A 283,046-nucleotide genomic window follows, 5' to 3' on the forward strand; every position below is an offset into this window, starting at 1 on the left:
TTCTTAACCTGAGGTACCACTTTAGCTTATGGGGCCTCCCGCTGCTGCCACACCACCGCTGCACAATTTCTGTTCTCGTCCTGAAGCAAAGTTCTTAACCCAAGGTACTATTTCTTGGTTAGCGGAGTCTGTAACCCGAAGCGTTTGTAACCTGAAGCGTCTGTAACCCGAGGTACCACTGTATGTAACCCGAGGTACCACTGTAAGCAAATCAAATTCACGAGTTGCAATAATATGAGGGAAATTCTGTCCCTGCCATTTCCTGGGCATGGTTACAGCTACATGCTGTGGCTATACAACAAGATTTGGAAACAACACTCCCTCCCTTTGGGTGTCTGTGTTGGGGCATGTGCAGAGTGCCCGTTCAACACACCAGCAGATTGTATAAATGTAAAACCCAGAATAGGGTTGTCAATGAAAAAGACCAGATTGTTTGAGCAGGGTCAGCTGTATTTGACAGGGAGTCAAAAGTTTAATGCAGTTCCTCAGCCTAGCAGTTCCAGCTAAAGTTCCAGCTGTATCATAAAGGAATCCTACTTCAGTGCAGGACCCCGAGCCACCATGTCACTCCCAGGATAGACACATGGCTCGGGTGTGCTGCAGGCCAGGTCCAGTGGTAAGTGCCCCACACTGTGGTGTGCCATTTTGTCGCCCCCTCAAGGATGACACCCCGGGGCAGACCACACACCCTCACCCTTTCCTATGCCCCTGAGGGAGAGGGAGGGAAGCGGTGAGTGAACGTGACCCAGTCTATGAATTGGGTTTTTATTTTTTATTTTTGCATTGCAGGGGGTTGGGCTACATGACCTTTGGGGTCCCTTCCAACTCTACAATTCTATGATTTCTTTCTGAGTAGCAATGCTACCTTTTTGAATGGCTCCTTTAAAATAAATACACTGGGTGTCATTCTCAAGGTAGGTATGGTCTTCTGGATCTTCATAATGAGACATTTTCTCTTGCATCTGTTATAAGTCTTTTTTAAGCTCTGCCAGATCTTGTTGGATCGACTTCAAGGCTTGAATTTAAGACAGGATATATTTCAACAAGGTAGTATAAGGATCCTCCTTCGCCATTTTCCCTGGCTCGGCCGATACTGACACAGCTGGAATTTAGCTAGCTGTTGTTCATTTAGATCTCAGCTCTTTAGAAGCCATTGCAGTTCTGGGGCGATAGCTCATTAAAAGCAAAATGATATGTAATGAAAAGTTTTATTTACCGGTTAATCCAAGTCTTTATTCACACAGTCCAGTAATTCAGGTATTTTAAAGCATTTTAATTGGGAGAGAAATGAGAGCCATGCCTCACAGCTCCATCCCAACTGGAACTATATATTCTAAGGTTCTTTTGAGGCAACTCTCTCAAGCTCCTTTGTACTGTGCCTCATTGGGAATATATTTCCTCCACAGGCATTGTGATAAAATTATGCTGGAGACAGACGGGAAGGAACTCACTTTTTTAAAGTACTGCTACCTGTTTATTGACAGGGTGGATTTGGTTGGACTGAAAGAGGCATCTGGCTGACTCACAGAGTTTCTAAAAAAAAATTGCATCCAATATCAAAAATGAGCTTTTAATGACGATATAAAAATATAGGATTTCTCGGAAAGCATGCACTCCCTATTTCCATAATTTCCTGCTGCTTACTGGACCAGTCCTTCCCAGTTAGAACCCTCAGGCCTCTTTCCTTGGCCTATAAATCCCTCCAAGTCTGCTTCTTCTTCCATTGGTCACCTGCTGGTTCATTCCTCCTTGGATTTTGATCATTCTGGCATTATGAAGGCCTTCCTGCATATCTGCTTCCTTACAGTCCTACTTTCTCCAGGTGAGTAGAAAGCTGAAATCCTAGATATTCTTAATCATATCTGGATGGGGGTATGCAGTAGGCCAGGCCAGGAAGGCTGAAATAATTCATTTGAAGAGAAAAGGAGTGATAAGAGTGGATAAGAACTGGAGGGGCTGAGGATCTTGCCTATAAACTTTGGAGAGCGGAGAAGACCAGCAAACCACAGTTACAGGTTCTAAGAAGGGGTCTCAGTTTGGAGTCTGGAAATGACGTCTGCTTTTATCTTTATCTGAGCTGAGTTGAATGGGTTAGAAGTGGATTAAAGGAGCCAAGAGAACGTGGTTCTGAAGGTTCGTAAGGAGTGAGAACCAGCAGTTGGGAACAAGGATTTGTGAATGATCCAAAGAATCTGAACTCAGTTTCAGCAGTAAGGAATCAGTCATTCAGAGTATGAATAGAAGAGTAGAGTTCTAGGAGTTTAGAATGGGCTGAATTGGGCAAGAGGCAGCAGCAGGGGTGCCAACTTGAATAAAATATGGGGGGGGGGAGGTAAGCCCCAAACCAGTTTCCCAGATTCTTTTTTGAGGTCGGGGGGGGGGGGGGCTTCTATGATGGCATGACCACAGTTTAAATAGAATAGGGGGCATGTAGGAGTGGGGTACTGGGCCTGCAAACTGGCCATAACCTGTCTTCCCACTGTCATCACCTTGGCCATTGCTCTCTTAGCTAAATTCAAATCTAATATTTTAACCAGAGGAAGAAAAAAATTACGAGAGATTGTATGGGAGGGAAAGTGGGCTATGGGCAGGGGAGGGTTCACCTCCCCACCTTTGGGAAGAATTAAACCAGTGTTCTGGACAATGACTTCAACAGCTCTAATTAATCTGCCATTATATTATATTATTATATTATATTATATTATATTATATTATATTATTATAATTAAAATGTCCATTAAATTGAATCCCTGTTACTTTAAAAGTTATGATTTACTATCACCTCCTCCCCTATGTCCTATTAAGCAAACAAGAAACACCAAATCATCATCATCATCAAACAAACAAACACCAAACAACAACAACCCTTAAACTAATCTTTTGCTCCTCTCTTCAGTGGCACCTTTGAATTGCAGATTTTGCCATAATACTACTGGACTGTCATGTGAAGAGTATGGAAAAAAAAGTTGTCCATCCCATGACGATTCCTGTTCTGCCAGTGCTCTGAATACAAATCTAGGTAAGACTTGCTTGACTTTTTGTCTTTTGCTATTGGACTCACTAAACCAGAGGTGAGGAAGCTGTTGAGCTGTAGATGAATTAGAACTCCCATCTACCTCAGCTAGCCTGGCCACCACTCAGGGATGATGGGAGCTGAAAATAAACCCCATTCCTCCTCCTGTCTCAGCCTGGAAAATGAGTCCACAACAGTTACTAAGCCGTAGAGCTTGCCTGCTCACTGCTACCCAAATTAGTTGTTTGTTTGCACATGCACAGCTTGTTCTTATTGCTGGTATTGCTGCTTCCCCTTTCACTGCTATCCAAGATGGACCAGATTTGGTGTTAACATGTAGTTTATTCCTCCTTCTTTCATCCCTCTTTCTAACTCCTTATGAAATATTTGTCACATCATTTCATTATGCTCAGAGATTCCCCACCCACTAACAAGTGACTGCCCAACACCACTTTCTGGACACAACCCAGGAGGAAAGAGCAGAACCACTGTCAACTCCCAACCCTCCTAGACAGTCCAGAAGCATAGCATAGTTGATGGTGTCAAAAGCTGCTGAGAGATCCAGCAGAAACAGGAAACAGCTTTCATCTCTGTCCCTAGCCCACAGGAAATCATCAATCAGCCCTACCAGGGTGGTTTCAGTCCCATTCCCTATTCTAGAGGAAATTAATGGAAATTAGATGGAACACAGAATCTCTGGTTTCTACTCATCTAGTGAAAACAAGCTCAAGAAGAGGCCTGTGCACAGCAGAGTCTTCATGATGTTGGGATGATCAAGAGCTAAGAAGGACTTCAAGAAGACCTGGTCCCCCAAAGGCGATGGATACAACTATGAGCTTACAGAGGAATGTATAGTCAGGGGTGGGAGCCTCAGGCAGCACTTGTGAACGACTGGTTTAAGGAGACGTGGAAACTGGCGCAAATTGAGGCTGCATGTTTTCCCAGAGAGCCTGTGATGTGATAGTGGAACACAAAGCAGTTTTGAAATTGCATGCAATCTTTTCCAGGAACACCATGAAATTTTGCCAAATGAGAAGCCAAGTTACCCCCAGTGTTCTTCACTGGGCTCAGTCTACACATCACGTGATCTTCTCGTCCAGGCAAGTTGGTATCTCTTGGACTTTACCCTTTCAGTCAAGCTATGTTGGATGGGTTATTATTTAGTATTCCATAATAAATTTATTTTAAAAATATTTTTTATTCTTAAGCTTAATAAGGGCATTGTTATCTACTCTTTGAATTCATAGCAGTTTAGTATGTATCCGATTCTCTTTCAGCCAGCCAGCCTTTTAAACATAGAACTGAACTCTGTAAAGAGGACCCGTAGTGGCCATTCTTATTTTGTATCACCTCCAGTAGCAGTTTGTGAAGAATATTGAAAAAAGCATCCCACACAGAGCTCACTGGAAGAGTACCACATGGAAGATAACTATATTTTCTAGTCTATATCTATCTATGCAAAGAAAAAGGGGGGGTGCTACAGATTTTGTGTTAATCCACTGTGAATGGTGGTGAGAGGATTTTGGAATTCTGTTGTGACAAACTGTCCCCAAACCTTTCAACTGAGAGGAGTTGGCTTACTTTCTTTAACTATCGAAGGTGGTCAGGGTATTCGTTTCTTTCTTTTAAAAAATCCTGTTTCTGCCATTTTTTAAAAAAATCCCATGGCTGGTTGCAACAGCTGGGAGGGCATCTGTGGACAGGCATAGGCAAACTCCGGCCCTCCAGATGTTTGGGACTGCAATTCCCATCATCCCTAGCTAACAGGACCAATGGTCAGGGATGATGGGAATTGTAGTCTGAAAAATCTGGAAGACCAGAGTTTGCCTATGCCTGGTGTAGGACACAAATTGGTTTAAAAAAATAAAATAAAACATTGTCCACCCTAAGGCAGTGGTGGCCCTCTCTGTTGGCACGTGCACCATCGCCCCAGCAGGGCCGTTCCTGGGTGAATTGACAAAGTGGGCAGCCGCTTCCCCCCCCCCATGGAACTGCGGGCAGGAAACGCTCCCTAGTGCACCTGCTGGCTGCAGCAGCATTGGGGGGGATTTGCATGCCTGCCAACCAGCTGATATTTGGCCACATCGGTCCGGTCCCCGCCCCCCATGCTGTGATTAGTTGGATTGTTTGCTGCCATGAGCAGGAGATAGCAGTGATGTTGCATGTGATTTGTGGCTGCATTAAGGTTTAAGAGAGCCAGTGTGGTGTAGTGGTTAAGAGCGGTGGAATCGTATTCTGGTGAACTAGGTTCGGCTCCCCACATGCAGCTGCTAGGTGACCTTGGGCTAGTCACACTTCTCTGAAGTCTCACAGCCTCACTCACCTTTGTTGGGGCGGAGGAAGGGAAAGGAGATTGTTAGCCGCTTTGAGACTCCTTAGGGTAGTGATAAAGTGGGATATCAAATCCAAACCCTCCTCCTCCTCCTTCTTTTATTTTATTTGTTGCTGCCAGTGAACGTTGAGACGATTTGTAGCTTTAGCCTGCTACAGGAAGTTTTGTCCATGCGATTTAGTGTATTTCAGCACCTCCCCCCCCCCAAAAAGCTCTACAACGCCTGCCAATCCTCCCCACAAAAGCTGCACAACTGGCAAACCCTCCCCCCAAAAAAGCGTGACAACTCTGGGCAATCCCCCCAAATAAAGGGCAACAACTCTGGGCAATCTCGCCTAACTTAGTACAGTATATTTATTTGTATGTGTGCATGCAATATTATTATCCCATACATTTTTATCCCGTATTAAATTGCCGTGTTGGCACTTTGTGATAAATTAGTAGGTTTTGGGTTGCAGTTTGGGCACTCAGTCTCTAAAAGGTTCACCACCACTGCCCTAAGGCAACACCCTGAACACTCCCTAAAAATCAAAAAGATTCAGGATATATTCTTTTCTGCCACCACCTTCTTAGTACCAGAAGATATTAATTTTGAAAGCTGATTAGTTGAGGAGACTCACCTCAGTTACTGTGTGTTATGTACTAAAAGAGAATATAGTGATACCAAGTGGTGGAAAATATGTTGTTATTGTTTAATCGTTTAGTTGTGTTGGACTCTTCATGACCCCATGGACCAGAGCACGTCAGGCACTCCTGTCTTCCGCTGCCTCCTGCAGTTTGGTCAGACTCATGTTGGTAGCTTCGAGAACACTGTCCAACCATCTTGTCCTCTGTCGTCCCCTTCTCCTTGTGTCTGCAATCTTTCCCAACATCAGCGACTTTTCCAGGGAGTCTTCTCTTCTCATGAGGTGGCCAAAGTATTGGAGTCTCGGCTTCAGGATCTGTCCTTCCAGTGAGCACTCAGGACTGCTGCCCAGTGGGGGACTGACCTGCTGAGAGCCTGGGGGTCCCTTTTAAAAATGTTTTTATATAGTTTTAACTTATGGTGTTTTAAATTTTGGTTTATGATTTGGTTTTAGCTGGGTTGGGGTAGGATCAATGTCTACTTGGGGTTGGGGGTTACTTTAATTTTTAATATGAGTGTGAATATATTGTTGTTGCTTTTTTCAATTAGTTTTATTGTTTAATGTAGTTTGTATTTTTTGTATTCTTAAGGGGAGAGGGTCAGGACTGCTGGGGAGTGGGCCCCAGCCAACAGGGTGGCTGGGGCAGGTTCCACAGTGGGGATACACTGGGACACCCGATCTCAGTGATCATGGGTAGGAGGAGGAGTTATGCCAAGACCAGACCATGCCATTACTGAGGAGGCGGGCTTACTCACTGTTTGAGGACTATCCCTGCCTCCGGGTCTGGTCTTGACCAGATGGATACTGGAATTGACAAGGGAGACCCACATGACCTGAAGGTACTGCTGTGCAATGCCAGGTCAATGATTCACAAGACGACTGCCATCCGAGACTTGATCGTGGATGGAGGACTTGACCTGATATGTGTGACAGAGACTTGATTGGATGCAGTAGATGGGCCTGTTCTTGCCGCTGCTTGTCCACCAGGTTTCTCTTATGCACAACAACCCAGGTCATGAGGGCAGGGAGTGGGGTTGCAGTGATTTTTAGGAAGTCACTAGTTTATACCAGGCATCCTATTGGGAAGACCCAGTTCTCTGAGTGCATGTTCTGGAAGTTGGGCAATAGGGACAGTACAGGATTCCTTTTGGTGTACCAACCTCTCCGCTGCACCAAGGATTCCCTGCCCAAGCTGCTTCAGGTTGTGGTGGATGTTCTCCTGGAGACACCTAGTTTGGTTGTCCTGGGGGATTTTAACATCCATGCCGCCATGAACTTACAAGGAGCCGCTCAGGACTTCATGGAAAGCATGGCCTCCATGGGGCTGTCCCTGAATAAGTTTGACCCAACTCATAGCCGCGGACATGCCTTAGACCTGCTGTTCACCTCTATGGATGTTGGTGATCTGACATTAAGTAAAAGTGAAACAAAAGAAGTGCCATGGTCAGATCACTTCCTGGTGCAACTGGACTTCTCTGTGACCCTTCCCCTCTGGTGGGACCATTCGGATGATCTGCCACACCACTTAATGGATCCAAATGGTTTCTAGAGAGTGGTAGGGGATGCTTTATCCCATGTTGATGGCCTTTCAACTGATTCCCTGGTGGCCCACTGAAATGTGGAATTAAACAGGGCTATCGACTGTGGAGCTGAGGGTGATGAAACAATCATTGAGACAGCTAGAGTGCTGGAGGTGGAAAACTCATTCTGAATTGGACCAGACACGAAATAGAGCTGAATGCCTAGCCTACCAAGTGGCTGCCTCTATTGCATCTGCAGAAAACAGCAGCAGGAGACTCTTTCAGGAGGTTCACAATTTAACAGAATCACCTTTGCCACCAGGACCTGCTAAGGACCCCAATATCTCCTGCAATGGTTTTGCAAAGTTTTTTGCAGATAAAGTCACTCAGATTCGGAAAGAGTTAGACTCCACCATGGGAGCAGGGCCAGGGTGGGAGAGTGCTAGAGTCCTGTCTAGTCAAGTTGAATGGGATCAGTTCCAATCTGTTACCTCCAAGGATGTGGACAGGCTGCTTGGACAAGTGAAACTGACCATCTGTCTCCTTGATCCTTGCCCATGCTGGCTCATAAAAGAGCCAGGAAGGGCTGGGCTATGGGCTCTGCAGGGTGGTAAATGCTTCCTTTTCTTAAAAATAAAAATAAAAAAATCTTTGGACCCAGCCAAATCTTCCATTGTTAGGCAAGGTGATTGAGCAGGTAGTTTCTGAACAACTCCAGGCATGCCTGGAAGAGGCAGACCATTTGCATCCCTTCCTATTAGAATTCAGACCTCATCATGGGACTGAAACTGCCTTGGTTGTGCTGGTCAATGATCTCTGGAGGGCTAGGGACAAAGGTGAAAGCTGTTTCCTACTTCTCCTGGGTGTCTCAGTGGCCTTTGATACCAGTGACCATATCACCCTTCTGGACTGTCTAGAGAGACTGGGAGCTGGGGGCACTGTCATACAGTGTTTCTGCTCATTCCTCCTGGGCTGTGTCCAGAAAGTGGTGTTGGGGGATGAGTGTTCAGACCCCTGGGCTCTCACTTGTGGGGTGCCTCAGGGCTCTGTCCTCTCCCCATGCTTTTTAACATCTATGTAGCCACTGGGAGAGATCATCGTGGGGTTTGAGCTTGGTGCTCATCAGTATGTGGATGATACCCAGCTCTACCTCTCTTTTAAATTAGAACCTGTGAAAGCAGTGAATGTCCTGTGTGAGTGTCTGGAGGCAGTTGAAGGATGGATGGCGGCTAACAGATTGAGGTTGAATCCTGACATCAGATGTAATTTAGGGTTGTCATATGTCTGGGACATCCCAGACGTATTCTATTTTGGGGGGAAACTGGCCATCCAGGGTATTTTTATTATTATTTTAAATCAAAGTCTAGGATTTTTAAAATTCTTTTTTCCCAATTGGGCATGGCTTGGGTTCTGGCATAGGCAGCCCAGGCTCTGGATTGAGCTCTGGCAGCTCAAAAGAAGCTCAGTAACTTAGCAGCTCAACAACTGTCCAGATTTTTCCTTCTAAAAATATGGCAACCCAATGGCCAGATCATGATTTTCAGTTTTCTTCTTATTTTTGATCTTCAAGAACTAATGCTCATTGCACCATCATTGCATAGATATTATTCACTTGAAAAGAGCCAACACAAGACACGGTATTCATCTACTTTATCCATTTTATTCTGGTCATGATTCAGAATAAATGTAACACCTGTACCAAATGTTCTGAAACTAGAGCTCCCAACCCACAATTTCATGCCCTCTTGCGCCTGCCTCCTTGAAACACATTCACTCTGCAGCATCTTCAGAGATCTTCCAAGCCTTCAGAGATCTTGCAAGTCTCAGGATGGGTATTGATTTCTTCTATACCCTTTAAACTGTGACCCCCATAAACATTGGGATCAAAACATCTCGCTTTTTTGACTTTGAAATAGAGCCAGCCATTGAGTGCTTTCATTACACCTTTTGGGGCTGTTGTTAAAAAAGTACAAAAATCTGGTGTTGCACATCCTTTGAGAGAAAGGATTCTCTCTCTTCCACGTGCTGAAAAGAGAGGAATGATAATATGAGTCAGGGTTGACTTCAGGACCCAGCACACTTGAGCAACTTGCAGGACCATTGGGTCCAAATGTTCCTCTTTACCCCACACCCTGTTAGCTTCTGTGAAAATTTAGAAGATGTATTTTCACACACACACTCAAAAAAGGCACTGAAATGAAAGTGGAATCAGGTAATATGAGTCAGGTTTGGCATCAGGGCCTGGCATCCTAGGGCAGATGTCAGGGCCACTGCACCTGAGAACAGTCCACATCTGATGTCTTCCACAAGCCCTGCTTTACCGTTCTTCCCTGTCTACCTGTCCTCTCACCAGACCAAGGCTACTGGGTGAAGCCCACACATGTGAATTTAGTCACCAATTAGATCTTCCATAAAGCCCACAATATAGCATACCTCCAGGGCCTGGGGAAACTCAAAATGGGAATGGAGCCAACAGTGTGCTCCTCCCTGATAATCAGGAAACCTCACCTTCCTAAGGTACTTCTTATATCCCTTCATTTCTCTTTCTGACATACTGAAACCAGGGACAGATATATTCCCCCAAAGTACATTCAAAACAAGGAAATACCACGTTAAAGAAAACCTTGAATATTTCCTTTCAAAGAAAACATACTGAAATGTACTCGGAGTCGAGAGTGAATTTCATGCTCTTTATTCAGCTCATAGTCATCAAGGAGAAGAGGAGAAGAAGAATGGCTCTTTTCCCAAAACCATCTGCTTATATACATTATTTACACAATGGGCCTTGCGTGATTGGCTACTTCAGGGCTACACCTGTGGGCCAATTATATTGTGGATTGACTTCTGCCTGCAGCCTGATTGGCTGCTCCTACAGGCCAATCAGGTAGCAGATTCACTTCTGCCAGCCGCCTGATTGGCTGCTCCAGCAGGCCAATCAGGTTGCGGATTCACTTCCACCTGGAGTTGGATTGGGTAGCTCCCGCTGATTCTGAATCCTATTGTTCTAGGATTCAGCTCAGTACATAACACATACATTACAGCTCCCCGCACCATTTCCTTTTATCACATTTGGCCAGAAAAGGTAGTTAATGGCTGGCAGCTGATTGGCAGTTTACTCACCATCCTTTATAATAGCAGCAAGTCTCAGGCACCTAAGCCATTTTTCATTGTCAGCCCTGCGCGCCCAGCAAAATTTGAGTTGTTTTTCATCCGGTGTTGCACAGCAGTATCTGCACCCAGCTGTTACCGTATTCTCAGGCTGAACTGTCAAAATGAAGTATATGGTCAGCAGAAGGATTCTATTTACATTGGCGTGCCTAGTCCATTGTGGCCCTTAGTTTCCAGTCCACACAGACACACACTCATGGTGTGACATGGCATGGTGTTCTACAACTGCAATCAAATAGGCCGGCTGTGAAAATCTAATATAAATATTTTTTTAGTGTTGCATATTTTGTCCTCAGTATAACTTCTATATGTATCACATTCAGATCTTTCTCAGTCCATGCATCTTGCTGTGTACCTGCTTCTACACGAGAGTGATTGGAATTGAGCAGTTCTGACTGCCAGGACAAGAGCAGTTTTAGCTTTGATCCTTACCATTCTATGAGATCAAACAAGGATTTCTCATAGGTTTTAGGCTCCAGGCTGACTCTTTTGAATAGAAGAAAAAAAGACACTTTACTACTGTCTATGATACATATTTATGGTGGTTTTATCCAACATTAAACAAAACTGTGCCCCCCTCCTACTGCATTCTCAATTTCTTTGGTTCCCCACTGCCATACTAAAATTTCCCAGATTTCCAAGATCACTGACTCACAACACTTTCAGGTGACAAATGTGTGGCAAAAACATGAAGACTGTCTAAATGTTTGGGAGGGGAAAATGTTTAACTGGTTTTAATTAATTTACATGTTTTATGCTGTTAAACTGTGCATTGTTTTGTGATGAACCGTGTGTTAGAAATGAAATCCAATGAATAAAACCACAGAATAATTGTTATCATAGTTGATTTCCAGACATAATTTACCCCTAGAATGATCCTAATAATGGTGCTACCAGGCACATTTTTAAAGGGACAAATGACCAAGTTTTTCCCATTGTTTTTTTTAAGTGTTGCATATTTTGTCCTCAGTATAATGTGACAATAGTAACATACCCAATCATAAATACGATCACCGTAAAGAATGTCTCATGTTGGAAATGCATGAAAGTACAAAATACAATAAAAATGCAATAAAAAAAGGAAAAATAAAACAGTAATTCATGTATTTCATTGTTCCTTACAGTTAATTCAAATCTATTCAGATTATATACATTCAGATTGAATTAATAAAATACACTAAATTAGAAAGACAAAAGAAGAGGTAAAAGAAAATATAGAAGAAAAGAAAAATAATAATAAAGAAAAAGGTAAGAGGGAAAGAAGGATAGAAAGGAAGAAGAGAGCCAGACAAAAGGTGGAAAGAAAATAAGAAAAGAAAAAGGCATATCAATATACCGTAGTATTTTAGTTCATAGAGCACTTCCACACCTTTCCACACAGCATTCATTTATTTTGTATCATTGTTCTGTCTCTTAGTAGTTCACTAGTTTGATATTTCTGAACGTTCACTTTAAAAATTCCCCACTCTTTTCATCTCCTACAGGGTTAGTCTAAACATAACCATGTTTTTGATCCCAGACCTGATTTCCTTAAGTATTCGGTCAGGCAATCCCATTGTTTCTTGATCTTATCCTTCGGTTTTTGCTGGATTAGATCCATTAATTTTGCCAACTCTAGATATTCACATAGCTTGTCTATCCACTCCCCTTTTGTTGGTATGGTGTTTCCTTTCCAGTTTTTTTTTTTTTTTTGGCAATTAATACTCTCATTGCTGTTGTTGCATATAGGAAAATATTAATTTTGTCACAAGGGATATCGTTGTACAAAATTCCTAATAAATAGGATTCTGCCCTTTTGGTAAAGGACGTTTTTATCATTTTTTTTTGATCTCCTCGTGTATCATTTCATAATGTACCAACCGTATTATTGCATCTCCAGCATTTATTACTAGTTGCTTTATTTATTTTCGCTATCCTGTCCAGAGTTAAATACCATCGGTGGTGCATCTTCATAAAAATTTCCCTTAGAGTGTAACAAGCTGTGAAATTTATGTTTTCCCTCCAGAACTTTCCCCATTCTTTGTATTCTATTTCATATCCCAAATCTTATTCCCACTTACATAATGTATATACTTATTTTTGTTGTTATTAAGGCTGTATATTATTGTTTGTATGAATGTCTGATAAAAAAAAAGGAAAACAAATCTTGGACCCAGCTATAGTTTGCCTATGGTTACAGAATTATTGATACAAAAAGTGTCCAAAATAAAAGGATTCTTACGTTGGATAGCTTTTTCATTGCATAGGTCAGTATAGCAGCACTCGACTTTCATCATTAAAAATCCCATATATATTGCCCTATAACCAAAAAAGCCTGGTGTACAATCCTCAGTGTTAACACAGTCACTGAAATAACGTGTTCTGGGGTATCTCTCAACTGTGAAGAAGAATGAGAAAGAAATATCAAGTCAATCATTTTTGTCCCAGAGTCGAATGGCAAAGTCAGAATTTTAAATACATAAATAAACTGGAAAGTCTTTAGTTTAAAGCTGTGCATTGATGCTGTAAAAGTATTCAGCACTTATCACACAGGTGATTTTTCTTTCTTTTTTTAATGTGACATTTCAACTAAGTGTTGTATTGACATTTGGGAAAGGTATATGAAATGTCACTTTTTAAACATATGTGAAATGTCTTTTCTGCTGCAGCATTCTCTCTGGTAGTCCTTTCTGAATATTGTAGGCCCACCTGACACCAGGTCTTCAGATGCAGGGAAGAAAAGGGGAGGTGATTTTCTGGGAACATCACATTGAGAGTGAAGAGCTGTGGCACTGAGATCCCTAATCTCCAAGGACCCACCTTGGTATCCATCAGTTTAAGCAAACGGAGGGGCAACTAGGCATTTCAGAGGCAACTGTGACTTCCTAGAAAGCCACGTCATATCTTCTTAACAATGTGCCCTCATGATTAAAGCTGGAACATAAAGAAGGCTGATCACCGAAGAATTGATGCTTTTGAATTATGGTGCTGGAGGAGACTCTTGAGAGTCCCATGGACTGCAAGAAGATCAAACCTATCAATTCTTAAGAAAATCAGCCCTGAGTGCTCACTGCAAAGACAGATCCTGAAGCTTAGGCTCCAATACTTTGGCCACCTCATGAGAAGACTCCCTGGAAAGGACTCTGATGTTGGGAAAGATTGAGGGCACAAGGCGAAGGGGACGACAGAGGATGAGATGGTTGGACCGTGTTCTCGAAGCTACCAACATGAATTTGACCAAACTGCGGGAGGCAGTGGAAGACAGGAGTGCCTGGCCTGCTCTGGTCTATGGGGTCACGATGAGTCGGACACGACTAAACAACTAAACAACACAAACAACAACATGATTTAAATGTTTTGTAATTGCAGTTATTAATTAGAATTTGCATGTTTGCTTTTCTGCTCAAAGACTTATAAATAGAATGCAACATATTCTCTCCTAAGTGTGCTTATTGGCTTCAGATCCAAAACTACAATAGCCCATGGGGGCACAAGTTGCAAACATCTGTGCTATGCAAGTCACATTCAAAACTTTCTAAACTGAAAGGCATCTGATACATGGTTTTGCTCATTTAAAATAATACTTTTGTTAGTTTTGGGGGGACTTACAATTCAGTTTTAAAGCTTCTAAACAGATATAAACTGACATGTTTTTACCCTTAGCTGTTCCGTTTAATAGTTAATGTGTTTTCAGAGTTAAAATTATTTCTTTTTTTGCAGCAAAACCAACAAAAGTCTGGGTTAATAAAGTGAAATTGATGAAGTGGCCCATCACCAACCAAACCTGTGCATCACAAACCTATGCCTACAAAAATAGCCATCTCTACTAAGACGTACATCACTCTGAATTGAGCAAGCCATAGTCCTGGGTAAGAAGGGCTGGGATTTCAGCCACTTCACTACTTTTATTTCACAATTCAGTAGAAACTTGCAATCCTGTTTAGTATTGCTCATGGAAGCACCAGTGAAAGAGATAGAATATAGCTGTAAGTTAAGAAGAAAAATGCCACAGGGAGAGGGGGGAAATAATTTTAAATGTAATGTCACGTATAAAATGGAGTTTGGGGTGGTGAACTCCATTGACATCCAGATGGTTCTCCCAAACTGGACAAAGAGGCTAGCACTAAGGAGCATACAAAAAATTCAGAGGGGACCAAAGAGATATTTCTTTTCCATGTGAAAAGAACTATAATGATTGATGCATTCCCTTGGCTTTTAAAATTCATGAATGGGGGCTATTTAAGGCTGAAATCCAAACCTGGGAGTAAGGCTCACTTAATTCAGTGGCTTTGAGCTTTTTTTTTTTTTTTTTTTTGAAAAATCGCCCAAAAACCACCCACTTCAAGGTTCTGATTGCGAAAACCTGGACATTTTGCCAATTTTTAGAACCCCCCCCCCAAACACTACTTACACCCCTGGAATCCCAGACATGTCTGGGGAAAACTTGACGTATGGCAACCCTATATTGAGAAGTGTTCTCTGTATACAAAAGAAAGAAAGAAACCTAACTCACATATTTCTTCTTTCATAACAATTTCACGACAAGCATTGCCTGGACAAAAACGTGGCTCTCGTGAGATACATTTATTGTAGGCATCGTATTGACAGGTCATACATTGTAGTGGCGCCCCTACAGAGAGGACAGAAGATCACAAGAGGTCAGTGTCACTATCTCTTATGCCACAAGAAACCTCCTTTTTGACCTAGCTAAGATTGGCAGGACAACTTACTTTATGGCATTAACCCCTTCATGCATTCATTAAACATATATATGTTGGTTATGTGATGCCAGAGGCTTTTAAATTGTGTTGTGCTTAAAGAGGAAGACAATGGCATATTCCATACCTTTACAAATAATTTAAATCCTTTTTAGATTAGGAATTTGAAGGATTTGAAAACTGAATTATATTTAATGGATTACCGTAGCTCCAAGTGTTCATAAGTCATCTCGATTTCTGGCAGGTTTTACTTCTTTCTGAGAAGCTAGGTATAATTTGCCCTGCATGATTAATTTGACATTTCATTGCATAAAAGAGTTTCCTATATCCCCCCTTCGAAACCAAAGTAGAATATTCAGAGGGCCCGGAATATTCCCCAGTAGGCCACCCCTGGCCCATTCATTGAGGAGTAGAGTCAGTCTTTGGAGCCTATACGCTCCAGCAGAGCCATCTGGGGCTGGCCCCTACCCAGCTGCTGTCCCCAAACACTATAGCCAGCACTACCAGACTCTACCACTTACCCCTCTCTGCCTCAAAGCTGCAGGGTAGATGTCAGTCGTGAGAGTTCCACCTCCCAAAAATAAGCTGAGGGAGTATTTTGCTCTGATTATTACAAGCATATTTCAATACTATGCTTTCTTGGGCACCGATCACTTGTCCTCTGGTTGCAGTGCGTGTCATGTATTTGGTGCCAATGAGCCTTTCAGCACCACCTCCTCCTTGGTGTCAGCACTGCATGCAGATGCCATCTGAAATCCCTCTTTGCACAATGCTAGGCATGGCGTGGGTTAATCAACAGAGGCTAGGGCTTGCCAATCAGAAGGTCGGCGGTTCGAATCCCCATGAAGGGGTGAGCTCCTGTTGCTCGGTCTCTGCTCCTGCCAACCTAGCAGTTCGAAAGCATGTCAAAGTGCAAGTAGATAAATAGGTACTGCTCCAAGCAGGAAGGTAAACGGCGTTTTTGTGCGCTGCTCTGGTTTCGCCAGAAGCGGCTTAGTCATGCTGGTCACATGAACCGGAAGCTGTGCGCTGGCTCCCTCGGCCAATAAAGCAAGATGAGCGCTGCAACCCCAGAGTCGTCCGCGACTGGACCTAATGGTCAGGGGTCCTTTTACCTTTACCTTTAGGCATGTCTACAAAGAAGTACGCCCAAATGAATTCAATACGGCTTCCTTCCAGGGCAGAACATTTCGTATTGCAGCCTTCACACCCTTTGCACTTCCTTTAACTTTGTTTTTAGCAACATTCTTAATGTTCATTTTTGTAAGTAATGAGGCCTTTTCACACATTATGCAAACCTGAATTTACAATGTAAAGATGCCATAGCTCAACATATATGGCATACATTTGGAGTTCTCAATTAGCATTTACTTCATCTCAAACAGAATGCATTGGTAATACACATTAGAATTTGGCCACTGATTTGCCCCAAACACACAAAACGTTCCTGTTCTGCGTGTGAGGCCTGTGTTTTAAACAGCTACACCACAAAAGGAGTTCTAGATCCTCCTCCCATTCCTGACATTTCTGCTCTCTGCTTGTCACTCAAGCTCTTTTCCCCACCCTCCTGCTGGACTGTCAAATCAGAAATAGGTCATTGTTGGACAAGAATCCCAGGGGAATGGAGTCATGGCATGGTAAATCATGGGAGCTTCCCAAGCCCCTTGCCTATATCCCCAATTTGCTCCTTAATGGAGCAATCTAAGCCCCAGCAGAGCATTCTGGCAAGTGCAGCTTTATCTAAATGATCCAGGAATTCTTACTACCTATCCAATGGATCACTCGTCCTCTCTCCCATTCCTAATCTTCCAAAGGAGCAAGTTCCCGTGGCACATTCCAGCCACTTCCAGCCCACTAAACAGGACAATTAAAGAAGGAAAATTAGAAATCTCTGGGAGTTAACAAATCTTTATCTCATAGCTTTCTTCAGAGATTATAGTCATGGTTCCCAGATCCTCCTGCTCTTCATCACAATATTCACTTATTCATTATTCTGTCTCTAGGCACTTGAACTTATTGACCTCCCTTGCTCTAGCCCCACTGGTCATTCCCTACTCCAGAGGAAACTCATAGAACCCAGGATGTCTGGTTTCTACTCACCTGGTGAAAACAAGGCCAAGAGGAGGCCCATGCACAGGAGAGTTTTCATGGTGTTGGGATGATCAAAAGCTAAGGAGGACTTCAAGACAATCTGGTACCCAAAAAGGCAACGTATGCAACTTTGAGCTTACACAGCGGAATTTATAAATCAGGGATTTGAGCCTCAGGCATCACTTGCAAACAACTGGTTTACTGAGATGGGGAAACTAGCCCAAATGGAATTTTCCCAGAAAGCTCGTGATGTGATATTGGAACACAAAGCACTTTTGAAACACAGTGCAATATTTTTTTCAGAAACACCATGAAATTTAGCAAAATGAGACTCCAAGTTATGCCTGTGTTCTTTGCACATACTATGGGAAAGCATTTTCACAATCATATTCACAGGGTCTATGTGTAAGTCATGGGTCCTTCTTGTCCAGGCAAGTTGGTATCTCTTGGACTTAACCCATTCAGTCAAGCTATGTTGCATGTTTAAGAATTTTTCATTCTTAAGCTTGTCAAGGACAATGTTGCCTACACTTTGAGTTTAGTATGCACCTGAATCTCTTCATCTTTCAGATGGACTTCAAACAGCCAACCTTTAAAACAGAGAGCTGAACAATTTAAATAAGGCCTGTAATGGCCATTCTCATTTTGTGTATCAACATTGGGGGAGGGAGGATTCTACACAGAAATATCCCACAGGGAAGATAACTGTGTTTTCTTGTCTATATCTATCTATGCAAAAAAGTGGGCTGCTCTTCCACTGCTACAGACTTTTGTGTTAATCCACTGAGAATGGTGGAAAGAGGATTGTAGGATTCTTTTGTGGCAAAGTATCACAAATCCTTTTGACAGAGAGGAGTTGGCTTCCTTTCTTTAACTATTGAAGGTGGTCGGAGTTTTCTTTCCTGCCTTTTTTAAAAATCCTTTTTTGCTGTTTTGCAAAAAAGTCTCATAGCTGGTTGCAACAGCTGGGAAGGCATCTGTGGACTTTTGGCATGGCTGCCTTTTCTGAACTGTGTCAGCTACTCCAAGAAGGGGAAGAAAGATTCAATGGTGTAGGTGGGGAAAAACAAAATATTGTCCACCCAGAGGCAACAAGTTGAACTCCCCCCTAAAATAATGACTTCACACTATACAATTTACTGAAGAAACCTGAGGTGAAAAGAGGGGTCAATCCCAAGTGTAAAGTCACTAATTCTCCACCATAGGCCTTTGAGCAAGAGATGCTCTTGTGGCATTTCCACACCTCTATGAAATCCCAACTTGGAGGCTTTTCAGGATTCATGAATCCATGGGATTCATTCAGGCTGTCTGTGGGGTTCAATGGAGGACTAGACTTGGAGCCAACAGCCTTTCAAAGAGCTCTGTCAATAAATAGGACCAAAGGCCACCCTTAGCTGGAATCAGCAGCAGCACATTCTGAATCGTATTTCAAAGCATCCCCTATAGAGCCAGTGGGAGTATTCCCATAGGGAAGCTAATACAATAGGGTGTTCTCTGGAGTCAGCTCTACTGTGCCATAACCACTACTTCTCACATGTCTACTGTGTGAAATGTGTGCTGTCAGATCCAGGATCAGTTTTTGGCCTCACTCAAATCCCACTGTCTTTCTCAGAACTTGCCGTAGGCTCCAGTCTAGATAAGTAGAACAGAGCCTTTCTATCGTTTCCCAGGGCCCTTGCCAAAGGTAAATGGATGTTTCGAGACAATTCTCAATTGGCAGAACTAGAAGGGGTGGGGAGAGGTGTCCAGAATATAGTGGTGATGGACATCAGTCTCTTTTTCTGGGACTGCAAGATCACTGGCGTTGTTTCATGAAATGTTTGTTCAGCAACACTGTTCCAACTTGCCTGTTCCATTGCTACACAATTTCACCAGGTTGCTGGAAGAGTTCATTATGCTTTTGGTCTTCTGATCACATTTTAGGGAAAATGTTGCAAACTACCAAAGATGAAGAAAATGTTTCTCTCTGCAACAGAGTAATGTTACAGTATGTAACTGATTGCTCAACTGCTTTGTCCAACAGTCTCTGTGGGATATTGCTATATAGTACACCAGATAGTACAGTACATAGTACAGTATATGTACCATGAGGTGGCCTAAGAATTGATGCTTTTGAATTATGGTGCTGGAGGAGACTCTTGAGGGTCCCATGGACTGCAAGAAGATCAAACCTATCCATTCTTAAGGAAATCAGCCCTGAGTGCTCCCTGGAAGGACAGATCGTGAAGCTGAGGCTCCAATACTTTGGCCACCTCATGAGAAGAGAAGAATCCTTGGAAAATACCCTGATGTTGGGAAAGATTGAGGGCACTAGGAGAAGGGGACGACAGAGGACAAGATGGTTGGACAGTGTTCTCGAAGCTACGAACATGAGTTTGACCAAACTGTGGTAGGCAGTGGAAGACAGGAGTGCCTGGCGTGCTATGGTCCATGGGGTCACGAAGAGTCGGACACGACTAAACGACTAAACAACAACAACACACCAGATAGAGAGCTCATTCAGCCAGAATTTTACACATTGACAAGGGTGCTGGTGTTGCATTTATTACTGAGATGTTCGTGGGTGATTGACAAAATACATTTCCTGGAAAAACTGAAATATAAATTTTGTTGCTCCTTTGAACTTTATCTTTTAGGTCTTTCATTCTTTTTGCTAGAATTTTAGCAAATGTTTTATAATCACAATTTAGTAATGAAATTGGTCTGCAATTTTTAACCTTCAATCTATCTGCATCTTGTTTTGGAATTAAAATAGCATATGCCTCTTCCCAGGTCCTTTGTATTTTCCCTATTGTTAATATTTCATTCAACACCTTTTGTAATGCTTGAATTAGAAAATTTTGTAGCTTTTTATAATATTTTGCGGTTAAGCCATCCAGGCCTCGGTATTGTGGAGGCAATACAACATATCTTTTAACAGAAAATTTGGAAACAATTGATCTGGTGATAAAAGGCTTTTTAAAGAAATATTTCATTCATCATTTTTTTCTAACAAACATGCAAATTCATTAAAAAGACAAATATTAAATCAACTTCCCTTCTCCCCATCTGTGGTTCCTGAATTTTTCTTCTTCCTGGTTCCTTATTCTTCCCATAAGTTAAGCCATCTCCACATACTCCATCAATTTCATCTGCTAGTCCTCCATGGTTGGAACCTGTTTCTTCTTTGTCATCCCAGGCAGTCATTGTTGCATACACAGACAATCTTTTCTGACCATTTGGTACCTCTGAACCTACCGTATTATTCCTCAAAGAAAAGCTTCTGGGGTTTTCGTTTTGTTTTTTGTAGAAAGTTATCTTGAACATTATTTTTTTTCCCAGTTTAGTCTATCATTCCCCAGAAAGCTTTCACTACCTTACATGACCACTCGGACTGTGTGATAAATTGCCATATTGCATGAGGTTGACCAAGCTGCGTGCGGCAGTGGAAGACAGGAGTGCCTGGCCCACTCTGGTCCATGGGGTCACAAAGAGTCGGACACGACTAAACAACTAAACAACAACAACAACAACAACAACAACAAAATGGAAATAATATCATGACAAGGGTGTCAGGGAGGCAATATACTGATGAACAAAAGGCGGGGACTTGACAGCTTCCCAGCTGAAATGATACTTTACAGTATCAGGTGCTACTGGACAATATTTTATATATACATATATTTCTGATACTTTACAGATGCTTTACACATAATTTGCAGGCACCCTGACTCCTGCTTTCTTTGCTTTCTCCCTCCTTCCTCCTAACCAATAAGAAATGACGATAAGCCCTCACACAAACCAACAAACTCTTTCACTTTCTCCAGTATCCTTCCACTTAGAGCTCAGCTCATTATGCAGGGCCTGCTAACAATCCAGCAGAACCTCCCTCCCCCCCCAGCCCCCACGGCTAGTCAATCAAAGACCCAGTGGCAAAGTAAACAAAGAACATAAACAAAGAACCGGAAAGCACTACTTTCTTCCCTCACACTCACCAGTGGGTGGGGGAGAGGGGAAAGAGTTTTTTTGTCCTGGTGGTGTGTTGTTGGTTCCCCCTAAATAGCTTTCCTCCATATTAAAAAGGAAGGGCTTTACTTAATTTTAAGGAGACTATCTTCTTGCTGGCTTGACCTCCCTTCCTCCCTTTGATAAAAAGGAAGAGATTGGTGGGATGGGGGCTTGAGGGGAGTTCTGTGGGGGGTGGGGGTGGGGTGGAGGAGAGAAGATTTAGTTGGCTGCCTTATTCTGGAACAGGAGGTGGGGTACTCTGCAAAAATGATGGGGGTGTTTTTTTCCGGTAAGCATTGCAAGCAAATGTGTGTCTACTCACAAGCAAGCCCAACTGAATTCAATGAGGCTTCCTCCCAGAAAAGTAGGAGGAAGTTTAGTTGAACTCAGTGGGGCTTATGCATGCACAGATTCCACTTAGATCTCTGAGTGGGGAAGCAGATGCAACTTGACTAGAAAATCACTTAAGCTAATCTGAAATTAGTTGAAAATATGGAGCAGGGATCTCAACTTAAGCATCCATGGCAGATGGATAAGTTAGCTTTGTTATTTCACTCTGGTTTGTACATTTTCAAATGATTTTTCTCATTGGAGGTTTACGGGTCATTTTGTCCCATTAGACTGCAATCGTTTCTTTCTGAATAAACCTACTTCACGTCAAATTTGTGTGTGTTGATTTGGGTACAGCCTTGGTACTAAATTCAGTTCTTGCTTGCTACTGAGCAAGTTTGCAACTGTGAGGATCAGAGAGCAGAGACCCCCGTTTTCAGTTCTAAAAGTGTCATCAAATGTTCCAGCTGGGAAAATCTAATATAAACATTGTTAAGTGTTTGGGAGGACTGCTCCCCCTGAAGCCCACTTCCACCTGGGGCTTGGGGCGGGTCCCCCACTCCACCACAGCTTTTAAGGCTCCTGGGAGGCCTGGAACACTGCTGCTGCTGCTCTGCCAGGGAGTGTTTGGGAGGACTGCTCCCCCTGAAGCCCACTTCCACCTGGGGCTTGGGGCAGGTCCCCCACTCCACCACAGCTTTTGAGGCTCCTGGGAGGCCTGGAACATCACTGCTGCTGTGAGTACTGGAAAGACTGCTCCCCCTGAGGCCCACTTCCACCTTGGGCTTGGGGCGGGTCCCCCACTCCACCACAGCTTTTAAGGCTCCTGGGAGGCCTGGAACATTGCTGCTGCTGCTGCTGCTCTGCCAGGGAGTGTTTGGGAGGACTGCTCCCCCTGAAGCCCACTTCCACCTGGGGCTTGGGGCGGGTCCCCCACTCCACCACAGCTTTTGAGGCTCCTGGGAGGCCTGGAACACTGCTGCTGCTGCTCTGCCAGGGAGTGTTTGGGAGGACTGCTCCCCCTGAAGCCCACTTCCACCTGGGGCTTGGGGCAGGTCCCCCACTCCACCACAGCTTTTGAGGCTCCTGGGAGGCCTGGAACATCAGTGCTGCTGTGAGTACTGGAAAGACTGCTCCCCCTGAAAGAGGCGGTTATTAAACCGCTTCTTAAAAAACCATCTTTAGATCCGGCCAATATGGCCAACTATCGCCCAGTCTCAAATCTTCCATTCTTGGGCAAGGTGATTGAGCGAGTGGTTGCTGAACAACTTCAGGCACGCCTGGAAGAAGCGGACCATTTGGATCCCTTCCAGTCAGGATTCAGGCCTCATCATGGGACTGAAACTGCCTTGGTCGCACTGGTCGATGATCTCCGGCGGGCTAGGGACAAAGGTAAGAGCTGTTTCCTTGTTCTGCTGGATCTCTCAGCGGCTTTTGACACCATCGACCATAACATCCTTCTGGATCGTCTAGAGGGTTTGGGAGCTGGGGGCACTGTCATGCAGTGGTTCCGCTCCTTCCTCCTGGGCCGTGTTCAGAAAGTGGTGGTGGGGGATGAGTGTTCAGACCCCTGGGCTCTCACTTGTGGGGTGCCTCAGGGTTCTGTCCTCTCCCCCATGCTTTTTAACATCTATATGCAGCCGCTGGGAGAGATCATCAGGGGGTTTGGGCTGGGTGTCCATCAGTATGCTGATGATACCCAGCTCTACCTCTCTTTTAAATCAGAACCAGTGAAGGCGGTGAAGGTCCTGTGTGAGTGCTTGGAGGCGGTTGGAGGATGGATGGCGGCTAACAGATTGAGATTGAATCCTGACAAGACAGAAGTACTGTTTGTGGGGGACAGGAGGCGGGCGGGTGTGGAGGACTCCCTGGTCCTGAATGGGGTAACTGTGCCCCTGAAAGACCAGGTGCGCAGCCTGGGAGTCATCTTAGACTCACAGCTGTCCATGGAGGCACAGGTCAACTCTGTGTCCAAGACAGCTGTTTATCAGCTCCATCTGGTACACAGGCTGAGTCCCTACCTGCCCACTGACTGTCTCTCCAGAGTGGTGCATGCTCTAGTTATCTCTCGCTTGGACTACTGCAATGCGCTCTACGTGGGGCTACCTTTGAAGGTGACCCGGAAACTACAACTAATCCAGAATGCGGCCGCTAGACTGGTGACTGGGAGCGGCCGCCGAGACCACATAACACCGGTCCTGAAAGACCTACATTGGCTCCCAGTATGTTTCCGAGCACAATTCAAAGTGTTGGTGTTGACCTTTAAAGCCCTAAACGGCCTCGGTCCGGTATACCTGAAGGAGCGTCTCCACCCCCATCGTTCTGCCCGGACACTGAGGTCCAGCGCCGAGGGCCTTCTGGCGGTTCCCTCACTACGAGAAGCCAAGTTACAGGGAACCAGGCAGAGGGCCTTCTCGGTAGTGGCACCCACCCTGTGGAATGCCCTCCCACTAGAGGTCAAAGAGAACAACAATTACCAGACCTTTAGAAGGCATCTCAAGGCAGCCCTGTTTAGGGAAGCTTTTAATGTTTGATGGATTTCTGTATTTTTATGTTTGATGGATTTCTGTATTTTAGAATTTCTGTTTTGTTGGAAGCCGCCCAGAGTGGCTGGGGGAACCCGGCCAGATGGGCGGGGTATAAATAATAAATTATTATTAAATTATTATTATTATGGCTTCTGTATGTAACACATGCAGGTCTTTCTCAGAACATGCATCTTGATGTCTACTTGCTTCTGCATGAGAGTGATCTGAATTGTGTAAAATGAGATTGACAATTCTGCCAGCCAGGACAAAAACAGATTGGCTATGAGATGAAACAAGGCTTCTCCATAGATTCTAGGATCCAGGCTGACTTTTTTGAATGGAAGATGATACTTTTCTACTATCCATGATAGGCATTTATAGTGGTTTTATTCTATATTAAAACAAAATTGTGTCCCTCAATTCTCAAATAATCTGGTTCCCTAACTCCCCACTAATGTTTCCAAGATTCCCAAGATCACTGACTCTTAGTGATCTTTTATTCTACTGAAGCAGATTCTTTTACAGAATGAAGTGGGGTTGTGCTTTCTCTCTGTCTGTCTGAAAGGCAGATCGGGTGTTGCCCACTTTCCAAATTTAATACGAGGCTATGGGTCCCCAAAACGTTGACGATCCTTTCCCGAGCACCTGGATGATCCCCCTGGTAACCTATGGTTCCTGAGCTTGTTTCTTGTGCAAACAGGCTTGTTGTGTTAGGAAGCCTGAAATATAGAAGGCAGAAGGCACTTGCAAGGGACCAGCCTGCACCAGGAAGGATCTGTGATTATGCTGAAGAGCTGCTCAGCAGAGCCACAATTCCTGCTCATTTGCAAGCCGCACATCTTCAGAGAAACTGCTTGCAGAGGAACACTATGCAACAGGCAAGAAAGAGAGTCAGGTGGCCGGCTCCTGGCTTCACACAGCTGGTGGTCAGGGTAGGTCTTGGCCTAATGCCTGCCTATACTTACCATTCCTGAAGGAGCGTCTCCACCCCCATCATTCTGCCCGGACACTGAGGTCCAGCGCCGAGGGCCTTCTGGCAGTTCCCTCACTGTGAGAAGCAAAGCTACAGGGAACTAGGCAGAGGGCCTTCCCGGTAGTGGCACCCACCCTGTGGAATGCCCTCCCATCTGATGTCAAGGAGATAAATAACTACCTGACATTTGGAAGACATCTGAAAGCAGCCCTGTTCAGGGAAGTTTTTAATGTGTGACATTTTAATTTTGTTGGAAGCCGCCCAGAGTGGCTGGGGAAACCCAGCCAAATGGGCGGGGTACAAATATATTATTATTATTATTATTATTATTATTATTATTATTCCCTCCAACATTTCTCCAATTATTATTATTATTATTCCCCACCCATCTGACCGGGTTGCCCCAGTTACTCTGGGTGGCTCCCAACATATATAAAAACATAATAAAACATTAAACATTTTTTTAAAATCCCTATACGGGGCTGCCTTCAGGTGTCTTCTAAAGGTTGTATAGTTACTTATCACCTTGGCTCAGGGGTCACATAACTCCATACCCTCCAACATTTATCCAGTGAAAACAGGGATGTCCTAAGGAAAGGTAGGACATTCTGGGATCAAATCAGAAACTGGGACAGCTTCAGTAAATCTGGGATGGCCTCTGGGAAATAGGAACACTTGGAGGGTCTGCCTTCCTACCTGAAGCCCCACTCCCAGACAGCCACAGATTGCTCTGGGCCATCCACCCTGATCTGTAGTGGTCCACGCCTCCTTCAAGTCTCTCTGAATATGCTTGATTTGGCCCAGGCCTTGGCGAAATCTGATGCACAACCCTAGTAACAAGCCTGATTGAAGTACAGAAGTACTGCTTAGCTGGTGATATTACCGACATGGGCCACCTCAGTGCTTGCATTGTAGAACTGCAAGTGCCAGGGATACACATTAGAGTAGGTGGGTGGAATTATTTACTAGGACTTTGTGCTCATTATTGGCAGTGGAGGAAATATTGTTCTGGAACTCTGCCCCACTCTGTTTGTTTCACTGCTACCTGATTTCACCACATTGCTCATGTTCAAACTGCCAGTACTTGCCCCTGGCTATGCCTCCCTGAATTTTCAGGAAGCTAATTTGGCTTCCTCCTCCACGCCCTCGTGAGCCATAACCTTCAGAACCCATCTTATTTATAGACTCTGTTTCCCACGTATTAGAAAGCAAAATCTGTATTTTCTGGTGGCTGTTCCTATGCTGTCTCTGTTTCAACAGGACTTTCCTTAAAAAGTAAGCGTCCATAAGATTGCACAACCATGATTATCATTTGCACAGCAGGGGTTGGGATAAATGAACCCTTAGGGCGCCTCCCAACACTACAATTCTACGATTCTAAGTAGTTTTTAAAAAGGGAAACATTCAAGTGAGATTTGTTTAATTCTAAAAAGCACACATGCAAAACTGTCATATATGTCAAGTCAGATCATTAGTCCTTCTCTCCACATGCTGCCTTTTTTGATTGGCAGGTCCTCTCTGAGATCTCAAAGCAGAGATTCATTCCTGGTCCTGGTAAAGGACTCAAAGGTGACTATGGGGTTGCGGCGCTCATCTGGTTTTCAGGCCGAGGGAGCCCGCATTTGTCCACAGACAGCTTTCCGGGTCATGTGGCCAGCATTACTAAACCACTTCTGGCACAACAGAACACTGTGATGGAAGCCAGAGTGCACAGAAACACCATATACCTTCCGACCACAGTGGTCCCATGGATCTTGGTACACAGGGTCTGTTAGCTGCAGATTGAGCGTGAAACCTTCCATCTGCAAAGCATGTTTTCTGCCACAGAGTTCAGAAGAAATCACAATACATTTCATTTCATTGACCAATTCATTACATTAACTGATTAAAATCACCTTTTCAATTGCCTTTTAAAAAAGCCTGCCCAGTTAATCTAGAGATGCATTCATTCATTTATTTAAAACAATTGTTTTTTTATAGATGTAATTACAAAAACTGCAGCTGGCAGCCAGCATCTTAGAAGAAGCATCCTCCGTTTGCTTCATTTAGGAGGGATGCCTCTTCTAAGTTGGCACTTGCTGCAACTGGTGTATGTGTGTGTGTGTGTGCACGCACTTGCACATTAAATGTCACCATCATTTGGGGGCCAATGGGCACATTTGCAAATTGGAGAAAGTGCTGTGGGAACCTCACATACCCTGCAACATTTGCTACAACAGCAAAAAAAAAAAATCAAGCAAAATTTCAGAACTGGGAGGGAACTCTGTGGGAGCCAGGTAAGGCCTGTGAGGGCATATGGGTGCCCAAGTGCTGCAAGCTGGTGATTCCTGAAGCATGCCATCTTTAAAAAAAACAAGTAAAATATGCTCCACCTTTTGAAACTGTTGTTTTATGCAATTTTGAGTTGATCAGTTAAAATCAGTTAAAACTTATTTGCTTAATCAGCTAACATGGCACTCCTGTGCACATTTACCTGGGAGCAAATCCCAGGCAACCCAATGAGACTCCTTTCTGAGTAGAGAGGCATAATGTTTCTGTAATCCAGGGATGGGGTGCCTACAGCCCTCCAGATGTGGTTAGACACCAGCTCACATCATCCATGATCATTGACTATACTGGCTGGGTCTGATGAACATCCAACAACATCTGGAGGGCCAATGACTTATTCATCATCCCTCATGCAAATAGTTTCCCAACTTACACATTCTCATGCATACAGGGGTGCGTGCACACCACACACACACACACACACACACAAAGACAGATGCATTAGGATCCCCCTTAATTTAACTAATTTGCTCTTTGAAATCAAATGCAAGCCTGCAAACAGACATTAGCAGATGCTGGAGCCTGAACTTCTAGGAACTGCGCCTTCTTTTGTTGCATTGCATTGGAGATGCTTTTCCCAGCTTGGCTGAGGAAGACGCCTTGAACCAAATGGAATCAGTAAAGGAATTTGTCCAGCAGGAGCCCAAGGAGATAGGGCAGGAGAATGGTGAAAGCAATGCTCCCGGATACCAGGCTGGCTCCATCTTTTGCTTTCTCTATGTGGCTGGTGGCGATCGAGATGTCAACCTCTCCAAAGGTCATTTTGGTGCCCTTGACAAGGATTTTTGCTGCGTGAGTAGCACAGCCTTGCCCAAAAAAGGCCGTAGATGGATGTGTATAATCTGCAAAAGGACAATGCGGGAAAGAAATGGTATCATCCCTGCTGTGAAGGAAATTGACAGTTGTGAAAAATAAAATACTTGCATGTAGCTTAATTGGGGAATTGTGGGGTTAACTTATTTAAACCCAGCCTGTACAGGGAACAAATAGGTAGGTGGTAAAATTGCACATGGGCAAAGTCTGCAGTTGGGACTCAGACCCAAGTACTTCCATGGGTTTTGTGGATTTGGAACCAAGGGAGTTGAAGGATATGTTTTGGAACCAGATGAAACTTGAGGAAATCATGGTGGGTCTCAGGATACAAAAGAAATACACATTGGGCTGAGGAAACAGCAAATTCTAACATAAGCCTTTAGCTTTAGGGACTGTCTCTAGATGGAAAGCTGCAAGTGTTTTAAACTGACATTTCTTTCTGTATTTTTGCTCCATTTAAGGGCTATGTCTGGGAAGCTAAGATGATGGGTGACTGCATTTCAGCAATTGGGTCTTCTTTGCTTCTACCCGCTCTATGTACAAAGGGTTGTCTCCAGCCAAGTTCCACTCAGAATGAGCTCACTGAAACTAATGGGTCTAAGTTTCTCACATCCATTTCAATGAGTACTGTATTATTTTTTCCAATCACAAACTGATGCAGAATGTGACTGAACTTAAGAAGGGTAAAATTGAAAACTGAGAGAAACCGGAATTCATGGGCTTGTCCATCGCCTAACCAGGAGGGCTTGCTTTGATGTAGAACAAGGGTTGGGTTTTGGCACAGAGTTCACCTGTGGATAAGCCTAAACTCCTCCATTGTAGAGTCAGTTTGGTGCAGTACTTATGAGGACCTGCTTAAGGTCTGGGTTGAAAGAGCTGGACTTGGGTCAGTTATTCCCTTTCAGCCTCACCCACCATAGAACTGCCAAGAGAATAGGGGAGAAGCTAAACTCCTTGGGATTAATATGGAACAATGATGAATAATCCTCAGTCAGCATACCGCATTCTCATTTACCTTGGAAATCCCCAGAAATGGTGAGGCAGTAGTCTTGGGATCCAGTGCAGTTTTCCTTCTTACCATGGCAGGGCTTATCGCTGAAAACGAAGCATGTAGGGCACACCTTCCTGGTGACAGTGGTGTTTACTGCAACAGTGATGAAACGAGTGATGAAACATACTGCTGAACTGGAGGGGAAAACACTCTGCAAAAACAACAACAACAACCCTCCCCTTTTGCAGTTGGGGAAAATGGAAAAGGCATGGAATTTCTCAATTTGGTGTGGGGTGGGCATCAAATATTTTCTGAACTGTCCAGGCCTCCCACTTCCTTGGGTTGTGGTTGGTCCTTTTAATAAACAAGAACTATTTTAACCAATGCGTATAGTTCCCCTACTGGTAGGCAGCCTTTCCATAAGACAGAGTGAGACAGTTGCCTCAGGCAGGAGCTGCAGTGAGTGGCCAGGAGATGCTGAACAACAGAACTGTGTGCACCATTTCCTTCACTCAGTTGCAGTGCAGGATGCTACCTGGTCTGCAGGGTTGAAGTGAGATCATTCTATCTCCACTGGTGCTGCGAATCACAAGTGTTGCACTTGCTGGCTTTTCACAAGCATCTGGTTGGCCACTGTGAGAATATGATGCTAGACTAGCTGGGTCATTGGCCTGATGCAACAGGCTCTTCTTGTGTGCCTATGTGGAATGAGGGGGGCGGGGGACAATATTGTCCCTCAAGGCAGGCAGTAAGTTGTCTTGAGCCAGTCCTGCCCAGAAATGCCCTTAGACCGATGCTACTAGGAGCCAGAGCTCAGTGGTAGAACATCTGTGCTGCATTTGATCTCTAGCACCTCAAGATGGGGCAGGGAGACAGCCTTGTCTGAAATCCTGGCGAGTCACTGCCAGTCAGTGTAGACAATACTGAGCAAGATCATGATGGACCAGCCATCTGAGTCAGTAAAATGCATCTTCCTTTGTTCTATGTTCCTATATTATGGTGTCACAGGACCTTCCATTATTTTGTGGGAAAACTGAATGGTAGAGCACAGGTTTTGGATGCAGAAAGTCCCGACCTCTCCAAGTACGGCTGGAGATGTCCCTACTCTGAAATCCTTGAGCAGCAGTAGCAGGAGCCAATGTGGCAGCGGTGCAGCTTTAATAATAATAATAATAATAATAATAATAATAATAATAATAATAATATATTTATACCCCACCCATTTGGTTGGATCTTCCCAGCCACTCTGGGCAGCTCCCAGTAAAAACAGAATACGACTTCAAACATTAAAAACTTCCATAAAGAGCCTTCAGATGCCTTCTAAAAGTCAGATAGTTGTTTATTTCATTGACATCTGGTGGGAGTGCATTCCACAGGGTGGGCGCCACTACCAAGAAGGCCCGCGGCTCCTTCTCTCTTGCACCCAGTCTCCTCTGTCTCTTGCTGATGCCACAGGTTGGGAGCTGCACATCTTTCCCTTACGTGGCAGTGGCAGGAGAGGGAGCAGCCACTGAAGCTGTGCCATGCTCGGCTCCATAATCAACCTCCTCTTCCTCCTCCTGCCACCACCACCGGCCGGGGTCTGCTTTCCCGCTCCTTCCCCTCCGCAGCAGCAGGAGGAGCCGACCACTGAATTTGCACTGCACTCGGCTCCACACTTGGCCTCCTCCCCCCAATGGTTCTAAACATTGGGAGGCTGCTCTCTTCCCCCAAAAAATAATAATTTGGAGGGCTCAAAAGAGCTGGGCACTAGGAGTTGGCGCCTACCGCCCCACCTATGGAGTAGACAGCACTGAGCTAGATGAGCCCTACAGCTTAAGCAAGCCTCCTTGGTCCATCATACTACAGAATTCTTCTCTGTGAACTCTAGAGGAGAAAAGATGGTGGCCAGATGCACTTTCTCTCCCCAAATAGAAGTTTCATTTCAGTCCTACTCCACCTTGCTTCCTTTTTCTTTTATTCTTCTTGTGGCAATTTATTAATTTACATACTGCTTGATGCCATAATATGCACGGAGAATGGAGACCAGTCATGAAAAGCATTAAAATGTTAACATCCTTGATCGAAATGCACAATTTGACAATCTCATTAATGGCATTAAAGAAATATACCTGCATCATTAATAAATGCAATAAAAAGCACAATCCCATTAAGATAACATAACATTCAAAACAGAAGGCTGAAGTCAAGGGGATGCCTGCATAAATAAGTGTTTCTGCAGTGTATCATTATCATTACTATTGCTTATTATTGTTAGAATTAATTTTATTTTCTAAATTTGTTCCAAAAACAGCAAAGATGCAACACTGTGACATATAGAACAGCAGAGATTGTGCATCCCATACAAACCATTCCCTACCCAATGTTGTGTAATAACTTCCTTCACCTTTCAGGAATCCCAAAGGAGGAGGGAGTAAAATTTCAAAGTGACCAAAAAAACAAAGGCACAACTAAAATCAGACAATCTGTAATTCTAAATAACTCTTCCTTTATTCTCACTCCTATAAACAATTTTTGTTTGTTTTGTTATTGCTCCTATAAACAAGGACACTGCACCAATCAGCTGTACATGAAGGTTTCTTCCCTTTTTGCTACACAGATGATCTGAGTGATTCCCCCCCCCCAACCAAGGGGCTAATTTGCTTTATGCTGCCAATCCAGGTGAGGCCTCTTGTGCAGGGGTCAGCAACCTTTTTGAGCCGTGGGCCGGTCTACTGTCCCTCAGACCATGTGGTGGGCCAGGCTATTTTTTTTGGGGGGGTGAACAAATTCCTATGCCCCACAAAAAAACCAGAAATGCATTTTAAATAAAAGCACACATTCTGCTCATGTAAAAACACACTGATTCCCAGACCGTCCGTGTCTTTGGCAAAATATGAGCAGGGCATGTTGAAAGCACATACATTCCTAACACAGGCAGCACAGAAGCTTATCCTGCACCCAGGAAATGCCAACCGGCCAGAAAGGGACCTGGCTAACTTGTCCCCATCCCTTCCCCAACCCTCTCTTTCCCTCTCCCTCTCTCTTCCTTGCACTGATTTGGGGTACTGAATCATCAGGTGAAGGTTTTCATGGTACAGAGCTATCCCCTGGTCACCTGCTCACTCCTGCAGATAAAACTGCTTCAGAAAGAACATCTACATTGGCCAACTCAGCAGTCGGCAACCCTACTTGCATCTCCAAAGCACAAGTTGTAGCCCTGCCCAGCTTGGTGCATCACAGATATCCTCCAGATAAACTCCCCACTCTCTGGCTGACTTAAAACAGCAACAGAATTTTCCTCTGCCTCTCACACTACCTGAATGATGTGACATTCCAAAGGCTGGAGAGAGACTTGCAGCTATCAAAGCACAGCAAGTCCTTTCATCACATTGTGCAAAGCCAGGGCAATAGGTCTATTCACAATCATCAATACAAGAAAGCTCTTAAACTTTTCTTATGGGTGCTTCACTCTCAATTTCACTTACTTAGTATGCAGTGTAAATAACTTCCCTATTGCCCTTCAGTTAGGATTCCTGGGATAGGAAAATAAATTTGATATACTCATTTCTGAGACTCCTACTCAGCCTTAATCAGTTCTGGACCCCACATACCTGCAGGTCTAACATTATTGCAGTTTTTCGTTTTGCAGCATACAGAGTTCCAGGTAAAATTTGTCCCTGCTGTGAAGACCAAGTCCCCTGCTTTGCATGCATCGAAACGGGCCTTGTTGCCTTCACAGCCTCTGAATTCGCTTATGAGTCTTGCTTTGGCTTCAAAAAAAGAGGAAGGAAACAGAAGAGAGTTAGGGAGATTAAAAAATAATGTGTTAAAACCAATGACCAAACAATATCACCCATCCATTAAAGCAGCGGAGGGGGAACTTTTTCAGCCTGAGGGTCGCAGCCTATCGTCAACAAATGCTAGGGGTGGGAGGGACCAGGGGTAAAAGTGGGCAGACCTGCAGGTGTGACTCGTATCTTTGTGCCCTAGGCTAGATTCCAGCCATGCAAAAGTCAGGGGGTTCTACACACATTGTTCTACCTCCAGGCAAACTAGTTCAGGGTCACTTCCAAACTGAAGAGGGCATGGAGGAGGACCGGTGAGGGGTGTTGCCTGGGCAGAATGAGTGGGGCCTGGGGAGAGACCGGAGGGCCAGAGAAAGAGGACTGCCCTTGGCCCCTAGACCTGAGTTTACCCACCCCTTCATTCAAATGTACCGCAAATGCACATAATCAAGCACTGATGTATTCAAACTTGTGGTCAGCAGTGATCTTTCATGTAAGGGCAACCATGTTCACAATAGTGTAGCTGATTCCATCTGTAATATGCTGGTGGTTCACACTATTCGGACAGTGCAACTGGTATTTGACATGTTCTTCAGATTCATAACAATCCTTGCTGCATTCCTCCTCCCCCCTCCCCCCCACCTTTTAATTAGGTTTCTAGAAAGGCTTCTTTTAGTGTTATCTGGAAATGTCCCCAGGGACACATTGACCTACATATTGTAAAATTCCATTCCGCTGAAATGCAGGATCCTCCATCAACTGTACAAGCATTGTTTTGACACTCTTTTGTACCAGGAGTACAGACACATTCCAGAGAGTTTGCTGAGGGGAAGATAATAACATTGAAAACAGTCAACAATAGCAACTATCACGATGATGAGCAACACTGGTTCTTATTTCCTTTGTTTCTATTTTGTTTTCTAATCCCAACCTTTCTTTGAGGAATTCAGGATTATGTGCCACTGCTGCAGTCACCAGACCCAGTCACAACAGCACAACCTAGGCCTCATTAACTCCATGCATTTAAAGTGTAGTGATGTGACTTCCCCTCGAAGAATTCTGCAGTTTGCAAAGGGTGCTGAAAGTTCTTAGGAGGCGCCTATTGCCCTCACAGAGCTATGCTGGATTGATTGTTAAACCACTCTGGGAGATTCTTGTGGTGAAGCCATGGCTGCTTAAAGTTCATAGCACTTTAAATGTGTTGCCATAGTCTTCCCCTGCAAGAGGACTCTGCTGTTGCATTCTGGTCCAATGACAGAGAATGCAGCTTCAGGACCATGGACAGATCCCAATGAGCAGCTTCTTCTGACAAAGGCTGGTTGCAGACTATAGCCTTTTGAGCCTCTGTCTCCAGGCCATCTCCTCCTATGATTACTATATCTCTCCTATGTCAATGTTTGGTAGTCTGCTCTACGAAGACATCATCCAAGTCTTCTGTCTGGCTTGGCAGCCTATAGCAGACCCTCCACAGTAAGGTCACTATTTCTCTCTCCTACAATTTTTACCCCTATTCTCTCAATCTGTTTTCCATGTTCCAGGTCATGGGTTTATTCACAAGTGTACACATCCTTTACATATAATGCTACTCTTCCTCCCTTCCTGTTTGGTTTATTCCTTTTGAACTAGTTATACAGCTCAGTTGCTACATTCCAGTCATGAGTTTCATCCCACCAGGTTTCAGTAATATGATTCAACTCACCTGCAGCTATCAAGGCAGCAAAAAGATAGAGAAGAAACAACTTCATGATTCTGGGAACTGAAGCAGTCTGGTGTCAATGGAAGAAAAATATCCCACAAAGGAGGTTTCTGCAACTGCAACACCAAAATGATGGGAGATTTTAAAAAAAGCAATCGAGAATCAACATGAAGGCAAATGAACAAAACAGAATATGGTGGTTACAGCAACTCTAGTGTGTTATGTGGTTTTGAGTTCCAATGGTCTTGGTTTTGTATTTTTGAAATCTCTCTCTGGCAGAGCTGGGCCAAAGCATTATTCTATCTGAAGCAGTAATGAGGATGGCATTCTCCTTTTTTTTTCTTTTTTCTTACTTTTCCTTTTTTCTTTCCATTCTCAGCCTGCCTCCAAAATAACTCGTGATAATGTACGGAGGACAGCTCTGGCCCTCCAGATATTTATTTGCTTAATTTTATTGTTACATTTCTATCACGCTTTTCCTCCAAGGAAGCTCAAAGTAACAGAGGTTGTTCTCCCTCTCCATGTTTCATCCTCACAGCTATTTTGAAAGACAGTGGCTGGCTCAAAACTATCCAGTGAGCTTCATAACCAGGCAGGACAACAACTCCCATCATCCCTGACTTTTGGCCATGCCAGCTGGAGCTGGTGGTAGTTGGGGTCTGTCTGCATTTGGAGGCCCACAGGGTCCCCATCCCTATTTGAGGGTAAATAAATTTGCAAAATGTATTGTTTTACTTGCTGATTTTTCACCCCTTGGTCTCTCCATATTAAAGCTTTACTGCAGGTGTGACTTCCAGATGTTATAACTAATATTACATATTTTTTTATACCCCACATTTTCCCCCAAACAGGAACTCAAGGTGGCTTATAGATAAAAAATAGGAATTGCTAAAAACATAAAAAATTAAGCATTGATAGAATTAAATCTCTCTCTCTCTATACACACACACACACACACACACACACACACACACACACACATAATTGTCAGGCTTCGGGGAATCGGATCCCTCCCACAGTGGCAGCCCAGAAACAGAGAAAAGATAAAGTTCTTACCAAGCAATTTATTCAATAATTCACAGAGAGTGACAAAGGAATGCAGTCTTCCCTAAATAATGGTGTTGCTCCAAGTAAAGTCCCACCCCCCTCCATCTTCTATGTCACTCCTGTGTTTGCTAATCTGAGCTTTCTGCCTCTGAGCTCTCTGTTCTGCTATCCTCAATGCCTGCCTGGTCCTGAGAGGGGGGAGGGGTCAGGAATGCTTTCCAAGGACACTGAGTCTGGCAGCTGTCTCTCCCCTGGTGCTTCTCCTTCTTCCTTCTGTTCCTCTTCCAATATTTCCCAGCTTCTGCCCTCTGCAGCCTCTGAACTATGCCCTTCTGCAAACCACTGTTCTAAATCTATACTGTCCTCCTGTTCTCAGAAAGGTTTAGGAGAAGTGGGGTGGTCCCCACCATTTCTCCTCAGTCCAGCCCCTGACATCAATCTATTAAAACAATACAAATTATTACAATAAAAACAGCAGAGCACCAGCTCTTTCATTAAAAGCAGTAAACTCCCAAAGGTCTGTTGGAACAAGAAGTTCTTCACCTACCGGCAGAAGGACAACAAGGAGGGAGCTAGTCTCACTTCTCTGGGGAGGGAGTTCTAAAGTCTGGGAGCAGCCACCGAGAAGTCCCTCTTCTGTGTCCCCACCAAGAGTGCTGTGAGAGTAGCAGGACTGAGAAAAGGGCCTCCCCTGAAGACCTCAAAACCCAGGCAGGTTCATATGACACTGCTAGGGTACTATGGTAAAATGTGCATTAAAATGTATCTATTAGTGAAAATAATGAACGAAAATGCATTAGCACAAATAGGTGTATCGGACAAAATTGCATTGAAATATGTGCATATTAGAAGAAAGTCACCCTAAAATGCAGGTGAATTTCCGTCACTAATAGTTAACTGCTCTCTGCGGTTTGTGTGGCAATATTTCAGATAGCAATCCCATTTGCTCCCACCCAAGGGAATATCTTGGCAAGGCCAGTAGACAAATGACTGTCCTGCCCTCTTTGCTAAACAATTTGGGGCAGGACCCCAGGGCGTGTGCTGCGAGGAGTGTGTATGCAAGGAGAATGTGCCTTGTGTTGGACGCACAGCACCTGAGAGCAAGAGGAGGGTCACACCCTCATAGCAAACACATCTCTCTGAGAGAGGGGGGGGGAGAGAACATTTCAGCTGAAAACCATGTGACGGAGATGGCAGGAATGGATGGGGCAACAGGCCAAGAGGAAAGGAAGACATTCAAGGCTGCCATAGCTGGGCTTGAGGGTCATCTGAACTGAGGGGTAGCAGTGAGGCTGAGAGTAGATGGCATGGAGAGAGCAGATAGAGGAAACTTTTTATCCCTCTCTCATAACACTAGAATTCATAGACATCCAATGGAATGTTGGAAGATTCGGGACAAGTGAAACCACATTCTATGGAATTTACTCCCCTTGGAGGTAATGATAGCCACCAACTTGGGTAGCTTTCAAAGAGGATAGGACAAATCCATGGGTATAAGCCTATGCTCTGCCTCCATGGTTTAAGACAGTAATGCTTCTGAATATCAGGTGCTGGGAGCCACAGGAGGGGAGAGTGCTATTGTGCTTGGGTCCTGCTTGCAGGCTTCTCATTGGCACCTGTGTAGCTCTGTGAGAATTAGATGGTGGGCTTGACGGGCCATTGGCCTGATCCAGCAGACACTTCTTATGTTCTTATATGAGAAGCAGAGACCGGAGAGAGGCAGTGAATGGTACTGCAATGTTGGCATTTTGTCCTTTATCAGGACTGGTGTGTCTACCGTGCTGATAAAGGGACATGGAACTCCCTTTCAGGGAAGCCAGGTTGCTGCATTTCAGGGTGGGTCATGGATAAGGAACCTTTGACAAGAAAGGGGAGGGTGTCCAAACAAAGGGATTTGCACCCCTCTGAGGACAAATGCTGAATCATAGAACTGTAGAGTTGGAAGGAACCCCAAGGGTCATCTAGTATAATTCCCTGCAATGCAGGAATCTCAACTAAAGCAGCCATGACAGGTGGCCATCCAACCTCTGCTTAAAACTTCCAAGGAAGGAGAGTCCACAACCTTCCAAGGGAGCCCATTCCACTGTTGAACAGCTTTTACTGTCAGAAAGTTCTTCCTTCAACCTCCTTCAACTGTTCCTCATAAGGCTTGGGCTTGACCTCAAGCCCATAACACTGTTTTATGTACCACCACTGAATTCTCCCAAGATTTGTCAAACAAACACCTACAGCCATCCTTGGGTTTCATGGTCCTTGTGTTTGTCAGATGCGCTGTATTTTAAAAGTCTCCAACAAGAGGTTGTATTGTATCAGGTATGGGGAACTTTTGGCCTCCAGATATTGCTGAACGCCAGTCAGCCCTGACCATTGGCCAACCTTCCTGAGACTGATGGGAGTTGTAGTTCAGCAGCATCTGGAGCGCCGAAGATTCCCCTCACCTGCAATTGGAGCACAGCTGCTGCCTTGCAGCACTACTCCCCATCAAAGGACGGGGCCCACAAAAAGACATTTTGCCTTGTTCCCCCTGACATCTTCCCACTGGGGTGGTTATATATATATACCTCAGTGCTCTAACACTCTCAGTGATGTCATTGCCTGAGCCGAAACCCATGACTTCTCCACCCACTGCCATGAGCTGCTAACATCATTTACTGTGCCGTAGGTTGCCCTGATGTCATTTAAAACAAGGAAGGTGTTTGTTCTTTTTAGATACATTAGGCAAACATACAGCTATCAACAGTGTTATCAGCAGTACATGGGCAACCGCAGAGCATGAGAAAGTGGAGTGCGCACTGCATGGTACCTTGATATTCATCCACATGCATTTATACGTAAGTGTGTTGGGTCTAGAACACTGGTTCACATTCTAAGGAGGAATGACAAAATAAAAAGTGTCTAAAGGAGGGTGACCAGGGCGACTGAGAGATCTGGAAACCAAGGGTTGCCTCCAACTAAGTTCTACTCAGAGTATACCCATTGAAAGTAATGGGACAAAGTCATGTCCATAGATTTCAATGGGCACACTTGGAGGAGAAGTAACACCAGCTATGACCCCAAGTCCTATGAGGAAGTGTTGGAAGAACTGGAGGAACAGGATAGTGTCTTGATGAAGGGATGTCATGCAGAAAATGTATAGACCCTGATAAACCAAAAGCCTATCTAGTCCAGCATTTTGTCCTCACAGTGGCTGGCAAGGTACCTGTGGGAACCCCAGATAAACAGAACATGACTGCAACAGCACGGCCTCAGCCCAGTATACCTGAAAGAGCATCTCTACCCCCATTCATTCAGCCTGGACACTGAAGTCCAGCTCTGAGGGCTTTCTGATGGTTCCCTTACCGTGAGAAGTGAGGTTACAAGGAACCAGGCAGAAGGCCTTCTTGGTAGTAGCGCCAACCCTTTCCTCCCATCAGATGTCAAGGAAATAAACAACTACAGTGGTACCTCGCTTTGTGAACGCAATCCGTTTCGTGGAGGCGTTCGCTCGCCGAGGCATTCGCTCGCTGAAGGCACGCTTCTGCGCACGCACACAATGCACAGATTGCTTCTGCGCATGCGTGAGCTCCACAGATTGCATCTGTGCATCTGACGCCGCGGAACCTGGATGTAAACACTTCCGGGTCCACGGCGTTGGAAAACGGAGGTAGGCGTAAACGGCATAAACCGAGGTTTCACTGTATCTGACTTTTAGAAGACAACTGAAGGAAGCCCTGTTTAGGGAAATTTTAAATGTTTGATGTTTTATCGTGTTTTTAATATTCTTTTGGGAGCCGCCCAGAGTGGCTGGGGAAACCCAACCAGATGGGCGGGGTATAAATAATAAATTTATTATTATTATTATTATTATTATTATTATTATTATTATTATTATTATTTTGCCTGCTCAGAATCACCAAAAGCTGGAATTGAGAGGCATGCTACCTCAGATACTAGTGATAATGTAGCCATCATGACTAGTAGCCACTGATAGTCATCCACCATTGGTTTATCTACCCCTCACCTTTTAAAGCTATTCAGATTGGTGACCTTTCCTGGTTCCCACAGATTCACCTCCCCACTGAAATTACACTTGAAAAAATACATTTTTTTAGGGGAAGTTGTTTCCCTGTTCACTGTGCATTTGGACACCTCTTAAGATATTGTAACCATTTTTCTTTCATGATGGTGCCCAAGAACAGGAATCAAGTTTTCATTTGGATGCAATAGGAGACCATTTTGAATCGAGGGGTTGGACTGAAGCTTATCAAAATCGCATTGACAGGTGTAACTAAATTTTACAAAATGGTACCTGACATCAAGAGGCAGGTTTTGAACTATATTTGAATATGACTGGATGCCATTTTGAATCAAGATAGAAGACTGAACCTTTAACAACTGCACTGATTTCAACCACCGATATCAAAATTCCATTGATTTTTCAATCTTGGAGAAACCAGGCAATGGTGGCTACCGAGTAACCAGTAGAATAGGCTGCTGCATGTGTGTGCTGCACACAACAGTTTCCTTGATTTGCATGTCTGCCTACAGGCATTAAAAGCTTGGTGACCTCCCCTAATAGCAAACTCAGCTGTTGGTGGCTGAAAGCCACATTGACCAAAATGAGTCCACCGAGAAACAAGCGGCAAATATCAGAATGCTCATGGGAACTGAAAGGATTGCAGAAGTACAACTCCCCACTTGTTTTCTTTTCTTTAGTGGAAATCTAAGGTGGCTATGTCCATGGAAAATAAAATACCAATCAGGATGATCAGTTCATAGAATCATATAGTTGGAAGGGACCCTGCCCATCATCTACTCCAACCCCCTACAATGCAGGAATCTCAATTAAAGTATGCATTACACAAGGCCATCCAACCTCTGCTTAAAAAACCGCCAAGGAAGAAAAGTCCACCACCTTCCAAGCGAGTCCATTCCATGGTAGAACAGCTCTTAAAAGTTCTTCCTGATGTTTAGTCAGAATCTCCTTTCTTATAACTTGAAGACATGGGTTCAAGTCCTACCTTCTGGAGCAGGAGTAAACAAGCTAACTGGGACTGAAGAAAAATGTGACTGTACACAGTGAACCAGTGGTATTGTGAGTGAATGGGGCAGCACTGTGGTTCCACGTTTTGCCCATCATGGCCTGGAGGAGTGAGGATGTTGCAAAGACAGCTTGCCTTCCACTCCTGATCACCTCTGGCCATGCAGAGCTACCAGGTGGGTGCCAGGCATGTTCTAGGATGTCTGTGTAGGAAGACTCTGTAGCTCAACGCTCCTGGCAGCAAACCACAAAACGGGTCATGCACCCTGGAAGAGTCCCCAGAGGGTAAATGCACCAAGTTGTGCTGGGATGTCATAGAACAGCTTCATACAGACCCTCCCAAATATCTTCCCTTTGCTGTTCAGGTCCTAGGCAAGCATCCCTTCCCAAGCACCAGCAAGTCCTGGCTGTAAAGTTGACTAATATCCATAGCAAAGAGTTCCTCTCTTACCTGGTTTTCCCCCTTCTTTGTTGATGCGATATCTTTATGCAGAGCTGAGAGGCATTGGGTTGGTTGTGTGTGTATATATACTCTCTAGGGAAAGGTGAGTAAGTGCCCGCTATCAGTGGGCAGGGAGTAGATATGAGAAGAAAGGGCAGCTTCGGGGAGAGACTTTTAAGGTGGAGGAGAGACGTTGTGATTCATTGTGAGGTGTGGTAAAGAAGGAAACAAGGTTGAAATATCTGGGCAAACTTGAGGGGAGATCTGAGAATCCAATGTCCTAACAATGGTTTGTTTAGGACTGTCTTCCTCCAAACACCAGAAGGAAACGAGGGGCTGCCCTGACTTGAAGAGGTTTTAAGGTGGAGCGCATGAGATAGGGACAGGCAAATCTGTCGATTTTGGTTTCTCCCAGTTTCTATTTTTTTTCTGAAGTTCAGTTCTTCACAATTCTACATTAGTGTGGAGACTTTTATTATTATTTTAAAAAGAGTTCTCATAAACATTCATCAGCATTTTAATGCAACTATTTCTAAATATACACATATTGGATGGAATTGTGCCTAAGACACACACCTTTTCACTAATGTGTTGTTGTTGTTGTTGTTGTTGTTGTTGTTGTTGTTTAGTCGTTTAGTCGTGTCCGACTCTTCGTGACCCCATGTATTACTAATGTATTACTTCCGTGAATACTTTACTATATACATTTCTGTAAACGTTCCTTGGCTGTAGAACCATGCTGCAAAATTTGGAGAACTGTGAATTTCAATGGTTTGCATATTGCGTCGGAAAATGCAGCTTAGGGAGGTTCGCCCCAAAACGCAAACTGAAATTAATTTCTTCCCCCATCCTTATTATGAGAAAAGGTTTCCAGGAATTTCCTGTAATTGTACGGGAAATCTAACAAATTGGAAGGAGATAAAACAATGGATGTAAAAAATTCTCGTAAAAGGGGGGGGGGGTTCCAGGACAGGGCAGTGCCTGCAAAAGGAATGTAAGGATAAAGTAGCCCTTCTGACTAAAGAAGTCCCTTCATTTTGCAGCAAGTCATGCCTGCAAGCTCAGTTTAAAAAAAAAAGGTGGGGCGGGGGAGAAAAAGCTGAAAGAATTAGTCTCATCCTTCCTGACCTTAGCTGACTTCCAACTGTGAGGGGTCTAAGGATCTTCTAAAAACTCTCATCACCTTTAACAAGGTAGAGTTTCCAGGATACCTGTGGTAGCAAGCCATGACTGTTTCAAATGACTGTTTAAACCAAGCAGAGGGTCTTCTCGGTAGTGGCACCCGCCCCGTGGAACACCCTCCCATCAGATGTCAAGGAAATAAACAACTACAGTGGTACCTCGGTTTAAGTACACATTTGGTTCCAGAAGTCTGTACTTAACCTGAAGCGTACTTAACCTGAAGCGAACTTTCCCATTGAAAGTAATGGAAAGTGGATTGATCTGTTCCAGACGGGTCCACGGAGTACTCAACCTAAAGCGTACTTAACCTGAAGTATGAGCGTAATTGGTTCTGGAAGTCCGTACTTAACCTGAAGCGAACTTTCCCATTGAAAGTAATGGAAAGTGGATTGATCTGTTCCAGACGGGTCCACGGAGTACTCAACCTAAAGCGTACTTAACCTGAAGTATGAGCGTAATTGGTTCTGAAAGTCCGTACTTAACCTGAAGCGAACTTTCCCATTGAAAGTGGATTAATCCGTTCCAGACAGGTCCGCGGAGTACTTAAACTGAAAGTACTAAAACCGAAGCGTACTTAAACCGAGGTATGACTGTATCTGACTTTTAGAAGACATCTGAAGGCAGCCCTGTATCAGGAAGTTTTTAATGTCTAATGTTTTACTTTTTGTGTGTGCTGTAAGCCACCCAGAGTGGGTGGGGGAAACCCAGCCAGATGAGTGGGGAATAAATAACATTATTATTATTATTATTATTATTATTATTATTATTATTATTATTACAATTATATAGAGCCAGTGTGGTGTACTGGTTAAGAGCGGTAGACTTGTAATATGGGGGACCGGGTTCATGTCTCCGCTCCTCCACATGCAGCTGCTGGGTAACCTTGGGCTAGTCACACTTCTCTGAAGTCTCACAGCCCCACTCACCTCACAGAGTGTTTGTTGTGGGAGAGGAAGGGAAAGGAGAATGTTAGCCGCTTTGAGACTCCTTCGGGTAGTGATAAAGCGGGATATCAAGTCTAAACTCTTATTATTATTATTATTATTATTATTATTATTATTTAAAATGGTACCATAGTACTTTAAATATATAGCACTGATGGGGCCTGAGTGTTTCAGGTATATTTATATTGTACAGTGGAACCATGGTTTCCGAACGTAATCTGACCGTTCGACTTCCAAAACGTTCGAAAACCGAGGATCAATGAGCGGTCAGCAAAATCCATTGATAAAATGGAGAAACGCGTCTTGGAAGCCATTCGACTTCTGAGATGCATTCAAAAACGGAAGCAATTACTTCCGGGTTTTTGGCATTCAGGTTCCAAATCTTTCAGCTTCTGAGATGCTCAAAAAACAAGATTCCACTGTACTGTTTTAACACGTTGATGTTTGTCTCCATTGGCTCCTTTGGAAGGAAGAGTGGGATAGAAACTTAATAACTAATACAGAGAGTCCTCCTGGATCACGTCACAAGCCTGTCTAGTCCTACTTCCTAGTCCTACTTCCTGTTTCCTACAGGAAGCAAGGGAAAGCCCACAATCAGAACATTAAGGAACTAGTTTTTGTAAGCCATGCTTTTTAGATGAATGGTGGAGTATAAATGCTGTAAGTCTTCCTCCCTTGCTATTCTTCCTCAGGTATTCAGAGGCATGTCCAACAAACAGACAGATAAATAGCCACTATGGCTGGTGGGTATTGATAGACATATTCTCTACATCAGGCACCCCCAAACTGCGGCCCTCCAGATGTTTTGGCCTACAACTCCCATGATGCCTAGCTAACAGGACCAGTGGTCAGGGATGATGGGAATTGTAGTCCAAAACATCTGGAGGGCCGAAGTTTGGGGGTGCCTGCTCTATATTAGGACTTTTTCTAATCCCCTGGAGAATTAATGAAGGATCTAGGAGTCTTGGTAGACAACAGCTAAAAAAGCAGCTAAAATGCCATTCTGGGCTGCATCAATGGGAGTATAGCATCTAGATCTAGGGAAGTAATAGTACCACTGTATTCTGCTCTGGTCAGACCTCACCTGGAGTACTGTGTCCAGTTCTGGGCACCACAGTTCGAGAAGGATACAGACAAGCTGGAACGTGTCCAGAAGAGGGCAACCAAAATGGTCAAAGGCCTGAAACGATGCCTTATGAGGAACGGCTTAGGAAACTGGGTATGTTTAGCCTGGAGAAGAGAAGGTTAAGGGGTGATATGATAGCCATGTTCAAATATATTAAAGGATGTCATATAGAGGAGGGAGAAAGATTGTTTTCTGCTGCTCCAGAGAAGCAGACACAGAGCAATGGATTCAAACTACAAGAAAGAAGATTCCACCTAAACATTAGGAAGAACTTCCTGACAGTAAGAGCTGTTCGACAGTGGAATTTGCTGCCAAGTAGTGTGGTGGAGTCTCCTTCTTTGGAGGTCTTTAAGCAGAGGCTTGACAGCCATATGTCAAGAATGTTTTGATGGTGTTTCCTGCTTGGCAGGGGGTTGGACTGGATGGCCCTTGTGGTCTCTTCCAACTCTATGATTCTATGATTCTATGATTTTGTTTTCAGCTGGAGACATTGGTCTAGGAGACTAGAGGCTGTCCTTGCCAGGAAGTTCAACAGGAAAGTGAAACTTAAGTTGTTACGGGAAATAGAAACTTAACAAAACTCTATTGTTATTCTGGTTGGCTGCAGTCCTAAAGGGCTATTTTAGCAGAGGCAATCTTAAAAGCAAGATTGTCAGTTATCTCGTTCAATTAGCGAAGATTAAGTTCAGTTGCTGAATTTTACACATATACTAGCTGTACCCAGCCACGCATTCCTGTGGCCTAATTAGGGTCCCCGTTTCCCAGGACAGGGAGAGGATGTGAACCTTCCCCCCCGAACCCTCTCTATTTTCCCCTCATATATAGCATGCACAGTTTGGGTAGGTTCTATGTGGGTCCCCCGGTGGATCCCAGTGGTCGAGTGGGGAGGTGGGCTACCTGTAGGCACTGTTGGTGAGGGTCTCCCATTTCCCCCAGTGGAGGTGAGAAGTGGCGAGCCCCTGCCTGTCTCCCGGGCTGGCTGCTGGTCTCCGTCTCCGGCCGTCGGCAGAGGGGAAGAGAGTCGAGGCGCAGCCTGCCTCTTGCGTCGGAGGTGGCATCAGAGGCAGAGGCAACTGCGGGGTCCGGCCTGGGTCTCTCGGCAGTGGTGGCAGCAGTGACCGTGGGTGGTGGGAGGTGTGGAGCAGCGAGGCCCGGCCTGGCTCCCGGCCTACCTACTGCCCTCCCTCTCCCAGCAGAGGGTATGGTTGTGGAGACCCCCCCCCCCCGATCCCTGAGGCATGTTTTCCTTTAAAGTCTAGCAGATGGGGCTATGGCGTCTGTTCGTTTCACATCCACTGGAGGGCGCTATTTTTTTAACCTAAAATCATGTTTTTACCTGTGACATTTGTGACATAATTTTAGTTTATGCAAACATTTGCGTATTGGAATGGAACGTTGAGTCAAAATTTCAACTCAATCAGTCAAGCGGTTTTGGAGAAAAGTGGATGCCCGCAAACATGGACACTTTACATTTTTACATATATATATATATATATATATATATGGATGTTTGCTTGTTAATAAAGTATATCTTCTAAATTGGAAACAGGAACCAGTAGAAGGAAAGCAAGGAAGATCTTTATTTTCCTGCTGCAGATGAGTCCCCACCCCCTGCACCTTTGCAAGGAAGTGAGGACTCAGGGCAAAGGTGTGTAAGAACTTTTAAAGACTTTAGAAATTGCTCAGACCCTCAGCCAAAGGCCACCAAAAAAACAGTCTGCTTTCTCCTTTGCTCCCATGCCCCACATTGACTTCATGTAATTCCAGATTGTGATGTGGCCATACTAAACCTCCAACGGGAGCTGCGTGAAGACAGCCTTAGATTTTTATACATATAGGAAGATACACACAAAAACACACGCACAAAAATCAGGGGTCTATTTCCTTAACAAGAGTTTGCTTTTAATTAACTAACTAACTAACTAACTAACCAACTAACTTATTTATTTATTTATTGTCATACATATGTGCCTCAAAGCAATGTATAAAATAAAATGCAAGAAGCAAAGGGGGGAGAATGTTTACAATGACTGCTCCCCACATCAAAATGGGGGGCGTAATTTGCGTGGACGCGCGCAGCACCCCTGATCCTACACGGCTGCTAGCAGTTTTGCCTGCCATTCCCCCCCCCCCCCCCCGGTCTGGATACCTGTAGGTTTCCACCCAACCTCGGACTGTCAACCAATCCCAGTGGGGGAGACATTGCCAGGGGAGTTGGCCAGGTAAGGGGTGGGACTTCCTCACCCACACAATAAAGGGTGGAACTTACCTGGGGAGTCACAGTCGGTTCCAGAGCTCCTCCCACCCCACCCTCCCTCATTTAAGCCTTCTTTTGCAGGTTAACTTCTTTTTCACAGGTATGCTGGCACTGCTACGTATTGGTTGCTGTTCGAGGGCCGGAATTTTCCTGCATTGGCAGGTTTTGCCTTCCCCATAGCAAAACGTCACAACTTTGGCGGTTTCAGGCCTTGGGTGGAATCCTTTAGTCTTTCTTCCCTAAAATGGGGGGGGTCCGTGAAGCTGTGACCCATGCACCCCTCCCCCCACGGTGGCAATCCCGGGGTTCCCCGTTAAAGGGGTTGTTTTGAGGGAAGTCATTGGCCATATGCCAAGAGGCTGCCATTGGTCTTCCCCGTGTTGCGGCGAATTGGGGGGGGGGCGGGCTCTCTGCTTGAACAGATGTTCTCCAGAGCCAGTCAAATCCCCACTCAATCTGGATAACCCTGATGTTCCCCAGATCCCCGGCTGGGGACTGGGAGGGATAAACGCCCAAGGCCTAAGCCAAGGTCTCCCTTCATCTGAATCTTAAATAAAGTTGTGGCCAATTTTAATCCCATAACACAGTGTCGTGTGTCTTTATTCCACGTGGGAGCCGGCATTGGTTTGGGGTAGGGGTCTCCGCCTGTCCACGCAAAGCTTGGTTTTGTTAGGCATATTTTAAAATACTCAGTATTCTGTAGCATTCTTCATATGTAGAAACTTGTGTCTTTTAGAGCAGGGATTTGGAGCCTGTGATCCTCAGAATGCTCCTGGGCTCCTTCTGCCATCAGCCCAAACTGGTATGGGCACTGGTCAGAAATAATGGGAGATGCAGTTCCTGTACTGCAGGGGGTTGGACTAGGTGAGCCCCATGTCCCTTCCAACTCTACAAATCTGTGATTCTGTGACATCTCAAGGGCCACGGGCTCTCCTGCCATGGTTTAGACCTTGAAAGCCAAACTGAGATCCTGGACTACTGTGTCTATGGATATTAATGATTGTTGAGCAGGTCTCCTGGGAAGGATGCAAATCAGCTCTGTGCTCCCTTGGAAATGTAAACATTTTCCACTGCAGACCCGTCTCCATTCCTCTTGGACTTTGGACTTGTGCAGAACTCGAGAAAGCTGGACCAGGCAAAGGATGTTGTTTACCAAAGGGATATTTGCTTATTGATGAAAAGAGCCACGCCAGCATGTTAGGGTGGTTAGATGCAGGGGGGGGGCAAGGCCCATGTACCTTTAATAGTCATGTTAGAGAGAGAAATGTTCTCATCTACTGTATGCAATTATTAAAGGATGAGGAATACTCCCCTCTTTGTCTTTGCAAGTCCATCTTATAGAATTTATATTTGTATTCAACCAAAAAAAACCAAAAAAAAACACACTCTCCAGTTGTTGTTCCACATTCAGAGGTATTTGGCGCTTTTAAGAATATTTATTTTTATCTGATCAAAAACATATAATTTAATGGTGTTGACAAATAAAAACTTAAAGAAAAACAACAACACAATTGAATTAAAATTAAACATACACACCCCAAAATAAAATAAACTACAAATTTCGGGTCATTTCTTTCACAATCCCTGGGGGAAATAATAATTGTTCCACATTCAGAGGTGATTGTAAAGAGACTGGGAGTGCAAGCCTATGCACATCTATTCTGAAGTAAGTCTCATTGGGAAGTTTGGTGCAACTTCCACCAGGGGATGAAAGCAAAAAATAAATTAAAATGTTTTGGTTCTCATTTTAATGAGAACGCACCAAATTCACCAATATGTGAATCAAAATGCACCTGTCCTTTGAAATTCACACTTTTCCTCACTTTGTGATGCAGTTCACCCAGCAAAACATGTCTACAAAAAGGTATATTGGGGGAAAATGTACATTAAACTTCTGGGATTGGTACCCTCTGTTCTTGTATTGTATTGTATTGTATTGTATTGTATTGTATTGTATTGTATTGTATTGTATTGTATTGTATTGTGTTGAAGATGCTCTTCTTAACTTGGGTAGAGAAGGTGTCTTGGGCCAAATGACATCAGTAAAGAAATTTGTCCAGCAGGAGCCCAAGGAGACTTGGCAGTAGGATGGTGAAAACAGAACTAGCAGAGGTGTAGGTGGTTGCAGGTTTAGCAGATTTGTTTGGGATGGTAGAGGTTTTAGTGGAGATAGGGGTGGTGGAAGAGTTGGAGGAAGACAAGGTGGTGAGTGTTTTAGAGGAGGTTGGGATGGTGGAAGAGTTAGAGGAAGACAAGGTGATGAGTGTTTTAGAGGAGGATGAGGTGGTGGAAGAGTTAGAGGAAGACAAGGTGGTGAGTGTTTTAGAGGGGGTTGGGGTGGTGGAAGAGTTGGAGGAAGACAAGGTGGTGGGTGTTTTAGAGGAGGATGAGGTGGTGGAAGAGTTGGAGGAAGACAAGGTGGTGAGTGTTTTAGAGGGGGTTGGGGTGGTGGAAGAGTTGGAGGAAGACAAGGTGGTGGGTGTTTTAGAGGAGGATGAGGTGGTGGAAGAGTTGGAGGAAGACAAGGTGGTGGGTGTTTTAGAGGAGGATGAGGTGGTAGAAGAGTTGGAGGAAGACAAGGTGGTGGGTGTTTTAGAGGAGGATGAGGTGGTGGAAGAGTTGGAGGAAGACAAGGTGGTGGGTGTTTTAGAGGAGGATGAGGTGGTGGAAGAGTTGGAGGAAGACAAGGTGGTGGGTGTTTTAGAGGAGGATGAGGTGGTGGAAGAGTTGGAGGAAGACAAGGTGGTGGGTGTTTTAGAGGGGGTTGGGGTAGTGGAAGAGTTGGAGGAAGACAAGGTGGTGGGTGTTTTAGAGGAGGATGAGGTGGTGGAAGAGTTGGAGGAAGACAAGGTGGTGGGTGTTTTAGAGGAGGATGAGGTGGTGGAAGAGTTGGAGGAAGACAAGGTGGTGGGTGTTTTAGAGGGGGTTGGGGTGGTGGAAGAGTTGGAGGAAGACAAGGTGGTGAGTGTTTTAGAGGAGGATGAGGTGGTGGAAGAGTTAGAGGAAGACAAGGTGGTGAGTGTTTTAGAGGGGGTTGGGGTGGTGGAAGAGTTGGAGGAAGACAAGGTGGTGGGTGTTTTAGAGGAGGATGAGGTGGTAGAAGAGTTGGAGGAAGACAAGGTGGTGGGTGTTTTAGAGGAGGATGAGGTGGTGGAAGAGTTGGAGGAAGACAAGGTGGTGGGTGTTTTAGAGGAGGATGAGGTGGTGGAAGAGTTGGAGGAAGACAAGGTGGTGGGTGTTTTAGAGGGGGTTGGGGTGGTGGAAGAGTTGGAGGAAGACAAGGTGGTGGGTGTTTTAGAGGAGGATGAGGTGGTGGAAGAGTTGGAGGAAAACAAGGTGGTGGGTGTTTTAGAGGGGGTTGGGGTGGTGGAAGAGTTGGAGGAAGACAAGGTGGTGGGTGTTTTAGAGGAGGATGAGGTGGTGGAAGAGTTGGAGGAAGACAAGGTGGTGGGTGTTTTAGAGGAGGATGAGGTGGTGGAAGAGTTGGAGGAAGACAAGGTGGTGGGTGTTTTAGAGGAGGATGAGGTGGTGGAAGAGTTGGAGGAAGACAAGGTGGTGGGTGTTTTAGAGGGGGTTGGGGTGGTGGAAGAGTTGGAGGAAGACAAGGTGGTGGAAGGTTTAGAGGAGGATGTGGGGATGTCCTGGCTAGGCCCATATTTAGCTTTCTCTATGTGGCTGCTGGTAATCATGTAAGTGACCTCTCCAAAGGTCAGCTTCGTGCCACTGGCAAGGTTGCTTGCTGTAGGGGTAGCACACCCTTCCCCAAAAAAGAGCTCAGTTGTAGTACCTGCAAAAGGACAATAGGGGAAAGAAATTATATCATCCCTGCTGTAAAGGAAATGGACCATCCTGAAGAAGAAAAACCTTGCATCTGGGTTGATTTGGGGATTATGAGGTTAACCTGTTAAACCTGACCTGTCCAGAAATCCAATTAGAAGATGGTAAATTCTTTGAGGAAGGTATGAGGTGGGATTTCACATAGGCAATACCGGCAGTTGGGACTAAGGAGCTTGTACTTCCTTGAGTTTTGTGAACTGGGGACCAAGGGCATCACGTAGCCAGAGTGTATGTTGGGGAACCAGGCGAAATGCAGGTGTTATAATGCCAAGGGCTGGTAGGTGCAAGAAACCACAAATTTAACACCATTCTTTCACTATAGGAACTATATCTAGCAGGAAAGCTGCAAACATCCTCCATTTCAATTTTGAACTTTTACTCCATTTTAGGGGTTTGTTTTGCGTGCTTGTAATCATTCATATTTTTAAACCTTTCCCCTAAGAACAACCTTTTTTATCCTTTTGGTCAATTTTTAATCTAGCTTCACAAAACCTTTGTCATCTACCTTAATGTGCCACCTAACAACAACAATAATTTATTATTTATACCCCAGCAACTTTGGGCGGCTTCCAACAGAAAAATGAAATACTGTAAAATAATCTATTAAACATTAAAAGCCTCCCTAAACAGGGCTGCCTTCAGATGTCTTCTAAAAAATCTGGTAGCTGTTTTTCTCTTTGAAATCTGATGGGAGGGTGTTCCACAGGGCAGGCACCACCACTGAGAAGGCCCTCTGCCTGGTTCCCTGCAATTTGGCTTCTGGCAACAAGGGAACCGCCAGAAGGCCCTCGGTACTGGACCTCAGGGTCTGGGCAGAACGATGGGGGTGGAGACGCTCCTTCAGGTATACTGGACCGAGGCTATTTAGGGCTTTAAAGGTCAGCACCAACACTTTGAACTGTGCTCGGAAACATACTGCATGCCTGCATGCCAAGTTCTATGCTACCTTGAGGTCTTTTCAATGGGGATATGGGGCATGATGCAAAAAGATATAAACAGCACCTCAAAAAATGTGACCATTTTGAGCCAGGCTAACAGTGAGTTCTGGCCAAGCCAGTTATTTGGGTCTCTTTGGGGAACCACAGCTGTTCTTTGAAATTTTCACTTCTCTGAATTTTGCAATGCAGTTCTCAATTTTTTTAATAACCCCCCCCCTTATATTAGGGGAAAGTGTGCATAACAAATGCAAATATCAATGAAAATAACAATCAAAATGCATTATTTTAGGGGAAATAAACCCACACCCACCCACTGTAGAGCCAGTTCAGTGCAGTGGTTAGAGTACCCACTTAGAATCTAAGTAGAATCTGAGATGAAATAACTGGATTTCGGCCAGTTATTATCTCTTAGCCTAACCTACCTCATAAGGTTTATGAGAGAGCAAGGGAGAGGCTGAACTCCTTGGAATAAGAGCTGGATTAAAATGAAATGAATGAATGAAATCCGCAGTCATCACACTGGCCATCTCTCATGGATGTTTTAGCTGAGATTCCTGCATCGCAGGGGGTTGGACAAAATGTCCCTTGGGGTCCCTTCCAGCTCTATGATTCTATGATTCTACATTCTGATTTACCTGTTGTGATAGTCCCAGTAATGGTAAGGCAATGGTTCTGGGATTTGGCGCATTTCATATTGGTGGCACTGCAGGACTCAGAGCCGAGAGCAAAGCATGTTGGGCACATCAGTTCGCTGGGAGTGGTGTCTTCCTTTAGCGCTGCAGGAGTGATGAAATGAGTAAGTAAACAGAAAGAACATCCACAGTCAGATCTCCAAAGTGCAAGTTGTAGCCTTCTCCAGCTGGGCGCATCACAGATAAACTGCCCAATTTTGGACCAGCTTAAAACAGATTCTGCCTCCCATGATACCTGAATGATGTGACCTTGCAAAGTTTGGAGAGAGGCTTCCAGCCAGTAAAGAACCCCAAGCACTTTTGTCAGCTTGTGCAAAGCCAGGTCAATAGCTCTTTTCACAATCAACAAGACAAGAACGCTCTTGTGCTATATCCTTCATTTTCCTGACTTACTATATGCATTGTTAATCATTTTCATAATGCCCTTCAATAAAAACTCCCAGGGTATTTTGCATGAAAATACACCTATCCATTTCTGAGAGTCCTCCTTGACCTTAATCAGTCCTGGACCCCACATACCTTCAGGGTTAACAGCATTGCAGTTGTCCTCGCGGCAGCATATGGTTTTGGTGTTCCAGGAAAATTGCTTCCCTGCTGTGACGAGTATCTCCTCCTCTTCGCATGCCAAAGGGGTCTGCCTGCTCCAACAGCCACTGAATATACCTGGCGTTGCATTGGAGCCTTCAGCTTCAAAAAAGTAGAAATCAGAAAGGTGTTAAAGACATCAGAATAACAACAACATGTGTTAAAACCAATGGCTAAGCAATATCACCTTTCCACTAAAGCAGTTTTTTTTTCAGCCTCAGAGCCACATTGCATCATGGGCTGTTTTCCAGGGGCCAGTGGTGGCAGGGGCAAAAGTGGGTGAAGCTATAGCATTCTTCTCTTTGTATGCTCAACTGCATTCCAGTCTTGCAAAAGTCAGGGGTTTCTACACAGACTTCACTGCCTCCAGGCAAGCAAAGAGGTATTATCGCTGGCCAAGGACACTTCCAACTGGGCAAAAGCACTCAAAGATGGAGCACAGCCAGTGAAGAGTGGGGCCTATGGAAATAGGGGGGCTGGGAAAGGGGGGCTGGGCCTAGTAAGAGCCCCAAGGGATGAGTAAAAAGGCTGGAGGGCTGCATTCAGGCCCTGGACCTGCGGTGCCCCCACCCCTGCATTAAAGCATACTGTCAAGAAGCACAATGGTCAAGCACTTATGTATTTACACTTCTGGTCAGCAGTGATTCTTAGTAAAAGGGCAGTGGTGCCCCTGTGTCAAGGAGCTGTCAAGGAGCCAAGTCAACCACGAGGTAGGCACACACACAGCAGACACAGAAGACAATTAGCCAATCTTTGACTCCTCTCTATCTGAGTCTATGACGCTCAGCCTCTATCCCTGTCTTGGAAGACTCTCCTCCTGACCCCTCTTGGTTGCTCAAACCCCCTGCTTCCAGCACCTCCCAGCTCGACCCTTCTGCAAACTGCTTTTCCGCGTCACACCACCAGGATCCAGGATCTTAAGTCGGCATGTTCTGTGCACTTGCTGGGAGGCTCTTGAGAGGGCGGCTCCCACTGCCATTCCTCACCCAGCCAGTGCCTGATCTCCTGTTACAATCTGTAATACGCTGTCAAGTTTGCACTATTCAAATGGAGAGCTTGGTATTGGACATGGGATTCAATATCATGAAAATCTTGGCTGTATTTTGCCCCCACCAACCACATTTTTTAAAACCTACATTTCCAGCAAGTGTTCTGTTACTGTTATCTGGAAATGCCCTCAGAGGTGCATTCACCTACCTACCAGTTTTAATGTTCCCTGTCACAGCGATGCAGGCTCCTTCTTTGTCGGCTGTGCAAGTTGTTCCACTTGTGCAGTTTGTACATTCACAACTCAAGGATTTTGCTGAGGGAAAAATAATAATATCAATAACAGTAAATGACAACAACCATTGCAATTATGACCTGCCTGTTATTTCTTTTGTTTATGTTTTACTTTCTGAACTCGACCTTTCCTCCGAGGGTGATGTGCTGGAGAAACTGCTGTTTCACACCAGCACAACCTAGGCCACAATTGCTCCACACATTTAAAACACTGTGATGTAGTCATGGCTCCCCCCCAATAACTCTGGGAGTTGCGGTTCGTTAAGGGTGCTGAGAGTTGTTAGCAGGGCCTTGTTCCCCTCCCACATCTGCAGTTCCCAGCGTTCCCTGGGATTGATTGTATGAATAGCAGCCATCTAGCTCTGGGAACTGCAGCTGTATGAGGGAAATTGGGGCATCCTAACTCCTCTCAGTAACCTTCATGAACTACAGTTCCCACAATCCTTTGGGGGAAGCCCTGACCTGCAGCTCCCCAGCACTACAGAGTTATCACCCTTGATGTACGTGAGTCCCCCTTCTCCAGTTACTTTTATTCTCACAACAGCTCTGTGAGGTATGTTAGTCTATTAAGTGGGGTGTTGTTTAGTCATTTAGTCGTGTCCGACTCTTCGTGACCCCATGGATCATAGCACGCCAGGCACTCCTGTCTTGCACTGCCTCCCGCAGTTTGGTCAAACTCATGTTCGTAGCTTCGAGAACACTGTCCAACCATCTTGTCCTCTGTCGTCCCCTTCTCCTAGTGCCCTCAATCTTTCCCAACATCAGGGTCTTTTCCAAGGATTCTTCTCTTCTCATGAGGTGGCCAAAGTATTGGAGCCTCAGCTTCACGATCTGTCCTTCCAGGGAGCACTCAGGGCTGATTTCCTTAAGAATGGATAGGTTTGATCTTCTTGCAGTCCATGGGACTCTCAAGAGTCTCCTCCAGCACCATAATTCAAAAGCATCAATTCTTCGGCGATCAGCCTTCTTTATGGTCCAGCTCTCACTTCCATACATCACTACTGGGAAAACCATAGCTTTAACTATACGGACCTTTGTCGGCAAAGTGATGTCTCTGCTTTTTAAGATGCTGTCTAGGTTTGTCATTGCTTTTCTCCCAAGAAGCAGGCGTCTTTTAATTTCGTGACTGCTGTCACCATCTGCAGTGATCAAGGAGCCCAAGAAAGTAAAATCTCTCACTGCCTCCATTTCTTCCCCTTCTATTTGCCAGGAGGTGATGGGACCAGTGGCCATGATCTTGGTTTTTTTGATGTTGAGCTTCAGACCATATTTTGCGCTCTCCTCTTTCACCCTCATTAAAAGGTTCTTTAATTCCTCCTCGCTTTCTGCCATCAAGGTTGTGTCATCTGCATATCTGAGGTTGTTGATATTTCTTCCGGCAATCTTAATTCCGGCTTGGGATTCATCTAGTCCAGCCTTTCGCATGATGAATTCTGCATATAAGTTAAATAAGCAGGGAGACAATATACAACCTTGTCGTACCCCTTCATGGATCAATGCCTTGTCGTGGCGAAGGGGCTTGAATAACTCAGAGAAGCTATGAGCTATGCCATGCAGGGCCACCCAAGATGGACAGGTCATAGTGGAGAGTTTTGACTAAACGTGATCCACCTGGAGAAGGAACTGGCAAGCCACTCCAGTATCCCTGCCAAGAAAACTCCATGGACAAAGACAACAGGCATATAAAAGTTATGACGCTGGAAGATGAGCCCCTCAGGTCGGAAGGCGTCCAACATGCTACTGAGGAAGAGCGGAGGACAAGTACAAGTAGATTCAGAGCTGATGAAGCGGCTGGGCCAAAGCCGAAAGGACACTCAGTTGCGGATATGCCTGGAAGCGAAAGGAAAGTCCGATGCTGTAAAGAAAAATATTGCATAGGAACCTGGAATGTAAGAACCATGAGTGGAGGTAAGCTGGATGTGGTCAAAAATGAGATTAAGTGGGGTAGGAGAGCTGAAAATAACACCAATATTCTTCACATCTGGCAACTAGGGTTGCCAGACTCAATAGAGGACAGGAATTCTGTGCCTTTAATTGCCCGGCTCTCTTTTGAGTCTGGAAACCTTAAAGAGAAACCAGCAGACCCTTTGTTTAATTTCCAAGCAAAGGGTCTGATGGTTTCTCTTTAAGGTTTCCAGACTCAAAAGAGAGCAGGGCAATTAAAGGCACAGAAGTCCTGTTCTCTATTGAGTCCGGCAACCCTACTGGCAGCCAATTCACTCCTTTGGTATCAGATAGTACATGGGTAATGAGTCTAAAAAGACCGGGGCACAAATTTTCACAGCCCTCTAGTACCTAAGGTGGCTCATTTACTAGATGCGATGTATTTAGTGTTAACTCTGGAAGTGTTTGCTCGATTCTGACCAAATGAAGCCTCCTAATGTATATTTTGCTCTCGGAGGCTTAGTTTCATCAGAATCGAGCATTTACATCCAGAGTTAATACTAAATACATTACTTATGGGAAATGAGCCACCATAGCCACTAGAAAGCCATGAAAATTTGTGTCCCAAGCCTTTTGGACTCGTCTCCACATGTACTATCTGAAACCAAAGAGGTGCATTGCTTGCCAGGTGTGATTCCCCCCTCCCCCAGCTCTCCTACCCCAAGGTATTGATTAGAGTAGAATCCTGCTTTCATTCCTAATTTCGGCTGGGGCGAGAGGACTCTGAGCTGCCTGCTCTGACAGAGCCTAGTTGTACCCCTAGTTATACAACTCAACTCACCTGAAGCTATCATGGTAGCAAAAACGTAGAGAATAAAAAGCTTCATAGCTCTGGAAACTGAGGAGGTCTGGTTTGAATGGAGGGGAAACGTTCCAGTAAGGCAATTTCTGTGGCTGCAGGACCAAAATGGTGAGTGATTAAAATAGCAAGCTGGAAACAACATGAGGACAAGCTAACAAAACAGAGTTTGGAGGTACAACCAGGCAAATGGAGCTGTAGTGTAGTATCATGTAGCAAGGAGTGCCAATGGCTGGAGCTGATGGGAGTTGGAGCCCAGCAATATCTGGAGGGCTGCAGATTCCTCATCTCTATTTGGGGCAAAACTTGTTTTTCACCCCCTTGATCTCTCCACTTTAAAGCTTTACTACACATGTGGGGACCTCTGGTCCTGCAGATGTTGCTGAACTGTAACTCCCACCAGCCCCAGCAAGAATAGCCAGTGTTCAGAGTTGATGAGATTTGTAGTTCAGCAACATCTGCAGGGCCAAAGCTTCCATGCACCTGCTGGGGATGTGCATATTAGAGATTTCCCAACTCTGTTCCTCTAAGCTTCCATTGCAAAGTCCCATCAATGTGGCAAAGAAATGGACCAACATTATCTCCATAACAGAGGGTGCCTGTGAAACCTTAACCCCTGAAAAATAAGCCTTCTTTTCATGTATGCTGGTAGAGCTGGACATCTCTTAAAGGAGCACCCTCTCTCATCTGTCTCCTGTTTCCCCCACCCACTGGGTGAAAGCAGCTACCCATGGATTGCAAGAGCCTTAGTAACATTAATACTTGCATTATGCCAAGCCCACCAGTCTCTATATTGTCTACAGACAAGCAATGAGGTTCCAAGGATTCAGGGAATTTTAATGGGAATTTTGAGGCTCCTTCAGCCTTCCACAGCCACACCTTATCCAATAAACTTCAAGAGGAAAGTGTTAAGCAAAGGAACAACGTCGTTGTGCTCCTTAAACAAACATTCTCAAATGAAGTGGGACAAGAAAAAAACCAGGAGTGGATCTGTGTGTGTGTGGAGAGAGGGAGAGAGTTGTGGGCTCAGCAATAATGGTGAAAATCTTGCCTAATCATGGCTCTGGGGCAACGAGCTGGTGAATACTAAGTGTGTAAGGAGACAGGACACTATTGAGCAATGAGCTGGATGGGTCAATGGTCTGACATGGGGGAAAGTAGCTTCCTAAGTCCCGGAGTAAGAGCAGTCAAGCCTGCCTTGGGTTACCTCTAGGGACTGGGGAGAAATTTGATTTAGTCTGCATTTCTAGGCAAACCTGCCTGATTTGCACTTTGAAAAGCAATCAGGCATCCAAAACACAACCAATCTTTGCAATTCACACTTGTCTGAATTTTGCGATGCAATTCTCCAGCCAAATATTTTGTACATAAATGCATATACTAGGGTAAAGAGTGTGTGAAAATGCATCTATTCATGAAAATAACATACAAAAATGCATTTTAGGCAAGTTCCCATTTACATGAGTTCAATAAGTGTGCACATTCCACTGAACCCAGAAACGTCACAAAAAGGGATGGAATGAGGGGGGGAGGGGAACAAGGTCTTTGCAGGCTTTTTTCAGTGGTGTTTCAAATATTCATGATTTCACTTAAACAAACAGTGGCTTGGAACGCAACCCATATGTACATTGGGAGTTGCCTGTATATTATGGGAAATTGCTTTGCAGAATTGCATACGCCGTGCAAAATTGCATAGAAACATGTGTGTATCAAGCAAAAGTCACACCCAAATGCCGATAACTCTTCAGGAGAGAAAAGTTGGGAATGAGAAACTGAAACTGAAACTGACAGATTTCCCCATCCCAAATTACCTGCTCCCTGCGGTTTGCATGACGATAGCTCAGGTAGCAATCCCATTTGCTCCCACCCAAGAGAATATCTGGGCAAGGTCAGTAGACAAAGGGCTGTCCTGCCCTCTTAGCTAAACAATTTGAGGCAGGTCCCCAGGGTGTGTGCTGCAAGAAGTGTGTATGCAAGGAGAATGTGCCTTGAACACAGCACCTGAGAGCAAGAGGAGGGTCACACCCTTATAGCAAACACACCTCTCTGGGAGAGGGTGGTTTGGGGAACATTTCAGCTAAAAACCATGTAACAGAGATGGCAGGAATGGATGGGGTAGCGGGCCAAGGAAAAAGGAAGACATTCAAGGCTGCCATAGCTGGTCGTCTGAATTGAGGGGGAGATGTGAAGTTGGAGAGGAGCAGTGAGTGGAGTGAGCTGGCAAATGGTACTGCAATGTTGGCGTTTGAGCCTTTATTGGGATTTACATCTCTGCAATGCTGATAAATTGACACAGAACTCGCTTTCATGGAAACCAGTTTGCTGTATTTTTGGGCCCCGGATAAGGAAACTTTGACAAAAAAGAGGAGGTTGTCCAAACAAAGGAATTTTCAGACCCACAGGGTGGCTGCAGGGACAGCGGTGCACCCCAGATGTTTAGCTCAAGCCCATGTTGCTGCTTTGCACTCCACCCCTGAAATCCCCCAAGTTTTGCCAGACACCTTATGCCACCATAGCGCATCACAGCACTTAATGTTTATTAGAAGTTCTGCATTTTAAAAGTTCAGTGGAGCCTTCGCCAAAATGTTTCAGTATTGGCGGGTGTGGGGAATCTCTGGCCTTCCAGATGTTGCTAACTCCCCATCAACTGTGGCCATTGGTCATGCTTGCTGGGGCTGGTAGGAGTTGTACTTCAGCAACATCTGGAGGGCCAAAGATTCCCCGCACCTACAGCTTTCATTCTGGTTTACATGGGCAGTGTTTTTACACCACGTCAGATCATCTTATCTAGCTCAGGATCGACTACATGGACTGGCAGCTGCTCTTGAAGGTTTAAGAAAGAAGGCCCTCCCAGCCGAACCCAGAGATGCTGTGGAATGGATCTGGGACCTTCTGTATGCAAAGGAAAAAACCTCTAATATTTTATGGGGGAAATTAATTTTTCCTCACATTGTATTTACTTTCACTTTTTGAAGGATCTGATGAGTCTGTAAAGACAAGAGATCTCTTGATATTTGTGTTTGCTGCAGCAACGCTATTCATTGCCCAGATGTGTCGGAGAGTAGATCTATGATGTAAAAATGTGTGCAGTTTTGCTATACCTGTAATATATGCCATGTAATGGTGCTGAAAGCAAAGCAAAAGAAAGCAGGTGCCTTTTATGCCACCTGCTGGCCGTTTATTTTGCTATGCTAGGAAAAAGGATCTGCGAAATATGTTTGTGGCTGCATCGCTAAATATCTGGATGTTGTGATCGGTGGATGGATGCTTCCATACAACCCTGATAAAAGATATTATAAACACTGGTGATGTTGGGGGCAGATGGAAAGGGGTGCTGGGATTATGTTTGGTTTGCTAGTTGTATTTTGATGTGCAGCTATTAAAACCAATGCAAATACTTACAAAATAATAAAATAATAATAATTTCAGTGGGGAGGGGGCCCTGTAGCACCAGAGGAGGCATCCAACTTTAATAGTTTTAAAGGACGATTAGATAAATGAATGGAGAATGACTGTCAATGGCTGATCATCATGATGGCTACATTATCCCCATGATTTGGGGCAACACGCCTCTCAGTACCAGCCACTGGGGATCCTGAGTGTGAGAGTACTATTTTACAGACTGTTCACTGCTGTGAGGACAGAATCAGGGCCAGATTAAGACCTTCAGAGGCCTGAAGCACTGAAAAGATTTTGGTGTTCCCCAATGTTGTTTTTTCTAGAAAAAGAGGTGCTGGAACTCACCATGAACACATCCCTTGTTCTCTTATAATGGCCATGGCACCCACCTGAAAGGTGATGGAACTAGGTTGTGGTTTGGTGCTCCCAGCCCTGGTGCTCCCCCATAAAAACAATACTAAGCTGATTGATTGATTGATTGATTGATTGAATGAATGATTTGCAGGTGAGAAGATTGGGGCAGGGGTGTTATGGTTATGCTTAGCTGTCTAGTTATATTTTGTTATATGTCTATGAAATAAAATTAATTATCATCATCATCATGTCATTTATCCAATGAAAATTATTATTATTATTATTATTATTATTATTATTATTACTTCAGTGTGGAGGGGGCCCTTTGAGTAAACCAATTGTTGATGATCATCAATTGCTACTATTCATGAAGGCTACATTGCCTCCAGTATCCGAGGCCACAGGTTCCTGGGAGAGCCAGAGTGGTGTAGTGGTTAAGAGAGGTGGATTTGTAATCTGGTGAACCGAATTTGCACCTGCTGGGTGACCTTGGGCTAGTCACACTTCTCTGAAGTCTCTCAGCCTCACTCACCTCACAGAGTGTTTGTTGTTGGGAAGGAAGGGAAAAAGGAGATTGTTAGCTGCCTTGATACTCCTTAGGGTAGTGATAAAGTGGGGTATCAAATCCAAACTCCTCCTCTGGGATAGCTCAGTTGGTAGAGCATGAGACTCTTAATTTCAGGGTCATTGATTCAAGCCCCAATCTGGGCAAAATATTCTGACGTTTAGAAGACATCTGAAGGTATCGCTGTTTAGGGAAGTTTTTAATGACTAGTGTTTTAATGTATTTTTAATCTTTTGTTGGAAGCTGCCCAGAGTGGCTGGAGAAACCCAGCAGTACCTATTTATCTACTTGCACTGGCGTGCTTTCAAACTGCTAGGTTGGCAGGAGCTGGGACAGAGCAACAGGAGCTCACTCCGTTGCGGGGATTCGAACTGCCAACCTTCCAATCGGCAAGCCCAAGAGGCTCAGTGGTTTAGACCACAGAGCCACCCGCACCCTTGAGGCATACACAAACACGAGTCTCTCCCTGTGGTTTCACCACCTTGCACATTTTTCAGGATCTGAAAGAAGAGGATGGAGCTGTTCCCTATGATGTCTTACTCCTCCCCCTTTCAAAAAGTTGACAAAACTGATTGCAAATGAAGAAAACACATTTGGAGTCAGTGGTCCAGCAACACCGAGAGTGAGTGGGCCAGAGCTGTTGTTTTTCCACTGTGCCCATAAAGCCAGCTTGCCTACCACTCCTGATCATCCCCAGCCATGCAGGGCTCTGGGTATGTGCCCTGGATATTTGGGAAGGCCTTCCCAATTATCTCCTCTTTGCCATTGAGGCCTTATGCAATCACCCCTTCCCAAGAACCAGCATGTCCTGGATGGAAGGTGGACTAATATCCATAGCAAAGCATTCCTCCCTTACCTGGTTTTCTTTCCCTTGCTTTGTTGACAGGATATCTTTATGCAGCTGGAAGGCGTGTGGTTGGTGGTGTGAGATATATATACTCTCCAGCAAAAGGTGAGTAAGTAGCCGCTATCAGTGGGCAGGGAGAAGATATGAGAATGAGAAGAAAAGGCAGTTTCGAGGAGGGCATTTTAAGGTGGAGAGAAATGTATGATAAACAAGGAAACAGGGAGGTGTGACAAAGAAGGAAAGAGGGCTGACATGTGCGGGTGTGTCTTTTGGGGGAATCTATGGATCCAATGGTGCCATGGAATATTTTGTCTGTTTGTTTATTCAGGACTGTTTTCCTCCAATCACCAGAAGGAAGCAAATAGCTGCCCTGACAAGAAGCGTTTCTAAGGGTGAATCAGTCCATTTTGGTTTCTAAGGGTGAATCAGTCCATTTTGGTTTCCCTCAGTTTCTCATTTTCCCCCAATCAAATTCTCCACACACAAGGGATTGGCAAAGTGGGTAGGAACAGGCAGGGTTGACAAACCACACAAGCAGTGGTGACAACCCCTAGTACTCTGTGTTTTTGTAGCACACGCCATACGTAGAACCTTCCTGTCTCTGAATGACAGTGGCCCACTTTTGCGCATCATGCAGAGTCAAGCCATGGTTTGAATTAGATGAGCAAATAAGCAGGTTCCTGGACCGGGGATCAAGACTGGGGTACTTCTCCCCTGTTCCTACTGCTGTCCTTCCATGGGGAAAGCCATTGTTTGGCTTAACAGTACATCTGGACCTGGCCTTGTGGCTTGTCTCACTCCAGAGAAACCATGAGTTGCAATCAAGAGTTATTTGGCAAAGCTATTGCCTCATGCGCCTCAGCTGTCAGGCCTAATGCACAAGCCGAGTGAAAGTGTAACCGAGGACAACCCTGTAAATTTTACCTCTGTCCAGCAGTATTTCTTGCACATCTGTCTTGCACATACCCTTCTCTGTCCTCCATCCACACAGACATGAGTCAGAGTTCAAGGATGCATGCCAAAAGTAACCTAAGAGGCTTCAGAAGGCCACATTTGGCCCCTGAAGCCTGAGGTTCCCCACCCCTGGAGTTGGACATTCAAGCTCTATCCATCAGAGCTTCGCAAACCAGCTTGCTCTCAAAAGGCACAGGTGAAATGTTGCACATCTTTGATGCTTATTGTCGTCATCATTTGGCGTATTAAGCCACTCGCTGCAAAAATGTTTCTAAGCGACTTCCAAGAAAATTCAGGGCCAAAAACAATGACCAAGCAGAAGAGCAAAGTTTCAGCCACAAGAAACATGGAGCAGCGAATGGCCACTCATGTATGTGTTTTTTTTTAAAAATGAATAAAGATTAATTTTTTTAAAAAAAGAATGGCCACTTTTTGTGGGTTTCGTCTTAATCTTTGAAATCAATGCTCATAATTACAAGTGAAAGAAAACAAGGGTACAGAAAGCTGAGCTAGATCAGATGACAAGTGAGGCTTATAATAACCCACAAGTGAATTGTACGTTCTACAACAATTTAAGTAAAGATGTATCGGATCAAGCATTTAGGCTTACCTAAACTTAATCATGAAAAGTTAAACTTATTTTCAGAAAGAAAGAAAGAAAGGGAGAGGGAAGGACTATATAATTATGGGAAAGCCTTGAGTAGCAGATCACAGCGGCGGAGCTTCATGCTCCACCACCGGGGGCGGAGAGCACGTGCGCTGCCCCCAGTGATGTGGCGCATGTTCTGGAGGCGGGGGGCGCCCTTGTGCGCATTTTGGGGCGGGGCCCACCTTTTGGGGGCGGGGCGGGCAGCAGCGATGGCACCCCTGGGATCGCGTTGCTCGGGGCGATCCGCCCCGCCCCTATCTTCCTACACCCCTGGCAGATCAGATGTAGTTTCCTAACTGTAAAGCAGGTGTGGGGAAGCTCTGGCCATCCAGATTGTGGCTAAACCACAACTCTGATCATCCCTGGGCACTGGCCATTCTTACTGGGGCTGATGGGAATTGTAGTTCGGAGCCAAAGGTTCACCATGCCTGCTTTAAAGCAATGTAAAGTGGGATAGTGATTGGAGGGGAGCATTCTTTTTTATACTAGTTTATTCAAAGAATTCACAGCAGGGCATGACAAAGAATCACAGTGGCCCTGCAAAAAGCAGAGGAAGTTGCTCCCACTTGCTCATTTCAGCCACTGTTGGTGGCAGGGGCTGGGCTGCATTTGATTTGCTTCAGGAGGAAGTCCATGGCTCCAGTAGTGAGGTACGTCTTCACAGGCAAACTGCAGGCAGTTGCTGAGGCACAGCCTGATGCTATAAAAGGAAGAGGGGCAGCATCTCCTGAAGGCAGAGAATAGAGATGGAGACAAAAGTTGATTCAGCTCCCATTAAAAGGTCAGCCCTAACACATACCTTCCAAAACAAAAAAGGTGTGTTGTTGTTGTTGTTGTTGGTAGCCACCCATCTGACTGGGTCACTCTAGACAGCTTCCAACACAATTTTAGTCAAATAGTTGTTTATCTGCTTGACATCTGACGGGAGGGCATTCCACGGGGCAGGCACCACTACCGAGAAGGCCCTTTTCCTTGGTCCCTGTAGAAGAATGTGTTCTGGGAAGGAGAAGGAAGAAGAATGACTGGCATCCATCTTAGGCAGGCTGCTGCACTGGGTGTGGGGGACGAGCCGCTCTTTAAATGACCATGCTGTAAGATATGGGCTTTCTGTTTAGGGAAGTTTTTTATGCTTTATGTTTTGTTGTATTTTTAATACTTTGTTGGAAGCCGCCCAGAGTGGCTGGGGAAACCCAGTCAGATGGGCTGGGTATATTATTATTATTATTATTATTATTATTATTATTATTATTATTATTATTATTATTCCATGCAGACTGAAGGTGTAAATAGGTGAATAAGGCATGTTTTTTAAAGCTACAAGTACAGTCTCAATTCTTCAAAGGAGCATGGACCCTGGGGGAGTGCCTGGAATCTTGCTGCAGCTCGAAAGAGAGTGGGGATGGCACCCAACTTTTGTAACAATATCAATTCTATTAGAATAGAATAGAATAGAATAGAATAGAATAGAAACTTTATTGTCATTGTACCTAGTACAACAAAATTGAATGTCATCCCATAAAAAACACAAACACAATTACAGCCACACACACACACACACACACACACATACATACATACATACACACCCATCACAACTCCCTGGGATCATATTATTTAGTTGCAGCATTTAAGATGGTTATAGCTCTTGGACAGAAACTGTTTTTTAATCTATTCGTTCTTGATTTAATTGTTCTGTATCTCTTGCCCGAAGGCAACGGTGCAAAAAGACTTTATCCAGGATGAGATGAATCCTGTAAAATATTATTTGCTTTTTTAAGGCAGAGGGAGTTGTATAGTTCTTCCAGAGATGGGAGAGGATGACCGATAATCTTTTGGGCAGTATTAAGGACCAGATTATTTATCTCCACACCAACCATAGAGCCGCTCACCTCGTCTCGATAGGCGGACTCATTAGTGTTTAATTACATTTTTATAATTGACTTTTTATGTTTTTAGCTTGTTCTACTTTATCTGTGAAAGCCGTCTTGAGTCCTGGACTAGGAAAAAGGAATAGTATTAGTATTAGTATTAGTAGTATTAGTATTATTCCAAACAGACCAAACTGAGAAGGGGAGGACTTTCCTGCAGCAGTTGTTAGGAAGGGATGGTCCTTTGATTCTCTTGGCTGACAAAATAGGTGAAAGAAATTTGCTTCTCCAAAGGTAGGGAGCAGCTCAGTTATGAGACTTAGTGTTTGAATTCTCCAGGGAAGTACATGCCAGACGTCCGTCTTTTGCAATACTAGAGAACACTGGTGCTCTGGGACCCAACAGGAGCTTAAAGTGAGTCCTACCTGCAGTTAGCTCCCCGGCCGCAGAAATGCAGCTCTTTTCATCTCCTGTGCAACTCAGAGTCCCTGTTTCTTCTAAGCGGTTAGAGCCAAGTGCAAAACTGGCGGGACAATTCACTCCGTTCTTGGTGAGGTTCCTGGGCGGTACTGGAGGGACGCAGGAAAGAGAGAAAGCAGACTGCATTATATATATATTTAAAAAACAGTAAATGCCAGGCATCCCCAAACTTCAGCTCTCCAGATGTTTCGGACTACAATTTCCATCTTTCCCGACCACTGGTCCTGTTAGCGAGGATCATGGGAGTTGTAGGCCAAAACATCTAGAGGGCCGCAGTTTGGGGATGCCTGATATATGCCAAACATTTCTCAATTTACTGTCCAGACATGCGTAGAAGCGACTTCCGGTGCCGCTCTGCCCGATTTCTGGTGCCCAGACATGGGCAGAGCGGCACCCAAAATGGAGCCTCCCTGGCAGGTAGGAAATCCGGGGGATTTCCGGGATTTTTTCTATTCGGGATAACAGCGGGAAATGGATTAAAATCCGCAAAAAACGGGAGACTTGGCAGCTATGGTGTGGGTGTGTGGGTGTCTTATTGGTTTTCTGAGATGTCACAGTGGCCGGAGTGGACTACTTCAGAGTAACGACGCTACGCAGCTCTGCATTTTATTCTTTTATTGGTGCTGCGTATTTACAGTGCTCAAGTCATTGCTATTTACACGGAGCGATGTTTTCAGTCGGTTTCAGAACCTCCTAATGGCTTTTGGCGCGTCTTTCTCCAACACAAAAGCTTTGGCAGACCCATCCTCTTGCCCCTCCTCTTCCTGCGTAATTCTGGAGTTGGAGGGATGGGTCTTCCCCCCTTGCTTGCCCCTTCCTGTCCCACCTGGGACCCTGGCTCCTCTACCTTGCCTGAGCCTCGGACACGACTTCCTGCTTCCCCACTGGAATCGGAACTCTCCCTGCTTTCCCCTTTGCTCGGGGACGGGCTTGAACTCAGGAGGGGAGGGACTTCGCGATATCCCCTGTCCCTCACATCCACCCCCCTCCCAAGCTCTCCTTCACCCCTCCCCAGGCCCCCCCCATGTGTCGGTGACGACTGGAAGCCTAAGAACTCAGTGCTCTCCGAGCCCGTTGGTGTGAATACCTCCCCCCAGTCCTGCGAGCCCCCCCCTTCCGCCTGGGCGGACGGGAATCCCAAAAAGTCCGTGGCGTCAGAGCTGGTGGGGGTAAAAACGTTCTGCCAATCTGCTCCTTCCTCTGACTGGGTGGATCTCGGTGACACCCATACCTCATCCTCTGGTTCCTCAAACTCCGCTTCCCAGCGCCATGGTGAGCTGCTCTCCCGTGCCTCCTCCTCCTCCCCCTCCCTTTCCATGTGCCAGGGCTTGGGTCTGTGGGGAAAGAGGGCGTGAAATTCTTCCACCAAGAATTCCTCCTGTATCTGAGTGGCTGGGACCCATTCATTCTGGGACGGTGGAGCATCCTCCCATGCCATGAGGTACTCCAGTCCCCCCACCCCCCACCTTGAATCCAGGATGGCCGTGGCCTCATTGAGTTGCTCCCTGCCTTCCCTCTCCCCCCCTCCCTCGGGGGTTTGTTCGCTGTCTCGGAGCCTGCTGCTTTCCCTGTACGGCGACAGCAGCGATCTATGAAACACTGGATGCACCCTCATGTCCTCTGGCAGTGCCAGCCTGTATGCCACCGGGTTTACCTGTTGCGTGACCGTGAAGGGACCCAGCCTTTTGGGTGCCAGCTTTTTGCACCTCCCTCTGGTGGGAAGGCCCTCCGAGGACAACCACACCTTGTCCCCCACCCTGATGACCTCCCCTTGTCGCCTGTGGCGATCTGCCCCCTTTTTGTACGCTTCCTTGGCCCTCTCCAAGTGTTCTCTGAGCTGCTGGTGCACCGTCTCCAGTTCCTCTGCCCAATCCTCAGCCTGTGGGCCCTCCTCCTCCTCCTCCTCCCTCTCCCTCTCTGGGAAAGATCTGAGGTCGCGCCCGTAATTGGCCTTAAAGGGCGACACCCCTGTGGAGACGTGCACTGCATTGTTGTAGGCAAATTCTGCTAGTGGCAAGCGATCCACCCAGTCCGTTTGCCGCTGGCTGACGTAGCATCTCAGGTACTGCTGCAGAATGGCGTTGACCCTCTCCGCTTGTCCGTTGGTCTGCGGGTGTCTAGCCGTCGACAAGCTGACCTCCACCTGCAGGAGGTTCATGAGCCGCCGCCAGAACCTGGAAACAAATTGGCGGCCACGATCCGAAATAACCCTTAAAGGTAATCCATGCAGTCTGAAAATGTGATCAACAAACAGTTTGGCTGTCTCTTCTGCCGAGACTGCCCTGGCACACGGTATAAAGTGACACATTTTGGACATAAGGTCCACCACCACCAACACTGCAGTCTTACCCCTGGACGAAGGCAGATCTGTGATGAAGTCCATGGACACCACTTCCCACGGCCTGTGTGGTGTGGCTAAGGGCTCCAGCAACCCTGGTGGCGCTGCTCTGACCACCTTCGCCCGCTGGCAGGTGGTACAGCCCCTTACATAGTCTCGAACATCTTCCCGCACCCCTGGCCACCAGAAGTGTCTCATGACTAGGTGAGCGGTTTTGTCCCTTCCAAAATGCCCCGCTGTAGGGTTGTCGTGCATCTGCTTGAGGACCGTACGTCGAAGCTGGGTGGTGGGTAGGTACAGCGCACCCTTGTAGAAAAGCAGCCCTCTGCGTTCTGCAAAGTCTTTTGCCTGCTCCCTCCCCCCTCTCAGTTCACTGAAGATGCGGTTGGCGAATTCATCCGCTGCCGTCAGTGCTGTGAGTTCTGCCTCGCTCACCACAGCTGCTCCGCAGGACCATGCCGACGGGGGGAAAATGTGCCTTGGGGCTGGTGGCGCCTCCTCCTCCATGTACTCTGGCTTGCGGGAGAGGGCATCCGCCCTGACATTCTGCTCCCCCGGGATGTAGTGGATGGAGAAGTTGAAGTTCGAGAAGAACTCTGCCCACCGTATCTGCCGCTGGTTGAGCACCCTGGCAGTTCTCCAGAACTCCAGGTTCTTGTGGTCTGTGCACACCTGGATGGGGTGCTTCGCGCCCACCAGGAAGTGTCGCCAGTGCTGGAACGCAGCGTAGATCGCAAGAAGTTCCCTATCAAACACTGTGTAGTTGCGTTCAGGCTGTGTCAGCTTCCTGGAGAAGAAGGCACAGGGTCTCCACTCCCTGTTGGCGTCCAGTTGCAACAAAATTGCGCCCACAGCTTTTTCAGAAGCATCTGTCTCAATGCGTAGGGGCGCGTCCTGCACCACATGGAACAGGTTTTGGTCTGAGGCGAACACTCTCTTGAGGCTTTCGAACGCTGCTTGCGCCTCTGGTGTCCACTTGAACTTCTGCTTGCCTCTCAGGCAGTCCGTGATGGGAGCCGTAACGCGAGAGAAGTTCTTGATGAACTTCCTGTAGAAGTTAGCGAAGCCTAGTAGGCGTTGGGCATCTTTGCGCGTCCTGGGGCTGTGCCAGTCCAGGATGGCCTGCACCTTGTCCTTGTCCATCGCCAGCCCCTTGTCTGACAGCTTGTAGCCCAGGAAGTCCACCTCTTTGGTGTGAAACTTGCACTTCTCCAGCTTCACATACAGGTGGTGCTCCTTCAGGCGTTGCAACACCTCTCTGACATCTTTCACATGCTGCACTGGGTCATTCGAGTAGATAAGGATGTCATCTAGGAAGACCAAGCATTTCCTGAAGAGGAGGGACCCCAGGACGTGGTGCATGAAGGCCTGGAAGCATGCTGAGCCCCCTTGCAAACCGAAGGGCATCACCAGATATTCAAAAGAGCCCAGAGGCGTGAACATCGTGGTTTTCCATTCATCTCCTTCCCGGATCCTGATCAAGTTGTACGCCCCCCTTAGGTCCAGCTTGGTGAAAATCTTGCCCCTGCGTGCCGCTGTCAGGAGATCATCCACTCTGGGCATGGGGAAAGCCACGGGCTCTGTCACCGAATTCAGCCGTCTAAAGTCCACCACAAGACGGCGCTGTTGCGTGTCTTTCTTGTCCACCCAGAAGACCGGGCTGCCCCCTGCTGCCTTGCTTTCCCTTATGAACCCCCGCTTGAGGTTCTTGTCGATGAAAGCGCGCAGATCCTCCAGCTCCTGGTCTGACATGGCGTACAGCTTGGCTGGGGGTATCGTCGCCCCTGGCACCAGGTTGATCTGGCAGTCAAAAGGCCTGTGTGGGGGTAGGTGGTCGGACTCCGCTTCGCTGAAGACCTCCTGCAGGTCCCAGTACTGCTTGGGTATTGCCTCACCCCCTTTGATATGCATGGTGGCCACCGTGGCTATCGGAGGCCCCTCCCCTGGTTGGTGCTGCATGCAATGTTCCAGACAAAAGTCTGACCCAAACGTGATGCACCTCTGGTGCCAACTGATGGAGGGGTCGTGGCGCGCCAGCCAGCTCATGCCCAAGACGATGGGGGGGTCTGAGATGGTGGTGACGTTGAACGCCAGTGTCTCTGAGTGCCTTCCCACCGTCATTCTCATGGGGGGGGTTTGATGTGTGATGGCCCCTCCCAGCAGCTCCCTGCCGTCAATGGTTGCTACGTGCAGAGGAAAATCCAACTGCAAAAGCTGGATTTGGTGCTCTTCTGCAAAGCTTCTCGAGAAGAAGTTGGCGGACGCCCCACTGTCAATTAAGGCGAGGACCGTCAGGGGATAGCCATTTGGGAGCGTTAGCGTCACTTCTAGAACCACTCCTGCTCTGGGAGGGGTGGGCTGGCTCTGCACCTCTCTGTGCGGGTGGGCGGGCTGGGGCTGTTGTCTGCTGACTGTGCCTGGCTGCTGCCCCTTGTCTCCTGCAGCCAGGCTTTCCCGTTTCCCTGCTGTGGTGCTGCGTCAGTGGGGGAGGGCACCACCGTTCCCGCCTTTCCTTGCCACTCCCTGCGATGTGGGCAGTCTCTGACGAGATGCTGGGGTGAGTTGCAGAGAAAGCAATTCCCGCCCCTTCCCTCCTTGCGTCTTGGCGCCGCTGGGGTTTGAAAAGCCCGCGCGCGCGCGCTATCAATCTGCATGGGCTCCTGGTCCTGGCTGGCTCCAGGCGTGGCCTGAAAGGGTTGTTGAGGGAGTGGCTTCTCCTGCGACCGTGGGAACCAAGCCCGCTTTGCGCGCGTCGCTTGCTTGTCGTTCCACCGGGATTCCTGCCTCACCCCCACCGCCAGAGCTGCTTTGCTCAGCTGATCCATAGTACTGGGCTTTGGACCTCTCGAGAGTTCATCCTTCACCTCCCCGCTCAAACCCAAGTAAAACGCGGCTTGCATGGGAGGCGAATCCAAAACCCACCCCAGTCTGTGCACCAGCATGGTGAATTTCGCCCAATATGCGCGAACTGTCATATTTCCTTGGCGTAAATTATGCAGTTCCTCCTTAGTCTGGTCCAAATGACTATCGGACGAATACATCGTCCTCAAACCTTCTAGAAATTGTTGGACATTTTTCATGCAAGGATTCTTGGTTGCGATTAATGGTCTTAGCCACTCCCTGGCTGCTCCGGTGAGATGTTCCACAATAAACGCTACTCTGTGCTCATCATCGGGGAACTCATTCTGGTGCAGCTCAAGAGCATACACGATCTCAGTCTCAAAGCCCTGAAACTCCTTCGGGTCTCCATTGAACTTGCTTACAAGGGTCCCTGCTCTCCTTCCTGGCAGCACTTGGACTTGGGGAGCCCCTCCCGCCTTATTTTTCTCTGCATCCAGCTTGTTTTGGAGGTCTACCGCCACCGCCCTTAAATGCTGCTCTTTTTCCTGGAGCTCTCTCACCTGTTCCGCAAGTTGTAGCCGGTCGTCCTGGACCTTCTTAGTCTCCTCTTTAGCTGCCTTCAATTCTCCCTGCGCCTGCAGCGACAGCTGTTGCAGTTCTAGCTGGGCTTGCTCAGCGATCTGCCGCCACTTCTCCGCCTCGGACACGCTCATCCCGGCAACTCCGAAGTAGCCCAAAAATGATTAGGAGGTTGCTGTCACAGTGGCCGGAGTGGACTACTTCAGAGTAACGACGCTACGCAGCTCTGCATTTTATTCTTTTATTGGTGCTGCGTATTTACAGTGCTCAAGTCATTGCTATTTACACGGAGCGATGTTTTCAGTCGGTTTCAGAACCTCCTAATGGCTTTTGGCGCGTCTTTCTCCAACACAAAAGCTTTGGCAGACCCATCCTCTTGCCCCTCCTCTTCCTGCGTAATTCTGGAGTTGGAGGGATGGGTCTTCCCCCCTTGCTTGCCCCTTCCTGTCCCACCTGGGACCCTGGCTCCTCTACCTTGCCTGAGCCTCGGACACGACTTCCTGCTTCCCCACTGGAATCGGAACTCTCCCTGCTTTCCCCTTTGCTCGGGGACGGGCTTGAACTCAGGAGGGGAGGGACTTCGCGATATCCCCTGTCCCTCACATGAGATTTATAAGAACACTAAACAGGTGCAGATATTCAAAATATGCCTTTCTCCCCACAATCTTGCCAGCTCCCACATCAGTACTCCTCTTTTTCTACAAAATTCTCCAACATTGTTCCATCAGGGTTGTATGCTAGCATCCATTCAGAATGTGTTCATCTAGGATATGAACTAAATAGTTAAGAATCACACTACAGTCATACCTCAGTTTAAGTATGCTTCGGTTTGAGTACTTTCAGTTTAAGTACTCCACGGACCCGTCTGGAACGGATTAATCCACTTTCCATTACTTTCAATGGGAAAGTTCGCTTCAGGTTAAATTCGCTTCAGGTTAAGTACAGACTTCCGGAACCAATTGTGTACTTAAATCGAGGTACCACTGTATTACATTAACATTTATGTTCTCTGTTATAGTCAGTCTCCATACAATTTTATATGTTAGGTCTCTTATCCAATCCTGTAATTCCTTGCACAACCAAGCAAGCAAATATATAAAGACACCCAGGCCATTAGTTTAAGGTTGTGACATTGTAAGGGTCGGAGAGGGACATCAAGCCTTTGATTGTTTTGGCTTGGTCTTGAGCCACCATGCAGGCACTTGGCATCCAAAGGCAGGGGGGAAGCTGTTGAAATAAATAATTAGCCATCAGGGATCATTAACCCCCTTTGCCATTGAGAGCCATTTAATGGAAAACTAGCAACAGGTCCTTTTGTTGTGGGCTGTGGAAAAAAGCTGGTGCTGTGAGAGCAAACAGGGAAGCATAATTAATAATAATAATAATAATAATAATAATAATAATAATAATAATAATAATTTATTATTTATACCAACAGAAAAATGAAATAATATAATCTATTAAACATTAAAAACCTCCCTAAACAGGGCTGCCTTCAGATGTCTTCTAAAAATCTGGTAGCTGTTTTTTTCTTTGACATCTGATGGGAGGGCGTTCCACAGGGCGGGCGCCACCACCGAGAAGGCCCTCTGCCTGGTTCCCTGCAACTTGGCCTCTCGCAACGAGGGAACCGCCAGAAGGCCCTTGGTATTGGATCTCAGTGTCCGGACAGAGATCCAGGTATACTGGACCGAGGCCATTTAGGGCTTTAAAGGTCAGCACCAACACTTTGAACTGGGCTCGGAAACGTACTGGGAGCCAATGTAGATCTTTCAAGACCGGTGTTATGTCAGACCATGGGGCCATCTAGGCCAGTGTATTGTCTACACTGACTGGCAGCAGCTCGCCAAGGTCTCAGACAGAGACCTTTCCCAGTCTTGCCTGGCCCTAGTGGGGATTGAACCTCAGACCTTGTTCATACAATGGCAGGTGCCACAGTCCTAATGTCCTTGGCTAACTGTCCCCACTCCCAAAGCAAACTTATCAAGGCCCGGACCTCCCTTCGCATACATTCAAGGGGAGTTTTATTGCAGTTTTCTGTCGTGCAGCATCTGGAAATGGTCCTTGTAAACAAGCCTCCAGACACAGTAACAGAGACGGCTTCATTGCAAAGCTGAGAATCCTGCTGGCAACCCCTGGATATTCCTGTGGCAAGGATTCCTTCTGTTTAAAAAACAAAACGAAAGAGAGAGGAATCATAAAGGAGCTGGGGAACATGCCTACAAGGTTGCACCAAGACATTTTCCTGCCTATATTTTGATAGAAAAATACATTTTTCAACTATTTTGGGTGTGGGTTTCTTAATAATAATAATAATAATAATAATAATAATAATAATAATAATTTGCAGAGTTATACAGAAATGAGACAGAACAGACTTCTGTAAATGCCAAAAAAAATTCCTCCCAGTAGCACCTTAGAGACCAACTAAGTTTGTCATTGGTATGAGCTTTCGTGTGTTTAATAAGCAAAAATAAAAGGTTTATTTTGAAAACACATCCAGTAAACACTGGGTGAAGTTTAGTCTCATGCCTTAATTGCCTCTCTGAAAATAGGAAGAGTATATACTTCTGAGACAGGTCAATGGTCCATCTCATCCATCCTCCTGTTTTTATAGTAGCAAACCAGACACCTGTTTCCATGTTTCAGAAACACTGTTTCTGTTTCAGTGTATCTGAAGAAGTGTGCATGCACACTAAAGCTCATACCAATGACAAACTTAGTTGGTCTCTAAGGTGCTACTGGGAGGAATTATGTTTGTTTGTTTGTTTGTTTCGACTACGTCAGACCAACACGGCTACCTACCTGTAACTAGTTCTGTAAATGCATTCGTGAAAACCGGCTGATTCACCCATCCCTGTTCTTTGTGAGTACCTGCCTGACTTCAGGAGGTAGGAGAGCATGAAACAGAGCCTCCTTTAAAAGCCTCATGTGCCCAACAGCAGGGCCGGGTCCGCTAGTTCAGTTTTCCCTGGATCAGACTGGTAACTGGAAGCTTCTCCTGCGAATGTAGCCCAGAACTAAGCGGGCTACAGGTGCAAGCACAAGGGAAATATGCATATACCAACCCATGTTATTCTGCTGGGCCACCGTTACGCAGATGGCTTCTGACTCTGGAATTGAACAGGTACCAGTGCTGCATTCTGGGCTTCCAGTACAGACACAGTTTAGAGAGTTTGCTAGCAGAAAAAGAAAATTGGGATGGAGAGCGGGAGAGAAAGCAATGCTGTTTCATTATTTCATGTCATTAATTTTTAAGAATGCTTTAAAAAATTGAAATAATAATAATAATAATAATTTATACCTCCCACTCTGGGCGGCTCCCAACAGAATATTAAAAACACGATAAAACATCAAACATTTAAGACTTCCCTAAACAGGGCTTCCTTCAGATGTCTTCTAAAGTCAGATAGTTGTTTATTTCCTTGACATCTGATGGGAGGGCGTTCCACAGGGTGGGCACTACTACCAAGAAGGCCCTCTGTCTGGTCCCTTGTAACCTCACTTCTCACAGTAAGGGAACCACCAGATGTCTTCCAAAAGTCAGATAGTTGTTTATTTCCTTGACATCTGATGGGAGGGCATTCCACAGGGTGGGCGCCACCACCGAGAAGGCCTTCTGCTGGTTCCCTGTAACCTCACTTCTCACAGCAAAGGGGAGCAGGAGTAGCAGCCCCAAGTTATTAAAAAGAAATATGATGGGTTGTTTGCAATTGTAGTCATACCTAGAGCAGACCATTTGAAAGTAATGGAGATGACTAGCATTTGATTCAATGTGTCTACCCTGAGGACAACATAGTTGCCTGCAGCCCATTAGAATAGGCTTCCTCAACCTCGGCCCTACAGATGTTTTTGGCCTACAACTCCCATGACCCCTAGCTAGCAGGACCAGTGGTCAGGGATGATGGGAATTGTAGTCTCAAAACATCTGGAGGGCCGAGGTTGAGGAAGCCTGCATTAGAACTATTTAATGCATTTTTTAACGTTTCTTCTGCTTGTGCGTTGTGCAGGGTTTTTGCACTGACTCTTCCCTCAGTGGTTCTTTAACCTCTTCATTGCTCTCTCCTGCAAAAATTTCTAGCTGTAATAATAATAATAATTTATTTTTTTATACCCCACCCATCTGACTGGGTTTCCCCAGTCACTCTGCACGGCTCCCAACAGAATTAAGGATAAAACATCAGACATTTAAAACAGGGCTGCCTTCAGATGTCTTCTAGAAGTCAGATAGTTGTTTATTTCCTTGACATCTGAATGGAGGGTGTTCCACAGGGAGGGCACTACTACCGAGAAGGCCCTCTGCCTGGTTCCCTGTAACCTCACTTCTTGCAGGGAGGGAACCGCCAGAAGGCCTCGGAGCTGGACTGGGCTGAATGATGGGGGTGGAGACGCTCCTTCAGGTATACAATAATACCTCGGGTTGCATCTGCTGCGGGTTGCGTCTTTTCGTGTTACGGACGTGGCGAACCCGGAAGTCCCGGAACGGGTTTCTTCCAGGTCTGTAACTCGGGCACATGCGTAGAAGAATGAAATTGTGCTTTGAGCATGCGCAGATGCGCCGTGTGACGTCATGTGCAGACGCGGGTTGCGGACTTTTCAGGGTGTGAATGGCACCCCGTTCCAGGATTGGGTCCGCAACTCGAGGTACCACTGTACGGGGCTGAGGCCGTTAAGGGCTTTAAAGATCAGTACCAACACTTTGAATTGTGCTCGGAAACGTACTGGGAGCCAATGTAGGTCTTTCAGGACCGGTGTTATGTGGTCTCAGCGGCCACTCCCAGTCACCAGACTGCCACATTCAAATAATTCAAATAATTCCAGGTGGGATGCATGGATTCGTTCCTGCTCACATCCTCCTCACAGAACTTCTTAGTTGCTGTGGGAAACTGGCAAGCACTCCCCTCCATCCCTTCCTGCGGCTTCCAGCAGCCGGCATTCAGAAGCATTACTGCCTCACAGCTGCGCCCGCCCGCCCGCCGCGCAGCAGCACCCGCAGCAGCCGTGCTGCGCCCGCCGTGCTGGGAAACGGGGCGGGGGGGCGACGGAGGTGCTTAAGACAGCCTTTACTGCCTCTGACATCAAGAGCAGGGTAAGCCATCATGGGCAGTAGAACTGTCCTCTGTGATTCTGTCTAATCCTCTTTTAAAGCCATCTAAGTTAGTGGCCGTCACTGCCTCCTGTGGGAGCGAGTTCCATAGTTTAACTACAAGCTTCATGAAGAAGCATCTTGTTGGCCTCACCTGTAGCTACAAGGGCAGCAGAAAGGTGGAGGAGAAACAGCTTCATGTCTCTGGGAACCGGAAGGGTCTGGCTTGAACAATGCCCCACACCAGGGTGGGGTGTCTTCTGCAGCCGCAGGGCTGAAAAAGTAAGGGGCAGGTTAAGCCAGCAAGAGAGAATCAGTCCAGCATAGAAGCACAACGGTGTCCAAAGGAATGCCAAGCAAGATTGGGAAAAACCTGATTCTAATACCTCGGAGGTTTCCACCACCCTGCAACTCAAATCCTGTGGAATGATATGAGTCCACTTGGGATACAGTCATACCTTGGTTTAAGTATGCCTCAATTTGAGTATTTTCAGTTTAAATACTCCGCAGACCCGTCTGGAACGGATTAATCCACTTTCCATTACTTTCAACGGGAAAGTTCGCTTCAGGTTAAGTATGCTTCAGTTTAAGTACTCCACGGACTGTCTGGAGCGGATTAATCCACTTTCCATTACTTTCAATGGGAAAGTTCGTTTCAGGTTAAGTACGCTTCAGGTTAAGTACAGACTTCCGGAACCAATTGTGTAAACCGAGGTACCACTGTATTCATTAACACAGTTGATTAACGTTTAATTTGGAATGTGGCTTGCCTGTTCAGTGTGCATAGGCAACATCAACAATTGATCTGAGAAAACTTGGTATATTTGTTTGCATAACATTATTCTTGTTTATAAAACCCAATTAAAAAAAGAAAAAAGAAAAACAATTTATTTGGCTCTTTGGCATTCCCTGTTTAGGGAAGTTTTTAATGTTTGAAGTTATATTCTGTTTTTAGTGTTCTGTTGGGCGGCTGCCCAGAGTGGGTGGGGTATAAATAATGAAATTAATTTATTATTATTATTACTACTACTACTACTACTACTACTACTACTACTACTACCAGTTTCCTAATATGGGTGCAAATGGAAGTTTATTCTGTGTCCCACATGCCTACTGTGGGTTTGTCCATGTTTTCTGCTATGCTGGTAGTAGCACTGGCTGTCTTAAGCAATCATCTCTCTCTCTCTCTCTCTCTCTCTCTCTCTCTCTCTCTCTCTCTCTCTCTCTCTCTCTCTCTCTCTCTCCACTTTGGTGATTCCAAGCTGTAAATTGAGACCAAGAGCATTGACTGAGTTCCTCCTTTTTGCAATTCAGATCAGTGTGCTCTGCGAGGAATCGACTGGTCAGCTTGGGCAGCTGCCCACACTTCAGAATGCCAGCTCTTGTATTACTTGGCAAAGGCAGAAAACAGAATGCATTAAGCTAAGATGAAACTGTTCGTGCCACAGGTCTCTCTGAAGAGAGCCGGCTGCATCCAACCAACTACTACTCAGAGTAGAAGTGTTGGGATTAATGGTCATGACTGAACTTAGTTCTATGGGCCTACTCTGAGCCATGGTTAGTTATAACCCAACTGATTGTCAAATTTGGGGTTTTAATTTATTACACCAAGATTTATGCAATGGCTGCGCAATAAAAATGGAACTGGCATACCCACTCAGGTTCAGGTGGGTGTTTGCCATGGGTGTTGTTGGTTTCTTTTTGTTTTTATTCTGTATTTTGTGTTCTCATTTTGTGTTCTCACATTGTGAACCACCCTGTGATCTTCGGATGAAGGGCAGTATGCAAATTTAATAAATAATCAAATGCACCAGCTAGTTCGCATACACTGAGTCTATGCCCTACAACCTAGAGCAGGCATGCAACCATCTAGACGTTGCTGGACTTCAACTCCCATCATTTTTAACCATTGGCCATGTTGGTGGTGGAGTCTAGCAACATCTGGAATATCAAAGGTTCCCCATTCTTCTAGAATAAGTTCCAGAAACCTTGTATCCCTCAGAACACAGGTTAGTATGGAAAGTTAGCTGTAAGAGAAATCTGGGAAACACAAACTGAGCTGGGAAACGTTTATGTATAAGCATGTGTGTGTGTGTGTGTGTGTGTTCCAGATATGCAAGATAAAAAAAAGAAGAACATAAATTGCAAGCAATAAATACAAAAAAAGCAATTATTGTTCAAAGGAAAAACAAAATAACTTTTCTGTATAAAATCAGAAGATTCATCCCAAAACAAATTACTACAATGAGAATAGGATCAGCATCATGTATTATTACACCAACCAGCCTTAACTAGGAATCTCACAAGTATTTTATCTGCTAAGGATTCATCTTTTACCTTTTATCCCCCCTTTCTAGATCTTCAAGTTCCTTGTTGAACTGATGTCTGTTGGTGAAGAGTTCAGTTGCAAGGTGTCCGGCTGACGCTTCCTCTATTTATAGGTGCATGTACTGTGCAGGAAAGGGTAAGTACCAGCTCTTTGTGGGGAGGGAGGAGATACAGGAAGCAGAGGGGAGCCTACGTGGCGGGGGGTGGGGGGTGGCAGTAACTAGGGGAACAGGACATTCCGATTTAGTGGAAAAAGGAAATAAGAAACTAGAGGCTGTGGTTTGTGAGAGATGTTTTTATCAATTAATCTCATGCCTGTTTTGGGAGAGACCTCTTAGGCAACATTGGCCATTTGGTCAACCTGTTTCCACCCATGACTCCCACTCATGTTCCCTCCGAATATAAACACTGGAGACCTCATTTTTGTTTGTTAATAGATGTTATCTTGAATAGGTGTGGGCGTTTTTTTTGTTTGGGGTACATCTAAAAGAAATAAGCATTGAAGAAAGGCCAAAGTATTGCTCTATTTTCCTTTGGAATGTATCAGCGAGGCTGTGAGGGGGGTCTTGTTGTCTGGGCAGCCCATGACCTCCCTAAATGTTCCCCAGGCTTGCAACCCAGGGAGGTCACTTCGGTGCTGCTAAAGCACCCGGTGCCCCCCCAGGTTGTCCAGTCACAGGTGTGCAGGAGGGCGGAGCCGGCCGGCCGCCTCAACATCTTGCTGGCTCGATCGCCACCAAACTTGCGGCACAGAGCTGCCCGCAGCAGAAGAGCACACTGCAGTGCTCCAAACGAAGGGTGGGCTCTTCCGCAGACTCAACTCTCGGGCCCTGGACTCTCAGCCTGGCGCCCCTGAGAGCCCGGCGCCTGGGTGCCCCACACCCCTAGCGCCTATGAGTAAGATGGCCCTGCACACACCATTGTCTCTTGAAACAGAAAGGCGCCAACAACAGTAATATCCCTGCTTAATGGCCATGCCGGCTGAGGCTGATGTCCTGAAACAGGGTCCCCCAACCCTGACCTGTGAAGTGGGGCTTTAGCCTACTGTGTCTAGCGGGAGTCTGTCCATGTTTCATCAGTGTCTTCATGGACTTGGTGTGGGGAGTCCGTATTACACCACCATCCCCACAGCAGTTGGACCTGCTGCTTCAACCTAGTCACGATTCAAAACGGACCTGAAGCTGGTTTCCATCCCTTACTTCTGTTTAGTGTTACTCAATTTTTACATTGCCTCCGACTAAAAGAAGGGCCGAATAGGAGAGCTACTTGAAAATGATTTACAGATGGTGTTAATAATAATAATAATAATAATAATAATAATAATAATAATAATAATATTTTTATACCCCGCCCTTCCCAGTCAAGACCGGGCTCAGGGCGGCTAACAACAAAAATATCAATGCAAATATAAAAGAAACAATTCAATTAAAATGCAGATTAATACAATGTTAAAATTCAATTTTAAAATTAAAAATCTACAAGTAAGATAAAACCATTATAAGATAAGATTTAACTCCAAGTAGGCTTGCTAAGATGTATAAGATTGAATCAGATAAATGCTGGAGATGCAATGAGGGAACATTCTTTCATATGTGGTGGACCTGTAAAAGGGTTAAAGAATTTTGGGAAATAATTCATAATGAATTTAAAAAATGTTTTTAAAGTACTTTTAAAAAAAAACAACCCCACCCTAGAGTCCTTTTTGTTGGGGATAATTCGGAAATTCCCAGGTGTCAAAAAAGGTTATTTATATGTATGCCACTACTGCGGCCCCTGTTTTGTTAGCCCCAAAATGGAAAACGAGTGAGGTCCCAACTAAAGAAGAATGGCAACTTAAGCTGATGGAATATGTGCAGCTTGCAGACTTAACACATAGAATAAGAGAACAAGCATTTCTGGAAGTGCGTAGAAGTGACTTCTGGCACTGCGGACATTTTGGAAATGGGCACAGCGGCATCGGAAGTTGCTTTTACGCATGTCCAGAAGTGTGTAGAAGCTACTTCTGGTGCCGCAGCACTGCTGATTCCGGATCTTTCAATCCGGAACTTGGCACCTATGAGCAGAAGCCTGAAGGGGGTGAAGGCAAAGGTGACTCCACCTGCACCTGACCAGCCTTCAAGGTCACAGAGCAGAAGGCACCAATGAGAACCAGCTGACTCTGGGCTTCTTAAACAGAGCTCTCAGCAGCAGTCAGATGCTGGAGACGGCACCTGTAGTTCCTGGCCCTACCTGGCTGTTGCCTGCTCTCCATCAGGAGTCCTTGACCTCTCGACTGGACCCTTAGCTCTGTGATCATGTGGCTGTTTATTGTGGTGGTGCTCATGCATGCAAGCTTTTTCTAGTATCCCCTTGGCGTCTCCATCATATTTCCCCATCTAATACAGATTTCTTGTTTTTGCAACAAATCCAGTAAGTTTTTTAAAAAAAAGTTTGTATATCCACAGTCACTGTGGAAATTTGTTTGCATGTTTTGGGGAAGGGGGCAGGGGAGTTGGTTATGTGAGGAGTGACATTTCAGTGGGGTGGGGAGGTCTCTATCACCTTCCTCCTGCCTCATCAGATCACAAGCTCACCATTTTGCTTCTGGCACCCCCCCCCCAAAAAAAAAAACACCTGTGCCCTGTTCAGATGAGATATTCTCTCAAGAAAGCCACACGGTAAATGTGATTAAAAAGGGAGAAAAATCCTATGGGTAGGGGAGAAATGTGATTCAAGTTCACATTTAAAGGAGAACCTTCCTAACCTGCGCTTTCTGAAATAATATGCAGTCTGCAACACAGCCATTATGAAAAATTCGCATTTCTCCAGATTTTGCAATGCAGTTCTCCAGCCAAGTCATGTGTACCGAAAATGCATATACTAGTAGAAAGTGTGCGTATGAATGCATATATTGGTGAAAATAACATACAAAAAGGCAAAATTGCATTTTAAAATGTGTATATTAGAACTTTGTACTAAAATGCTGGTGTATTTTCATTCAGGCGGTTTAAAAAATAATAATCACAAACTGAAGTGTAAATGTGAAGGACTGAGTGTTTTGGGTAATGATAAACTGAGAGAAACTGAAACTGACAGATCTGCCCATCCCTTGCTGAAGACCTCTTCATGAGTCTTCTAGGACACATCAGGATTAAGACAATTTTTTTACATGTTTAATCAGAGGAAAGTCATTGTTAACATTTGTTATAGACTGGAAACCTCCTATAGACCTTTTGCATGAAATGAAATAATGATATCTGGATTGGAGGATTGGAAATAATATTTGTTAATAGAAAACAGTTTTGTTGAGTGTTACACAGGTTTGGACAAAATTAATATTGTTTTTATATAGCGGACAGATGAAGAATGGGAAGTTCTTCATTTTCTTAATCTTATCTTTTCTATCTCTTTTAACCACTTTTTTACTCTTATTTATTTATTTATTTCCCTTTTTCTATTTCTATCTCCCGCCCCCTTTGTGTTTTTACTGTATCCAGATAAAAGTCTTAGTTTGGTTTTTAAAAACAGGAAAGATATTACCGTATTTTTCCATGTATAAGATGCCCCCATGTATAAGACTATTTTGGGGGACTCCGGATTAAGAAAACACCCCTCAGCACTACCCGTGTGTAAGACGAGCCCCAATTTTAAACCTAGTTTTTTTATTTAAAAAACCTAGTCTTATACATGGGAAAATATGGTAAGTTTTGTATTTTTATCTATAAAACTTAAGAACCTCTATAAAAAGGGTGGCACCCTCCCTTTGGAATGCCCGCCCACCAGATATCAAGGAGATAAAGAGCTACACAACTTTTAGAAGTTTTTTATGTGCTGGAAGCCACCCAGAGTGGCTGGGGGAACCCAGCCAGATTTTTTGGGGGGGTGTAAATAGTAAAATTATTATTATTATTATTATTATTATTATTATTATTAAAAGGATTAATACATTTTTAAATAGCAAGGAAAACAAAGAGTGCCTCTGTTTTCTTTCACCCTTGTTTTGATAGCAGAACTGACCTAAAACCTAAGAAGTTTTCTTCCTCTTTCCCTGCCTCCCCAAACTCCAGCTCTCACCTTTTATTACTGGCATGTGACTGCTTTTCTCCAGTGAACACAAGAAAATTTACAGGGATATTTTTAGATTTCAGCTTCCTGGACCAGGTCGAAACCCAGTCTCCCCTGGCCCCAGCCAGGCCTTGAGAGGCGGAGGTAAAAATGATGTGTATTATTTTTGCTACTTTCCATGCCAGGACAATGCAGAAAGATATGAGGAAAAAAATCATACCCCAAACACAGTGAGAGGAAGAGAAGCGTAAGAACATAAGAAGAGCCTGCTGGATCAGGCCAGTAGCCCATCTAGTGTCCAGTGTCCATTTTTCACAGTGACCAACCAGGTGCCTGTGGGAAACCAGCAAGCAGGACTCGAAGACAAGACCCCTCTCCTGTGGCATCCAGTTACTGGTATTTCAGAAGCATTGCTGCCTTCAACTGTGGTGGAAAGCCAACAGGGCAACGGAATCCTCGGGTCATATCCATGCCATACCTTTCAAGCACTTTCATACCACTTTAAGAGTCATGGCTTGCCTCAAAGAATCCTGGGAGCTGTTAAGGGTGCTGAGAGTTGTTAGAAGATCCTCAGCAAATGACAGTTCCCAGGATTCCCTGGGGGAAGCCGTGACTCTTAAAGTGGCCTAAGAGGGCTTGAGATGAATGGCTTTGATGCCACCTTGGGCATTTCACAGGGCTTGTTGTGTTATAAAATTTAAACTGAGTAGCTGCGCTGCAGAAAACGGGCCGAGGAGACTTCACGTTCTGCGCATAATTAAGAGAATGCAGAAATAAGTCTTCCGCTTGGTTTTAATTATAGAAAATAACAGAAGTTACATTAACTCTACAAAACAAAACATGACCCATCCAATGACCCACCCACCAGAGGCACTGAGAGAGGTACACAACACTCCTGATATACTATATCCAATTGCTGACACAGCTTAATTAACACAACCTTAACAGCACCTGCTGAACTGCCTCACAGCTGTATAACTAGGTCATGATATTTCCTTTTGGCTTTTAAAGAGATACACATCTTGTGAAACAATCATGAACCTTCATATTTAAATCATTCAACACGTTCCTGAACCGCCACCTTCTCCCTTAGTGGCTTTCGGTGGCTTTCGGTGCCGGGCTGCATGACACCTTGTCGAGGTTGAAGATCACTCCTGCTGAGTAAAGGGCCGTCCCCAGGGGCAAAGAGCAGGCCGTCTCTGTGCTGCATCCTCTTGCTGTGAACGTAGAGGGAAGACCACCTGCGGGCAGAGGATGACCTTGGTTAGCAGCACGAAGCTTGATGGGGAAGGGTTTTGCTCAGGGGCAGATGTACAACATCTTCACATGCAGGAGGCCCCAGACTCAGTCTCTAGGTAGTGCTGGGAAACAGCCCCAGGGCTGAGGTTGTGGGGGTCTTCTGTTTTTATTTATTTGGACCACCTAACATTAGACTAAATCTGGTAGCTCTGTCTTATGGGGGGGGTGCAGTTTTGGCAACCTATGCAGCAGCATTCTCCCCTGAACACTGGAGTCCTCCACACGTTGCTGAACTCCACCTCCAATCAGCCCCCACCAGCACAGCCAATGAGCAGGGGTGATGGGAGCTGTGGTTCAGCAGAATCTGCAGGACACCATAATGGCTATCCCTGGTTTAAATTCTAATTCTCTTTTCCTAAGGAACATGATTCTAGGGGCGGGGGGGGGGGATGTCTTGGGGAAAAATGATCAACACCTCATTAGGGCTGGGCGATATCTGATTTTCAACATCACATTATATCACCAGCTAAACATCACAATACAGTGGTACCTCCGGTTATGGATGGGATCTGTTCTGGAGGACTGGCCATATCCCCAAAAGTCCGTAACCAGAGGCTCCCTTCTGCGCACGTGCGTGGTGCGATTGAGCGCTTCTGCACATGCGTGCTGCACGCAGATCGCTTCTGCGCATGCACTCGCGGCAAAACCCGGAAGTATACACTTCTGGGTTCACCGCGTTCACAGCACGAAGATTATGTATCCAGAGGGATACAAAGCCCAAGGCACCACTGTATATCGATATATTGTGATGTCTGCAATAAGGGTGGAGCTATGTAGAGGCATTGGCTGACTTCAGGGTTTTTCCCACATTGTGATTTTTGCAGAGCGTGCGTGCGTGTGCGCGCGCACACACACACACACCCCATGACTTGTAATATATTGCCAGGTCACAAATTATGAAACCAATACCACGATATGGACTTCAAACAGGTTTGGGGTGATATATCGCCCAACCCTAATCCTCACCATTCTATTATCCTCAGTAGGACTACCTGGGTGATTTTTAAAGTATTACAAAGCCATTATGTAGATAGTTTTCTTCTTACATTTATATACCACATTTCTTCCACCATGGCACTGAAAGTGGCATACAGGAGTTTCTCACATGGCCTCCTATCCAAGCACTGACCAGACTCTGACCAGAGTCCCATCTGCACTACACATGTAAAACGGTATCATACCATAAAAAAATTCCTTCAGTAGCACCTTAAAGACCAACTAAGTTTTTTTTTTGGTATGAGCTTTCGTGTGCATGCACACTTCTTCAGATACCATACCATGTTGAACAGACATGGCTTCCTGCAAAGGGATATGTAGAGTTGTTGGCAGACCCCTGTTCCACTCACAGAGCTACAATTCCCAGGGTTCCCTAGGAGTAGTTCTGTTAGGGGAATAGGGGATCTGCTAGCAATCTGCTTGTTTTTTGTTTATTTTATTTACAAGGACTCGAGGCGACTTCCAACCCCACAGTTCTATGATTCTATGAGAGGTGTCAAAGCATGGTATAGTGTTCAAAAATAATAATGATACTCATCTAAGCATGGCCATTCTGACTGGGGCTAATGGGAATTGTAGTCCAGAACATCTGGAAGGCACCAGGTTGGCAAAGGCTACTTTGTTTGTGTCAACAGTGAAGGAGAGCCCATCTCCTCCCAAGGCTGCCTGTTCCACAGTTAAACAATGAGCATTGTTAGAAATTGGCTCCAACCTCCAACTATTCAGCAGCCCATTGCAATTTCCACCCATTGGCTCTCATCCTCCCCTTTGGAGCAACAGAGAGCAATTAAAAGTTTAGATCAGGAGTAGTGAACCTTTGGCCCTCCAGATCTTGCTGAACTACGATTCCCATGATCCCTAGCAAGCATGGCCAATAGCCAGACAGAAATTTTCGTTCAGCAAATGTCTCCTTTTTGGTTGAGACTTTTCTGCACATCCAAGCCTTTGGGGATATGTTGCCTGATTCTCCTCTGTACTGATTCATGGTTGCTTTTGCTGTGAAAGGCAAATATGGCTGGCCACTCTGCTGGAAATCGTAGTTTTGGTGTCTGCTGCTTCATATTGTGCATTATGTGACTGAAATCAATTGACAGAAGACAGAGTACTACAGTATATGCTTTTTTACTCATACCGGCATTCAGTGTCCCAGATACCATGATGCAGCGATTGTCTGTTCCGGTGCAATTCAGCATCTCAGTCCCCTTGCAGCGGCTGGAACCGAAGACGGAACAAGCTGGACACTGCAATCCGTTGGAGGTGAGGTTCGTAGGCGGCACTGCAGAGAAAAGTCCATGTAAAGCCCAGTCGCTCCCAAACTGCGAGGCACAAAATATTGTTTCATGCCACCCCAATCTCTGAGCAGTGCAAGATTCCAGAGGTCCTTGGCCTATCCAGGGATTGTTAAATGAGGTACTGTAAAGGCTGCTTTCCCCCGGGGTAAATAATAATAATAATAATAATAATAATAATAATAATAATAATAATACAGTAATAATAATACATTTTACTTTTTATACCCCCGTCCATCTGGCTGGGTTTTCTCAGCCACTCTGGGCAGCTTCCAGCACATATAAAAACATAGTAAAACACCAAACATTAAAAACTTCCTTAAACAGGGCTGCCTTCAGATGCCTTCTAAATCAATCAATCAAAAGTTGTGTAGTTCTTTATTTCCTTGTCATCTGATGGGAGGGCATTCCGCAAGGAAGTCGTAAAATGACTCTTTAATGCTGAACTGGAGCAAACAGCAATTTGGGTATTCTCCAGATTGTTGTTTGCTCCAATTTAAAGTGAAAGAGCAGGCTTTCCCTGAGAAAGGAGCAGAACAAGGGGAAAGCTGCTGGGACTCATGCCTAGAAAGCACGGGTCAAGGAAAAACCGCTCAGAGGAGAGAAGCAGAGAGTGCCATACAAGTCAGTTCCCAACGGTTGCAGAGGTCATCCTGGCAGCAGCTAGAGATGCTCTGAAGGTGGAGCCCGGCATTGGTGGTGACACTGATGGAACCAGAATAGCAATCTTCAGCAGCAATGCAGGTCTTGAGGGTCTCTGTAGTATCATCACCACCTGGAAAATGAAAAAGAGCCATTAAGAGAGCTGGTTCATGGTAGATTTTTCTCTTTTTTGCACAAAGGCTGAGGATTTGAGAACATTTGCAAAAAATCTCAGCAAGGAAAGCTTGCTCCCATCACAGCATGAGTATTTTCCAGTTGATCTGCTGTGCCCTCTTGCCTCAAAGGACCTTGGTGGGAGCAATCAGGAGGATCATACCACTGGATATTAGACCCCCATCTGCACTAAGAATGCTGAGAATTGTTAGGAGAGACCCCTATTCCCTTCACAAAGCTAGAATTCAGCTTTAACCATCAATAGCTCAAGTTGGTACAACTAATCTCAGGGTTGTGGGTTTGAACCCCACCTTGAGCAAAAGATTCCTGCATTGCAGGGGGTTGGACTAGATGATCCCCGTGGTGCCTTCCAACTCTACAATTCTGTGATTATATGGTTTTCCCATCCCAAGGAACACTGGTAAATGAAGCTCTGTGAAGGGAATAAGGGTTCTCCTAAGAGATCTCAGAACCCTCAACAAACTACAGCTCCCAGGATTCTTTGGGGGAAGCCATGGCTGTTAAAAGCAGTATGATACTGCTTTAAATGAATATTTTTCCCCCTTTCATAAAATTAATATACCACTTGATGGGGGGGGGGACTTGAAAGCAGTTTAAAAATGATAAAACAATAAAATAACTTTTTTTTTAAAAAAAAAGGTAAAGCATACCACAACAAGAAATTTAAACCACAACAGAATAGTCTAAAACCAATTAAAACTCATATAAACTTTTTAAACATCTGGATAGGCTTGTCTAAATAATAATGTCTTCAGCAAGTGCTGAAAAGAATGCAGTGAAGGTACAGGTGTTGCCTTAAGTCTGTGGGGAACAACAGCAGGTGATCGCTGTTGTCCTCACGTCCTCCTTGCAGACTTCCAAAAGAGATACGCCTGCAAGCTTGCAAGCTTAAAGGAAGATTTATGGATAGCACACAGGAAAAGGAAAGTGATGCTCCTTGAAGCCTAAAATCTGTGGGAATCAGACCCCCTTGCTCCCTCTACTGGGCCAAGGCGGGACTTGCGTGTCCCTCTTTGCATCACTCACCCAAAGAGTTCATTCCCACAATGGTTAGGCAGGTGTCTTCATTCATTCTGCAGGGATGAGCCAGGCCAGTGCAGCCTTCACCGGGGCTGATGCAGGTCTCGCAGATTAGGCAGGAGCCTGCGGAAAGGAGCAGAGGAAGCAGAAGGAGTCAAGCTTGTATGAATGAGGCCAGGAAATTAGAAATGAGGACATTCAACAGAATATTTGCATTTGCAGTGGATGCACTGGGTTAGGTCCTCCAAACTGAGATAGCTGGGCTCTGGGGCCATTGAAATCAAAAGTGTGGCATTTGAACGTCAAATGGAATCCATTCCAGAAGTCCGTTCAACTTCCAAAACATTTGACTTCCAAGGCACAACTTCCAATTGGCTGCAGGAGCAATTGTGCAGCCAATCTGAAGCTGCAGAAGCCACACCGGACATTCGGCTTCCAAAAATCATTTGAAAACCAGAACAATCACTTCCGGTTTTCAATCACCGGGGAGCTGAAATGTTTGAGTTTACAGGTGTTCGGCTTCCGAGGTTCCACCGTACTTAATTCTACCCTCCCAGAGTGGCTGGGCTGGGGCAACCCAGTCAGGTGGGCAGGGTACAAATTATTTATTATCATCATTATTATTACACCAAATAGGCAGGTCAGGAAACAGTATTGCCCTCCTGACATGGACTCACCTTTACCCAGGAGGGAAGCCAGGAGGAGGCCGAGGTTGACCAGAGTCTTCATTGTGAGATCTCTGCTGAGCTGTTGCCTCTCTGGCAACGAAGAGTCCAAGTGAGAGTATATAAGCCACAGCAGTTACATAAGGGGGTGAACGGGTAAATATAAGCTTGGCGTCGGGCTTGTTGCTTTTGATGAGAGGCACTTAAAACCCTTGGGCAGCCCCCAAACTCCCTTGACAGCTGATCCTCTTTGTCTATTGACTGCCTCAAGGAGTCCTTTTGTGAGCCAGCTGGGTCTCGCTCACTCACTCTCTCATAGCCAAGGGAGCACACAGCCACCTTCATTTCACCCCGACCTTTCCCACTCCTGGCAACGAAGTTGGGAGCTTTGAGTTTCAACTTGTGGGATACAAAGAGAGTTGATGGAAAGAGGAATGCTTCCCAATCTAAAAGCGCATTGCACTCTTTTTTTCTTTCAAATGGAAAGGGTCTTCTAACACCGCTGGGATTGAGTCCCAGTGAGCTGAGCTTTCACTCCAGTTTTTGGGACGGTGACATAGCTCTTTGATTAGGAACGTAGCAAGATGCCCCGGTCCATCTGGCTCAGTATTGCCTGCACAAACTGGCAGCTGTTCTCCAGGGTTTCAGGAATTGTGTCTCCTTCAGCTCCATGTGGAGATGCTGGGGATTAAAATTGGGGACTTCTGCATGCAAAGAAGATGCTTTCCTGCTGAGCTACAGCCCTTCCTCACAAGGAATAGTCTGCCTGCAGAAAGAGCTGTAAAGGGAAAATGACCTCTCCCAAGATTCTCCACCCTTTTCCTGGGCAATGAAAGAGAGAAATTGTTCATAGAATCATGGATTTGTAGAATTGAGACCACAAGGGTCATCTAGTGCAACCTTCTGCAATGCAGGAATCTTTTTCCAAAAGATCCCACAACCCTGAGAGTAAGAGCTTCATGTTCTACTGCCAGAGATTTGACAAAAAGGGTGAAGAAAAGAGAAAATTCTCACTGATTTCCCTCAGAAACATCACTTCTGAGAAATTTTGGCTCAGCTCCGCTATTCACCCCAGCAAGGCAGCATACATGCCATCAGCTCCCAGTTGGCCTAAGAGGACTAGATAGATAGATAGATAGATAGATAGATAGATAGATAGATAGATAGATAGATATAGACACACATACACAATAAAAAATGTAAATAAATAACGTTGTTGTTGTTGTTGTTGGTTGTTTCTCCTACCCCCACCCCACCACCAGGATGTTGAGTTTCAGTGCTGAGTTCCATTCACAAGAAAGCTTCATCACAAGGAAAAGTCAACCCTGTAATTGGCTTATTTTAATTTCTGTCTCACAGAATCCTTATCCCATGGATTCAGATCAGGTTACAGTATGCAAGAGCCCTGCTGGATCAGACCAAAGCAGCCTATCTGTTATAGCATCCTGTTCTCACAGAGGCCAACCAAGTGCCTAGTGAAGCTTACAAATATAGGTTCCTTGCCATTGATGTAAAACAAGGATGGACCTTTGACATGTTGCTGGGCTCCAGCTTCCATAAGCCCCAGCCAGTGGTTTAGCCAGTGGTCAAGAATGACGGAAGTTGCAGTCCAGCAACATCACAGATTCCCCATCCCTGATGATAAAACCTTGAAATGTTGATTGACCTTGAGACTGCGCAGGAACAAAAAAATAAAATGTGCACTCAAGTAAAAGAACAAGGAACCAATTGTTAGGCACTGAGATTGGAGGGATTCCAGTTACTTGCTTGCAATTTCAGTGGTTCAATGGTCCAGGGTCCCTTTTTTTTAAAGAAGAATAATGAAGGTGATCCATTAGTGTTGGCTGTCCCCAAGAGAAGGAGGGGTTCTTTTATACAAGACTGGGTGTTTTTCTTTTTCAAAGACGGATGTCAGTCAAGTATTAACATGACCTGCATGTAAAAAATCCTTGAAGGAGACCCCAAATACTTGAGGTTGGGAAGTGCCTTACTGAAAATGGGGCCATGATAGAATCAGCACACAACACCCTTCAACTGGGCCCACCACCGACTCCAGTCAGCTACATCTGTGGGCAGGTCTGACATTTAAATAGCCCACAATGCCCTGGGGCAACACTACAGCAGAGGTATTTTGTGGATAATTGCCATGGTGGTTTGCTTGCAGCTGTCTATCTCAAACTGTGGAGCCATAAACCTGCTGTGGCAGACATGAATGTAGAGCATTTTGCTGGGTAAGGGACCCTCGAACCCAGTCCAGACTAGCAGTGGGATCAGAAACGAAAGGCCTCTAGTTCAAATGCATCCCCCTTAAGAGATTCCAAATGGCAACTAAGGTTACAATTGGCAAGTAAGGCTGTATACACATTAGCAGCTAAGGATGCAGAAAGATTGTTACCCTCTGTTGTGTTTTTATTTAATTTGGCAATTTTATTGACGCGGGTGGCGCTGTGGGTTAAATCACAGAGCCTAGGGCTTGCTGATCAGAAGGTCGGTGGTTCAAATCCCCACGACGGGGTGAGCTCCCGTTGCTCGGGACCAGCTCCTGCCAACCTAGCAGTTCGAAAACACATCAAAGTGCAAGTACAGTGGTACCTCTACTTACAAATTTAATGCGTTCCGAGCACACATTTGTAAGTCGAAAAAAATTGTAAGTCGAATCCCATAGGAATGCATTGGGAGAAAAAAATCGTAAGTCAAAGCAACCCTATCTAAAAATTCGTAAGTAGAAAAAATCCTATCTAAACCGCATCCAAGATGGTGGACGGAGCTCCATTTATAAGTAGAAAAATTCGTAAGTACAGTTATTTGTAAGTAGAGGTACCACTGTATATAAATAGGTACCACCACAGCAGGAAGGTAAACGGCATTTCCATGCACTGCTCTGGTTCGCCAGAAGCGGCTTTGTCATGCTGGCCACATGACCTGGAAGCTGTACGCTGGCTCCCTTGGTCAATAATGTGAGATGAGCGCCACAAACCCAGAGTCGGTCACGACAGGACCTAATGGTCAGGGGTCCCTTTATCCATTTAGCTGTGATTATATCTATTTGTACATTGCACAATAAATGCCCATTTACCTACCCATCTCTTGGGGCTCATCCACACTTTCCCTTTAGTCCAGGCTTAGTTGTTCCGTTTTTAATTTTGTCTGGCATTCTAATTTTCAACCTTTTTGCCTCAGATTTTATTCGGTTTTTATTTGTGTTCATTTTTCTAGTCTGCTTTTCTGGTTGTTTTCACCGCCTCCCATGGCAGCTAGGTTGAGCAAGTGCATTCCTAAAAATAAATAAATAGTTGAGGGTCTTATTTCCACTAGACTCAATTTTTTGGCCTGCTCACAAATGAAGCATGAGCAACCATGGTGGGGGAATTTGTCTGCAAGTCTGCTAAAGGGACAGGATTCCCAACTTCCTTTGCATCTGAGCACCAGCTCTGGAAGCGACTGTTTCTTTTATGAAATTCTTTGAACGAGAGTGCTTATTACAGCCTTCCCCAATATTCTACCCTGCATTGCTGGGGCTGAAGGGATCTGTAGTCCAAAATTTCTGGAGGGCATCGGGTTGCAGAAGGATGGCTCAGCATTTATGTTCGTAAATGAAGCTTGGAGGGACGTAATGGCCCCAAAGAGGCACACAATGGAATGCTATTTCCAGGAGGCAAGCCTGTTGCCAGATTCTGAAAGGGGCCGAGTGCTTGGGCAGAGACTCTGAGGGAGAAATTGAGCTGAAGCTTGTTCCAAAAGGAATCGGGTAACAATGGATGAGTCAAGAGAAACAAGCTCAGATTGAGGGCTGATAAAGTTGTTTCTGTTGGCACGTACATTTGGGGCAGGAGACAAACAGTGGAGTTTCTTAGGTCTGATCCATCTGGTACCTGGACAAAGTACCTGCCACCACCACCACCCCGAAAGCTTTCATGCTATTGGATCATCTACTCTGACATCCAGCTGCCCATTTAGGCAATACGGAATATGTAAAGGTAAAAGACCATTGGATGGTTAAGTCCAGTTAAAATTGACTATAGGGTGTGGCGCTCATCTTGCACTGGCATGCTTTCGAACTGTTAGGTTGGCAGGATCTGGGACAGAGCAACGGGAGCTCACTCCATTGCAGGGCTTCGAACCGCCACAAGCCCGGGAGGCTCAGTGGTTTAGACAGACACGGGTGGCGTTGTGGATTAAACCACTGAGCCTAGGGCTTGTCAATCAGAAGGTCGGTGGTTCAAATCCCCGCGATGGGGTGAACTCCCGTTGCTCGGTCCCAGCTCCTGCCAACCTAGCAGTTTGAAAGCACGCAGTGCAAGTAGATAAATAGGTACCGCTACAGCAGGAAGGTAAATGGCATTTCCGTGTGCTGCTCTGGTTCGGCAGAAGTGGCTTTGTCATGCTGGCCACATGACCTGGAAGCTGTACGCCGGCTCCCTTGGCCAATAATGCAAGATGAGCGCCGCAACCCCAGAGTCAGTCATGACTGGACCTAATGGTCAGGGGTCCCTTTACCTTACCACCCACTCCCCTCACTGTACAGTACTAGGAAGCAGGTCTCAAGTGTATTCAGCTGGGGCAGGCGTCTCCAACATGGTGCCCCACATATCTTCCCCCGAGTCCACCTGCCTCAATGCCTGGGCCATGAGTTGGCAAGGGGAGTTGCCTTTCTATCCATGAAAAAGCACATAAGGTTGAAGAAGGAAGCTGGAAAAAGTGGCTCCCTTTCCTACTTCTCCCAGTTCTGCTCGCTTCTGAAGGCTCGGATTAATCGCAAAACGTTGAAGAGGAAGCAATAGAAAGCAATGGCTTTGCTTTCACACCCCATGAAGCCAGTTCCTATCACCTGCTTTTTCTTTTTTAAGACAATGGTTTTGTTAATATTGTAATGGTGTTAATAATTAATCAAACGAACACATTTCAAACAGGAAGCTTTTTTATTTTTTCCTCATTTCATAAAATTTGCCCGCTGTTTGACTGTAGCGAAAGCACGGTTTGCAAAAAACAAACAAAAAAAACCCTAAAAAGCAGGGGGGGATGAGAAAAAAATCTACAACACTTAAAGTTAAAGCAGCAGATTGACATCTCACCTTTCTAAGCATGTGGCAATAATAATTAAATTAATTAATGCATGTAAATAAGTGCTGAATACATTAGGAACTGCATGTTATATCCTTTATTTATTTATTTCTCAGGGTTGCTCTTGGTATTTATTTATTTATTGCTTGCTTGCTTGCCTGCTTGCAATAAAAAAGAATTTTCCCGCCAATTTAGCGCCCGCTCCGAGAGCGAGCTAGAGCGCATGCGCCTACAGGAGGAGGCGGGGACTCGCCCGTCGGGAAGCAAAACCTGACTTGAACAGGAAAAAAAGAAAAACGGCGGCAGGGGGCGCTCGTGCCTCCGAGCCAACGCTGCCTTGCCCTTAGGCGCCTGCGCAAAAGCTCCTGGCGGACTCGTCCAGGTGGGAGGAGTCTCTGAGCGGCGGGCAGGCGAGAACATACCATAGAGCTGAGCGTCCTCGGGATCCGGCATTTCCGGCCGGCAAGGGGAGTTTTGCTACCGGGTCACGGTGGTGACAGAAAGTGGCGGGGAGATGCCGGAGATCGCGATCCGACATGTGGTGTCTGCCAGTAGTTCCGACCCGGTGCGGGCGAAGGTGTAGGGCGAGGTCGCGGCCGCCTTTCTTAAGAGGGCGCTCCGTGGCCGAGGGAGGGGAGGGAGGTTCCGTTATTTCCCCTAGCCGGTTGGGCGCAACCACTCATATCTAGGGTGGGGGTGGTCGGGGGGAGTTGGTTTTTGATTGGTGGAGCCTGGAAGAGCCCATTCCAAGGGGGAGGAAGAGAGGTGGGTGATAAATTAAGGGATAGGAGACCAGAGGAGATTATTGGGTGATGTCATATGTAGGGTGAAGTGATGGGCTGGGGAGTGATGGGGAGGACAACACACCATATATTTAAAGCACACACCCAAGAGTCCTGGGGGCTGTAGCTTGTGCAGGGTGCTGGGAATTGTAGCACTGTGTGAGGCAAACTACAGTTCTAGTGGAGGGGTGGGGAGTGATGGGGAGAACAGCTGTGTACACACCATACATGTAAAGCACACATACGGACATCCAAGGGTCCTGGGAGCCGTAGTTTGTCCTGGGAATTGTAGCTCCGTGTGGTGCAGATTATACAGTTTGTAGGATTTTTGGGAGTGAGAGGAGCGGATTGTGTTTTAAATGTACAGTGTGTATGCAGCTGAAGAAATCACAATGCAGATGATGTGGGCAAGTAATACCTGCTCTGGTTGAGGGATTCTTTCCTGCCCCTTCTTTTTTGACTCTTCCCATCTCATCTCTCTTCTCACGGCCCCCCCCCCCTCCAGACGCACTGTGCTGAGAACCTGCTTAAGGCCGACACCTATCGCAAGTGGAAGGCCGCACAGGCTGGGGAGAAGCACATCTCTGCCATACTACAGGTGAGTTTTTGTTAACCTCCTGAGCATTTGAAATCTGCCTCAACTCCCCCACCTGCACTTTGTTAGGAGTGTAATTGGAGTGAGAAGCCTGTGATGCAATTTCTTTGGGGCCAAAATACCTGGGATTGGCTTGCATAATTAGTTTCTCATGTACTTAAACAGCTGCAGTTCTTTCTTGGCTACGCAAATTCCTTGCTTGGAAGGAAGCTAAACTGAATCAGGTTGTAGGCATACATAACAGCTGTCTTGATTTTGTAGAGAGTGACAGATGGACAGGATGTTGGCATGATGATGGAGCTTGCTGGTGGAAATATGTCCATACAGCCTGATTTGTGCTATTGTGTCTCCAAGTGATTGCAGGCAAATTTGTGGCTGTGGAGAGGAAAGCGTACTGTGGGAACTGGCAATATTTGTAGCATTGGCAGATAACAAACCTCATGCATGTGTTTAGTTGCAACTTGACTTAGGTTTGGCTAGGTTTGCTATTGGCATTTGGCTTACTGTGGTTGCATTGCTTCAAAAATGGTACTGTGTTGGCTTGGGTGTGCTCAATAGGCTGCCAGGTCTTCATGTCCATACTTCCCATTAAGCTGCTTTTGCCACCCATCTGTCCCAGTCTGTGAGCTGGGATCTTGAGAGGTCAACTCCAAAACCAGGCAGCAGATTAGCATCTCATCTTTATGTCATAGCTTGGTGGATCACTTGCAGTCAGAAGTCTGAATGCAGCCCAGCAGCTGTGCATTGTGACCACCAGTGGTTGACACCCCCCCCCCATATTTCCCACAACAAAAAGCATAACAGGAATTCAGTGAGAAAGACAAAGCCCTTTGGTAGGGCACATTGTTTGCATGCTGCAGGTTCCAAGTTCAAACCCTATTCTCTGTGGCTAGAAGGACCTTGGGCACCAGGGCTGGGAAGAGAAGGATTCTGTGTGAGAGCTTGGAGAGTCACTGCCAGTCAGAGTAATAATAATTTATTATTTGTATCCCGTCCATCTGGCTGGGTTTCCCCAGCCGCTCTGGGTGGCTTCCAAGAAAGATTTAAAATACATTAACGTGTCACAGATTAAAAACTTCCCTGAACAGGGCTGCCTTCAGATGTCTTCTGACAGTTCTCTGGTATAAGACAGCCTCCCCCCAACCCTGTGTCTTCCAGATGCTTTGGACTAGAACTCCCATCAGCCTTAGCTAGCACAGCTCTGCTGGCTGAAATTAATGAACTCTCAAAACATCCGAAGGGCACCGGGTTGGGGAAGGCTGGTATAAGATTTGATTTGGTATGAAGTGAGTGTGTGTGTGTGCATGCATACATATCGGCAATCATGCATGAATGGGACACTGTTCAATTTGTCAGAAACTTTAGAAGCTTGGGCTGAGACAACATTTCTGTGTGTTCCTTAACCGTTGGCTGAAGCTGTTGTGTCTCCCCACAGTTTGAGAAAGAGGAGCAGATTCACAGCATTGACATTGGCAATGAAGGCTCCGCATTTGTTGAAGTATTGGCTGGCAGCTCTGCCTCCTCCAGCGAGCAGAACTATGAGGTGAGTGAGTGCCTGTGTGTGAGAGACTGGAAGAGCCTCGTTCCTCACCCAACCTGAGAGCAAGCTGTTTTTTGCAGGATCAGAGTTGTGTCCTTCTTGCAATTTGTTTGGGCTGTTTCATTTGGTGCAGAACATATCCCCCCCTACTATTTTCCTAGTCTGTGGGGTTGAAGCAGTCTACTAATGGGGGTCCATTTCACAGAGGCTGGAAGTGGCACTTAAACCTAGTTAAAGAAAGCCCAAACCTAGAGATAGTGGGAGTGGGGTCCAGAGTAACACATGAGTGGCAGTCCAGCAGCATAGGCTAGCTGCAACTTGAATGCAGCCACATGCAAAACAAACAATGTTAGACAAGTCAAAGAACGTGCCATAGAGACATGGAGGGGCAGGGGGGTAGAGGAGCACCCTGTATATTGTGCATTTGGTAGTTTTCATCAGAAGCCATAAATATGACCCAATGTTCCTCTCTAGTCCCATCCCCCCCCCACACCTCCTACCTCCGTGAACCCATATTTTAATCCTATTAGGCTGGCATATGTCAAGTTATAGGCTAAAATGCAATCCCTTTAAGCCTGCAGTGCACCCTGACCTCCACCCCAGTCCTTTTCCTCTTACCTCAGGTTCTGCTGGTCACATCCTCCTTCATGTCCCCCTCGGAGAGCAAGAGCGGCACCAACCTCAACAGGGTTCGTATGTTTGGACCAGATAAGCTTGTGAAGGCCACAGCTGAGAGAAAGTGGGACCGGGTGAAAATCATCTGTACCCAGCCCTATACCAAGGTTTGTGAGGAAGTACAAATGATACAGGATATAAGGGATGCTGGCCAGTGTCAGGCTTGAGTTCCTGCCTTTGTTTCTCAGTTTGGTAAGAGACTTACTAGGCCTGCCTTCATTAGCCTGATAGTCTCCAGCTATTTAGGATTACAACACGCTGTTCTAGCCAGCACAGCCATGTTGACCAGAGCTGATAGGAGTTGTAGTATGAAATGCCTGCAGAGTACCAGGTTGGTGAAGGCTGTGCTAGCCAGTCACGGGTTAGTTACCATCTCCCTCCATTGCCCATCTGTGAAATGGGTTTCATTCTGGCCAGTATTACAGGAGTGGTTTGAAGCTGAGAAAGGGTAAAGTACTTTGCATTCTGCAATAGAAATGGTTATTGTAACTGCCCAAAGAACATTTATATTATGGAGTGTTGTACAAATGCCAAAAATAATAACAGCAACAGCAGCATGAAAAGGCTGGTGGCTAGCATCTCTACTAATCTGGTGAACAGAGGATGCAATTTTTTAACTGCTTTAGGTAGTAAAACTATGGGTTCCCCATCTAGAATGAGGTGAAATCAGGGAACATTAACGTGGGATGGAAATAACTAAATTCTTGTATAGAGATATTATTTTGAGCATATTCCTATTTTTGTCTACTCTGAAATTCCGATGAGTTGTGGAACTTACTCCCAAGTAAGTGCATAACAGCATTAATTGGGCTAACCTCCAGCAAAAGAACATGTAAACTCCAGAGTTGTGCATATTCTTGGCACAAAAAATATAGTATCAGCTGTTTATCAGGGTGATTGTTTACAAGGGGAGCAATTCCTAGTAAGTGGTGTCAGTCTGATGTATGCCTACCATACCAGTAAGTCTGTTAACTGAGATGTCTTTGGTCCCTGAGGAGTGTGTGATGATGATAAGAGAGAGGTGCCGCCTGGGAGGAGGGGCCGACAAGTGCTTGGGACTGCCTGATTGATAAACCTGACTCCTTTACTCGAGTTTCTTGCTTTTCTCAGTCCTTGACTTATGGCCTTTCCTTTGTGAGATTCCACTCTCCTCCAGAAAATGACGAGATTCATTCCAAAACTGCTTCTCCGGTGAGTGCTCCAGTGACCAGAATGTTGTCCCCTCTTTTGCTGCCACTCCTTGGCTGATTTGAAACCCTCTCTCTCTCCTTCCTGCTCTGTGTATTCAGAAGCTCACCAAGCTGGGGCAGTTCAAGGTCAAGGAAGACGACAACGACTCCCTGAAGCCCGGGGCGCTTTTCTTCAGCCGTGCCAGCAAACCCCTCGTCTCTCCACCTAAAGGTAGCCACAGTAGCTATAGCCTAGGTGGGAAACTATTTCCAACTCAAGGGCTGCATTTTCCGTCTGGGCAGATGTTCGAGGCCCAGGGGCAAAAGAGGGCAGGGCCCTCAATGTAAGTGCTGTCTTTGTACAGTAAGCTAGTTTCCGCACACACTCCTCTCTAACCTCCATCCAGATAAGGAATAAACATCATCAGAGATCAGTTGCTCAAAACCACTCAGGGTCAGTGGTTCTGAGGCCAGAGAAGGCCCTACGCTTGGTATATTGCTTCCAGCTGGCAAACCCTTAATGAGGGTTACTAGGTCAAGCCATGGGTCCATTGCATCCAGTTTTCTGTTTCCCTCAGTTGCCGACAAGATGCCTTTGAGATGCTCACACGAAAGGCATGAAAGCTACAGCACTCTCTCAACATTGCTCCTTGGGATCTTGTATTGAATGGTATCCGAAAGCCCTAAATGGCCTCGGCCCAGTATACCTGAAGGAGCATCTCCGCACCCATTGTTCAGCCTGGACGCTGAGGTTCAGCTCCGAGGGCCTTCTGGCGGTTCCCTCAGTGTGTGAAATGTAGTTACAGGGAACCAGGCAGAGAGAGTCTTCTCAGTAGTGGCGCCCGCCCTGTGGAACGTCCTCCCGTCAGATGTCAAGGAAATAAACAACTACCTGACTTTTAGAAGACAACAGAAGGCAGCCCTGTTTCGGGAAGTTTTTAATGTTTGATGTTTTATAATTTTTTATGCGCTGTAGGCCACCCAGAGTGGCTGGGGAAACCCAGCCAGATGGGTGCGTTATCAATATTATTATTATTATTATTATTATTATTATTATTATTATTATTATACTGCCACTGAACTTGGAGGTTCCATTTACCCATGATTACTAATAGCCATTACGAAGGAGAGTCTTAACGAAGTTTGTGTCGGTGGGGCCAGGAGGTGGCGTTTCTTTTTCTTTTCTTTTCTTTTATTCATTTATTTCTAAGAGTAATTAATATATTTTTAATAAGCTTTATTTGCACAATAAAAGCTACACATTGAAACATATTAATCCGTTATAAAAAAAGAAAACAGAAAAAAAGAAAAGAAAAAAGGATAAGAAAAAAGGAAATGGCAATAATAAAAAAGAAAGAAAAAATAAGAATATTCAACAAAAAATCTTATCAGAAACATACATTAATTTAAGGGATACCATCCGTCGTCGACATTATAAACACATATTTCCAGTGAGGTGGGTGGGGTATCTATATTATTATTAATAATAATAATATTAATATTATGCCACCGAACATGGAGGTTCCATTTACCCATTGTTACTAATAGCCATTAGCAAGGAGAGTCTTAGGCGAGTTTGTGTTGGTGGGGACAAGAAGTGGCTTTTCCCTTGGCTCTCTGTTGAACCAGAGACATTCACATGTGTGCTCCCACTGTAATGCTGTGACGACAAAGGTTTTTCGTGCCATCCCTGAAAAAGCATTCTTTAACAAACAAACAAACAAACCAAATGCACACTTCATAGCATCAGCACTGCATTTCTTAACACATTGAGAATGATTATTCATTACTGTTGTTGCAGCCTCTCAGAACAACCAGCCCTCGCCCAGTTACGCCGCTGCCTCATTGCAAACCAGCGTGTCCAGTTCCCCCGATCCTTCGCCATCAGCCACCGAAAAACCCACCACAAAAGCCTCTCCCAAGGTTAAAAGCTGATTTCTGGGTGAATGGGTTGGGTTCCAAACTTTATCCTTGCATGTTAGCCTAAAGTAGGGCTGCCAGGTGTTCCTTTATTGTTTTAACTACCTATGCTCTGATTAATAGTTCTATAGAACTTTTGTGTGTTCAAACTGCTTCATGTTCGTTATCTAGTTGTAACCTTTACAGCAACCTTTTAAAGCAGATGGGGGGAATATGTGACCCTCCAGATGTTTATCAGACTACAGCTTCCGTCAGCTTCAGCCAACATGGTTGGATGATGTGAGTTGGAGTTCAGGAACATGGGGAGGGCAACTGGCTCCCTACCCCTGCTTTAAGGAAAGTTGATATTATTATTATCCCCTGCACAGCAGTTGAGACACTAAGACTTAAGGCTAAGAGCTGTGTGCAGACCCTCCAAGAGGGTTTTTTAATTCTCCTCCAAGATTCCAATTTTCCCCATTTTTAAAAATGAAAATATGTTTTAAAACTTATTTGAAAACTTTTTACTGACTGCTCCTATAAATTGCTTATTGTGATGCTGAAAAGGTTTTTTGTTTTATTTTTGTGTACCCTCAAATTTATCCATCAAAAAACAATATTCTTTTTATGGCATCTCCTACATGTCCCCAGCTGTGATTCTGTGATGCGGAAGGGACGCAACAAGGGACGCAGGTGGCTCTGTGGGTTAAACCACAGCCTAGGGCTTGCTGATCAGAAGGTCAGTGGTTCAAATCCCTGCGACAGGGTGAGCTCCCGTTGCTCGGTCCCAGCTCCTGCCCACCTAGCAGTTCAAAAAAGCACATCAAAGTGCAAGTAGATAAATAGGTACCGCTCCAAGCGGGAAGGTAAACGGCATTTCCGTGTGCTGCTCTGGTTTGCCAGAAGCGGCTTTGTCATGCTGGCCACATGACCTGGAAGCTGTACACCGGCTCCCTTGGCCAATAATGCGAGATGAGCGCCGCAACCCCAGAGTCAGTCACGACTGGACCTAATGGTCAGGGGTCCCTTTACCTTTACCGGCATGTCCCCAGCTGTGATTCTGTGATACTAGAAGTTGGTATTTTATGACCCCAGTTTAAGGCCACCAATATGTGTGCTTGGATGGAGGATTAGCCAAGCTCATTTTTACACTTAGTCCTGTCGGTAGACTGTTTGCCAAAGAGAGACGGCTTAGCTAAGGCTACCTAGTGGGTTCAGTGCAGATGCACGATCTGAACCAAGGACTAGGAGCAAGCTTGTTTTCTCCTGCTCTGGAGGGTAGGACACGAACCAATGGCTTCAAGTTACCAGAAAGGAGATGCCGACTGAACACCAGGCAGAGCTTTCAGACAGTAAGAGCTGTTTGACAGCGGAACAGACTCCCTCGGGAGTTTGTGGTTTCTCCTTCCTTGGAGGTTTTTTAGCAGAGGTTGGATGACCATCTGTCATGGATGCTTTAGTTGAAATTCCTGTGTTGCAGAGTGTTGGACTAGATGACCCCTGAGGATCCCTTCCAACTACACAGCACCAGCCCTACTGTTAATTTAACCACTGTCTGACATGCAGAAATTCAGCAACTGCAGTTTTTTTCCTGCCAGTGAAGATGGACTGGGGGGGGGGGGAATGCTTCCCTTGCTACATCTCTATATGTGGAGCTGCTGTAATTTAAAAACCAAACAAACCAGGAGCAAGTCAACCCCTGAAGTATACAAGTCCCATCCCATGATCCACTGCATTTCCTCTCTAGGTGGTTGTTAGACTAAAGCTCTCATCATCCCTGGCCACTGGTCATGCTGCATGAGGTTAATGGGAGTTGCGAGCCCAACAACATGTGGAAAGCCACAGGTTGCCTTCTTATACCATAAGTAAGTCCCTGTGGCCTTTGGGCGTCTTACCTTTTCGTCGGCCTGCATAGTTTTGCACTGCATGTTTCCTTCTGCTCACAGGAGCCCACGCCGGTCAAGAGGAAGTTTGAATTCAGCAAGAGAAATTCTGGTGTCTCGTCTACAGCCAGTAAACCCCACCCAGATACTCCCCGCCCTGCACAGCCAGCCTCCAAGAAACTCAAAGGTGTGTATGTGGGGGCTGCATTTTGAAAATGGGCCTTGGGAGTCCTCTTACGCTGGGAGAAGTTGGAGGCTAAACTCGGGGTTACTGTAAGTTACTTTCGTTGATAAGTAACTTTGCAGTGCAGATCTTAACACATTTACTCAGCAGTTAAATCCTTCCACATTGCTTCTTATAAAGTGTGCATGGGGTTGCATCCTGACTCTTTAATATGCCCATGCTCATTATTAGTGGTAGCATTCCAGCTATGGAATTCCCTCCCTAGAGAAATCAGATAATCTGCCTTTTTTACTGCATTCTTGAGAAAAGTTAAGGATTTTTTTTGTTTGTCCAGGCTTTTGGAAGATAGTTCTATCAAGGTTTTACATGGCTGGTCACTGACAACTGCATACCTTATCTGTTCTGCAGCTGATCTTGATACTACAGAAGAGACTGAAGTTCTTAACTGCTGGAAGTACTTTTTTGTTCCCCACCCCCTCCCAAAAGCTCTTCTGATGTCCAGCAGTACCAGCTGTTGCCTGGATGCTTTCACAGCCATAAGGACTAGAAACTTAGCTATTTAAAAATAATAATGTTGAGATAGCAGGTTGCCATATGCTGCTTATACTTCAATATTCCATGCAGCACCCACTTCCAGCAACTATTTGAACAGGAGTTAGGAACACAGCTTGTTCAGCATCACATTTTGATCGACTCGTACAGAAGAATGGCTACAGATCTGTGCATCTCCTCTTCCTCCTAAATAACTTTGATTTGCTCTCCTCCCCCCTCCCCAAATTTACCAGCTTCTCCTTCAGCACTTCCTTCCCCAAAGACGCCACCTTCCAAAAAGCCTCCGCAAACTCAGTCTTCAGAGGGGACAGCAGACGTGCCTTTCCAGCGTCTCCTGCAGGGAACTGTGTTCGTGTTGAGCGGCTTCCAGAACCCATTCCGCTCTGAGCTGCGGGACAAAGCCCTAGAGATGGGTGCAAAGTACCGACCAGACTGGACCCCTGACAGCACTCACCTCATGTAGGTGTCCTGCAAACCACTGGATCTCCCTGTGCCTTCTAAAACTTTGTTTCTCTCTACCCAACCCCTAGATTTTTTAAGACTGTACAGTCCCGAAGGCTTCAACCAGACATTGGTTTATATCTTGACGACTTGCTGTTTTACCAGAAACATAACAAGTCTTTGGTACGAGAAGTACATAAAAACATGCAACTACTTCTTTCCCTGCACCTCACCTCCCAAAAGATCAGATTTTGCCAGGTCTTGGAAATGGGGTAGCAGGAGAGAGTTCCCCTGCTGTCACAGGCTGCCGCCTTTTTTAATACAGCCTACAAAAGGAAGCTTGGGCATCTTACACACCATAAAAATGCAATAGCAACAAGCTAAACAATTTGCAAATCAGCATTGCACATGTGATTTTTAACACAGGCCCGTTAAAATAAGTAGCACAATAATATTAATCCCACTGGTCTCCGACCGTAATAAATTACCTATCTATTAATCCCAGATTTTTTTTTAAAAAAAATAGAAGTATTATTCTACATTTTGTACATATGGGAAATATGCTAGACACCAGCCTGCATCAACCTGGTAACCTAGATTTTTTTCTTACTACAACTTCCATCCGTCTCCAGGCCTCACAACCATGGCTGGGAGTGATGGGAGTTGCTGTCCAACACATCTCCAGGCATCGGGTTAATAATGCTGGCTGCTATAGGTGGTTGCAGGGTAGCTCCAGTAAACTAGGGCTGCTAACCAACAGGGAACTATGTAGAAGTACAGCCTGATCCTGTGCTGGTCTGCTCAAGGGTTAAAGTTGCAGCTGAGTGCATTAGAACTAATTCCAGTTTCCACCACAACAATCTGCCTTTTGAAGCGACTGGTTTATAATGGTTGTGCTTTCCACCAGCTCTTCTGCTCTTGGCGCTGGTTAGTAGAGAGTGACATGTTGCTGTGCTCTGAGTGCCCTGCTGTGTTCTCTCCCCTTCCAGCTGTGCCTTTGCCAACACGCCCAAGTTCAGCCAAGTGAAAGGGCTCGGGGGCACGATTGTGCGCAAGGAGTGGGTCCTGGACTGTTACCGCACAAAGCGGTGCCTTCCCTGCAAGCGGTGAGTTGGCGGGCGGGGGCTGAGCCTAAAGGGTCGCTCTGTCGAGGATCCTTGCAGCATTGCAGAGATGGGGAACCTGTGGTGGCAGAACTCCAGTCTCCTGTCATCCACTGGTAGCTGTGGCTGGTGGGAGTTAGAGTCCAACAAAATCGAGAGAGTCCCCACTGTATTGGGATGGGTGGTTTGGTTTCAGCTACATCTGGGTTTGCAACGGGTGTGTTCCTTTTGCCAGCTACCTGATGGTAAGCCCAGAATCTTCCAGCAGTGAGCAGGAGGAGGAGAGCGACGAAGAGACTCCTGCCCGACACCACAAACCCCTTGCACATCCGCAGGTAATAGAGCACCTCGGTTCATATGGAATAGGTGCAGCTCTGGCAGACTGCTTTTGTCCTGAGAGGAGTTCGCCTCACTGGCACTTAAAGATCAGGAATGTATGTCTGCACACACACTGTGATTGAAAAGTAGGGTCCTTCCTATAAGGTTCTTCCAATGAAATGGGGTAAAATCAAACTCTGTGCTTACTTCTCATTGCATACTTTACACAGAAGTAAATCTACATTGCCATTCTGTCTAGGATATTGTCACCTGTATAGTAGTAAACAGTGTTTGATATTTGAGCCACTTCATGGTTACAATTTTCTATCTGTAACAAAGAATATATCCCCAAAGTCTCTTGATTGTTTTGCCTTTAGGGGGCTTTTTTTTTTTGTCCCTCCCAGTGTTAACATACTGGACCGGGCGGGGGGGGACAACCTTATGTATTTTTTGAAACAAAACTGAGCTTTTAGAGAATAAAACGTCCCCCACAAAGTGTCATGGTTTTTACTTTGAGTTGAAGCAGGTCACTTGTCTCTGTTGTTCAAAAAGCTTTTTAAATTAACTGAGAAGACAATGCTCCCTGGTTAACTGGGCAATGCATTTAAAATTCTATGTGCTTTATACGTTTTTAATAAAGGATAAGATTGCAGGCATCCCCTCCTTTGTGAGATTGAAGGGGAGAACTGCTGTGACGTGAGCACTGCTTTTATTTGACAGAGAGCTGACGTGCCCAGCTCCAACCACAAGCCCAAGACCCTTGCCAGTCCCAAAGCTGTACCGATGGCACCGAAGAGGGCATCCTCTGAAGAAGAGGAAGAGCCCGCTACCTCTCGGAGCAGTGGCATCCATAACAACTCGCGGGCCCCAGCAGCTGACTCTGGAGCATCCAGCAGCGACGAGGATCCCAGGGGTAGGTCTGAGAAGCCCTGGTTCTACCTGCATGTTGGAGCAAAAGAGCTCACTTTTATACTCCCACTCCTGCTTTATCTTCCTGTAAGAACCGCCTTGTGGGATCAGTCTAAAGCAGGCATCCCCAAACTGTGGCCCTCCAGATGTTTTGACCTACAACTCCCATGATCCCTAGGTAAGAGGACCCGTGGTCAGGGATGATGGGAATTGTAGTCCAAAACATCTGGAGGGCCGAAGTTTGGGGATGCCTGGTCTAAAGGTCCTTCTCACTGAGCATCCTATTTCCACCAGCAGCCAGAGAGGTGCCCCTTGGAAGGCTCACAAATGGGGCACGAATGTGATGGCTACCCTCTCCCTGCATTTTTTGCACCCAAGGGTAATGAAATCCATGAAATGATTATGATTAAAGGAGCAATCATGAACCTTCTGCTGATCAATTCCACTACATGAAGCTCAAGTTACTAGGCAATTTAATAAACCTTTTTATCTGTGTATACCAGGCCCAATTCAAGGTGCTGACGAGGATATAAAGCTCTAATTACTTTGGGCCCTGACAGTTGAAGGGCCGCCTCTTCCCATACCTGCCAAACTGAGCCCAACACACTGCAAGGCAATGCAGGAATATACAGCTGTTCCATCCAGGGATCAAACCGCAACCTAGGCATTATCACAACCACACACTAACCAACTGAGCTGTCTGAGCTGTGGGTCTTATCTCTGGACCCCAGCAGGCCTTTTGAGTGTTCCCTTGCTGAGCCACCGAGCCTCTGATTCTTTGCTTCCCATTGCCACTTGCTCACCTGTCTTTCAGGTTTTTGTGCAATGCTGTAAGGCAGGCATCCCCAAACTTCGGCCCTCCAGATGTTTTGGACTACAATTCCCATCATCCCTGACCACTGGTCCTGTTAGCTAGGAATCATGGGAGTTGTAGGCCAAAACATCTGGAGGGCCGCAGTTTGGGGATGCCTGCTGTAAGGAAACACCATATCCCTGGCAGCTACGAAGGAGCTGGAAGGAGCAGGCAGTGCTCCTGGGTTGTGAGTCAAGGGCTGCATTAATCTGCCCATTCAAATGTAATGGCACAGTAGTGGCCCTGTACTAATTTTCTCTCTCCTCTACCCCCCTCCCCGCCCCCGCCCCCCCCCAAAAAAACCTCAGGTGCTCGAGACAATGGAGATGAGGGCTCTGGTGACACCGACGATGAGCTGAGGAGGTTAGTCAAGTGAATGGTTCTTTTGTAAGCCATGCCCTCAGGGATGGAAGAAGGATTTTGTGTTTTAAAGGGGTTGGAATAGTGGCTGGGTACCTATGATGCCAGAGACGTTGGTGACGCTGTGGGTTAAACCACAGAGCCTAGGGCTTGCCGATCAGAAGGTCGGCGGTTCGAATCCCCGTGATGAGGTGAGCTCCCGTTGCTCAGTCCCAACTCCTGCCAACCTAGCAGTTCGAAAGCATGCAGTGCAAGTAGATAAATAGGTACCACTCCGGCAGGAAGGTACAGTAAATGGCGTTTCTGTGTGCTGCTCTGGTTCGCCAGAAGTGGCTTAATCATGCTGGCCACATGACCCGGAAAAACTGTCTGGATCTAATGGTCGGGGTCCCTTTACCTTTACCTATGATGCCAGCCAGTAAGCAAATATAGGAGAAGATGGTTAGAAATTGGTGGAACAGGACTTGAAGCTGTGGTTTAAAGGGGAGAGGCTCCATCCCCTTAGTGAAAGTCGTTTGCACAGATGTTTCCTGATTTCAAAGCCTTCAATTGTAATGGCCAATGTGCATTTTTGTCCTTGAGGACTAGAAGCATGATGCTGATGGTAGGGCGGGGATATCAGGTCCTTTGTGCCAACATATTTCCATTTTCCTCGGCTTTAGAGTGGAAGAGGAGCACCGCAAAAAGCAACAAGGGGGGCGGAGGGTGGTCCCGGAGCCAGATGATGATCCGTACGGCGGCTCCACAGATGAGAATACAGATGTTGAAGAAAAAGAGGAGCCAGATCAGCCCATCCCAGAGCTACCAGGTATGTCAGGACTGATGGGATGTGAGGACTGTGAGCTTAGATCTGATTGGTCAGCTAAAGCTTTTGTTGTTTAACCCACGGGGATGAATTACTCATTGGGGCTGAGAGTGACTCATTCATCTTGTGCATAGAATCATAGAATCATAGAGTTGGAAGAGACCACAAGGGCCATCCAGTCAAAGCCCCTGCCAAGCAGGAAACACCATCAAAGCATTCTTGACATGTGGCTGTCAAGCCTCTGCTTAAAGACCTCCAAAGAAGGAGACTCCACCACACTTCTTGGCAGCAAATTCCACTGTCAAACAGCTCTTACTGTCAGGAAGTTCTTCCTAATGTTTAGGTGGAATCTTCTTTCTTGTAGTTTGAATCCATTGCTCCGTGTCCGCTTCTCTGGAGCAGCAGAAAACAACCTTTCACCCTCCTCTATATGACATCCTTTTATATATTTGAACATGGCTATCATATGACCCCTTAACCTTCTCTTCTCCAGGCTAAACATACCCAGCTCCCTAAGCCGTTCCTCATAAGGCATCGTTTCCAGCCCTTTGACCATTTTGGTTGCCCTCCTCTGGTCAGACCTCACCTGGAGTACTGCCTTCCAGCTTGTCAGTATCCTTGAACTGTGGTGCCCAGAACTGGACACAGTACTCCAGGTGAGGTCTGACCAGAGCAGCTATTTTGTTTGCTCTTTATGCAGTGCGTAGTTAAAACTATGGAACTCACTGCCACAGGAGGCCACCAGTTTGGATAGCTTTAAAAGATTATTGGACCAATTTGTGGAGGAGAAAGCTACCAATGGCCACTAGCCTCAGTGAGAGGCAGAAATTTTTCTGAATACCAGTTGCTAGAAACTACAGAGGGAGAGAGTGCTACCACGTGTTGGTCCTGTGCTTGAGGGTTTCACTTTGAGAACAGGATGCTTGACTTACCCTGATCCAGCAGGGCTCTTCTTACACGTTTGAGTATTCCTATAAAAGGCTTTGATGGTGTTTCCTGCTTGGCAGGGGGTTGGACTGGATGGCCCCTGTGGTCTCTTCCAGCTCTATGATTCTATGAAGTTAAAAAGAAAATGTTAAAGATGACCTTTTCTTTTCACCAGAGTGGTAGCTTTTGTTAAGCTGTGGGTTATCCCCACCGCCAAGATATATTGAGGCTTATTTAGTGCAAATTATTTAATGATAAGTTTTTAGGAGCAAGTTACTGGTGGGCAGCCCCATCTTTCTCCCTTCTCTGCTAAGGAGGCCTCATGACTTCTAAAGGCAAGGAGAGACTGGGAAAATGAAGTCAGGAGATGAGATGCAACCATGCTGTTTCTTTCCATGCTGGTATACATGAGACTAGGACCTGAGAGCTCCTGGTTTGCATCCAATGTTACTATACTCAGAGTAGACCCATTGAAATTAATTAGATGCAACCCTCTAGTCTTGAACTGCATAAATAGACACAATGCTTGGAAATTATGTGGTTCATTTATGGGGCGAGTTTGGGGTTTCAAGTCTTCATTCAGCTTCTCTGTCTTTGCCAGATTTATTTGTGGGCAAGCACTTCTTCCTTTATGGCGAATTCCCTTCCCAAGAGCGACGCCTCTTGAACCGTTACATTGTGGCTTTTAACGGGTGAGTTTTGCTGTGGTGGCATTGTAGTAGGTGCCTGCTGTGGCCCAAGTGGCGTGCTGAATGCATGTTGTCATCAGAGGCAGCCCCCAAAAGAGTGTAAGCTGTGTATGGTGAAGAACAAAGACCATGGAAATCCAAATTCCCCACCAAAGACAGTCGAGTTTAGCCACCAAATTTTGAAACACAGCTCCATATTTTTCTATAATGATGCTTCTCTAGGAAGAGAGGAACCAGAAACTACGTAAAGTCTTGACTGTCCACTCCTTCAGTCTTGCCTAACATGCTTTGAATATATCATACTCATTATGTCTGGGTCAGCTAAAATTTAAAAAGCACAATTCAAACAATAAACTAACATTTAGCATGGTATACTTGCATACAAACTTATCAATCCATTTAAAAATACTACTCAGAGTAGATCCATTGAAATTAAGTCAGTCATATCCATTAATTTCTGTGGGTCTGGATACAATCTACTACTTTCCTTTTTTGGTGAGAGGACGCCCATGCGATGTTGGATTTAGAACAAATCTTGGCTGCAGCGTGCAGCTAATTGAGGGAGATTTTAGCCACAAGTCCTGGTTCAGAGGCCATGCTAAACCAAACCTTGCCTAGTTTGGTGTGGCAGCAAAGATGACCTGGGAGAAGGAGCAAAGTGGGTGCAAGGCACCCTAGGAACCCATGTGTTCAAGTTTGGCTTAGTACAACCTTTGCCAACCTGGCATCCCACACCCATCTAGAGGTTTTGGACCACAACTCTCATCAGCCCCAGCCAGTGCACCGAAACATCTGGAGGGTGAGCCAGCTTGGCTTAGTATGTCATGCGAACCAGCCATTTGTGCCAATTCTGCAATCTCAAGTGTATTTCACTATCACTTCTTTCTGCTCTTAAGGGGAGGAGGAAAAGGTGCCTGTAAATTATTGTAAGGGGAATGCTTCTCTTCCGCTTGCAGGGAAGTGGAGGATTATATGAATGAGCGAGTCAATTATGTGATCACGGCTCAAGAGTGGGATGACACGTTTGAGGAGGTGAGCTCATCTTTCCAGCTGTGTAAGACTGCATTGGTCTAGCCCAGTCATCCGTAAGCCATGACACACTTTTCAGGTGGCCCCATAGATAACGGATGGAGATAAACACAGGGTGCCGGTTCCAAAGGCAACTGTGGCAGAAACAGATGATCATAGTAGCACTTTTTAGCGTTTTTATGCTTTCAAAATGCTTCAAGAGCTTTTCAGCATCCTTACAATGACCCAGTAAGGTAGTCCCACATGTTTAATGTTACATTGCTGTAGAGGTTGGGGCTGAGGTTAAAGAATAATGCTTCTTGTTCATGTTTGTTGTTTTAATTTTACTTGTACCCTGCCCATCTGAGACTAGTCCAAAGTCACCAGCAAGCTCTGTGCTTCAGTAGGGAATTAAAGTGTCAGACAGGAGTGGGGAAACCTTGTTCTAACCACGACACCCCACTTTCTCTTGCTTTGTAACCGAGATAAAATCTGAACCTGGGCTACCTCATTTAAATGCTTGTGCTAGTCCACAACAGTTAGGCATTGCATCAGGATGAACTGGCTCCGCCTTTTGGGGTGGAGCCAGGCACCTTCCAAGTGCCAGCATTTTCTCCTTTCTGTTGCAGGCTCTGAACGAGAATGCCAACCTTTCCTTTGTGCGCCCCCGCTGGATCTACAACTGCAACCAGCGGCAGAAGCTGATCCCCCACCAGCCCTATGTTGTGGTACCACGAGTGTAGGCCGGCCTCCTCCCTGCGGGTCCTGTATACTCCCTCTGGAACAAACAGCTCTCCTTCCCTTAGGGGCCACTTGACACCATGCTCTCTCTCTCTCTCGTTTTCCACTGGGACGTTCCTTCCTCTCAAGGCCCTTGTCCAGCAGCTCTGTTTCTACACTCACACACAGACGGAGCTGGGGTTTTGAGGGCCTTTTTTTCTACTATTGCTTGCTCCAGCAGTAGCTACCCCAGCTCACATGGGACATGATTTCATTTGCAGAAATAACTCGAGCTGCTCTGGAGAAATCAGTGTAGAAAGCCTCCATGGTGCACTGTGGCAGAGTGGTGAGCTGCTCTGGATTGGGGCCTGTGTAAACTCTCTCAAGGTCTTAGTAAGTGGAGTTGGAGCTTGGTTTGGACTAATAAGGGGCGAGGGCACAACTGGGAAAGCAAGATGCATCCTCCAAACAATCCTGACTTTTATTTCTGCGACCCTCTCCTGACCCTGGTTCTCATGTCACCCTTTTTCTTTCTCTTTTTTTTACCTCTCCCACCTCCCACAATCATTTCCTAGGAGGCTCTGTGTGTTCTTGTCAGTCAGTTAACTTCTCTCTCTCTCTCTCTCTCTCTCTCTCTCTCTCTCTCTCTCTATATATATATATATATATATATATATATATATATATATGTATATAGTTGAGGACACTGGCCATTTTAAGGTGGAAGTTTACATTCTGACACAAACACTGTCCTTAGAACGGAAGCACCTGTCCCTCTATACAAGCTCTGCCTTCCTCCCAGTTTTACAGGAGTTGATATTTGCCTCCTACTCCTTGACCCCTTTTCATTTTGTGACTAAGGCCACCCCATCACAAGCTTCCATTTTTGCAGATGAAATTTGTTCCTCTGTCTGCAGATTCAGCAAACCTGAGCATATGAACAGTCGGTGGTATGCTGGCCTGACCATGGGGCAAATCCAAGCCCATTTTTAGAATTCAGGAATTAACCACTCACAAGTGTTACCATTTTGGTTGACATTCTGCTCACCTGCATTTCTACGACCACCTCTGGAAAATCATTTTCAAATGAGGCCCACCGTGTAATATCCAGTCCCTGAGCTCACATTCCTTTTTAAGCTCAGTGTCCTTGCTCTGTGTCTTACACAGCTCCGTTATAAGCATGTGGTATTTGGAGTAGACGCCATACGGTGACCGAACAGAGATTCCTAAGTGGCATGCTTGGCCCAGGTACAGAGATGTTTTAATGCTGAGTGTTCTCTCACACAACCGCTTTAAACAGTGTTCAGGGTAGAAACTATGACTGTTAAAATCATACTAAGTTTTATATTGCAGCTCTTACGACCCAAGCCTCAGATTTCTCCTATAGGAAGCAAAACAAAAAACGGCTGGAGTTAATTGTCTTGTGATTTGATTCATTTCAGCAGCATGTTGTCAGTTCCACTCTTTGCTTTTTACCTCGGGCAAAGAACTATCTTCAGATTTCGCTGGAAGGGAAACAGCAGAAAAACCCACCCTTTCAGCTCAGCTTCCCGGTGAGCTTTTTTTTTGGGGGGGGGGTGGTATTCTGCCCGACCCCCCCCCCAAAAAAATTGCATGTTCCTTCCTGCTTTTCCCTGGCTGTGAACTGGACTGAGAGGCCTTGAATAATCTACCTCGTTTTTACAGCCCATCTCTTCCCCATCATTGGTGCTGCCCTCAGTGCTGCGAATCAAGCCAGCAACTCTGTCCTTATGTTCATGGATAAACTACACTAAATAAGCTGATTGCTCACAGGAGCTTCCCAGCTTCAGGAAAGGGCTGCAAATAGCCCATCTCTATGGATTCTACTCTTTGGCCCCTGTGTATATAACATCTCCAATACAGAGGTTCTCCACTTGAACCCTTAGCTTTGATCTATTTTCCACTAGGTCTTGCTATGTGGAAGCCCAGAGATCACAGGAGTAAGAAGTAGGCAGAAGCCTACCAACGGGGGGCTTCAATCAGCACGACCAACAGACAGCGTTGATGGGAGCTATAACAAAGGATGGAGATACCATGTTGGCCTCCCGTTTACCCCAATGCCTCTTTGGAAGGGAGGATTAACCTGTCCCCAGGTAGGGGGCATTAGTGTTAGCCAGAAATTGTTGAAAAGCATGGGATGCTCTATTTTAAGGAGAGTTTGCTCAGCTATGATTCCCAAAAAGCTGGTGATGGCTTTCAGGTGACAGTGAAGGGCAATAGTGTTTTTTTAATAAGCTATCTTGACTTCTCACCAGAGGGGAACTAGCTTTGGGAGTGCAATGAGAATTCACACACCCCTTCTAAAATCTGCCACGTTCAGAGTTGCTATGGGGGTGGGGGGAGGCCTAGCATTTAAACTGGATCAGGTTTGCATCACAGCTCACATGTCCCGAGATTAAGGGCTTCTTGGTTTTTAAAAAGGAATTATACCTATGGTTCATCAAAGTTTGCATGAGAATCCAAAAGTTGTAATGAATCTTCTCCAGGGATGTATTCATGTCTTCTTTCCCCCTCCAATCTGGTTTGTTGTGTTTTTTTATATATAAAAATAAATAAATGAAATGAAAACAAAATCTCAGCCTCGAGCTGCTCTTCTGCGCCACAGAGATTGTAACAACCTCCTAAGATATAACTGAGAAGAAACAGGTGTCAGAATGTTCACATGATGATTTCTAACAGGGTCTCAACAGTTCTGAACAGAAAGTCATGCATTTAAGCTTTTAAAAAGGCTCCTGGTGCTCATAGTGGCAGTTTCGGCTCATAATGTGGCTACTGAGGGTGGTGTGGAATGGCTTGAGCACACAGTAAAACGATTGTCTCCTTTCCCCTGAGGTCTCCATTCCCTGCCTGCCTTCTGTCCTGCTCATACAGCCCCAAATGCTTCTCTTCTTTCTGACATAATTGCATTATTTAGAAACCCACAAACTATTTGGATAAACCATTTAAAAATTCAAGCTAAGGCAATTACCCCTAGGACTGACATCACTATTTGTCTCCCTTTACCTTCCTCCTGTGCTTTTTTTTTTTTTACCGCTTACAAAATCTGGAATATCTGCACCAGCAGCAACAGTTAAGTAACTGCCTTTGGGGCTGTAATGGACATCCAATTTATTCTAGCTGCCTGATTCTCGTATCAAAACGCTTTGAAAGTAGGCACCTCTCTCTTTTCCTACTGTCTTGACCCGCAAAAAGTAAGCTGCCTTTGGCCAATGATGCTACACCTGTCTTCTGCCAAGTTTGCCCCCCACCCCAAATCTGTATTTGTCATATGCTCCAAGCTCAACCCGGTTAACTCAACTTTTATAGGTTTTATTATTTTTTTCCAAGAAAAATAAGACAAAAAAACTCCAGGCTCCCAGGGGAGTCCCATTTGTTTAGTATTAACTACAAACATACCATGGATCAATCAGCCCCCCCTCCCTGCTTCCCTTGCAACAATCTGAACAAATGCCTGGGGGGTGGGGGTGAGAAAGCAAAAGATGCTTTGGCAAACGGTACAAGGACAAAGAGTGTGTGTGTAGAATTCATCCAAGAAAGTGGGGTGGAAAGGTGGGCATGTGTCTAAAAATGGGAGATTGGAACACTGTGTCTGAGAAATTCAACATTTGAACCAAGAGGCAAGACAGTAACCCCCAAAAGTGGGGGATGTTTTTTTTGGGGGGGGGGGAACAAAGGAAGGCAGGTTTCTAGGCATGTGGTGAAACGGTCACACGGAAGAAGCGAAAGTAACCGAGCAGTAAAAGTTGTGTAAACCAAGTGATGGGGTGGGGTGGGAAATTCAACCATCCAAATGCAGCACAAGAAATCTATGTGCTTCAGCAGTTTTCAGTACATGTTGTAAATGCCTGGAGACATATTTTGATGTGATCAGGAACAGAAGCCCAGAGCCACCAGTTTTTACAGCAGCTGGCTCAGAGGTAAGATTCCATGCCAACTAAAGCAAAAATTTAAAAAATGGCAGATGAACACAATACATAACATTTGCAAAATTATTCTACTGCTACTTTTTGGGAGGGCCCACCACTGTACAGAATGTAGCGTGCAAGCACACCCAAAAAAATTCATGTATTCTTGGAATTTTGACTTAAGCTACCCCTGGCAATGTTGCAGGTGCCACAACCACATTTTCAGACTTATCTGTGCCTTCATAAGGACTAGCAACTTCTATTGCACACACTGTATGTGACACCGGTGTGTGTGCGGCGTTGTTAAAACTGTCCCCCTTTTCTTTAGCCACAGGCCGGATGCACAAACAGGGTTTGATAAGCCACAGGAGGCAGATGATGTACAACCCAGGAAAATGCTAAGTTTGACAGGCCTAACTTAGTAGAGCCTTGGACTGTGAAGATGCTGGTCTCTGCATTCCAATGTAAGCATGCGCCAACTGATCACAGACAAGAGACAGCCTGGGCAATGGTCAGAGGTTGTACAAAGCAATGGCAGAATTCTGCTCTCCGGAAGATTTGTGCATATCCATACATTTTCTATGAATTTATGCAAGCTTCTTGTGAAATTGGGATTCAAAGGTGGCTGAGCTTGTTTTGTAGAATCAGTGGAGTGCTGAGGTTGCAGGCCGTGGCACTCTGCCCCTCCTAGGCACACATCTCAGCAATACACAAGTTAGTCAGGTTGCAGAATATGCCGTTTCTGAGCGCAGAACCGGGGTTCTCTGACCACACACACTTTGGCTTTTTTTCAGCATGGTATACACAGCTTGGGCTATGGGGAGGAGGAGAGTACACACACATCGACTTGGCACTGTAGGGGGAGGGGAACAGCGGCAAGACCCTCAACACAAGAGCTGAGCAACTGGGTCCTCAAAGCGCATCTCTGTGTAAACCCCAAACCCCCTCTCCCTTGCTGTTATTTACAAAGATCCCACTGCACCCAAGTTAGCCAATTTCCTCCCTGCACCCCCGTGTTGTCCAGTCGCTTCAGATCTCCTATGGCCTCTCTACGTTGCTGTGGCCTTTGCTTTGGGACAAGTCATCCCCCACTTCCCCGTCCTCGTGCACCCGCTGGTGGAGCGTGAGGTTGCGCAGCTGCCGGAAGCTCTTGCTGCAGCGCATGCACGGGTAGGGCCGCCCCGCCGCAGCGGCTGCGTGGATCTGCTGGTGGGCCGCCAGCTTGGACGGGTAGCAGAAGCTCTTCCCGCAGCGGTTGCAGGGGTAGGGCCGCTGCCCCGTGTGTGTGCGGCGGTGGGCGGCCAGCTTGGAAGGGTAGCAGAAGCTCTTGGGGCAGTCGGCGCATTTGTACGGGCGCTCGGGCGTGTGGATCCACTGGTGGGCGGCCAGCTTGGAGCGGTGTCCGAAGCGCTTGGGGCAGAGCGTGCAGGGGTAGGGCCGCTCGCCGGTGTGCGTGCGGCGGTGGGCCGCCAGCTTGGACGGGTAGCTGAAACTCTTGGGGCAGTCGGGGCATTTGTACGGGCGCTCGGCGCAATGGGTCCACTGGTGCGTGGCCAGCTTGGAGCGGTACACGAAGCGCTTGCCGCAGTCTTTGCACTGGTAGGGGCGCTCGGAGGGCAGCACGGCCGGGGGGCGGGGGCGGCGGGGCCGGGCAGGCTTGGGCGACTCCGTGGCGGGCGGCGAAGACAGAGCCGCGGACGAAGGTGACTTTGCGTTCTCTTTCAGGGCCTGCGAGTCTGGAAGGGGGTGAAAAGGAGGGTGTCAGAAGCTGGGCATCCTCATTAACCAGCGGGCCATTCCCGCATCTCCCAGCCACTTCTCTGCCCCACCTCTCTAGCTTCTCATCAGTCTACTCACTAAATGCATGGACTGGGGAGACAGATAAACCCGGCTGCCACTCACCTCCCGAAGTCAGCACAATCCCTGTAGTTCTCTGTAGAAGAGAACTGATCGCTAATTCCCTCTAGGAATTGTAGCTCTTGGAAGGGAACGGGACCTCCTAAGAACTCTCAGCACCCTGAACAAGCTATAACTCCCAGGATTCTTTTTTGGGGGGGAGCTCTAGTTGTCGTTAAAACCTTTATTAAAGTTTTTTTCATGACACAATAAGAGATACACTAAGCTACCAGGGTAAATAAAAAATGCTAAGGTAAATAAAAAACAAAAACAGCTACAAAAAGTAATACAGTCGTACCTTGGTTCTCAAACGCCTTGTTACTCGCACGTTTTGGTTCCCGAACACCACAAACCCGGAAGTAAGTGTTCTGGTTTGCAAATGTTTCTCAGAAGCCGAACATCCGATGCAGTCCAATTGAGTGCAGGAAGCTCCTGCAGCCAATCGGAAGCCGCGCCTTGGTTTTTGAACCGTTTCGGAAGTCGAATGGAAGGTACCACTGTAATAGCATGCAAAGTCTTCCCTTACTGCAGACGGTCGTAGGCCCTCCCAGCTCTCACCTGGGATCTTTATCCTCCCAGCCTGTCACCCTGTCACCCAATATTTCCTTGCCTCCCACCCAGGGCCCTTCCATCAACCATCTACAACCCTCAAGAGTGTACAATCCCTGGACCCTAATAAAATTTACAAGCAGATGATACCAAAGAAGAAAAAGAAAGAAGCAGGAAAAAGAGAGAAAATGAAATTAAAATAAAAAAAATTAAAAAAAATCCCATTTCTCATCTTCCAGTTACATTTAAAATTTTATTTAAGGCATCACTCCATGGTTAACACCCATCTTTTCTACTTTCTGTTCAACAATATTTATTTTAAATCCAAGTGTCTCAGCTTCATTCATTTCCTTTTGGGGGGAAAGCCATAGCTGTTTAAAGCAGTATCACAGAGCTTTAGGTATGACCTAAGTCCTGGCAGGATGATCCAGGCTGGCTTCCCAAACGACGCCTTACCCGCAACACTGCTGCTCAGAGGGTTGGTGCCCACGCTGATCTTGCTGTTGCTCATGCAAGGCTGTTCCCCCCTTTCCAGCATCAGGACAAGGCTTGGTCGGGTGAGAATGTAACCTGCACAAACAGAGGGAAATGGTTTTATCACCATGGCACGGTCATCCATCGTGAACATAGAATATACAAAGACAAACTCGGGAATCAATGTTCTGAGCAGTGCTAGACAGAAACACAGGAAACTGCCTTACATCCAGTCAGATGTTCATTTTACATCGTTCCGTTTCTGCTCATTGTGAAGGGCAGAGGGAGACTGAAACCTTGTCCTTGGCTGCTAGAAACCCTACAGAGCCACTCACTCTCTCGCCTGGGAGGATGCTCATGAACTTTCAAGCCTACTTATCTAGGCCTAAGGACTAGGAACTTGGCGGGGCTTTTTAAAACAAAACAAACAAAACACAAAGAAAGTATTTATATATTTACGTCCCCGCTAAGAACCTCGATTTGGCACCCAGTAACAGATTCCTGGTGCTGCCGTTGGACACTCGGCCCTAGGCACAAGGCATGTGTGTGCAAAACAGGAGTCGTTAGATTCCCTAAATAAATAAATAAATAAATTCAAAAACCAATTTAAGTGGCTCCAATTTTGTTTGGAGGAGCAGAGATGCTCCAAGGTGAGCTGAAGGCTCCCACCACCACATTGAGATTTTTCCTCCAGAAGTTTATTTGCCCTGTTTGAAAGGGATGGAGGGTAGAATAAAGGAAACTGCATCTTTTAATACCAGTAGCAGTGGTGGTGGGGATTTTGACTGGGGGAAAGAACGCAGGGAGAAAAAATTAAACACTGCCCGCGACCCCCTGGCACTGCAATTCGAATAAAAACTGCTCGCTTGCTCTCTGGCCAGTGATGTGGGCTTTCTGGGACATTTTATGTCCTGATGCCCCAAAGCGATTGGGATTCAATTGAGCATGCTTGACTTACATTTAGTCAACAACATTTCTAAAAATATGCACTCTATCTTCATTTTGCATGTTGTATAAGTATCTCAAAACATCCCCCCCCCTCTAATACCGTAGCTTTTTAAAGAAGGTATTTAGTGGGGTGTGGGGGAGAGAATGGTAACTGCCCTGAGATCTATTGGTATAGGGAGGTATACAAATTTAATAAATAACAATGATAAATAAAATTTGAACTGACATATTTGATTGTTGGGGGTGGGGGGAACACAACAAAGCACGCTCAGCATTGGAGAATGTTACAATCAAACCAATTTAGAGTTTCTTCCAGATTATTTCTTGTCGAAATACTTACACATACACACTTCTCTTTCCAAATGAAAATATGTTAATATGCTCATTTCACCGTCCCTTGGAAGCTGCCAACTGGACTCGATATAGCACTGGCATCCCACTCATTATGTTGCTAACTAATTTTAATGAAGCAATGCATCGTAGATAGAGATTTAACAGGAAAATATATACCTTAGCAACGGGAAAATGTATCGCCACCCCGCTCCCATCACAACACAACAATGTTTAATTTGAAAAATAAAATAAAATGCAGAAATCCAGTCCCCTCACATCTTGTACAGGCTTGTAAACAGCCCCTTGGCCTGGTCACCTATGGCGAGCGAGAAGCGGCTCGAGTTGACTAGGGAGGCCAGATCTGTGCAAATAGGCCTCCTCCACACCCCCACACCCCACACCCGTTTCCAAGCCTCACATAAACTTTACGAGGATGTGTGGGCAAATGGGCTGGTTATTCCTGCGCCCTCATTTACAGGCTTGGCCTCGGTTTTGCCACAGGTCAGTCGGGTAGCGTATGGATCAGAACTGTGTTAACTAATGGTACTTCAATCACACGGTTCCCTCATGGCTCCCAAAAGGCCCCGGGATCCAATTACTGCTGGATTCTGCTCTTGGCCTAAGTGTGGAGTTGCTATGGAAACTCGCTTGGAATACAGGCCAGAGAGGAGGAGTTGGTGGATAAGGCAGAGAGGAGAAAGGAAACTAACAGCCTTTGCAAACCAAGTATTACAGGGGAAAGCTTTCGGATCAGATGGTGGCCTATGCAAAAGAGGGCCGGACCCATAGCTGCCAAGTTATCCCTTTTTTTAAGGGATTTTCCCTTATGCTGAATAGGCTTCCTCGCGAGAAAAGGGAAAACTTGGCAGCTATGGTCGGACCCCAATATCCTCCCTTCCAGTAGGTTCCTGATGGCAGGAAGCTGCGGAAACAATATCTGCTGGAAACAGACCATTGGCCATGCTGGCTGGCGCTGGAGAGTTGGGAGGCCAGCAACGAATTGGGACCACGTCCACACATTTAAAGCACCGAGATGCCCCTTCACACAGTCATGGCTTTCCCCCAAGGAATTCTGGGAACTGTAGTTACTCCTGGGTGCTGAGAGTTGTTGGCAATGCCTCACAGCGCTACAAGTTCCCAGAGCTCCTTGCAAAAAGGGGTTGTTGTTTTGTTTGCAGTTCTGTTGCGTATATTTGTGTTTTTATATTGTAAACCACCACATGATCCTTGAATGAAGGGTGGGATAGAAATTCAATTACTAATAATAATAACAACAGTAATTTGCAGAAATCACATCACTGCACATGCTTACTCAGTTGAGTAAGTCACTTCAGGATGGCTCTGACTTGAGTAGGTACCTCTTTCAATAACAGACCTTTTTATTTTTAGAGGGGGGAGCGATGCCTCAGGACCTAGCAAGGCAAATGTTTGTATATGCAACAATTACAAGCAAAATGGCTTATATAAACTATTATATATAAGCTATTATATATACATTATGTTTAAAGAGCAAGCTGTTGGCTTTCCAGGAAAGTTCAGTTTCGCAGTCTGAAATCCGAGACACACTTATCCGCATGCAAGCACCACTGGACACTGTGGGTTTTACTTTTGAGTAAACACACATAGGGTTGTGGTAGAACGGAGTTGTTTGGTGCTGGGCCCAAACTATTTGAACGTGAGCCCCCTGACCTAGTTCCTCAAGAAGCAGGTGTGCACCATGTAGAGTTTGCACCAGCCACGAACCACAATGTTTTCTTCAAAGCATTTTTTTTATTTTTAGAAAAATGCAACCAAGGCAGCCATCCTCGGTACAGTTACCTGGGAGTAAGCCCCATGAAGCCGAGTGGCACTTACTTCCCAGTAAACACAGACAACAGCTCTTGCTGCTATGGGGCAGCCCCCTTCCCTTACAGCTGGCCCTCCTTTCCCCAAACCAGTCAGACAGTGGACAGGAGACCAGGTGCTTGGAATCCTACGTGCAATGGGATTCGTATTACCACCGAGGGAAATCTGGATTTGGTGCAATGCACCCGGGTTCACACCATATTGGGGTGTGTGCTTTCAAAGCGGGTTAGTCTTTCTTTGGGGGGAGGGGCGGAGAGGAAAATAAAACTGCCCCCTTCTTCACCCGGCCTCGCCAAGGCCTGGAGCAAATGCAAAACCACCTTCAAATCCGAATGCAGCGGAGACTCCCCATTTTTGGATCCCCCCCCCCCGCTGGGCATCCCTCGCCTTTTCACCGCATCTATATATGCAGCTGAGCAGCTGGGCCTTCCTCCTGCTGCGCGCCCGCCCCCGCCCCCCAGACGCCACTCACCGGCCCTGGAGCCTCCCCCGGCCTCAGGCTGCCTCTGGGGTCTCCCCTTCATGAGCCGATCGCGCCGGGTCATGCTGTCCCCGCGGGGGGCCAGGTCGTGCGCCCCACCGCATCCCTTCCCAGGCCGGTCCCCAGCGACGGGCGGGCGCAGCAGCAATCCGGCTGGCTGGCGAGGAGGGGTCTTTCCTTACTCGCAGCTTCCTCGGCCAATCCGCGCCTTCCCCGGTATTTATTTATTTATTTTGCAAAGTAGGTGTGTGTGTGTGTGTGTGTGTGTGTGTGTGTGTGTGTGTGTGTGTGTGTGTGTGTGTGTGTGTCGATAACGGAAACGGCCGTCCCTGGGCGCTCTTCAATTTGCAGACCTAGACCCCCACCCCCACCGTGCATGCAACTAAATTCTATTTAGAACCAAAATCATTCGTTCCAATGGGTCTGCTCTGAGCTGGGCGAAGGGGGGGGGTGAAGCTGGATAAGTATTTTTAAAAATATATTATTATTATTATTAAATAAAAACTCGTTAGCAATGTTTACTTGAAAGCAAACTCTTGCAAAATCTTACGCATGCATGGTTAGTTAACACTCACTAAATAAATATACAAAACAAAACCCCTCTGAACGTCCGAGGATGCTACTACCAGCCTATGCAGTAGGGCTACTTGAAAGTAAGCCCCGCTGAGTTCAAGGCCACTTATTAAGCAATTATATACATGTGGCCGGGTGCTTCTATGCAGACTTATTACTTACTGCCCAATAAATGTCCTTAGGATGCCAGCGCTATATAACGATGCACCACCACCTCTCGGTTCAAGGCCATATCGGATCCTAACCAGGTTTACCTAGCAGTAGGGAGACTGGGCTTAACCTCTTACACGCACCTCCTTCAGGATGGAAATGTGCGTGGCTTCAGTTCCTCCACGATGTGGCACTGCCAGCCAGGTTGAGCTTAAGGGCCCTGCTGCACCTTCTGCTGAGAGGAGGACATCTGCCCTAAGTCCTGTCTTGGTGGCGCCAAACTTAAGTCCCATCCCATTGATTTCAACGTGGCTTCCTTCCTTCCAAGAAAGCAGGAAGCTCATTGAATGCAGCAAGGTACTTGCCTCGAGGACTAACCTGGATATGACAAGGCTGCGTGGGTGTTTTGTTTCGCAGCCTCCGTTCCTAAAGAGAGAAAACTGGTGCTTAAATCTGCCCTAGGGTGGCATAATTTTACTCCTTTAATGCCTGCTCCCTAACTCGAGAAAGACAGGGAGGATGGTGCTGCTTTTCAGGGAAGAGAGGAGCCCACCTTTTCTCTGCATTATTATTGTTTACTATTAAGGCTGCAGCCCTGCAGACGGATAGAGACTTTAAGGCAAGGCGGTGTTGGGAGGAAGGAAATGTTATTACGCCTCTACCCCGCCTTTATTCCAAGCAAGTCAGGGGGGGGGTGCGTTTCCCAAACATTCCTCATGATCTGGACACTGGCCAGACCAGAACCTGCGTAACTTGAGCCAAGACTGTTGGAACAAGATGCAACTTTAGGCCGTGTCCCAGGACCCTTAAAAACAGACAGGATTTCAGGTAATAGGAAGCCATATTTTCAGGGAGACCCACTTTGGAAGATCATATTGCATCAAGGGGGTGGGTGCAATTTTAAGAGCGTTTCTTGCATTGGCTTTAAAAAAAAACTTCTAAAGAACTGTATTATTCTCCGGCTTTTCTTTTACGTATAGATTTTTATGCTCTGGGCACGCAGATAAATTATTAAACTGCTTCTTGGAATGCACACTAGGCCAATGAAGCTGAGCGAGAGACTTCAATTTGGTTTAGTTTTGGAAAGTACCGCACATTGAAATGCAAAACTCGCTGCCTATAAGTACGCGCGCGCACAAACAGACAGGAAAATACGAAAATATATTTTTCCCCAAAAGACTAAATCACAAGCAGCCGAAGGAAGCGCGATTATACAGAAAGCAGAAGCGATCTATACGGAACAGAGAAGAACTACCTGCAGCAGAATCAACTGAGCAAGCCTTGTTGGCAAAATGAGCACGCCCGGGCAGAACCACATCCAGGGATGATTTCACCCGCACCCCTCCGCCGAATGGTTTCGCCCACAGAGGAGCGCGAATGAACGACGTTTAACGGTGGCTGGAGAAGGACAAACTTAATCGCTTTTTCCCTTTTTTTTTTGCCAATGAGCTGCTGTTCTGAGTTCTATGCTGTCCAGGCTTTCCTCCAATAGAAAAGCCTTCTGGAATCTGGACGTGTAGCAAATGCAGCATTTTCTTGGCATGCAAACATCTAAGCTGCTTTCCACTGGTCCATCTAGCTCAGTATTGTCCACACTGCCTGGAAGCAAGCTATCTAGGATTTCAGACTAGGGGTTTTCCCCCCAACCCAGCCTAGAGATTGAACCCCAGGATCTTTTGCGTGCAAAGCAGATGCTAAGCCACTGAGCAACAGCCCTTCCCCTCTTTAATGTCTGTGTTTCAAGCTAGGGTTAGTCACACTCCAGGAGCTGGTCAACGTTTTAAAAGGGTGGGAGCTATTTACTGATGCTGTATTAGGATGGATGGATGTGTGAGCATTATTATTTACAATCGCCTTTGGGAAATCTCTGTGTTGCAGAATAGTCTTTCATTAAGTCAAGGCCGTTTTTTACCAGGGATGAAACCTAGGCATTTAAACTTTGTGCTGAAATTTGCCAGAACCTGTTCTGCCTCGTATACAGACATCCCCGCCCTATATAAAACAGGGAATGTCAGTTTGCAGCCTTTTTAATAAGTAAAGAATAGGGGCATTTCTACATGCAAAGAAAGAAGGCTGTGTGCAAGTCAGTGGTGGTGTAGTGCTTAGAGGATCTAGGAGAAGAGGGTTCAAATTCTCACTCAGCCACAAAGCTCACTGGGTGACCTTGGGCCAGTCACTGCCTCTCACCCTAACCTACCTCACAGGGTAGTTGTGAGGATTAAATGAGGAGGGAGGGGGAGAGCCATGTATGCCCCTTGAACTCCTTGGATAAAAAAAAGTGGGATATAAATGGAATAAATAAGGAAGGAAGCCCAATAAGAGACCCTTTTTCTACCATGATCTGCTGTGTTGTGGGTAGAACCTCTTTCCCCGTTCTCTCTCTCTCTCTATCAAAAGTACCCACCCACACAATACAAAATAAAAATCAAATGTATATTTTTTCCCAACGTCTCATACAAGAATACCGTACATCTCTTGCCCTTTGGGCTATAGAAAAGAGCAATGTTAAACATTGAAATTGAAGCGCAATTGCACTAGTTAAAGATTTCCAGCTCCCCACCCTAACGATAATGTATATATAGACCTTGAGTGTGTGCTCTGGCTTTGTATATCCATGTCCCTCCATATTGTATTGCACCAACAAATCCCACTGCCTCACCTTTTACACACATACATGCCCTACCCTCTAGTGCTCACACAGCGTCCCCCAAGTCACACAGCAAACTGCAATAATATCCATTTAGCTTAAGTACACACATTTTAGCGTTGTAAAACAGAAAAACGAGGCTGTCCTTTGCACAAAGAACGATAGCATGTAATTGTTGCAGGCTTCTTGTTTACGAGAACCTCCCTGCATGTAGACTTTACACCTGCCGGTTCAGCTCTAATTTGAGCTAGCCAGGTGCCCTTGCCTAGCTTTTATTTTCAAAGTGTTATAGTGATGGTAGTTCATTGATATGAATGATATACCCACTCGGTGAATGTAGATTAGACTACCCTACTTTGTGGGTGGAAGATTATATCTTCTTAGCTATAGTTATGTTGCTGGACAGATGCATTGCATTGGGGGGGAGGCCCAAGTCCAAGATTTTTTGCACTGGGCCCCAGATCTCCTGGCTCTCTCTCTCCCCACTCCCCAAATTTTAAAAACTTTATTTTTAAATTTATTTTAATTTGCTTACAGGATGGTCGTGCATGCTGCAAAGTGCAGTGCTGGTGATGCCCCAGCCAGCCAGAGACTTAAACATACACCTTTGCAGATAATCACACAGATAATCTTAGCCTTGTGCTCTGATTCTATTAAATACTTCACAGTGGCCAGTCCCTAAGACAGTACTGATCAGTGACTGCAGAAGGTGGGAAAGGTAGAAACCTCAGGCAGGAAGAGGATTGAATAAATCCTAGCCAAAGGAAGATAATAATATACTGAAAGGCAAAATGCTGAAGGTTCTTCATTTTTACCCATGTGTGCATGAATGGACTGTGTGCATGAATGTGTGTTGAAGGGGGTGAACTCAGCCAAATGGGTTTCTCGGGAATGTATTCTCTGTGCAATCAACCATCTGGTGGTGTCAATCTGAGTATGTAAGAACTCTCATTCCTAGAATGTGTTTATCTGGACAAGTCGGTTCTCTGGCTCTTATAGTGACTTGCAGCAAGGGTTATCTGGAAGATGCTTTGCCCTTGGGACCAAAGTCCAGGCTAAGAGTTTGTTGTCAGTAAATCTTGTGATTACAGTAGCATTAAATAGGACTTTTTGGCACAATGCTAGCTCATGCCCCTGCCATAGCTGCCACGTTTTCCCTTTTCTTGCGAGGAAGCCTATTCAGCATAAGGGAAAATCCCTTAAAAAAAGGGATAACTTGGCAGCTATGGCCCCTGCATTCAGTTGGCAGGAAAAGCCAAAACAAGGAGAGGGCTCCTGTACCTTTAATAGTAGCATGGAAGTGAGCATTACCACAGCTGCAGCTTTTCATTAAAGATGCAATAGCCCTCAACCAGGCCAATTTATGGACCTCTGAAATGTTCCCAGTTTGCAGGGAGGCAGCAGTGAACTATTCTTGTTCACTGTCCTCTTGTATATCTGAAGAAGTGGGCTCCTGTCCACAAACGCTTCATGTGAATACGGTACATTTAAACCTGTTATCATGCCACTTTTAAGTCATGGCTCCTCCCCAAAGAATCACGGGAAGTGTAGTTTTTGTTAAGGGTGCAGAGAGCTGTTAGGAGACCCCCTACTCCTTTCCCAGAGCTATAAGTGTTGAACAATCCATTCCTCTTCCTAGGGGACCCCCGGGGAATTGCAGCACTCTGAGGAGAATGGGAGTGGGGGGGTCAGTCTTTCTCAAGAAACTACACTTCCCAGATGTAGTTTACAGTTTACTTCACCTACTTCAAAATATGGCAGGTAAAAAGTCTTTTGGGTGCCCTCTTGCTCAGTTTGCTGAATTGCCCCCCCCCGCAAAAAAAGACTGGACTGAACAGGTCCCCCAACAGAGGGGGCTGTTCCACCCGTGATTCCCAGAAACTGGTACAGTATTAAGAGGTATACTGTAATGACAGTGGAGGCAGAACACCAGACATCTTGGCTAGCTAGTATGGTAGCAAGTTGGTACAGTCCTCTCTTCCCTGAGTTTGCCTAATCATTTTACAAAGCCATGCACCACTGCCTCCTACCTGTGTGTGAGTTGCACAGTTTGCCTACGCACCGCATGAAGAAGTACTGCACTTTTTTTTTAATCCGCCCTGAATCTTCCAAAATTCAGCTTCACCGTCCACAAGTTCTAGGGGCATAATTTCAAAAGTCGCCTCTCGCCTTTCCACTAAACTAAAAAGTCTCAGCAGTTGCAACCTTTTCTCATAGGGAACCAATGCTGAACAAGGTCCTCTTGGAGGTGAGCCGACCAGAACTGTACGCAGGAGAAGGAACTGAGATCAGGGCTCCCAGGACTGTCTTGGTGGAAGAGCGCGCGCTTTAAGTGCAGAGAGAGAGAGAGAGCGCGCAAACATACAGCCTTGGTGGGGAGCTGCTGCGCCTGTGCGCGCTTTCCTTGTTGCTGGTACATGGCGCTTTAAGGAGGCTCGCAGCCCGCCCACTCCGCCGCCGCTCCTGACCCAGCCTCTGAACTTTTAAAGGGCGTCTCTCCTCTCCTTTCATTTCCACCAAGTGTGGCGCGCCCGATGTCTCTGTCCCGGAGATGCCCTGCTGCAGCCGCGGCTGCTCTGCGGATCCTGGGCACCGCTCCGGCCCGGGCCATTCTTCCCGGGCGATGCTACTGTGTCCGCGCAGCGCAGCGCCAGGGGCTGCTCTTCCGACAGGTGAGCTGATCCGAGGCACCCCCTCCCCCCCCCGAAGGGTGGCAGGCAGGATCGGGACCCTTCTACCCCGCTCTTGAAACAATAACAGCAGGAGTAGCAGCAACCTTACATTGAATTTATTTGGCAGTACTGTACTGCTGGTTTGGGTGGGTGTGTTTGTGCTTCTGTGGGTTGCCAACGTTTCCCATCCCATAGGGCTCCTCTGCCTCTGTGCACGGCTGCAAGGCAAGCAGAACTTTTACAGTTGCGAAGCTGCCCTCTCCATACGCACATCATACGTTGAAACACACCCGCACGGATTCTGGGAAGTGTAGTTGTGTTAAGTTTGCTGGGAAGTGCAGCTCTGTGAGGGCCAAACTACAGTTCCCAGGGTTCATTCTTTCTTTTAAGGAAAGGGAGGGGGAATGTACAGCGTGTATGAAGCTGGAAAGCTCTGCTGGAAAGCTCCATTTGCTGGATTGTTGTTTTCCGTTCAAGATAACTGGAAGCCTAGAGTGCTTCCAAGCGGGTGCTGTTTGTTGTTGTGGGATCAGCATGCATGCATGCATGTGTCTCTTCATGGCTGCTACACGGTGCCATTGTGGGGCAGAGGAGCTGGGATTTTGGGTTCCATTTCCTGGATGCCTTATCTTCCTTTTTGCCACTTGTTCCTGGGCACTTAGGCTTCGAAGTCAACTGAGTTCCTTCCGAGTAACTTCTACCCTGCTTTTCAAAGCTAACAACAAAAAGTACATTTACATGCAATCTTTTCTCCCAAGTGGTGTGCATCATTGTTCTCCTCTTCCCTGTGTAACCCTCACAACAACCCTGTTAGGCCGAGACGAGAGCATACAAGCCATTTCCTAGGAACCGAGGTCCCCTCGACCCTCCCAATAAAATATTTGAAGGCTCCAGCACCCTGAAAGTTGATAAGCATTGCCATTCAAATGGTATGCGTGTCTTATGATCAATTATGCAGGGTGGGCCTTATCTCCCACCCCCCTATTCATAGCTGCCAAGTCCGGGTCGTAAAGATCCGGGATCGGCAGCGCGCACATGACCGGAAGTTGCGTGACGCAACTTCCGGTGGCACTTTTCCCTTCTATGGGCACCAGAAAATGGCGGCGCTGGCGCCGGAAGTCGCTTCCGCACATGACCGGAAACACGTAAAAGCGACTTACGGCGCCGCCATTTTCTGATGCCCATAGAAGGGCAAAGCGCCACCGGAAGTCGCGTCACGCAACTTCCGGTCACGCGCGGAAGCGACTTCCGGCACCGCCATTTTCTGGTGCCCATAGAAGGGCAAAGCGGCACCAGAAAAATGGCCGGGTAACAATTGCATTCTCCTCCACAGTCATAGCTGCCAAGTATCCCGATTTAAGGGAAAATACCGGGATTTTCCGCCAAACGGGAGACCGCCGGGAAACGGTAAGAAAAAAGGGGTTTTCCCGGCGGATACGGGATACTTGGCAGCTATGCCCTATTTTATTCAAGTTGGCAACTACTCTATTCTGAACGTAAAAATGGAAAGCGTAATGCTGGTGGTCAACAAAAGAGATTTAAAGACTCTCTCAAGACAAATCTAAACAAAGGTACAGTAGTATAAACACTGACAACTGGGAAACACTGGCCTGCGAGCGCTCCAATTGGAGAACAGCCTTTACCAAAGGTGTCATGGGCTTTGAAAACGCTCGAACTCAGGATGAAATTGAGAAATGTGCTAAGAGGAAGGCATGCTTGGCAAATCCTCACCATGATCAACTCCCATCTGGAAACCTATGTGGAAGAATGTGTGGATCCAGAACTGGCCTCCACGGTCACTTACGGACCCACTGTTAAAACCATGTTTATGGAAGACAATCTTACTCAGCTACGAGTGATTGCCAAAGATTCAAGTTGGCACTCTTTGCTGAGAAGCAGTGAGTGGCCCAAGGTCGTAACAGGCTTCCCATAATAAATAAGTAACAGCATATAGGAGTGCATCCTGGTTTTCTCTTTCTTCCCTCTGCATCCAAAATGTAAGCATACCCGTGTTTCTCCAAAAATAAGACACCGTGTTATATTTATTTTTCCTTAAAAAAACACACTATGGCTTATTTTCAGGGGATGTCTTATTTTTTTTAATTAAGTATGGTACAGTTTAACCTACATGGTTAAACTGCCTATCACTATGGCTTATTTTCGGGGTATGGCTTATATTTCTTGAATGCTTAAAAATCCTGCTATGGCTTATTTTCGGAGAAACCGGGTAAATGTGCTTGACTACGGCCAAAGCTGGCCCTAAAATTAAGGTGTCAGATGCTGAGGGGTATTGGGAGACAGGGCTGTGTGTACCACGTTGAAGTAAGACTCGGTTAACACACCATTATAGCACAGTCACAGCTTCCTTCAACAGAATTATGGGAGCTGTAGTTTGTTAAGGATCATGAGAATTGCTGGGAGACCTCCCTATTTCCCTAACAGAGTTGCAACTCTCAGAGCTCCCAAAAAGCAGAGGGACTTAATTGTTAAACCAAGTTCAAAACTGGAGCTCTGGGAGAAGGACGGGAGTCTCCCAACTACTCTCAGCACCCTTAACAGCTCCCAAGACTGGGAATACAAATGTTTATTTACTTATCGTTTTTTATTTTGCTAAGTTGTAATACATTGTCTTTTAATTTACTGTGCTTTCTTAAACATAAATGTTATATATTTCTCTTGAAATATAATGTTTTGATGTGTATGGTCCCTTTTTAAAGGTTATCATATTATTGTCTCACTTGTATTGTTGACCACCTTGACATTCTTAAAACAACAGCAAAGTTGGACTTAGGGGCGTACCCAGGATCAAAACTGGGGGGGGGGGGAGAGAGAGAGAGAGGTAAGGAAGGAGGGAGGGAAGAGAGAGAAGGAAGGAAGGGGTGGGTGGGTGGGTGGGTGGGGGAGAGAGAGAAGGAAGGAAGGAAGGAAGAAAAGAAAGAGAGAGAGGGAGGGAGGGAGGAAGGAAGGAAGGAAGGAAGGAAGGAAGGAAGGAAGGAAGGAAGGAAGGAAGGAAGGAAGGAAGGAAGGAAGGAAGGAAGGAAGGAAGGAAGGAAGGAAGGAAGGAAGGAAGGAAGGAAGGAAGGAAGGAAGGAAGGAAGAAAGAAAGAAAGAAAGAAAGAAAGAAAGAAAGAAAGAAAGAAAGAAAGAAAGAAAGAAAGAAAGAAAGAAAGAAAGAAAGAAAGAAAGAAAGAAAGAAAGAAAGAAAGAAAGAAAGAAAGAAAGAAAGAAAGAAAGAAAGAAAGAAGGCGGGGAAGGAAGGGTGGAAGGAAGGATGGATCTCCCGTCCGTCCATCCATCCGTCCCAGCTCAGGCTGCTCCTCCCCCCTCCCACGTTCCTGTCGCTGGCTGCAGCCGCGGAGGGGGCGAAAACAGCCCGGTTTCCATAACCCGCAGTGACTTTTCCCCTTCAGTTTTCGGAGGGGAAAAATGTGGGTTATGGTCCGTAAAATACGCTAATTTCTTTTGCTGCCCCCCCCTGCCCCTCACTGGGTACGTCCATGGTTGGACTCCAATCCCTGATTCTCCCCTCCCCCCCTTTTTTTACCTATCCTTCCTCATAATGTCCCAGGTTGGTTTACAACAACATAATACACAATTATCTTATTGTACTAGGTGAAGACCTTGTAACAATAATACTAATAAAATAATACAGAACATACATCCATGCTGTAAGAGAGAGGAGATACCAAAGATTCCAACAAGCTTATCTTAATTTCAGTTTGAACTTCTGAATCGCCGGAACAATTTGCAGCCATTTTATCTACAGTTATGCAGACTTTTAAAACTTCCAGGATGATAAAACAAGTAAACCATGTTCGAAATGAACACAGTACTGGCGTGTCTGCTAGATTCTTGGGGCTGTAATCTGTTTGATGATTAACTTCACCTTCTTGACCCCTGGGTCCAGCCTGCTTGGATATAAGCAATGTTAGGAAATAAGTTCTTCTGTGAGTAGGTCTGGAACTTACGACCTGCATCAAGAATACCGATAGAGAAGTCAGTGGTAGGAATATAAAGTGCTGTGCCATTGGAGGAAAGCAAGCCTTGCTAAGATCTGAAGAGTAGCCAAATTAGGCAAAAGTGGAAGACTGTGTTACACCCGAGCGATGTGGGAGCAGGGAGCAATTGGACACATTTAAAAGATCATGGCCATTTCCTCATTTTATACGAAGAGCCTCAAACCCAGTGTGTCTCTGGGATTGTAAGAACTCAAAGAAAGCACAGCTTTAAGAATTTTGGTCCACCATCTTGATTCAAAATGGCATATTCAAGCATAGACGAAAACCAGCTCCCTCATCTCAGGTGCCATTGTGCAAAATTTGGCTACAATACATTACGAGGTGTTCCAATGCATAGAGAATGGGCAGGCAAGCAATTTTCCTAAATAATACAATACCAAATGGAATGTGGGTATTTTTATTTTAGTCGGTTAACACAATTTATAGACTGCTTAATCTAAGAAAGAAAGAAGAATCTTTAAAGCAGCTTACATAAAATGGTGCAAATATTTAATAAGGAAGTCAGACGCAGCCAAAAATAATGGGTATATGTATGTAACTTCTTAAAACTGCAGAAAGACCAGAAGATTTTTTTGTTCTTGTTTTAAAGCAAGTATATGTAATAAAAATCACATGTCTGGGTGGGCGGGCCAAAACCAAAGATTTGTTTGTTTGTTTTTAGCAAGTGCCTAAAGCAGTACAACGAAGGCACCTCCCTAATACTACCCTGTGGAACTCCCTGCTATTGACACCAGGCAGGCGCCTTCACTGTATGCTTCACATGCTTGCTTAGGTAAAACTATCCAGAAGGCTTGGTGGGTGTTTTAATCTGGTTTTTTAGTTTATCATTGATTTTAAATATTTTTTTTCAAATCTTTTAAATAATTGTTTTAAACCGGTTTATTTCATTGTTTTTTCTTTTTGTAAACTGCTTTGCAGTTTAGTTTAGGGGACCCAGGTGGCACTGTGGTTAAACCACTGAGCCTAGGATCAGAAGGTCGGCGGTTCGAATCCCTGTGACGGGGTGAGCTCCCGTTGCCCGGTCCCAGCTCCTGCCAACCTAGCAGTTCGAAAGCACATCAAAATGCAAGTAGATAAATAGGAACCGCTACAGCGGGAAGGTAAACGGCGTTTCCATGTGCTGCTCTGGTTTGCCAGAAGCGGCTTTGTCATGCTGGCCACATGACCTGGAAGCTATACGCCGGCTCCCTCGGCCAATAATGCGAGATGAGTGCTGCAACCCCAGAGTCGGTCACCACTGGACCTAATGGTCAGGGGTCCCTCTACCTTTACCTTTTGCGGTTTAGTTTAGTTTTACAATCAAGCTGTATATATAAATGCTGTGAAATAAAATAAAATAACATAAAATAGACCCGGAGTATAAAAGAACCAACGCTAAAAGATCCAACTCCTTATATACGAAGGCACGTAAAATATTTTTCTGTAGCGGGAGTATATTTGTGGACGCTAATTTGGAAAGAATATAAATCAAGAGATTCCCCAGGGCAAGGGATTAGAAGCCCGCTTCCTGCTTTAACCACTAGGCCTGGAGTGGAGGCACTCTGGCCTATGTGCTGATGCACATCATGTTGCCTTTGGCTTATGGCCTCCAGCTTCTTCTCCATGTGACTGCGCACCCATACCCCGGTCATTGCTGTTATTAGGGGCAGGGGGAAGGTGTCGTTTTGTGTACAGGGGTCCTTTTCTTCCTAGACACAAGGGCCACTGGAAGAGAAGGCTGCTTTAGGGAGAGGGGTCCTCAGACGCTTCCACCTAACGCCTTTCATGGACTAACCAGATATATCTCTGCATTCCCTCCCACCCCCCAGCTCTTTGAATCAGAAAGTTCCACATATACCTACTTGCTGGCAGATTTGAAGACCAAGGAGGCGGTTCTGATCGACCCAGTTCTAGAGACAGCCAAGAGGGATTCGACACTGGTGAAGCAGCTTGGTCTGAATTTGGTATATGCAGGTGAGAAGAGGTTTTTCTTCGGTCCTGGATGGATCAAGGCAGTTGGAGTAGCGTAACATGCTCCCAAGGAAGCCCACTCAGACAAGTTCAGAGCCCTTGCATTTGTTTACAAAGCCCTGAGCAACTTAGTTCCTGGCTAATCTAGGTACCACCTGGACCCTTACAGCTCAGCCTCATCACTCAGATCAACTGTAGGAACATTGCTGGTCACCCTCCATGATGCTGAGACTCATTTGACATCAGTGTGAAAACATGCCTTGGCCCAGTGCCATGGGATGCTCTTCTGAGAGAGATTCAGCACGGCATCCTCTTTTTCCACCTTTAAATGTTTGATGAAAACTCAGCTATGCCGCCAGGCTTATGCAGAAAATTAAGAAAGCATCCCCTGTAATGGTTAGCGAATGATCTGTGGTTTTAATTTTTTACTTGGTTTTTATTGTGCGTGTGTGCATTGCTGTAAATCACTTTGATATTTTTTCCCTTTTTTGAAGTAGAACAAAACCACATTATTCCCTCCTAGCTCCCACCTTCTCTCCCTTCCTTCTTTTCCCCCTCAACCACACAATATCTATGACAACAGGGTCTCGTACGGAATGTAAACGAAGTGTGAAGAAGACTATGAATTGAAAGTAGAGATGCTATATGTACTTGTCCTTGTTTATTTGTTTCCTAACACAATAACATCTGTGAGGGACAGGGGATATCGCGAAGTCCCTCCCCTCCTGAGTTCAAGCCCGTCCCCGAGCAAAGGGGAAAGCAGGGAGAGTTCCGATTCCAGTGGGGAAGCAGGAAGTCGTGTCCGAGGCTCAGGCAAGGTAGAGGAGCCAGGGTCCCAGGTGGGACAGGAAGGGGCAAGCAAGGGGGGAAGACCCATCCCTCCAACTCCAGAATTACGCAGGAAGAGGAGGGGCAAGAGGATGGGTCTGCCAAAGCTTTTGTGTTGGAGAAAGACGCGCCAAAAGCCATTAGGAGGTTCTGAAACCGACTGACAACATCGCTCCGTGTAAATAGCAATGACTTGAGCACTGTAAATACGCAGCACCAATAAAAGAATAAAATGCAGAGCTGCGTAGCGTCGTTACTCTGAAGTAGTCCACTCCGGCCACTGTGACAGCAACCTCCTAATCATTTTTGGGCTACTTCGGAGTTGCCGGGATGAGCGTGTCCGAGGCGGAGAAGTGGCGGCAGATCGCTGAGCAAGCCCAGCTAGAACTGCAACAGCTGTCGCTGCAGGCGCAGGGAGAATTGAAGGCAGCTAAAGAGGAGACTAAGAAGGTCCAGGACGACCGGCTACAACTTGCGGAACAGGTGAGAGAGCTCCAGGAAAAAGAGCAGCATTTAAGGGCGGTGGCGGTAGACCTCCAAAACAAGCTGGATGCAGAGAAAAACAAGGCGGGAGGGGCTCCCCAAGTCCAAGTGCTGCCAGGAAGGAGAGCAGGGACCCTTGTAAGCAAGTTCAATGGAGACCCGAAGGAGTTTCAGGGCTTTGAGACTGAGATCGTGTATGCTCTTGAGCTGCACCAGAATGAGTTCCCCGATGATGAGCACAGAGTAGCGTTTATTGTGGAACATCTCACCGGAGCAGCCAGGGAGTGGCTAAGACCATTAATCGCAACCAAGAATCCTTGCATGAAAAATGTCCAACAATTTCTAGAAGGTTTGAGGACGATGTATTCGTCCGATAGTCATTTGGACCAGACTAAGGAGGAACTGCATAATTTACGCCAAGGAAATATGACAGTTCGCGCATATTGGGCGAAATTCACCATGCTGGTGCACAGACTGGGGTGGGTTTTGGATTCGCCTCCCCTGCAAGCTGCGTTTTACTTGGGTTTGAGCGAGGAGGTGAAGGATGAACTCTCGAGAGGTCCAAAGCCCAGTACTATGGATCAGCTGAGCAAAGCAGCTCTGGCGGTGGGGGTGAGGCAGGAATCCCGGTGGAACGACAAGCAAGCGACGCGCGCAAAGCGGGCTTGGTTCCCACGGTCGCAGGAGAAGCCACTCCCTCAACAACCCTTTCAGGCCACGCCTGGAGCCAGCCAGGACCAGGAACCCATGCAGATTGATAGCGCGCGCGCGCGGGCTTTTCAAACCCCAGCGGCGCCAAGACGCAAGGAGGGAAGGGGCGGGAATTGCTTTCTCTGCAACTCACCCCAGCATCTCGTCAGAGACTGCCCACATCGCAGGGAGTGGCAAGGAAAGGCGGGAACGGTGGTGCCCTCCCCCACTGACGCAGCACCACAGCAGGGAAACGGGAAAGCCTGGCTGCAGGAGACAAGGGGCAGCAGCCAGGCACAGTCAGCAGACAACAGCCCCAGCCCGCCCACCCGCACAGAGAGGGGCAGAGCCAGCCCACCCCTCCCAGAGCAGGAGTGGTTCTAGAAGTGACGCTAACGCTCCCAAATGGCTATCCCCTGACGGTCCTCGCCTTAATTGACAGTGGGGCGTCCGCCAACTTCTTCTCGAGAAGCTTTGCAGAAGAGCACCAAATCCAGCTTTTGCAGTTGGATTTTCCTCTGCACGTAGCAACCATTGACGGCAGGGAGCTGCTGGGAGGGGCCATCACACATCAAACCCCCCCCATGAGAATGACGGTGGGAAGGCACTCAGAGACACTGGCGTTCAACGTCACCACCATCTCAGACCCCCCCATCGTCTTGGGCATGAGCTGGCTGGCGCGCCACGACCCCTCCATCAGTTGGCACCAGAGGTGCATCACGTTTGGGTCAGACTTTTGTCTGGAACATTGCATGCAGCACCAACCAGGGGAGGGGCCTCCGATAGCCACGGTGGCCACCATGCATATCAAAGGGGGTGAGGCAATACCCAAGCAGTACTGGGACCTGCAGGAGGTCTTCAGCGAAGCGGAGTCCGACCACCTACCCCCGCACAGGCCTTTTGACTGCCAGATCAACCTGGTGCCAGGGGCGACGATACCCCCAGCCAAGCTGTACGCCATGTCAGACCAGGAGCTGGAGGATCTGCGCGCTTTCATCGACAAGAACCTCAAGCGGGGGTTCATCAGAGAAAGCAAGGCAGCAGGGGGCAGCCCGGTCTTCTGGGTGGACAAGAAAGACACGCAACAGCGCCGTCTTGTGGTGGACTTTAGACGGCTGAATTCGGTGACAGAGCCCGTGGCTTTCCCCATGCCCAGAGTGGATGATCTCCTGACAGCGGCACGCAGGGGCAAGATTTTCACCAAGCTGGACCTAAGGGGGGCGTACAACTTGATCAGGATCCGGGAAGGAGATGAATGGAAAACCACGATGTTCACGCCTCTGGGCTCTTTTGAATATCTGGTGATGCCCTTCGGTTTGCAAGGGGGCTCAGCATGCTTCCAGGCCTTCATGCACCACGTCCTGGGGTCCCTCCTCTTCAGGAAATGCTTGGTCTTCCTAGATGACATCCTTATCTACTCGAATGACCCAGTGCAGCATGTGAAAGATGTCAGAGAGGTGTTGCAACGCCTGAAGGAGAACCACCTGTATGTGAAGCTGGAGAAGTGCAAGTTTCACACCAAAGAGGTGGACTTCCTGGGCTACAAGCTGTCAGACAAGGGGCTGGCGATGGACAAGGACAAGGTGCAGGCCATCCTGGACTGGCACAGCCCCAGGACGCGCAAAGATGCCCAACGCCTACTAGGCTTCGCTAACTTCTACAGGAAGTTCATCAAGAACTTCTCTCGCGTTACGGCTCCCATCACGGACTGCCTGAGAGGCAAGCAGAAGTTCAAGTGGACACCAGAGGCGCAAGCAGCGTTCCAAAGCCTCAAGAGAGTGTTCGCCTCAGACCAAAACCTGTTCCATGTGGTGCAGGACGCGCCCCTACGCATTGAGACAGATGCTTCTGAAAAAGCTGTGGGCGCAATTTTGTTGCAACTGGACGCCAACAGGGAGTGGAGACCCTGTGCCTTCTTCTCCAGGAAGCTGACACAGCCTGAACGCAACTACACAGTGTTTGATAGGGAACTTCTTGCGATCTACGCTGCGTTCCAGCACTGGCGACACTTCCTGGTGGGCGCGAAGCACCCCATCCACGTGTGCACAGACCACAAGAACCTGGAGTTCTGGAGAACTGCCAGGGTGCTCAACCAGCGGCAGATACGGTGGGCAGAGTTCTTCTCGAACTTCAACTTCTCCATCCACTACATCCCGGGGGAGCAGAATGTCAGGGCGGATGCCCTCTCCCGCAAGCCAGAGTACATGGAGGAGGAGGCGCCACCAGCCCCAAGGCACATTTTCCCCCCGTCGGCATGGTCCTGCGGAGCAGCTGTGGTGAGCGAGGCAGAACTCACAGCACTGACGGCAGCGGATGAATTTGCCAACCGCATCTTCAGAGAACTGAGAGGGGGGAGGGAGCAGGCAAAAGACTTTGCAGAACGCAGAGGGCTGCTTTTCTACAAGGGTGCGCTGTACCTACCCACCACCCAGCTTCGACGTACGGTCCTCAAGCAGATGCACGACAACCCTACAGCGGGGCATTTTGGAAGGGACAAAACCGCTCACCTAGTCATGAGACACTTCTGGTGGCCAGGGGTGCGGGAAGATGTTCGAGACTATGTAAGGGGCTGTACCACCTGCCAGCGGGCGAAGGTGGTCAGAGCAGCGCCACCAGGGTTGCTGGAGCCCTTAGCCACACCACACAGGCCGTGGGAAGTGGTGTCCATGGACTTCATCACAGATCTGCCTTCGTCCAGGGGTAAGACTGCAGTGTTGGTGGTGGTGGACCTTATGTCCAAAATGTGTCACTTTATACCGTGTGCCAGGGCAGTCTCGGCAGAAGAGACAGCCAAACTGTTTGTTGATCACATTTTCAGACTGCATGGATTACCTTTAAGGGTTATTTCGGATCGTGGCCGCCAATTTGTTTCCAGGTTCTGGCGGCGGCTCATGAACCTCCTGCAGGTGGAGGTCAGCTTGTCGACGGCTAGACACCCGCAGACCAACGGACAAGCGGAGAGGGTCAACGCCATTCTGCAGCAGTACCTGAGATGCTACGTCAGCCAGCGGCAAACGGACTGGGTGGATCGCTTGCCACTAGCAGAATTTGCCTACAACAATGCAGTGCACGTCTCCACAGGGGTGTCGCCCTTTAAGGCCAATTACGGGCGCGACCTCAGATCTTTCCCAGAGAGGGAGAGGGAGGAGGAGGAGGAGGAGGGCCCACAGGCTGAGGATTGGGCAGAGGAACTGGAGACGGTGCACCAGCAGCTCAGAGACCACTTGGAGAGGGCCAAGGAAGCGTACAAAAAGGGGGCAGATCGCCACAGGCGACAAGGGGAGGTCATCAGGGTGGGGGACAAGGTGTGGTTGTCCTCGGAGGGCCTTCCCACCAGAGGGAGGTGCAAGAAGCTGGCACCCAAAAGGCTGGGCCCCTTCACGGTCACGCAACAGGTAAACCCGGTGGCATACAGGCTGGCACTGCCAGAGGACATGAGGGTGCATCCAGTGTTTCATAGATCGCTGCTGTCGCCGTACAGGGAAAGCAGCAGGCTCCGAGACAGCGAACAAACCCCCGAGGGAGGGGGGGAGAGGGAAGGCAGGGAGCAACTCAATGAGGCCACGGCCATCCTGGATTCAAGGTGGGGGGTGGGGGGACTGGAGTACCTCATGGCATGGGAGGATGCTCCACCGTCCCAGAATGAATGGGTCCCAGCCACTCAGATACAGGAGGAATTCTTGGTGGAAGAATTTCACGCCCTCTTTCCCCACAGACCCAAGCCCTGGCACATGGAAAGGGAGGGGGAGGAGGAGGAGGCACGGGAGAGCAGCTCACCATGGCGCTGGGAAGCGGAGTTTGAGGAACCAGAGGATGAGGTATGGGTGTCACCGAGATCCACCCAGTCAGAGGAAGGAGCAGATTGGCAGAACGTTTTTACCCCCACCAGCTCTGACGCCACGGACTTTTTGGGATTCCCGTCCGCCCAGGCGGAAGGGGGGGGCTCGCAGGACTGGGGGGAGGTATTCACACCAACGGGCTCGGAGAGCACTGAGTTCTTAGGCTTCCAGTCGTCACCGACACATGGGGGGGGACTGGGGAGGGGTGAAGGAGAGCTTGGGAGGGGGGTGGATGTGAGGGACAGGGGATATCGCGAAGTCCCTCCCCTCCTGAGTTCAAGCCCGTCCCCGAGCAAAGGGGAAAGCAGGGAGAGTTCCGATTCCAGTGGGGAAGCAGGAAGTCGTGTCCGAGGCTCAGGCAAGGTAGAGGAGCCAGGGTCCCAGGTGGGACAGGAAGGGGCAAGCAAGGGGGGAAGACCCATCCCTCCAACTCCAGAATTACGCAGGAAGAGGAGGGGCAAGAGGATGGGTCTGCCAAAGCTTTTGTGTTGGAGAAAGACGCGCCAAAAGCCATTAGGAGGTTCTGAAACCGACTGACAACATCGCTCCGTGTAAATAGCAATGACTTGAGCACTGTAAATACGCAGCACCAATAAAAGAATAAAATGCAGAGCTGCGTAGCGTCGTTACTCTGAAGTAGTCCACTCCGGCCACTGTGACAACATCTTTAATAAAAACAAATTTTTAATACAGTCGTACCTCGGCTCCCAAACGCCTTGAGAGTCGAACATTTTGGCTCCCAAACAATCAAAAACCGGAAGTGAGTGTTCCGGTTTTTGAACATTCTTTTGGAAGCCGAACGTCCAGTGGGGCTTCCACGGCTTCCAATTGGCTGCAGGAGTTTCCTACCACCAATCAGAAGCCATGCTTTGGTTTCCGAACATTTCAGAAGTCGAACAGACTTCCGCAACCGATTCCGTTCAATTTCCGAGGTACAACTGTTTATGTGTACATATAATGAAATTGCAAAAAAGTGGATTTTTTTTCAGCTTCCAAGAGCAGCTTGGTCAAACCTGGCCTTCCTGGGTACAGTTTTACCTCGGGTTGCAGACACGATCCGTTCCGGGGTGCCATTCGCACCCCGAAAAGCCCGCAACCCGAGTGGCACTTTCGCGCATGTGCAAAAGCGCAATAGAGCGCTTCTGCGCATGTGTGCGTGGCGAAACCCGGAAGTAAACACTTCCAGGTCCGCCGCGACTGTAAGCTGGAAAAACGCAACCCGCGGCGGTCGCAACATGAGGTATGACTGTATTGCTAGGTTAAAATGGAACAGAAAATAAATGGCATATTCCACTTTCTACCACTAGGTAGCAGAAGAGTAGAATAATAGAGTCGTCCCTTTGAATCAGGAAGGAGATGGTAACCCACACTGGCGCAAGGCATTTTGGCACCTGAGGCGGCAAAAACGGCCTGGCCCTGACTGTGGGGTTAGATCTGTGGTTCTCCAGAAACATTTAGAGAACCAATCCCATCATCCCTCAACGTTGGCAATGCTGGCTGAGACCAACGGGCAATTGGAGTCCCAGTAACATCTAGGGCGGGGCACAGGCTCCCCACTTCTTTGTTAAATGCTTTGACCTTTGTGTCTTGCAATAATAACCTCAAGCTTTTTTCCTCTTTCTCAGTCAACACTCACTGCCATGCAGACCATATCACAGGCACCGGATTGCTGAAGAAGCTTCTCCCAGGCTGCCGGAGTGTCATCTCCAAACATAGTGGCGCCTCTGCTGACCTCCTAATTCAGGAAGGGCACACCCTCAAATTTGGGGATTTTGTGAGTTTGTTTAATTGATTTTACACTCCACCTTTTCCTCCAGGGAGCTCAAGGTGGTGTACACACGGCTCGCCCCCCTCCTCATTTAAACCCCACAACAACCCTGCGAGGTTGGTTAGGCTGAGGGACTGTGGCTGGCCCAAGGCCACCCAGTGAGTTTCACAGCTGAGTGGGGATTTGAACCCTGGTCTCCCACTCTAAGCACTATATCACACTGGCAATTCCAAGGCTTGAGTCTCATGGCATGCCGCCTTGCTGTTGTTGCAGGCCTTGGAAGCTCGTGCCACCCCTGGGCACACGGACGGATGCCTGACGTATGTGCTGAATGACAAGGGTATGGCTTTCACTGGCGATGCCTTGCTGATCCGGGGCTGTGGACGGACGGACTTCCAGCAAGGTACGGAGGCCTTGTGGATCCAGTTGTGAGCCTCCATAATATCCGGGGAGGGTGGTCATACCAGGGTGGACTCTGATCTGTTGCAAGGGGGGAGGTGCTATGGGATCTGAGTCAGTCTTAATGGCTGCCATCTGGAATAGAGGGCAGCTTCAAGATTTATGGGGAGACATGGGCTGTCGTATTCCATTTGACATGGGCTGTCGTATTCCATTTGACAAATGATGCCCATATTTTTTGCCTTTTTGCCTTAATCTGAATGTGTCTACCTACAATAGCACTGTTTTTCTCTCTGGCCACGTTCAGACCATACATTTGGTACCACTTCAAACAGTCATGGTTTCCCCCATAGAATTCTGGGAGCAGTAGTTTGTTAAAGGTGCTGAGAGTTTTAGGGAGCCCTTTATTTCCCCAACACAGAGCTACAATTCCCAGAGTCCCTGGAGCAAGTCTCTTTGAAGGGAAAAATATGGGATAGTGCTTCAATGAAGACAAAATCCTGTGGGTGTTGTGGATAAGATTTACAATAAGCTGTTGTATAGAAATGTGCAGCCACCTCTGCAAAAACAACAACAACAACAACAACAACAACAACCCTGTAAGGGGTGTATGTGTTTTCTTCCTCCCCACTTTGAATGAACACTTAATGCCCGGAGTGGACCTCACTGGTCACCCCCTAACACATCCCATTAATGTGAAATTGGCTTTTATGAACTTTCCATGCATCCAGAAATGCAGATTGCCTAGGATTCTGAATGCATGAAAGAGCATTTCTTCCTATATACATAAAAATCTAATGCTGTCGTCACGCTTTGAAGTTCAGGTAGCCACACCAACTGCATGACAGACAGCAGGCAAGAGAGCGAGGAAGCAGCACTGATGGCAGACATTTAACAGAGGAGGGGGAGGTGCTTCACAGAGTGCTTTAGTCAGCTGCTCTAAAGGCCCCCTTCCCACTGTTAAAAATGGGTGACAAGGGGGAGGGTATAAAGGTGGTTGGTCAGATATGGGGAAAGGTCAGTGGGCAAATTGGTAGACAGGGTGGGCAGCCAGTGTCCCAGTATATGCTCCATAGATACTTTCTTTGCACTAATGCTGAACGCATAGGTGTCAGGAGAGTGGCCAGAGGGCATACTGTTGGAGGCAGGGCCCATATGCATAGTGCTTCTCCGTCCCCCTGCCTGCATATGCATTCACTGAACAAATGGGATGAATGTGTTGAAGACCCTTTTTTAAAGCATCTGTCCTAGAGAATCAGGTTGGCAAAAAGAGTTGATGTTGAAGGAAACTTAGCTCAGCAAGGCTCTCTGTCTCATCCAAGGCAACCCAGAGACCCTGTATCAGTCGGTCCACGAAAAAATCTTCACACTCCCTGGCCACTGCCTAATCTACCCTGCCCATGACTATACCGGTAAGTCGGGGTCTCAGATTTGATGCTGGGGGGCGGGTAGCGCTGTGGTACAACGGGCACTGGATGACAATGCATGTTCTCACCCACTTCCTCATTTTCCTTAAATATCTCTGTTGCGATCAACACAGTGCCTTCTGGTTCTCTTAGAGACCGATAGATTTACTATTATAGAAACTGGAGACCCCTTCAACAGATGCACAAAGTGTTGTGTTGTTTTGTTTTATTGAATGAAATTTTATCAACCACTTCATATCCCTCAAAAAGTGATGTGCGGGGATTTAAAACATCAGTATGCAACTGAGCAGTATATAGGAAGGCAGATTGTTCTACAGTTCACAGTGCGCATGGCTGGAATCAACTCATAGGAAGGCTTCTTTAAATAAAAGTATCCAGACTAAGGACTGCTTCACTAGTGTGTTTCGTACATGAGAGTGTGCTGGTGAAGCAGCACTCAGCAGAACTGAACCCTCCTGCTCTCTTCAGTGCAGTTGGAAGTGAGAGTGGGCCATATGCTTAATTAGGGTTAACTGTATGCTTAATTGGGGTTTTAAAAGAACCCTATTTAAACATTAACCCCACACCCTGACTTGATTTGGGCTCAGGTTGGTCTGGGTTTTCCTCACAGGGGTGTGCACACCTCTGACACACACACACAGAATATACACATTAGGGCTACAACTTTTTTACAGCCTCATGTTCCTGTTGCTTAGTTAGATGAACTTTTGGCTAAAAACAAAAGGAATGGACTTTCACTTCCAAATCTTTTGAAAACAGGTCACCCCAAAATAAATGAGTCATTTTTTTGCATATGTAACTATAATGTGTCATGTAATATGCATCACATTTATTATAACACAGGAAAAATGGAGCTTGCAAATTACTTGTACAATGTTTTGTACATTGTACAATGTACATCACTTCTTATTGTCTGTAATAAATCGAGATTGTGGTTTTGTCTTTCTTTTTGCTGCAAGCACTATAAAGTTCATCCCTTTATGATGCAGGAAATCATTTGGGGGGGGGTTGTGGGGGAAAGTCAAAAAGTTATAATATACGTACAAGGGCACATAAATATAGGTGTAGAAGGAAACATTTGTAAAAGTGGAGTCGAGAGGTCATGAAATGTGAGAGGCATCAGCTCTGTTCAGGCATTTGAGATGGATGCATAAAGTAAGGTTACCAGATGTCCCCGTTTCCCGGGGACAGATTTACAAATCAGTCCTCATACAAAATCTATTGACGTTGAAAAGTGTCCCCAGATTCATTGAAAAAATAATTTGGTAACCTAAGCATAAAGAGGCTTGCGAAGGCGAGGCCCCCCTACCCCATTGCTCCACCAGAGACTTTCCCACATTGGCCAGGAAAGTGGGGGTTGCAAGTGTGTTGAGCTAATCAATGTGAGGAGCCCCAAGCTGGAGCAGGAAGGGGCAGAGTGTGCAAGGATATTGGTGGCAGGGCTGCCTGCTTGTTTATAGGCATGACAGTAGAACTGAATGAGGCCAAAGTCTATGCTATGCAAATCTCAAAATGTCCGCCTGCCAACTGAGGATGATAATTTCCACACTTGTAGGCCCAAAGAGCTTCGCCTCGATAGATCTATGTGAGCCTTTTGGGTGCCAAAAGACTCTTTTTGCTGTTTCAGCCCCTCCCCCTTGATACATCTCCTCCTCGCTTGCAGGCCAGACAGTGTCCACAGTAGAGGAAGAAAAGACCCTGAACCCTCGCCTCACCTTGCCCCGAGAGGCCTTCATTGAACTGATGAACAACCTGAATCTGCCCAAGCCAAAACAAATAGGTGAGGCTGGTTTCTGGTTCAGTGGAGCAGCACTGATCTGGAGGCTGCCTTCTCTCTGCTTCAAGCCAATATCTGCTCCGCTACTGTGGCTTCCTCAGAGGGATCCTGGGGACCATGGTTTGGAAACGGTGCAGAAAATTATCTCGTTTTCCTAGCCTCCTTCGCTTGCTGGGCCAAGAAATGTAGGTAGCTTGCCCTATCTTGAGCCAGATAGTTGGTCCACCTACACTGGCCGGCGGCAGCTTTTCGGGATTTGCGGCAGGAGTAACACTCTCAGCCTTGCCTGCAGATGCCAAGGATTGAACCTGAGCCACAGCACTTCCCTTAAGGAATATCCAAGGGATGGGCTTTTCTTGTGCTGGACTTCTTAAAGCACAATCCCCCAAACACTTCCTAGGGAGTAAGTCTCATAGAACACAGTGGGACTTATGTACCGGTATGAGTAAACAGTGTATAGGATTGAGCATGGTGTCCCGCCAGATGTGTGTTTGTTTGCATTTACATCCCACCTTTTTCTCAGGGGGGTGTACGTCGTTCTCCCCCTCCTCAATTAATCTGCACAACAACCCTGTGACATAGGCTAGGCTGAGAGGCTGCGACTGGCCCCCAAGGTCACCTGGCGATCTTCCTGGACAAGTGGGGATTCGAACCCTGGTCTCCCAGGTCTTCATCTGGCATTCTAACCCACTATACCACACTGGCTGGGTTGCAACTCACATCATCGAGGACCGTTGGGTGTGATGGGTGTTGGAGTCCCTCAGAATCTGAAGGCCCATAAGTTCTCTCTGGCTCAATTCCTTTGGCGCTTTTACTTGGGAGCAAGTTATGTTGCTCTCCGTAGGACTTGCTTCAGAGTAAACCAGAATTGGGTTGGGCTGCCGGGGTGCTTGGTGGCTGGTCTGAAGGGTGGGCAGCCATGACTTCTTGGGTTCTGTGCCCAGCCACAGAGGGAGGGTGATTCCTATAGGGGGGTAATCTTTCTGCTCCCCCTCATCTCCTGCAGATTTCGCGGTTCCTGCTAACCTCAAGTGTGGGGTCCAAGATGTAGCCGCCTAGATGCACCCTCTGACTTCCCCAAGGTGACCTAAGGCATCCCTTGCAGCAATGGGATGGTTTCATGGTGAACAAACCCATCTCCTTACCACACTCTGGAGGAAGATGGCAGTGATTTCTTTGGAAAGAGGCGTGTTTCCTCAGATACACTCTAATTTGGTTTGGTTCCTGATCCTCCTGCCTATTGTGATAATCAGCCTCTTAATTTCAACTCCATGACCTCAGTGACCCACTTTTCTTTGTCAATTTGCACTGGCTGGACATTCCCAGCTCAACCAGGACTCGTCTGATGTTTTTGTTTTCCAAGTATGCACTGCATCGAGATTTCTGCCGGGCTTCAAGATTCCTTGCCAGAAGACAGACAAGAGTCCCTTGCACTGTGAATGTCCTGAAAACTCGGGTTTTGTGCCTGAGAAACTCTTGTTGCTAAGAAAAAATAAAACGCATTTGTTGTTTGCCGGCTTCACTTCTGAATAGGATGGGGTTGATTTTTCTGGAGCAGCAGTGGGGAACATTGTCCTTGCGGATGGCATTAGCCAATGGTCACATCCACACCATGCATTTAAAACACACGAGGAACCTGGGAGTTGTAGTTTGCGAATGGTGCTGGGAATTATAGTTCTGGGACAGTTAAGCTTTACTTCCCAGAAGCATTTGGTGGAATCAGTGTGCTTTAATTTATTTTTATCATGACATTTCTGTCTCACCTTTCCTCCAAAAACTTCATGGTGGCATAAGCACTTCCTGCCCCACTATTCGTTTACAACAACTCTGTTCACCTGATAGACAGTGACTGGCCCAAGATCACCCCATTGACAATCATGTACCGAAGTAGGGATTTGAGCCCTGGTCTCAAGAGTCCTTAATCCAGAACACTAAGCACTACACTACACAATCTAACTTCTGCTGCTGCTGCTGCTTTGGCGTGGCTGAGTAAGAGTGTCTTCCATGAACACGGTTTTAACAGTGAGTCCGTAAGTGGCTGTGGAGGCCAATTCTGGATTCACACGTCCTTCTACAGTGGGGACATTGGTTCCCAGGCAGGAGTTGATCACGGTGAGGGTTTGCCAAGTGAGCCTACCTCTTAGTGCATTTTTCCTTTTCGTCCTGAGTTCAAGCATCTTCAAAGTCCATGACACCTTTGGTAAAGGCTGTTCTCCAGTTGGAGTGCTCACAGGCACTCCATTTATACTACATTTTTTTTAGATTTTCCTTGAGAGAGTCTTTGAACCTCTCTTTGTTGACCACCAGCATTACGCTTTCCATTTTTAAGTTCAGAATAGAGTAGTTGCTTTGGAAGACGATCATCAGGCATCCGAACAACATGACCAGTCCAACAAAGTTCATGTTGAAGAATCATTGCTTTGACACTGGTGATCTTTGCTTCTTCCAGTGGATGTGGCCTTCAACTCCCATCATCCCTGACCATTGGCCATGTTGGCGGAGAGGGATGGGAATCATTGTCCAATAATTTAAGAGTCCTGCCTTAATCAGGCCAGCAGCTCACCTAGTCCAGCATCTTCTCACACAAGCCAACCAGATGCTTCTGGGAAACATGCAAACACAAGAGCCTTCTCCCCTCCTGTGGTTTCCAGCAAGTGGTGTTCAAAAGCACTATTGCCTCCAACTGGCAACAATAGCTATCATCGCTAGCGGGCATTCATAGTCCTTCATGAATTTATTCAACCCTCTTTTAAAGCCATCCCAAGTTGGTGGCCATCTCTGTTGTAACTGTAAACTCCTTGGAAGAAGAAACCTTTCTCTCTCTATTTTTGATGCACCCTTATTCATGCTGAAGCGGCTGAAACAATAATCTTTGTCCATTACAAGTCTCAGCTCAGAGACTTGTGCTGGCTTGTAGTTGCAAGTTCTAACCGCTAGGGGTGACTTGCCAGAAACTGTTAACAATAACAGGTAGCTTTTCTGAAAGGCCCCAACTACACTTTGCAGGGCATTGCTTGGATTTTCTGACAACTGCTTTTTTAAAAAAAAGCATTTTAAAGATGAAATTGCCATGGGGGCAGGTGGTTGTCTGCAAATATGAGCAGAGGCATGGTTCTGGGAATGTGCACTCTTTGCTTCCTCATCCGGGACTGAGTTTTGCATGAAAATTATTCCTCTCCTTTCTCAAATATTGACTTGGGAGCATCCAGAAACAAAATCTACCAAAAAACAAACAAACACCAATGCCTGGATCGAACGCCTTGCTGTGGTCCCAGCATGCAGGAGAAGTGGGTTGAGTTAAGGGAACCAGAGGAGGAACAAGCAGAGGAGGGGAGGTAGTAGCTGTAGCATCTCTATGTTGGGGGCTCTTGAAAGGAGCTGCCAGATTACAACTTGACCTTGACTTTCATTTTAAAATGCTACTGTGCTGTTTGGGGTTTTCCAGCTTGGGTGTCCTTGCAGCCTTGGGGATTTCCCAGAAGTTGTGGATAGAATGTGGAACGTATTGCTTGCCGCTAGATGTTGTGTTTGAAGTGTTTAAAGGGGTGGGGCACAGAGGGAGCCCTTCTGACTTTTTCACTGTGTTGTGTTCAGAGTTCTCTCTCTTGGGGCACCTAAACGGTTTGGGCAGATCATTTGGGGCAGAGATCCTGGGCCCCTCTCAGCAGGATGAGCAAGAGGGCTCCCCAAAAGCAGCACAACTAGCTTTCCATGGCTTTGATCTAAGGTGATTCCAAAGACCAAGGAGTTGGAGGGAAGCCCGAGACAGCAATGGAACAAAAACTGGATAAAATAAACAAAAACTGTATAAAGTAAACAAACAAAAAAACAGAACAACAAAGTAATATCCAGTTAACTCAGCTGGTTAGAATGTGGTGCTGATAATGGCAAGGTCAGACATAGGCAAACTTGGCCCTCCAGATGTTTTGGGACCACAACTCCCACCATCCCAAGCTAATAGGACCAGTGGTCAGGGATGGTGGGAATTGTGGTCCCTAAACATCTGGAGGGCCAAGTTTGCCTATGCCTATGCCTGGGCAAAGTTGAAGGTTCAATCTTCATACGGGCCAGCTGGATATTCCTGCATTTGAGGGGGTTGGACTAGATGATCCTCAGGGTCCCTTCCAGATCTATAATGCTATGATTCTATTATTCCTATCCCTTAAGCTCTTCCAGCCCTGTTGCAGACAGTCCTGTACAACCAGGCCTGATCTAATGAACCTTAAAGTTGAGGTGTTTTGACTGGCTATGATTCTTCTCTGTTCTCCCTGCATTCTCCTGTGTCCCAGGGTGCCCCACTGCCCTTAGTTCCTGTTATTAGCAGCTGGATACTTTGCCCCTTGATCTTCCAGCTGTACAGGCTGACGTGGTTGTTGGACTGCTCAGGGGCTCGCCGGAGAAAGTAAAAGTCCCTTCTGTGCTGCTGTTGTAGCTTCAAGCAACAGGAACTGCACGGACTCCAACTCGCATCGGCTCCAGCCAGCATAGCCAGGAATGATGGGAGTTGGAGTCCAGTCACATCTGGAGGGCCACTAACACCCCACCACTGCTAAACCATTCTCTTCCTGCAGATATCTTGTTGGTTAAGAGGGGAGCATTAAGTCAACAGCTGCAGTTAAGAATTTAAATGGTGACCCAGCCCAAGCCTGCCTGCGAGTTCCAGTCTCTTCTGTGAATCCCTTAATCCCCTGATATTTAACCATTCGGGGTTCTTGGTTACTCAGTAGTGAGGGGGGTCACACTCTGTGAATGCTCAGAAACACAATGTTCTTTGCTACATATGTTTAACGGTGGCTCCTGCCATGGAAAAGAAGTTTTGGGGCCGAGTCCAAGAACATGCCAGAATGCAAGAATACAAAGCCCAACAGGCTTAGTTTCCTGTATGACAGATGTGGGCAGGGCTGGGGAAAATATCAATCCATATTCCTAGGTGCCGCATCATTGATATAATAGCCAGAATTGCACTTAGAGGCCAGGCCAGCTTAGAGCTAAAGAAACTTCTCCAGTTTCCAGGCACCTCCAGTTTCTAGAGGTGGAACAAGTCAGTTCCACCACTGATCTGTTTACTCAGCACCTATCCTGATTTGTTTGCACAAAGCTTACACAGTGAGCAGACTGTGTCAGAACAAATGCTCAATAGATTACAGGGCAGTTTTGTGACAATGTGCATTCATCTGGGTTTGCTTGTGGCGTGTTTACATATATTCCCATGAAACATTTGGTCATTCCACACTCATCAATGCATTTCCTCGTTGCGTTCCAAATCACAAAAAGTCTGGGTTGTTTTTTGTTTTGATTTTTGTATTTACTCTAGTGTATTTAAATATTCTTCCATTATTAGTTCTGGAGGGGAGTTTCCAAAAAATACCCTATTGTCAACATAAATGTCTCTGTCAATCTGGCGAGGCAGAATTCTGAGAACTGCAATTTTCGAAGGACGGGTGTGTTACAGTGAAGAATTAGGCATCTCACATGAAAATTCAAACCCTATTCCACGCCACTCACCCATACCCCAAACAAAGCTCCATTAAACAGTGTGAGACTTACATCTCAGCAAGGTTTTGCACTGTGCACCCTACGTTAATTGCTCCCTTTGAACAGCGCGGCATCCTTCAGGATACTTTTTCGGTTCTCTAACTTTATTTCCCTTTCCACTTTACCACTTTGGCTGTGGAGACTAATTTGTCTGCCAGCTTCTCACTCCATAATTCCAGTGGGAACACCCAATGTTGTCATCCATGGGGGAATTGGGGAGAGTTGTGCTTCTGCACACAGACAGGTGTCCCGATTGTATCTCACAAATGGATTGTTTTGAACATGCAGAGAAGTGTGTCCTGCCAGCACGGCTCCCATTCATTCCCAGAGATGGGACGGGCAGAGATGACCACCGACTCGGGTGGCTGTTAAAGGAGGTTTGGACAAATGCCCGGAAGATTACGTTTCATTTCACTTTTACCTTGTATACCGCCTTTCTATATAACTATATGCAAGGCGGTTTTGAAGTTGGAGAAACAACAAAATAGAATCATAGAGTTGGAAGAGACCACAAGGGCCATCCAGTCCAACCCCCTGCCAAGCAGGAAACACCATCAAAGCATTCCTGACAGATGGCTGTCAAGCCTCTGCTTAAAGACCTCCAAAGAAGGAGACTCCACCACACTCCTTGGCAGCAAGTTCCACTGTCAAACAGTTCTTTCTAATGTTTAGGTGGAATCTTCTTTCTTGTAGCTTGAATCCATTGCTCGTGTCCGCTTCTCTGGAGCAGCAGAAAACAACCTTTCACCCTCTTCTATGTGACATCCTTTTATATATTTGAACATGGCTATCATATCACCCCATAACCTTCTCTTCTCCAGGCTAAGCATACCCAGCTCCCTAAGCTGTTCCTCATAAGGCATTGTTTCCAGGCCTTTGACCATTTTGGTTGCCCTCCTCTGGACACGTTCCAGCTTGTCAGTATCCTTCTTGAACTGTGGTGCCCAGAACTGGACACAGTATTCCAGGTGAGGTCTGACCAGAGCAGAATACAGTAGTACTATTACTTCCCTTGATCTAGATGCTATACTCCTATTGATGCAGCCCAGAATTAACAAAGCAAGCAAAGACCACATCTGACCACATCTAATCACAATCTGATCCAGTACAAAAAAGTCATAATAAAAACATAACTTTGAAATAAACAACTTATATCAAAAAAGCAATATACAATAATCCATTAGAATGCAATAGTAAACAGTGGCTGTCTTGTCTATGGGAGGCAGCAATACTCCTAAAATACCAGTTAAAGGAGAGGGCTCTTGTGCCTGAATCCTGCTTGCGGGATTCCCACAGGCTGGCCACGGTGGAAATTTATGCCAGTTTAGGTGTGTCACTGGCCTCAACATCCAGCAGGCTTTTATGTTCTTATCCTCAAAACCCAGATTAAGTGCAGGGGGTAGTGATGAAGGAACTGAATCAACAAGGTTTGCATTTGTGATTGGTGGCAATTTGTTTGCCAGAATACTGAAAGGGAGTGGGCTGTTCTCCTTGCCTGGTTTTATATAAATATATATAAATTAGAAGCTGGTGGGAAGCTGTTTCTCTCCCTGCCTTCTTCCCCACCTGCACAACTTTCCCTAGACAGGCCCGAGTTTCCCAGCCATTTCCCAAGGGAAACCAAAAGGCAGCGAAACAAGAGCAAAACCAGGCAAGACCTGGCATGTTTCAATCTGCCATCAGCTCAGAGTAGCTGGCTTGAGAAGGACGCGAGTTTTCTGTTATGTTTTGGTTTTTTCCCACAGCCCAGGTGGTGAGATCCTGCAATGCCTTGCGAAATTGTTTCAGGGTCTCATTTCCCCAGGGGCTGGAACGAGAACCTGGGATGAAGGTTCCCACCTTTGATCTGCACCAGTTGGCCTGGGACAGGGATGAGGAACCTGTCCGTCCCCGTCCCCGTCCCCATCCCCCCCAGTTAATGTTGGACTACAACCCTCACCAACCCTGGGACTATGGGCCATTGCCATGTTGGCTGGGGCTGATGGGAGTTGGAGTCCAACGACATCCAGAGCGCCATAGGCTCTCCATCACTGGATTTGTTTGTTGCTGAAGCTAAAGCAATCTGAGTGATTTAAATGAGACGTTGCACTACCTTTGTAACCCAAGAAAATCCTTAATAAAAAATAATTACCAAAAAACACACATAAAAACACAGTTCATCTGTCTTCCCAGGGAATTCTGGGAATTGCTGCTGTGTGAGGAGAATAGGGGCCTCCTACCAACTCTCAGCATCCTTAACAAACTACATCCATACCCTCCAACAGTTCTCCAGTGAAAATAGGGACATCCTATTCAACAACAATTTTCTACCCCACCCCAGGTAGTCCCAGCCACTCTGGGTGGCTTCCAACACATATAAAAACAACATCATTAAACATTTTTTTAAAAACTTCCCTGCACAGGATAACTCCATACCCTACGACTTTTGTCCGATGAAAATAGAGACGTCCTAAGGAAAAGCAGGACATTCTTCTGGGATCAAATCAGAAAATGGAATGGCTTCTGTAAGTCCAGGACTGTCCCTTGAAAATAGAGTCACTTGGAGGGTCTTTGACTGGACTTAACCATTCAGGGGTCCTTTACATTTTTAATCTCACTTTGTTGTTGTTTTTTAGTCGTGTCCAACTCTTCGTGACCCCATGGACCAGAGCACGCCAGGCACTCCTGTCTTGCACTGCCTCCCGCAGTTTGGTCAAACTCATGTTGGTAGCTTTGAGAACACTGTCCAACCATCTTGTCCTCTGTCGTCCCCTTCTCCTAGTGCCCTCTTTCCCAACATCAGGGTCTTTTCCAGAGAGTCTTCTCACTACTCTTATGTAAATTTCTCTTTTTTGTCATTTGAACCCACTGGATGAAGACACCTGTGCCCCTCTGTGTGTTGTTGTTCTACAAGCCCCATCTTCCCTGACCATCAGTTATGCTGCCTGCAGGTGATGAAGTCCAACAATGTAAGAACATTAGATGGACTTGCTGGATGAGGCCAATGGCCCACCCGGTCCAGCATCCTGTTCTCACCTTGGCCAACCAGGTGCCTGTGGGAAGCCTGCAGGCTGGATGGTATGGAGAGGCATAATATTTCTGCACTGTGGAACATAATCATCACAGCTAGTTGATAGTCTGGAGCAGGGGTTCCCAACAAAATTTTCTCGAGGACCCCTCATCGAGCCGCTATTGTGACAAGGACCCCCATTAATTCCTAATCCTAAAATTAAAAAGTGAGAGCCAAATTAAGAGTCTTTTTATATTTTATATTTATACGTTTTTTACAGTTACAACAGAGTACTCCATCAGTATACAGTTAGTTTTAATTTTCAGTTCTTAATGAGATGAACCACTTTTTAACCAACGGTCCATTTTTAACTACACGAACTGTAGCTTCCGCGAAAAACAATGCTTTGTTTACAAATACTACTGTTTTGCAAAGAGGCAGCACGCGCCAGGGAGGAGGGAGGGGAATGGAGAAGACAGGGTACCTGCGCAGTAGCGCACAAATGAAGCCGATGTGCGCAAAGCATCTTGGGGCGGTGAGCGTTAGTAGTGTTTGTAAAGCGCCACCTAACGGCATACAGCAGAACTACTGCCTCTATCTAATTCTAGTTTTACGCTAGACTCTGCTCATGCAGGAAGCGGCCAAAACAAAAAATCTGTTATCATACGAAATATATTTAATATATTTTTTATTCTAATAGTATCTTGCGGACCCCTCTGGCATAGCTCGCGGACCCCTGGGGGTCCCCGGACCACCTATTGGGAACCACTGGTCTGGAGGTTAGACTATCAGGTTAGAGAAATTCAGCTCTTTCTCCCCCCCCCCCCCAGCAGTCATTTTACTGCAATGGCCAGGAATGAAGTTTCCATGTTCAGGGGTAGTATCCCACAGAGGACCAGACATTTTCCTGTTCCTCACGCATTGTGGAGAGAGACAGCAGGAGACAGATGTCACCTTCATGCCCTCGGTGAACTTTCTGGGGTGCGGTAAGCATTTGAAAGCATTGCTGGGTATCGTATTGGCAATCAGCTCACAAACATTCGGTCGAAGGGCGGCTCAGGGCTCCACAGACTGTGAGTCACATTGCCACTGGGATGGTTGAACGGGAGCAGTGGGGTCACGACCCTGATTGCTGTGTCGCCTCCAGGACTTCCATGAATTAGGAAAGGGCTGTCACTCAGCAGAAAGGGATCTGCTTTGCATGCAGGAGATTCCGGGTTCAATCCCCGATGGCATCTCGGAAGTAGGACTGGGAGAGAGTCCCAGCCTGGAACCCTGGAGAGTTGCTGCCAGTCAGTGTAGGCATCACTAGATGGACCCAACGGTCTGACTCAGAATAAGACATGCCATAACTGTGGCCAAGAGACTGGTATTGATGAATTGGAAGAATAAAGATTTGATCCCCATTAATCAATGGACTGATGACATGACAACACCTGCACCATGTGAAAGGATCGCTTGCAGACTTTTTTTTGAAAAATTATTTATTAGATTTTCCAAATTAAAATTTTTCAGAGGTATATCAAACATAAATCATAAAAAACAAGATTCCAAGGAATCTCCTGGACTTCCATCCTCCCCTATTATTAATCATTTCCTCCCGCATCTTTTATGATACTCCAAATCCTTTGCCTCTTCCATTATGCCCTGATTTCAACCTTAAACTACAAGTAATATTTCAATCCTACTAATGATTTTAGCTGTTTACAATGCTATTTAAGATAAGTAATAAATTTTCCCCATTCCTTATTAAAATTTTGGTCTTCATAATCATATATGTATTAGGACAGTAATACTATTCATCTACCTATATATACTGCATCATATTATATATTTCTTAATTTTTTACACTTTTCTTCTCCCTCTTTTTTCTTTTTTCCTTTCCCCTCTTTATTTTCTAAAACTGAAACTCCCTTAATAAAATATTGATATTATTAATAAATGCAGCTTCCAATGTTACATGAATCACAGAGTCACGGGCTTGGAGGAGATCTTGTAGACTCTCTGGTCCAATGTCCATGCTCGATGCAGGAAATCCTGAGCTAGGGGACCTGCAACGGACGGCTGCCCTCCCTGTTTCCAAAGGCTTCCAGCAAGGGAGAGCCCATCAGCCCTGTAGCTAATGAGTCCCATTGTCAAACTGCTCTCACCATCTTCAGATGGAATTATTACATCCTGGGACTTCTCGGGTAAGGAGGGACCACATGGTTGAGCCAAGGAAGAGTAATTTGAGAAACATGGACTGCAATGCTCCATGGCTGGGGACAGAGTTAGTTTAGAAGGTCAGGGAATGTCTGGGCTGATCTGCTGTTTCAGGGTCAGCGCCAGCAGGGGATTAAAATTCACACTTCCTGAAAAAATATTCCAAGGAGACAGGAAATGGTGGAGTTGAGATAACCCCCAGTGAGGCCTTTGGGTGGGATGGAGAGGGAAAGGGAAAGGTAGAAAGCCACCTCCTGCATGTACTTGTTGTCATTTTGAACACTTGTTTTCATGTCCTGGCTGGTCCTGTTCACCAGCAAGCTTACTGCAATGTGCTCTATGTGGGGCTACCTTTGAAGGTGACCCGGAAACTACAACTAATCCAGAATGTGGCAGCTAGACTGGTGACTAGGAGTGGCCGCTGAGACCATAAACACCGGTCCTGAAAGACCTACATTGTCTCCCAGTATGTTTCCAAGCACAAATCAAAGTGTTGGTGCTGATCTTTAAATCCTTAAATGGGTGGGTGCATGTCAATGCTTTTACAGAGAAGCTTGTTTGCCATGTCTCTCCAAGTGACTGAGGAATGCTCAGATAAAACTCTAAGGAGCCTCTCTAGGGTTCCCCACAGCACAGTTTGCAAGCGCCAACATGCGCCCCAAAACAACACAGGGACCTAGAGCTATTCATGGGTGCAGTGACGGTTCCGATTTCCCCGATTGTTGGGAGTGCCACCCAGCATTCCATCTCTGCCGGAAGGATTTCTCTGTCTGCAGAGACATCATGCTTCTCGAGCGATGCAATGCACTGTTGTGACAGAGGGGAGTGGCTGTTTTTGTTCAGGTATTATTTCTGGGTTGGAGGCAGACAGGGCAGAGTATGTGCTCTCCCTCTGTGTGTGTTTGTGTGCGTCCCACAGGGCGATCTATCTGTATCAACAGAATACCTGCTTTTATTGACATTTTCTCAGGTGGTGCCAAAATGGTGTGATGGCCTTTAGGCTCCAGATCCGTTTTTTCTGACCAGCCAGTGTTATGGTTTTAGCTGTGGACCATGCTGTGAGAACAAAGATAACTGAACATGAAAGGGCAACAAACAAGACTCTGATAGTATCCCAATGAGTCTGCAAAGAACACAGGAAGCACTAGGTCAGATAACTTGTTCATCTGGTCCAGGACTGCCTAATACACTGACAGGCAGTGACTCTTCAATAGAGGTCTTTATCATCACCTGCCTGTACCACACGGTTGGGGAACCTGTGACTCTGCAGGTGTCTCTGGATTCCCAATTCCCATCAGCCTCATCATGTACAATCAATAGTAAGGGATACAGTCCAACAAGATCCAACAGGTAAGAGCTGTTTGGCAGTGGAACGGTCTCCCTCAGGAGGTGGTGGACTCTCCTTCCTTGGAGGTTTTTAAGCAGAGGTTGGATGGCCATCTGTCATGGATGCTTTAGCTGAGATTCCTGCATTGCAGGGAGTTGGGCTAGAATCTAGATGACCCTCGGGGTCCCTTCCAACTCTACAATTCTGATTCTAAGATCTGGACAACTGCAGTGCCTCTGTTCCCTGTTTTTACTGAATCCATCTAACTGGAGATGCCAGGGATCGAACATGGGACCTTCTGTATACAAAAACATGCACTCTACCACTAAGCTATGCCCCCTGCAACCTGCATCACTGCCCACAGATTTGCTCTAAAGGTCCCAACTCCCCAGACAGAGCTACAGTTGGCAGATTTCCTGGAAAGAGGGATGCATTGTTAAAGCACTCTGGGAATTGTAGCTCTGCAAGGGGAATGGGAGACTCCGAAGAAGTCTCAGCACCCTTAACAAATGAGGGAAACCTGTGACTGTTTTAAGTGGAACATAGCGCTTTAAATGCAGGGTGCCAATAAACTCTGCTCTCTGCCCTCTCCCTGAGAATAGGGGTGGGGAACCTGTGACCCTGCAGCTTCTGCTGGACTCCAATTCCCATCAGCCCCCAGGCAGCATGGCCAATGGCCAGGGATGATGGGAGCTGTAGTCCAGCAAATGTATGGAGGCCTGCAGATTTCTCATCCCTGCATGTCAATCTTTCCAAGTGCCAAGCTTAAGAACAAATATTATTCCAGCTTATATAGCTTCTGGCAGAAGAGTTATATAATAAAAGAAATACAGCTTGAAAATGCACACGCACACAAAACCCACTTCAGGAAACTGACAGACATTTATGGCTCTGAGGTTAAACAGCTCGATTTCCCGCAGGCTGCAAGACTCGGCCAATAGGCTACCAGTTCTACCATCAACAGCATCAAGTGGTTCAGCACTTCCTGGACTGTGCAACTTTGGGGGGCGGGGTTTTTTTTTGCATATTTGAATGCTCCCACATTTTTAAAATAATTATTATTCTTTAAAAAAAACAAAAACAAAAAAAACCCGTCCATCCGGAAAACCAAAATGTCAAGGGAAAGCTTAACAGCATGCAAGTTTTTTATGTATGTTTTCTGCCCTCCACCCTGTGGATGAGCAATTCCAACATGCCACTTCCCCGCCATATGATCTAGTCAGAAGTGGTAGAGTCCAGGCAAGGTTTTCAAACAGTGGGAGGCTGTAATGCTTCTGAATACTAGTTGCCAGGAACCTCAGAGGGGAAAGAGTGCTCTTGTATTCAAGTCCTGCTTACAGGTTTCCCACAGGGAACTGGCTGAATCAGATGGGCCAATGGCCTCATACAGCAGGCTCTTCTTATCTCTTAATGAGTGGTTCTGCCATTTGCAAACAAACCAGCTGATTAAATAGACTCTTTGCAAAGAAATCAGGATGAATTTTTAATTGTCTTTTTATTAATTTGTTTATATGCCACCTTTCCTCCAAGGAGCTCAAGCTGGTGAACAAAGCTCTTTCTCCCCTCCTGCTATATCCTTGCAACAACCCAGTGAGGAAGGTTAGGCTGAGACATTGTGGCTGGCTCAAGGTCACACTCTAACCACTACATCACACTGCCTCTCCAAAATGTTTGCTTGCTTGTTTATTACATTTGCATCCCTACCTTTCCTCCACGGAGCTCAAGATGGCAGACTTGGTTCAGGTGCTGTCTTTCTAGAAAAAGGGATGCCAGAACTCACCCCGTGAACACTTTCTTTGTTCTCCTAGAATAGCAATAACACCTACCTGAGGGGTGCCGGAACCGAGTTCCGGCGAGTTCTAGCTGAAAAAAAGCCCTGCTTTTATCCTCACAACAACCCTGTGAAGTAGGTTAAGCTGAGAGACAAAAGTGCCTGGGCCATGGCCACCCATTGAGTTTCATGTCTGAGCTGGAATTTGAACCCTGGTCTTCCAGGTACTAGTTCAACACTCAATCTGCTACACTACGCTGGTTATGAGTTGCTGTGTATTTTAAGGACTGTGCTGGCATCACACCAAAGCAGGCTTTCATGGGTGTAAATGATCAGTAAGACATACCTAATGACTGAAAACGTGTCTCTGAGCACAGACAGAGTGCCTTTCCCCCGTGCATCACTGTGCAAAACTGCCAGCAGCAATCTGAAGGGGAGGGACAGGTGACTAAATGAGAGGGTGTTGCTTTCAAACCACCTTCTGCCCCAGCATAATTGGCACCCGTCTCATTAGGAAATTAACCACTGTGGAGCGACAAGACTGAGAGGTACTCCAAAGGTTTTGAACTTATGACGCTGCCATAGTGTCAGGCAGACCATTGGTCTCTGCCTCTAGCAGACAGCTGCGAATTCTCCCGGCAGGGATAGCCAACCCAGTGCCCTCCAGACTTTTGTTGGACTACAACTCCCATTACTCCTGATCATTGACCATCCTGGCTGGGGCTGATGGGAGTTTGAGTCCATCAACGTCCAGAGTGCATTACATAATCTATCCCTGCAATCTAACCCTCAACTCTCTTTAAATTATGATCTTTAAACTGGAAATGCCAGGGATTGAATTTGGGAGACTTGGGCATACGAAAGACTCACACTGTCATTGAACCACAATCTCTTCCTGCAAAAACAAAACAAACCAGCTTAACCTGTTGAACGTCTGCCTGCCAAGTAATTTATTAACGGACAGCTGCTGCTAAATCTTTGAGCTGGAGATGCCTGGAGATAAACTTGCACCACAAGAGAAGCTTCACCTGCTGAACGTCTGCCTGCCAAGCAAGTTATAGAATCATAGAATGGTAGACATTATGAAAGGCCCTGTGTGAGAGGCAGGGTAGAGAGGATCTTGTAGGGTGGGAGTCTGGGGGAAGAGGGGGGAAGTGCCCGGATGTGAGCTGGGATGGCTTGCCTCCCTTTGTGTGGATGAAGAGTAAAGACACAATCTTCATAGAAGGTTTTTAGTTTTCTTGTTTCTTCCTCTTCTTCTTTTTCATTTTCATTTTCTTTCCTTTTCTGTGCTCTTTCTTACTCTCTGTTTTGCTTTTATTGTATTCTGAAACTTAATTAAAAACTGATCACATATAAAAAAGAAAACAACCAAGAAATAAAAGGGTTTCGGCACAGCTGGGGAGGAACAAAAGAATGGTAGATTTTATTAAAGTCCCACTGCTGTTAATAATAATAATAATAATAATAATAATAATAATAATAGTCAGGGGTTGTTGTTGTTTTTAGCAGGAACTCAGGGGAACTGAGTTCCTTTACCTTTTAAAATTTAAATAATAATTATCTTTTGTCTGCTGGGGCTGGAACCCAATGCCTGAACCAACAATCCACCTATATCTGTAATCAATAAAGTTGCGGCCATTTCTGATCCAGATCATTGTCTGCCTGAGTTTATTAATCACATTTTACACTTAGCCACTGCGGTGTGTGTGTGTGTGGGGGGCTAACTAACTAACTAACTAACTAACTAACTAACTAACTAACTAACTAACTAACTTCTGGTGAGTTCCCCCACCATTTCTCCCAGAAAAAAAATCCCATTGACATTAGTAATAATAAAAGGGGCAGCTGCCCTCAGCTGGAAGCTTCAAACTTCTGCACTCGTGGGATTTTCCTGGTTTCACTATCTCAAAGCTGGTTCCCTGCAGGCCGGGCGCCCCCTCCCCCGTCCCGCTTCTTTCGGCCTCTGATGTCACAGTTTTTGTTTTTCCAAAGCAAAAGCCAAAGCCAGCGAGCAGGGTTGTAAAACTTGTTTGAACACCAGGAAGGCAGGAGGCGAACCGCTTGCAGGCTCGACCTTGCGAGCGGAAAATCAGCAGAAGAAGCCGTTCCGGCAGCTCAGCGCACGAGGGGGCTGCGCGCCTCGGAGCCGGAGGGGGTCCTCTGTCCTATAGCCCGAGAGCATCGGGGAAAAGCCGCCCCGTCAATCCAGGTGAGTGACAGGCAGCTAGCTGTCTGTCCCCGAGACTTAGCAAGGAGGCAGCGTGGTGCAGAGAGGAAGCCAGGAGCTGGGTGACATAGGCAAGGGAACGATCCAGGATGGGGGCGGAGCAAGGGAGGGACACTCAGGGAACCAGGAAGGACATTAGGACAACCTGGGAGAGACACCCATCACCCTGTTTGTCTCCATCATTTTTCCCTATCTGGGATCACAAGGGACAGCATCTGCTTGGACTGGGGGCGCCCTCAAACTTGGGAGCTTGTTTTTCACTTATCTGTGATCTCCTCTCCTGGAATTGACTGAAGACCCAGGCGGGGAGGGTTCACCCTGCCCTCCACCCCAAGAAACTGGAGGTTTTGCTTTGGGACAGATTCCCCCTCCCTACACCCTCGGATTGTCAAGGCCCAGAGGAAAGTGAGTATCAAGAAGTGTTGACCTTGGATTAGTGGGGAAGGTTGTGTGGCTTTTTTTTCCCCTGGGGAGGAAGAGGGAGCAATGTGCTTATTATTGTCGTTTTTCTGGGTTTGTTTTCCCCTGCAGTCCAGTTTAAATTTGGGGAGAGGGGCAGGAAAGGGCAAGCAATAGAGGGCTAGTCCCACCCCCCAATTTCTGGAATCTTATCAAATGAAGGCTAAAATGACTTTCAGGACAGACTGAAAGAATCTGAAATGGTGGGAAGCTGATGGAAGTCAACTTTTTTCTTTCTTTTTGAACTGAGACAAAACTTTCCATCGGTGCACGGAATTAAGTGCCTTGTTTGTGGGATTTGCAGTCTGCAAACATGGGGGGGGGGATTCCATATAGGAATTTTTGTGTGTGTGTGTGTGCGCGCGCAGAGGTTAAGAGTGTCAGTTCTATGGTACGCAAGGAGGGTCTCAAAATATGGGTTGTGGAAAGGGATTGTTTTTTAGAAGCAAGTGGCAGTGCTTTTCCTGGAAATGTTATGACCTGGTGTGTGTTTGTATCACTTGGGTGGTGCGGAAAGGGGTTAATTTTGGAGGGGTTGAAGATCAAGAACGTGCCAGGTACAGGGAAAAGGTCACTGGTGTTGCGCCATAAGGAAGTGGGGCTGGACGTGAACCAGAATAGTATCTTTCCTGCTTGTCTGGTGCAGTGACTATACCATGGGTAGGCAAACTAAGGGCCGGGGACCAGATCTGGCCCAATCACCTTCTAAATCTGGCCCACAGTCAGTCCAGGAATCAGTGTGTTTTTACATGAGTAGAATGTGCCCTTTTATTTTAAATGCATCTCTGGGTTATTTGTGGGGCATAGGAATTCGTTCACCCCCAAAAAAGTATAGTCCGGCCCCCACAAGGTCTGAGGGACCCCTGCTGAAAATTTTTGCTGACCCCTGCACTATACACTTGCAACACTTCCTGCTCTTGGGAGAGAGTCCTGGGAGCTGTAGTGTACTTTCTGCAGTGCTATAATTCCCAGCACCCACAACAAACTACAGTTTCCAGGATTCTTCAATGTCGGGGAGATGCACAGCAAAAACCAGCACACTGCAACCAAACCCTTATGTTGTACTCCACTGTTAGTTTACAGCAGGTGTGGGCAGCTCGTGTCCAAATGTTATATGGCCCTCGGTCTGATTTTGGAAGCTCCTTTGCAAGTGGTCAGCTCAGACCTCTGACAAGTGCAACTTGTCCTTCCCCTGGACATTCAATGGATGGGGAGGGGTGAGAGAGAAGGGGTGGCAAAAGGGGTACCCCTGCCCACCACTGGCTTTAGCCGTGTCCACAGTTGACATGCAGCCCCCTACAAGGGGAATGCATAGCCTCCAACATTTCCCCTATGAAAATAGGAACGTCCTATTCAACAACAACAACAACAACAATTTTATTATTTTATACCTTGCTCATCTGACTGGGTTGCCCCAGCCACTCTGGGCAGCTTCCAACACATATAAAAACATAATAAAACACTGAACATTGGAAAACCTCCCTATAACAGGGCTGCCTTCAGATGTCTTCTAAAGGTTGTATAGTTACTTATCTCCTTGACTTTGGGGGGTGGGGTTTGCATAACTCCCTAACTTCCAGCAGTTCTCTGATGAGAACAGGGATTATTCTAAGGAAAAACAGGACATTCCAGAATCAAATTAGAAACCGGGACAGCTTCTGTAAATCCGGGACTGTCCCTGGAAAATAGGGACACTTGGAGGGTCTGGGAATGCGGCCATAAGCTCTGATCCACCTCTGCTGTCAAAGGCGACTGAATGCCAGTTGCTGGAAATGGCAAGCGGGAGAAAGCGACGTCCCATTTTCCCCAAGAGTGGGGGGCCTTGCAATGACGAAAGCACACGGCGCACAGTTAAACATGGAAATCGCTCCGATGGCTTTGAAAGAATTGTAGATGGATTCATGGAGGAGAAGGCTTATCAGTGGCTACTAGCCACGATGACGGTGCAATGCCTCCACGACCAAAGGCAGCCGTGCTTCTGAATGTTAGCTGCTGGAAACCGCAAGAGGGGAGAGATGCTGTTGTGCTCAGGTCCTGCTTGAGGGTTTGCTACAGGCATCTGGGTCACTGGCCACTGTGAGAACAGGAAGCTAGATAGAGCATAGCTGCCAAGTTATCCCTTTTTTACAGGGATTTTCCCTTATGCTGAATAGGCTTCCTCGCGAGAAAAGCGAAAACTTGGCAGCTATGAGATAGAGGGGCTATTGGCCACCCAAGCCAGGGCTATTCTTATGTTCTTAATCAGCTAGGATCTCCCTAGTAGTGGGACCTACAAAAGAACATAAGAGTTTGCTGGATCAGGTCAATGGCCCATTTAGTCCAGCAATCTATTCTTACAGTGACCAGCCAGGTGCCAATGGGAAGACCACAGACAGGTCCCTTTTAGTTCCACAGTTCCATGCGTTGCAGGCAAGTTTCTCTCTTACACAGAAGGAAATCCTTTCTGACGCTTGATGTGCCGTGACACACAGATAGAGGGATGCACCGCTGGTAAACTGGGAAGTGTTTAAAAATTGAAAACCCGGACGGCTGTGTTAGTTGATATGCAAATGCATGCAGATTTAATGAGTGAGGACCCCATTCAACAAGAGGCATGCTTAATTGACCAAGCTGTCTTCCGTCAAGCAACAGCCAAAGCAAAAGCAAGCACACGTAACACTCGTTCTCTGCGGGTTTGGCAGAATAAACTGGGAGGTTGGGTGGTGGGTTTTCCTTCTTCCAAGGGCTAAGGGAGTCCAAGGGGTGCCGTTTAAGACTCCAGGAGAAGGCAATGAGCCAAATTTCCAGCAAGATTGAAAGGCCCCTTTTGGGTTATGTTTATTTATTTAGAGCATTATTATTATTACTATTATTATTAACCTGCTCTTCATTTTTAAAAGCCTTCCAGAATGGGTTGCATGTGACTGCTTAAAATACCATGGTCCCTGCTCACAGGCTTGCCATCTGAAAGATAAGAGACGAAAGGAAAATGAGTTGGAGAGGGAAGGAGGCGAAGCAGTTTTTATTGCAGTTATGACAAAGAGTGTGTGTTTGTGTGTGTGTTTTAAGAGTATTTGTTAGGATATCTTTTATTATTATTATTTGAACCCTTCTCGATTTTAAGATACTCACCTACAGCAGTGTTTCCCAAACTCGGGTCTCCAGCTGTTTTTGGTCTATAACTCCCACCATCCCTAGTTAGCAAGACCAGTGGTCAGGGATGATGGGAATTGTAGTCCAAAAACAGCTGGAGACCCAAGTTTGGGAAACGCTGACCTAGAGGGTCTGGCTCTAGGCTTCTTCTTTGTCAGATAGGAGGCAGAAACCTAGCAGGATAAGGGCCTTGTTTGCTATGGACCCCTTTTCTCTCCTTAAAGAGCTTGCAAGGCAATTTCCTTGTGGACTATGAGCAAAGAAATATTTAAAAATTATTATTACGTCTCCAGGTTTGGAGAGCTTATCACGCGCTCTTTTGCACCAAAACAACATGGCTACTTACCTGTAATCTTCATCCTGTGAAAGCCTTGCCTTCTTTCTGCAATTCAACCTGCCACAAAAGGCTCAGGAGCAAGATAATCTAGTTTTCCCCCTCCTGTTTAGTTGTCCACCCACCTTATCCGAGGCTGTGCACAACTCTGCACATTTAAAGCACATTCCCCTGTCCGCCAAAAAGCCTGGGAACTGTAGCTCCACATCACAGAACTATAATTCCCAGCACCCTGGACAAACTTCATTTCCCAGGATACTTTGATGGAAAAATGTGCCTTAAAGGCAATTTGAACATATGGTGTGCACATAGCTTGCATTGCCAACCGTTCTTTGTTTTCATTTTGTAAATGTGCTTTTGTAAATGGGTTTACAGTATGTGTGATGCTGCTACCTTTCTAAGCTGCCTTGAGGGCCCTTTGTTCAGAAAAGCTAGGTGGTGAAAAGGATAAATAAATACCCCATAAGAATAATTATACTCAAGCCATCGGTACAGATTAAACAGTCACCTACGACACCCTTGTTTCTTAAGCAGAGGGATTTATGCCTTTGCCACGCATGCAAATGACATGGGGCCAGTTTTAATCCTTCATAACAAAATGCTTCGTCAGCATGTAGATCGAATCAGAGTGGGCCAAAGATGCTTCTGAGCCATGTTGTTGTTGTTGTTGTTGTTTAGTCGTGTCCAACTCTTCATGACCCCATGGACCATAGCACTCCAGGCACTCCTGTCTTCCACTGCCTCCCATACCTTGGTCAAACTCATGTTCGTAGCTTCGAGAACACCGTCCAACCATCTCATCCTCTGTCATCCCCTTCTCCTTGTGCCCTCCATCTTTCCCAGCATCAGGGTCTTTTCCAGGGAGTCTTCTCTTCTCATGAGGTGGCCAAAGTATTGGAGCCTCAGCTTCAGGATCTGTCCTTCCGGTGAGCACTCAGGGCTCATCTCCTTCAGAATGGAGAGGTTTGATCTTCTTGCAGTCCATGGGACTCTCAAGAGTCTCCTCCAGCACCATAATTCAAAAGCATCACTTCTTTGGCAATCAACCTTCTTTATAGCCATAGTCACATGCAAAAGGATGCTGTTGCAGCCTTAGAGTTGCGCTATCTTGCCACTGAGGAAAGAGAGGGAGGAGAAAGATGAGCTAAGAGGGAGCATGTGGAGGAATACATGTGAAAAACTGTACAAGTGTGTCTAGTTCAGCTGACATACAAGTTCCTATTCAGCTCGGGACCAGGTTGCTTGAAAGACTGCCTTACACACCCTGCAAATTGAAATTGCAAGCCCGCTGCACAGTGACTCAGAGCAGGGCTTTTACTGTGGCTGCCCCTGTTCTGTGGTACAGTGGAACCTCGGTTTTCAAACGTCTCGGCTGTCGAATGTTTTGGAAGCCGAATGTCAAAACCTTGGAAATGAATGCTTCCGTTTTCGGAAGTTGAATGGCTTCCGAGGCACGTTTCTCAATTTTTTCAATTGAATTTGCCAACAACCCTTTGATCCTCGGTTTTTGAACATTTTGGAAGTCGAAAGGTCTTCTGGAACAGATTATGTTCAAAAAGCAATGTTCCACTGTACAGCATTCCTGCTGACATACAGCAGGTGGCTGCTATCTGCACTTTCCAGAAACTTTTAAAAACATTTGCTAAGACAGGCTTTCTCAGCTGGATAAATGGGTCTTCACCATGCTTGCATGCTTGTTAGGCTGTAGTCTTGTTTTAAATGTATTTAATAGGATCGTAGAATTGGAAGGGATCCCGGAGGTCATCCAGCCCAACCCTCTACAACGCATGAATCTCAACTAAACCAGTGTTTCTAACTGCTTTTAATTGTCTCGTATGTAAATCATATTGAGATGGTGGTTTAGAAGACTATAAATAATAATAATAATAATAATAATAATAATAATAATAATAATAGCAATAACTATATGTATCCAGGTGCACAGATTGTACACTCATAGAAGCGAGGGCTTCTGGGACCCAGGGATTGTATCCAATTAAGGAGAGCTGCTAAAAAATTACTGGAGCTAAATTGACCATGCCCATTGATTCCAATGGGTCTTCTCTGAGCATGACTAATGTTGGACGCAACTCCAGGCTTCTGCCCCATTTTAATGTAGTTTCTGCCGAGTCCAATCTGCTTCCTCTCTGTTTGAATCCACTTCTTCCTTCTGGAAAAACAGGACTTAATAAGGCGTGCCCCACCTAATTGTGGGTGAGGCACTGAGCGAGATTGCTGACAGAAGAACTTACATAAAACAATTTACGTTTCTTACCATATAAAAGAAGCCGGGGAGGAGGCATGTGTGGGAAGGGTTCGCAACTTGCTACATATGTACGGACTCGCACACACAGACTAGTCTGCTAGGACTGTGCCCTACCGCCAGCCCTCACCCACCTGGCTGTGTCTCCCTCCTCCACCTTAATCTCAGAGTTGCCCAGCTAAAATCCCCGTGCTATTTTTCTAGAAAAAGGGGTTCCAGAGCTCACCATGAACTTTCCCCTTGTTCTCCTAGAACGACAGTACAGTGGTACCTCTGGTTGTGGATGGGATCCGTTCTGGAGCTCCGTTCGGATTCCGAGGTTTCCACAACCGGAGGGATCACTTCTGTGCATGCGCACCGCGAAACCTGGAAAAATACTTCCGGGTTTGCTGCGTACGTATCCCGAAGGATATGTAACCGGAGGTGACTGTAAGTAGAGGTACAACTGTAGTGCCCACCCGAGAGGTGCCAGAGCTGAGGTCTAGTGAGCGCCATATGAAATCCCGTTTTCAGAATATAATATTAAAATCCACATCACACACTTTAAAATGCCTGAGCAAAGCTGTTGGTGCCCTTTTAATATCAAACCAGGCAGAGTATATTGGAAACAGGCAGCAGGCTCCTTCGTTGCATATCTTTAGGCACTGGGCTAAAACATTTCTCTTCAACCAGGCATTCTTTTTAATGAGTTTGTGAGAGGAGGGGATTATTGGCTTTTTGTTTTATCATGTACAGTATTATGTATGTTGTGTTCTCGTGTTGTATTTTCATGGTGTGAACCACCCTGTAATAATACAGACAGACAGACAGACAGACAGACAGACAGACAGACAGACAGACAGACAGACAGACAGACATCACAATCCTTAACCCTGCAGCAGATTTTCGGGGGGGGGGGGCTAGGGGGACGGACGACAGGACAACTGCAGGCCTGGCCCAAGATTATTACCATTTTCCCAAACTCCAGCTCAAATTCCACTTCCAGGCGCTCTCTGACCAAATGCAAGCAGAAAGACGTGTCATTCCAAAGGCTGGGAAGAGACCTGTAGCTGTTAAGGACCATGGAACTCGTTTGCTGTGTGATCACAGGATATGCAGCCAGCCTTGCAACAAACTTCCTGAAAAATAGGAGAAGTTCCCCTCAGGTAGCGTTGCAAGGGAGCCTTGTCCATTAGGACAAATGGAGCTCTTCGTCACCAGTCTCATTCTGCCTCGTCCACCTGCCTTCTTATTTACAACCAGTCCAAGGGGTAGCTCTGGCTGTCAGCTTCTTCCTACATAACTTCAGTGTTGCTTTTGCAGAACTCAGCAGGCAGGAGAGTTGGGCTCAATCTACAATTAGTTGGCTCTGCTTATTACTGGCCCTGTCTCCATCTGCTGTTGACCTCCCTGTCTTCCCCACTGCTGATTTCCAGGGGGACTGAACACAGGATTTTCTGCATGCAAAGGAAATGTTCTTCCACTGTGCCCTTCTTCATTTGTGAGCTGGAGCGATGAGAAACAAAGTAGCTCTGCAGGCACACTCTGGCTGTCGGCAAGCCCATGCGCTGCCTCAGCAGACCTCCTGGCTGTGTTCAGTTCCTTTTTCAATGGCATCCTACCCGCTTCTGTGGAAAAACCTGACCTTGATGTTATTTTGGTCCAAAGTGAAAGTGTCTCATAGCGAAGAGGGAAACAAGCTGGGAGAGACAACTAGGAGAGATAAGTGGGCTGCTGAAGTGGTGGGTCTCTGCCTCCGCATTCCCACTTGAGGTAGCGACAGCCCCCAGCTTGGAAGGCTTTTCAAAGGGGACCGGACAAATTCGTGGAGGAGAAAGCTATTGAAGACTGCCAGCCGCAATGAAAATGCTCTCCACCTCCTCTGAATGTGGCACTGGGCATTTGAATGTCAATTGCTGGGCATCACAAGTGAGGAGGATGCAGCTGTGTTGGGGGGCGTCTTGTGGGCATCTGGTTGGCTGTTGTAAGAACAGGATGGGCCTGCAGCCTGATCCAGCAGCCAGACTCTTCTTAAATCAGGCATCCCCAAAACTCGGCCCTCCAGATGTTTTGGGACTACAACTCCCATCATCCCTAGATAACAGGACCAGTGGTCAGGGATGATGGGAATTGTAGTCCCAAAACATCTGGAGGGCCGAGTTTGGGGATGCCTGTCTTAAATTCTCTCACAAGACATTTAAAGCAAACTTGATGTTGTTATTAGGTCATCAGTTGCGTACCCACCACCATTTCTCCGATGAAAATATGGACGTCCTATTCAATCATCATCATCATCAGTGCTTTTTTTCTGGGGGGACGCAGGGGTATGCATACTCCTAAACATTTTGTAAATCTGAGTTTGGCCTCATTGAGGGACAGTATTTCAATATGAGTAGGAAAATGATAGTACCCCTAAAGACTTTTTTTAAAGAAAAAAGCACTAATAATAATAATAATAGTAGTAGTAGTAGTAATAATACCCCACCCATCTGACTGGGTTGCGCCAGCCACTTTGGGTGGCTTCCAACATATATAAAACCATATTAAAACATTTAAGATTAAAAAAACAAAACACTTCCCTATATAGGGCTGCCTTCAGGTGTCTTCTAAAGGTTGTATAGTTACTTATCTCATTTTGGGGGTCTCATAACTCCATACCCTCTGATGAAAATAGGGACATTCTAAGGAAAAGCGGAACATTCCGGGATCAAATCAGAGACCAGGATGGCTTTTGTAAATCCAGGACTGTCCCTGGAAAATAGGGACACTTGGAGGGTCTACAGTTATTTAAGAGGTTCATAGCTCCCCCCCCCGACCCCGCACATCTTGCGTAGGAAATATCTTTATTATTCTCACACCAATGAAGACTTGGGCAACCAGAGTTCCTCTGCTATTACACAGGAAGCTACTTCAGACTAGGCAAGACTGTCTGGCCAGTGCTGACTACTCTGACTGGCAGCAGCAGCTCCCAAAAGGTCTGAGGCCATGACACTTTCCCAGCCACCCTTTTCAATGAAGGCGGCTGCTCATGTGTCACCCAAAAATCGGAAAGGCGTCACCAAAGAAGACGCCGAAAAAGGATGCAGATTTGCATGGAATGTGTGTGTGCTGATGTTTATGTATGGATGCAAACCTAGAAATATTTAATAGACTCTAATGAACAGAAATAATTGCATTTTCTGCCTCAGGCAATGAAATGTCTTAAGCCAGTCCTGTTGCCGATGTGGGGTGTAATGTGCTGCCCTGCGTACCAGGGATAGGGCGTCCCATGTCTGGGGTGCAAATGTGGCCCTGGCCTACAAGACTCTCTCTATGGCTCCCGCAGCTCAATCTAGGCCACACCTCCTTTCCTCAAACCACGTCCCTCAGTGACCCTGCTTCCCACCTCCCCACACCTTGAAAGCTATTGCGTGGCTAGGATACGTCCTTGCTCTCTAATAATGAAAATTCATATTTGTCGCTCTGCCCGATTTAAGCTCTGGCCCCGTCCACTTCTGCCGTGTGGCCCCCCGGGCTCAGAAAGCGTCCTCATCCCTATGTACATCTGACTTGAAACAGTGTGGGAGCAGCTATGGAGTTGGTAGCAACCACAGTGTTTGAGGTAACCTGAATGATACCTGAAGGAGTGTCTCCACCCCCATCGTTCAGCCCGGACACTGAGGTCCAGCTCTGAGGGCCTTCTGGCGGTTCCCTCCCTGCGAGAAGTGAGGTTACAGGGAACCAGGCAGAAGGCCTTCTTGGTAGTGGCAGCCGCCCTGTGGAACGCCCTCCCATCAGATGTCAAGGAAATAAACATCTACCTGACTTTTAGAAGACATCTGAAGGAAGCCCTGTTTAGGGAAGTTTTTAATGTTTGATGTTTTATTGTGTTTTTAGTATTCTGTTGGGAACCGTCCAGAGTGCCTGGGGGTATAATTAACAAACAAACAAACAAACAAACAACAACAACATGTCTGTTCCTTTGCCCTTTAACCTCAGGTGGCAAAGATGGCCAGGAACCACCAACTCCAGTTGTTGCCCCCGTGCAGGGGCACCATCTGGAGGGGGGCAAGATTTAAGGAGGAGGTCAGGGCCCCTCAATATTCCACAGCCTGCCAGGCCCCACTCGGCTTTCCCGCAGCCAGCAGAAGGCTGCATCGGCCTGCACTGTGTCTCGAGACGCCATGGGGACCAGCAGTCATGGTGCGAGGTCACACCGACTTGCACAGCATTTCCTGACACTGTGGGGACTGGCACAGTTTAGTGGAAGGTGGCACCGGTCTACCCAGCATTTGGAGATGCATGGGACATCACAGGTGACATGTGGCATCACATGTGTATGCTGGGCCCCTTAGGGGCAATTTGGCATCGGTGCATTCAAGGTAACATGATGCCCAGGCCTGCCACTGGATTATTTCGGGAAAAAGGAAAGGCGACAGCTGGCTGAGAAGCAGTTTGGATTCCTTTGGCCTTTGGTGCAATGGGAATTTCCTTTCCTTTCCACTTCCAGGCTCCTGGTAAGCTTTTCTTCTTTCCCCCCCTGAAAAGAATAAATGTCAGGGAGTCCATTATGGGATGCTGACTTTGACATATAAAGTCCCTGAGGGCTTTGCCCCAACCTATGGTAATGAGTTGCAATAAACAGGGCTGGCCTTCTACCTTTGCGTAAGACAGGGAGGGGGAAAATACTTAGCATTCATGGGGTGTGTTTCAGATGTTCAGGGCATTACACCTGCGTTTATCTATTCATGCCTTAAAATATTTGTACCACACCTTTGGGGTCCAGAATGAACTAAATGACAGATAATGCTTTTAAAAAATACAAAAGAATGAACAACAGCAAGCTAAAACCACACTGCAACAAAAGGCACCCCTCACTGCCCCCCAATCTGCTTTGGGCTTGGGGGGGGAAACTCAGGACAGATTTACGGCGTGCATGGAGGGGAACACTGCCCCCACCATGCAGTAGAAATCGTTCTGCTCATGCAAAGCACTTCTTAGCTCTACATTAAATGCAACCCTTAGTGACACCAACCCTTTGGCAGTTATATATCAGGCAAAAAACACCTCTGTGGTCTTTCTGGCACCTATTGAAGATCATTTCAAGTGGAGATCTTTATCCCTGTCTGTACCTGTGTTGGATTTGAAATTGTTTTCATTCATGAAAGCATTTCGAGTTGTTGTTTCTATATACAGGGAACTGTTTCTCTGTTGCTTTTCGCATAGGGGTTTGTTTTCAGCATGTATCTTTCCTGCTATGAAACCATGGGAAACAACTCCCAAACAGAGTCACAAGTCAGTAAAGAAATAGATGGTGCTGGTGACTAAATAACACAGGGTCTTTGTTGTTATCGTTTATCCTCGCAGCGGTTATCATGCCTTGTTGAGCGATGGTGCTCCAGAACTCAGATGCCATGGGGGTGCTGAGCCAAGCAGAGCTTTGCCCCTATTCAACCAAATCAGAGAAGGATCGCCTGGAGGATATGCCCAAGTGCCACCAATCACCAGACAAGGAGGGGTCCCCAGCCCAGTGCAGCATCGAAGGAGATGCCCTTTCTTTGGAAGGCGGCTCCAGTCCAGGTGGAAACTCTAGTGATGGTATGGAGGAGGATGAAGCAAGCAGCACAGAGAGTGCCCAGAACGGGGTGAGTGGCAGCAAACATCTAGGGGCTCATTTCTTATTTGAGGCTTAATTGGCTTTTGAGCCTTTTCCTTCGTCAAGCGGGAGAGGGGTGTTTTTAACAGAAATGACGGGGAAATATGCATATGTATTTGCTAGGGTCTGCCTCCTCTGCTTTCTCTGCTCGCCAGCCCCATATGTTTTGCAAGCAGAAGGTCACAGGTTCAATCCCTGATATCCCCAGGCAGGGCTGGGAATGTGCCCTGTCTGAAACCCTGGAGAGCTGCTGCCAGTCAGTGTTGACAATACTGAGCTACAGATGGACCAGTGGTCCTCCTTGGGACAAGGCAGCTCCCAATGTTTTTATTTTAATCAAACAATGGATAGAGAAGTGCAGTCATCTCTAAGCGGTGCACATGAAATGCAATACAGAAAAGGTAGTTAAAACCACACAATCAGATACTCTGGTTTCTCTTCAGATCGTACAAATCTTTCGCCTTTTACTAAAACGTCACAATCAGACTTCAGCTAATGGGGGGAGTCTTCAGTAGACGCTGGAAGATCAACAGGGATGAGCCTGCTAACCCCAACCAGAAGAGAGTTGGGCCCACAATTTTAACTGCATGGCTCCCAATGAATACAAACCACGCATCCAAGCCATAGGTGCCACAAACAGTGACCCAGAGGACTCAGTGTCTGGGCAGAGATTGGGGCGGCCAATGATTTTTGAGCATTAGGGTTATGTAGTTTGGGAGGAGCCACAGCTCCTTGGTAGTTTGAGGAGCCACAGCTCATTGGTAGAGCATCTGCTTTGCATGCAGAAGGTCCCAGTTAGGCATTGGGGTGGCTAACATGAGAACAGGATGCTGGACTTGGTGGGCCTCTGGCTGGATCCAGCAGGACCCTTCTTAAGTTCTTATGCGGCAGCAAACCAGAAGCCTTTTTGCCACTGGTGCCTAAAATCATTAGTTTGGGTGTTGCTAAAGAGGGAAGTGAGCAGGTTTTTCCTCCTCCCTCTATGAAGCTCATCTGTGTGGAGAATGGTCAACACCTCCTCTTAGTTTTCTACTATAGTTGTACCTTGGTTCTCGAACGGAATCCATTCTGGAAGTCTGTTCAACTTCCAAAAACCAAGGAACTTCCTGCACTCAATCGGAAGCTGTGTTGGATGTTTGGCTTCCAAAAAATGTTTGCAAACCGGAACACTCACTTCCAGGTTTGCAGCGTTCGGGAGCCAAAACGTTTGAGTCACAAGGCATTCGAGAACCAAGGTACGATTGTATGTAGTGACTGGAAGGATTCCCAAGACAGAAGTTTTGGTTTTCAGGTACTATATGGTTAGGTCTTCATAGCTCCTAGTTAAGTACCAATTGGACAAAGGGGTAAAGTATGGGAGCAGGGCTGTGAGGAAGAGTTCAGAAAGAACCAAATCTCTCCTCTCGTGAAGGGAATCTAGTCTCTTGCCTTCCAAGCTGACTTTTTCAGATTCAGTTTTGCAACCCTGGTAGGGAACCCCGCCACACCTTTTGGCACAATTTTTGGGATACACCGTAGCTCCGTACTGGAGCATCTCATTTGAACAAAGATGGTCACTGTTTTGATTTGCACCTGGTACCTCCAGTGAAAAGGAAGCCCATGATCAGAGGCAGCCGCAATGCTTCTGAATTGCTGGAAAGCACAGGAGGGGAAAGATGCTCTTGTGTTCCGATCCTGCATGCAGGCTTCCCAACTTCTTCTTAAATTCTCTTTTTATTTCATATTCTTTATTGAAAAATAAAAAGTACAAAATTACAAGTGCTCAAAGTCAAAGAAGACACAAAATGAAGAGACAATAAATAGTATCCATGTAGGAAACAAAACAGAACAACGACAGCAAAATATATTGTGTACATTACAAAAAAGGGGTTGTTATTGTAGTTAGCCGGACCTTCATCTAATATGGCATTTATAGCAAATATCATTAAATTTGTCCTTGGCAAATCTGTGTTTGTACACAACTTGCTCATGTGCAGCGAGTTTGTACATATCTTCAATCCAATCATTAAAGGGAGCTGCATTTTTATTTTTCCAGTTCATCAATACCAGTCTTTTTGCCGTAGTAAGGGCACGTAGAGTCCCTTTGTTAGATTCCATGTCTTGCGTATATAATTCAAAAAGATATTTTCCTCTGAAAATTTAAGATTGCTGCATACAGTCATGTTGATTGTCTCTATTACCTCCTGCCAGAAATTTTTCAATGTAGGACGTTGTATGGCCGTATGTTTTAGCTGAAGCCTTATCCTTGCCACATCTCCAGCAGCTAGATATATAGGCCCTTCTTAAGCTCTTACAGCGAGGGGATGAGAACCACCCACAGGGTTTCGTTTGTGTCAATGCAGCCTGCGCGTGTACACGCAACCCCTGATTTATATATTGTGTTTCCCTTCCCAGTACGAGAGTCCCCAAACAGGAAGAATTGGCTGCAGCACAAAGGAGAAGCAGCTGCGGCCGACTCACGCTGTGAGCAAGATCTCGGCTCTTGAGAATCGGATCAAGGAGCTGCATCACCGGAAGAAGGAGGTGAACATCGAGGTACGCCTCACTCTCCTACAATCCCCTCCCTGTTTCACAAGGAAAGGGGTGTCTGATGGGTGACAATTGGCACCTGCAAAACCGGTATGGTGGAGGCACCACACCCAGGCAGGTGGGGAAAAGGATTGAGGCACGTCACAGATACATAGAGAGCAGGACCTGCTGGTTCTGCAGAACGGGGCATCCCTCGCTGCACAGTGTTTAGTTCCCAAGGTGCTCTCAGAAGCGTTTTCTAATGGTCAGATCAGATCAGGGGAGCCTGGAAGTTAGAACTTCCCCTGCATTCCTCGATTGCTCTTATCCCATGATTCCGCTTGCCCATCTGCCCCCTGGTGGTTTTGTAGAGGTTGGCTGGCCGCCAGTCAGGATGTTTGGGCACCTCACCTCTGACATGCCCCCCTTCCCCAGCAGCTGGACCTGGAAGGAGCCTTGCTGCAAGGAGAACTGAAGGAGGAGAGGCAAGAACTGAGAAGGGAAGAGGAGCGGCTGCTGGAGCTGCAGAGGCGCCTCGTGGAGACGGAGCGCAGGTGCCACGCCGAAAGAGAGAAGGTGAGGCCCTCCTCTCTAAGTCTTCCTCTCGTCAGCCTCCAGGGGCCTCTTTAGGTCGGCGATTTATTGCGGGTGTGTTTTGCAACATGTGGATTTCTCCTGCTTTCGTTTGTTCTGAGGTGCTCCTTGTATGCCTCTGTACGATTGCTGTCTGGAAGGGTGGAAGTGCAACAAAAGCCGGGCAAAAATAAACCGGGACATAGAATCATAGGATTGCAGAGTTGGAAGGGACCCCCCAAGGGTCATCTAGCCCAACCCCCTGCAATGCAGGAACATTTGTTATGTGATTTCAGTAGGAAGTTGCAGGATATGCACCGATTGGAAACAAAGCAGTGCGACCTCCCCGAAACTTTTGCGAGTGCAAGCAGTATTGAAAGTCAGATTATGTGTGGTTGCCCAGATAGCATCATCCTGAGCTGATGATGAATGGGATGGGTAGGATCACACCCTTTCTCTACCAGCTCCCTCTTCCCTGCTGGATAACTCTTCCAGTTGGATGAATCTTACCTCCTGTGTGATGGTGGGAAGGTCCATCAGGACTGTGGAAAGGGGAGGGAAGTTTTGCATTCTTCATCTCCCTGCAGTTCGCCTTCTGTTGCTCAGTTGATTGGTGAACAGGTGAGACTGGTGAAAAGGTGGTGGAGGATGGACTGCAGAAAAAAAATTAATCTGTATCTGGAGCCTCCTGTCCTTCTTACTGCTCTGCTGATCAGGAGGAGGGCATGTTGTGTTGTCATGTAAGATCAGGCAGTGGTCCGGAAGCAGCCTGGGCAGTGGACCGATTGCACACCTCTGACCTGAGAATGTGCAAAATTAGTCGACATATGCACATTCCCCAAGGGCAGTTGCGAGTATGTCTGTTGATGGAAAATATACATTATTCCCTCTTCCTGGAAAGATTATATGCACATTCCCCATGAGACCTGGTGAATGTGCACAATGGCCAGTTGCTATGCACATTAACCTCTCAGTGCACATTCCCTTTAAAGCACACACATGTTATGGATATATATATATATATACCTTCCACTCAAGGAGGTTTATGCATCTGATGAAGTGCACTGTCATCCAGGAAAGCTTATGCCATAATAAATTTGTTAGCCTTTAAAGTGCCACGAGGCTCTTTGTTTGTATTTTGAGATTGAAACTGAAATTCAAAGGCTTTCTCATCATCCCTTTTGTTATTCACCACGTTGGCCTTTTAGTGTTATATAATAAAGCAAAGCTTAAGTTGACAGAAAAGCGGTGTTTGGCTAAACGAAAACAAAACCCCACCACACCTACACACAGAATGGAGGAAGGACTGTAGCTCATTGGTAGAACATTTGCCTTACATGCACAAGGTCCTGGGTTCAATTCTTGGCATCTCAAGGTAGGGCTGGCAAAACTCCTTCCTGGAACCCTTACACTGGGCTAGATAAACCAGAGTAAGGCAGCTGTCTATATTCCTACTTAGGTTTTTTCTTGTCTTAGACTCATAGAACTTAGAGCAGGAAGGGAACCCAAGGGTCATCTGGCCCAATCCCCTGCAAGTCAGGCCGTCCCCACTGTCTCCCTGCTTGTCTTAGGTCTCTCAGCTTTTTTTTTGTGTGTGTGTGTGTGGTAGGGGGAAGAAATGGCAAATGGTTGCGTCCTGCCCTGAGATCATTTATGGTGACAGGTGCAATAGATATTTTCTTCCTATATACATAAAAATGCAATGCTGTCATCATGCAGCCCACATCACAGGACTTCTGCATAACAACAACAAGCTGTCACCAAGAATATATACATATGCATAAAGAAGCTGTCCTTCTGAAATCTTCAAAAGTACCTGTAATTAAATGGTGCAAGGAACTTAACAGGTAGCTGACACACAGGAGGGTGCTAAATCTCCACCTTGGTGTCCAAAGTCTGCTCCTAGCAGAGCGCAACACCTTGGTCTCTGGTGGTGGGCTGGGAGGTTGAAGTGCCTGAAGCAGTGAGGAATAACAGCACAACAAGAAGGAAGAGAACACAGGGAAGGAGGAAAATGCCGGTAACCTAGCGACTAGTTATATCTTTCCATTCCCCAGTGGGAGAAGAGTAAGGGCCATAGCTCAGCGGTAGAGCATCTGTTTTGCATGCAGAAGGTCTCAGGTTTGAATCCCAGCATCTTCAAGTAGGACTGGGAGGGACTCCTGGAAAACCACTGCTGGGCAGTGTCACCAATGTTGATGGGCCAATGTGTCTGACTTAGCACAAGACAGCTTTCAATCTTCCCACGCTGGCAAAAGTGATGGGTAGACTGAATCCAGGTGACCCTACCCTGAAATGCACTCCTGCCTGCACTCTGAAGTGTTGCAGCCTGGCCTTTATTTCATCAGTGAGAACGTGGCCTCCCAAGCGGCACTTATCGCAGTGCCGATCACGGTTGGGAAAGGAATGCCTAATCTGGTAACCTGCTAGGTGGAGCAAAAGTGGCTGGATATTTGCTGCCCATGGAGATGTAGTAACGCTATCCCTGCCCTCTTTTTCGGCAGGAGAAGGCACGGCTGCAGAGGGAGCGTCACAAGGTAGAGGAGCTGCAGCGGCAGCACGCTGAATCACAGATCCACCTGGACAACCAGCCCGAATCCATGCGGGAGCGGATGCAGAAGCAGCTTCAGGAGGTGAGCGTGCAGCAAAGAGCTACCAGAAACAGGTCTGGTATGGCGGCATGTGAAAAGCAGGTCAGATCGTGTGGTTTCTCTTTGGTTGCTACTGCTTCAGATTGCAAGTGGGGCAGATATTGCAATTTGAAGACATGCATCAAACTCTCTGCGTATAGGAAGATAGGCATCAGGGAGAGAAGGGCTCTAGCCTAGACCTTTAGGGAAGGGCAGTGGTTCACTGGCAGAACACGTGCATGCAAAAGATCACAGGTTCAACCCCCAGTGTCTCCAGGTACAGTTGGGAGACACCTCCTGGCTAAGACCTTGGGCATTGCTGAGCTTCATGGGCCCAGTGGTCTGATCAGTGTAAGGCAACTCCCTGTGTTTGCATGTTTCTAATAGTGTTCTGTGTGCATTTAAAAATGTGGTTCTCCTCACCTACGATCTGAAGTGGTGAAATCTAGGACAGACTCCCCCAACTAGGTGCCCACCAGGGGCTTAGGATTGCTATCTGCCCCCCAATAACACAGCTGGGGTGGGTGGGAGTTGTGGTCCAAAACATCTGGAAGGCACCAGGAGGTGGGGGAAGGCTGGTCTCCACAATCAGCTGCAGGCCTAAAAAAAAAATCCAAAGCCAGGAAGAAATTTCTACTGGCTTGCAAATTTTGGGAATCTGGCAGGTAGCATAAGTTCCCTGGCCACTGGGTCCTTCTGCCAATAAGCGATGGGACCCAGAAGTCTATCTTGACTCTGGTTCTCTTCCCAGACATCTGAGATGCTAGATGGAGCCCTGAGATGCTATGAAGATCTGGAGTTCCAGCAATTGGAGCGGGAAAGCCGGGTGGAGGAGGAGAAGGAGGCCGTCTGCCAGGCTCTGGCCCAAGAGATCACTCAGCTGCAGAACAGCATCAACCAAAGGAAGGTAAGTGGCAGTCCTGATGACCCATGAATCCAGTTCCAGGCTTTGTGTTCACCCTATAGTAGCTGCCTCTGACCTGGGGCCCTGACAGTGCTGGTTGGGAGTTGTAGTCCAAAACATCTCAAGGGCACCAGTTTGGTGCAAAGGCTACTGCAGTGTTTTTCTTTTCAGGATGAGGGGAGACATTCCTATCCTGCCATTTTCATGTGCACAGCATTTATTTCTTACACATTTATTCTTTTAAAAAGTAGCATGGGTGGTTTTTTGTGTGCTCCAGGCTACTTTGCCAAGTTAACGACAAACAGATCTGGTACTTTTGTTTTCCTTTGACTGCACACTTAAATCTGGTCCAATCAGTAGATCAACCAACTGAAATTTTAGTTTCTCAATAGACACAGGAGCCACCTTTGAACCAGTGGTGCCAACTTTTAATCAGAGGGATCAGGACTTAGAGGCTCTTAAGTATATTTTTGAAGGGTGTTGTTTGTCTTTTTTTCCTGCTGGGATATGTATAAAAGAAAGGATGAAAAAGAAGATGGCCTTTCCTTTCAGAAAAGGAGCATTGTTAAACTGTAGGTTAGCACACAATTCACCTGTCCACCTTTTGCTTTCTAAAAAAGATCCACGTTTAGCTTGGGATATTCTGCACACGTGATAGTTAAATCTGTGAAAAGGCAGATGAGTCATCAGCTAAGCATTATTTAATTAGTCAATAACCTTGGGATTGTGTTTTTGCTTCTACTGCACCTGACCACGACACAAGAGGGGATCCCTGTGTGTAATTATCCGAGGTGCAATAGAGCTCTGTGTTGCCCTGAAGCCTGAGGATTCTAACCAGGTTCTCTCCCCCATATCCAGAGGACGGTGCAGAGGCTGGAAGGACAGGCCTGTTTGACACAGGAGCAAATGGTGGGTGAGAGCCAGCGATTTGCGCAAGAGAAAGGCGAGGCTGTCAGGAATCTCAACGCGGTAAGGAATTCCCAGGAATCTCGGTGCAGCAAGGAATTCCTGGCTGAAAGCCAGGAAAACACCCAGGATCCCAGGTTCCTTGTCCTCCCACACCAGTCCACTTCCTATGCCCAATGATAACAATTAATACAAGGTCTTGCTTTCAGTTCCCTACCACTAAGCTTCTTTCTACCTTTCCAGCCTAGTGATGGAAACCAGAGGTTCTGGCTCCTAGGCTTCAGTGGTGGCTGGTTCCATTTGGGATGGGTAGGGCAGAAGATAAGGGAACCCAGCAGCAGGTGGCGCCAAACCCAATGGCAATGGAGGAGACCAGGGGTTTTATTGTGAGGAGGGAGGGCACTAAATACACTGTGATGCTATTCTCATACCTTCCAACACGTCAAGGTGAAAAACCAGGATGTGTGTCCATATGAGTCATGTTACCCACATGAGATTGGGGCCCTGAAAGACACAGTTTTTCCAGGGCTCTGCTCCTGCATGGGGTACTGAGTGAGATCATGCCCCCCAAAGCATTTTTTTGGGGGGAGCGAGATTGTGGCGCCCCAAACGGGCACTGTGTTCTTGCATGAAAAAAGGGATGTCGCAGTTTTACTGGGACAATTGAAGAATACCTATTCTTTGTGGGTGAACCGACAGTAGGAAGATGTGGGGTGGTAGGAGGAGGGAAAAAGGATGGGGCACCAGATCCATTTATGGGTCAAGCTGACCTGAGCCAACATTTGCAACTGGACTTTGCCTGTCTACAAAACTGACTTGTTGTTGTTCTCGGTCTAGGAGAAAAATCGCCTAATGGACATGGGCCCGGAGTATTCGGAGGAGGGTGGAGAGGACTCCTCTGAAAGTAAGCAGGGTGTCACTCAGGTAAGCCCTTTCAGGTGCTCCCTTTTGTCTCTCCATCCACCAGTGCCCATCCAAAACCAAATCATCTTCCAGACAGCCTGCTTATCGAGTGGTCATCCTGATTTGTGTGCACAAAGTTTTGTGGGGAGGTTATATGGTTTCTTGAGCATTCGTTCTGATATTTTTTTACGGGCAAGTTTTGCAACAATACCTCAAGCAAATGTTATTTATTCCCCACCTTCTGGTACATTTCCTTGTCACTTTCCTTACTGTAAAAAGTCCACTTGTTTTTGGGAAAGGGTTTGTTTTACAAGAGCTCCAAATCTACAGTATTTTAATAGCGCGACCAGTGATGGGATCCCACCTGCAAATTAGTGACAGTATGAGAGTGACCCAAGTTTCCCATCAACCAGGATTGTTCGTGTGTTTTTGTACCCAGGTGGGTGCACAGTTCAAAAGTGCACCCTGCTATTGTTGCATGGGGGGGGGGGTGCAGAGGGGAACCCCAGATCTCAGCTCTAAAGTTGCTGCTGTTTAACAGGCAGAAATTCAACATTCCTCCAGCCTAGTGATCCCACATTTTAAAACACTGCTGTTATGTACTGAGCTGAATCCTAGAACAATAGGATTCAGAATCAGCGGGAGCTACCCAATCCAACTCCAGGTGGAAGTGAATCCGCAACCTGATTGGCCTGCTGGAGCAGCCAATCAGGCGGCTGGCAGAAGTGAATCTGCTACCTGATTGGCCTGTAGGAGCAGCCAATCAGGCTGCAGGCAGAAGTCAATCCATAATATAATTGGCCCACAGGTGTAGCCCTGAAGTAGCCAATCACGCAAGGCCCATTGTGTAAATAATGTATATAAGCAGATGGTTTGGGGAAAAGAGCCATTCGTCTTCTCTTCTCCTCCTTGATGACTATGAGCTGAATAAAGAGCATGAAATTCACTCTTGACTCCGAGTATATTTCAACTGCCATTGAAGTATTTGCATGGCTGTTTTAATTCCTGCTTTAATCTGTGCATTGTGTTAATGTATTTCTTTTAATTGATCTGATCTTACGTTTTTATTATTGCTGTGTTTTAGATTGCATTATAAACTACTCCAGGATGAATATTATTATTTATTCAAGGTTACTTATTTATTTTTTATCTATCTGTGCACCTGACATCCTCAAAGAAGCCCAGGGCTGCAAGCAACCAAGCAGTAAAATAATGCAGCGTAAAATAGAATAGAATAGAATAGAATAGAATAGAATAGAATGTATTTAAAACAATCTGAAAACAATTTGAAAGGAGTGGCATATAAATAACTTAAGTGTCATTGGAGCGGGGGGGGCAGCCTTCTGAAATTTAAGACTTTGTGCTGGTCCAACATGTTCGTTTTTTTTGTACTCCCCCCAATGCCACCCTATCTTCTTATTCCCTGTTCAATCTGGATACACCATTTCCATGTGCTGATCTGATTTTTTGCAAAAATGGTAAATCCCTGTTAAACGGGAATATACAACAGAACGTCATTTTGAGTTGTGTGTTGTGTGGGCACCAAGCAAAACCTATATTCAAGGGCTAGGGGTGACCTGGAAACTACAACTAATCCAGAATGTGGCAGCTAGACTGATGACTGGGAGTGGCTGCCGAGACCATATAACACCGGTCCTGAAAGACCTACATTGGCTCCCAGTACGTTTCCAAGCACAATTCAAAGTGTTGGTGCTGACCTTTAAAGCCCTAAACGGCCTCAGCCCAGTATACCTGAAGGAGCGTCTCCACCCCCATAGTTCTTCCCGGACACTGAGATTCAGCGCCAAGGGCCTTCTGGCGGTTCCCTCACTGAGAGAAGCCAAGTTACAGGGAACCAGGCAGAGGGCCTTCTCGGTAGTGGTGCTCGCCCTGTGGCACGCCCTCCCATCAGATGTCAAAGAGATAAACAATTACTTGACTTTTAGAAGACATAGGGAAGTTTAACTAGTTTAAATTTGTGTGAGTCAAATTGGCCTCGCCAACCTTGCAGGGGAGGAGGGGAGGGGAGTCATGTAAACTACCATGTGTGCTGCCAGACCACCTGTGAAAAGCTTGCTGGGACTGTGCTGAAAAATCTCACACCTTTTTTATTGGTTCTGGTGGTAAAAGCAACAGAGGATTGATTTATTATTTCACGGGGGGTGGGGGGTGGGGAGAAACACCGCTTCCATCCTTTTATCTGTGTCTGTCTCTCCCTGCAGCTCACTTTCACCCAAAAGACGGACCGGAAGGTCATTGTGTTGGGTTCCGACCAATCAGACTCCTCCTCCTGTGTCTTCTCCGTCCGCAGTTCTGTCAAGGTCTGTCTTGTCCTGTTGGTCTGTGTTGATTTTCAGTGTCTGTCTTCCTTTTATGTGTACAGACGTGACTCTGCAGCTGTGCTCCCCCCACCCCAACCTAGTACCCTCTGGGTGTTAGCAGACTACAACTCCCAAACATCCAGAGGCCACCAGGTTATGGGAGATGCCTGCTAAGCACCTTTGGATCTGCATTGTCTTTGATAGGAGAGGATGGGGCATCTGCATCCTTTCAGGGTGGTATGGGAACATGGACCAGCAGTGGAGGCAGCAGATATCCAATGGCTTAACTGCTGCAGCGTAGGCTGGTCTGTTAGGGCAAATGGGACACATTCAGCAACCTCAGCCTGCCCTCATCCAATCCTCACATGCTTGCCTTCTGGCTCTGGCTCTGGTTCCACTTCTTGTTGGCCTCCTGCCCTACCAGTTCCAAAGGGCACCAGCCACCACTGCAAGATAGATTCTGTAACAAAGATGACGTGTTAGCATGAGAACATAACTAGAACCTGCTGGATCAGGTCAATGGCCCATCCAGCCCAGCTTCCTATCCTTGCAGTGGCCAAAATCTGCAAACAGGAACTGAGCGCAAGAACACTCTCCCCTCCTGTGGTTTCCAGCTGCTGATTTTCAGAAGCATTACGACTGTGGGGGGGGGGGGGGTAGTGCATAGTCATTGTGGCTAGTAGCCATGGCAGTGACTCATGGGGCAAAAGGACAGAGACTTGGGAATATGAGATTGACCTTTGCTAGGGGAATATTGGGGCTGAGCCTTGCAAGGCAGTAGGAGGTGAACCAGGAGCCATGAGATCAGTCTCAGTCAGTCACGACCAAAGAGCAAATTGCAGCCAGAGGGCGAACCAGAGTCAGGATTTCTAGCAGCTGTGGTGGCTCATTTACCAGAAGTGATGTCTGTAGCATTAACTCTGGAAGTGTATACTTGATTCTGGCCAAACGAAGCCTCCTGATGTATATTTTGCTCTAGGAGTGTAAATCCTTGTACTGAAGGAACAAGTTAAGTTAGATGCCACTTGTGAGGTTCTAGATAGCCAGCGTGGCTAATAGACCCTTCTTCCATGTTGTTGAATCATTCCCTCTATTTCTGGGGTTCAAGAGGTAAGTGCTGTTGCTTATGTGTGATGGATTTTACTGGATGTAATTCTTATAAAGCTGCCTAAGAAATTGCTAGACAAACAGACAGACAAACGAAGGAATGAAAGAAAACCTGGCTCCTTTCAAAGCATGAGGGGGCACTGGAGTGTGAGCTCCGACCCTAATTCTTACCTTCCTGTTTTTTCTGCCCAGGGATCAATTGGATTGCAGAGGACCGCAAGTCTCCCCCGTAGGAGAGGAGATCGCCTCACGGCCAGGACTGCACAGCGCCCCCTCTCCATGCATGGTATGGATTATTATTATTAATTACCTGCCCTTCACCCTGAGGTTCTAGGGTGGGCTACAACAATTAGAGAAGGAGGTGGTCTTTCAGGTATTTGGGGTCTAAGTCAATTACAGCTTTAAACACGAGTGTGAACACCTTGGATTGGGCCCAGCAACCAGTTTTCTGGAGTGGGCGGAAAGCATGAGACAGGGAATAGGGAAAAATTCAAGGAATACTATTTTTGGAGGTGGGTGGGTGGATAAGGTTCATATACATGACATTTTGGTTGCAGAGGTTGTTGTTATCACTTTAGCACAAAACCCGACTTCTATCCAGTGAAACAAAAAAGTACAACATCCATTCCAGTAAACAGTGAATGCTATCCACCTTACCCATTGATGTGAAAAGTCCCTTTCTCCTCCAAAAAGTATGAGCCAGTGGTAAACCCACCTCTGCAATCTCTGAGACAGCTTTCCCCAACCTGGTGCCCTCCATGCATTTTAGAATACAATTCCCATCAGCCCCAGCCAGCATGACCCTTGGTAGGGATGGTGGGAATTGTAGTCCAAAACAGCCTGAAGCCACAAGGTTTCCAGGGGGAGGCAACTCTTTCCCTTTCGCCAGCCATTTCATGGTGGCTGGCAAAAAACAAACAAGCCACACCTTAGCAGTGAACCAAGAGGTTTGAAATAAGATGTTTTACAGGAATTGGGTCTTTTTCATCTAAATGGTGCGGCAGGAAAACAAACGGACCTGTTATTTGTTTAGTACATTTATATTCCACTGTTCCTCCAAGGAGCTCAGTGTGGTGTGCATGGTTCTTCCCTCTCATTCTAACCTCACAACAACCCTGTGAGGTAGGTCAGGTTGAGAGATAGTGACTGGTCCAAGGCTGCCCAGTGATCATCCTCCCTGGGTGGGGATTTGAACCCTATGTTGTGACCAATTATATCCAAAATTGGGATTTCCAGAGTGGGTGTTTTTTTTAGGGGGGAGGTTATTGGGCCATAGCTCAGAGAGAGAGCATCTGCCCTGCATGCAGAATTTCCCAGGTTCAAGTCGCTGCCAATCATTGTACTGAGCTAGAGGACCAATGGTCTGTTTCACTGTCTTCTGATGAGGACCGTGTGCCCTGTGTCTTTGGGGAAATGCTGAACCAATCACTTTCCTTGGATTTCCTCCTCTCTCCCTGCAGGCGCTCTGGATCCCAGCATGCTGGCAGCACAGCTCTCAGGTGGGGGCAACAGGCCCTACCTAGGCAGCCCAAACCTGCAATATTCACGTCTCAACAACCCCCTCTACCAGCTGCTGGCCGGCCAAGGAGCTGTGGGGCAGCTAGGAGGGTCCAGCCAAGGAGCCTATAGGTGAGCACACCTGTTTCTCCTTAATCTCAGCCTGTCCCAACAAACACCTCACCAGTTGACAGTGGCCTTTTCCTTGGCACTCCAGCCTTCTCCACTTGGCAGGCGCCAATCCATTAGTTAAACCATGGGAGTCCACATGAGGCAGTGATGGCCCCAGACTTAGATGCCTTTAAAAGAGGATTGGACAACTTTGTGGAGAACATCAGTGGCTATGTTCTTTTTTATAATTTTTATTACATTTTCTGTTTTACTATTTAGAATATTCATTTAAACAACCTTAACATATCAACGACTTCGCTTCTTCTCTTTCCATGGTTATTTTGCATAACATAAATCCCTGCATATTTTACATCAACTAAACCATTCAGTATTCCATTATTACATCCATAAAAACTTATTTACACTGTTGAATTTTTCTTAATGCTGCCAACGTTTTCAAGTGTACGCAACCCCCCCCCCCCATATTCAACAAACATTTTCCAATCTTCTTTAAACGTATCTTCTTGTTGTTCTCTTATTCTATTTGTTAGGTCTGCAAGCTGCGCATATTCCATCAGTTTAAGTTGCCATTCTTCTTTAGTTGGGACCTTGCTCGTTTTCCATTTGGGGGCTGACAAAATATGGGCCACAGTGGTGGCATACATAAATAACTTTTTTGAACACCTGGGCAATTTCGTCTGAATTATCCCCAACAAAAAGGACACTGGGTGGTTTTTTTGGTGTGGTTTTTTTTTTTTGGAAAAGTGCTTTTCAGCATTTTTTTCAATTCATTATGAATTATTTCCCAATACTCTTTTGCCCTTTTACAGGTCCACCACATATGAAAGAACGTACCCTTAACCTCATTGCATCTCCAGCACTTATCTGATTCAGTCTTATACATCTTAGCAAGTCTACTTGGGTTGAGGGGGGAGTGGTGTCACACTCATGTCCTGCTTGTGGGTTTCTCATCTGGTTGGCCACTGTGAGGACAGGTTGCTGGACTAGACGGTCCTTTGACCAGATCCAGCAGGACTCATGAGATCTCCCACTTTCCCTCCTGTGGAAGAGAGAGAGGTGGAGGGAGGCGCTGTGTCTCTTGAAATACTTAGAACTGTGTGTGGATACCTTGGCCCTCCAGATGTTGATGCACCACTGCAGGGCAGCCAATGTAGTCCCCTCCAGATGTTCCTGACTACAGCTACAACATTGGGCATGCTCTCTAAGGCTCATGGGAATTGTAGTCTAGCGACATCTGGAGGAACTAAGCATGTCAGCCAGTCCTGAACTACATGCTCAGGCCGACACCCTGATGTCTGCTTGTCCACTTCCACCGTCACTAACTAGAAATGTCTCCCGACAGCCTTGGGAACTGTGTCACCCAGTTGGCCGAGATGGAACGGAGGGTGCGGGAGGCCATGGCCGAGAGAGAGCGGCTGCTGCAGGAAAGGGTGAGATCAACGAATTCCAGGCCAAGATTGTTAACCTTCCTCTGGTTTCAGAATAATCCCTGGTATTTGGGAAGGGTGGGAAGTATCATCCATGTATACATACCACAAGTCTCTCCAGCTCTCCCAACACAAACACACACACACACACAAACAAACACACAAACACACACACACACACACACATTCCCCAAAGTGTAAGAGCATGAGGACCAAGCTACAAATTATGTACATCTCCTGCATTTTTCTCTGATGTCAAAAGAGCTTGGAGGTGAGGGGGGAGGCAGAATTTGATAGGGGCCAAGGCAGAGGGGTGGGTGGGTTAATGAGGTGACATGCATACCCAGGTCCAGGAAATCTACTGGACCTGACTCCCCCTATTAGCAGCATTATGCGGTTCTATTACACAATATCACCCATATACTCTTTGCATATGAGGCCATAAATATGAGGCCATAAATGCTGAAGCACCTAAATGCAATTCAGAGTTGTACAGTGGCAGAGCATCAGGCCAGGGTTGGTGAGATCAGGGTTCAAATCCTCACTTAGCCATGAAGCTCAGGAGGAATCAGACTGCTCAACTACTACTAGATCTGGGTGTGCTCATGGGTGTTGAAGTTGGGAACAGAAGAAGGTAGCAGTTTTCCTTCCGACCGGTCTCTGTCGCAAGAGACGCCGTTTCCATTCTGCCGCAGTTCGGTTTGCCCCAAATGCTGCTCTTGTAGCCTGCTGTTTCATGTAATCTGGGGAATTATTTATGCTAAGCTATGCAACTTTACAAATTTAACATAATTAATGACGTAATGCTTTCTCTGCTATTCATTTCAATGTAAAGGAAATCATAGAATTGCAGAGTTGGAAGGGACCCCCAAGGGACATCTAGCCCAACCCCCTGCAATGCATGAATGTCAAAGCATTGCTTAAAAAATGACCAGGAGTTGCATATTGGTTGCTATTCATTAGCTAATTAATTAATGGATAGGCCTGTTAGCCACTTGTTACCGGAAAGTCTCCAAGCAACTTGCAGCACATTAAAAAAAGAAGAAGAATAGGACTATGAATATATTGTGAAAACGAAACAAACATACACAAAACTCCCCAGTAACACTGTAGGAAGCCTTGGCAACACTAGCGATAGACCGTCAAGCCCAGAATCTAACATTAACCAACAGCATCATTGTTCTGCTCAACTCCGTTTTCTTTTCTTGAGACGGAACACCACAACATCTTGTTAGTAGTGAGGTCTAGCCGGTGGGCAGGCAGTGGGGGAAAGCGAACAGAATGCCACCCAGCCCCCCCCTTTTGCTATAAATCAGAATAACCTCAGTTGCCTGCCATGTGCCTCCGAGGACAAGGAAGTTGAAGGTTTCACTATGTCAGCTCTCTGCTCGCCTGGTCTTCACAGAGAGAGAGCGTGAGGGGAGGAGTTTGGGGATCCGTTTGGTTTTTATCTTTTGCGGTTTGGGGTTGTGTGCATGTGCCCGTGTGATGTTTGTCTTTTTGGGGGTATGTCTGTGGCTGCTGGCGCTTCGCTGCCTACCACCCGCTCTCGCCGGCAGACTCCGCTCAACCCTCTTTCCTTGCAGGAGGCCAAGAAAGTAGCCGGGGAGGTGAGACGCATGGAGGTGCTCCCGTCCACCAAGGTAGGAGAACTTCTGCAAAATCAAAACAAGCTTTTACAATCCCTTTCGTCTTTGGATTCCCAGCGGGAAGGTGGCTTGAGCTCAAACGGGCTTTGCCAGGGCTAAGCCTGGAGCCTGTTGCAAATTTGCTTCTGGTATGCACCTTGTAAACTGGGAAGGACTTTGAGCATGCACAGGGCATAGCTATCCTACACATCAGGGGGATGGGGAAATGATTCAGCTTTTTGATCAGAGGAGGTAGCCTCTGTGAACATGTGAGCAAAGCCGTGCTTCTTGCTAAGAGCAGCCCTGCAGCTGGGTCAAGCCAAAGGCTGATCTGCTCTTTGGCATTCTGTTTCCTTCAGTGCCCAAGCAGGCGCTTACAGGAAACTCACAAGGAGGACAGGAGTGTAAATAACACTTTCATTTTTGCTGTCCTGCAGCTGGTATTCAGAGCCATGCTGGAGTTAGCAAATAGAGATCATGGGATCGTAGCCATTGATAGCCTTAGCTTACATCAGGGGTTCCCAAACTGTGGTCCGTGGACCATGAGTGGCCCACAAGCATCCTTCAAGTGGTCCGCGGTTTGCCCTCATTAAATGCTCACATTGATTTTTCACTATTGCTTCTTTCATTTCTTACATTGTATTTCATGGCATTGTAATTTGAATTCTGTGGAAGCAATGTTTCTGTGGCAGCAATGTTTCTGTGGCAGACACTTTATTTTAAAAAAATCTCTTAATCGGCTTTTTATTTAAGTAGCTCCTGTCCAGAGGTTTAGATGAGAGTCTGTTTCCAAGTCCTGCTTGAAGATGCCAGAAGCGGAGATATTTTAACTAAGGATGTTTTAATGCCCCAGTGGAACTATGACTGTGTATTTTAATTATTTATTGATTTTATAGTATAATAATAATAATAATAATAATAATTGTTGCCCCAGCCACCTCTGGGTGGCTTCCAACATATATAAAAACATAAGAAAACTATAAAATGCTTCCCTAAACGAGGTTGTCTCCAGATGTCGTCTAATGGTTATATAGTTAAATATGACTTAGAAGCCATTTTGGCATGTAAGCGGTATGTAAATTAATAAATAATAACAATAACAATAGTAATTATATTGCTCCCTTTGTTTCTTTTATTGTATTACAATTTGAATTCTATTATAGAGAGAGAAACAAAAATACTTCTTCATGCAGCACACAGTTCACCTGTGGAACTCTCTTCCACAGGAGGCAATGATGGCCACCAACTTAGATGGCTTTAAAAGAGAATTATACAAATTCTTGAAGGAGAAAGCTATCAATGGCTGCTAGCCATGATGGCTGTGCTCTGCCTTCCTGGTTGGAGGCAGTAATGCTTCTGAACAGCAGCTGCTAGAGGGGAGAGTGCTCTTTTCCTTCGGTCCAGCTTCCGGGTCTATCACAGGCATCTGGTTGGCTGCTGTGAGAACAGGATGCTGGACTAGATGGGCCTGATCCGGCAGCCAAGCTCTTCTTATGCTCGTTCATTGTTAAGTATGTACAGTGGTGCCTCGTCTTACGAATTTAATCCGTTCCAAAGGCACCTTCGTAAGTCGAAAAATTCGTAAGTCGAAAAGCGCCATTGGAAATGCGATTTCCCATAGGAATGCATTGGAAACGGAAAAATTCGTAACCCTATCTAAAAATTCATAAGTCAAAAGAATCCCTATCTAAAACCACCGCAGTTTTTTCCCGGATGTCGAGACATTCGTAAGCGCGTGGCCATTACCCCCATTTGTAAGTCGAAAAATTCGGTTGTTGAGTCGTTTGTAAGTCGAGGTACCACTGTATCTGTGCTTTGAAAGGTGCTGTCAATCAAGGTAGGCAACGCTAGGTCAGGTGGGCTAACTCGAAAAGAAAGCTGGTGAATATATCTGTAATGTTTCACTTAACGCCAGAATTTCATACCCGAAGTAACATCCCCATTCTGCACCAGAAATGCCGTTTGCATATAGGAAGTGGGGAGAGATGTGTTATACAAGGCAGTCAAGCTTCAAATGCAAATTCTGCTCAGCTCCCACCCACTAGCTTGAGAACATGAGGCTTCATTATAAGACTGCAAGACCAAATCCAATACTTACAGTAAGATGGCGTGCTAGATTTGAAGATAACAGTCCTCTCCTGTTCATTTTGTCCCAGTGTCGCTGGTGTCCCTGGGTGTTCTGCCGGTTAACTGTTGGCTTTCATGTAGCATACAAAGCAGCTCTATAGACAGTCAACCTTCACTCGCATGCATTTCAAGCTTCTCTTTGCCTCCATAAGGACTAGAAACTTGCCTTGGCGAAAGTATAAAGCCAAGAACCTTAGGAAACTGAATTCTGTGCCCGGTTTGGCTTCGTGTGCTTGCATGGTGCAGTCGCAGAGTACAGGCTGCTCTGAGTGCACCCCCCCCCCAAAAAGCCACTTCCAAATTTAACCTTTGCCATGCTTGCCGTCCTGCAGGATCCTAACCCAGCCGAGATCCAGGAGCAAAAACCAGCCACATTCGACCTGCGCAAACACCTGGAGGCATCGGGGCACAGCGTGGACACCTGCCCCCAGGTGCGGGTGACCAACAAGTCCTGCAAAGGCTACCTGGTCAAGATGGGTGGCAGGATCAAGACCTGGAAGAAGCGCTGGTTCACCTTTGACCGTCAGAAACGTGTCCTAGCCTACTATGCAGGTGAGAAGGAGAGTCCACGGCCGACTGCCATGTAAAAAAATGCAAGAGAAACTCTGCTGGATCACGCCGGAAGCCCACCTAGTTCAGCATCCAGTTCTCACAGTGGCCTGATCCAACAGGCTGGTCCTGTAAGGTTGCTCCCACTTTTTATGGCTTGGGTGGGGTGGGGTGAAAGAAAGGCTTTCTCACCTGGGAGCATAACTCCCAAACATGCATAAAGTGCATGCAAAAATGTCCATAGAGTCAGAATTGTAGACTGGAAGGGGCCGTGAGAGTTCATCTAGTCCGATCCCCTGCAATACAGGAGTCTTTTGCCCAATGTGGGACTTGAGCCCATGACCCTGACATTAAGAGTCTTACGCTGCATTTACGGAACTATCTAACTTGAAATAAATGTTGTCTGGAGAAATGAAAAGCAAAAAACAAAATTGGATGTATTTATTTTATTTGCATGCAGAGATTTAAAAGACTGGCACCTTTTAGAGGTAATTTGGGTTTTTGATTGTAGTAGGGTGAGCCTGCTTATCCCCCGATTAGCCACCTGGGTGGGGGGTGCTCATCTGTTATCGGAACCTGCTGCTCTGGATGGCTCTTGGCTCCCCCAGTTCTGAAAGCTATGTACTGAAAGTTGGAGTACAGTTGTTCTGCCTGCAGAAGGTCCCTGGTTTAACTCCTCCCTTGCATCTCCAGGCAAAGGCGTCTCAGGCAGCAGACATAGGAAAGAGAGCTTCTGCCAGCCAGTGCAGAAAGTTTTAGGCTCAATGGGCAGATGTGACGATGGGTCCCTCTCTCTCTGTTACTATCAATGCGTCACAGGAATTCAGAGGGGAAAACACCCACCCTCTTCTCCTGCCGCCTCAAAAATAAACCCCTTTTACTTATGGGTTTCTCAGTAAGGAGAGCCTTCCAGCTTACGTGGCCTGGTACCTTAAGAAACTCTAGGCTGTCCGATGGAATAACCTCTTGCCTACAGTAAAGGGTCTCCCTCAGTTTGATTCCCCACTGTAAAAGTTTGCCCTTTTCACTCTGGCAACTTCTTGGCGCCTCAGGTTACCCTACTAAGCCTCCTCCGTTTAACTCCAGGACACAAACTGCCACCTCCCTGCCTGAGGTGAGTTTTGCCCTCTCTTGAGCCACCACGGCTGTGAGTCCTGGTACCTCGCTGGAATAATAAAGATGAACCTTTTTGGCAAAACAGAGATGAAGTTTTATTGTCTTAAAAGCATAAGTTTTTCTTTAACGTGTCATGTATTAATCTGCTTTGTTTCAGTTGTACAAAAAAACTCAGTCAAACATTTAACTTCAAGTTTTCCTAAATCTTATCTAAATTCCCAGTCTCCTGACCTCTCCACTTTCTTCATATAACCTCACCACACCACATCACACCACATCACACCCTCCTCCCTCTCCCTAACTGACCAAACCGACACTCCCTCCTTTTTTTTTTGAACCGGGCACAGTCCCGCCCCCATCAGAATTCTATGTCAGTCAGGCTGGAGGTGGATTAACTCTTTGCCAGCCAGGTAGGAATAAACATTTCAAAACTGCGTCAATTTGTCACAGCAGACTTAGAGCCAAACTGCATGTGGTGTTAATCATATGGCCATCCTTTTTTTCTTTCAGAAATTGACTGTGCATGGCCCCAATCTGGATCGGGACCTTGGGGTGGGCTTTATCCTTTTGACTCTGCCACAGCACTGATCCAGATCCTGTGCAATCCACATCCCTGCAATTTGTGTTGCAGGGTGGGGTGGGGTGGCAGAAGCATCCATTTATTGCAACAAAGCACCTTCCTTTGATCCCGAAAGTCTGCTCAGAGCATTAATCTCCCCCCCCCCTAATTCCCATGCCGATTGAAGCTCAAACCGCTGGTATGTGTAGAACATACAAATCAAGTCTGTTTGCATATTTCTTATTTGCGTATGAGAATTTGCATCTAGGTATAAAAAATGAAAATCATCCTCCTCCTCCATGGGGAAAGCAAGTTGCTAACAAAAATGAAATATACTGGAAAGCATAGTCATCTTCCTCTCAGGCTCTTAAATTTCACCAGGCTTCCTCTCTTTAAGCCATAGCCATTCACTTGTTTCACATCCGTAAGGACTAGAAACTCTTTGAAATAAAAAAATAAAAATGAAGAAATTAAAGTTTTGCAGTCTGCAACCCAGTACTATTTCCCCTAAGGAATTGCAGCTGGCACCCAATCCTGGAATGTCTGAGATTCTCTTAGAGAATGCCTCTAGGCTTGTGTTGTGGAGGGGTCAATGTGATGGGCCTGAGAAATTCTTGCCTGTCCTCTGTTTGGTATTTCCCCTGCCGCTCTCAGCTTTCTAATGTGCCCCTCTGCTTCTTTCTCATTGCAGACAAAGAGGAGACCAAGCTGAAGGGCGTCATTTACTTCCAGGCCATTGAAGAGGTGTACTACGACCATCTCCGCAGTGCTTTCAAGGTACCCAAAAGCACAGACCCTCCCCCCTTAAAACTCTCTTCCCAGTGAAATCCCTTGACGCAGAGCAAAGTTAAACTATGGTACTAGCTGCCACGGGAAGCAGTGATAGCCACCAACTCTGGTGGCTTTAAAAGGGGATGAGACAAATTCGTGGAGGAGAGGGCTATCAATGGCTTTACTAGCCATTTGGAGGCAGGAATGCTTCTGGAAACGGCAGGAGGGGAGAGTGTTTTTGTGCTTGGGGAAATAAGTTACATCAGGGGCAGGACTGGGGTGGGGAAGTGAGTGGAGCCGCAGGTGTGACCCTTAACCTTTGCATACCATAGCAGGTGGCATCTCTCCTTCCATGCAAATGGTAGCCAAAAGCATGTCAGGAAGCCACGGAGCAGGGGTCATTGAGGAGTGTAGATCTGGGGGTGAAGGGTTTGTAAACTGGGAAGAGTTGTCCTTTGCCACCCTGGGTTCCTTTAGGCAGGATAATAAACAAATAAACAAATAAACGGACACATTCCAGCTAAGCAGAAACCACCCGAGGACAGTGTGAAGCAGGGCAAATCGGGGTGGGGGTTATCTAGGTAGCATCCTGGGGTGAAATAAGAGAGGCTAGGTGAGCCGCTTTCAGTTCCCTGCCCATTATCTACCTCAGTGTAATCTGGAGTAGGCTAACTTTATCACTATGGGGAAGGATAGCTACAATAAAGATGACTGTGCTACTGAAAATGTTGTTTCTTTTTCAAACAATCCCAATAACAAGTGGACAAAATTGCTTTAAAGAATGGCAGAGAGATTTGGCAAGATTTATACGGCAGGGCAAAAAACCAAGGATAAAGTACAAACTGCTAACAGAAATAAAAGAAAGAGGAGGGTTTGCACTTCCAGACCTCAACTTGTATTATGAGGCAGCATGCCTAGTAAGGCTTAAAGAGTGGATGATATTAAAAAATGCAAATATATTAGATCCATATTTTTTTTCATGGAGTCTGCAGAAATTGGGTTTGTGCAAAGCACCTGCTCTAACAACTGAGATGTGGTTGCTTTGCAAAGCTGCTCTGCTGTAATTGAGCCTAGAGCTACCCCACAAAATGCCAGAGGATAAAATGAAAGTGTGGGGGGGGAGGTGTTGAAAGAGCACCACGTGCCCTGCCGTGAGGTCCTTAGGGGAGGAAGGGTTGGATTTCTAAAAAGTGCATCATGAGAAAGTTTTGTGTTTCCATTGTTCTTTCGACTCTCCTCTCTTCCAGAGCCCCAGCCCCAAGATGACCTTCTGCGTCAAGACTTATGATCGCCTTTTCTGCATGGTGGCACCCAGTCCAGAGGCGATGCGTATCTGGATGGATGCGATAGTCACAGCGGCAGAGGAGAACGTTCGCTACTGATGGGCCTCACTTGCTGTGGACATGTGGCTCCCATGCTTGACTATGGGGCCTGGCACTTCTCTCCAAGGAGGACTCCTCTGCTGTAAAATATAGCTCCTCCCCAGGACAGAGACTGATGGCAAGATGGGAGAGGCCAAACGTTTTCATGTTCGGTCAGAAGGCCTTGCGTCCTGTCTGATCTTTGGAACAACAGGGTGGAATCCCAAGTACCTTGTAACAGGGTAATCAGTCAATAAGAATGGTTGGCTGTGCCTGTTTTGTTCATACAAATTGCCTGAATACTGATGTTTGTTTTTTAATGGACCAGTTCAAAAGAGGTTTCTGAGTATCCCCTCTATCAGAAAAGACTTAGGGCGATGTCTTGGCAGAGGGAAACTCTTCTAGCCAGTTCTATAAATAAAAGTGACTTCCATTCCAAAGGATAAAAACCAGCTTCTCTGGAACTTGTAGCTCCTGGACATCTGCTGAACAAAGCGAATCATCTGGACTTCATGTGGATTTTATGAGTTGGCTGGACGTTCCATGAGTCACAAGTAGACTCCTGCTGGTTTTGTAGAAGTCATGGCTTGCACTAGCCCCAGCCAGCTGAGATTTGATCCTGGTTGTGACCCTTACAGGTACATCTAATTTCCATCATGCTACTTGTTTAGACTTGCTCAACCACGTGGCATTTCCACCCCTCCCCAGTAGTGTTTTTGTCACACTGCGTTCACATGGCTTTGACTGGATTGTGGAAGAGGTTTTTAATATGTGTGTTTGGGGGTGGGGGTAAAACTCTGCTACACCCCCTAAGCGGAAAAGCAAGGCACCTTGCCCACACTGTATAGACCTTCTTATATTTATTGTGTGCTTCGGTCTTTCTTTCTTTTGTTGGAATACCTGGGACACTGCTTAAAGGGGCAACCATGTATAAAACTGTGGGCTATTTATTATGTCAACCTTTAAAGATCTGAATGTCACTCAAGTTTTTCCCTCCTGCAATAAGAAGGTTTCACTCGTGGTAATTAAGCTGTCCAGCCTCCCTCCCTTTGCAAACTTCTCTGTGTCGAATCCTGCTCTTCTCCTGTATCTGCCTGGAAGTACACTAGGCACTAGCTAGAGCCTATTTTGGTACCCACCATGCGGAATATCCAGTTGTTCCCATGACTATGCATCTGTCGCGCACAAGTGACTGCTATCAGGGTTGATGTCATCAGGGCTCGGAATCATGAAGAAGACGAAGAAGAAGAAGGGTTTGGATTTGATATCCCGCTTTATCACTACCCGAAGGAGTTTCAAAGTGGCTAACAATCTCCTTTTCCCTTCCTCCCCCACAACAAACACCCTGTGAGGTGAGTGGGGCTGAAAGACTTCAAAGAAGTGTGACTAGCCCAAGGTCACCCAGCAGCTGCATGTGGAGGAGCGGAGACGCGAACCCGGTTCCCCAGATTACAAGTCTACTGCTCTTAACCACTACACCACACTGGCTCCCAAGAGCCATGAGACACCAGCCCAGGCCCACTCCCCAACAGTGGGGCTGCTAGTTCCCCCCACCCCTTCGACCTTCTTCTGGTGCCTGTTCAGCTGCTTTCTCCAAGCGCAGTGACAAGTCGAAGGAGCAGGAGCAGCTGAGGAAGGAGCGTAGCTCAGTGGCAGAGCATCTACTTTGCATGTACAAGGTCCAAACTCCAGGTAGGAGTGGGAGAAACTCCTATCTAAGTGTTGGAGTGGCAGCAGTACTGAGCTGGATGGACCAACAGCCTCATTCAGTATTTATTTATTTCATAAAAGGAGTACGCCTCTTGAAAAAGAACCTCAAAGCAGTTTATAAGACAGCTTCCCACATTCCTGTGAGTGTCTCTGCCTCCCATGGCTCCTCTCATACCTGTCAATTGCCAGATATCTCAGTGATGCCATTTTCCTGCCCATGTGGATGCTGCTGCAGCTTGTGAAACGCTGATTGCCAGTGTTTGCATGGTCCATGGATGGCATGTCACAAGCCCTGACAAACAGCTGATTGTTGGCCCTTGCACAACCTGCAAACCCCCTTTGGCTCACTCACATCTTTACCTGCCCCCAAACAGCCTCATTTATAGGCAATTTGCTTTTGCTCAACAGACTTTGCCCCTTCTCCTGCCTGCCCTCTCTTCGATCACAACTCTCTTCATCCCCCCAATATGAGCCAGCAAAAGAGCTTCCTTCAACATTCTGAAAGATAGGGAAGGTGAAAAATGTATTTTCCCTGAACTGTTGAAGAATTTTCATCCAGCTCTGAAGAATATTCAGTGAAATGCATGTACCCAGCACATACAATGTCACCACCTACATATAGTGCCGAGAAATGGGGATGGTTTAGTCCTAGGCCGCATTCACACCAAGTTAAAGCACTATGATACCACTTTAAGCAGTTATGAACTCCCCAAAGAATTATAGAAGCTGTAGTTTGTTAAGGTCCCCGAGTCTCTTCTCGCAGAACTTTGATCCCCAGAGTTCCCTGTGAATTGGTCGTTCTGAGAGGGGACTAGGTTCCTCCTAGCAACTCTCAGCACCCTTAACAATTTCCAGCTCCCATAATTCTTTGGGGGAAGCCATGACTGTTTAAGCTGGTATCATCTGGCTTGGTGTGAAGGTGGCCCTGGTCATTTGACTAGTTTTTTCTCTCCAGTAACTTGCTGTGGGACTTGAACCCAGGCCTGTCCAGTGAAGCTGAATGTTGGGAGATTCAGGACAGACTAAAGGAAGCTCCATATATAGCACATAGTTAAAATATGGAATTTTCTGGGTGTGACGGGTACCCAGCCACGAGCTGGGTAGCTTCAGTAGGCGATTAAGATGGTCAAATAGGTTTCTAGACATGGTGGGTGTATTGCAGCCAGGTTATACTGCCTATATATCACTGTGAAACTATGGTGGACTAGGGCTACTGTCCTTGCATCCTTGTTGCAGGCTTTCCTTAATAGGCATCTGAATGGCCACTGTGAGAACAAAATGCTGGCCTAGATGTGACCCACCAGGATTCTCCTTGAGACAGCACCACCTACAACAAAACAGCTCAGAAACAAAGCCTGCATGATTAAGACTGCCTGTCTCCTATTTGGGCTGGGGAAGCTGGATGAATAACTTGTTTTGTGCGATAGGAAACATTGAGCAAAGCTGTCGCTTAATCCTCAGGAGAGGTGTGTCTATTTTGAGCAGCTTCTACAATCCCATGTTTAGGAAGCCTGTTTGATGACTGTATTTAATAAATTTTTGCACCATCACAGGTACATTAAACAAACACACACACACACTCTGTGCTTTAAACCTGCTTAGCAACACGGCACGGAGGAGAAGAGAGGAACAAGGTGCTATTAAAAAATCCAGATGCCAGCAGAAGTTCTAAGAATCCTTCAGGGGTGGAAAGACACTGCCCCATGCAGCTTCAGACCACATGTGCTTCTGTCAACCAGAGCAAGTCTTCTAACTGTTCGATTCTGCAGGGCTGTTGTTGCAGGCATCTATCGCAAAGACACCTTAAGTCTCCAATGCTGACTCACCCAGACCTAGGAAGCCCTAGTTCCCTGGAAAGTCTCACTGCTCAGGGAAGGGGTGGGGGTGGGATTCTGCAATACCATGCAAGCATTCTCCCCAGGTTTTTAAGGGTCTTGGTTTTCCAGCTTTGCTAAGCTGAACTTCGGAAACTTGTCCTCAATCCATTTCCAGAGCCTGGTTCTCAAAAGCAGAGCTTTATTTGTCCCTCGAATGACTCCACATTTGCTTTCAGACCCAATGATAGGGCAAAAGACCACACACACCCACACACACACACGTTATGTTCAGAGAACTGAGACTAAGAATCAGCATTCAGACTAAACTTAGTAGGTATAGGGATTTATTCTAGAGTTCCTTCCTTGCCCTAGGGTGCACTCTCCTTCTTTCCAGAACTGCTCTTGCCCTGTCAGTCTAGTACAAATCCTGGGATGGACTTATCTGTGCTTAGACCGGGTCATTTTGAAAAACCTGACCTGGATAAAGAAATGGATCTGCCACGAACCTCACACCTGCTATACCCAGTTGAAAATGTTCAGAAAACATCGCTGTGTAGCACAAGGTCAAATTTCATTCTACTCCGCAATTTGGGGGCAGAAACAGGCCGTACAAAATTTGATTTGGTAAGGAATGTGATGGATTAATACTGTTTTAGCAAACGATGACACATAGGCCTCACAAGCCTCAAGTCTCCAGAGCCTTGAATTTGCTCACAGCACTCTATCAACCACCGTGGATTGGACCGGCTCAGCGACAGATGAAGTAGCTTCCTTCTGGTATCTGCTAGGCCTTCTGAAGGAGTAGCCGCTCTCTTCGAGCAAAGTTCTCCTGAAAGCCCCAGCCAAGTTGAAACGGCCGAGCTTCCTGCGGAAGTCCAGGCCCAAGAAGAAGTAAAGGATGGGGTTGGCACAGCTGTTGAGGTAGGCCAGAGAGGACATGAGGGGAAGGCCAATGGAAATCCCTTGACCCTTCACTCCCACCAACTTGAGGATGAGGAATATGTGGTACGGTGCCCAGCAGAGAAAGAAGGTGACCACAATAGCCAAGATGACCTTGAAGGGTTTGTTGGAACGAAAGGTGGTCTGCCGCCGCCTCAGCTTCACTGCGATGACCCCGTAGCAGATCACAATGATGGCAAAGGGAGCCAGGAACCCACAGACCAACCTCAGAAAATACAAGGCCCACTTCACTGAAACCTTGTCCCCCAGGGCGAGGGAACACTTGGTGCTACCTTTCTCTGCTACCACTCTTCGGTAAAGATAGAAAGGGAGGCTCGCGGCAGTAGCCACAAACCAGGCCCCAGCAGCAGCCAACCACGCCAAGCGGGGCCCCCGGTGGTTTTTGAACCACACCGGGTAAGACACGGACACTGCTCGGTCCAAGCTGATAGCAGCCAGGAGGAAGACGCTGCAGAACATGTTGAGGTACTTGATGAAGCTGTTTGCTTGGCACACGAAGCTCCCAAAGGGCCACCCCTCGTTGAAGGCGTTCTTCAGCAGCGGCACTATCCGGCTGACCGAGAACAGGAAGTCGGCCAAGGCAAGGTGGAAGAACCAAACACAATTGACAGTGTGTAAGACCTGGGGCGCTGTGATCCAGATCACGGTCCCGTTGCCGAGGGAGCCAAGCAGGAAAACCACACTGTAGAAGAAGATCTGGATTGTGTCCATGATTTTGCTCTCTTCGCTTCTAGCTTTGGAAGGCAGCTGCAAAGAGACACTGGTAGGCCACAGGGCAGTGGCGTTGACATCCATGATGGAACCTTCGAAAAGAGAGAGAAATGGGGAGTCAGCTGTTCCTGAGGCTGGTATGTGAACCTCGAAAGGAGAGGACTTGTGCCCCAGCAACAGCTGCAGGGCCACAGATTAGCCGCCCCTGCTGTAGGTGCCTTGAGAAAGAGACTTTTTAGAATTTTTTTTTTAAAAAATGATGAAAAAAAGAAGAGAGAAGCAGAAAGAAAGAAAAATTTATCCTTGCAAATGAATGCTGAGTGAACTCTTCACAGATTCAAGCCGGATTGGCTTGGAAGTAAGCCTGCCTGTCAAGCTATGAAAGCCAATCAAAATGCAGCCCACACCTCAGATTCATTTCTCCAAATCCCCTCCCCCAAACTTGCCAATTCCTCAACCCGTTTCTGCATTAGGTAGGCACTTTGAGGAGCAGGAACAAATCACGGCAAGAAGGAGGAAGGTCTCCCCTCCCCTGCCCACAGCCCTCTATCATCTGAAGGGCTTCTGCATTTTCCAGGGACTGCATGCAGTCTGATACTCCAAAAAGCAGCAAACCCCAGGGACCAGAAAAGGAAGTTGGATGAGAGACTTTTCTCCCTTCCTCTCACTTGTAGAACCAGGGTGGGAACCAGTCTGGGAAGAAGAGGGTCTGGGGTGGCTGGGGCAGGGCAGAAGAACTTGGAGGTTGGTAACACTTATATTTGAGGCAAGCTCATGAGCCTGTAAGGCTTCTCATCCATGCTGAGAAAGAAGGGTCTTGAGTTTGGAGCTTATGAAATGAGCAGATTACTGAAAGGTTCCTGTGAACCACAAATGCTTTCCCACAAAGGAGGCTGCCCGCTGCAACTCTGCCCGAGTCCCTGTTCTGGATTCGCCTCTTCCCTAGGAGCCTCCAACAGTGTTGCATTCATCCTGCAATTGCAGCACTCTGAAGGCACAGAAGCCCCAGAATTAACCTCCCTTAGAGGAGGGCTGCCTGTTGTGTACCTGCATGAATAACTACTCTAGGCTTTTCTCCTTTCATTCAGGAGATAAACAGGAACTCACACAGGAACACAACAGGTAGGCTTTCCAGACAGAAAGGTGGAGGTGGGGAAGGCGGCTGGAAACAAGTCCGAAGAGGAAAGGTTTAAGGAAGTGGGCATATTTAGCTTTGAGAAGAGAGAATTAAAAAGAGATATGATAGTCACCATCAAGTAGTCAAAAGAGCTATAACTAGGGTTGGAAGGATATTTCCATTTCTATTCTGTTTCTTATTTTTCCAGTCTTAAATACTGTCCAGCAGCAACTTTTTTTTATGTCCCTGTGAAAATTCACCAGCATTTTATCAAAAATTTCTCCCAATAAACACCTTTTTGTGTGCAACATTGACTAATGGACATATTTTTGCAAGCAATATAAACCATTTTTTCACACATATAATTCAGTTTCAGGCACACTATCCAAATTTATGCATTTCTGTACACATTATTTGCTGAAAATCTGCATAGCAAAATTCATATAAGTGCATATCTAGAAGGAGAGCTGCATTTTGTTTTCCGTATTGTTTTGCAATGTGCAAATTTGATACAATTTGCCTATAAATGTGAACTGAATTTACATCCTCACCCAGCAAACTAATCTGCATTTTCATAAACAACATACAAACCCAAACACTACCATCCTTTGAAATTTATCTGAATTTTGCAATGCAGTTTTTCAGGCAAGTAATGTGTACAGAAATGCATACGCTAGGATGTGTGTGTGTGTGTGCGCGCACACACACACACACACAAATGCAGAGATTAGTGAACACCAAATGCCAAAATCCATTATAGTACGCAAAATGACTTTGGGGGAAAAAAAGTGCTGATGGATTTTCACAAGTTTTTTAAATAAAAAAATCACATACTGATGTGGAAACGTGGAGAACTCGTGATAACAGAGGGAAATGACTGGCAGGGAGGGGTCTCAGGAAGAAAAGCTGGAGGGGAAAAAATCTGCCACCTGAAGTGGCTGCCTCACTTTGCCAAATGGTAGAGCCTTATTTTGGAGCACAAGAGTGAAAGGGTATCTTTATTTTCCCAGAAAAAGGGAATGACTCTGTTATTAGAACAGGGGGGAAATATCCATCTGCTTTGATTGACTTAGGCTGCGTACACACCATACATTTAAAGCACTTCCCCAACAGCCCTGGAAGTTGTAGTTCAACCCTGGCAGAGCTACAATTCTCAGCACTCTTCAAACACTACAATTCCCAGGATTCCTTGGTGGGTGGGTGTGCTTTAAATGTATGGTGTTCATTCAGCCTATGCCTCCCCACTGTCTCTGGCACAGATCCTTCCCAGCTCTGCCTTATGAGGTTGTTTTTAATTAGGAATAGCAAGATTGGAACCCGGGACCTTGTTGCTGCCTCCACTCAGCTGTGCTTTCTCTACACAAGAGTATGAACCACATACAGGAAAGTGGGAGGCATACGCTCCACCCTAAGCATGCCACTGAGGCCACACACCTAAATCACATTGGGATGCCAACATGACACACATTGCGATGCAAACCACAACGCAGACAGAGCACAATTTTGGCGGTCACAGACCACAACAGAGGTGCAATCTATGCAGGGAAGAAACAATCTCGCCAGATGGACGATAGAAGCATATTTACTTTGCTTCAAAAGACCAAAGCAACTGGAACAGCCACAGAGGCGAGAAAGGCCATTGTGATGTGTTTTCCCTCACACCAGCTTCCATCTGATTTGAAAACGTAAGCTCTAGAAGGACACCGTCCAAGAAGATGAAGCATCTTGGACCCAACCCTTACCTGTCAGAGGTTGCAGGATTCTGGTCTTGTCTTCTCTTTCGTTGGTTTCCTTGTGCATGAAACTGGAGACCTCTTGGTTGCTACTTGTCTTCCTCGCCTGGCTAAGACCTTGGTGTCTGGACAAGACAAAGATTAGCTCCTGATGAAAAGGGGAACTCGGTGATATGTTTACTTCATTTTGCGTGGAAGAGGGGGGAACACAGAGGCTGGTGTGTGTTCGGGAAGCTCTGCTTGTAGACCGAGATAACAGCAGCCAATTGAGGCACCAGAGAAGGCAGGAAGTCCTCTAATGAAGAGTTCTGTAGAAGCAAGGCGAGGCATCAATAAAAAGAAGAAAAAATCCAATTGCTCTCCTAAAGCTGCAGGGTGCGATGATTCATGGGAGACACAGATTTCACCCGATGCTTGACTTGAAGAGGAATTCTTTCTCTCAGGAGTGAGCTGTTCCTTTTGTAGTAGAGAGCGGGTTTGCAGAGTCGACAGTGGGCAGGGCTGGATGTGCAATCTGTGCAAAAGTTCAGCCAAGTTCTGCTACAAGAAACAGCTGAATTCTGCAACTGGAATATGAGCACATTTGCCTGATTTATTCCATGTTTTTTTTTTCTTCTGCAACAAGGAAAAGCTGGATTCTGCAACTTGAATGAAAGCACATTTGCCTGATTTATTCTGTAATTGGTTTATTTTTATTTATTTATTTTGCAAAAATCCCCCTAGCTGCTCTTAGTTATTGGGCTGGGGAAGCGCTGACCCTCCATATATCACACATACAGAGACAATTCTTGCATGTTTCTTAAGGGTGCTGACAGATGTTGTTGTTTAGTCGTTTAGTCGTGTCCGACTCTTCGTGACCCCATGGACCATAGCACGCCAGGCACTCCTGTCTTCCACTGCCTCCCGCAGTTTGGTCAAACTCATGTTCGTAGCTTCGAGAACACTGTCCAACCATCTCGTCCTCTGTCGTCCCCTTCTCCTAGTGCCCTCCATCTTTCCCAACATCAAGGTCTTTTCCAAGGATTCTTCTCTTCTCATGAGGTGGCCAAAGTATTGGAGCCTCAGCTTCACGATCTGTCCTTCCAGGGAGCACTCAGGGCTGATTTCCTTAAGAATGGATAGGTTTGATCTTCTTGCAGTCCATGGGACTCTCAAGAGTCTCTTCCAGCACCATAATTCAAAAGCATCAATTCAGATGTTAAGAGACCTTATTACCCTCACGGGGCTACAGTTCTCAGAACAGTTTAACAGTTCCCTGGTAACTCTCAACACCAGCATATCTGAAGGAGTGTCTCCACCCCCATCATTAAGCCTGGACAGTGAAGTCCAGCTCGGAGGGCCTTCTGGTTCCCTCCCTTTGAGAAGTGAAGCTACAGGGAACCAGGCAGAGGGCCTTCTTGGTAGGGCCACCCGCCTGTGGAACGCCCTCCCATCAGATGTTTTAGAAGGCAGCCCTGTTTAGGGAAGTTTTTAATGTTTGATGTTTTATTGTGTTTTTAATATCCTGTTGGAAGCTGCCCAATGTGGCTGGGGAGGCCCAGCCAGATGGGCAGGGTATAAGTAATTGCTGTTGTTGTTACCCAGAATAAATTGGACTTATGGTTCTCAGGATTCTTTGGGGAGAAGCCATGACTCTTTAAAGCAGCATGACACTGTTTTCAGTGTGTTGGGCAGATGGGGCCAAAGAAATACATGGTAATTTTACTAAAACTATGGTGCCAACACAGGGCAGCAGTTGTAGAGTCAACAAATGCAACATACACCAAATGAACAACCAGGACAGGAGTGTCTCTGTGTTAGTAATGTTTGGTATGTGCCATTGATCTAACAGCCCCTTCGTCCGTTCGGAGGTTGTTCAGCCTTAGCCACTGTTGGGGATACTTTATGGAAGAGGCGATGCTGCTGTTCCGTTACATAATGAAAGCATCGGAGAGAGCGGACTCGGGCTCTCTGCTAGAGTGCTTATCATTTTTATTTGAACATTTCAACATTTCAATTTTAAAATTTATTTCAAGGAGCGTGTCACAAACACATCGTTATTTCAAGCACCACAGATTTACAGATATAAACTGTCAGATGTAATGCAACACAGATGAGGATGACTCTTAAAAAAAAACAACCTCCTTTGGACAGCTCTCACAGGAAACCGAAGCCGCTGTCTAGTTTGACTGATAATGCAGATAAATTTAATAGGCAGTCAAACTAGATAGCAGCTCCTCTTTCCTGAAGATTAGGCTGCATGTTAGAGCTATGAGGTCTGCTTGCAGTCTGAGGCTAGGCACACATTTGTAACTTATAACTCTGTTCCCCACCACTGCATTTTGAATTTCTATTTTTAATGTTGCTATATGCATCAGAGAGAAAGTCAAGGATGTTTTCACTCGCTGTGCGTTACCGAATTTGTTTTGTTGAGCTCAACTCCCTTCATTGAAGTTGTCCTCGGTGCTTGTTCAATGGCTGTTTCAAATGTACACACCTCAGCTTAACTGTGGGTTGCATTTTCAAATCATATTCCTGTATTGCAGGGGGTTAGACTTAAATGATCCTCAGGGTCTCTTCCAACTCTCTGATTCTGTGATATAGAGTATTTCTAAGCAAACTACAGGATGCACATGGATTGGGGTTAATGCCATGTGTGTTCAGACATCAGCAGCAGCAACACACTGGAGCTGGAGTAAACAGTAATGTTTTCAGATGGAGGTTCTCTAAGGAAATATTCACACAATCCATATAAAGCACTATGATGCCACTTTTAAGCAGCCAGGGCTTCCCCGCAAAGAATTCTGGGAGCTGTAATTAGTTAAGGGTGCTGAGAGTCATAAGGAGAGTCCTATTATCCCCATGGAGCTAGAGTTCCCTGGAAAGAGGGATTGACTGTTAAACCCCTCTGGAAATTGTAGCTCTGTGAGGGGAATAAAGGGTCTCATAACAACACACGGCACATTTTGCACATAGAAGGACCTGGGAACAATCCCTGGTCACTGGGTGACCTTGGGCCAGTCACAGTCTCTTAGCCTGACCTACCTCACAGGGTTGTTGTGAAGGGGGAAAAAGAGTGGGGAGGGAGAACTGTGCATGCGACCTTGAGCTCCTGGTGGGATATAAATGCAATGATAAATAAGGGTGATATTTAAAGCTAGGAAAGCTTTGGTGCAGCTGCCTGAGCAAAGTCTGGAGCCCCCTCCAGCTGTTATGGAAGGGAAGGGAGAAGACAGCCAGTGCACAAGAGAAAGTCTTCCTAGGGTCTCTCGCTGCTTATAAGAATGTATCATTGCTTAGAGGGCTGATGCCAAAAAAACTTCAGCTATTTACTTTTAGGATGTTTTGCAACAAGCAAATTAAACCAAGATTACTCAGAGGTCCCCCGCCCCAGCATTCCCATGAAATGCCACATTTTGGAGTTGGAGCTGTGTTTGCAGGTGTCTGTGACTGACAGGCAGACTTGCCATGAATATGTGATTCACCTTGATTGTATTGTTCATGAGGATGTGGGTGGCGCTGTGGTCTAAACCGCTGAGCCTCTTGGGCTTGCCGATCGGAAGGTCGGCAGTTCGAATCCCCATGACGGGGTGAGCTCCCAATGCTCTGTCCCAGCTCCTGCGAAACTAGCAGTTCGAAAGCACGCCAGTGCAAGTAGATAAATAGGTACTGTGGCGGCAGGAAAGTAAATGATGTTTCCATGCACTTTGGTTTCCGTCACGGTGTTCCATTGTACCAGAAGTGGTTTAGTCATGCTGGCCACATGGCCCAGAAAGCTGTCTGTAGACAAATGCCGGCTTGCTCGGCCTGAAAGTGAGAAGATCGTCACAACCCCATAGTTGCCTTTGACTGGACTTAACTGTCCAGGGGCCCTTTACTTACCTTTTAACCTATTGTTCATGATCCAGAACAAAGCATCAAACTACAAAGGAGTGGGGAGCATGTGCCTTTTAAAACCTTGGTGATAAAATCTCCAAAGGGCTAGCCGAGGAAAAGGGCATGACAACTTTCACGTACAGAAACTGGCTTGGTTTGACAATTACATATTTCTTCAATACTGGCAATGAGGAAGCAGCCTTCATTGTGCCTGAAGGCGACAGGCTAGTTTAGAAGGTTGCTGGGCAGACCAAGTGACAGCCCTCTCCTTCAAGGCTTTGCTTCTGTTGCCCAGCCCCTTTACAGTTGCCACCTGAGGCAACCACCTCCCTCTGCCTAAGGCCAGCTCTGCCTTCAGTTGGAGGGATCAGATAGTAGCTGTTGGAAAAGACCCTTTGCTTCCTGAGACCCTGTGGGGCTGTTGCCAGTCAGAATAGACAATAAATACCAGACCTGGAAACTCAAAACAGCCTCCAGTGATGTGGAAGGAAGGAGGTGGCGGCACTCTCTGAAAGTTCTCTCAGGTCTTTAGAGAGACACTCAAGAAGCAACGAGATGTCTCATTTGGTGGGGATCCTGTAGAATAGTGGGTAAGAAGGATGAAGACACAGCTCTCAAAACAACCAGCTCTTTATTCTAGCTCTGAGTCCAGACTGAACAGCAGCTTAGCCAACTGGCTTATATACCGTGTTTCCCCCCTTTTAAGCCGTAGTCATAAAATAAGCCAGGGCAGGATTTTAAAACTTTGTAAAATATAAGACATACCCCGAAAATAAGCCATAGGTCTACCTGCAGTGCCGCGCCGGATCGAGGAGGTTCTTCTATCCTACTGCCTTTTAGACTGTGGCCTGCTGGCAGCCTGCCGGGTCAGCACCGATCAGCGTCGCGCTGAGCACTGGATCGAGGAAGCGGTCTGCAGGGTCGGCGCCCAGCAGCGCCGCACGGAACATCACCTCCTCTATCCAGCACGGCGCTGCTGGACGCTGACTCTGCAGACCCGATCGAGAAGGCGGCCTGCTGGATTGAGGAGGTGGTGTTCCGTGTGACGTTGCTGGGCGCTGCCCCTGCAGGCCGCTTCCTCAATCCAGTGCTCAGCGCGGCGCTGATTGGCGCCGACCCGGCAGGCCGCCGGATCAAGGAAGGTGCACCGCCGGGGCGACTGGCGGTGGCGGGAGCCCTGCTGCCGTAATATTGTGGGCCGCATGGCCCGAGGCAGAGTGGCAGCGGGAGGCAGAGCGGCGGCGGGGTGACTGACGGCGGCGGGAGCCGCGCCGCCGGAAGCCGCGCCGCCGGAACGTTGTGGCCTGAGGCAGAGTGGTGGCCAGAGGCCCGCTGGCCCTTCCGCACCGCCGACGTGACGGGCGGCGGCGGGAGCCCTGCTGGCCCCGTCCGCCTTCTGTGCGCAACAAAAAAGTGAGCCAAAACCTGGCGCGCAGCTCAAGCACGGGACGAGGGGCACGATGAAGCAGCCCCACCCCACCCCCTGCAGAGTCTCCAGAGTCAGATCCCTCGGCAGGATCACTTCCCGCCCCCACTGCTTAGAAGGAGCTGCCGGTGGAGCGCAGGGAACCTGGAGGGGTGGCGAGGAGGGCAACCTGCCCGTCTGCCTGCCTCCCTCTCTTAACTGTTGTAACTTGGCAAAGAGGTTTCCCACCTCATCGTCATTGCAGGCAGGCAGCCACTTTAGAGGGGAGGAGCACGAGGAAGCGGGGAGGGGGAAGTTAATTAATGTTCAGAGAGTTAGCTTGGGAAGGGGACAAAGGGAAGGCTTTAAAAGCGTCGCGAACGGGGAGATATTCTATTTGGAAGAGGAATCCGTCCTCTCGCTTTTTTTTCAGCAAGGCGTCCCAATGCAACGGCTTGAGTATCTCCTCTTTTACGTTGCAATCTGTGCCAGCTTTTGCAACTGATAGGGCTCCATTGCCGGCACCCAGAGCGGATCTATCTATAGACAGTTCTTGCTTCATAAAACCCAAGTCTTGTAGTGCCGTAAATAAAAAAATAAGACATCCCCTGAAAATAAGACACCGTGTGGTTTTTTGAGGAAAAAAAGTTATAAGACGGTGTCTTAAAAAAGGGGAAACACGGTAGTACTCAGTAACTTGCAACAGTAACAAACTTCCCCTAGCTACCCAATCCATGAACAGCACTCTCAATCCTTCATTTGCATGTTGTGGACCTGAGTGAGAACTGCAGCCACAGTGGGCAGGGTAAGAACTGCAGCCATGGTGGCCAGAAGGAATACTGCAGTTAACTTAATACATAACAGATCCAAACAGCATCAACTCTTGTGTCTTGGCAGGGGGGGGAAAGCGGAGCAGTAAAATGGGGTCAAAACTGCTGGTGCTTGGCAGCAGCAATGATATTTGTACAGGTGAAACTCGGAAAATTTGAATATCGTCGAAAAGTGCATTTATTTCAGTAATGCAACTTAAAAGGTGAAACCAATATATGAGATTGATGCATGGCATGCAAAGCAAGATATGTCAACACTTTATTTGTTGTAATTGTAATTATTTGTCGTTAGGTGGGTCAATTATAAATGGAATGTAATTAATGAAATGTAATAGCGATGTTTATTTTTGCATTATTGTAACTATTTGTTTTATTACTGTGGGATTTCCAAAAGAAAGCATTTGTAAAAATTAAAATTAAAAATAAAAATAATAAGTTGCATTACTGAAATACAGTGGTACCTCTACTTACGAATTTAATGTGTTCCGAACGCACATTTGTAAGTCGAAAAAAAATGTAAGTCGAATCCCATAGGAATGCATTGGGAGAAAAAATTCGTAAGTCGAAGCAACCCTATCTAAAAATTCGTAAGTAGAAAAAATCCTATCTAAACCTCATCCAAGATGGCGGACAGAGCTCCATTCGCAAGTAGAAACATTCGTAAGTAGAGGTACCACTGTAAATGCACTTTTCAATGATATTCAAATTTTCCGAGTTTCACCTGTACCAACATATTTTTGCTATCTTTTTCTGTGGTTCTGCAAACTTTCCAGGTAAAGAAAAAGGAAGTCTGGTTGCTGCATCTCACTCTGTGAAACCTTCACCACCCAGGAAGCTGCTCCGTAGCTACTTCCTTTTTCATGTCCTGAGACGAAAGCTCCTAGCTACCCTGCAGTCGCGCATCACAGAGAGATGCTGTGGACTTAGCGTGACAGCCTCCCCTGGCCTCCCCATCCCAAAATAGCAAGGAGACTGCTCAGCTCTTTCTACTAATGGAGGACAGAGATGGGGGGGGTGTCAATCAATCAGGCATGTGATTGCTGGCTTCAGTCCTGTAAGAGCTTTCTGCTCACATGAAAAACTATACCCAACTGATAGAGAGTAAGTTGATAAAAAAGGGGAGCCTTTTTTTATCCAAGTCATAGATTAGGATTTATTACACATTAGTCTCTTTTTCTTTTTTTACAAAAAGTAAACTCCAAGCAGTATACAACACAAAAATTAAAACAACTATAATCTCAGAACATTCATGTACATAAAATACGATCTAACACATGCCACCCATTAAAGAAGGCTGCACTATCTAAAATTATCCAAACTAAAGGCCAAAAGTTTGGCTGAAAAGAAACATTTTTGCCTAGTGACTCAAAGTTGGAAGTGATGGAGCCAGGCGTGCCTCCCTGGGGAGAGCATTTCATAAACAGGGAGCCACCACTGCAAAGCCCCCTTTTTTTTGTTGCCACAAATTGAGGTGGAAATGTAGAGAACTGGACTTAAGATGGGAGAAATGAGAAACTGAGAGAAACAGAAATGGTTGGAGTCACCCACCCACACCTGAAATTTCTGAAGATTGAAGCTGAGATCTCCTACATGCAGAACAGATGGTCTCCAACCAAGCTACAGCCCTTCTTGACCTTTGCCCTCTACAATTTGGAGAGTGACAGGGATGGTGACCAAGGGATGTTGCCTAGCACACACACACACACCCTCTCTCTCCTTGCTTGGGTGTAGACTTTTCACAGGAACAGAATGCCCAAAGACGGCATTTGTTATGGCAAAGGCTTAACCCAAGGACCTCTTCCTAATGCCAGGTCTCTGCTCAGGGAGACATAAGATATAAATATTGCCCTTTCCACCTCATCACTACTGAGACGATTAATCTCAAACTACGCATTAGATTATTCATATCAGATTCCCCTCCCTGTTCTCCCCATCAGCGTTTTCTTATCTCAAGCAAGGTACCCACAAGTGCTGTCGGTGGTGGTGGTGTTTTAACCCTTTTCTCTCTGCCCGCACCAAACCACCCCAAGCTACTCTTGAGTCAATGGGAGAGATTGACTGCTACCCATTACTGTTCTCCCCGTGTAGCAGCCAGAGATGGAAGAGAGGCAGAAGGGAGAGGGTTGAGATGCCTCTCTATCAACCCTCATCCCCAGGTTGGTCTCTCATTCACGATTGCAGCCTAGGTGACTGCTTTAAATAAGAGAGAGAAAGACAGAGTGAGACTAGGGGGAAGAAGAAAAATCCCATGCTGAAGTCATGTGTAGTTTGAGCTTGAGTAACAACAGCCCGCCCACACACATCCCTATAAATAGGATGGAGAAGCACTTCTAGATCAAGCCAAGGCAGCATTGCAACTTTTTTTTATTTTCATCATGCTTTGTTCTGTTTTGCTGGCCTTTTCTCTTCCTTCCTCTTTCTACTCCAATTAGTACAGGGGCATGGGAAGATTTCTTTTACCCAATCAGGCCAAGCGTGCATCTATCTCAGCGGTGGCCAAAGAGATTGGCACCAGTTCTGACTGCAGCCAGTGTTGGGGTACCCAATAGGCAGGCTAAGCAAGTGCTTAGGGCACCAGCAAGGCAGGGGCATACTCACACAAAGCCTTAAAGAAGAAGAAGAAGAATTTGATACATGGTATTTCAAAACAACAACAACAAGAAAACCTTATACAGTAGCCACCATGGGAAAAGCCAGAACTTTGTCAGATGTTTCCCTATTTTCCAGGGACATTTCTGGCAGGGGTGCCAACTTGAATAAAATATTGTGGGGGGGCCAGGTAAGCCCTGCCCCACATAATTCATCACATGACACAGTGTGCACACAGCATTTGAATGGGAATGCCTATCAACTTTGTGGGGGATCAAAGCCCCCACGGCCCCTAGGAGTTGCCTCCAATGATTCCCGGATTTACAGAAGCTGTCACAGTTTCTGATTTGATCCCAGGATCTCCTGCTTTCCCTTGGGACATCCCTGTTTTCATCGGAGAAATGTTGGAGGGTATGCTTTGTTAGATTTCATTACACTCTTCCCTTATTTTGCTGCTCTCCTTTAATTACTTTTCCCACCTAAACTAGGAGGTGTCCTACTACCGTAATACGAAAGAATGTGAGGAATTTGGGTTCTGCTGCATGTTGCAATAAATGTGCACTATTATTATTATTATTAAAAATACTTTATTCTTTATTTTTTTAAAAAATTGTTTTATGGTTTGTCTTACAGCCCAGTATACCTGAAGGAGCGTCTCCACCCCCATCGTTCAGCCCGGACACTGAGGTCCAGCACCAAGAGCCTTCTGGCAGTTCCTTCCCCACGAGAAGTCAGCAGCGTTCCTAGCCCAGCTGGTACCGGGGGCGGCATCTGTGCGGTAACCCACAAGCGCAGTCCGTACGTATGGAGTGTGCATGGGTAGAATGCTGCACGTGCACAGTTTGTGTGGGGTGCTGCTAGCACACAGCCACCTGTGAAGGGGTGCTGTGTGAGAGCAGCTGCATGTAGGGACTGCGCATGTGCACCGCCCCGTATGGAGTGTGCACGTGCAGGATGCTGCACATGCACAGTACATGCGGGGTGCCGCTGGCGCACGGTGGCCCCACGGGCCGCTCCTTGCACACAGCAGCCCGTAAATAGGTGCCGCAAGAGAGCGTCAGCCCGGGCTGCAAGGCCGCCACACACCGGACCACGTATGTCCATATGGCGCACACGGGCGGAGGTGAGGGCCAGTGTTGGCTATGTCACGAGGGCTGATGTAATGCACCATATTATTTTTTGGGGTGGAAACCTGTGGATCTCCAGATCTTGTTCGACTCCAACTCCCATCATCCCTGACTGGCTGTGCTGGTTGGGGCTGATGGGACTTGGAGTCCAACAACTGAAGGACCATAGGATCCTCTCTCCTGTGATAAAGGGCTGTGTGCCGGGTGTGTTTCTCCATCATTGTAAGCTGATAAATGTGAAGGACAAGGAGTCTCTAACACCCAGACAGTGGTTCCCACTGTGCTTTCAGCAAAAACGGGATTAAACCTCCAATTTCACAAAAGATAGGGCTTGGCTCTCGGTTACCTCAGGGCACTTTATCCAAAGCCTCTCACCACCTTACTACCAGTGGGGTTTTCCCTCTCATGGATCCCTACTGCTCTGGTTAGCCTCTCCCTCGGGCCACTTTGTGGCTTTCTTGGCTTCACTGACCAGCCCTTAGTTTGTCAGAAGTACTTTGAACTAGCTTCCTTTCCTGACCCCAGGGAAGCTTGGTTCTCTTCTTAGTCACACAGCTAGAGGAACTGACACACTGCTGGAGTCAATTAATGTTTAAGCACATTTAACTTTATTTATTAACTTGAGAACATGGATTTCACTGGTAACTTATAGTGCATTCCTTTCATTATAGGACACAGTCTTATTAGAGCATTTCATCCCTCCAAAACCTAACCTCCCACTCCCCACTATCTCCCTCTCCACCTTTTCCAACCAACTCCTCTCCCCCCAACTGACTCCTACTAACCGTTATCCCTCTTTTGTTTTCAAACACAGTCTAGTTCTGTTATCCCTCTTTTGTTTTCAAACACAGTCTAGTTCCGCTTCCTGGAGAACTGCCTATTATTGGAGGTATAGTTTAACCCCCAACGCACCGGAATCCTCAGCAGGCACTAATGGCAGACAGCATTTGGGCAGCAGCAAAGTCCCTGATTGGTTGGCCCTGGCAGAGTTTCCAGGGACACTGTGGGCATGTCATTCATTTTTAACTCCTTTCTGTATCTACGCTGTTGTCTGTTTTCCCCTTCCTTAGCTGAGCGCACTTTGGATATGGCAGCCAATAAGTTAGTACAGCAGCAGCTGATCTCCATTCCTGGCTTAATATGAGTATAGGATTGTTCTGCCCTCTTTGGGAGCAATTTGAATCTTGCGAATAATTCCTGCTCACCTTAATCCCTGTAAAAGTCAGGCTTGTCCTGTGAAGAATCACACTGGGATTTGTTTAGTTTGTCTTTACCGGCATTTGACCCCACGAAAGGTTGTTGTGACCAAATTTGGAATAGCGTGCACAGTGGGGAACACCCCGTCCCAAGCTGGAAAGGTGCTGGAAAGAGCAAATGAGATGATCAAGGGATTGAGGAGCTTTCGCCATGAGGAAGGCAGGAGTCTTGTGCACTTAAACCTATGGAACCCCCTGCCACAAGATGCAATGGTGACTAGTTCCATTAGTTTTCAAGGGATTAGACAGATTCATGATTTGTCCGTTATGATTAGCTTTGAGAGCTCATTGGAGCCTCTAACTCCAGGTACAATATGTGGTGGGGTGCAGGCTATTTTTGTGGACTCCTTGGAGGCACCTCATTGGCTACTGTGGGGAGTAGAATGGTAGAGAATGGATCTTCTTATGTATTTTTCCGTACCCTCCTTCTGTCATTAAACAGGGCCATTGATGTATCTGGTGGCACCTCTCAGTGAGGAGGTTCCATCCCACTGGTGACCAAGATGGGGTCTTTGGGGAACTTAAGGCAGCAACCCTTGGTCAAGGTAAGCTGGTCCGGTGTCTGATCAGTGCCTGATTGGGAGACCAGCCAGGAACTCTGTCTATGTTAACTTAAGTTTCATGGTGGAAGGAAAGGAAGATATAAGCGTAGTAAATAAAATGAAATTGCTGGTCCTTATTTTAGATGCACTAATGGGACACACTGGAGCTGCCAACCCTTTGTGGACCATGGGCACACCTGCAAACTGTAGAAACTGTTAATGGAGGACACCACACATGTGCCACAACTAAGGATGGGCAAATCTGTCAATTTTATTTATTTCATTTCCCCCCCAACCTGCACCAGGAGATTGGTGTGAGAACTATGAGTGAGTGGTGCATTATTTTAAGCCTTTCCTCCCTGCCAGCTCCAAATCATCCGCAAGCTACTCTTGATCCAATGGGAGAAAACATCCAGTTCCCATTTCTACATCAGCTGCTTGCTATATATAAAAAGTGTGCTTTCTGTGTTTTCTCTCTCTCATTTTCCTACTCATATTGAAATACAGCTCCCTTTCAGAATCGCTCCCTGGACCTGACCTGCCTTCAGCCTGCCACAAGTGGGCAACCATGCACAGCCCTTCCTTGTAGCTTGATATGGGTCTCCCAGCTCCCCACACATGATCATTTATTTATTTATTTATTTATTTATTTATTTATTTATTTATTTATTAAAAATGGTAGACTGTAGACTTTCATCAGCCAAAGTGCAATATCTTTATTTGTTCGACCTTCTCCAGCTCATGCTTCCCTTGATATTCCCAACCTTGACAAGAGAGGAATCAGAAACTAATGGCAATAAAAGACAAGCTGCTGATTCATTTACATGTCTAGATCCCTGAGGACCCCAAGAAACTGAGATCAGGAAGGACTGTGTTACACAGCAAAGGGTTGCCAGAGAGACTCAACGAGTGGCGGATATGGCCTGCTGAAAGCATTATTTAAAAAGTATAGTCCAGGAGCTTATGGTTAAAATACTTCTTCAGTACAATATTTCTTTTTGGTGTGAGCAGTCCTTTTTGAAGAGGCAGCTTGGGGGGGTCCTTAGGAAAGTTATCTTAAGACAGAACAGTAGGAGCAAACAGAACAGTAGGAGTGGGGAACCTCTGGGACCCCCAGCTGTTGTTCAACTCCAATTCCCATCACCCCTGAGCATTGGCCGTGTTAACTGAGGCTGATGGGAACTAGTGAAAAGCCACAGCTTTCCCACCATCTTGTGTGTCTTGCCTGGCCCCAGTTTGGTGCCTCTCTCTCCCATTTCTGTGGCGTTTTCTTGAGAGAACTTTCTGATGTGCTGTGTGCTTATTTTCCTACCAGTCCAGACCCTCCAATTGTTCCTGTTTCCCAGGGACAATCCTGGATTTACAGAAGCCACCCCAGTTTCTGATTTGATCCCAGAATGTCCCACATTTCCCTATTTTCATTAAAGAAATGTTGGAAGGTATGATGCCCCCTGAACCATCTGAAGGCAGCCCTATATAGGGAAGGTCCTTTTTTAAAGTTTAATGTTTTATTATGTTTTTATATATGTTGGAAGGTGCCCAGAGTGGCTGGGGCAACCAAGTCTAATGGTTGGGACATAAATAGTAAAAGTATTATTATTATGGAATAGGACATCCCTATTTTCATTGATGTAATGTTGGAGGGTGTGGTCTACCATCCTTAATGGGCTTACTCTGCATTTATCTATTTAATATTTATGTTTATAGTCTACCCTTCAAATACACAATGTGAGACTTGCAATATATATATACACCACAAAACATAAAGGCATTCTACATGTGGGAGAAAGGAGCAGCAACCTTTCCTATCACTTGGAGCAGAGCTGGGTAGCATTTGGCTGTCCAGATGTTGGCAGACTACAACACCCATCATGCTGGCTGAGGCTGATGGGAGTTGGAGCTCCACAACACCTAGAAGGTCACAGGTCCCCCATCCCTGATTTATAGCTATGAAACTGGCTACATTTTAAAGAACTGCTGGAAATCTGATATGTTCCCCATGAGAATATGGCATAAAACAGCATTCCGGAAGAGAGTCTCATACATTTTATACTGTATGTGAGCAAGGTGAGATTGGGGGGTGAGGCAACCATCTGAATCCGAGAGCCAGTGTGGTGTAGTGGTTAAGAGTGGTAGACTCGTAATCTGGGGAACCGGGTTCGCGTCTCCGCTCCTCCACATACAGCTGCTGGGTGACCTTGGGCTAGTCACACTTCTCTGAAGTCTCTCAGCCCCACTCACCTCACAGAGTGTTTGTTGTGGGGGAGGAAGGGAAAGGAGACTGTTAGACACTTTGAGACTCCTTTGGGTAGTGATAAAGCGGGATATCAAATCCAAACTCTTCTTCTTCTTCTCCAAATGTGACTGATGGTCTGATCCATTGATCTGGTGCTGCACTGACTTGGTCAGGGTTTATATGTGTATTTGTTGGCTCATGTTTGAATGCAACAACAACTGGACCAGGGTTTCCCCTCAGCACCTCTCAATGACCCTCTGCAAATCATTGAGCTGTAGAACTGGATGAGACCCCAAGAGTCATCTAATCCAATCCCCTGCAATGCAGGAATCTTGCCCCAAATGATGATGATATATATTCTCTGGATGTGAAAAATATTTAATAGTCAGTATGAGTTTCTGAAAATTCTGCATTGTTATCATATCATTTCAATTTATATCCACAACAGCAGCAGCAGCACTCAATTCAGTGGCTGTTAGTATTTGACAGCACCTGACTTCACTTTAGCAAAATTTAGATTTTGTGTCATTAATTGAACCAGTCAAGAAAGTTTCCTTTAAACAGGTGAAAAGCTGAACTCAATATATTTCAGATCATGATTTGTGAACTTGTCAAATTTCAGGATCAAACCCCCAAGGGAAAGTGCTCCTAATTTTGAAATCTTGCTATTTATTTATCTCAACCTTTGCCAACCTGTTGCCCTCCAGTTTGGATTACATGTGCTGGCTGAGGCTCACGGGAATTTCTACCACAAACATCTGGAGGGCACCAGGTTGGCGAGGGCAGCTTTATTGTTTCAGCCCTAAACTGGACCCAATCCTCTCTGCATCTGGGATTGCAGATGTATTTTGAAATCTAATAATACTAATACTAATACTAATAATAACAATGGCTAAATTGCTGGGTCCCATATCAACAGCTCATTCTTTTTCATAGCTTTGTGTTGTGGTTAACCCAAAACATATTTTTTCTGACCTCTGTCAAATGCTAAAAAGATAAAATACCGGGAGGGAAAGGAAATGGCAACAGTGGCTCTTTGATCTAAATTATTACTGCTACTATGAAATATTTCCATAGCATCTAGCTGAACATAAGAAGAGCTCTGCAGGATCAGGCTAAAGGTCCATCTGCTCCAGCACCCTATTCTCACAGTGGCCAACACTGGAGGTAGACCATTACCTTACCCTCCATGAAGTTCTCCAATTCTCTTTTGAAGCCATTCAAGTTGGTGGCCTTCACTAGAGACAGGGAGAACATATGCATGAGAGCGAATGGGGATGCTCTGTTACTCAGCAATGCACAGAACTGGGAGAGGAAGGAAGCAGTCACTCTGGCTGGTTCCTAGCCCAACTGGTGCTGAAACGCTAAAAGTTGGAAGAATTCAGAATGGTTTAGGGCTGGGCGATATCTGGTTTTCAACATCTCAATATATCACCAGGTAGACATTGCAATATACGGATATATCCCAATGTCTGAAATAAGGATGGAGTTATGTAGAGGCACTGGCTGGCTTCATGGTTTTTCCCCCATTGTGATTTTTTGCACAGCACACCCACCCACCCACCATGATTTGCGATATATTGCCAGATCAAAAACTATGAAGCCGATAACATGATATGGACTTCAAGCTGGTTTGGGATGATATATTGATATATCGCCCAGCTCTAGAATGGTTATATATAGATCTCCAGGAACTATTCATATTACACTCTGGAAAAGGCAAATTATCTTCATTGATTCCAAGGAAATTTGGCAGTCCATCAGACTATCTTGCCTTAAGACTTGCATTTGTCTGGCCACTGGAGGCCAGCTTAGCAGCCCTCTGTCAGTCCCCAAAGCCCCCAAAGCCCACATGAGATAATACAGCCCTCTGAAAACAATCTGATACTGTAGACTGATACATAGGAGAGAGCAGTGCCCCTCGACCATGAGAGAAAACTTATTTGGTGAGCTAAAGAATGACTCAAGGTAAACACCATCGAGAAATGGCTGCCATTGTATTGGCACCAAGCACAATGTCATGAGCCCACGAAAAGGCACGAACACAAATGGAACTCGACTTTGCTTTCTCAGAGCAGAACTGACTTTGGATAGACGTTATGCATAACACAGAAGAACTTTGCCTTGTAAAGTTCCAGCTACCCCTTGTCAGGTGCTACAAGCCATGAAATCCCATGAAAGCAAGGTTAAAAAAAATGAAGTGTGCAAATAAGGGCATGTTTCCAATGAGCAAAGTGTGTTATGCAAGAGCATTTACCATGTGAACTGCAAAACTGGTGGTTTCAAAGCATGTGTAGGCAGAAGCCTAATTCGAGTGTGGGAAGTTATATGAAAAGACAAGGGCCAAATGTGTTTGGGCAGGACTGAAACAGCAAGGGGGAAAGGAAGGAGGTTGAACACCATCTCTTCTCCTTTCATTCAAAGGAGCAACCCAGCCAGCAACAAGGACAGCAATACTGACCCCCCCAAGCTGGCAGAACCCCCCTTTGTAGGATGTTGGCTCTGACGCCCTTCAACTTTCACAGCAGTGTCTCTGTTCCCATCTCTCACTGGGCTCTCACTGTGGTCGTGGTCATGGTCATGGTCGTGGTCGTGGTCGTGGTCGTGGTCGTGGTCATGGTCATGGTCGTCACGACTACTTGGAGGCGGGCTCACAGCAACGGAACGGATTGGCTTGCCAACCGTGGAAGGGGCTGGCGCACTGTTGCGAGTGCGTGCGGAAGTGGTGGTGGTGGCGGCAGTGGCAGTGGTGGCAGCCACAGTGGCGTTGGTGCCTTGCCCGGGCAGGACTGCAAGTCGTGGGATCTTGGGAGCGAAGTAAGTTTTGTTGGAGAGGTCGACATTGCAGAGGCTTCCAGAGCAACAGGAACCCATGACGGTGATAGCTGGGCTACCTTTCATGACCTTGGTGCAGTCCTCATCTTGGACACAGCCCTTGAGGGGCCTGGTCAGGGAGAAGTTGCCTGGAAAAGATTGCTATGTTACTATGTTATTCATTTTTGTGGGTTTTTAAACTATTGTAAACCGCCCTGTTTTCCTCAGATGAAGGGCGGCATAGAACTTCAATAAATAAACAAAAATAATGGCTGCGTGAAGACAAGAAACAATTATATGAGGGGTAACTGATCTCTTTTGCACATGCTTGATTCAGCCCAAATCCATCCAGTGGATATCCAGCGTCAAACATGTCATGAGGTCTGACCCTCTTACTCCGGTATTTTTCTCACACCCCCAAACAAGAGGCAACAGTCAAGTCCTCCCTTGCTCTGGGGTACAACATACCCCTTAAATCAGCAAAATAAAAAAGATTGCTTACAGGTAAGAATACAGGTAAGAAACTCCAGCATTTGAGAGTTTTATGGAACCCCTCTTACGGAAACTCCCAGGTGACTGGATGCATTTTATCCTTTTTTTTTTTTACTCATTTCAGATCGGAATAATGCACCCACTCCTTCGAGGGTGGCTAGATATTGTACCGTTGCGTGTAAAACTTGCCAGGGACTAATTCTAGCAAAGTCATTATTTTGCTTTTGATGCCGAGTGTTCGATTGCATGTCGCAGTTCCTAGTAATTGTATTGTTATGGTCCCCTGTTTCGTTTCGTTTGGTACTGTTTTTATAGTTTCATTTTTGAATACTGATGGTCCTTGACTGTCATAAAGAGATTGCTTGCTTGCTTGCTTGATTTTTTATATATATTTCTGTATTTTTATTTCTTTTTTTACTTTCCATTTTTTCTGGTTTTTTTGGGGGGGGGAATTAATTAAAAAAAATTATTTTATTTTTTTAAAAGAGAGAGATTGATTGATCGAACCTTCAGCATCTGACCTGCCAGATTTCACCAGGCCCATGTAAATGCACAAAGGAGCCAGATCCAATGGTGGCTATATTAGATCCCCGACGGAGCCCTTACCTGCTTTCATTGTGACATTCCCATGGAAACAGCCTCGGAAAGAGTCATAGCATTTGACTGTGGTAGAGTTGTCCAGTGAACACTCATTGCCGTAACAGCTGTAACATTCTACGCCATTCGCAACCCTGGCACTCTCGTTACCTAGAAGCAACCAAGGATGCATATACATATATTTAAAAAGCAACAGGCACTAGCATGGATGAAATACCTGGCTGCACACTGTAAATTAAGCCTTGCCAACCTGGGACTACAACTCCCATCTGCTCCAGCCAGCATACTTAGGCGCTGGTCTAGCTATTCCAACAATTGAATCCTTGCTGGATCCAGGAATCAGGCATACAGCCTAACCCCCAGTGTCGTAGCTAGCTGCTCAGGTGCCCGGCGCATCGGGTGTGCCCTCCACCCAGGGGCGGGACAAGCCACCCATTGGGCAGGGCAAGCTGGGGCAGGGCGCACTGCATTGAGCCTCACCACTGCCCCCCCCAAGCTGCAGGGTGGCTGAGGGAGTGGCGGTGGGTGGGTGGAAGCCCCATGCTGCCATTTGGGGCAGCATGGAGCCTGCAGGTGCCTAAGCCACTGCGTCACTCCCAGGAGAGACGCATGGCTCGGGCACACTGCAGGCTGCACAGTAAGTGCTGCCCCTTGTGATGTGGCACCCAGTGTCCCCACCCCACCCCCCAGCTATGCCTTTGCTGATTGATTGATTCCAGCAATGTAGTTTGTTGTTCTGTTAGGCATTCATTTTGGGCTGACTGCTTCTCTGAATTAACCTGACAGTTAAAAATGCCACAGAGTTACATTTTGTCACCCCTTCAGTGATGACTCCCAGGGCGGTCTGCAGCCACAACACCCCCCTTCCTACGCCACTGCCCAACTTCCCCTCCCCAAACTCACAACAGTATTCTGACTCAACTCCTTATCCCAACAGGATGAGGAGATATAAGCTCCATTTCTCATCCAAAGGAGGACCTCCATTCCTGCACAGGGCTCTGATTCTCACCGATGGGTTCCAGCTCCAGGTTTTTGATGTCCAGTTTGGTGTTGCAGTGGCTGCTGTTGCACTGGTGCAGCTGAGAGAAGGCCAGGATGCCATGCACATCTACCGCTTTGTCGTTGGTACCTGGCATGCCCAATCCGCAGCCTTTTTCGCCAACCGAGAACTTCCCATGACCTGCAAATGGGACAAGCAGAGTTTACACAGGGAGACAACAAAGAGGTACTTCTCAAATGCTGATCTACTCAGAGGGCAAAACTGCACATTTCAAGGGAGCAAAAGGCAGGACTCTGCAACCTTGGGTGTCCACCTGAACCAATAATTCAAATCTGAGCCAGTAATTAGTAGTTCAGATTTCACTCCAACAGCTTCTCCCTGGAAGTTGTGAAATAGCTCGGTTCTTTTGTGCCTTTGCCTCAACACGGAGCAATTACAACCAGCACCTCCTGTCCAACTTGGAACAGAGGAAAGGGATTGGAGTGCAGAACTTTTTTGGTGCTTCTCCTTTTGTCGAAGATAGAGATATCCTTGACCATCTCCATGTTGTTGGGGTTGATGGGATCTGGAATCCAACAGCAGGAAGGTCACAAATTTCCCTGACCCTGGTTTAGAGACTGAAGATGGTGGGCTGCCTACTCACTCCATTCCACAGCTGCCACTGTTTCCACACAGACATGGGTAGATGCCGGGCACTCCACTTTCTTCATATTCTCTACATTGCACCCACCATCGCCCAAGTCGACGCAGCTGTTGCACTCCAGTGCCAGAGCATCTGTAAAGGAGAGGGCAGGGAGGGGGAAGATCAAAGAGAAAAGTAGATTTACGATTTTCCTGCAACAGAATTTGTATGTCTCTTAGACTTGGAGGATTCGCAAGCAAAAAAAGGGGGGGTGTCATTTGATTTTCTCAATGGAAAAGAAGATTGGACCAGGTCATGGGCTCATCGCGTCCAGTGTCCTGTTTTTACAATGGCCAACCACATGCAGGACCCAAGAAGCACAGCACTCTCCCCTTCCTGCAATTTCCAGCAAGTTGTATTCAGAGGCTTTACTGCCTCCAACAACAACAAAAACAACTGATATCAAGCATTTCTGAAGAAATGATGTTTGATGACAGAGATTGTTGTGAGACAACATTGCAAAAGCACAAAACGATCCCTCCTTTGGCTAATGTAATGCTTACACACACACACACACACACACACACACACACACACACACACTCCAGCTCTGTTGGTATCAGTTTCCCACACTACAGAAACATGCTTTATAATTTGCAGAATGACTGTTGTTAAAAGACTGGGACCCTTTACGCTGACAACTTTCATATGTTCTGCCGAAAGATATTTGGCAAGAAACCCTGAAACACATAAGATATATGGCTAGCTATAAAACCCAAGTACTCCCCAAACCCCTGTTCTTGGGATATCATGTAAGTTATAAGACATACTTTAGGAGGACGTAATATGTACATTAGCAAAAAAAAATTATTAGTTCTGTGTAATAAAGAAGTGAGGAGAGTACAGCTCCAAGTGTATAATTAATCTATCTGTTCCTGTTTTAATACGAAACAGAGAAGAATTGGACACTGATACAAATGATTGAAGGAACATATGGAGCATTTGGTGGTGGTGGTGGTGGGGAGATGCCACACAGTCCTCTGTGCAACTCTGCCATCTTAGAACATGCACATATGGTGGAACAAGACTTCACTGTTGCTGCGACTGGGTCACAATGTGTCCAAACTGCACCAGCCTGAACCTTTCTCCTTGATGCCTGTTTTCTGTGCGCTGGAAGATTCGATTTCAAACTTGCAAACCTCAGCATACTACACTGCCCTCTGCAGTTTGAAGTGGTACATGGCAGGGAACATCTTACCACTTTACAGAACAAATAAACTAGCTTGTTTCTCTTCCAGCAGGCAAATTCCTGTGACAGCAATAGGGAGGCCAGCCTACACAGGGTCAAAGGGGAACTGACAATAAACTTAATGTATTTTTATTTTATCATAGAGACCCTCATTGAGCAAGATTTGCAGATGGTTTTAAATATCTTATTCTCTGAGCAGGGGCGTCTTACCCTTAGAGGCTAGTGGCGTGGGACGCCAGGGCGCCAAGTTCTGGAGGGCGCCAGGGAAGAGGCGGAGACTGGATGCGGCGCCTCCTGGCATCACCCTCACCGAAGCAGCGCCACACCCGGAGCCTCCATCTGCCGTAGCCACCACGGCACAAAGCGTCCAGCTGAGCTGGGAGGCGCCGCGTCCAGCCTCCACCTCTTCCCCGCTGGAGGAGCCGCTCTCCAGGCACTGCCCGCCTCCTCCAGCCCAGCCGGCACCGCCATCCACCCTAAAAAAAAGGTGGACGACAACTCTGGCAAACGGGGTGGGGGTGGAGGAAGCTTTGCACTATGGCGCCGGATATGCTTAAGACGGCCCTGTCTCTGAGAGAGTATTTTGTTTGGTTGGCGAGGGTTTTGACAACCTGTGCTGCTTTTGTACTTTTTATATCTTGGAAGGAGGAGCAATCCAATACTCCAGGGATGAGGAAGCTGTGGTCTTCCAGATGTTACTGGACTACAGCTGCCACCATCCCTCATCAGTGGCCATGCTGGCTGGGGCTGATGGGAGTTGGAGTCCAGCAACATTCTCTATATTCCCTGCTATACCCACTGGCCCAGGGGTAAGGCCCATTGTACTCAGTGGGATTTACCTGTGAGCAGACATGTTGCCCTTGTAATTGTTTTGCTTTGCTTTAGCTCAACAACAATCAACAACAGCTTGATTTCTGTAGCACCCTGTGTCACAGGGAAGGCTAGGGCAGCGATAAACATGCACTAATATGATAAAGAGGCAGCAAAGCAAATTGTACTCATTCTTTTATTTATTTTGTGATTTCTTCTCAAAGTTCTCATGAGCTGCCTCTGGAAACTGGGTTTATTGGCTCTGATAATAAACAGAGATCGGGAATTATTTCCTGCACAACAGCTCCGTTTGTTTACCAAACAGCTCGAAGGTAGCCAAATGTCATCCAAATGTTTTGGACTACGATTCCCACCATCCCTGCCTATTGAGTTGGCCGGGTGGCGCTGATGGGAACTGGGACATTGGGAGGGCCCAAGGTCAGTCAGCTTGCCCTGTCCTAAGCCTTTCCGTGGAACAACAGTTCCCAGAATTCCCTGGGAAAGGGAAATGGCCGGTAAATAAACCAAGCCTGTGCTGTAGTTCGTGCCCTGTGTGGACTCTCCTTCTCTCTCTCTCTCTCTCTCTCTCTCTCTCTCTCTCTCTCTCTCTCTCTCTCTCTCTCTCTCTCTCGACAGGCTGCTACCACCAGGCAAGGAATGTGCAGCTGAGCAAGTGCAGATTTCAGTTCCACATCATGGGTGGCGCCAGCAGTCTGCCAAGTCAGGCACATGTACATGCTCAGGCCCGCAAAAGTGTGTCACTGTGCTGCCTTTGTGTGCATACTTCCTCAACCTAAAATCTGAGGAGGGTCGTTTTTTTTTAAGTGTCATTTCACTTTATGCCTCATATTATGCTGTGCCCCTTCGTCAGTCTTGGCTCTGCCTGCTCCCGACAACCCTGCAACGACCACCTGCCAATCAGTCCTGCCTGCATTGCTGTCACCTTCCCTATCCACTCCCTTCTCCCAGCTCCTTCTTCCTTGTCTTTCCTCTATCCCTCTTCCTGCAGGTTCGTGTCTGCTCCGGTTCTGAGAAGACCCCACCCTAGGGTGGGGCTAATATTAATAGAGGCGCTCCCAGCTGTGTAAGAGCACCCCAGGGCTTGCCCGGATAGCTTTCAGTCACAAGCTCCATTGCATTCTCTGTTCTCCCCGTGGCATCCACGACCGCTCCTCCAAAACTCCAGACCTTCTGGAAGGATATGAAATATGCAGACCTTCCAAGCACCCCCATTTCCCAGGGACAATCTGGGATTTATAGAAGCCATCCCGGTTTCTAATTTGATCCCAGAATGTCCCGCTTTTTACTTAGGGCATCCCTATTTTTATCAGAAAAATGTTGGAGGGTATGAAGTTATGCGTCCCCCGAGCCAAGGAGATACAACCTTTAGGAAACATCTGAAGGCAGCCCTATATTGTGTGTGTGTGTGTGTGTGTGTGTGTGTGTGTGTGTGTGTGTCTGTGTGTGTGTGTGTATTTTTTTTCCTAAAAAAATTATTTAGGGGTACTCTCATTTTCCTAGTCATATTGAAATACTGCCCCTCAATAAGGCCAAACTTAGAGTCACAAAATGTTTAGGGGTATGCGTACCATTGCATCCCCCCCTCCAAAAAAAGCACTACACACACACACACACACACACACACACACACATACACACAAAGTGTATATATTGTTTTTTATATGTTGGAAGCCTCCCAGAGTAGCTGGGGCAACCCAGTTTGATGGATAAGATAATAATAATAATAATAATAATAATAATAGAATTGGATGTCCTTATTTTCATAGGAGAAATGTTGGAGAGTATGAATATAGGGTAGCTTGTCTTTGAAGGGGCACATTCCCAAACTAACAGCTCTGCCAATTGCACCTATCTCCTTAGGCGACACTCCTCACTGGCTGTGGCTTTGAATGTGTTTTTGCCTGGCTGGAAGGTGCCTTTGAACCCTTTGCTTGTCTGGACGGAGGACAAAAAGGCATGTGCTGAGAGCGTCCGCAGAAACCGGGCCACTGCCCAAAGGTTAAATTATCATTTGTTACTCTGCCCACTTCAGCTTCTTTCCCTGCCCATCTTGGCATGTGGCTAGAAGGTTGCCTGGAAGGGAATGCGGCTGTTGGGCTGAGAAAAATTCCCCAGCTCCTGGTTTACTGGGCAGCTGGGTGTGTGTTAAACCCTGAGAGCAAAAGCCACTGTTTCCCTCTCTCTCTGAAAGCCAGGCTAAACATGCAGCTTTCCAGTTTTGTGGGACACCTTTTTCCTTTTGGGGGGAGGGGAGGGGAGGAGGAGGAGGAGGAGGAGGAGGAGGAGGAGGAGGAGGAGGAGGAGGAGGAGGAGAAGAAGAAGAAGAAGAAGAAGAAGAAGAAGAAGAAGAAGAAGAAGAAGAAGAAGAAGAAGAAGAAGAAGAAGAAGAAGAAGAAGAAAGCTGGAGGAAGACTGGGTTAAGCAACTCCTCTCCTTACTGCTTCTCCATGCAAAAACTCCCCCCTCTGAAGCAGGTTTTGTTTACAACAAACAAAACCGGCCATCAGTCAAATGATATTGAACCTTAGCAAAGATTTCAAAAAATAACATTGAACGAGAAGAAACAGTTAACATCAGTAAGTAAACCACAGCCCCTGTCAATAAAGCCTCAAATGGCAGCACCCATCTTTCTACTCATTAAATGCCCAGTCAAATAAAACTCTTAGACTGGCGCCTGAAACTCATCAGATTAGACACCAGGTGAGAAGCCCCGGGGAGAGCATCCTACAGAGGCAGACACGTTTCTTTGTAATGGATAGTGAAGAGCCAGTGCAGAGAAGTGGTTAGAGGGTTGTGCTGGGGCTTCAGAGAACAGAGTTCCAATCCCCACTCAGCCATGAAGCTCACTGGGTGGCCTTGGGCCAATCGCTCCCTCCCAGCCTAGCCTACCCCACAGGGTTGTTGTGAGGAGAAAACTCTGTATGCTACCTGGAGCTCCTTGGAGGAAAGGTGGGGTATAAATGCAGTTTGGCCCCATTTAATGCCAGTGAGATTGGGCAGCTGCTGGGAACCCACATTGCAGCAGGAGGGCCACTGGCAAAATGCCTCTGGACTCCCTCCTTCTCCTCCTCACCAGAGTGACCTGCTCTGTCACCTGCCTCTCACTCTGGCCCAGAGGTCAAGAGCAAGCAAGGGGTGAGGAGAGAGGGATGTGGTTGCCAATGCCTGGCGGTTCGTTGGCTCTACCTGGCAAGCAAACAGTTGGCAGCAATGAGGAGGTTGAGAAGCCACAGCAGCTGGCAACAGCGAGTGGGTAGACATGCAAACTCAGTGTGGCCCATTGAAGGTTCCTTTTACAAGCCCACCCCCTGGGGAAAAAACCCTGGAGCTGTCAATAAAAACGCTGCTTTTATTTTTTTATTTACAAAGAATCTATTCAAACAGGCCACAGGCCTAATAATAGACTTGACCTTCTTGACCTTGGCTTTTTCTCTTTGACATTTGAACAGAAGAGGACAGGCTGGGTTTGACCATGAGTGGCCCAAGCTGAAAGCTGCCCTCAGATGTCTCTCAGTGATGTGGCACTCAATACAAATGGCCAAGCTGTAACTTAGTGAGGGGCAGGGCTGGTCCTCTCATGAGGGAAGCTGCAACAGTTGCCTCAGATGGCAAGTATGTGAACCGGCAACCCCCCCCCCCCCCGGGACCTCCCATTTGCTTGCATCATTGTTTTCCAGGCAATGATAGGAAGGGAAAAGCTTCAAGTACCAGGTACCTGGGAGGGGCACAAAATGTCTCCCAGCCACCTTGCCCAGAATGCCTCACACTGTGGAAGGATCCCCAAGGCCCTTCTTGAAGCAAGACAGGGAGGGAGGGAGGGAGGGAGGGAGGGAGGGAGGGAGGGAGGGAGGAAAGAACCTGGATGATTCCCTGGTCCTGAATGGGGTAACTGTGCCCCTGAAGGACCAGGTGTGCAGCCTGGGAGTCATTTTGGACTCACATCTGTCCATGGGGGCACAGGTCAATTCTGTGTCCAGGGCAGCTGTTTACCAGCTCCGTCTGGTACGCAGGCTGACACCCTACCTGCCCGTGGACTGTCTCGCCAGAGTGGTGCATGCTCTAGTTATCTCTTGCTTGGACTACTGCGATGCACTCTATGTGGGGCTACCTTTGAAGGTGACCCGGAAACTACAACTAATCCAGAATGCGGCAGCTAGACTGGTGACTGGGAGCGACCGCCGAGACTACATAACACCGGTCTTGAGAGACCTACATTGGCTCCCAGTACGTTTCCAAGCAAAATTCAAAGTGTTGGTGCTGACCTTTAAAGCCCTAAAGGGCCTTGGTGCACTATACCTGAAGGGGCATCTCCACCTCCATCATTCTGCCCGGACGCTGGTGGTTCCCTCGCTGCGAGAAGCCAAGTTACAGGGAACCAGGCAGAGGGCCCTTCTTGGTAGTGGCACCCGCCCTGTGGAATGCCCTCCCACTAGGTGTCAAAGAGAACACCAACTACCAGACTTTTAGAAGACATCTGAAGGCAGCTCTGTTTAGGGAAACTTTTAATGTTTGACGGACTACTGTATTTTAATATTTTGTTGGAAGCCACCCAGAGTGGCTAGGGAAACCCAGCCAGATAGGCGGGGTATGTATAAATAAATAAATAAATAAATAAATAAATAAATGTATACTACTACTACTACTACTACTACTGCTACTACTACTACCAGCATTGGTTCTTTTGTGATGGCAAAAGCAGGGAAGGGATCAGGAGAGGAGAGAAAAAGGAAGGGAATAGGGCAGAGACAGAGGTAGTGCAATGCCTTGCACTGGGCCTGTTGAGGAGAGCCTAACTTAGCCATGTTGGGAGCTGTAGATTCTGCTATCTGCCCATGAGGTGAGGAGAATCTTGGCAGGCTCTTGCTCCTCCAGATGTTTTGTGGTAAAATTATCCTCACACATGGATGAACACTACAGATGTTCAGCGCCCTTTTGGGGTTGTTACATCCAGCCCGATAAGCTCACGTTATTTCCTCCCTTACATTTGTATCCTGCCTTTATTCCATTGTGGAACCCAAAGCGGCAGACATGTTGTTTCTGAGGCAGAGTCCAATCCAGGCCCTGACCAGAGCCAGACCTGCATAGTTTCAGCAAGGTGGTGGCCTTGGGTGCCTTCAGACCGTACACTGGAACAAGTCTGTGCTTGTTCGGTGGCTTCCTGCTTTTGCCACACCTCTTGGCGTTCCCAAAGATGTGATGAGGATAAAATGAAACCTTTGGATGGATTCATAACCAGCCCCGATGGGCCTTTGTGATGGGTTGGGAAAAGAAATCTAAGCCGATCGTCTCCATATTGTGCCCTCGGTCAGGGCTGTTTAATTAACAGCCTTAGGTTCCACCCTTCCTTTAAGAAGCTAATGGTGACAGACATGAGGCAATCCTCACAGTTTATCCTCACAGCAACCCTGTGAGGTAGGTTGAGCAGAGAAATTGTGATAAGGCGAGGAACTTGTGGATGTTGTTGGACTCTAGCTTAAGGTTACCAGGCGTCCCCATTTCCTGGGGACAGTCCCTGGATTTACAAATCAGTCCCCATACAAAATCCATTGAAGTTGAAAAGTGTCCCCGGATTCATTGAATTTTTTTTGGTAACCTTACTCTAGCTCCCATCATCCCTGACAATTGCCTGAGATGGCTGATGCTGATGGGAGCTGGGAGCCCCAAAGCATTTGTGGGCAAGGGACTGGTTCTCTGCCCTTGGCCTAATGCCTCACAACAAGCTTAAGAGATAGGAGAGATCTGAACCCATGTCTACCAAGTCAAACTTCAGTAGCCACTAACATACCATCCTTGAGAGCAGGCAACAGCTTCTCCTACCTCAAGAAGAGGTTGCGTAAGACTAGCCAAGGGTAATTATGGCCCAGACCAGAGCCATAATTAAGGATACAAGTTCTCCTGTGAGGTGGTTAGACTCATTGGTGGCTAACATTTTGAGAGGTTAAAAAGGTGCTCCCCGTTGATAAGGCCACATGCTTTTATTTTAACAAGTAAATTGTGTTAATGTGGCTATGGGCTGCAAGCTCCATCTTATGTGTCCTTCAGTGGTGTAGTGTTAAATGATGAAGTGCAACAAACTTATTATTCTCATCATCAAGTTTTCATGACAGCCCCCAAAGGAGAGTCAAAAAATGGAGCAGAGGAGCTTTATACAGAGTGGGACCATTGGTCCATCTAGCTCAGATTTGTCCACACAGGCTGGCAGCATCTCTCCAGATCTTCTCTCCCAGCCCTACTTGGAGGTGCCAGAAACTGAACCCAGGAACATCCTGCATGCAAAGCAGGTGCTCTACCACTAAGCCCGATCCTTCCCTGATGCAGGTAGCTGCGTTGATCCATGATAGATAGGTTGATAGAGATGTGTGTGTGATGTTGCACACACAGCAACAGCACAATGTCCAGTTGATTATTATGCATAGTCTTCACAGATTAAGACTACATAGGTCTGACTTGTAAAACACAATAAGCATCCACAAAAGACCCCTGTTCAGCTGAAATGAAGTGTTTAGCTCATGCTAAAACATTGCAAAGCAATGTTACCATCGAAAGTGCTAGCATGGGGTAAGAACCCCATAGAAAATAAAAGAAACATCTGTTTGAATCTCGTTCTCTGACTTCCTCTGTGCTAATCTGTCACAAACAACTTGAAAGCCTTGTTATCGCCTCTTTCACTTGTTGGAGCAAGGAAGTCCCTAGGTTACGCTGGTACTCAGGTGGCAGATGCCACCATCACTCCTGCTTTGAAAAAAGTCCCAGATCTGTGCTTCCCTGGCATCCCCTCCATTACTGGAGGCATTATCTTCCTAAACAGGAAATGCCTCGGCTAAGATAAAGCTTTCAGTGTCGCATGTATGCATTATCTAAACACAAGGTGTGCCTTATCTATAGATTACCATGATTACTACATGATATACCATGATTACTATTAGCTGCCTCCTCTGATTACCAGTTTCTGGAAGCTACTGGAGGGGCAACTGCTCAGTTCCTGCTTGCTAGTTTCTCACAAGTATCTGGGTGGCCACTGTGAGACCAGGATGGTAGATTAGATGGGCCACTGGCCTGATCCCTCAGGCTTCTTCTTGTATTATTGAACCAGAGTTTAACAATGAATCAATTGAGTCATATGATTATTCAGCTGAAACCTGGAGGGTTTTTTTTAGTCCTCTGCTAGGATTTAGGCATGGGTAAAAAGGCCATGCACATTCATGTTCCTAAATTTTTCACAGATCCTACAAGAGAGACCCTACCTTACTTCATCACCCCGACACCCCACTCTACAGCATTGCCACTAATCCAGGCCTACCCCAGATTCTATGGGGTTCCATGTTGGCATGATCCTGTTGCCACAGCCAAACGGATGAGATTTCCATCACCCCTACCTTTCATGAAGAATGTCACCGCCACTAGAAAGACGGATGCACGGAGGAGAAAGTGAGTGCCCATTGCTCTGCTCGTTAAGTCCTCCAGGACTTGTTTCAGATCTTCTCCACCTGTGTTGCCGTCAGTCTTCCTGCCGTCAATGTCTGAAAGAGGAAGCTAAGACATTAAATATGAGCAGACAGCTGGGGCGGGGCATCTCAGGCTCCCCCATGAGACACACCTCCTCTAAGCTGCGTTGCTCAGTATTTTGATGATGGCCCAAAGCATCTCCACTCCACTACCCGGCCTCCGCCCTCCTTCCTTCATGTTTCCTCTCCAGCCCAGGGCCCATCACTTCCCTTCCTCAGCATTTTAAGGCCGGTTATTGTGGAGGTGTCTCCATCAGGGAACCTGAAGAGCCAGTTGTGGGATATCTTTTGATGCTGTTAGCCCAGGGCTTCGAGGCAGGGGAAGATAATTGTGGGCAAGTCTGGGCAGCAAGCGGGACCTGGAGAAAGCTTGCAGAGGTTACAGAAGATGCTGTCGTAAGGCTACCCAGATAAGGAATTCCACTGTCTCCTTATAGTGGTGCAGCATTGGGAGAGGGAGAGGGTTGGAAGGTCTGCTTCCATTTGTGGCAGGGGATTCTGACAGGAACATAAGTAGAACCTACTGGATTTGGCCTATGGCCCGCCTTGTCCAGCATCCTGTTCTCACAGTGGCCAACTTGCAAGCAGGATTCGAGCACAAAAACACACTCTCTCCACACTGCGGTTTCCAGAAACTGGTATTTCAGCTACAGCATACCCTCCAACATTTCTCCGATGAAAATAGGGATATCTTATTTAATGATGGTGATGGTGATGGTGATATACTCTGCCCTTCTGACCATAGCTGCCAAGTTATCCCTTTTTTAAAGGGATTTTCCCTTATGCTGAATAGGCTTCCTCATGAGAAAAGGGAAAACTTGGCAGCTATGCTTCTGACTGAGTTGCCCCAGCCACTCTGGGTGGCTTCCCACCTATATAAAAAAACCTAATAAAACATTAAACATTGAAAAAATACTTCCCTATACAGGACTGCCTTCAGATGTCTTCTAAAGGTTGCATTACTGTTTTATTATTTATACGCAGCCACTCTGAGCAGCTCCCAACAGAATATTAAAAGCATGATAAAATGTCAAACATTAAAAACTTCCTTAAACAGGGCTGCCTTCAGATGTCTTCTAAAAGTCAGATAGTTGTTCATTTCCTTGACATCTGATGGGAGGGTGTTCCACAGGGAACACTATTGAGAAGGCCCTCTGCCTGGTTCTCTGCCTAGTTACTTATTTCCTTGGCTTGGGGGTTGCATAACTCCATACCCTCCAACATTTCTCCGATGAAAATAGGGATGTCCCAAGAAAAAGCAGAACATTCTGGGATCAAATCAGAAACTGTGATAAGCTTCTGAAAATCTGGGAATCAACTCTCCTCAGCTGCTCCTAGGGTTGCCAGACTCAATAGAGAACAGGACTTCTGTGCCTTGGAAATTAAACAAAGGGTCTGCTGGTTCCTCTTTAAGGTTTCCAGACTCAAAAGAGAGCAGGACAATTAAAGGAACAGAAGTCCTGTCCTCTATTGAGTCTGGCAACCCTAGCAGCTCCCCTGCTCATTCTGAATTTAAGTGATAAAAAAGGAGGAAGTAAGATAATCTTGGAAAGGTATAGTTCTGATTTAGGAACGGCTTTATCTGCAGAAGCTGCCTAGTGGAGCTTTTTGTATTATAAAGAGAAAAGTTTGTCTCCTGCTAACGCCTGTAAATGAAACAGTTTTTTAGAGGCACAGCAAAAAGCATAGGAAAAATTCGCAACTCCAGAATGCAACAGGGTGACTCAGGTGTAGGAGTGGTCCCTGTTGCTAAGGTGGTCCCTGCTCCACCTCCAGAATTAGTGTGGATGATTCTGCATCATGGAAAGAATGGGGCTGACTGCGTGTGACTCAGCATAGTCGGCAACTGTGATTCAGCACCTAATCTGATTGAGCACCTAACCTGATTTATTGGCCTCCACCTATGACTTTGGAGCATCATGTGACGTACCGAACATGCCAGAACACATGCAAGCACAGACCATTGCAGCATTCCCCCACGTGGTTGGCTGAACATATGTGATGCATGCCAATCTAGTGTGAGAAATTGGATGTGATGGGTGAACTGGGTGTACAAAATGAAAATGAGAAGTTAAGTCAGGAGTTCTGGCTTACTTTTTGAGCTCTAGACAACGTCTCTCTCGCTCTCTCTATGTCTCTCTGTGTGTTGTTTTATGGTGGTTTTCACTTTTTACTGCCAAGGCTCTTATGCTTTAACAATGACTCCTAGCCATGATGGCGATGGTTTGTCTCCATGACTGGCAGCAGCTGGGGCATCGCAAGGGGGGGAAGCGGGGTGTGTGGTCCACCCCGGGTGTCATGCCTGGTGTGTGTGTGACCAAATTCCCCTGGGCTGATTGGCGTGGTGGCACTCGCACCCACGTCGGGTGGATTTTCGGGATTGGTGTGTTTGTCGTCATGAAAATTCACCCACTGATTGTGCAAATATGGCCAGCGATCAGCCTGGCACCCTCTGGCAGGCGGTACTCGCATCCCAAAAATTGCAATGGGGGGAGTGCCAAAAAAAATAAAATCACACTGGGTACCACCTGGCCTTGCTATGCCTCTGGGCAGCAGTAGTGCTTCTGAATCCTAGTTTCTGGAAACTGCAGGAGCTCTTGCAGTTGGGTCTTGCTTGAAGGTTTCCTGCACGTATCTGGATGGCCTCTGTGAGAACAGGAAGCTGGACCTGATTGGCCTTTGTCTTCATCCAGCAGGATCTTCTTATGTTTATAAAAATATGTGTTGTGTGGAGAAAGTTGATACAGACAAGTTTTTCTCCCTCTCTTGTAGCAGCAGAACTTGTGAACCCTCAGTGAACCTGAATGTTGGAAGATGGAAGACCGATAAAAGAAAGTGCTTCTCCACACAATGCAAAGGAAGCAGTGCTGGCCACGTACTTGGGCTGTATCTACACTGATCTGTAAAAACGTTATGAAATATAACATTATATAACTCTCAATGAAGTTTTCCATTGTCGAAGGCTCACTGCTCTACAGCACCACCTGGTGTCACATTTTAATACAGTGGTACCTTGGTTCTCAAACTTAATCCGTTCTGGGAGTCTTTTCCAAAACCAAAGCATTCCAAAACCAAGGTGCGCTTTCCCATAGAAAGTAATGCAAAATGTTCTACTTTGTATTATTTTAAACAATAAAGTCTTTAAATTTTTTTAAAAAAAGTAATGCAAAATTGATTAATCCATGGGTAGGCAAACTAAGGCCCAGGGGCTGGATTGGGCCCAATCGACTTCTAAATCCAGCCCGCAGACGGTCCGGAAATCAGCGTGTTTTTACATGAATAGAATGTTTCCTTTTATTTAAAATGCATCTCTGGGTTATTTGTGAGGGCTGCCTGGTGTTTTTACATGACTAGAATGTGTGCTTTTATTTAAAATGCATCTCTGGGTAATTTGTGGTGCATATGAATTCATTCATTCCCCCTCCAAATATATTCTGGCCCCCCACAAGGTCTGAGAGACAGTGGACTGGCCCCTTGCTGAAAATTTTTCCGGACCCCTGGCATTAATCCGTTCTAGACTTTTAAAAACAACCCCTAAAACAGCAATTTAACATGAATTTTACTATGTAACGAGACCATTGATCCATAAGATGAAAGCAATAAACAATGTAGTGCAGTCACAAAATCAATCAATCAATCAATCAATCAGTAGCTGAACTGGGTTCCACACAGCCACAAAAACAAAACAAAAAGCCGCAAAAACAAAACCACAAAATAAATAGCAAAAACAGACAGACCTTAGCGTAACACTCAAAACGGAAGTGTGGCCCTCAAATTGGAAGAGTAACACTCAAAACGGAGCACGTTCAGCTTCTGAAAAAAGTTTGCAAACCGGAACACTTACTTCCAGGTTTGCAGTGCTGGGATCCAAGTTGTTTGAGTACCAAGGTGTTTGAGAACCAAGGTACCGCTGTAACACATTTTTAATGCTATAAACAACCAGTGTAGATCCACCGTTGGGTGGTTTTAAAAGAGGATTGGACAAATTCATGGAGGAGAAGGCTATCAAGAGTTACTCACCATAATGACTATGTTCTGCCACCAAGCCTGTAGGCAGTAATGCTACAGAAGGAATGCTTCTGAACAGGGCCGTCTTCAGTATATTTGGCGCCCTGGCGCCGTGGTGCGATGGATCCCTCTGGTGCCCCCGCCCTGTCCCGTTTCCCAGCATGGTGGGTGGGTGGAGCTGCACGGACGGGCGCAGCTGCGCGGCATGCGGGCAGGCGCACCTCCGCAGTGCCCCCCCCTGGCGGGCAGGCGCCCTGGCACCCTGCGCCACCCAGCCTGCCCGTAGGGCCGGCCCTGCTTCTGAATACTAGTTGCTATTCTGCATACCGGGAGGGCAGAGTGCTCTTGGGGTCAAGTCCTGCTTGCACCTTCCCCACATGCTCTTGGTAGGCAACTGTAGTACTGTAAGAACAGGATAGTAGACTAGATTGGCTATTGGCCTGATCCAGCAGGATCTTCCTATGCTCCTATGCTCCTCACCACAGAAGAGGAAGCTATTCAACAGGTGAAGCTGCAATTCCATGCCTGGTACAGGAGCACCTGTGGAATTTCAGCCTATCACATCCCCTGCTCAACAAGGGAAGAAGCTGTGTTCCCAACAATTCCACAACTCAGTTTTGGGAACTCCAGGATGTAAACTGGAAGAAATTTACATCCTTGTTGCCTTGACAGATACTGTTGTAATTATAAACCTATATTTAAATTATTCACTTTAGGAAAAACAGAGACTTTTTTATTATTGGTACGGGCCCTGCAGTTACCTGGCTGGCAGTTAAATCTGAACTGGTTTGTCTTGCATGTGTCAATGTGTTCCTCCAGGGTTGTGGGTGTTATCCAATTAGACTCATTCAAACTGACTTCTAGGCTAATCTCATGTCCTACTTAACAGAGGCAGGTCCTCAGTTTTGAATTGAAGGTCTCTCAGAGGACAATTTCTCAGTTTAAGATTTCCTCTTAAACTGTCCAGTTTAGATCTCATTTAAAGAGAAGGATCCATAACAAAAGAGTGAAAATTATAGATAAGTGTATAGTATTGTGGAAAATATGGGTCCAGGGATAATCCAGTGGCAATCTGGAAATGCCTGATACTGTTGGAGAAGTTGAAGCTGAACTTGTATAGATCTGATTACCATTGGGATGGGAAGTCACTGACATCCTTATGCAAACCAGGCTCAGCACATCATACCGGGTTGTTTTCAAACTTAGACTCCTACTTAGAGTAAACCCATTGACTTCCCATCAATGGGTTAGGTCCATTAATGTTAGGTCCAATGTTAGGGTTAGGTCCAATGACTTAGGTCCATTAATTTCAACAGGTCTACTCTGAGCAGAACTTAGTGGAATACAACCCTTTGCCTATATGGGCCAATCCCAGCTATGGTGGCCTTTTTGAAGGATTTCCAAGCTGGAGGCGTGGGGCAGTGAAGGAGGAGGTGTGGGGCACTATAGCCAGGGGTGGGAGAGTGATTTTCCTACGGGCTTCTGCATCTCATAGGGCCAGTACGTTTCCGAGCACAATTCAAAGTGTTGGTGTTGACCTTTAAAGCCCTAAACGGCCTTGGTCCAGTATACCTAAAGGAGCGTCTCCACTCCCATCATTCTGCCCGGACACTGAGGTGCAGCACCGAGGGCCTTCTGGTGGTTCCCTCATTGCGAGAGGCCAAGTTGCAGGGAACCAGTCAGAGGGCCTTCTTGGTGGTGGCGCCTGCCCTGTGGAACGCCCTCCCATCAGATGTCAAAAAGGAAAACAGCTACCAGATTTTTAGAAGACATCTGAAGGCAGCCCTGTTTAGGGAGGCTTTTAATGTTTAAGAAATTAGTGTATTTTAATGTTTCTGTTGGAAGCCGCCCAGAGTGGCTGGGGAAACCCAGCCAGATGGGCGGGGGTATAAATAAATAATAATAATAATAATAATAATAATAATAATTATTATTATTATTATTATTATTATCTTGGGAGGGTGTGGGATTGCAGGCCCTTTAAATGGGCTGGCTCTGCCATTGGCCTCTTGCCAGTGCTTCATGGATGATGGAAATGGCACATCGACTATCAGGGGACCTTGAGCTGAGGAACTCCCTAGAAAAGCCACAGAGGAAGAAGCCTCAGGCCCAGGCGAGGGGTGGTGGGGCACAGAAGACAGATCAGAGGAGGGTGGAAGTCGGGAGGTAAAAGAAACAGGAGGCTTGAGTGAAGAAGAAGAATTGCCCCAGGCAGGGAACTGGATGCACAGGGCCACACTTTGAGCTCAGGCAGGGCCGGGCCGGAGGGATCGTCGCACCACGGCGCCCGGGCGCCCGATATGCTTAAGACGGCCCTGAGCTCAGGAACTGAAGGAGAAGATGAGGAGGGGCCAGATGGTGCCACAGCTTCACAGCAGCTGCCTGGTCCCTCTGCATTGAGCCCCCTTTCCTCTTTGACTCCAGAGCTTTACACGTAGCTGAAAAGAAAGCTAGACAAGCTCGAGCCCCCCCCCACCTGCCCACCTGCTGGAGTTTGCGCCTTCTTGGAAGACATCTGGAAGAGGAGGGTTAGAAGGAGGAGGGGGCACCAAGAGCCAGTCTTGGGAACGTCTTCACAGAGGCGGCTGTGCCTGAGTGATCTCTGCTGTATGCTAATTTCCTGAACAAAACTGCTGGCTTTACTTTAAGTCACTGAGTCTCCCTTCTGACCTGTGGATGAACCCGCTCTCCTGCCAGCTCCTGACATCAACTCAACATTGACCCTTCACCAGTTACCATTTTCCCCATCACTCAGAAGATTAAGGGTTGAGACCAGCAGGAGAACCTGTTGGACAGCTTCTGCAGCACCCAGAAAAGTGGGGAGCAGCTAGGCATGGACTCATAATGCTAGGCACTCTCGGTTCCTCCAGCTCCTTCCTCCAACTGTTTTGCATCCAGGGCTATTTCCAGAAACTCAATGTCTTCTTTCCTTCCTTCCTGATGGAAAGGTAATTGTTGTAATTAAGAGTCATGCTACATGTTATACAAAACAGGAGGAAGTAGATCCAGGCTAATGAACATCTTCCCCTGGCAAACAGAAGGGGAAGAAATGGAGGCAGTGAGAGATTTTACTTTCTTGGGCTCCTTGATCACTGCAGATGGTGACTGCAGTCATGAAATTAAAAGACGCCTGCTTCTTGGGAGAAAAGCAATGACAAACCTAGACAGCATCTTAAAAAGCAGAGACATCACCTTGCCTACAAAGGTCCGTATAGTTAAAGCTATGGTTTTCCCAGTAGTGATGTATGGAAGTGAGAGCTGGACCATAAAGAAGGCTGATCGCCGAAGAATTGATGCTTTTGAATTATGGTGCTGGAGGAGACTCTTGAGAGTCCCATGGACTGAAAGAAGATCAAACCTATCCATTCTTAAGGAAATCAGCCCTGAGTGCTCCCTGGAAGGACAGGTCGTGAAGCTGAGGCTCCAATACTTTGGCCACCTCATGAGAAGAGAAGAATCCTTGGAAAAGACCCTGATGTTGGGAAATATTGAGGGCACTAGGAGAAGGGGACGACAGAGGACGGGATGGTTGGACAGTGTTTTCAAAGCTATGAACATGAGTTTGACCAAACTGTGGGAGGCAGTGCAAGACAGGAGTGCCTGGCGTGCTCTGGTCCATGGGGTCACGAAGAGTCGGACACGACTAAACAACTAAACAACAACAATGAACATTTTTCAGTCTGACAGACACATTCCTTTGTGAGCAAACTTCTGGGGGCTGCATTCCAGTGCTGGGTAGGATCAAATGCAGTGGTGGTTGATGCCTATTCAAACTTGATAGGACAGAAGACAGGGAGGCCATCGGTAGATGGAGCCAATGAGAGGCAAAGCCAAGTAATTCTAATTTTGCTCTCCTTCTCCCCCTTCTCCCTGCAGAGTTCTACAAGTAGCAACACTGAGCAAGTCTAAGAGGAATGTGCTGCAGAAAGTGCTACTCCCTGGGCTGGTTGTAGGTGGGAAGGCAGGCAGGTGGGGGCTTGCTGAGGGCAGATTGAGGTTGGTAAGGGAGTGGTGCATTCCCACTAATGGACTAGTCTCCATTGGTCAGATGTAAAAGTGGGCAGAACGATAGATGTGAGAGCATCAATGTACAACCTCCCGATACAGGGCTGACTTCAGATGTCTTCTAAAAGTTATGTAATTCTTTATCTCCTTGGCATTTGAAGGGAGGGTGTTCCACAGGGAGGGCACCACTACCTAGAAGGCCCTCCTCCTGGTTCCCTCTTAGCATACACGTTCTTTCTGACTACTGTGAGGTGCAACTAATCTCTTGACAGAAGTCTGTCCTCAACATAGTTGAGACCATGGTCCAAGAGGCCAAAGCTTTCCTGATGGCACCACTTGCCCAGCCAATGATTTAATTTCAGTATTTCCACCTCTCTTTCTGGACCACAATCTTCAACAGGAAGGAGTGATAAAAACCCACCCGTGCCCCAAGACCCTTCAGCTTCCTGCTCCGTCTCATGTTGTTGTTGTTTAGTCGTTTAGTCGTGTCCGACTCTTCGTGACCCCATGGACCATAGCACGCCAGGCACTCCTGTCTTGCACTGCCTCCCGCAGTTTGGTCAAACTCATGTTCGTAGCTTCGAGAACACTGTCCAACCATCTCGTCCTCTGTCGTCCCCTTCTCCTAGTGCCCTCCATCTTTCCCAACATCAGGGTCTTTTCCAAGGATTCTTCTCTTCTCATGAGGTGGCCAAAGTATTGGAGCCTCAGCTTCACGATCTGTCCTTCCAGGGAGCACTCAGGGCTGATTTCCTTAAGAATGGATAGGTTTGATCTTCTAGCAGTCCATGGGACTCTCAAGAGTCTCCTCCAGCACCATAATTCAAAAGCATCAATTCTTCGACGATCAGCCTTCTTTATGGTCCAGCTCTCACTTCCATACATCACTACTGGGAAAACCATAGCTTTAACTATACGGACCTTTGTCGGCAAAGTGATGTCTCTGCTTTTTAAGATGCTGTCTAGGTTTGTCATTGCTTTTCTCCCAAGAAGCAGGCGTCTTTTAATTTCGTGACTGCTGTCACCATCTGCAGTGATCAAGGAGCCCAAGAAAGTAAAATCTCTCACTCCGTCTCATAGTCCTTTGCTATACTGTACATTGAAAGCTCTATCTGGCAGTATCATTTGTACCTACATGAATCAGTAGGAAGGGGTGGTGGTCAGTGGACTTTATAAAACTTGAGAGCTTCTTTGTCTCTGTCCCTCTCAGTCACCTACCACCATCACATATCTCTTGTGCAGAAAAGGCAGGTGACTGAGTTGAATGGGACTGAACAATGCAGCATAAGCTTCGTAGGAACAGTATTTTCGTTCTGACTTCACAGATCCTTTGATGTAGTAGGAATGGGGAATCTGTGGCCCTTTGGATGTTGCTGGGCTACAGATCCCATCATCCTCTGACCACTGGCTGCCTTGGCTGGGTTGAAGACCAGCAACAACTGGACAGCCACAGGTTCCCTTTCATTGCTTTAATGACTTAAAACCCACCATTGGATGGAAGAATGTTTTTAACTTTAATTGCTTTTAGGGTATTTTTTTTTAATTAAAATAATATTTTAACAGTTTTAGAATACTGTTGCTTTGTTTTTATTTTAAAATGGTGCATTTGTTGCCCTGGGCTCCTTGGGGAAGAAGGGCAGGGTATACGGTAAGTTCAATAAATAAATATATTTAAGCTCGACAAATAATAAAACTCAACAGATGTGTCTTGAAATGGTTGCTTCTAAATTAATGTTTTGTTGTTATTTTTTTAAATACACGTTAATTAGTTTATTAAGGCACTTCATTAAACCAATTAAATATATATATTGTAAGTGGTGTACAAAAAGCAGTGAAGTAATAACCGTCAATTATAAAGGGGAAAAAGATAAAATCAGCAGACTTTGAAAACAAGTATACATAACTGAATGCCAATTGCTGGGAATTGCAAGTAAGGAGAGTTTCAGTGCTCAGGTTCTGCTTGCAGGATTCCCAGAAGCAGCTGTTTGGTCTTGATTAGATGGACTTTGGGCCTGATCCAGCGGGGCTCGTCCTATGCTCTTAACTAAATTATATGTCTGGACAGGCTTGCTGAAATAAAAAAATGCTTTTAGCAGGTGTCTAAAACAGTGACTTTTTTTTTTAAAAAAAAGACATGTACTCTGCTTCTTTTTCAAGTGGACACGCAAAACAAAAGAGAAGAAATTAAGATACATGTGGAACAATCTGTTTGCTAGTGGAATCCATTTTAAAAAACACCTGCCGGTGGGCCAAATTAGATGTGATATTTGTCTATGAAGCTACCGGTAGTTGCTTTTTTCAATTCTATGCAGCTGTTAGTTAAAAGAACAGGAGACCCTCCATCATCCTTTGCACCACTATTCAAGAATGTGCTGCACGCATTTTGGGGCATTATCTTGTCATGCAAGAACAAGATAAGCTACAGAACCATTAAAAAACAAAAAACAAACAGGAGCCTTTTTCCTGCCTGTGCCTCTGGCCGCCACATTTCTCTGTGTCCCAGACTTACCCAGGCGTACAGGAAGCTGTGCAACTTGCATTATGTCCTCAGGGAGCCTGTGAGAAAAGGACAGGTATGGATTGAGTCACTTCTGTGCCCAGAAGCTGACGTAAGGAGGAAAAAGAAAGGCGCTATTGTTTGGGATGTTAAGTAAGAAAGCCCAGCCAGAACTTGGGGAGGGTTTAACCTCCCCCACCCCCATGGTGAGTGTGTTTCAGTGGGAAGCAAAGCCAAGTAATTGTCATTCTGGAGGCGGAATGAAGGAATTGGAAATGTCTGGGAAATAATACAACTGAAACCAAGTAATGCAAAGTTATTCGAAATTTTGCGGTGCAAACAGGATTTCCAGATGAAGATGGTGATGAGTATGGCTGCTTGTCCTTGAGCTCCTGTCAGGGGGCCACCAGGGGTCAGTGGAGAGTCCAGGAAGTTGGGACCAGGGCTCTCCGATGGAGATGGAGCCTGGGATGTTAGCATTTCACAGCATCCTTCGGAAGGTGGTGCTGAGGCTCAGGAAGCGGTGCAGACCCTTGGGGATGCTGAGAGTGCAAGGTTCCCAGAGGGAAGGTTTGTTGGAATCCTTGGAAGAAGTGGCTCTTTGGGTGGATAGCTTCTGGATAGCTCAGCTGGTTAGAGTGTGGAGCTGTCAATGCCCAGGTTGCAGGTTTGATCCCCATTTGGGACAGCTGCATAATACTGGACTAGATGATCCTCAGGGTCCCTTCCAACTCTACATCCCACGATTCTATGAGAAAGGTGAGGTGCTTGTTCTGGATGGAGGCCGCCCTGTCTCTGAAGGAGCAAGTACAATGAGCAATGGATACTCTGCAGTTTGAGCAGATTTTACATGGCTATTACATGAACACAGGCCTGTAGTGCTTCAGTTAAAGCATCCACAGCCCCATTGCCAAATTTAGTCCAGAGATATATGCTGGAGTGTTGTGACTCAGCAAGGGTGGCAGAGGTAACTGCAAAGCAATTGTGGCACAGAGACTGTGGGAACTTTTATGCAGCGGGGGGCACATTGGGCGCAGAAGGTGAAGGAGCCCACCACAGAAACCCAACAGCCCTGTGCGCCTAGGGAAAAAGAATCTCCCTTGGCCACAGCACCTTGCGGGACCAGGGCCGAGAGAGCTCCTTCCTCTGTGCTCTGGGCACCAGCTCCCAGAATGTGGAGGAATGAGTTCCATGGACTCTGACTTCGCCAAGCACACACAGAAAAAGCTCCATCAGCCCTGCATGGCGATGTGGCCAAAGGAGCTCCTTCTTCCTCTTCCCTCAGCCATTGGCGTAGCAAGGTCAGGTGGTACCCGGTGCGGAAAATTTCTTGTCACCCCCCCCCCCCCGCCCACAGTGAATTTATGAAAAGAAGGGAAAATAAGATAAACACAGTTTCAAGTGTTTATTTACGTAACATTGTGAGCATAAGCACTTAAAACCTTTCCCCCCCTAACTTTGTTCTCTGCAAATTTTGAAATCACATTATCAAAATCAATTCCTTTCGCTACTTTGTTTTCAATTGACAAGATGGCTAAGCCAGAGAGCTGAGCTTGACTCATAGTGGACCTAAGATAACTCTTGAATAATTTTAGTTTTGAAAAAAACCTCCTCTCACATGATGTCTAGCAATGTAAACTGAACTTTAGAATAACTATTCAGAGATTTACATTAAGGCTCAAAGCAAACAGTAAATTGCCCAAAAAAATGCAATATATACATATATTTATATTTTACCTTTTAGGCTGTGTGCCTGTTTCAGCAATTCACATAAGCCTCTAGTAAAAAATATCTTTATGGAAATAGCAGGAAACGGGTCTTACTCAAAAATGTCAGAAAGCTACTTTGTAACTCTACTCACTTCTAACCTAGGATTGCATCCTCTGCAAGGAGATAGAGCAGCTTCAAGCCTATCTGCCGAATGATAGAACCACCCTGTGCTAGTTAATGTCACCCTATACCCTATGTATCCTACCTCTGAATTGTACCAGCAGGTCATTATAAGAACAGCTGTTTAAGAATTGGGGCCTGAGTTTGATTTTGTGTGCAGGAAGGGACTATATTTTGTAGCTTATTGTATGGGAATCTTTTTGGCTAAAGAGCAGGGTACAAATGCTCTAAATAAATAAATAAATAAATAAATAAATAAATAAATAAATAAATAAATAAATACTAACCATGGCTACTTAGAGGTCAGAGGGAATGACTTCTGAGTAGATATGCATATATTTCGCTGCAATGTGAAGGCCCAGGTGGCGCTGTGGTTAAACCACTGAGCCTAGGGCTTGCTGATCAGAAGGTCGGCGGTTCGAATCCCTGTGACGGGGTGAGCTCCCATTGCTTGGTCCCAGCTCCTGCCAACCTAGCAGTTCGAAAGCACGTCAAAATGCAAGTAGATAAATAGGAACCGCTACAACGGGAAGGTAAACGGTGTTTCCATGTGCTGCTCTGGTTTGCCAGAAGCGGCTTTGTCATGCTGGCCACATGACCTGGAAGCTATACGCCGGCTCTCTTGGCCAATAATGCGATATGAGCGCGCAACCCCAGAGTCGGTCACGACCATAGCTGCCAAGTTATCCCTTTTTTAAGGGATTTTCCCTTATGCTGAATAGGCTTCCTCGCGAGAAAAGGGAAAACTTGGCAGCTATGGTCACGACTGGACCTAATGGTCAGGGGTCCCTTTACCTTTACCTTTAACCATGGCTACTCAGAGGTGAGAGGGAATGACTTCTGAGTAGATATGCATATATTTCACTGCAATGTGGAGAGGCAGGGTTTGAACTCCCTAACCCCTATCTGACCACAGAAATATACAGTATATTCCTGCATATAAGACTACTTTTTAACCCAGGAAAATCTTCTCAAAAGTTGGGAGTCGTCTTATATGCCGGGTCATATTTCTTATAGGGCGAGTATATCCCGAACTCTATATTTTTACTGGAAAGTTGGGGGTCGTCTTATACGCCCAGTTGTCTTATACGCCGGAATAGTACTTTTTCTGTGCTGAACCTTCCAACTTTCAGCTTCATTGGGCGTCCCTGAGTTCGAGCGTTATAAGAGAGCGCATTGCAGTAGTCCAAGCGGGAGATAACTAGAGCACGCACCGCTCTGGCAAGACAGTCTGCAGGCAGGTAGGGTCAGAAAGAAAGAATTCAGGGGACAACTGTTGTGTGTTACCTTTGCCCTCTAGCGGTAGGAACATAGAATCACAGAATTATAGAATAAATTACCATTGATAGAAAGGATGACGATTTTTGATATTGTCCCCAAAGTTGGATGCCTCCCCCTCTGTCTGCCAAATGTTGGCAAGAGCCCATGGGGTTCCAGGAACTAACTCAGAGTCTGTGTTCCTTTGGAGAATTGAGACATGGCAGAGACTTGTATCTTTAATAAATATGCTTAATTCACATTTTTACACCTTAAGTCTGCATGGAGGGAGTCCAGATCGTACAGTAGAGCTCTTTCAAGAGGATGTCCAAGGCATCTCTCTTTGCCAGCCATTAGCCAACCTGCCAAAGATGGACCCAAGGCCTTCTTCCTTCTTCTTATTCCCAGCAGTATTTGCTCAAAACTCTCTTTTCCTGTCACCTCACACCTGGTTACCCAGGCAACCTTCCAACCTTCCAACCCCCCCCCCCAGTCTCTGTTCACACCTCAGGGTAGGGGGGAAGGACGGTTCTCTTGCATTGCCAATGGCCCTCTGGAGCCCCCTATTGTTCCTTAATGATTCTTGCTTGGCCAGGTCATTTTGCATAGGCTAGTCCAGAAATTCCTCTGCAGCTTCTGTTCTCCCTTCATTTCCCAAATAATCAACATCCAAACATTTATTAATTTCTAGGCTTTAGGGGTCCCCCCCCCAAAATATAACAATATTATTATAGTAAAACCTCCGCAAACATCCGACTCCTCTAGTGTCCATCGCGGTGAACGTCCGTGGCAAGCCTGGAAGTACTGGAACGGGTAACTTCCGGGTTTGCTGCTCACCCATGCACAGAAGCGCTAAACTGCTCTGCATGCCTGCGCAGACACAGTGCTTTGCCCTGCACATCGTTTTCGGGTTGAGGCTGGGCCTCCGGAACGGATCCCCGTCTTAACCCAAGATTCCACTGTATATTGAATATGTACTTTCTGGGTTGCCTCCAATGCCAGTCCTATGGAGAGCAGTGAGACCCATTGAAGTTAATGGGCATGGCTAACTTGGGTGCATTGATTTCAGTGGGTCTGTTCCGACTAACATTTAGTTGGGTATAGCTAGGGTTCCCATAAGTCCATCAGCAGTTGGCAGCCATGTCCTGGTGGAAATCAGAAACAAGTTTGGGGAAATCTGGATGTATGGCAGCCAATGTCGGCAGTGCTGTTTTCACCAATCATCCATAAGAATAGCTCAAAAAGTTCAACAACTTTGGCCAAAGTAAAAGCACAACAACTTTTCTGTCTGGATTTTCACTGTTTGAAATACGGCCCATCGTATTTTGCCATCGCAGCCGAAATCTGTAGGGTCCTGGGAAGCAAGCAAATTGCTTGGTTTTGCGAGGGAGAATCAGACCCCCAAGGCGGTGGTTATCCAAAATAAATTTTTATTTTCTACATATGAGCCATACATGCAATTGGTTGGGACAGGTCACGTTTCCTGCTTGGCAGGGGGTTGGACTGGAGGGCCCTTGTGGTCTCTTCCAACTCTATGATTCTATGATTCTAACTCCCTTCCTCCCTTCCTTCCCCACAACACAGCCCTTCCAAACCCAAATGCAGGTTCCAGCAGTTCAGGTGCTCCCAGACCCCCTTCCTCACCCTTATATCCAGAGGATCGTGGTTCCCAGGACTACCAGGAAAGGGCAAAGTTGAAGGCTGAGCCCTTGGAAACCTGACCCATAATGATCATAAGACAGGTATGGGTTGGTCCTCACACCATGATTGACTATCGTGAATGCAAAGTCATTCTTCTCCCAATTGCAATTGCTGCCGGAGCAGCAAGGCCCCGACTCGCTGGTGATATTTATAGGGCCGAAGGATTGGCTCTTTATAACATCGCAAGCTGAGCGCTGGCAGGTCCTGATGTTCATGGGAAAAGAGCTGAATCCTGTTGTGGGAATAGAAGGGAGGACAAGAAAGACACAAATGGTTAGGCATGAGGGGCATGCATTGAGACACCACAGGGAATCATGAAGAACATGGAGCTTGAGGGGAATCCCACACCTACCGGTATGAGTTATTAGGGGGCAGGGGCCCCCACACCTCTGAAAAAGCAGCCCGTTTTGCCTGAGAGTGCAATTTTGAGGTGAAAGGTTTGTGGGTGTAAGTTTAATTATTCAGGGGGACAAATTCTGACATTGCAGGTGGTTGGACTAGATGGCCATTGGATTCCCTTCCAACTCAACAATTCTATGTTCTATGATTCTATAATGTTTGGCTTTAAGAAGTATTTATTTATTTCAACTGTGTAGTATATTTTATTCTGTTTTTATTCTGCTATGTCATTTACTTTTGTAATGGCTTTGGCCATACACATGAATAATGTTCATATTGGTACATGTAAAGGAATCTCCATCAATGGGCCCCAGTCACATCTGAACTTGGTAAGATGCATTTATTTCATTTAGAAACAGCTTGTCACATCCTATTTTTCAGTGTTCCCAAATTCTCAGAGCTGCTTGCTGCTGATTTATTATTATTATTATTATTAGGTATTATTAAGATGTCACATCACCAAAGGCCCCCTGCAATCAACCGACCACCCTACAGAGGGAATAAATCAGCAGACAATTGCAAAATCAGGCTTCACCAACTTCATGGACTCAAATTCCCATCAGCCCCAGCCAACCTCTAGAGGGCACCAGGGCTGGCAAAAAAAAAGGAGTCTTCAAGTAAGACATAGGCAGCAGTGTTTGAAATTAGTCTGGTGCCAGGATCTGATACTGGAAGTGAACTCAGCTTGTGGGGAGGGAGGGACGTTCTGGAGGGCAGGAGCTGTGGAAGAAATTTCCTATGCAAACTCACCATTTCTATCTGAAATAGTAACGTTCATGCTGCCTTCGTAACACCGGTCGTAGTCTTTGCCACATTTCGTAGTCTCCTGGATGTATCTAGTGGCGCTCCACTCAAAGCCTGTGTAACACTGGTTGGACCCAGTTACTGGAGTAAGAAATCAAAATGAAGAGCATGAGGTTTTTTGGGGGGAGACTGGATTTAAAATCGTCACTCAGTTTGTAGGTGTCTCCCCCTTTTTCTGTCTCTTAAATGATGATAGGGGGAGAATATTTTGGTTTGCTTTGCATATCAATGTGAGACTACTTAATTTGCCCTTTTCAAAGGATTGGATATCTTAATCATACTCAGCATAAACCCACCAAGATGAATTGGTATGTGTTTAGGTGGATGCGTAAAGCGAGGCGTTATACTTCAAAATCTGAACTTTTGCGAATTTTGCAAGGCAATTTTCCAGCTTAAAAATGTGTGCGAATCTTTGCACATATTGGGGGTTGTTGCCCTTTCTTTCTCCACTTGCCAAACCAGCCACACCCTTTGCCAAACCCCACACCTGAGCATGTCCCCTCCCTTTACCCCTCACTCACCCCCCTGCTCACCCCTGCCTTACAGTGCACCTCATGTTCCCACTCCCCCCACAGCTTCCTCCAAACCTTTCTGCATGCTCTCGCTGCTAAATTACACCCTAAATTACACTCTAAAGAACACCATCTTGTACATTTCTTGAGAAGCGGGGTTACCTTTTCTTTGGCAAATGATCCCAAAAGTTGGGGAACAGGGCCACTTGCCTTAGAAATCTCCAAAATTGAATTATCCAAGCCTCCCTATTGACAACCACCTGCCCAAGAAGTGAAACTGTGAGTTCTCACTTTCTTCTCAGGTGGCACTCAACCCTCCCTCACCCCCCCCAATACCTTTGTCCTTGATAGGGGTCTTGGGAACTTCCCTCGTTTTCTCATTGCAAAGGTCACCAAAACAGTAGCTCTGGTCGAACTGGATGGCAAAGTGTCGATCACCAGAGTTGATTGATTTTGTTTCATCCATAAGGTCCTTGCTGGCGCAGCCTTTGTAGCTTATTATCAAAACGTCTTTATCTAAAACAGGGGGTGGGGGGGTGGAGATGTATATATACAAACAAAAGATTGATGCTGTGGCAGGGTGTTCCAAAGACCTTATCTTGGCAATTATTGTTCTTGGGGTGATTTATACATGCTTTGGCGGTGTTGTTGTTGTTTAGTCGTGTATTTCAAAAACTGAAAGTCCGGACACAAAAGATTTTTGTTTGTTTCTTTGTTTGTTTTTGCCAAGGTTGTTGAGCTTTTTTCATTTTGCCCAAAGTTGTTGATGCCCAGACATTTCAGCAATTTCTATTTCCAATGGCTGAATTCCAGGAATGTCTGGAAAATTCTGGATGTATGGGCAACTCTATGTAGGGTGGGGGAGGGCTGCCAAAGCCCCCTGCCTTTTTTCTCTGGTTCATGTCTAGCTTGGTGCCATGAGTTTGTTCATGACTTAGTTCATGAGAGTAGCCCTAGAAAGTGCTGGCAGTTCTTCCCACTCCCCACTTCTTCCTGTTTCCTTGTGACACACTTCCTGTCAGCTGTTTCCATCCTCAAAAGCTGGGCTGGAAACCAGCCCATGTCTGTGGCCAAACATCTGTGGGCCACCTGCCTGTGACACAAGGGGCAGAAGGAATACTGGATGGAGGGGTGGGTGTGGCTCTTCCCATAGGACAGCAGCCTGCATTCTAGCCCTGCAAAATCCAGAGCTTTCCCACACCTTCACATCTCCAAATCCTCCACTGAGGCATGTAAAATGCATATCGTATTTCAAGCATGCAGTCCAGAATATCTGAAAAGTTCTGGCATGCAAATAAGTTCTTTGGTTGAAACCTTTGAACCAGGATATCAAAAAGAAATAACAAGCCAAGATTTATAAACCTGCGGAAGGTTACTCTTGTGGCATTCTGAATGCATGCAAAGCATGATTTCATCATCATCATTCTTTATTCGACCGTCGTTAAAAAAGATACAATTCTCAGTACAAAGTTAAAACATCTAAGACATCTAAAAACTAAAATAAAACATGGGCAGCACTAATAAAGGCTATACAGATAAACCTGCATCAATGCAGTCGATTTTACTCTTACGACACTTGAGAGCTAGGAAGAGAAATTTGGCTACCAAGAAAGCTGTTTTACCAGTGGGATTATTCAACAAATGTACAACCTGACTTTCTCTGGATAGACAGCTAAATTGAGATAGGCATGGGGCTATGAGACATTGTCTTAAATCTACATAGAAAGGGCAACTCAGGAGGATATGTTCGGTGGACTCTACCTCACCCAAGGCACAGTGGGAAGTTCTCTGATCGTATGGCACTCCCCTGTACCTTCCCCATAATACCGCAGATTCGAGGACGTTCAGTCTGGCCGCAGTGAGGAGTCTGTGGTATTCCACATAGTGGATTACCGCGAGATAAGGGGCTGGTGTAACCTGATAGATCTGCTCCCCCAGGAACATCCCTGGTTTCACGCAGGCTATGTCCTCTTGTCTAGCAATATTGCCCAATCTCTGAGCAATCACGGCTCTAGCTTGACTGTATGTCATAGACTCCAAGTAAAGGGTGTGACAGACTGCAAGTCTGTACTTCATCTAAGACCTCCCTTTCCCAGGATGATTGAAAATCATCCCTCAATCAAGGGAGCCAAACCCACGGGTTTAAAGGATAGCTTAAGCCATAGCCAAAGCTTCGCTTTCAGGGCCACGTACCGAAAAGCTTGGCAGCCAGCCTCTAATCGCATGACCGCACCCGCTACAGAAGGGGGATCCTGAGGATGGCTCTAAGAAATTGCGATTGGATGGATTCCAGTCTTAAAAAATCCCTGCATGAACCCAAAGCAATGCCCACCAAAAGTAGTGGGAGAACTTGCAAAGCCTGATTTCAGGCCCCAGGTAATGCCACTGAGAATTTTTTTATTTATTTTTATTTTTATAGAAAGATTTTATTAAATATTTCAATCACACGCAGAAATAATAATGGTAAAAAAAATTACATCTCCATTACAATTTAACATATTATTATATACATATTCCCCACCCCCACCTCCCTCTTTACCTCCCAATCCCATAGCTGCCAAGTTATCCCTTTTTTTAAGGGATTTTCCCTTATGCTGAATAGGCTTCCTCGCGAGAAAAGGGAAAACTTGGCAGCTATGCAATCCCCACCCTTGTTACTTCTCAGCCTGTACTGGACTTATCAGTACCAAACCCTTTGTTGACCACACACTGTGCTCCTTCTATAATTATTTATTTGTAATGTATAATATTTATTTCAATAATCTATTTAATCTAATTTCTAGAACCCTTATACATCTAAGAGAAGAGTCGGTCTTTCCACAAATGTATTTATGTAATCCCTAAACAATTTCCACTTACTTTCACTTTCTTCCAATTTCATTTCTTTTATTGCCTCATGGTTTTTTTTTTTTGCAAAATTATAATATAATAATAATTTTTGTAACCAATCTTCCTTATTTGGGACCTCTTGAGATTTCCATGCTCTTGCTATCAGTAGCCTTGCTGAGGCTGTCGCATAGCTTACTATGCATCTATCCTTGGGTTTTATGTCGTCACCTAGCATTCCTAATAAGAAGATTTCTGGTTGTTTTTTGAACGAATACTTCAGGATTCTTTTTAATTCTTTATATATTAATTCCCAAAATTCCTTGATAAGACTACAATTCCACCACACATGTACATAAGTACCTACATCTCTGTGACATCTCCAACATATGTTGCTGGCCCCCGGATACATTTTAGCCAATTTGGCCGGCGTTAGATGCCATTGGTTTTGCATTTTTAATAGATTTTCTATCAAATCATAATTTGGGGTAAATTTCAAGTCTCTTTTCCACAATTGTTCCCACTTTTGTACATTAATTATTTTTCCGAGATCCTGACTCCACTTAATCATAGAACTTTTAGTTAGTTCCTCCTCGGTTTCCCATTTTAGCAATATTTGATATAAATTTGAAATATATTTTTCTTTATTGTCGATTAAGATTTCTTCCAATTTTGATTTGCCCTTTTCAAATCCCACTTTTTTTATCAATTTGGAACCTTTGATTAATTTGGAAATATTGTAACCAATTATTTTTATATTTTTTGATTTCTATATAATCTTTTAATTTCAATACTCCATCTTTCTCCTCTATAAGCATTCAATAAGTTGGCCAATTATCATCCATATTTCGTCTCTTTACTGCTACTAATTCTACAGGGGAAAGCCGCCAAGGTGTTTTTGGTTCAAAATACCTCCTATATTTCGTCCAGACTTTAAATAAAGATTTTCTAATAATTTTAAACATAAAAATATTCTTTTTCTCAATTTTTTCCTTCTGCAAATACCAATGCCATCCAAATGCTAGCCCTTCCCCTTCCAAATCTAATAAGTCCGAATTCTTTAATTCTATCCAATCTTTTATCCAAGTTAACGCCACCACATCGTGGTAAATTTCAAGGTCTGGTAACCCATATCCCCCTCTGTCTCTATGGTCTATTAAGATCTTATATTTTATCCTGGGTTTCTTCCCATTCCATATAAAATTAGCAATGTCTTTCCTCCAGTCTTTAAAATGCTTCTCCATATCCAATAATGGCAGATTTTGAAAGAGATAATTCATCTTAGGAACAACACACATTTTAATCGTCGATATCTTACCCAGGAACGATAATTTTAATTTCTTTCCAATTTTTTTCTTTATTTGCTTCCAGGTTTCTATATAATTTTCTTGAATCAAATCTATTCCTTTGATTGACATCTGCACTCCTAAATATTTCAAATTTTTTTGCTAATTTTTAACTTTGTAATATCCTGCAATTGTTTTTCTTCCTTATCTTCCAAATTTTTTACTAAGATTTTTGTTTTATCGTAATTTACTTTTAATCCTGCCAGCTCTCCGTATTCTTCTATTTTATTTATGGCACTAGGAATACTTAAGATGGGATCTTCTGTTGTAATGATGATATCGTCAGCAAAAGCCTTAACTTTATACCTTTTATTACAAATCTATTCCTTTCACTTTGTCCTCATCCCTTATATTATTTAACAAGATTTCAAGAGTAATAATGAAGAGGATCGGAGACAAGGGGCAGCCTTGTCTTGTGCCCCTCTTAATACTAATTTTGTTGGTGAATCTTCCATTTATAATTAAACTGGCTTTCTGAGTCCTATAAATAGCATTGATTGCCTTTTCAATTCCCCCCCCCCAATCTCAAATCTTCTATTAATTTTAACATAAAATCCCACGCAACCATATCAAAGGCTTTTTCCGCATCAACAGACAATATCGCGGCCTGTTTATCCCTTCGGTTTTCCAGACATTCTCGGATGTTTATGATATTTCTTATGTTGTCTTTAGCATATCTGCTAAAAAAAAAGCCACTAAGAATTTTATGGGTTGCAAGCAATTCCATGGTTTTCCTCTCTCAAAAATCTAGCAGCCACACAGGATCCATCTGGCAGAACAGCACTTACCTATAGTTAATATAAGTTGGACATCTGTGCAAACATTCTCAGTACTGGAGCAGTTGGTAATACCGCTTTCTGGGGTGATACGAGATGAGGAGTTTCCCTTGTGCGGAGTGGTAAGATTCATGGTTGTGGAACCATGGCACTTCAAGGCAGAAATTCCTGAAAAGAATTGTGGGGAGAAAGGGTATGAGATCCTGGAGAAGCTATTAGCAATGTTTTTCTGCCTTGAAATTGGTTGCCCCCTTTTAACGTGAAAGCAGAAGTTGTTTGGAGGCAGAAATTTGCACCAAGTGCCTGTTCTGAACCACAGGCCTAAAGGAGGAGCCCGAGTGAGTGCTTTGATGTGTGGATACCAAAGAAGGATTCAAAAATGTCAAAAATCCAAGAATGGCCAGTCCTAGAGATTTATTATATCATGGGGTGGATGGGACCATGAGGGGCATCTAGTTCAATGGCAGATGTTGGATTTCAACTCACACCAAGACCAGTCAGATGTAAACTTACAAAACAGAACAATGACAACCAAATTATAGGCTAGACTACTTATAGGAAAGAATTGGAAGAGTGATAGGAGACCTAGCAAAGAGGATTGGCAAATAAAAATGATATCATATTATAATTTGGCAACAAAAATAGCAGAAATTAAAGGAATAAATGAACAAAAAAGGATAAAGATTGGAAAAAATTCAAAGATTATATAGCAAGTTTTGCAGAGAATGCTGACCTCTCAGTAGATTTATGAAGGTTCAAACAAATGAATATCAAAATCGATAGTAAGAACATAGGTATACGTATGAGCAAAGAAAGAGAAAAATGTGCAATATAAGATTGGCTGGAAAGCACAATAGGGTGTGTGGAGGGACGGGTGGTGGGGGTGTCTGAAGAGATGAAAATGTATTTCTATTATGTATTGATTTTTTATTATTTACTGTATTTTTGGTTTGTTTATGGCAATTTTTGTTAATTTTTGTAAATTCTTGTATGAAATAAATAAATAAATAAATAAATAAATAAAAATATTAACAAACAAACAAAAACCAAACCAAAAGCAAATTATAGGCATTACACCCCTCCCCCGAACAAGTCATTGTAATTAACCTGAACTTATCCTAATACGGAATTTTAAAAAATGAAGAAGATTTTTTAAAAAAACTGACAGCACAATGCAGGTTTGAAAACAAAGTTTGAACCAGGAGGAGGAGCGGGAGGAGGAGGCAGGCAGCTCCATGGGAGTCGTACTTCACAGTTCCTCATCCAAATTATTCTTCCCTGGGTAAATTTTCCTACAATTTTTAAACCCCAACATTAGGCTGCTTAGTCATTGCCTCTCTACTGAGTTCCAGCATATTGCAAGTCAAATCACTTTCCGGGAAACCTCCTGCGGGACATGACTCCGCCTTCCTGACACAGCCCAAACCTTCTTGCAGAGAGGGCTAAACTCACCTCAAAGAGACACTCCTCCCCACCAGCAGTCACCGAAAGGTGACTTAAGCAAGTCATAGCACATTCACTTTCCAGGAAACCTCCTGAGTAGGATTGCAATATGTCCTCTTTCTCCTGGGCACATCCTCATTTTCAGTACTGAAATTTCTGCCTGGGAGGATTCTTAAAATTTGACTAAATGTCCTGGTTTTTGTTTGTTTGCTTGCTTGCTTGTTTACAATAATATAAGAAAAAAAATCCTAGTGCATTAGACTCAGATCTAAAGTACCCGGCTAAGCTAGTCTGCAGCAGAGAATCACAACAGAGCAGTGGCTTAAATACAGTACAGTACTCTATCAATCCTTTCTCTTGTCGCTGATCTAAAAGGACGCTGGCTCAGCTACAAGATCTGGAAGGAGTCTGGAAGGGCAAGAGTTAATATTCTCCATGCCCTTAAGGAGAGTCCTCATGTACATGTTAAATGCAGGAATCTGTCACCCAATGTGGGACTCAAATCCATGACCCTGAGATTAAGCCTCTCATGTTCTAACAGCTGAGCTATCCCAGCTCTTGAGAAGAACCAGAGAGCTCAAGCTGAGAGGCAGCCTATTCCTCATTTAAAGCCATCCAGGTGGGTGGTGAGTATCCCTGTGTCTTGTGGGAGGGAGTTCCATAGTTTAACTTTGCACTGTGTGAAGAAGGTATTTCTTTTATCTGCCCTGAATCTGCCCACTTTCAGTCTCAATGGGTGTCCACGATTTCTAGTGCTTTGAGAGGGAGAGAGAAATGTTTCTCTACCCACTTTCTCCATGCCACGCATCATTCTGGAGCATCTATCATGTGAACTCTTTCTCATACTTTCTCTAAACTAAGACACCCCAAATGCTGCAGACTTTCCTCATAGGACAGTCGCTCCATCCCCTTGAAGAGTTTTGGTTGCCCCTTTCTGAACTTTTTCCATACACCTTAAGATTCCTTCTTGTTTTCCATGCAAATCTAGTTGGCAGCCACCCAACCACCCAGGTCTGCAACTCGAGGACATCCTAATAGCAATAACTGGTACTGTACCTGAAAGAAGAAAGATCAATGCCAGCAGTCCTTGCAGTACAACTGTTGCAGCTCCCCATCTCAACGTGACACCCTCCATGGTCTGAAGCCGAGAGGCCCTCTGAGCCAAAGAACCAATTTTCTGATGAGTCTTGGAGGAAAGGGAAAGCAGTCTATGATCTGAGAGAGTTGGGCTGTTTGGTTATATATATATAATGTGCACAAACATGCTAGGTAGAGAATAGCAGGAGGGACTTCCTGAAATACAAGAGCAGTTCTGGTAAGGGCAGGATTATGCAAGGAAGAAGGAAGTCTATGGAAACTGTAAGCAGCCACAGAGGCAGACTCTGGCAATATGGAGCCCCATATGAAGCCAAAATTTGGCACCCCAGAGCAATGGCAAACCAGCTGTTCTGGTACAAGGCGAGACAGGCCCTTTCTTGCTCTCCCCACACTCTTTCCCCACCCTATCTTCCTCTCCTTTCCCCCAGCCTGATGTTACCTCCCTGGAAAAAAGATATTAAAAATCACCAAGACAGTTATAGCCCTTAAGATATTTGAAGATGGCTATCATATCTCCTCTCAGTCTCCTCTTTTCCAGGCAAAACATACCCAGCTCCTTCAACTGTTCCTCATAAGGCTTGTTTTCTAGACCCTGCTGGTCCCAACTTCATGATTCTGAATATTATTAATTTATCACATATTTTATTTGTTGCATTTATTTACTGCATTTTTCTGAGAGGCAGTGACTGGCACAAGGCTACCCAGTGAGTTTCATGGCTGAGTTGGGGGTTTGTACCCCATTTCCTAGATCCTAGTCCAACTCTCTAACCACTGCACTACACTGCTTCTACTGGAAGCTGTTGGAAGTGGGATTTGGAGCATCAATAATGCCAGCTGCATTAGAAGAGGCTGGGCAGGCTGTAGACTGGCAGATACAGTGGTGCGGTGGGTGAGTTCCAGTAAGTGGAGACTCAATCCTGACAAGACAGAGGTCCTATGGGTAGGTGGTTCTCAAATCTGAGAACAGAAGAGCCTGCTCTGGAGAAGGTTGCCCTCCCCATGATACAAGAGGTGTGCAGTGTGGAAATGTTCCTGGAACCAAATGCAAATGCAAAATTCCCAGGAATCTTTAGATGCTTCCTGTTTCTCTGATGTTCCCTTAAGGCACAGCACCATTTGTACAGCTCTCAGATGTGAGCAAAATCGAGTGGGCTTCCGAACCCAGCTTGCTTCTCTTCATTTCTTCAAATCAATCAATCCAGGAATTTGCCCAACAGGTTGATGTTTCAAAAGCAAGAGTGCAGTCCCCAAGGGATATTTCAACTCCCCCTTCCCACCTTACATGGTGTCAAATTTCTGTGCAGTGATCTGGCAATGTAATAAAATAATAGATACCTCTAAATCAGGTATGTCAAACCTGCGGCCCTCCAGATATTTTGGCCTACAACTCCCATGATCCCTAGCTAGCAGGACCAGTGGTTGGGGAAGATGGGAATTGTAGTCCAAAACATCTGGAGGGCCGCAGGTTTGACATGCCTGCTCTAAATAGAATATAATGTCACAAATAAATAAATAAAATTCCTTCCAGCAGCACCTTAGAGACCAACTAAGTTTGTCATTGGTATGAGCTTTCATGTGCATGCACACTTCTTCAGATACCTGTTTTGATTAGTAGCCTGTAGGTTGGAAAGGCTAGAGAGTTTTTTGTTTTTCTGTTTTTTCAGTAACTCCAGTTGAGAGTGTTAAATGGAGGGCAATACTCAAGCTTGGTGCATCCTTTGTAAGTGGCCACTTTCCTCATTTTGCCTGGTTGCATGAGAAGAAGGAGAGAACCAGCTATCTCAGGGGTCCTAACTGCAGGAACTCTTGGTTAATTTGTGCCTTTGGGGACCCTGCAAACCCTAGAGCTGGTAATGACTGGGTTATTTCATGATTACCTCACAACATGCACTGTGAGGTAAGCTAAACTGAGAAAAAGAAAAGAGGAACAGCTAAAGGCAGAGTCCCCTAGGGCGAAAAATATGGTAACCTTCCACCCAAGCCCACGAAACATGAGCCACTTACCCACTCTGGTCTCTACTGTGAGGGTGAGGCAGGCACTCTGAGGCTCTTTGCAGGTCTGCAGAGGCCCAGAGCACGACCGGGTGGCACTTTCACAACGTTCACATTGAAGGCAGATTCCTTGGGGGGGGGGGGGAGAAAGGAGATCAATGTCTCACATAGGGACCCCTTAATGGTTTTCCCAGATCAGGGGTCACCAACAGACATAGACCACACAAGCCCTTCAGATACAGGTCACCTTCAACCAGAGGACTGCCCCCTGAAAGCATTTCAAATAGAGGACTTCCCCACTGCAATGTAGAACATATGACATTCTTGTTTCAGCCCCTATCTGGACAAGGTGGTGGGTGTCCCGTTGTCTCTTAAAATGTTGGGGTGTCACAAAGGATGTCTGCCCGTTGTCCAGATAGGGGCTGAAACAAGATGGTCATATGTTCTACATTGCAGTGGGGAGTCCTCTATTTGAAATGCTTTCAGAGGGCAGTCCCATTGTCTTTTAAAATGTTGGGGTGCCACAAAGGATGTCTGCCCGTTTGCAAAGGAAATGACTGGTATCATGAAGAAGGGAGACCTGTAGAACTAGAAGTTGGTGAAGTTGCTAAGTGGGCAGGTGGCCAGGGCAAAAGAGAGAGATTAAAAAGGTAAAACAAAATAAAAAATCCTTCCAGTAGCACCTTAGAAACCAACTAAGTTTGTCATAGGTATGAGCTATCATGTGCATGCACACTTCTTCAGATACCTCATTTCGCAACTGAAGAAGTGTGCATGCACACAAAAGCTCATACCCATGACAAACTTAGTTGGTCTCTAAGGTGCTACTGGAAGGGACTTTTTTTTATTCTGTTTTGACTACGGCAGACCAACATGGCTACCTACCTGTAACTAGAATATAAAGTGTTATCCTTTAGTGGCTGTAGCACAGAGGGAGGTCTGGGAAAATCAATTTTCCCAGGGGCACCCCATGTTCTTAAAACAGAAACCCACCTGTATCTAAGGAAATATCATTTCTAGGAGAAATCATAAGAACACAGGAAGTTGCCTTATCCTGAGTCAGAGTGTTGGTCTATCTAGCTCAGTAGTGGCAACAGTGACTGGCAGCGAATCTCCAGATTTTCAGGCTGGACTCTTCCCTAGTCCCACTGGAGACGTTCTTGGGTATAGTTTGGTCCCACACACCTACTGCAAAATTGGGAGCTGCCTTGATAACTTTATCGTAGAGTGGCAATTCTAGGAAGAAGAAGAAGAGGAAGAAGAAGGAGAAGGAGAAGGAGAGGAAGAAGAAGAAGAAGAAGAAGAAGAAGAAGAAGAAGAAGAAGAAGAAGAAGAAGAAGAAGAAGAAGAAGAAGAAGAAGAAGAAGAAAGAATTCTTGGGAAATGGTTTGTTTGCTAAGCATTTAGATACTTCTTAAGACACCATAGCCAAATTGGATGGTGAACAGAACCTACACTGATTTTAACCAGTGATTTTCCAGGATTCCTGATCAATGCCAGCCAGGTGCAAGTCTGCAATAATAAATGAAGTTTAAGGGGCGGGGGGGGGGGGATTCGTGCCATACTGTATATTTAAATCACTAGGATAACACTGTAAACAGTCTTGGGTTCCCCCAGAGAATCCTGGGAGCTGTAGTTTGCTAAGGATACTGAGTGTTGTTAGGAGACACCCTATTCCCATGACAGAGCTAATGTTTTCTCAGAGTGGTTTAACAATAAATCCCTCTTTCCAGGGGACTCTGAGAACAGCAACCCTGGGAGGGGAAGAGGGGGGTCTCCTATCAACTCTCAGCACCCTTAAGAAACTACAACAGGGGTATCCAAACTAAGGCCCGGGGGCCAGATGCGGCCCAATTGCGGACGGTCCGGAAATCAGCATGTTTTTACATGCATAGAATGTGTCCTTTTATTTAAAATGCATCTCTGGGTTATTTGTGGGGCATAGGAATTCATTCATATATATTTTTCAAAATATAGTCTGGCCCCCCACAAGGTCTGAGGGACAGTGGACTGGCCCCCTGCTGAAAAAGTTTGCTGACCCCTGAACTACAACAACCAGGATTCTTTGAAGGAGAAGCCAGGACCATTTAAAAGTGCTTTGAACACTGCTTTAAATATGTAGTGCAGATAGGTAAAGGAAAAGGACTCCTGGACGGTTAAGTCCAGTCAAAGGCGACTATTGGCTGCGGCGCTCATCTCGCTTTCAGGCCGAGGGAGTTGGCATTTGTCTGCAGACAGTTTTCCGCGTCATGTGGCCAGCATGACTAAACCACTTCTGGCGCAATGGGACACCGTGCTGGAAACCAGAGGGCACGGAAATGCTGTTTACCTTCCCACTGCAGTGGTACCTATTTATCTACAGTACTTGTCTTGAACTGCTAGGTTGCCAGAAGCTGGGTCACAGCAACGGAAGCTCAATGCATCGTGGGGATTAGAACCACCGACCTTCCAATCAACAAGCCCAAGAGGCTCAGTGGTTTAGACCATGGCGCCACCCGCTCCCCTAGTGCAGATAGAACCTGTGAGTGTGCATAGGCAATGCCCTTTGACTGATCCAGCTGGGCTACAGGGCTACAGTGTCTCCAAGTGGTTTAACAACCAGTCCCTCTTCCCTGGGAATTCTGGGAACTGTAGCTCTCTGAGGGGAATAGTGGTCTCCTAACAATGTGCAAGTAGATAAATAGGTACCGCTACAGCGGGAAGGTAAACGGCGTTTCTGTGCGCTGCTCTGGTTCGCCAGAAGCGGCTTAGTCATGCTGGCCACATGACCTGGAAGCTCCCTCAGCAAATAACGCAAGATGAGCGCTGCAACCCCAGAGTCAGTCATGACTGGACCTAATGGTCAGGGGTCCATTTCCCTTAACCTTTAACAATTCTCAGCACTCTTAACAGACTTCACTTCCCAGGTTTTTTGGGGATGGCATAACTTTTTTAAGTGGTATCATAATGCTTTAAAGGTACATGTGGATGTGGACAAAAGAAGCGAGAGACTCTCTCTCTCTCTCTCTCTCCCTCTCTCTCTCTCTCTCTCTCTCACACACACACACACAGAGAGAGAGAGAGGGAGAGAGAGAGAGGGAGAGGGAGAGAGGGGGAGAGGGAGAGAGGGAGAAGGTCAAACATACACTACACATTTCAAACACTCTAATACTCCTTTAACAGCCATGGGTCCCCCCCCCAAAAAAAAGAAATCCTGAGAACTTCATTTTGTTATGGGTGCTGAGAATTTTTAGGGGATCCCTCACAGAGCTACAATTCCCAGCACCCTCAACAAAATATGGTTCCCACGATTCTTTGCAGGAAGCCGTAGATGTTTTAGTTATAGTACTATAAATATATGTCATGGATGAGAGCAGAAACTGTTCTGTGTAGGGTCAATTCCTTTATGGATGAGGGACCTGGGAACTTGGCAAGTTTGTTGGACTACAGATCCCATTATCCCTGATGGTTGGCCATGCTGGCAGGGGCTGATGGATGTTGGAGTCCAACAACGTCCGGAGTTCCCCAGCCCTACATTTAAAACAGCTGACACACAAGCGTATACTTTAAATAATATAAAAATAGTTTATTAAGATAAATAATGTTCAAACGCGTATAAGGATAATAAAATAAAGGGCAGTGACTACATCCTGTGGTTAACAAACTTCAGGAAGTCCAAACCGGAATGGCGTCTAGATAGTGCCTTGCACAATTTCCCACGTCTGATGGAACTTCTGGTTTTCTGAACAGTCTTGTGTTTGCTTCCCAAAATTGCCTCCCAGATCTTAAACAGACAATGGGACAAATCCTTGTTTCTTGAAAGAGTCCTGCAGTCCTCCACAGCAGTGCGAAAAGAATAAATAATAAGGCGGGACGTTTCTGTTTTGCATATATCTGTTTTCGAAAATGAAAGAAAAGTTATGGCCCCCAGGATTTCTCTAGTCAGGAGAGGTGTCGAGCTCCTCTGCCTTAATTTGCAACACAGAGAGCAGAGAAGAGAACGCAGGAGTCCTGAGTCTCGCTCTTCCCCAGCCGCCACTCTCCACTCCACTCCTTTCTCAACAAATAACGTACTGCCTGATTCAGTACTCAAAAGCAAGCCTTGCTTTGTGCAATGGGGCTTCTTACCCAGACATCAGAATGTAAGAAGATGGCCCCATCTACTGTAGGTCAGCATCCTGTTCTCACAGTGGACAACCCTCAAGCAGGAGCCAAACAAAAGACGACTCTCCCCTTCTCTCGTTTGCAGCAACTTTAAAAAGAGAAGGTCGTGGAACTTGTGCTTGGTTAGAACTTCAACCTGGAAGGTCTGCCTCTTAATCCCCAAAGTGTTATAGGAGTGGGCTGTAGTTCCTCGGTGGTGTGGGCAAAGGCACTCTGTGTATGCTCAGAGGCGGTCCATTCTTATGTCGCGTGTTTTCTTCACAGCTGCATTCTAATATTGGAAGACGGGGAGAAAACCCTGGAACATCCTGGCCTGGAATATGCCCTGATCTTAGCGGTGGAGATCAGGAGCTCTCTGAGGAGAGGAGAAAGGTCAGAAGGATCAAAAGACCCATTGAGAGCAAAGTGTGCTGGGCTGAGACTCTGCAGCTGGCTTGGCTCCTAGGGGATGGTTTCAGCGTCCCATCGACAATCCAATTGTTGCAGAGGTCACCAGTGCAGCAGCGGCTGTGAATAGCACCCAGGTTCTTGTAGACGGAAGTGTAAGGACTGTCACACCAGGATGGCGAAGCACAACCCTTGACGGCAGAGATTTGCCCAGTAGAGCCTGAATGTGGAAATGAGCAGTGATTAGTGACAGATGGGGAGAAATTGGTTTCAGTTCTCATTTAAATGCCAATTTTCTCCCCATTGCACACTTTCTGAAACAATTTGAGAATCAAAACGCAGCCATATTCTGGAATGCACACTTTTCCAAATGTCGCGATGCAGTTTTCCAATGGGTACAAAAATGCGTGTGCATTCAAATGCATATATTAGTGAAAACAACATGCAAGCATGCATTATGAGAAACAGTTGAAGGGGTATGTTTAGCCTGGAAAAGAGCAGACTGAGAGGAGATACTACAGCCCTCTTTAAATATCTCAAGGGCAGTCATATGGAAGAGGGAACAAGCTTGTTTTTTCCTGCTTCAAAGGGTGGAACTTGAAGCAGTGGCATCAAGCTACAAGAAAAGAGATTCCAACTAAACACAGGGATAACCTTTTGATGGTAAGAGCTGTTCGACAGTGGAATGGTCTCCCTTGAGAGGTTGTGGACTCTCCTTCCTTTGGGTTTTTAAGCAGAAGTTGGATGGCCATCTGTCATTGATGTTTTAGTTGTGATTCCAGCATTACAATTCTAGGATTATAATAGGGGAAATATGCTTTGCCAAAATGTGTACTTTAGGCAAAAATGCATTGAAAGCATGTATATAAAGACAAATCCATGCTAAAATGCTGGTGGATTCTCATGAGGACTTTACCAAAAACAAACAAACAACCCTCTCCAACTGGTGTGGAATGTGGGGACCTGAATTTAAGATTGAAAAAAAAATGAAATTGATAGACTCTGACTGGGAGCCTTTTTGGACATCCTCTCCTGCTTGTATCTCATCATCTGACTCCTGGTGACTACTTGGATCACTTTGTTGCTGAACCAAAAGGTAAGTGTACGTTGTGGAGGATTTCCACCCTGTGCATGTGTGCATGCCCCCGCCCCGTTCCATGAACACCTGTCCAAAGAGTGACATTGAGCAGGTGAAACTTTCCTTAGACTTTCCTTGTAGAAGTCTGAAGTCTGCTTGGAAGGCCTTAGATGTGAGCTACTGAGGAACCGCTTGTCAAAGGGGGGTGGGGAATGGTCAGGGGCGTCTTAGCCATAGAGGCTACTGGCGCAAGGCGCCATGGTGGCAAGTTTTGGAGGGTGCTGGAGGGCGCCTCCGCCATGCTGCGCCGCGCCCTCCTGCTGGAGGAGCCGCCCTGAAACCCCGCTGTCAACTCCACCCTCGCCTGCCTCTTCTCCGGCTACATCAGGCCTCTTCTCGGGCTGCAGGCGCCGTTGCAGGGGAGCCAGCCCTGAGCCTCCTGTCAGCGCAGCACCCAGGGCTCCCTGGTGGCAGCACCGTGCAGCCGCTTCAGCCGAGCAGGTGGAGGCGGACCACAGCTGGCAGCGAGTCCGGCGGAGCGCGAGTATGGCGTCACCGGCGTCGGTCCTGCCCGCGGTAGGCAAGAAGCAGAAGGCGCGCCATGTCGGGGGGACGGGGACGGCGCCTCGGAGGAGCTGAAGCGGCAGCTGCTGATCGGCCAGTTCGTGGTGGCCGCTGGCTGCGCCATTGACCAAGCCTGGCAGCTCCTGCAGGCCGCCCACTGGCAATACGAGGTGGGCCGCAAAGGGGCCCAAGGGAGAGGTGCTGTCCGCCCCGGAGGGAAACATGGGGGTGTGGGCGGGGTGCCCGAGGGATCCCTGCACCACGGTGCCATTTAAGCTTAAGACGGCCCTGGGAATGATTATAGCTCTAATATGTCTTGTTGGATTTGGCCCTGACTCAGCAGCATGACCTCCCCCTTCCCTATCTTTCTGGCAGACTGTCTGCCTCCCCATGCCAGTTTTGAGAGCATTGAAATGATGTGCATTCACCTAAATGGATGTAATTGTTCCCACCCCTTCAAAGAACACATAATTGTCCTATCCCAGTGATTTACAACCAGTGTTCCGTAGTACCCTGGGGTGCCTTGAATGATGGTCAGGGGTGCTGCAGTCAACACAGGCCTCTGTCCCTCTTTCTTTCTTTCTTTCCTTCCCTCCCTTCTCTGATGCCCTCTCGTGTCTCTGCCTCCCAAAGGCTGGTGCAGCTGTTCGTTGCAACAGCCCTGGCTACAAGTTCCCCAGGCGAATAGTACCTCTGGGGATGGCCAGGGGGTGCTTCCCAGGCCCCTGTGGGGCACTGTGAAGAGGCACCTCTCTTGAGGGCAGGGAGGGCAGGTCAGAGACCAGGAGTGGCAGCAGCAGCTGGCCAAGAAGAGGGGAGAAGAGAGGAGGGAAGACTCCACAAGGGAGGGTGTTTTTTAAAAAAGGGGTGAGAGGCTGCCAGCTCTGCAGGCAAGGGTTGACATAACTTTGCTCCTGAGCCCCACATGGGTGCCGCAGAAAGAAGGCACTTGGTCAAGGGAGCCGTGGGCTCAAAAGGGTTGAAAACCTCTGCTCTGTGCCTCTTTCTGTTGGGATTAACCTGGTCACATTAAACTCCAGATGGAGTGAGAAAGAATGAGTAGATGATACTCACCATGTATCCCTGAGGCCTCTAAGCATTGGGTCATCACACCCTGGCACTGCACCTTAGTGATGTCATCTGGGGAACAACCATGGGTGGAATTCCCCTCACAACTGAAACACGTGACCCCATTTGGGTGGGGTGGGGTATCCTTGTAGTCTGTAGGCAGAATGAGTGAATATTCTCAGTACCATCATAAAGTTCACCCCAGGCTGCCTGCACCAAGGCCACATATTTATGGCTTTAAATTTGGGTCCTTTTTAAAAAATAAAAAATAAAAATGGAAGCCATTATTAAAGGGGTGCAACCACAGTGTAGCACTATCCCAGGGCATCATGGGTAATAAAAGAAAGAAATTGTGGGCGCCAGCCCAGCAGCCACCTGAAAAGACACTGTATGGCAGGTTTAAGCCATGGTTTGTTGAACAAATTTTGAGGTAACCATGGGTTATTTCCCCCAAACTTGTTTCCCCAAAGTTTGGTTTCTTTTCCAGCTGTTCCTACACCATGCCTTTGTAGCCGGGTTAGGGTGGTCAAAGAAACTATGGTTAGGAATTGATGTTGGGTTCACGCATCATGCTGAGACATTGTTAAAACAAACCAAGATTTCTAATGTAACAAGTAACAATAGCTTTGAATCATGAATTGTTGGCAGGAAATAGTTGAACTCTTGAGCAGGGTTTAGGCATGATGCTGAGCAATGGTTTAAACCAGGGTTTCCCATAATCGGGTCTTTGGCTGTTTTGGGATTACAACTCCCATCATCCCTAGCTAGCAGGACCAGCTTGATGGGAATTGTAGTCCAAAAACAGCTGGAGAGTTTTCCCAAGTTTGCGAAACCCTGATTTAAACAATCCTTTTGCAATCCATGGATTAGCATTATGTGTGAACAACACCTGTGGGGCTAGTGAGTTTTGCCTTGCCCAGGGCCAGTCCAAAACCTTTTGGCACCTGAGGCAGACCCCAAAATTGCACACACACACACCATGAAGAAATAAGGGGTAAGGGAAGACCTACATCAGGAACAAAGGGGGAAGGAAGATCTATACAGGAATTTGCTGCCCTGGTGGATTCTGCCACCTGAGGCAGTCATTTCACCTTGCCTCATAGGTGGGCCAGACCTGACCTTGCCCCCAAACTGATGGGGTTTCAGCCCTCCTTTTGACCCTAATCCCCCCACTTCATATTTAGATTCTGGGTGGAATAAAGAATTTACTAGCTCTCGGACCCACATCTGATTACAAAAAACACAGGCTAGGTAGCAACCATATCAACAAGCAGTATGTATTTAGTATTTGATATTTAACTTGCGGCAGTCAGGAAAGCTGCATGTGTTGACTTTAAAGACACAACACAGCTGTTAAAAGCACCAGGCTTCTATATTATATAACAGATGCCACCTGACCACCCTTGGTTCTGAGCCTCATTCCCTTTAATAGCAAATTCAAGTGCTGATGCTGTGCTGATAGGATAGGAACTTAGGGAGGTATTGGCATGCTAGGGAGAACTCTGAAGTTTTCAGAAGAACAAAAAATATATACACACCCCACCCTGCTCAACAGCCCAGTGAGGACTGAGGATGCTCAGTGGCTACTACAGACCCTCCAAGTGTCCCTATTTTCCAGGGACAGTCCAGGATTTACAGAAGCCATCCTGGTTTCTGATTTGATCCTGATTTGATTCCTTAGGACGTCTCTGTTTTCATCAGAAAAATGTTGATGGGTATGGAGTTATGCAACCCCGAAGCCAAGGAGATAAGTAACTATACAACCTTTAGAAGAAATTTGAAGGCAGCCCTGTCTGTATAGGGAGGTTCTTAAATTCCAGAGTGGAATTATTATGAAATAGGGTGTCCCTATTTTCGTTGGAAAAATTGTTGAAAAGTATGGTGCTATATTTGATGGTCATCTGGAAAAGGGAAATAGAAAACTATGGGGGTTCAGGGGAATGAATTGGTTTGCTAACACTTTATAGTATCACACAGAACCATAGCTGCCAAGTTTTCCCTTTTCTCACGAGGAAGCCTATTCAGCATAAGGGAAAATCCCTTTAAAAAAGGGATAACTTGGCAGCTATGCACAGAACTATGGTGGAATCTGGACACATATTAAAAAATGTTGTGAAAATGGCTTTTTAAAAACGTTTTGAAAAATACTCTGAATTTTCCATAGTTCACCATCACCATCTAGGTTCACATTTGCAACACACTTAAAACATTTTATTTGCAGCTGTATAGTTGAGTCCTCTGTCTTCCCCCTTGAGCAAGAACAATGCCATCAGGAGTTGGCAAAATACACAGAAACATTTCGTTGCTTCTGGAATCCAAAACCTTACCTTGCGTGCCATCATTGCACTGGCTGGAATTGCAACATTTGATCAGATGGAAACTGTTCTGGTTGTGGAAGCCCAGAGGCTCCTGGCAGTGGGTGAGCGAGCTGCAGCCTTTGATGCGTTGTTGGTCCCCTGGAAACTCTGCCAGTTGGGAGAAAACAGTGGCTGTAATTGTGGCCTTTTGTCTCTACGAGGCACTGGTGCAAATTTCATTGCAACAACCTCTCTTAGGAGGTTAGGAAGAACCCCATCAAACCAAGGCCTTCAGGAGCTCACCTTCTGTCCCAGTGAAGGACGTGATGTCTATGCACTTCTCCTCTGGCCGCGCGCAGCGCATCTGCATATGGCTGGAGTTGTAGCAGGTCTGGTCGGCTGAGCTGCAGGAATAGCAATTCAAGGGATTTGGTGGGCGACCGCGAGCAGTGAGCATGTCCACGACTGCAGTTTGAAGAAAGGAGCAGGGAGAGAAGCAGAAAGAAAAATCAGGGCTGAATTTATTAGGTGAACCACAGTCACAAAGCATTTGGATATATTTTCATCTGACTGGGATCAAACAATTTTATATAGGCGCATGGATTTAAGGAGACCAAGCCTACACAGTCATGCAATCTTTTATTTTGTCAGCATGTAAATCTTATTTTTTATGTGCGTTCACTTTTCCCATTAAACAAAATAATATGAGTAGAAGAGAAAGTCTAGATAGATGCATTCTTCTTTCTTTTCTCCCTCCACCTGCTTTATTTGTGTTTTTCGTTACTTCTTGAATTTCACACACACCTTAAGCAAAATGAGAATTGGCGCTGAGTTCACTTGTATAAAAATCTACATCTAAAAAACTCTGCATAAAGTTTCTTTAAAGTGTTGACAGTTTGTTCTAATGTAGGAACCCACCCTGGGACTTTAAGGTAAAGGGCAGGTGTGACGTGTTTGGTTTTTTTTGTTTTGTTTTTAAAGAAATGTTCTGTTGTATTTTGCTTCTCCAAGCAGGCCGCTTGAAAGGTTAACCCAGTCTCCCTGGTGACTGGCAGCAACATTCCGCTGGAGGTGGGACTGCCGAGGGTTTAAAATATGATGTGCAACAGTTATGTGAGTTGGTGGTTGGGGGTTTTTCTGTGTGGGAGCTTGGGTGGTTGTGGAGAAGGTAGATTTTAGAGTAGATGAAGTAGTGGATAGGTATTCTGTTATTTGATTACCAAGAACGTTACCTGTGAAGTTAAGTTTGTACCAATGTTACCAGAAAGCAACCATTAAGATTCAAGCCAATAAATATCCATCTTTAAAGTGTCACATTAGTAATCGTCTATTTCATTTTCCAGCTAAGGTACCCAGGAACCCAGGTGGTGGGGAACCCTTTTAAACTGTCAAAACTGCCTTTTAGAGGAGAAAGGTTAGTTTGTGGCTGAGAGTGCACCAAGAAAGGGGGGGGGCTAAAGGAGGAGACAGGTTCTGAGCGATAATAAAGTTACCTCAGGAAGGAGGCTAGCTTTACAGTAAGGGAGGTTCTAGTGAAGGGAAACCCTTATCTGAGCGCACATAGGAACAGTCTTATTTATAGCCCCAAGTCTATACAGTATAGGTACCTGGTCACGTTTAGGCTGGAAGAGGACTCTCTTTTATTTTTGAAAACCCACAAGTGCTAGAGGGTTTAAAGAAAGGCTAGAGGGATAAGTGGGAGGTTTGATTTACCTCAGAAATCTCTGCTAGTGCTTTTAATAATTGAGAGGTCAGAGTTATAAGACGGAAAGTGAGAGGGACTTTCGTCGCAGCAGGCAATAAGTAAATAAATAATGTGTGTCCATAGTAGTGGCCAGAGGAGGAATGACCGCTGGGAGGAACTCAGAGAGACGAAATGTCAGGGTGCATCTGCAGCAGCACAAATTGTATGCCTTCATCTGCCCCAGCTGCAGAAAAATATGTCTCTCCTGTATCAGTTTCTGCAGCCACAGCAGGCACTGTAGCTCTCCAATGGTTTGATTTCATTGTCCTCCATTGTCTCTTGAGACAGACGAATGCCAGCCGGGCAATGCCAACTTGACGTTTGATAAATAAAATTTAATGTGCATGGCGAGGGAAACATCAGGGCTGAAACTGTGACCCGGTTACCGAAATTAGCTGATCTAATTGCATGAGGTTTAGTGGTTCAAATGCATGCATGTGAATGGATAGAAGAAAAAGGCTTACTTTGGTCTTGGGACCAGCCTTTCCCAGCCTGATACCCTTGGGAAGCTGTTGGACTCTGTAGCCCCAGCCAGCACGGATATGGTGGGGTTTGCAGCTTCCCCAACACCCTGTGACAGAGGAGTCATTTGGCATGGGGGTGATTCAGCTCGGCTCCAGGGGTGAGGCTGCTTACACACCAGAACAGGTGTTGGGGCAAAGGCTTACTGCCCCTCCACCTGTTCCAAACCCACCCTCGCAGTTGCTTTTGGGAAAACAAAATTCTCCTGGGAGTTCTGTTCATGCGGTTCCAACTTAATGTGCAGCATGGCCTGCAGAGCAAATCCTCTCCGCTCACATGGACTGACCGTTTAGCACCCCCTGGTTGCAGAGCTCAGTCCCGCAGTGCTCCTCCGCCAAGAACACGACCTGGTTGCCAGAGAGGTGGGAGATGGAGCTGTTTGGCTTCCCACCCACATCGCAGCCCTTCAGGATGTAACTGGAGATCTTAGATCCTGCAAGGAGAGAGAGAGAGAGAAAATGAAGGCACCGTTCTTGCCCCCCCCTTTCTTAGAAGGCAACATTCCTAAACACAGACTTAGTGCTCATAGCATAAATCCTGTTTCACAGCTTACAGATATGCAAACCAGATTAGTTCTCAGTTTTGGCCCTCCCCTTGTGGTTCTGTTTGGTTGTCACAGACTGTGGCACATATAAGTTTGTACATAGTCATCCTTCGTTGAAATAAAATTTATTGACATTTAAAAAGTTGGTGCAAAGCTTCTCCAGAGTCCGGAGTGTGGGTGGCGTCACAAGCACTTGCCAATAGGTGCTCGTCACCGCCACTGTCCACACACAACATGCTATAGACCAGCAAAACAGTGTGTTGCTGCTTCACTTCACACACAGAAGATATAAATACTGAGGGCTACCAGAGCTTCTCGCTCTGATTGCCAACACCCACCCCACCCCACCCCTCCCCTTTGCCCTTTGGCCACCAGCCCTTCCCCCACACCTGACCAAATCCCTTTTATTCACTTGCAACACAAACAAAAACATTACAAGCAGACCCCCACTGATAAAAAAAGGAAAATATATCTCGAAAATGAAACAATAAAGTAAGTTTCTTCTCCTTTTACTGGGTGATCTCCCAGTTCTGGTATCATGAGGAGAAGAGAGTTCTCCTTTCTCTCCATTTTTCACATCCTTCTAAAAACATCTATCTCAGGGTTTGGGTGTCTTTTCCCTTCTGAGGCAAGTTTCCTTTCTGGGCAACTTTCCAGGCACCGCATGCCACTGGTGGGTGGGGCCAGAGGCTAAAGTGGGCGGAGTTACCTTTGTTTGGTCGGCTAGTTTCTACACCAGGCATAGGCAAACTCGGCCCTCCAGATGCTTTGGGACTACAACTCCCATCATCCCTGACCACTGGTCCCGTTAGCTAGGGATGATGGGAGTTGTAGTTCTAAAACATCTGGAGGGCCGAGTTTGCCTATGCTGTTCCACACCATGCTCCATCCAGCCAAGCATGAAGCATTGGCAGAGTTCAAGCCAAGCAAAAACCTTTGAGGAGGGTGCAAAGCTGGGCTTATGAAGGGCATGATTCAAGAGGTGGAACGAGGGAGTTTGTCCTCGAGGGCTGCCTTTGACACTCATTCTGCCTAAGCTGAGGTTCTTCACCTCTGCTCTCCAGCTCCTTCTCATCTGCCTCGTCCTCCTCCCCTTCCAATCCTCACAGCCAAAAATACTCACGGGCCAGTATAGTCATTATGGTGGTACTGCATTGCTCTTGGTACTCTTCGCAGGTCTCCGTTTCCTGGCAGTCGCTGTCGCCATCACAAGCATAGCATTCAAGTCCAGCGACTGAGAGAAGAGAAGGGAAGCCATTAGCAAACCAGGTTCAGCATAATGCAAATTGGGGTGTATATGTGTGTGTGTCCCTGACCTTTTTGAATCTGGGGGCTAGGAAACTCCTCTAGTGGCCACAAAAAATGCCCATTTCGCAGGAGAAATGCTGACAATCTGACCAGCACCTAAAGATGTGTAAAGATGGTGCCAAGTGAGCCTCCCTGGGGAGAACATTCCACAAGTGGGGAGCCACCACTGAAAAGGCCCGTTCTCATGTTGCCACCCCCGGGTCCTCCATCACACAGAGAAGGCCCACAGATGGCATGTGTGGGCTCCAGGCCATTTCGTATGGGGAGAGGCAGTCCTTGAAATGAGTGGAGCCCCTTCCTATGCCAGGTGAACATGCAGGTGTTGGCCCATGGCTATGGTGCATGACAGCACGGCATATCGAGGGGCTCACACAGAGAGCCCCACAACTTCCTCCTGCGTTCTTTCACATGAGGTGTGTGTGGGGGGTTTCCTCAGAACATGTGGGCCTTGGAATTGAGTGCTCTTCAGGGTGAAGTTGGCCTCGCTGAGATCTTACTTGTGTGGCATAGCTCACAGATGAGAGGACGAGGGACAGCGAAATGGGGAGGGAAGGGGTCAAGTCTTTGAGGCTCCATCCTTCCAGGGTTGGAGGCTCTGCTGAGCCAGGGTGCTGTTTTGTCACAAGGGTAGTGTGAGGACACGAGTACTGCTGGGGATGGGGAAATCCTTAGCCCCCTGGCATCACTCATCACGCCTTTTAAGGTTATGTTCCTGCCTGACCGGGCATTTCCTTCCTTCTGCTTGGAAATGTCCAACTCAACAGGATGTGAATATATTACACATCTGTCAGGTGTGAAGAAATGGGGTCCGGTGGCAAGGCTTTGGTCTGAGTCAGGGCTCAACAAAGGATTTCTCCAATTTAAAATTATGACTATTTTTACTTTCATGTGACAGCTCAAGAAGCAATTGTACAGTTGATTTACTGCAGGGCTGGGAAGCACGTGGCCCTCCCCAATTGCTGGACCAAGCTTGTATTCACATGCACACAACACAGCAAGCACCCAGATCCTCATAGTTTCCCCCTCAGCTGAGATTCTCCCCCTTTCTCCAGTTAAGAATAAAACACCTTGTTCTCCTTTTAGTTTGTTTGCTCCAACCATTGCACGCTGCTCTCTGCCCAGAATTAGGAGCACCAGACCTTTGTGTCAACTTAGTATTGTCTATTGTCTATTGACCATAAAGAAGGCCGATCGCCGAAGAATTGATGCTTTTGAATTATGGTGCTGGAGGAGACTCTTGAGAGTCCCATGGACTGCAAGAAGATCAAACCTATCCATTCTGAAGGAAATCAGCCCTGAGTGCTCACTGGAAGGACAGATTGTGAAGCTGAGGCTCCAAAACTTTGGCCACCTCATGAGAAGAGAAGACTCCCTGGAAAAGACCCTGATGTTGGGAAAGATGGAGGGCACAAGGAGAAGGGGACGGCAGAGGATGAGATGGTTGGACAGTGTTCTCGAAGCTACCAACTTGAGTCTGACCAAACTGCGGGAGGCAGTGGAAGACAGGAGTGCCTGGCGTGCTATGGTCCATGGGGTCACGAAGAGTCGGACACAACTAAACGACTAAACAACAAGTATTGTCTATGCTGCCTTGCAGTGGGTCTCCAAGATCTCAGCTGGAACCTCTTCCAGCTCTACCTTGGAGAGGCCAGGGATCAAATCCTGGGACATGAGATGAGGTTGAGACCAATATTTAATCCATGCAAGAGAAATGATGGTTCAGCAGCTTTTAAAATACTTTTCAGTATGTATGCTACTAGGTGAATTTCAGGGGGATCTTAACAAGTACAGTAGTCAGAGATATCTGTGTTTGTAGTTAAACTGCAGGAAACCATAATTTCAATATAAATATACTGTACCATGCTTGCAGGGGGGGGGGTATGCTTACAATGAAACTTTGACAGTTGCATACCGGGCAAATGCTCTAACCATTTCTCTCTTGCTTTTTTGCCATGGGTGATCTGCCTGCCAGTCAGCACACCACTTCTCCTCTGCTTTACACCTCTAGTCTGCACACCAGACCCACATTTTCTTGTAATGATACCAAAAATAAAAATCTAGGAGGTTTGAGAACTGAACGCCCTCCCTTCCCCCGAAAGTTACACATTCTGATCACAACTGAACTTTGCTCCTCTCCTCTGCTGGAAAACAACTGAGGATTCTAAAAAAGACATAACCACCATTCTGGGGGGAAACACACCAATGTGATACAGCAGACAGCCGTTAGGCAGAAGATAATCTGTAAGACACACACACACACACAAGACTTACCGTGGGCTACCATCAAAGACAGGGAGAAGCTGAACCAAAACAATTCCATGGATGTGGTTTAGAAGGGAAGTTATTATTTCCTTCTAATTCACAGATCTAGCTTGCTGTCCCCGGCTGGTTCCTCTGTTCTGTACAGGAAGAATGTTCTGCCAACCTCTCTCCCTCTTTCTCTCTCTGCTTATTCCTTAAAAAAAGAAAAAGAAAACTCTTTCCCCCCTCTGGCCCCACCCCTGAAATCAATTGGAAAGGAACTTTTATCATTTCTGCTATGCAGAACTCAGAGGGTGACGCAGTCAATGATGTGACTGATGCAGGAAGAGGGAGGGGGGGAACTGAGGGAAAGTGGTGACAGTTTTCCTTTGTGTGCTGGTTATGTCTTAAAGGTTTCAAGGCTCTTCGCTGAAATGCACTGTCATCGTCAGCACAGAGCCCTGGAGAATGTGAAACCAGAATGAAGAAGAAGCAAGCCTCACCTCCACTGAGCCCTTGCAGTCCTGGGAGGGAGGGAGGGAGGGAGGGAGATTAAATAAAAAGCAGGAATGGGGCAAGGTTCCATGTTCTTGCCTTTTATACGATTTTAGAGCTGGGGAACATCATCTTGGACACCTCCACCCTTCTGCCCCTATGGAGCCCCGGGTGGCCAACTGGTGTAGCATTTGAAACAAAAACAAATTTCACCCCAGGTGAAAATCGTGCAAACGGGGGGGGGGCATAGTACAAGGCTAGGGGGCCACAGAGGGAAGTGAGAAGTGGAGGGGAAAATCTTTTTTATATAAAAAAAAATCCTGATTGACGGGGTATCCACTTGGCCAATCACAAGTGAGTAGAGGGCAGCCCAGTAGGGCTAATGCGCTCTCTCTCTCTCTCTCTCTCTCTCTCTCTCTCTCTCTCTCTCTCTTTGCCACATGTGTTTTCTTAGAGCAGTGCTGGTTTGTTTCCGGAGGGAGAGGGCAATTGCTGAGCCTCCCATTTTGACCAGCAGAGCCCGTGATCCAGAACCCCCAGGTCAGATAAATGCAGCTGTGGGGTGGCAATGGGTAGGGCTGGGTGAGCCAGAGCTGCTTGTTGCTGCCGCCAGTGCTGGGCCCAGTGGATCAGTGCCTTCGGATGTTGCCAAGGGGTGCAGGGCCCATCAGCAATGTTGGCTCGTTTCTGCAAGGTGAAATCCACCCCAGCGCTTAGCTGAGCGGGGTCATCTGGAGCTGCTGACTTACATCTAGTAAATAACTGTCTACTCAGAAGAAAGCTGCATTGAGTTCAGTGAGCCGTACTCCCAAGGTAAGGGTGTGTGGAAGTTCCTGCAGCCAATCAGAATCCGCGGAAGCCCTGCTGGATGTCCGGCTTCCAAAAATAGTTCACAAACCGGAACAGTCACTTCCAGGTTTGCTATGTTCGGGAGCCAAAACATTAGGGAACTAAGCTGTTTGACTTCCAAGGTATGACTGTACTTTGCAGTGCCTACTCAGAAATAAGCCCCAGCCCCACTAAGTTCAACAGGACTTGCTCTCGATAAGTGAGCGTAGGATTTCAGGTGTACATGAACAAACACACAAGTAGACTCTTGGTGATGTAGCATGAATCACCGTCTATTGTGAACCACACACTGAGCACAGCATCTGACTCAGCCTGGTGAAGTTCCCTCAGGCCTAAAAATTTAAATTAAAGGCAGCTTTTAAGGAAATGAATGCTGGCACTGAATTTGATGGGTCTACTTGAAAAGGCATGTGTGTTTTAGTCAGGCACCGAAAAGAATACAGAGAAGGTGGCTGCTTGATCTCAAGAGGCAGGGAGTTCCAAAGTGGATCTCAATGGATGACTGTGTTTTGACTTGAGTATTTTTCCAGAAAGTTCAAATGAGGTAATTTGTGCGTTTAAAGGCAAACTGAAATGAATTCCTCCATAGTCCCTTACTGTGGCTAACGTTCCATCACTTAATTGTCTCTTTATGGTGGCTGATGGTGGTTTTAAAATTTCAATGGTTGGCTTTAAATAGTTAGCAACTTTTGGAATGTTTTTAGTTTTGAAGAGCAAAGTTGTTGTTGTTGTTTTTAAAATAAGCTTGTGGAGATTACTTGATGCTAGGAATGGAGGAGAATTTCGAATCAGTACACATACGAATCTGAATCTATCACATTTTCACTTTCTGAAGAATTATGCAAACCAAAACACAACTATCCTCTGAAACTTGTACATATCTGAATTTTGCAATGCAATTCATCAGCCAACCAATGTTTACCCCCCCCCCCCAAAAGCACATGTTAGGGGAAAGTGTGCATAAAAATGAATAAATTAGTGAAAAATGACGCACAAACATGCATTACGTATGGAGAAATTGTTTGCAAGGAAACATACATTGCTCACAACTGCATATAAAAAGTGTTGCTTTTAGATGAAATTTGCACTAACATGATGACTTTTCATGAGGGGTTTAAAAATAAACATTTGCAAAATGTGAAGAACTGAATTTAAGATTGGAACAATGAGAAACTGAGGAAACTGAAATGGACAGATCCTTCCATGGCTGCTTGATGCAAACACATTTGAGGAAATGCTCTTGCAGAGGAAACTACACAAAGCGCTGAACTGAATGTTGCGATGTTCTTCAGACTTTCTGCGTATGAGCAGGGCCGGTGCATCAATATAGGCGAGCTAGGCAGCTGCCTAGGGCACTGTCATGGAGGGGCACTGCCAGCCTGCCCACCGCCACCCGCTTTTCCTCCTGCTGCTGCTTGCTGCAGAGGCGCTTCCCTGCAATGCCCTGCAGGGGGAGCAGGGCCGTGCCACATGATGGAGCCAGAAATGGGGGGGGGGGCACTCAAGTCAAACCAATCAAAGTAGGCAGGGAGGAGGGGGAACCTGAGCGCGCACCCAGCTCCTTTCCCTTCCTCGCACACTTCCTCCGGCCATGCTCACTTCCTCCGAGGCGATGAGCAGCAGCAGTGACGGCACCGGCCGGCAGAGCGCCATGAGCCCAGGTATGCAAGGAAGGCGGCAAGGGCGGAGGGGCAAGAATCCGAGCAGCAGCCCTCAGGGTCAGCGGCAGAGGCAGAAGAAGCAGTGGCCACTCCGACACACAAACACACACACATATAGCATGGGAAGCGGGCGGGGAAGCGGTGACCTCATCAAACCGGATCATCACGGGAACTGTAGTCCTCCAGAGAGGGAGGCAGGAGGCGGCACTCCTCAGTTACGGCACTTCTGAAACGAGCCGACTTCTATGAACATGGACAACGCCAAGAGTCATTGGGCAGGTTTTTGTTTTGTTTTTTCAAGCACCACTTTAATTTGTTAGCTTATTTATTACAAACAATATTTTAAATCATTCCAACAACTCAGATTAATAGCACAGTAAGCCCGCAACTTGCATGTGTTTAACTTGTGTGCATTTAGCTTTATGCACTTGGCTTTTTAAAAAGTTAAAAAGGGGGCGGCCGTCTAGGGGAAAAGACTTTGGCAATCCCACCCCCCATTGCTCCCAATCTGTTTTGATTATACAGTACGCAAATTCGGCTTTGGGCGCGATCCCTGGAATGAGGGTTGCCACCTTCGGTCAGGCAAAATAAGGGACATGGGCGGCGGCGGGGGGGGGGGGATTAGGTGGCTATAAATTACTTGACCTGCTGCATAATGAAATGACTTCAAAGCAATCCATTACAATGGGTTGCTTCAAATGCTGGCCATGCTCATAGAGTAGACCCAATGAAATGTACGGCTCTAAGTTAGCAATGCACATTCATTTCAATGACTCACATCCTCCCCCACCTCCTGAATTTCTACCTGTCAAAAGAATGGTAATGTAGAAACTCAGCCGAAGAAAGAAAGAGGTGGAGGTGGCAAAAAATTCTGTTTCTTTTCCAAACAGAACTTTGCTTCCAACATCTCTTTCCATATACCTGCTAATGCCAATTCAGTCACACACACACACACACACACACACACACACACACACACCATAGTCAGACAAGTTTATCCAACTACTAGGGTTACATCTTGTCACATATTTGAGGTATTTTAAAAAAAGAATTCATCTCTTGTCTATAGGCATTCATAGAACCTTAGAATTGTAGAGTTGGAAGGGACCCTGAGGGTCATTTAGTCCAACCCCCTGCAATGCAGGAATTTTAACTAAAGCATTATTTAAAGCACTCTTACACCACTTTAACAGTCCCCCAAAGAATCTCTCATCCAAATTATATACATATATATGTTGTTGAGAACAGGATGCTGCATCCAGCCTCATGGGCGTCGCCACCAATGCCCCGCTTCATGTCCAAGGGGGCAGGTTAGGCGATAACGTGAGATTCGCCTCTGTCTGGGTGGCGAGATAGCGGAGGATCGAAAGTGAAAGCAGGCATCCGGCTGCCTCTTTCCTTCAAAGGCGAGCGGTTCCAGGAAATCAGCCCTTCTCACGCCCGGCTGGATAAATATCTCCCTGGCAACCATGAAGAATCCTCCCCAATCTGCAGACAAAAATAGGAACTTTTTACTGAATCCCCCTTGCAGCACTTTGATCCCAAACCGAATAAATTCATGCGCAAAATTACTCATTTGCAGGACCAGCTCTAGGTAGAGTCCCGGTGGCGCGGGGCGGGGGCGCCGGAGCGATCTCCGCCCCTCAGCGCCAGGGCACGCGACCTGCTCGAGACTGCCCTGCTCGTTTGTGTGCGTTGCCCTGGGAGTGGGGGTGGGCATTGAGTGGTTGTTGTTGTTGTTGTTGTTGTTGTTGTTTGTTGTTTAGTCATTTAGTCGTGTCCGACTCTTCGTGACCAGAGCATGCCAGGCACTCCTGTCTTCTGCTGCCTCCCGCAGTTTGGTCTAACTCATGTTGGTAGCTTCGAGAACACTGTCCAACCATCTCATCCTCTGACGTCCCCTTCTCCTAGTGCCCTCAATCTTTCCCAACATCAGGGTCTTTTCCAGGGAGTCTTCTCTTCTCATGAGGTGGCCAAAGTATTGGTGTCTCAGCTTCAGGATCTGTCCTTCCAGGGAGCACTCAGGGCTGATTTCCTTCAGACTGGATAGGTTTGATTTTCTTGCAGTCCATGGGACTCTCAAGAGTCTCCTCCAGCACCACAATTCAAAAGCATCAATTCTTCGGCGATCAGCCTTCTTTATGGTCCAGCTCTCACTTCCATACATCACTACTGGGAAAACCATAGCTTTAACTATACGGACCTTTGTCGGCAAGATGATGTCTTTGCTTTTTAAGATGCTGTCTAGGTTTGTCATTGCTTTTCTCCCAAGAAGCAGGCGTCTTTTAATTTTGTGACTGCTGTCACCATCTGCAGTGATCATGGAACCCAAGAAAGTAAAATCTCTCACTGCCTCCACTTCCCCTCACCAACAACCAAGGAACTCTCTTTTTATTTTTTATTTTATTTTTATTTTTTCTACTTTTTAATTTTTTTCTATTTTCTATTTTTTCTATTGTCTATTTTTATTTATTTATATTTTATTTTTTATTCCACTTATATTTTTTTCTAAAAAAGGTCAACAACTCTTGGAAATTGGGGGGGGGGGCAGAAGGTGATCTCGCCTAGGGCGCAAAAAACCCTAGCACCGGCCCTGCATATGAGGCAACTGGGGGAAAGACGAAGGCCCATACCTGCCAAGTCCGGGTCATAAATATCCGGGATCGGCAGTGCGCGCATGACCGGAAGTTGCGTGACGCAACTTCCGATGGTGCTTCGCCCTTCTATGGGCACCAGAAAATGATGGCGCCAGCGCCGGAAGTCGCTTCCGCGCATGACCGGAAACACGTAAAAGCGACTTTCGGCGCCGGCGCCGCCATTTTCTGATGCCCATAGAAGGGCAAAGCGCCACCGGAAGTCGCGTCACGCAACTTTCGGTCATGCGCGGAAGCGACTTCCGGCACCGCCGCCGCCATTTTCTGGTGCCCATCGAAGGGCAAGCGGCACCAGAAAAATGGCCGGGTAATTAGGGTTGCTAACAATTGCATTCTCCTCCACTCATAGCTGCCAAGTATCCCGATTTAAGGGACAATACCGGGATTTTTCGCTAAACGGGAGACCGCCGGGAAACGGTAAGAAAAAATGGGTTTTCCCGGCGGATACGGGATACTTGGCAGCTATGGGAAGGCCATGTGGCAAAAGCAGACAGACTTCTTCCCCTTTCTCCTGGATTCCCCTGGGCACTCTTAATCCCATAATTGTTTGAATCACTGCTGACTAAGCCTTCCCTTATACTGACCACATAGAGCAGTCTTGAAACCCAAACAATCTGAATTCTGATTTATACCAGAAACCCAACTTTTGGGATGAGTTGAAGGGACAATGCCACTCACAACTGCTACCTCACAGAGCACAATGTTACTTATTGTTTGGGTAAAACGCTGGCTGTTTGGACAGGTCAGTTGTGGGCTTGAGCAGAGGGGGTCCTCTGGAAGGAGTTCCTTCTGTTGGGACCTTCAATGCATCCCCAAAGGCTACCCAGTAGCATCCATGCTTCTCTGAATGGTGCCAGGTGGATGCATTTTAATTTCTGACACTGTCTTAAATGTATAAATCCACACAATGAAATTAAAGCATATCTAGGTAAGGTAAAGGTAAAGGACCCCTGGACGGTTAAGTTCAGTCAAAGGTGACTATGGGGTTGTGGCACTCATCTCGCTTTCAGGCTGAGGGAGCCGGCGTTTGTCCACAGACATAGAAACCGGAGCGCGCAGAAACGCCATTTACCTTCTCGCCGGAGCAGTACCTATTTATCCACTTGCACTGGCGTGCTTTCGAACTGCTAGGTGGGCAGAAACTGGGACATAGCAATGGGAGCTCACTCCATTGTGGGGATTTGAACCGCCGACCTTCTGATCGATAAGCCCAAGAGGCTCAGTGGTTTAGACCACAGCGCCACCCATGAAGTGCATATTTAAACCACAACTCCCTCCTGAAGAATCATGGGAACTGTAGTTTGTTTTGGGTGCTGGAAACTGTAGCTCTGTGAGGGGCAAACTTCAGTTCCCAGAATTCTCTGGGGGAAGTCACAGGCTTTAAATTGCTGTTGAATATGCTTAAACCTTTTTCATACACCCAAATTGCATCCAGAGAGGTTTGCACAATTAAATCAAATTCTCTAAGAAGAAAACAGAAGGAAGCAGGCTCTTGATGGCCTCTTTTACGAGCAAAGAGTTTGAA

At 46.3% G+C, this 283,046-nt stretch overlaps 11 protein-coding genes across 18 annotated transcripts; 3 read left to right on the top strand and 8 right to left on the bottom strand.

Annotated features, from left to right (window-relative positions):
* Positions 1 to 26,668: 26,668 nt before the first annotated feature.
* On the bottom strand, positions 26,669 to 41,494 carry LOC118087892 (phospholipase A2 inhibitor and Ly6/PLAUR domain-containing protein-like). Its single transcript, XM_035120957.2, has 6 exons — positions 41,379 to 41,494; positions 34,864 to 34,976; positions 33,879 to 33,986; positions 32,991 to 33,149; positions 29,422 to 29,550; positions 26,669 to 28,435 (listed from the first exon to the last, which is right to left on the bottom strand). Exons 2-6 carry the CDS (start codon positions 34,907 to 34,909, stop codon positions 28,209 to 28,211), a joined length of 669 nt encoding a protein of 222 aa, XP_034976848.1. The 5' UTR covers positions 34,910 to 34,976; positions 41,379 to 41,494; the 3' UTR covers positions 26,669 to 28,208.
* A 22,008-nt stretch (positions 41,495 to 63,502) lies between these two features.
* Positions 63,503 to 79,344, bottom strand: LOC118086215 (phospholipase A2 inhibitor and Ly6/PLAUR domain-containing protein-like). 2 transcript variants are annotated; one of them, XM_035117600.2, is made up of 6 exons: positions 79,252 to 79,343; positions 77,069 to 77,188; positions 74,897 to 75,007; positions 73,839 to 73,991; positions 66,016 to 66,159; positions 63,503 to 64,449 (listed from the first exon to the last, which is right to left on the bottom strand). In XM_035117600.2, the coding sequence occupies exons 2-6, from the start codon at positions 77,112 to 77,114 to the stop codon at positions 64,298 to 64,300; spliced, it is 606 nt and encodes a 201-aa protein (XP_034973491.1). In that variant the 5' UTR covers positions 77,115 to 77,188; positions 79,252 to 79,343; the 3' UTR covers positions 63,503 to 64,297. The 2 variants fall into 2 exon arrangements, with proteins under 2 accessions (XP_034973491.1, XP_060131622.1); XM_060275639.1 differs by lacking the exon at positions 63,503 to 64,449 and adding an exon at positions 64,462 to 64,718 and having other exon boundaries at positions 79,252 to 79,344.
* Positions 79,345 to 84,375: 5,031 nt separating this feature from the next.
* LOC132592254 (phospholipase A2 inhibitor and Ly6/PLAUR domain-containing protein-like) lies at positions 84,376 to 94,906 on the bottom strand. The gene is made up of 6 exons (XM_060275263.1): positions 94,876 to 94,906; positions 89,405 to 89,485; positions 88,734 to 88,850; positions 87,493 to 87,645; positions 86,714 to 86,857; positions 84,376 to 84,527 (listed from the first exon to the last, which is right to left on the bottom strand). The coding sequence occupies exons 1-6, from the start codon at positions 94,904 to 94,906 to the stop codon at positions 84,376 to 84,378; spliced, it is 678 nt and encodes a 225-aa protein (XP_060131246.1).
* Positions 94,907 to 94,915: 9 nt separating this feature from the next.
* On the top strand, positions 94,916 to 115,107 carry XRCC1 (X-ray repair cross complementing 1). The gene is made up of 17 exons (XM_035118105.2): positions 94,916 to 95,018; positions 95,741 to 95,833; positions 97,266 to 97,373; positions 97,994 to 98,152; positions 99,156 to 99,236; positions 99,335 to 99,446; positions 101,016 to 101,137; positions 103,060 to 103,183; positions 103,966 to 104,191; positions 105,163 to 105,279; positions 105,512 to 105,611; positions 106,315 to 106,507; positions 107,665 to 107,719; positions 108,379 to 108,524; positions 110,050 to 110,140; positions 111,094 to 111,169; positions 111,775 to 115,107. Exons 1-17 carry the CDS (start codon positions 94,968 to 94,970, stop codon positions 111,886 to 111,888), a joined length of 1,968 nt encoding a protein of 655 aa, XP_034973996.2. The 5' UTR covers positions 94,916 to 94,967; the 3' UTR covers positions 111,889 to 115,107.
* Positions 115,108 to 115,179: 72 nt separating this feature from the next.
* ZNF575 (zinc finger protein 575) lies at positions 115,180 to 124,365 on the bottom strand. 3 transcript variants are annotated; one of them, XM_060275642.1, is made up of 3 exons: positions 123,184 to 124,365; positions 118,693 to 118,806; positions 115,180 to 117,527 (listed from the first exon to the last, which is right to left on the bottom strand). In XM_060275642.1, the coding sequence occupies exons 2-3, from the start codon at positions 118,772 to 118,774 to the stop codon at positions 116,830 to 116,832; spliced, it is 780 nt and encodes a 259-aa protein (XP_060131625.1). In that variant the 5' UTR covers positions 118,775 to 118,806; positions 123,184 to 124,365; the 3' UTR covers positions 115,180 to 116,829. The 3 variants fall into 3 exon arrangements, with proteins under 3 accessions (XP_060131625.1, XP_060131623.1, XP_060131624.1); XM_060275640.1 differs by having other exon boundaries at positions 122,309 to 123,284; XM_060275641.1 differs by lacking the exon at positions 123,184 to 124,365 and adding an exon at positions 119,999 to 122,299.
* A 3,303-nt stretch (positions 124,366 to 127,668) lies between these two features.
* On the top strand, positions 127,669 to 147,050 carry ETHE1 (ETHE1 persulfide dioxygenase). The gene is made up of 7 exons (XM_035118107.2): positions 127,669 to 128,359; positions 134,187 to 134,331; positions 141,794 to 141,942; positions 142,210 to 142,339; positions 143,658 to 143,747; positions 145,426 to 145,542; positions 146,546 to 147,050. The coding sequence occupies exons 1-7, from the start codon at positions 128,222 to 128,224 to the stop codon at positions 146,596 to 146,598; spliced, it is 822 nt and encodes a 273-aa protein (XP_034973998.2). The 5' UTR covers positions 127,669 to 128,221; the 3' UTR covers positions 146,599 to 147,050.
* A 14,327-nt stretch (positions 147,051 to 161,377) lies between these two features.
* PHLDB3 (pleckstrin homology like domain family B member 3) lies at positions 161,378 to 197,439 on the top strand. Of its 4 annotated transcripts, none has more exons than XM_035119008.2 (16): positions 161,378 to 161,575; positions 173,107 to 173,384; positions 175,790 to 175,930; positions 176,339 to 176,479; positions 178,981 to 179,109; positions 179,858 to 180,013; positions 180,869 to 180,979; positions 181,754 to 181,840; positions 184,042 to 184,140; positions 185,440 to 185,533; positions 186,708 to 186,876; positions 188,219 to 188,306; positions 189,890 to 189,946; positions 192,391 to 192,610; positions 194,974 to 195,059; positions 196,301 to 197,439. In XM_035119008.2, the coding sequence occupies exons 2-16, from the start codon at positions 173,130 to 173,132 to the stop codon at positions 196,433 to 196,435; spliced, it is 1,968 nt and encodes a 655-aa protein (XP_034974899.1). In that variant the 5' UTR covers positions 161,378 to 161,575; positions 173,107 to 173,129; the 3' UTR covers positions 196,436 to 197,439. The 4 variants fall into 4 exon arrangements, with proteins under 4 accessions (XP_034974899.1, XP_034974901.1, XP_034974898.1 ...); XM_035119007.2 differs by lacking the exon at positions 161,378 to 161,575 and adding an exon at positions 161,585 to 161,998; XM_035119009.2 differs by lacking the exon at positions 161,378 to 161,575 and adding an exon at positions 161,585 to 161,998 and having other exon boundaries at positions 176,342 to 176,479.
* A 72-nt stretch (positions 197,440 to 197,511) lies between these two features.
* On the bottom strand, positions 197,512 to 205,769 carry LOC118087845 (C3a anaphylatoxin chemotactic receptor). Its single transcript, XM_035120874.2, has 2 exons — positions 204,472 to 205,769; positions 197,512 to 201,704 (listed from the first exon to the last, which is right to left on the bottom strand). The coding sequence occupies exons 1-2, from the start codon at positions 204,527 to 204,529 to the stop codon at positions 200,653 to 200,655; spliced, it is 1,110 nt and encodes a 369-aa protein (XP_034976765.2). The 5' UTR covers positions 204,530 to 205,769; the 3' UTR covers positions 197,512 to 200,652.
* A 12,890-nt stretch (positions 205,770 to 218,659) lies between these two features.
* Positions 218,660 to 233,437, bottom strand: LYPD3 (LY6/PLAUR domain containing 3). The gene is made up of 5 exons (XM_035119816.2): positions 233,284 to 233,437; positions 223,849 to 223,980; positions 223,215 to 223,385; positions 222,215 to 222,355; positions 218,660 to 221,265 (listed from the first exon to the last, which is right to left on the bottom strand). The coding sequence occupies exons 1-5, from the start codon at positions 233,345 to 233,347 to the stop codon at positions 220,721 to 220,723; spliced, it is 1,053 nt and encodes a 350-aa protein (XP_034975707.2). The 5' UTR covers positions 233,348 to 233,437; the 3' UTR covers positions 218,660 to 220,720.
* A 15,045-nt stretch (positions 233,438 to 248,482) lies between these two features.
* On the bottom strand, positions 248,483 to 258,219 carry LOC118087294 (uncharacterized). The gene is made up of 5 exons (XM_035119819.2): positions 257,933 to 258,219; positions 255,446 to 255,601; positions 250,822 to 251,001; positions 249,920 to 250,054; positions 248,483 to 249,002 (listed from the first exon to the last, which is right to left on the bottom strand). Exons 1-5 carry the CDS (start codon positions 258,009 to 258,011, stop codon positions 248,716 to 248,718), a joined length of 837 nt encoding a protein of 278 aa, XP_034975710.1. The 5' UTR covers positions 258,012 to 258,219; the 3' UTR covers positions 248,483 to 248,715.
* A 5,088-nt stretch (positions 258,220 to 263,307) lies between these two features.
* Positions 263,308 to 276,206, bottom strand: LOC118087293 (urokinase plasminogen activator surface receptor). 2 transcript variants are annotated; one of them, XR_004692820.2, is made up of 8 exons: positions 275,893 to 276,206; positions 273,437 to 273,547; positions 272,056 to 272,202; positions 269,807 to 269,968; positions 269,534 to 269,671; positions 267,213 to 267,359; positions 264,074 to 264,716; positions 263,308 to 263,839 (listed from the first exon to the last, which is right to left on the bottom strand). XR_004692820.2 is itself a non-coding variant. In XM_035119818.2 (7 exons), the coding sequence occupies exons 1-7, from the start codon at positions 275,939 to 275,941 to the stop codon at positions 264,454 to 264,456; spliced, it is 1,017 nt and encodes a 338-aa protein (XP_034975709.2). In that variant the 5' UTR covers positions 275,942 to 276,206; the 3' UTR covers positions 263,308 to 264,453. The 2 variants fall into 2 exon arrangements, 1 of the variants encoding a protein (XP_034975709.2); XM_035119818.2 differs by having other exon boundaries at positions 263,308 to 264,716.
* Between the last annotated feature and the right edge of the window lie 6,840 nt (positions 276,207 to 283,046).

This window comes from Zootoca vivipara, chromosome 6 (genome assembly GCF_963506605.1).
Source record: "Zootoca vivipara chromosome 6, rZooViv1.1, whole genome shotgun sequence".
NCBI classification, from domain to species: domain Eukaryota; kingdom Metazoa; phylum Chordata; class Lepidosauria; order Squamata; family Lacertidae; genus Zootoca; species Zootoca vivipara.

What these genes read in the sequence shown, in the direction of transcription:
- PHLDB3 (XM_035119008.2), top strand. Translation starts at nt 173,130, where the DNA reads ATGGTGCTCCAGAACTCAGATGCCATGGGGGTGCTGAGCCAAGCAGAG. An exon ending in TGCAGAAGCAGCTTCAGGAG is followed by an intron (nt 179,110 to 179,857) that starts GTGAGCGTGCAG and finishes TTCTCTTCCCAG; the next exon opens with ACATCTGAGATGCTAGATGG. An exon ending in GCGCCCCCTCTCCATGCATG is followed by an intron (nt 185,534 to 186,707) that starts GTATGGATTATT and finishes CTCTCCCTGCAG; the next exon opens with GCGCTCTGGATCCCAGCATG.
- LOC118087293 (XM_035119818.2), bottom strand. Translation starts at nt 275,941, where the DNA reads ATGGAATTGTTTTGGTTCAGCTTCTCCCTGTCTTTGATGGTAGCCCAC. An exon ending in GTCTTTGATGGTAGCCCACG is followed by an intron (nt 273,548 to 275,892) that starts GTAAGTCTTGTG and finishes CTCTTCTCTCAG; the next exon opens with TCGCTGGACTTGAATGCTAT. An exon ending in CATAATGACTATACTGGCCC is followed by an intron (nt 272,203 to 273,436) that starts GTGAGTATTTTT and finishes CTCTCCTTGCAG; the next exon opens with GATCTAAGATCTCCAGTTAC.
- LYPD3 (XM_035119816.2), bottom strand. Translation starts at nt 233,347, where the DNA reads ATGGGCACTCACTTTCTCCTCCGTGCATCCGTCTTTCTAGTGGCGGTG. An exon ending in CCTGGAGCTGGAACCCATCG is followed by an intron (nt 222,356 to 223,214) that starts GTGAGAATCAGA and finishes GGTTGCTTCTAG; the next exon opens with GTAACGAGAGTGCCAGGGTT. An exon ending in GAATGTCACAATGAAAGCAG is followed by an intron (nt 221,266 to 222,214) that starts GTAAGGGCTCCG and finishes AATCTTTTCCAG; the next exon opens with GCAACTTCTCCCTGACCAGG.
- ZNF575 (XM_060275640.1), bottom strand. Translation starts at nt 122,381, where the DNA reads ATGACCCGGCGCGATCGGCTCATGAAGGGGAGACCCCAGAGGCAGCCT. An exon ending in CGGGGGAGGCTCCAGGGCCG is followed by an intron (nt 118,807 to 122,308) that starts GTGAGTGGCGTC and finishes CTGTTTGTGCAG; the next exon opens with GTTACATTCTCACCCGACCA. An exon ending in TCTGAGCAGCAGTGTTGCGG is followed by an intron (nt 117,528 to 118,692) that starts GTAAGGCGTCGT and finishes ACCCCCTTCCAG; the next exon opens with ACTCGCAGGCCCTGAAAGAG.
- LOC118087845 (XM_035120874.2), bottom strand. Translation starts at nt 204,529, where the DNA reads ATGCACAAGGAAACCAACGAAAGAGAAGACAAGACCAGAATCCTGCAA. An exon ending in AATCCTGCAACCTCTGACAG is followed by an intron (nt 201,705 to 204,471) that starts GTAAGGGTTGGG and finishes CTCTTTTCGAAG; the next exon opens with GTTCCATCATGGATGTCAAC.
- ETHE1 (XM_035118107.2), top strand. Translation starts at nt 128,222, where the DNA reads ATGTCTCTGTCCCGGAGATGCCCTGCTGCAGCCGCGGCTGCTCTGCGG. An exon ending in ACGGACGGACTTCCAGCAAG is followed by an intron (nt 142,340 to 143,657) that starts GTACGGAGGCCT and finishes GTCTCATCCAAG; the next exon opens with GCAACCCAGAGACCCTGTAT. An exon ending in GCCCAAGCCAAAACAAATAG is followed by an intron (nt 145,543 to 146,545) that starts GTGAGGCTGGTT and finishes CATCTCCTGCAG; the next exon opens with ATTTCGCGGTTCCTGCTAAC.
- LOC118087294 (XM_035119819.2), bottom strand. Translation starts at nt 258,011, where the DNA reads ATGGAGGGTGTCACGTTGAGATGGGGAGCTGCAACAGTTGTACTGCAA. An exon ending in ATTGATCTTTCTTCTTTCAG is followed by an intron (nt 255,602 to 257,932) that starts GTACAGTACCAG and finishes AATTCTTTTCAG; the next exon opens with GAATTTCTGCCTTGAAGTGC. An exon ending in GACCCCTATCAAGGACAAAG is followed by an intron (nt 250,055 to 250,821) that starts GTATTGGGGGGG and finishes TTCTTACTCCAG; the next exon opens with TAACTGGGTCCAACCAGTGT.
- LOC132592254 (XM_060275263.1), bottom strand. Translation starts at nt 94,906, where the DNA reads ATGCCGGATCCCGAGGACGCTCAGCTCTATG. An exon ending in CGAGGACGCTCAGCTCTATG is followed by an intron (nt 89,486 to 94,875) that starts GTATGTTCTCGC and finishes CTTCGTTGCCAG; the next exon opens with AGAGGCAACAGCTCAGCAGA. An exon ending in TGTGGGAATGAACTCTTTGG is followed by an intron (nt 87,646 to 88,733) that starts GTGAGTGATGCA and finishes TTCATTTTCCAG; the next exon opens with GTGGTGATGATACTACAGAG.
- LOC118086215 (XM_035117600.2), bottom strand. Translation starts at nt 77,114, where the DNA reads ATGAAGCTGTTTCTCCTCCACCTTTCTGCTGCCCTTGTAGCTACAG. An exon ending in TGCTGCCCTTGTAGCTACAG is followed by an intron (nt 75,008 to 77,068) that starts GTGAGGCCAACA and finishes TTTTTCTGCTAG; the next exon opens with CAAACTCTCTAAACTGTGTC. An exon ending in CAATAAAACTCCCCTTGAAT is followed by an intron (nt 66,160 to 73,838) that starts GTATGCGAAGGG and finishes GCGTCCCTCCAG; the next exon opens with TACCGCCCAGGAACCTCACC.
- LOC118087892 (XM_035120957.2), bottom strand. Translation starts at nt 34,909, where the DNA reads ATGAAGTTGTTTCTTCTCTATCTTTTTGCTGCCTTGATAGCTGCAG. An exon ending in GGAATGGAATTTTACAATAT is followed by an intron (nt 33,150 to 33,878) that starts GTAGGTCAATGT and finishes CTTTTTTTGAAG; the next exon opens with CCAAAGCAAGACTCATAAGC. An exon ending in CATTTCTGGGGATTTCCAAG is followed by an intron (nt 28,436 to 29,421) that starts GTAAATGAGAAT and finishes GTCCTTTTGCAG; the next exon opens with ATTATACACATCCATCTACG.
- XRCC1 (XM_035118105.2), top strand. Translation starts at nt 94,968, where the DNA reads ATGCCGGAGATCGCGATCCGACATGTGGTGTCTGCCAGTAGTTCCGAC. An exon ending in ATTCCAAAACTGCTTCTCCG is followed by an intron (nt 99,237 to 99,334) that starts GTGAGTGCTCCA and finishes CTGTGTATTCAG; the next exon opens with AAGCTCACCAAGCTGGGGCA. An exon ending in AACCCCTTGCACATCCGCAG is followed by an intron (nt 105,612 to 106,314) that starts GTAATAGAGCAC and finishes TTTATTTGACAG; the next exon opens with AGAGCTGACGTGCCCAGCTC.